The sequence below is a fragment of the Hirundo rustica genome, chromosome 25 (genome assembly GCF_015227805.2).
Source record: "Hirundo rustica isolate bHirRus1 chromosome 25, bHirRus1.pri.v3, whole genome shotgun sequence".
NCBI lineage: Eukaryota > Metazoa > Chordata > Aves > Passeriformes > Hirundinidae > Hirundo > Hirundo rustica.
Genome location: NC_053474.1, coordinates 5,624,179 through 5,908,681, shown reverse-complemented (window position 1 = coordinate 5,908,681; position 284,503 = coordinate 5,624,179). Strand labels below are relative to the sequence as shown.

General features: G+C 54.2%; 3 protein-coding genes and 1 non-coding gene across 13 annotated transcripts; all 4 read right to left on the bottom strand.

Annotated features, from left to right (window-relative positions):
- Nucleotides 1-5,326: 5,326 nt before the first annotated feature.
- On the bottom strand, nucleotides 5,327-26,782 carry LAPTM5 (lysosomal protein transmembrane 5). 2 transcript variants are annotated; one of them, XM_040086434.2, is made up of 8 exons: nucleotides 26,640-26,782; nucleotides 19,470-19,563; nucleotides 13,918-13,994; nucleotides 12,975-13,103; nucleotides 11,784-11,906; nucleotides 11,007-11,102; nucleotides 7,160-7,252; nucleotides 5,327-5,955 (listed from the first exon to the last, which is right to left on the bottom strand). In XM_040086434.2, exons 1-8 carry the CDS (start codon nucleotides 26,724-26,726, stop codon nucleotides 5,881-5,883), a joined length of 774 nt encoding a protein of 257 aa, XP_039942368.1. In that variant the 5' UTR covers nucleotides 26,727-26,782; the 3' UTR covers nucleotides 5,327-5,880. The 2 variants fall into 2 exon arrangements, with proteins under 2 accessions (XP_039942368.1, XP_039942367.1); XM_040086433.2 differs by having other exon boundaries at nucleotides 11,784-11,909; nucleotides 26,640-26,776.
- Nucleotides 26,783-121,881: 95,099 nt separating this feature from the next.
- On the bottom strand, nucleotides 121,882-176,038 carry SDC3 (syndecan 3). 2 transcript variants are annotated; one of them, XM_040086146.2, is made up of 5 exons: nucleotides 175,933-176,038; nucleotides 134,345-134,462; nucleotides 132,719-133,350; nucleotides 129,454-129,724; nucleotides 121,882-128,078 (listed from the first exon to the last, which is right to left on the bottom strand). In XM_040086146.2, the coding sequence occupies exons 1-5, from the start codon at nucleotides 176,023-176,025 to the stop codon at nucleotides 127,912-127,914; spliced, it is 1,281 nt and encodes a 426-aa protein (XP_039942080.1). In that variant the 5' UTR covers nucleotides 176,026-176,038; the 3' UTR covers nucleotides 121,882-127,911. The 2 variants fall into 2 exon arrangements, with proteins under 2 accessions (XP_039942080.1, XP_039942081.1); XM_040086147.2 differs by lacking the exon at nucleotides 175,933-176,038 and adding an exon at nucleotides 137,560-137,595.
- A 5,291-nt stretch (nucleotides 176,039-181,329) lies between these two features.
- PUM1 (pumilio RNA binding family member 1) lies at nucleotides 181,330-275,712 on the bottom strand. Of its 8 annotated transcripts, XM_040086029.2 has the most exons (23): nucleotides 275,611-275,712; nucleotides 271,307-271,425; nucleotides 271,052-271,156; nucleotides 255,896-255,964; nucleotides 243,630-243,738; nucleotides 240,290-240,468; nucleotides 238,195-238,361; nucleotides 235,159-235,429; nucleotides 226,111-226,204; nucleotides 224,776-224,880; nucleotides 217,567-217,718; nucleotides 214,678-214,816; nucleotides 213,163-213,306; nucleotides 211,217-211,513; nucleotides 208,328-208,564; nucleotides 199,452-199,719; nucleotides 197,767-197,896; nucleotides 196,763-196,897; nucleotides 195,344-195,481; nucleotides 193,534-193,659; nucleotides 192,491-192,612; nucleotides 187,495-187,687; nucleotides 181,330-183,874 (listed from the first exon to the last, which is right to left on the bottom strand). In XM_040086029.2, exons 2-23 carry the CDS (start codon nucleotides 271,412-271,414, stop codon nucleotides 183,743-183,745), a joined length of 3,420 nt encoding a protein of 1,139 aa, XP_039941963.1. In that variant the 5' UTR covers nucleotides 271,415-271,425; nucleotides 275,611-275,712; the 3' UTR covers nucleotides 181,330-183,742. The 8 variants fall into 8 exon arrangements, with proteins under 8 accessions (XP_039941963.1, XP_039941958.1, XP_039941961.1 ...); XM_040086024.2 differs by having other exon boundaries at nucleotides 271,052-271,425; XM_040086027.2 differs by having other exon boundaries at nucleotides 196,769-196,897; nucleotides 271,052-271,425.
- LOC120763277 (small nucleolar RNA SNORD103/SNORD85) lies at nucleotides 219,672-219,752 on the bottom strand. The gene has a single exon (XR_005704072.1). It is a non-coding gene; the product is annotated as a small nucleolar RNA SNORD103/SNORD85 (small nucleolar RNA).
- Nucleotides 275,713-284,503: the final 8,791 nt, after the last annotated feature.

Here is a 284,503-nt window from a genome sequence, read left to right as displayed (position 1 = left end):
CACTCTGCTGGACGCCTTCACCTTTGAAGCGCCAGATCTGCCAGTGTTGGGGCAGGGAAAGCAAAGCCCAGCTTAAGGAGAGATCCTGAAAATCCTTGTCTTGGGTTGCGAGATGTAACCAGCCGTGTGTATTCTGTCATCATCTGTTAACCCAGCTGTGGCAGTGTTCTCACCCCTCCCAGCCCCTCCTCCCTGCAGGGATCTCTGCTGTTCCTGGGCCATCCAGGCTCACTGCATGCCTGAGACAATGCCATCAGCCACTGGGAGATGCTGCACCCAGGGGAGGAGCCCGGCATTCCCACCGGGATCACACCTGGCATTGGGAGCACCAGCACAGCCTGTGTGCCCGGGATTGCCAGAGGAACACCGGAGCCATCTCAGCACCGCTGGAGCCTTCTGCAGGATCATCTCTGCTCCACCAGAACCACACCTGGCACTGCAGGAGGGCTGGATCGGGCTGTGACCAGCGCCCTGAGCAACAGCGGTCAGGTCCTGCTCTGACTCTGAAAGGGATTCTAGGATTTGTTTGTTTGCTTTTTTGTACTACTGCATTAGTAACACAGGCTGTATTCTGATTCTGTCAGTGTTTTTTTTTTGCACTACTGCATTTGTATTTTTAATACTCCTAGTAAAGAACTGTTGTTCTATTCCCATATCTTTGCCTGAGAGCCCCTTAATTGCAAAATTCTAATAATTTGGAGGGAGTAGGTTTACATCTTCACGGGAGGCTCCTGCCTTCCTCAGCAGACGCCTGTCTTTCCAAACCAAGCCAGTACTGAAAATGAAAACAATTAATGCAAAATTAAAGCTGGGAGAGGTGGCAACTCCTCATTTGTCATCACACAAATAACTCTGATGGAACAAATGATGTAAGTACAGATCTTCTTCCATCACAGCCCTTCCCAGGAATGCTGATCAGCTGGGAGAAGCCAGGAAAAACAACACTGGATTTTCCATGGGGCTGGCAGTTGTTGTTTAGAGGCAGGATCGCACTCATGCCATTCGTTCTGCTGGAGTTTTAGTTCAAAACTGCATTTTAGCTTTGGATTTCCACATTTCCAATAAACACCCCCGACTGCATTTTATATCTCGCTGTAAATTTCATCCTGCAGTGAGCCCAAGTGTTAAAATCAAAATGCAGCAGCAGCCCCTGAGTCACTGCCATAGAAATGACCCCGAAAAACGGGAAGGATTTCTGTGGGAAAAAGGGAAATCAGGGATCTCAAGATGTTCCCAAACTTCCAGTGGGGCTCCAGCAGAAGGAAGGATAAGGAAATCACCTCAGGCTGGGCCAGGAGAGGATTTTTATGGATATTAAGAAAAATTTCATCATGGAAAAGGTGGTCAGGAATTGGCACAGGCTGCCCAGAGCAGTGGTGGAGTCAAATCCCTGCAATTGCTCAAAAAATGTGTGGATTAGGCACTTTAGGATGTGGTTTAGTGATGACCATGGTTGGACATGATGATCTGAAAGGTTTTTTCCAACCTTAAAAATTCTGTGAGTTAAGTACTGGATTTTTCTTTATTTTTTTTGTAGCCCTGGACCAGAAATTCTTCTCCAAAGGGAAGAATCCCGAGTCCCACAGATGAGGCAGAATGAAAAGGCTGGGAAGGGAGCAGCAGCCAAACCCAGAGCTGTTTGCTGTTGGTTTTTATTTCATTCTAAACAAACCCTGGAGTTGTAGTAAACACAGCTCTGCTGCCTTCCAGCCTCCAAAAGGCCCCAAGGTTTTACAAAATGCTCCGTAATTTCTGCCTATTTCTGGCTCCCTTTGATGTTCCAGGTGAGTGTTCCAAGCTGGATTCCCAGTTCCACTTTTCACCCTGCAGAAGAAATGATAACACAAGCTCCAATTCTTGCGTTTTACCCCCACAATTTTGGTTTGAGGGCTGGAGGGATCCCTCCCAACCTCCCGCATTCCCGTTTCCCACCCTGGAAAAGTGGAATTACAGCAGCGGGAGCAGAGCAAAGCATCCAACAAATGATGAAAAGGAAAGGCTAGGGAGGAAGGAGTGGCTTTGAAAATAACCCCTGCACCGAGTCAGGATCAAAGGAATTTCTGTTTATCCTTCCAGCTGCAAAGAGCTGGCAAATATCCCTGGGGCTTGCTGCTGGAAATAGCAAATGCTGTTTATGGCTGGGCCTTGTTTGTGTGTTTTATGGGTCACACTCATTTCACAGGGATCACTTTTTGCTTGTTCCCCGTGCCCATACCTTCCCCAGGGACTGAGTTGCTCCTGGGCACAGTTCCTGCCTCTCCCGCTGACCACCTGCACGGCTCTGCTCCTCCATCCGTGCCTGGATTTCTCCACCTGTGCAATTCCCCAGTTCTGGCCTGGCCCAGGAGCCCCTGAGGCTGTTTCTGTGCTAGAAATGGCTGGGACAGCTCGAGAACTTTGTGCAGTTCTGGGTGACACAATAGAAAAAAGGTCTGAAGGTGTTAGAGAGCAACCAAGAAGGGGCACGGAGATGGGGAAGGGTCTGGAGGGGCAGCTGAGGGCTCTTGGAGCGTGCAGCTGGAGCAGAGCGCACTGAGGGCAGAGCTCAGGGATCTGCAGCTCCTCCCGAGGGGCAGCTCCCAGCTCTGCTCTGGGACAGGGACAGCACCAGGGCACGGCTGGAGCTGGGCCAGGGCAGGCTCAGGCTGCAGAGCAGGGAAAGGTTCTTCCCCCAGAGGTGCTGGCACTGCCCAGGCTCCCCAGGGAATGGGCACGGCCCCGAGGCTGCCAGAGCTCCAGGAGCCTTGGGACAGCGCTCCAGGGATGCACAGGGGGGATTGCTGGGGTCTGGGCAGGGACAGGGTTGGATCCATGATCCCTGTGGATCCGTCCAGCTGAGGATTTTCCACGATTTGATGGTTCTCTGAAAGAACAGCAGGATAAGATTTACCAGGTGTAAATGTGGTCGCTGTGTGGGCAGCTCCTTGTCTCCACGGTGAATGACCCCAAACACCTGATGGATCAAGGCAAGGCACACAAAAACCCCAGCAATCAGAGATTCTCAGAATCCTGGAATGGTTTGGACTGGAGGAGATCTTAAAGCCCATCCAGTGCCGCCTCCTGCCATGGGTAGGGTCACCTTCCACTATCCCAGGTTGCTCCAAGCCCATCCAAAATCACTGTAAAATGCTTCCATTGGCAGGAATGTTCCACAAAATCCCCTTTTCCACTGGAGCTTCTCCTGGGTGGGAAAAGCCACAGGCAGCCAGGGAATTTAATTGTCATCCCTGGAGCCCAGGAACATCTCGAACTCCAGGAGATGTTGCTGTTTCGGTCCACACCCTCTCATTTATCTGTGCTGCCAGTGCTGAGATCCTCAGCTCAATCATCAGCTCGATCTTTCCCCTCCACCAGAGAACTGCTGCTCAAACTACTCCTCAGCACTGACCAAAATCGAGCCTGGAGCAGCGTTGAGCAGCACTGAGATCTTTGCGTGAGCTCAGCCTGGCTTGGGGAGACATCAACAAATCAGTTTGGGGAAGCCAAACCAGAATAACAGGGGAATTTAAAAGACTTTTCTCAGTCTCAGGCCGAGCACTGGCGGGGCCATGGTGGGCTCGTGAGCAGCCTGGGCCGGGCTGGGCTGTTTGTGTTGGCCGAGCCCTGGGGCATTTCAGAAACCCCAGCCCACGTCCTGTCTCGAGCTCCGCCCTGGCCTGGCTGGGAACTCACAATAAATCCATACATTTTATCGGCTTTGGGGGTTTGGAGGCTCTCACAGGGAACTGGGACGCTGGAATGCTGAGCCCTGGAGAGAAAGCTCTGCCCCAGGCAGGAGATGGGCTGGCTTGGTTAGAGCCAGGCTCAGTTAGAGCAGGTGTGAACCCACACTGAAACCAACCCCGTGTCTGCCAGGCACGTCCTGATCTTATTTTAGCTGCTGCAGCTCTATTAGCGAAGTCAATTAAAGCAAGAGGCCCAGGGACTGATTTACCCTGCTGCAACCACTCAAAGCCAGGAGCATTCCCCATTATTAGTGGGAATTTAATTAGAGGGAGAATCTGAACCATTGAAAGAGGTGGAGGAAAGGTTTTAACAGGATCACACTGAGGAACCCTCCCCTGCTTTGGAAACCAGGAGAACTGCCAGCATTTCACGTCTGGGCAGCCCCAGTTAATGGGGTTTTGGTGGAAGGAGCCTGGTTAGATGCCCCAGAACCTTCCCACACCGTCCCAGGCTCTGATAAGGAATATTCAGGGCAAGATGTGCTTTTCCAAAGGGAATCTCCACCCTGGCAGCCCACCCCAAGGCCTCCTCCAGGCCTGGCTTGGAGCAGCCAAGGTGAGAAATGAGGACAGCTCCAGCAGCCAGCCCGGCCCTGTGGCCAAGGGATGTGTGCAGTGCTCAGTAACCAATTTCATTAACAATTCAAAGACCATTTTTAATCTCTCCACAGAATACAGCAGGAGGCTGGGCTGGGCCTTGCTGCAATAATCTGGGCTTTTCTGCAAAGTTTCCAGGTCGAATTTCGAGTTTCTCTCTTGCTCTTTGGTTACAGCTAAACAATTAGCAGGCGTGGGGGCAGAAAATTGATTTTCTGCTTGGAGGATTGGAAGGGTTTGTGCTTTTGGGGGTGATTTCTGAGCAGGTTTAAAAGCACTGGAGCCACTGAGATGTCATCTGGGACACCCTTCCAGACTCCAGGCCTGCTGTGGAGCATCCTGGTGCCCAGAACAAGGAGATGGAGCACAGAAAACCAGAATTATCCCCCCTCGATGGGAAAATCATCTGGAAAACATACAACCAACATCATCCTCTTCATCCCCGTTACAGAAATGCACATCCAGTGAAAAGAGCAGGGGCAGCACCACATTTCTTATTCATCCTCTGCAAATATTCCATTGAAGTTTGCTGTTAAATATTCCATTGAGGCTGGCTCAGAGCAGAGCAGCCCCCCCGGGCTGCGATCCAAGATCTGGATGAGGCTGGAATGGAGACTTTATTTAAGGCTGAGAACACCCCAGGTTTTTTTGTTTGGTTTTTTTTTTTTTCATGCTGTGATGTTTGAAAAGAGCAGGAAATGATCCCGAAAGGGGAGCAGGTGCAGGATTCCAGGGACATCAGCAGTGCCATCAGTGACATCTGCAGGGCCTGAGCTGTGCAGTCACTGGTGAGCAGATCCTTATCACTGCTGATAAGGCAGAGAGGCAGATTTTGGGAGGAAATTGAAATAGAAATATCAGCTTTTCCTTTGCAAGCAGCACAAGCATGAGAAAAGATCAGGGCAAGGTCAAAGCACCCTTTTTTGCTCACTAATTTTTTAGAAATCAAATTCTTTCTTCCTTCACTCAGCAATCAGACACCCTCAGAAATCAGACTCACAGTCTGGAAGCCATTAACGCTTTTATTTTAATTGAATCTCATCTTCCAAGTCACATGAAAGCAGGGGAAATGTACCCACTCAGGTATGAAATGGCAGAGCAGTGCTGGGCTGGAGATTCTGGGTCGCTGTCAATCTTCACAAGCAGACAGGGTGAGAGCTGCAGTTGCCGGGGGATTTTTGGCTGATCCCTTTTCTGCAGGAATTCTGGCTGGGCAGAGCTGCAGGGCTGCGTTATCCCAGAGAAAATTCCTTCCCTGTTCATCCCTCAGTCCCACTTCCAAAGGACTCCCTGCAGAGCCAGAGGAGGATCACCGTCCTGGTGGCGCAGAGCTCGGGCCGGCCCTGCTCCCCGCAGCAGCCAAATCCAGATCCAGGGATGGCAACCAGAGCCAGAGTCAGGAGATGGAGGTTCCAGAGCGGGACAGGACTCCAGCAGTTCCCCGGCAGGATCTGGCTGGAAAAAGCTGGGAATTGCTCTGGAGTGAGCACTGGGACTCTGCCGGGAGGGGAGAGGCAGCAGCAGCAGCACTCAGTGTCACCTCTCCCCCGGGCTGGGCTCAGATGGTCACGTAGGGAGGGGGGGAATCCTTGGAAGGCAATTCCAGGGCTTCCTCATAGGACGGCAGCACGGCCTGGAAGAGATCAGAGGTTATGGGATCCCAGGGAATTCATCCTGGAGAGCTCCTCTGCCAGCTTCAGAGCAGGGACAAAGAACCGCACGGGGCTGGGGCACAAAGGGCAGGAATCCAGCAGGGCTTGGATCCACCTTGTGCCAGCGCCAGCCCCATTCCCGGGACAGCAAATGGCCCAAGGCTCCTGAATGTGGAATCCCAGCCCCATTCCCAAGGAAAACTGAGGAATTTTACAGAGGGGCACAGCTGGGACACCATTGGCAAGACAGGGCTCAGCAGATTAGCCAAGATAAAAGCCAACCCTCAGCATTCCCTATCCTCAGCATTCCATATCCTCAGCATTCCATATCCTCAACATTCCATACCCTCAGCATTCCCTATCGCACAGCATTCCATACCCTCAGCATTCCCCATCCCTCAGCATTCCATATCCTCAACATTCCATATCCTCAGCATTCCATACCCTCAGCATTCCATATCCTCAGCATTCCATACCCTCAGCATTCCCTATCCTCAGCATTCCATATCCTCAGCATTCCATATCCTCAACATTCCATACCCTCAGCATTCCCCATCCCACAGCATTCCATACCCACAGCATTCTCCGTCCCTCAGCATTCCATACCCACAGCATTCCCTATCCTCAGCATTCCACGTCCCTCCCTCTTTCCTGCCCATCCATCCTCACAGCACTGAAATTCCAGAACTCCCAGGCAGAAAGGTGAAGAAAAATCTGATTTTAAACACTCTTAGCTACGGAAGCCAAAGTCCAGCTGGAATTAACCCCAAATTCCCGGATCAGGGCTCACAGGGAATTCATTCCCATTTATCCACTGTGCCTGAGTTTCACATTCCTTGCACATTGACTTCTAAAATTTAATGCAGAAGTAAAATTAAATGGATATTTTGTAATTAAAAATGGATTGTTAGCACTTGCTACTGGGGATTTGAAGGGCTGGAAATTCTCTCAGATCCCAAAAAAGCAGAGATAAGGATCACCAGTCTAAAGAATTCCTGTTGACAGAATAAATTCACTTTTCCTCACCTTTCCCACTGCTTTTGAGTCCATGTTTAGGAATAAATTCACTTTTACACTCCTTTTCCACTTATTGTGGCTCCACTTCCAGGAATAAATCCATTTTTTTTCCCTCACCTTTTCCACTGTTTTGGGTCCACTTTCTGGAGAAAATTCACTTTTCCTTACCTTTTCCACTGCCTGTGGCTCCAGTTTCTCCTCCTCCCTCCTGCTGTCTTTGATGTACTTAAAGCAGCTCAGGACACATTTGAACATGTAGGCCTGGAAAAGAGGGAAAAGAGAAGGAAAAGGGCAATTTCCCATGGCCCTGCAGGGAAAAAAGGGCATTTCCACTCTTGCCACCAGCCTGGGATTTTCCTGCTCTTTTCTCTGGAGGGAGAACTTTGGGATCATGATCCCAGGGCCTTGAATCTGTGTCTCCACCCTTCCCTAGGAATGTTATGATTCCATGGATTCAGAACAGCACTGGGGTGGGACTGGGATCAATAATCCAGTAAATATAAAGTGATTAAACATAAACCCCATCAAACACAACACTGAGAGCTCTGAGATCACCGTGTCCCGGGTAGGAAAGGAAATGGTGGCTCTGGTGTCATTTTTCCTTATTTTTATGGGTATTTTCATATTATTGAAGGCTATAAAGTCTGGATTCTGTGAATTCAGAACAATGCTGGGATGGGACTGGGATCAATAATTCAGTAAATATAAAGTGATTAAACATAAAATCCATGAAACACAACGTTGGGCACCTCTGAGATCACAAAATCCCGAGGTAGGAAAGGAAATGGTGGCCTGGATGTCATTTTTCAGAGCAGGTTATAAAGTCTGGATTCCATGAATTCAAAACACCAAGGTGGGACTGGAAATCCAGTAAATATAAAGCGATTAAACATAAAATCCATGAAACACAACACTGGGCACCTCTGAGATCACAATATCCCGAGGTAGGAAAGGAATTCGTGGCCTGGATGTCATTTTTCAGAGCAGGTTATAAAGTCTGGATTCTGTGAATTCAAAACACCGAGGTGGGACTGGAAATCCAGTAAATATAAAGCGATTAAACATAAAATCCATGAAACACAACACTGGGCACCTCTGAGATCACAATATCCCAAGGTAGGAAAGGAAATGGTGGCCTGGATGTCATTTTTCGGAGCAGGTTACAAAGTCCGGATGCCTCAGGAAAGCACCAGAGGCACCACAGAGACCCAAGGACTGCCCCAAAATCCCTTCATTCAGCAAAATCCCACCTTTGCAGCTCCCTGACAGGATCTCCTGGCACCCCATGGATTCATCCCCGCAATGAACGGAGCCTTTCTGAGGAGAAAGGATGGATTGAGGGGTTGTGGCCCAGGGAAATAAGCGGAGTCTGTGGGACTGGCCCTGTTAAATCAATATTTTCCCTGCTCAGAGCAGCACGGCAGAGTCGTGTGCCCGGTGTTTGTGTTGGCCTGGGAATGTGCTCGGGAACAGTTGGGATTTTCAGGGAACACAGGGAGCCACAGATCCCAAACCGGGGCTGTGCAGCCGAGCATTCCCAGGACAATGAGGGCCGCTTGTGTTGACACGAAGCCAAGACAAAGAGAAGGAATAAAATATCTGAGCTGAAAAAAATCAATCTCAACATTCCAGAGATTGGGAGTAAATCCAAACTTTGAGCATCTTTTGGGAATTTTGCAGAACCCTTCCTGCTTCCAAGGTCTCTTCATCCAGAGAGCAAATCTGGAGCTGTCATAGAAACTGGGTAAAATCCTCCAGTCATCCATGCAAAAAACCCAGTCAGTCTAAAACATAAATAAAAATCACACAGCAAAGGAATGCACTCCCTGATTTGGGCTTTGAAATAAATAAAAATCACACAGCAAAGGAATGCACTCCCTGATTTGGGCTTTGAAATAAATAAAAATCACACAGCAAAGGAATGCACTCCCTGATTTGGGGTTTGAAATAAAAATCACACAGCAAAGGAATGCACTCCCTGATTTGGGGTTTGAAATAAAAATCACACAGCAAAGGAATGCACTCCCTGATTTGGGGTTTGAAATTAATAAAAATCACACAGCAAAGGAATGCATTCCCTGAATTTGGGTTTAAAATACATCAAAATCATACAACAAAGGAATTCATTCCCCAATTTTCATTTTGAAATAAATAAAAGTCACACAGCAAAGGAATGCACTCCCTGATTTGGGGTTTGAAATAAATAAAAATCACACAGCAAAGGAATGCATTCCCTGAATTTGGGTTTAAAATACATCAAAATCATACAACAAAGGAATTCATTCCCCAATTTTCATTTTGAAATAAATAAAAGTCACACAGCAAAGGAATTCACTCCCTGATTTGGGGTTTGAAATAAATAAAAATCACACAGCAAAGGAATGCATTCCCTGAATTTGGGTTTAAAATACATCAAAATCATACAACAAAGGAAAGCATTCCCCGATTTTCATTTTGAAATAAGTTAAAATCTTACAACAAGGAATGCACTCCCCAGTTTTGTTTTTGAAGTAAATCGAAATCACAAGGAATTAATTTCTGCTTTCTTGTCCCTGTGGTGCTGGAGGGCTTTATGATTCCAAAGCCAGACAAAGATTTTGGAATATTTGCCCACCTCCCATCCCTGGAAGTGTCCAAGGCCAGGCTGGAGCACCCTGGGACAGTGGAAGGTGTTCCTGCCATGGCAGGGGTGAGGTGAACCTAAAGGTGCCTCCAACCCGAATCACTCCATGGATTTTGGATCACTCGTGGATGCAGACACCAGCACGGGGAATTGCCTTGATGGTGCCCTGGCAGCATCACCCTGCCCTGGGAATGTTTTTTCCAAGGAATTTGGAACAAGTGATCCTGTCCTGAACAAGTGAGCCTCCCCACGGCCTCAGCCCCACCCTGCCCTTGGAATGTTTCTTCCATGGAATTTTGAACACAGGTAATGCAGGCCCAGCCCCATGGTGCCCTGAGCTGGGAGGCTGCAGGGAGGGAATTCCATGGGATTTTACCCATGGAAGAGGAGAGGGATTGGACTGGGATTAAAGGATGCGGGTCCTGATGGCTTTTTGGGGAGTTGAGTAGACCAGGAGTCCTCTTACAACCCCAGCACAAAAACCCATTGCAAGTCCAGCATTTTGTGGGCAAAGCTGTGGAAAATTCCAATTAATCCGTTTGCCAGGTCAGGGAGATTCCTGCCAGCTGGGGCTCGGGGTTATCTCTGCTCCTGCTGCACACTCCATGCAAATATTAAAAAAGATTTTAAAGCCATGCCTGAAGTGCATCCGTGCAAAACTCTCCACTCCTCACTGGCTTATCTGGCCCACCTGGAAGGCTCAGAATATAAAATGGTTTCCAACTCACAAGCAGCACTTTCTGCCCAAGTGCCTGCAAGAATCTGCTTTTCTTTGTGGGGCTGAAGGTGTAAAAAGCACTTCTCTGAGCCACTGAAGCAATAAAAGAATAAAAACCCTCTCCAGTGGAGCTTCCTGAGGCACCAGCAGGGTTTAGCTCCTGGTTTTAATGAACTTTGGGAGAATCAGGGTGGAGAACCCTGCTCCCATCAGCCACTCACCAAATGAAAGATCTCACCTGCTGCTCAATAATCTCATTTATTTGGCTTTGTTTTCAGGCTTTTTCTCCTTCTAGAGAGGAATGGGCAGTGATGATGTGGGGACACAAAGTGGGATTTTGCTTTGTAACTCACACAGAAGTGTAAAAGGAGATATTTGTATAAATAATCTCATATAACATCAATAATCTCATTTATTTGGGCACATTGCAGCAGAGGGCTTTGCTGTGTTTGTTTTCAACCTTTTTCTCCCTCTAGAGAGGAACGGGCAGTGACGATTTGGGGACTCAAGAGGGATTTTGCTTTTTCAACCCCACAGAAAAGTAAACACAGGGATTTGGATAAACCATGTGGAGGCACAGCACCCACCGTGCCCGAGGAGAGCCCGACAAGGCAGAATTGGGAGAGAATTAAAGCTGGATTTCCCGGGGGGAGCCTCACTGCAGAGACGTTTACCTTGAGGAACAGCACGGCCACGAAGGCGATGGTGAAGGTGATCATCACTTTGGCGTATTCCTCTGCTGGCAGCTTCTCCAGGGCTGGCAGAGAGCCCTGGGGGAAAAGGAGAAGGTCTCAGCCCCAAGCACTCGTTCCCTCGGCCAGGGGCACCCACAGAGAGGGTTCAAGGTTCAGGCAGAACAAGGAACGGTGGATTTTCACCGGCAGCAGGATCACAGGGATTTGTTTTGTTTTGTTTTGTTTTGTTTTGTTTTCCTCCTGTTCTTTCCACTCCTTGGCCAAAGCCCTGTTTAAATGAGAACTTTTAAAATTTTAATTTCGACTTTTGCCAACAGCCTGGGACTTTCCTGCTCTTTTCTCTGCAGGGAGAAACTTGGGACCATGATCCCAGGGCCTTAAATCAGTGTCTCCATCCTTCCCTAGGAATGTGATGATTCCATCTATTCATAACAACACCAGGGTGGGACTTGTTAAACATGACTGTTTAATAAAGATGAATTTTGAGGCATTTTCCATGCAGGCAGCTCCACCTGAATCGCTTCTCTCTGCAATTTGCATCCATCAGATTCCTACAAGGAGAAACAAGGTGTATTTTTAAGGAACACGGGAGCTGTCAGTCAGGAACAGCGCCGGGGAGAACATGGAAATCCCTCTTTGTTGTCAACCTGAGCAGTTCTGGATGTTCCAGAGAGCTCAGAGAAGCGGCACAGCCACGGAATGGGGATTTGCAGGAGTTCCCAGTGTGGAAAATGAGCGGAGCTGGGTCAGACCTACCCCGCTGTTGACAGGCTTGAGGCTGAGGTAGGTGGGCACCTCCATGTAGGAGCTGCACAGGGTGAGGATGCTCAGGCAGAAATCCAGCAGCTGCAGCGCCAGCAGGGGAATCTTGGAGTGGCCCTGCTGGGGGGGACAGGAATTGGGTTACAGGCACAGGATCGGAGCACTTCTGCAGATTATTCACACTTCACACAGAGCCTGTGGCTGGTTCACACGGGGTCTAAGCCACTGAATTCCCTTAAACCCAACCCAAACCTTGCCTTCTGCTGGCCCAAAGAGCAAACCATTTGTGGGGCTTCGCCCGAGCTCCTCTGGCCGGAGCAGTGACAATCCCAGTTTATCTCTGGCAAACCCCTTCTGTCAGGGGCACACCCAGAGCCACCTCCCTCAACGCCAGGAGAAAATCAACATTCCAAGACTGGGGAAAATAATTATCCCAGCTGCCACGGGTTTCCTTCAGCCTCCAAGGATTGCATCCTGTCTCCATCCTGGAGAAACCGCCTCATGTCTGGATTCAGGATCCTAAAAGTCTTTTCCAAATTAAAGGATTCCATGACAAACCGCAGCCCAAGGTAACAATCCTTTATTCCAGCCTTCCAGGATCCTAAAGGTCTTTTCCATCCTAAAGGATTCCATGAAGAATTGCAGCCCAAGATAATGATCCTTTAATCCAAACTAAAGGGTTTCACAAGAACCACAGCCCAAGGTACTGATCCTTCATTCCATCATAAATGATTCCATGTGGAACCACAGCCCAGGGTAATCACCCTTCATTCCAACCTCCCAGGACCCTAAAGGTCTTTTCCAACCTAAAGGATTCCATGAGGAACCACAGCCCAGGATAACGACCCTTTATTCCTACCTCCCAGGATCCTAAAGATCTTTTCCAACCTAAAGGATTCCATGACCAATCACAGCCCAAGGTACTGATCCTTCATTCCATCCTAAATGATTCCATGTGGAACCACAGCCCAGGGTAATCACCCTTCATTCCAACCTCCCAGGACCCTAAAGGTCTTTTCCCATCTAAAGGATTCCATGACCAACCACAGCCCGGGATAAAGATCCTTCATTCCAACCTAAGTGACTCCTTGGAGCCACCCCAAGACAGGGATCCCCCGTTCCGCGCATCCCTCACCCCCCGGAGGGCAGGAGGTGCCCTGCCCAGGAGGAGGAGCTGCCACCCACCGTGTGGCCCAGCGAGGACACGGAGATGACCACGGGCACCTGGATGTAGGAGCTGAACATGGTCAGCAGGCTGAGGAGGAAATCAATGACCTGCAGAGCCAGGAAGGGGATCAGGAGCCGCTCCCTCTTCTGAGGAGGAAAAGCAGTGCCGGTTATTTCCACCCGGAAGGACTCTGATCGTGCTCCAAGAATTAACACTTCCCCGGGATTTCTGATTTCAGTGACAACTGATCCAGAGAAAACAGGGCATCAGTGCTGATTTTTTTCACCTTTTGGAAAATTCCTTTGAATTCTCCCTCTGTGACTCTGGCACTTCCCATCAGAGCTGTCTTCTGACTGTCCCTAAAATTTACCTCTCCGGAGGGAGAACTGGATTATTTGGGTGGTATTTAATACTTAGAACTCTGCCACCATCAGATTCCTGGGGTTTCCACCCCAAGGCCTGGTCATTCCTCCTTCTGAGCCGGGAAATGAGTCCCCGGTGCAACAGGGCAGTAACAGCTCTCTCACGGGACCTGACATGCAACAGAGCAAGGAAATGAGGCAAGAAAACCTTTCTAAATCATAAAATCTCCTTCATTTAACACCAAACATAGCCCAGATGGAAATGTTGCACTGACTTGGTAAATCTGGCTGTTTGAAGCTTTTCATGAGAACCTGATGCTTCAAACCAGTCTGGAACCAGGAGACATTTTCATTTGCCTTTTTTCCTGTATGATTTTGGTATTCTGGGATTTTTATCTGCCTTTTTTCCCTTGTGTGATTCTGTGGTTCTGGGATTTTTATCTGCCTTTTTTTCCTGTATGATTTTGGGATTCTGGGATTTTTATCTGCCTTTTTTCCCTTGTGTGATTCTGTGGTTCTGGGGGGTTTTCCTGCTTTTTTTGACCATAATTCCAGTGAGCACCATCCAAACCCTGATTGTCATTTGTGGGGAACGCACCTTGAGCACCCCAAGCAGGAGGTGGAAGCTGATGACAAGCAACATGAGGATCAGCAGGAAACTGGTGGTGACATCAGCTGAAAAGAACAAAAGTAATAAAAGGAATCACCACATCACCAAAAGACGTCCCAACTCCATCCCACCCCTAAGGGATGGCACAAAGAATTGTGTCTGTGGAGGAATTAATGCCATGCAGCTGGAATTAACCCTCTTTTCCCTTTTTATATCCGTTTTTCACCTCTCTTTGAAGTTCCTGCATCCACCAGGCCATGCAGGTTGTGAGCTCGAGGGAACCAAGGCCTGAAATGTGAAATATCCCAGGCTACAACATGAAGTATTCAAAAAGCCCAGAGGGCTTTGGCTGATGGCTATGAGCTGGAAATTATTTAGAGACTGACAGGCAAATAAAGGAACCAGCAGTGAAATGCTGAAGGATCTTCAGAATCTCTCAGAGAAGAGCAGGAATTTTAATCCCCCACCACTGGTGAGGCCAGGGAACACCAGGGGATGATCTGTCCCACCAACTCTGCAGCTGTGGGATGCAAGGGACACCTCAAAAATACAATGTGAGGGGGTTTAGGGTGATTTTTGGCAGCTGCTTTGGGTGCAGGGGGTGATGTTTTATATCCATGGAGTTCCTGCTCAACCTTTGCCTGGAAGCAGTTTTCTCCCCTGGAATCACAGCTTACCCTGGTGCTGATTCCCCTCTCCAGAGGCAAAACTCTGCTGCTTCTGCTCTTTACCTGCCTCTGCACAACCTTTCCCAGAGCCTCCTCTGACTCCTTTCCTTCCGTTTCACCCGAGTTTAAAACAGCACTGGCCAGTTTGGGTTCTTCAGTTCCTGAATGCTTCAAGAAAGGGTTCAATTCTGCTAGGAAGGAGCCAAACATTTGATTTTTCTGTCTTTTTTTTAAAGCAGCTGATCCTTCCCATAGGTGTACAGGACTGATGATCCTTGGGGGCCCCTTCCAGCTGAGGATATTCCACACAACCGTGAATAAATCCAGTGCCTAACTCTGTTTTATCCATCACCCTCTCACTGTTTTCATGAAGAACTCTGGGAATTGTGCCTGTAGAGTCCCTGTCATAGTCCAGCTGCTCTGAAATCCTTCACTGCTCCATATCACCCTTTTTTTCCCCACAAAAATTCATCTCCATCTCCTCCAGCTCTGAGTGTTCACCTGGAGCTTTGGTCCCCCTCTGGTGAGGGAAGATTTCAGTGCTTGGGCAGACCCCAAATCATCCTTTATTCCCTTTCTAGAAGTGGATATTCTTTATTACAGTGAATATTTCTTAATTAAATTTCTTTGTTTTGTTGCTGTTGCCCAGAGGATAAAATCATTCCCGAAGAAGCCAAGGCAGAGAAACCTGTCCCTGTTCTTCAGGCAGGTGACCCCAACACTGATAACTGTCACAGCTTTTTCAGAATTTGGACATTTGCTGTGTTTAGGGGGAAATGCAAAAGTTTCCCCCAGGGCAAAGGGACACAAATCTCCCCCCAACTCAAGAAAGACTAAAAATGCACTGAGAAGCCCTGGAACATTCCCAGGTTTGTTGAAGTCCTTCCTGAGCCACATCTGGGCAGGTGGCAGCAGCAGTGCCACCCCTCCAATCCTCCCTCCGCTGACAGAGTTCATTTAAATGCAATTTAAATTCATTTCAATTGATACAAACAGGATTTTCAATTCCCCTGCTGTCTCCTCTTTAAATCTCCTCCAGAAATGAGCTTTGGAGATGACGGGAAACCTTCAGTGTGGAAAGGAGCTCTGCCCAGCATTTCCTCCCCCCAGCACGAGGAGCCTCTTCCTTCCTCAGGCTTGGCAGAAAAACCCCCCAGGGAGCCAAAAAAAGCTGATCTCGAGGGGGATGGAGCCATCCAGAAGGGAATGATCCAAATTATCCACTTACCCTGCACCAGGAAAGGAGCGCTCTGATGGTGCAAAGCAAGGGAACAGCTTTTCCTCACAACCTGATAAAACCCCAGTGCAGGAGGTCGTGGGAAATGAGACCCAGAGGAGGAAGAAATCTTCATGGACAATGAAGAGAGAATCCCCAAACTCAGCAAACCCCGAGGGAGAGCAGGGAGGGAGGAGGGGAAAGGGCTCTGCCTCCTGGAGAAAATCAGGAACACGAAGGGCAACCCCCTCCAAAGGCAGCCACTGCTGCTTTCCCTCGGCTCCCAGCGCTGTGGGAAAGCCAGAATTCCAAGGCAGAACAACAACCCCACCTTTGAGGAGCAGGGGAGTAGAACCAAGGCTGGGATGTGGTGCACAAAGAGCCAAAGATTAACAGGGAACAGCCTAAACCCAAAACAGAGCTTAACAAAGGAGCCAGACTCAGCCTTTGTGGGACCAGCCCTAAAGGAGCCAATCCCATTAAAACCCAAACTCCCAAAGCCGTTTCCCTAAAGGAGCCAGTCCCAATCCCATTAAAACCCAAATTCCCAAAGCCTTTCCTCCTGGATATCTCCCAGGACTCAGGAATTTGCCCAGAGAGGATTTCTTTCCTTATCCTGGGATTTTCTGGGGTCCAGCACAGCTGCATTTTCCTACCTCTCTCTCCATGGGTCCTGCTCCAGCTCTCTGGCAGGATCCCTAATTAATTGGGAAGTGACCATTGCCAGCTAATTGCCCAGCTGGATCTTCCAAGCAGAGCCTGGATCAACCCCCCTGAACAAAACAACAAAGAAACAAAACCCCCACAACCCCACAACCACAAAGGAATGGGAAGAAAAGGAAAACCATGGGAAAACAACATCCCATGAGCTGGCTGCCTCCTGCTTGTTCCCAAGAAACAGAGTCATCCTCACTTGCTGCAGCAGGGATGGGTTGGGGCCATGACAAAAAACCAAAAACACACAATCCAAAAAAACCCCAAACTCAACCCCCCAAATGAACAAAAAGTCAAACAAATAAACCACAAAGAGTAACCCAAATAAACAATCAAACCCCCAAACAATCAAAACCCCAAACCAACAAAACAAAAGAACCCCAATAAACAAAAAATGAACCCCCAAACAACAACAACAAAAAAACCCAAAACAAAAACAAACAGACAAAAAAACCCAAACAAACAACAGCAACAAAAAACCACCCCAACCCCCCAAAACCAGCAAAACAACCAAACCCTGAAAGAGGAAGGAAACCCTTGAGGTCACATTTGCACCAAGTTCTCCAATTCCCATCAAATATTGAAACTGTGAGCACATTTTACAGGAATGGATGGATGGATGGATGGATGGATGGATGGATGGATGGATGGATGGATGGATGGATGGATGATGGATGGATGGATGATGGATGGATGGATGATGGATGGATGGATGGATAGTTGGATGGATGATGGATGGAGGGATGGATGGATGGATGGATGGATTATGGATGGATGGATGATGGATGGATGGATGAGGGATGGATGGATGGATGGATGGATGGATGGATGGATGGATGGATGGATGGATAGATGGATGGATGGATGGATGGATGGATGATGGATGGATGGATGGATGATGGATGGATGGATGATGGATGGATGGATGGATGGATGGATGATGGATGGATGGATGGATGGATGATGGATGGATGGATGGATGGATATGGATGGATGGATGGATGGATGATGGATGGATGGATGGATGATGGATGGATGGATGATGGATGGACGGACGGATGGATGGATGGATGGATGATGGATGGATGGATGATGGATGGATGGATGGATGGATGGATGGATGGATGGATGGATGATGGATGATGGATGGATGGATGATGGATGGATGGATGATGGATGGATGGATGGATAGATGGATGGATGGATGGATGGATGGATGGATGGATGGATGATGGATGGATGGATGGATGGATGGATGGATGGATGGATGATGGATGGATGGATGGATGGATGGATGGATGGATGGATGGATAGTTGGATGGATGGATGATGGATGGATGGATGCTCCGGTTTCCTTGTGCTGATCCCAGTCCTGGCTCTGGACCCTGCTGGATTATTCCCTGCTGGGTTATTTCCTGGGAAAGCTCTGCAGGAAAGGGTTTGCACCCTGCGTTGGGGGCTGAGCTGAGCAGAGCTGCCTCCAACACCCTCACGGGAATATTTGGGAATATTTGGGAATATTTCTCCATGGGAAACACGGGAACCATTGCACTGCCCCTTGCTTGGGTTCCTATCAGCAGGACTCACCCCAAATCCCATTTTTTGCTCATTGCTGATGCCCTTCCCCTTGGAACTGGGTGATTAAAGTCCCTTCCAGTCCAGAATTCCGTGATTTTGTTGGATGAACCAAACCTTGCAGTGCTGATGTCAAACAGCCCTGGGGGATCCCAGTGGTGCCTCTTTCCTTGGAAAAACGTGAAGCCAGCTTTTATAACTTCCCCAGGACTGCCTATTCCTGGTTTGGTGCTTTTCCCTATTTCTGTCTCCTGTCCTGGCAACAGGAGACTTTGGAATGTGCAGGAATCTGTACCCAGCCTCCTTTTCCTCCACGTACAGGGAATTTTCAGCCCAGGAACAGCCTCTCTGGAAAAGCAGGGAGCAGCAATCCCAGGGGTCGTGTTTTTCTCTCTGTGGGCATGGACGGGGCACAGATGGGGGCTGGGTTCCTCCTTTTGCTCCCAGGGTTATGGCAGCTCGTGGTTTTACGTGGAAAATGACTCAAGAAAGGAACCGCCCCTGCTCTTGTTTCCAAACAGCTCTCACCGAACATCCTGGTTGGGCAATTTCGAGGGCTGGGGCGCTGTTTGTTTTAGATGGCACCTCAAGAGACAGCTCCGGGTCTTTGCAAGGAGCTGAGCTGGATCCTTCTGGAGGAATTCAATCCTTCAGGAATTGTGAGCTGTGGGGCAGCTTGGCTGCCTCTTCCAGCCACCAGTGTTCTGGAAGAACACACCAGGGGCTGGGAAAATCTGGGAATGGGGGTCACAGGAGCAGGAAGGGGTGGTGTGGCACTGTCCAGATGAGAGGCAGGAGATCCATGGGAATGGTTCCATGGGAATGGTTCCATGGGAATGGCTCCATGGAAATGGCTCCATGGGAATGGCTCCATGGAAATGGCTCCATGGCATGGAGGGGTGTTGGTGGCGGTGTCCCACAGCCCACACATCCATGGGATCAGTGTGGGGTGGGATTTTCCCCTCTGTCCATTGAGGAGTTCTCGGACACTTCAGTGTATCCCTGGGAATGCCCAGAACGTGAAGGAAGTCAGGAGTGTGTGTGAGGCTGGAATGATCTGGGGAAAAGGGGGAGGAAGGGAAACCAGGATTGCCAGGGGAATCCACAGGAGATTCCAGAGGGAGCTGAAGGACTCTGCAGGTGCTGCAGAGTTTGGGCTGATCTTCGGAAATCAAAACTTCTCTGGGCTCCACATCGGTCTCCTACAGAGCCTTGACCTAAAGCAAACCCCAAACACAGCCTGAAGTCCTTCCTGAGCTTTTGACCCAGAATTCCAAATTCTTTGATGGAAAAGGCAGAGGGAGCAATGCAGGACTGAGGGATCCCTCCCTGCCCCACAGCTGCTCCCCAGCATTCCCAGGACCCACCAATTCTGTAGTAATCCTTGTCCAGGTCTTTGCAGAAACCCTTCCCGTTGGCCACCTCCAGGGAATACTCGATCAGCAGCAGGACGCTCATGACCTGGAGAACAAAGCAAAAAACACAATTCAGGGGCCTTGGGCCAAATTCCCAGCAGGGAATTTATTTCCAGGGAACACTGGATGGATGAGTCTCCAAGTGAGCCGAACACAAAGGGTTTAAATCCCAGGAAATTCTGAGATAACAGTTATCAGTTTATTAATATTTTGGATTTAACTGCCAGCAGAAGGAAGACGAGAAATGACAAAGGCAGGGAGTTTTGTTTCAGTGGTTTTTATCCTGGTTTTATGCTTTGAAATTGCCTTTTGCTCCAGAGGTGAGGGAAATACAATACCAGTATTCCAAAGTGTAAAAAGAAACACAAAAAATATTAAAGATCCCGCTGTAAGTGTAGCTGTGCCTCTGCATTGGCAAAACCATCACTTTTCTTCTTTTATTATTATGAGGAAAACCTCCAAATCTTTTGGGGTTTTTTTCACATTGAACCAGAATGGTTTTCCCCAAATTTTCCAACAGGGCCATCAAACCCCAGCCTCCAGAGTTCATTCTGTCCTGAGTTTACCGAGCTGGGAGATGCAGGAAGGTCGGGAACTGCAGGCTCAGTCCTGGCCCTGGAATTCTGCACTCGCCCAGGGATGATGTGCAGTGAAAAATCCATGTCTGGGCCCAGCTTAGGAGATCTCCATGGAATCAGAGAATCACGGAAAGAATGGAACTTGCTGGATTATTCCCTGCTGCCATCCTGGGAGAGCTTTGCAGGAAGGGGTTTCCACCCTGCACCGGGGCTGAGCTGAGCTGAGCAGCCTCCAACCTATCCACAGGAATATGTGGGAATATTGCTCCATGGGAAACGTGGGAACCATTGCCCACATTTGGAAGGAATTTGTCCACGGGTTGGAAGGGATTGGAAAGCTCATCCCATCCCACCCCAGCCATGGCAGGGACACCTCCACTGTCCCAGGCCGCTCCCAGCCCCAGTGTCCAGCCTGGCCTTGGGCACTGCCAGGGATCCAGGGCAGCCACAGCTGCTCTGTCCATCCATTCCTGCGTGTGTATCCCTGCCCGTCCCTGTGTGTATCCCTGTGTCCTTGAGTGTCCCTGTGTGTATCCCTATGTGTCCTTGAGTGTCCCTGTGTGTCTCTGGGTGTCCCCGGGTGTCCCTGAATGTCCCCAGGTGTCCCTGGTTGTCCCGGTCTGTCCCTGTGTGTCCCCATCTGTCCCTGTCTGTCCCTGTGTGTATCCCTATGTGTCGCTGAGTGTCCCTGTGTGTTCCTGAATGTCCCCAGGTGTCCCTGTGTCTCTCCCCGTGTATCCTCGTTTGTCCCTGTGTCTCCCTGTGTGTCCCTGTGTGTCCGTGTCTATCTCTGTGTCTCCCTGTGTGTCCCTGTGTGTCCCTGGGTATCCCTGTGTCTCCCTGTGTCTCTCTGTGTGTCCCTGGGTGTCCCTGTGTCTCCCTGTGTCTCCCTGGGTGTCCCTGTGCCCAGGCTCTGCTCCAGCCTCTGCTCCAGGCTCTGCTCCAGGCCCAGCAGTGGCACCAGATCCACGGGCAGGGCCTGAGCCCAGCAATTCCCCTGCACAGGGGGCAGGACTGCCCTGGCAGTGCCCAGCGCTGAGCAGAGCCCAGAGAGGGGCTGGAGTCTCCTCCCTGGGGTATTCCAGAGCCACTGGACACGGAGCTGTGCCCTGAGCTCTGGGATAGCCCTGCTGTCACCCCGGGCTCCCCCCGGCTCGGTGGCCCTGAGCCCTCTGCCCCCGCAGTGAGGCACACGTGTCCCAGGCCTTATCTGCCACCCACATCAGCACAGCTCTGGCAGAGCTGAAATAACTTTTCCTGCAGAGCTGCACCAACCTCTCACTTCAGGCAGGGCCCGAGCAGCGCCGCGGGCGAGGAGGAAACCGCTGTGGTCTGGGCTCACGTGTGCCAGCTGTGGCTGCTGCTCGGGCTGGGCACAGAACAGTTCTGTGCTCCCAGAGGGACCCAGACAGGCTTTGGGCAGTGGGGGTGCACAGCCAGGGGTGCTGAGCTGTCCTAGGTTACAGTGTAAGATGTGCCCAAAGTTGTATTCTATCTCCACCTACATGAGCTGTTGAAACTAAGTTGTGCACTGTTTCCCGTGCCCCCTCCCTCCAGACTATCTCCTGTCCATGGCCCATCAATGCCCTGCTGCATGACTCACAGGTAACTCCCTCTGGGGGCTATCTCTGCTTAATGGGCAATCAAGGACCCATTGCAAGACTGATAAAATGATATCAGTCCATTGTGAGATGCTCCGCCCAGGGGGAGGAGCCAAGCATTCCCACCTGGATGCAATCTGGGATTTGGGACAGCACAGGCAGCCTTACCCACTGGATTCCCAGAGGACAAGAGCTACCAGACCTTTCTGTGGGAACACTGCTTCAACAAGACCGCTTCATCTGGACTGCTACCACCACGGTTTCAGGTTGTATTCTGACTCTGTCAGTGATATTTTGTACAACTGCATGCGTTTTGTTTTATTTTACCTTTCTTTCTCTCCTATTAAACTGTTTTTTCTGACTTGGAGTCTCTCGCTGGTTTTGCCCTCAAGCCAGTACATGAGCCGTCCTGGCGAAGGAGCCGTGGGGGGCAAGGCTCTGCCTTGGCCTGGAAAGGGGAAGCGAGGTTTGGAGGCGACAGGAGCTGAGCACAGCCCCTCTCTGTGCCTCTGTGTCAGCTGCAGAAGACCTAGAAATAATCTGAGACCAAACTCACCCGCTCTCTGAGCCCCCAGCTGCAGCTTCCAGGAGAGCTGTGGCACTCCCAGGGCGAGCACCCACCCAGGCACGCTGGGCTGCAGAGGGACCGGGAGCCCCTGGCCCACCCTGTCCCTCCCAGTCTCAAATTCTGTCCAGCGTCTGAATGAGCATGTGTCAGGTTTTCCCTGGGCCTGTCTGATGCCAGCTTGTTCAAGAGTCACTCTGCTGTCTTCCCTTTTTTTCCACGAAGCAAATGAACTTTGCAATTTGCTCGTGAGCTGGCAGGAAAAGGAGGAATATCCAGATCTCATTACACGAGGACACTACAAAGTTAACACGAGTTCAGCTTAATGGAACAGCATTTCAGCTCCCAGGGCAGCTCTGAACCCTGTCAAGGATGAAATTGCATCGATCCAGAGTCTCTTTACAGCTGCTGGTGCCGCTTGGGAGGGGAGGGATCTCTTAATGAAGACACATGGAGATCACACCTGACTGCAAGGTGCCTGAGAGGTTTTGCGTTCAAGCTCCCAAACAGGTTTTTCTTCCTTTACTTCTGCTGTTGGTCCAACCCCCCAATTGCCAGCATGGGAAATATGGGCAGAAATTGCTTTTTCAAGTTTCACTTAAAAGGAGGCCTGAGCAAAATAAATGAGCTGGGCCCTAAATATCCATTTTTTCTGAAAGAGGAGTGGGTGAGAGCAGGACAGCAAACCCCAAATTCCCCCATCCCATCCAGCAGATCCAGAGGCTGAATGTGAGGAACTCTCTCTGATGTGTGTCAGAGAAAAACAAGGCCCTGGTTTCCTTGCTGGTGTGGAAATGAGCCACACAACCCAGACCAAGTGCAGTCACACAAGATAAGATCATGGCAGGAAACCCCAGCCCAGCCTGAGAGGTTCAGGAGGATTTTAATGCAAAAGTTGATTAAAATTTTCCATTTTGCGTTGAAAGAAGGAAGCAATGAGCTGCGAGCTGGCAGAGAGCTCCTCTGGCATGGAGAGCCAGGCCAGCACCAGGACACCTCTCCAGCAGCTGGCTTTGGCACGCTGGAATGTGGGGCCGTCCTTATTCCTGCAGGGAATGCACATCCAAGGGGATGAGCCCTCCGCAGAGGGGCTTTTCGGGAAGAAGGCAGAGGAGGATGGATGTGGTGCCCGCCCCACACTCCTTGCTCAGCTACTCCCACTGCAGATCCACCCCACAGCTCCAGAAGAAACCAAAAACTTCTCATTTCAGACAGAAAAATGCCCAGTTCCCTTTCCCTTTGCAATGCCACAGCAGGAGAAAGGTGGGTTTAAATTAGAGGATTTCACTTCCAGGTACTCAATTCCCAGCCCTTCCTCCCTTATCTCCTACAGCTGGAACTTTTGGTGAGATGTCACCCTGGTTTTTCTGAGTTTTTTAAAGCTTTTTGATTGTTTATAAAATTGAGTCAGACCTTTTAGCTACTGTACAATATTAGGAGCAGTTTCTACCTTTTTCTCACAGATGTAACATAAACAAATCCTTTGTTTTTCATTCTCTGTCCTTTGTTTGCATATTTCTAACCTGAAAACAATTGTAACTGACAGTTGGTCTGGCCATTCGGCTGGGAGGTGATAACTCCAGAAGCCAATCCACAGCCAGACCCACAAATGTATAAAAAGTAAGAAATAAACAGGCAGAGGGCTCTCCGCCTTGTTCTCCACCTTGGCTCAGCCTTGAGCTGGCTCGGAGGAACCCTCTGCCCTGCGAAAATCTCTTGACTCCGTGTGATTGCTTTGCGTATCCCGGTCACAGTGCAGTCCATTAAAAAGAGCTTCACATTTCTTGGTGGAAGAAATTTGAATCCCCCAGGAACGGCCGGAGCTGGGCCAGGGCAGGCTCAGGCTGCAGAGCAGGGAAAGGTTCTTCCCCCAGAGGGTGCTGGCACTGCCCAGGCTCCCCAGGGAATGGGCACGGCCCCGAGGCTGCCAGAGCTCCAGGAGCCTTGGGACAGCGCTCCAGGGATGCACAGGGGGGGTTGGTGTGGTCTGGGCAGGGCCTGGGGTGGGACTTTAGGATTTTTGGGGTCCCTTCCAGCTCAGGACCTTCTGTGGTTCCATGACATGCTGAAATAACGTCGGACTGAGATAAATCCTGTCATTGAATCAAGGGAGATAAATTGGGGTGTCTTGAATGCGGAATCTGACACACAGAGCCCCGATTCCCTGGAGATAATCCTGCTGCAGCTGCAGTGGGGTTGGACTGCTCTTAGAGGTCATGCTGGGACTTTTTTCCTGATCCTCAGGTGATTTCGTGCACGTGGCCCTGGTGTGGGGCTGCTCCTCTTCTGCTTCACCCCAGGGGTTTCTGCGAGGGGAGCTCAAAGCCATGGGGGGCAGGGGCAGGGGACAGAGTGCTCTGGGGCTCTGACACAACCAGGGGACACAGCACAAAGAGCGCCACACAAAACCTGCCCTGTCAGTGCTTCACCTTCTCTCTCGTGAATTTCCGAGTGGCTCTTGTGGCAGCTGAGGGTGAAGTGAGGAGCGCTTTGAGCTCTCATTTGGTTTCCTTTCACCACCTTTCATCGTCTCCTGCCGCCTCCTTGGCTGTGCTGTTGCAGCAGAAGCAGCTCAGGCTCTGTGGCACCCCTGGGTCAGCCCCAGCCTGGTGAGAGCTCAGTGAATCCCACTCTGGGCTCACCTGAATCATGGCCAGAGGTGAGGACAGGGCCCGGGAGTGTTCCAGAGGTGAATTTCGGCCCTGTGAGTTACAGAGCTGCCAAAGAGAGGAGCTGGAGTGCGGCTGGGGCCAGACAAGGTGCAGACACTGCTTCCCAATCAAAGACCAGCAGGAAGGGAATTCTGTGCTGCACAGGAGCAAGTTTCCAGTCCTCATCTTAAATCTCTCTGTGAAACACCTCGAGGCCTGTTCATGGCTGGAGGAGCTGATGAGCAGGACAAATTCCCCAGGGCTGTCTTTGAAAGTCACCTGCAGGTCATGTCCCCAGTGGAGCTTTGCTGATCACATGCCCATCCTCTCCTCGTTCCCCTCCTGCTCCTTCCCTGCCTGTTGCAGAATGCCCAGAACTTATTCCAGCTGTCTCTGAGGAGATCAGCAGCGAGGCAGAGCTGATTTATGGGAGGAGAAGGCATTGCCACAGGGCCTGAGAGCTCTTTGATGGCACTGCTCTCACCCAGCACCCGGCTGGGATCCATCCCTGGCACCTGCAGCAGGAACTTATCCTGATCCAAACCCCCAGCACTGATGGAGCAAATCAGCCAAGGTATAAATCCCCTTCTCAGTTTCCCTCCCCCTGCCCAGCTGCAGCTGCACCATCAGAAAGGAAGAGGAGAGGCAGGGGGAAATGGTTGGTATTGCGTGGTATCTCTTAAAGACGTCAGACAAGACCTATCCAAAAATTACCCTGTTTGCCAAGGGCAAAGGGGATGGTACAGCAGCTGCTGCTGCTCCAGGGAAGAGGGGGGACCTTGGAATGTCCTTCCCAAGCCACAGCTGCCATGCCCATGGGATTTCTGCAGGCTGCACGTCACCCCAGTGCCCCTCTCCTGTCCAGCTAAGGTGTCACAGCCCCATTACCGCCCCGAGGGCACCAAACCCTGACTGTGCACACCCAGAGCTGTGGTGGGACCACGGAATGCCCTTCCCATGCCACAGCTGCTGATCCTATGGGATTTCTGCAGGCTGCAGGTCCCCAGCTCCTCCTCTGCTGCCCACGGGACCTGTGAGAGCCCCGTTACCACCCCGAGGGCTCCCAAACCATGACTCTGCACACCCAGCGCAGCACAGGGATTATTTTAATAACCCATCCATGTGAGAAACCACATCCTCAGGACGGCTGAAAGCACCTAAAGCTCCTCAGTGCAGCCAGGAGCGTGGGAGAGAGGGGCCTCCAGGCTCTCCTGCTCTGCCATCCCTGCCCTGAGCAGCTTCTCCAGCTGCCCGGGAGCTTTACACAGCCAGGATCCAATGGGAACCAACAGAGACACGGAGGAGGCAACTCTGCCCATCCCCCTCTGCTCCTCCAGCTCCCAAATCCCTCCAGTGCCCCATTCCCACATCCCCACTGCCAGTGCTGCCCATTCCCACCCAGCAGGTTCGGGATACTCTCGGGTGGGAGCTCCTGCGCGGAGCAGAAAAACAGGAAGCAGAGCAAATTTCACTGAGCTCCAATTGGCAGAGCCAAATTGGAACAAAAAAATCATTCAAAACCCCTCCCAGCACAGTGAATTCTGCTTCTCCCTGTCCCCCACCACCTTTTGTTCATCCCTCTTAACTCATTGGGCTTTCCTCTTGGGAACAGAGAACATTCCAGCATCGGGGAACCCTGTGAACCACAACAATGTGCCTCCTGCAGAGCCTCCACCTCTGTCTTCCTGTCTCCCCGTCCCTGTCCCCCTTCCAGGGCCAGGACTCACCATGTGGAAGATCCCCAGCGCCACTGTCGCTGTCTTGATGTTGAAGCAGCAGCATTTGGGGGGCTCAGGGAGGATTTGGGGGGTCATTTTCGTGTCCCTCTGAGCACTCCTGAGTTAATGAGGTCGAATTTGCAGCCGCCCCTCGGAAAGCGAAGCGAGAGCAGCTCGGCTTCCTTCCTGCTCTCTGAATGTGTGAAGTCATCTACAAAGTCACATGAGGCCTTTGGGTTTCTCAATCACAAAGAAAGCAAAACTGGGGGGCTTTTAGAAAGCACCCAGCTGGGAAATCGGAGCCCCAGCTCTGCTCCGGTGTCCAGCACAGGGGTGTCAGGGAAGGAGGAGCAGGAGCAGGACGTGGCTGTGTCCTACAGATAACCTCAGGAACAAAAGCAGGGGCCAGGAATTTCACCTCAAACTCACCCTGCTGTTTCTTCAGCCAAGCATCCAAGTTCCTCCCTTTGGACCTGGCGTTCCCTGCCAGCAAAGGCAGCATTCCCTGGAAACACCTGGGAGCTGATGCTGGAGCAGCGCTGGGCTCTGGCAGCAGGAGGGTGGCAGAGGGTGTGGATGCCTTGTTGGGACTACCCAAAAACAGAGGCCAGGCAGAATTAAGGGAATAAAAAGCAGATCTATGTATTGAAGGGCCTTCGGGTACATTTTGGGCAGATAAAGCCCCACAGGGGCTGCACCCAAAATGGACAAAGTGTCACAGGTTTTCACTTTGATGAGTTTGGTCCATTTGCAGATTGGGGGTTAATCCTTCAGGTAATGAAGTCATTCACCCCCAGTTTGCTCCCCCCAAATCCCTTCTGTTTCCATCTCTCATGGCCCGAGGCAGTGAGGTGTCCTGGATCCCCAGCCTGGAGAGGAATTGTTGTGTGTGACCAAAATGGGGAAGCAGCAGCTCACACTGTGTGTGGAGTTTAGAGTGACACACTAAAGAACTGCAGGATTACAAATAGATGAAAAATATAAAACCTGAAATCCTAAGGCATCAGTGTTAGCTGAGGGATCTGCAGCTCCGGACCCATATCCTGGGGATGTGATTTGTGTCCTCATCTCCTGGAAATGAAACCGGCGAGATCTGAGCGGGTGGCTTTGTCGCTGTGCAGGACATCGAGCTGTTCCTCCTGCTTGAACTCACCCAAATGTGCTCCTAGACACAGATTTTTTACCATTCTCACTTAAAACCCCATTTTTAATTCTCTCTTCCTCTTCCTCTACCCCATAGAGCAAAATTTCCCTTCTAAGACCCCGTGGAATGGATTGTTCTGAGTTTTGGGGTTTCTGACAAAGGTTTGATGTGTCCCAGTGGAGGACACTTCTCCAGGAAGGAAATGCAGATAAATAAAATGAGAATTGGGCTAACACTCAGGTGAGCTCTTGTGGGTGTCACATCCCAAAAACGCTCCCTGAATTTGTTGTTTGATGCCTCCCAGCACGGCATCCCCTCTGTGCTTCAGCAGAGGGGTTTCTTGGTTGTTTTTATGGAATTAAATGCAGAGATTCCACCTGGGTGCTTTGTAAATACAATCCAGCTGCAAATATTCCTTAGTGGATCCTTGGTAGAGCAGGAAAGTGAAATCTCTTCATCAGCAGGGAAAGCACAAAGCTGCAGGTGAGGACTGAGGGCACCACGTCCACCAGCACCCCTGGAGCTGCATCCACCTGTGAGAAATAGCCTTAAAAATCAGGTTTATTTTTAAAAATAGATCATTTTTGAGCATCTTTCCTTTACAAACCAGATGCAAACACGGGCTTGGCTTTGCCTCCCCCACATGAAATGTGTTTTCTTTAGGGGCTGCCTCCCCTCCAAGCCGGTTTGTGGGAGGAGGATGAAGAATTTCCTGCAGATCTGAAAAGCTGGATTATGATCTGGCCCTGCCCGTGCGTGGCAAATGCTCCTTCCCTCTGCTCTGCCCCTCGTCCCCTGAGAGGCACACAGAGCTCTCCTTGTGTGCCTGAGCGCTGCAGACCCACGCCGAGCTCCAGGTGTGGAAAAACAAGCACAAAACGTGGCCTGGGGTGGTGCTGGAGGCCCGGGGGCCACTGCGGGCCAGGCAGTGCCACCCCGGGGTCCCTTTTGGGCACTCCAAGATTTAGGAGGTCACTCTGTTCACAGGGCACAGCCCTGGCCTTTCATGGAATGCTGGACATGGATTTGGTGCCACTGAGGGCCAGGCAGTGTCACCCCAGGGTCCCCTTTGGGGACTCCGAGATTTAGGAGGTCACTCTGCTCACAGGGCACATCCCTGGCCTTTCATGGAATGCTGGACATGGATTTGGTGCCACTGAGGGCCAGGCAGTGCCACCCCAGGGTCCCCTTTGGGGGTCTCCAATATTTAGGAGGTCACTCTGCTCACAGGGCACAGCCCTGGCCTTTCGTGGAATGCTGGACACGGATTTTAGGTGTTTCGTGGTGCTTTGTCTGTGACTCCTTTCTGGCAGAAATTCCAGCTGGAATTTCTCCTTGGAGAGGTCATCAGAGCACCTCCCACCAGGAGAGGACCAGGAGAGGCTGGGACCAGTCCCTGTCCCTTGTCCCCAGAGCAGGAAAGAATTCCCAGCCCTGTGTGAGCTGCTCCTCAAGGAAAGCTAGGCTGGAAGGTGGGGCAGCCACTGGGAATAAATCCAATACGGCAATTAAATATAAACATGCCAATAATAAACCAAAATAAAATAAATAAGGATAAAAATAAATATAATATAATGATATAATAGATAGAATATGTATCAAATATGTTCCATAAAAATAAAAATAATGTAATATATATAATACATGTGATAGAGTGTTATCTAAATATAAATAAATGTAGACATGCCAAATAAAAGACATATAAAGTAAAATAAATACAAATATATATTTGTATTTATATTTATATTTATATTTATATTTATATTTATATAAATATAAATATAAATATAAATTATCATAAATATCAAAATAATATCCATATCATATATATAAAATTAAATAAAAATATAAATAAATATTAAAATATAAATAAATAAAAATAAATATAAATATATGTCTTGGTTTAGGGCAAAATTGGGACGAAACTTGTGTAGTGGTTTTCTTTATAAAATAAATTCCAGCTGCCCCTCCTCTAACCATTTTGGAACACAGGAATTTCCTTCAAGAAGAGTGGAAAAAATGGTTTATTTAACAAGCAAAGTACTCACAAAACTTGGGAAAAAAAGAATAATATTAAACAATGAGACCTCTCATTGTTCTGAAGAGATGGCAAATTCAGAAAGTCCTTTTGTGGATGGGAGGGAGAGAGAGGGAGACTCCTTCTCGTGGTGCATCCCCTCTCAGTCTCTCCAGGCTTGGGTCCGGTGTCCCGGCCGCGGCGCAGCGTGGGGACCCCTGGAGCAGTCCTGAAGTGAGCAATAGCTGAACACTTCCAAAAACCTTCTGCCCTCAGCTAACAAACCAAAGCTAACTGAAAGCAAAGGTGAGCTCTCTCCCGCTGTCCGTGAGAGGGAATGCAGGGCAGCAGCTGCAGTTTCTGCAGAAAAACTGCGCTTCTCCTCCCCCTTAGCTCTCGGAACCAGCATTAGAAGTGCAGAACGTCACACCCAGCTGTCTTGGGCTGCAGTGCAGGATGGAACCAGGGGTGTGTGTTCAATTATCATCTGCTGAACCCGGGTGCCTTCTGTCCATGGGCAGCTGTTAACCCAGCTGTGGCAGTGTTCTCACCCCTCCCAGCCCCTCCTCCCTGCAGGGATCTCTGCTGTTCCTGGGCCATCCAGGCTCACTGCGTGCCTGAGACAATGCCATCAGCCATCGGGAGATGCTGCACCCAGGGGAGGAGCCCGGCATTCCCACCGGGATCACACCTGGCATTCGGAGCACCAGCACAGCCTGTGTGCCCGGGATTGCCAGAGGAACACCGGAGCCATCTCAGCACCGCTGGAGCCTTCTGCAGGATCATCTCTGCTCCACCAGAACCACACCTGGCACTGCAGGAGGGCTGCATTGGGCTGTGACCAGCGCCCTGAGCAACAGCGGTCAGGTCCTGCTCTGACTCTGAAAGGGTTTCTAGGATTTGTTTGTTTGATTGTGTTTTTTGTACTACTGCATTTGTATTTTTATTATTCCTAGTAAAGAACTGTTGTTCCTATTCCCGTATTTTTGCCTGAGAGCCCCTTAATTGCAAAATTCTAATAATTTGGAGGGAGAGGTTTTTACATTCTCCATTCCAGCTTTCCCTGGCAGACACCTGTCTTTCCAAAACAAGACACCAGCAGAAGGAGAACACACCACTGGGATGCTGATGCCCTGGGAGGCTGCCTGGAACTGAGGCCAGACAGAGTTAAAGAAATAAAGTAGAGATTTATTAAAAAAGGCCTTCAAAGGACACACCCTGGGCACCACAAGGGCCTGGCTGAGGCTACACCCAGGATGCACCAAGGGTCACGAGTTTCCCACTGTTACCATTTTGGTCCATTTCCATATTGGGGTTAATTGTCCAATTACAGCTTCAGGCTGTGCAGTCCCATCCTCCCAGCTCTCCTCAATTCGCTGTTTTTTGCACTTTTTGGGCCTGAAGCTGCAACGGTGTCCTTGGTTCTGGGGCTGGAAAAGGATTTTTTTGTCTGGCTGAACTGTGAGGAGAGCTGGTGAACACGTTATATGAAGTTCAGAGTTACATACCAGTGCAGTACGGAATCTGGAAAATATGAAAGATAAAATTAAGGCATCAATACAAGCATCATAAAGTCACCCTAAGACAATATAATAATGCATTTTGAGAGATATATTTGTTATATTATCTAAAGATACATAAATATAAAAATACAAATAAATATCTATGCCAACAACAACAACAACAAACTAAAGAAACATAAAATCCATGGGGGGATTTGTAGGAGATTTGGGGAAGATTGGGGGTTCATTGGCATTTGAGGGGGGGTTGGGGAGCATTTGTGGAAGTTTGGGAAGATTTGTGAACTTTTGGGAGGGCTTGAGAGGGTTTGGGGGGAATGGAGAGCATTGGGGAGGTTGGGGAAAATTGAGAGGCATTTGGGGGACATGGGGAGGTTTAGAGGGGATTTAAGGGGCCTTGGGGGAATTCTGCGGAATTTGGGGGGGGGATGTTGAAGGGATTGGGCATTTAGGGGAATTTGAGACATTTAGAGGGGATTTGGTGGGGTTGGTGGAGAATTTAGGGTGATTGGGGAAAATTTTGGTGGGGTTTAGGGGGAAATGTAGAGGTTTGGGAGGGACTCAGGAAATTTCCCTGCCTAACCCTTTCTTCCCATTTCAGACATGGTTTGGGGCATTCGTTGCTCTGTGGGAGGGACAAGAGGTGGGGTTAGGGCACAAAGCTTTGGGTCTGCGCTGCCTTCACAGGTGGGCAAAAGGGCACGAGGAAATTCCCAAGGGTTGGCGTGATCGCGATACGCAAAGCAACCACACGGAGACGAGAGATTTTGCAGGGCAGAGATGTTCCTCTGAGAGAGCCCAAGGCTGAGCCAAGCCCAGAGCCCCTCTGCCGGTTTATTTCTTACTTTTTATACATTTGTGGGTCTGGCTGTGGATTGGCTTCTGGAGTTTTCACCTCCCAGCCCAGTGGCCAGACCAACTGTCAGTTACAATTGTTTTCAGGTTAGAAATATGCAAACAAAGGACAGAGAATGAAAAACAAAGGATTTGTTTATGTTACGTGTGTGAGAAAAAGTGAAAACTGCTCCTAATATTGTACAGAAGCTAAAAAGACTGACTCCATCTTATGAACAATCAAAAGGCTTTAAAAAACTCAGAAAAACCAGGGTGACAGGTTGGCTCCCCCAGAGCCCAGCTGGGCTCAGCTCCCGCACAAACCTCCGGCCCCAGCTCCTGGTCCCCGCCAGCCCCCGTCCTGCTCAGACCTGGGAAATGTTTCCTCTGTCCTTCCTAACTGGCTTCTCCCAAGGCTTTGCTCTGTGGATTTACCCTGCACAAGAAGCCAAACAACGTGGGAGCCCTAACAAGGGAAATATTGCATTAATCGCCAGCGGTGCAATAAATCCCTGCCAGAGCTTGGCACTGCAGCTGCCACCACAAATTCCTGCTGCAAACCAGGCGGGCTCAACAGCTGCTGCTGCCAGGGAAAAAAGGGAGAGTCTGGGTGAGTGGCTGAGAAACGGCTCCTGCTGCTGGAGTGCCCTAATTAAATGGAATGGATTCTTAAAAATCCCAGATCGGTTTGCACAGGGAGTTTGGTAAAAATGCGGAGACAAAGGGTGGGATGGAGGTGAGGAGCTGTGCAGTCATGGAATCATGGGATCTGCCAGATCCCAGCTGGAAGTGTTGGGCAGGCAGGGGAGCAGTGGGGCTTTCTCCGGAAGTCATAGAATTATAGGATCATGGAATGGTTTGGGTGGGAAGGGATCTTAAAGCTCATCCCATGGCAGGGACACCTCTCACTGTGCCCATGTCCAGCCTGGCCTTGGGCACTGCCAGGGATCCAGGGGCAGCCACAGCTGCTCTGGGAATTCCATCCCAGCCCCTGCCCACCCTCCCAGGGAACAATTCCTGATTCCCAATCTCCCATGCAGCGCTGCCCTCTGGCCCTGGGAGCCATTCCCTGTGTCCTGTCCCTCCAGGCCTTGTCCCCAGCCCCTCTGCAGCTCTCCTGGAGCCCCTTTAGGCCCTGCCAGGGGCTCGCAGCTCTCCCTGGAGCCTTCTCCTCTCCAGGGGAGCACCCCCAGCTCTCCCAGCCTGGCTCCAGAGGGGCTCCAGCCCTGGAGCAGCTCCGTGGATTCCTCTGGGCTCTCTCCAGCAGCACTACATCTTTGATTTTGGGGGCTTGAGGGCTGGGGCAGCTCTGCAGGTGGGGTCTCACCTGAGAGGGGCACAGAGTCACAATCCCCCTTTTTCTGCTGCCCACTGGGATCAGCCCAGGGCTGGGGGTTCTGGGCTGGGTCATGTCCACTTTCACCCACCACCACCCCCAGATCCATCTCCCAGGGCTGCTCCATCTGCTCCTCCCCAGCCTGGATCCATCCCAGGAGTTTCTCCACCTCAGGGGCAGCACCAGACTTGGCCTTGTAAAACCCGAGTGATTCCCATGGGAAGGGGGCTGTGGATGACCTGGATTTTCCAATATTCCCAGTTTTGCCCCACCAGGACCTGGAGTTGCTGTCCTGTCCCTGCCCTGTGTCCCCAGCCTGTCCTGCTGTGTCCAACCCCCCTGAGCCCCACACCAATGTCCTCCTCCTGGGAGGGTTTAGAGCTGCTCCTGACGTTCAGCAGAAGGATTTGCAGGTGTCAGAAATCATTCATTTCTGAGTAAGAAATCCCAACCCCTCCCACGGCAGCCAGGAGCTCTCTGAGGGCTCCAAAGACAAAATTATCATTTTGCTTATTTGGAGTGACAACAGAACCACTCCATTAATGTGACTTTCAGCCGGCAGCTCATTATGCTTTATGTCTGTGCTGATGTGTGTTTGGCCATTTATTATTCTTTTTCTCCTCGTGCTGGGCCCTGCTTTAGGATTTATGGCTGCCCTCTTCCCTGCTTTATTCCTTCATTATATTTTATGGCAGCTTTGCTGTGCTTGATGTCCACGCAGCCTCCCCGTGGATCCGCCTTCCAGGATTTCATCCATTACCTTGCACGGCTCCTGCCTCACTCAGAGATAAAAAAAAATTATAATCTGGAGGATATTTAAGTGCCCACAGAGGTAAAAGTCCATTGTTTTCATTCAGCTGGATGGAGGGAGCTGCTGCTTTAGCTTTTCCTCGCACAGCTCTGCGAGAACAGGATGATCCTTTGGTTTGAAGGGAGGCAGCAGTTTCCTTGCAACATTCACCCAGAGAGGATAAATCAATAAACCACTGCTGCTGTTTAATTGTTATTAATGGAGGATTCATGGAGAGATCCCTCCCACCTTGACAAAGCCTTATAAAATTAAATGCTGGGTTCAGCTTCCCATCAGGAGACTTCACAGGATCGTGGAATGGTTGGGGTGGGAAGGGATTTGAAAGCGCATCCCATTCAATCTCTGCCATGGACAGGGACACCTTCCACTATCCCAGGTTGTTCCAAAATGCTGCTCCCTCATCTGGAGCGGATTCACCCTCTGAGTGTCCAGTCTGAGATATTTGGGATGATTCCTGCATGAGGAGCCGGGGTGAGGAGCTTGGAGCAGCACCTTGCTCATCAACACCTCACTGGCAGAGAGGGATCCCTTCTGCAGTCACCCAGAAACCATGAGCAGATCACCCCCAAAATGGGGAGGATTTGGGCTTTGAGTATGTCCCATGCCCCCTCAGAGCCCCCCAGGGCTGGGAGGCTGTGCCTGGGAAGGGGCTGGGACACGGGGCATGATCCCACGTGCAGCCACAACCCCAAAAAGAACGCAGCTCCAGGCTCCTGCAGCACCAGCTCATCCCTGGGAGCATCCCCGGGACTCCAGCAGACTGGGAATGCTGGGCAGCGCTGGCCCTGTTCCAGCACAGGGATCGGCCAGGAGACAAAACTCCACAGGAGCAGTTCACATCCAGGGCAAACTCACCTCATCCGAGGGCAAAGAGGAGCCCAGAGCTGGGCCCTGCCCGCTGCAAACCTCAGGACATTTCCTCCGTCAGTTCTTCCACAGCAGGAAAACAAGATATTTCTGGGATTTAATCACCAGGGATTTATCCCTTCCTGAGCTTCCCACCCAGCTCTGTCCCCAGCCTGCCCTCGCTCACTGTCACATCTGCAATTACATCCCACTCTGACCTTCCCATCCCTGCTTTGCTCTGGAAAAGGGAAAACGAGAAACCACAGGATTATTGAGCTGGAGAGGGAGCGTGGCTGCTGCTCCTTCTGCAGCCCCCACGAGATTTATTAGGAGACACCAAAAAAGGTGAAAGTTCCTGCACAAAGCTTGGCAGAACACCCTGTGTGGGTAACTCAGTGACCTCTCCAGTATTTCCACATGCCTCAGCCCTGTGGAGAGGGAGACTGCTCCTGCTCCTGCCCCTGCTCCTGCCCCTGCTCCTGCCCCTGTTCCTGCTCCTGCTCCTGCTCCTGCTCCTGCTCCTGCTCCTGCTCCTGCTCCCGCTCCCGCTCCCGCTCCCGCTCCCGCTCCCGCTCCCGCTCCCGCTCCCGCTCCTGCTCCCGCTCCCGCTCCTGCTCCTGCTCCTGCTCCCGCTCCCGCTCCTGCTCCTGCTCCTGCTTCTGCTCCTGCTCCTGCTCCTGCTCCTGCTCCTGCTCCAGCTCCTGCTCCTGCTCCTGCTCCTGCTCCTGCTCCAGCTCCTGCTCCTGCTCCTGCTCCTGCTCCTGCTCCCGCTCCTGCTCCTGCTCCTGCTCCTGCTTCTGCTCCTGCTCCTGCTCCTGCTCCTGCTCCTGCTTCTGCTCCTGCTCCCATTCCCAAACGGATTCACAGCAGGGAGAGAAACTCCTGATATGTTTTATAACAAACCTGCCACGGCCAGCAGCAATAGCCAGGAAATGTAGGAAAACAGGGATTTTTGGGCAGCAGAGTGAAGCCTCTTCAAGCACCCAGAACTTTAAGCCGAGCTCAGAGAAGTGAAGATTTCCTGGGACTGTCGTGGTGGTGGTGGTGGTGGAGTTGTAGGGAAGGAGGGAAAATGGGATCGTAATTCCCACCCTGTCCTGAGTGGAAAGGGAAGTTTTGCTGTGCTAACCATGAGCAGTTCAGTAAAATTCCACAGGAGGAGGAGGAGGAGACTTCGCCATTTGATCCGTGCTCTGTTTTCTCCTGGGAAATGGGAAAATGAACCATTGGTGGTGGCTGTTGTGCGCTTTGCAGAAGTAACACCTTTTTTTTTTTATTCCTTCAAAGAGCTCCGTGTGGAATTATTCCCCCGGGGCTGGAGACCCCTCTCTGCCCTGCAGGGCTCCAGCTCCTGCTCATCCCTGTCCTGCTGGGCGCTCCCCACGGCTGTCCCTCCGCAGTAAATCCCATTCTGGGGATTTCCTCAGCACAGCCCCATCCCTGCTCTCTTCCGCCCCAGTGCAGGGGGTGCTGGGCGTGGGGAGGCGGCACCCCGGGGTCACCCCGGGCTGTGTCCTGGCCGTGGGAATGTCCCTGGGGGTGGCACTGCTGTCCCCACATCCCCACAGAGCCTTGAGTCCCCGCACAGCAGTGACGCCGGCTGTTCCCGCAGCGCAGCCGATCCCAGCCGATCCCAGCCGATCCCAGCCGATCCCAGCCGATCCCAGCCGATCCCAGCCGATCCCAGCTGATCCCAGCCGATCCCAGCCGATCCCAGCTGATCCCAGCCGATCCCAGCCGATCCCAGCCGATCCCAGCCGATCCCAGCCGATCCCAGCTGATCCCAGCCGATCCCAGCTGATCCCAGCCGATCCCAGCTGATCCCAGCCCTCTGGACCTGGCTGGGAGAAACCTTCCCAGCACTTTCGCCCACCCCTGCAAGGAAACATCAACATCGTGGGGCTGCAAATTCTTGTGCTTATCCCCAGTACCACTGATCCCAAATTCTTGTTTAAATTCCGTGTTTGTGTGCTCAGATCACACAAAGTCCATCTTCTCCGCAAGGATAAGAACAATCCGTGCTCTCCAAATATTCCCACAATTATTGGTGACAGAGGCCCTGTGCAGGTGCCTCACCTTTAGCACAGATCACACAAAATGTTGACGTCTAAACCAAAATACTTGAAGCCCAAAACTCAGCTGAGGAGAAGCTGGAGGTCTCCACAAAAGCGTTAAAACTTGGCAGAGTTTTTTAAAAAGAAAAATCTTCCACCCACAAATACAAGAACGGGAACATTTTGTTTTGCCATTTTCCAAATGAAACATTTCACCTCCTCAGGTTGAGAAAACATTTGACCTCGGAATATGTCTCTGAGTTATATATGGGGAAAAGACCCTGCAGCAATCAAATCAAAATGTTTCACTTGACCAGATTTTGACAGCCTGTTTTTTTGAGACACCACAGTTTTGAATCCTTTCAGGCTGGCTTTCTTCCTTTTTTAATTCCAAACTTCAGCACTGCCCAAGGCCCCACACTTCAGTCATTCCCAGCTGTAATTAGCCAGAGCTTCTCTGCATCTCTCAAGAACCCAATCAAGGATTACTCGAGTGAGCTGCAGAGGCCTTGAAGGGATTGAAGCAGAGGAAGAGTCCTTAAGTTGATTGCCTGGCCAGAAATTAATTCCATCGTGGGTAGAGACAAATGGAATTTATCCTGCAGCTCCTCATGAAGGGGCTGAGATTCCAACTGCTGCTCCCTCAGGGTTAATGAGGTCTTGGGGTGGGATTTGGGTTTGGTTTTGCATGAAGTGGTCGCACCTCTGGGGCTTGCACAGAGCCCTCCTTTGCTCTGCTCATCCTCCATCCCAAAATCCTGCAGGGCTGTCCGTGGGACGGCTGGAAGTGCCCGCACCCCGGGCAGGCTCCAGGTCCCTTGTGGAATCACGGGATGGGTGATGTGGGAAGGGATCTCCCAGCGCCACCGCTGCCGTGGCAGGGACACCCTCCCTGTCCCAGGGCACGCAGCGCCCCGAGGCCGCCCCAACGCTCACCTCTGAAGGGGCTTTGCTGCCTGCAAAACTCAAACCGGGTGAAATTCTGGGGAGGAATTTTGTTTCAATAGTTTTTTTCCAGGGAAATCAAGGATTCTGTGGGACTGGAGCACTCAGCCCTCTCGTGGGTACCTTTATTTGAGTCATTTTAGTGCTTTAACCTAAAGCAGAAACCTGACTACGGAACAAAATCTAATTTGATGGTGAATTTTGGGACAGGGCTTGTTCGGATGGATTCCAGCTGGAATCAGGCAGGATGGAGATGTCAGCTTAGGCTGGACCTACCTCAGATTTAAACAATTCCTCATTAAAATGGACCTTGGTTTAAAAACCCCAATGATCACAGGGAGTTTCACTGGAGCAGACCTTGGGTGAAGCCCCTCAGCGATCAGAGGAGCTGAATTTCATCCCCAGCAGTGGGATTTATAACAACAATTTTAAAACCGTAATCAAAAGTTCTTCAAAGGGATTGAAAGGAATTTCTGTGAGAACTTCTCTACTCAGTTGTGGGACTGTGGAGTTGATTGGACCTTTTTTTAAGATTTCAGTGAAGGAAGAGGAGGAAAAATAGCTGGAAATATTTGGCAATTACTGATCCCTTCTTCTGCAGCAGCACAGCCTGAACCAGAACAAAACACGGAGCTGCCGCTTCCTCTCCTTTCTGCACTCCAAGAAAAACGACCTGAGCAGAGTTTTTTATAAACCCAGCAGGAGAAAAGAGCAGAGATTCCATGAAATTCGCTGATGACTTCATCTATTTTCTGTGGATACAGTTGGGAGGGGCTGATGGGAAGTTTTTACGAATAAAAATCTCCCTTCTTTACATCCCCATTGGCTGTTCCCATGGATTTTCAATGTTCCACAGGTTTGGGAGCAGCTCTGGAGGAGCCCCATCAGCTGGGAGTGTCCTCTGGTGCTGGTGCCTGTCCAAAATCCCACTTCGATTTCCAGGTTTTCTCCTCAGAGGTTAAAATACAGCTCAGGAGTCTCAGAAGTATTTAATTCTGGCAATTCTTCCTTTTCTGGTGCCTTTTGAACCCGAGGAGGGGTCTGGGTTTGACTAATCCTTGGCATCCCAACCCAGCCTTCAGGGCTGTTCCCTGCTGGATGCGCTGAATGAAAAGTTTGGCAAACTTAATTTTTAAATGCTGGAATGAAGCTTTTATGGGGAAAAGTTATATTCCTCTAAAGCAGCTGCAATAAAATGGGAATAAATGGGATTTTTTTCTTTTTCCCCCAATGGTTTGATCTCTTTGATTAAACAAAACAAAACAAAACAAAAATAAAAACAAAACAAAAGCAAAAACAAAATTAAACAAACAAACAACCCCCCCCCACCACCTCCTCAAATGATTCCTGTGCCATCCCTGTGTCCAACTGCCTCTCTTTTGGGATAGTGCCTCAGGGTTCCTGGGTTTTCTCGTCTCCAGGGATGAACCTTGGAGATCTGAGCCCGTAGGACAAGTTCTCTGCTGGCTCTGGTGGTGCAGTCCCTGGACACAAATCCTTCCATCCTGGGGGCAGGGAACTTCTGCTGAGGGAAAACCCTGTCCCCACAAGGGAGTGACTGCAGGAATTGTGGACAGAGCAGGGAGAGGACTCTGTGTCGGGGGCTTACCTCAACATTGAGGTGGTTTCAGGGTCCTTGCTCCCCTGCACAGCTCCGAGCCGAGCCGAAGGGAGAGACGGAGTTCTCAGGTTTAGATTTCTCAAGGTTGCATACTTCGTTTATTGTTTCTTATCTTACAATTTTCTCGGAGTCCGACAAGATGTTCGCAGCTGCATGGATTCCTCACGTCTCCCCCCGAGCTGGGCTGTCCTTATCTTTTATACTAATTACTACGTATTTCTTATTTACTATTTCTTACCAATGTCTATCACTATTACTAAAAAGTCATCTTTACTTTGACCCAATCCTCACTAACTACTTTGTGCCACGTCAATGCAGCAATGGAGTGAGGGAAGAAGAAGGAGAAGGAGAAGGAGACAACGCCCCAGATTCTCCATCTTGTCCCCATTCACTTCAATGCTAGAAACCTAAAACTATTATTTTCTCATTCTGTGATAAGCTAAACTACCATTTCTCACATTCTTGTGGCCTGTAAACCTTCTCTCAGTGTAGGAAGTTTTTCCCATGGACAGAAATCAAAGCCAGTGTCTCTCTGAGCTCTGGGCTGGGGTCCCAGACCCCCCTGCCCAGGTCCCTGACCTTCCAGGGCAGCCAAAGGAATGCCCTGGACTCCAACACTCTGTGCTCTCCCTGGGATTGGAGCCAAATTTTGGGATCATGGAGCCAAATTTTCCCAACCTGACTCAGCAGCAGCTCCAAGCTCCAGCAGGGAGGGTTTGGTGCCAGGGGCAGCTTTTCCTGGAGGAATTCCTGATTTACAGTCCGAGGAGCCTCTGCTGGGAGAGCTCCACCCTGCCAAGCCAGAGTCGGGATGGGAATCCCGGGAATCCCTGAGCTGACCTCTCCTCACTCCCAGGCCACCCATGGAGCTGCTGCCCTCCAAAACCCCACATGCCTGGAAAGCTCCAAAACTCCTGGAGAGCTCCAAACACCAAAGAGAAGAGACCTGGAAAGCCCCAAAACGACATTCCTGGACAGCTCCAAAACGACATTCCTGGACAGCTCCAAAACGACATTCCTGGACAGCTCCAAAACCCCAAAGAAGACACTCCCAGAAAATCCCGGAGAGGAGACTCCTGGATAGCGCCAAAACCCCAAAGACGACAGTCCTGGAAGGCCCTGCTGTCGCTTCCAAGGGAGGATCACAAATCCACGTTACAGGAATTCTGGGAGGAGCCTTGGTCTGACATTCTCAATCACCACCACATTCCCAGTGAACAAAAGGTCCTGGAAGGGCAGCAGGAGCTGTCCTGTCCTTGCTGATCCCAGATGGGCCCTGTTGCTGTCACAACCATGATTCAGGGCTCCAGTTTATCCAAAATCTGCTTTTGAGGGGCCAAATTCCGTTTATTTTCCATTGTTGTCCTCCCAATTCTTTTTCTGGTGCTCCATCAAACCCAGGATTGGGAACACAAGCACTCGTTTTCCAATCCCGGACAGCTGAACCCTGTATCCCACCTTTCTCCCATTCCCCATGCTCTGGTTTAACTGGGAATGAACACCAAAGGTGTCTGGCACAGCTGGAGCTGCTCAATCATCCTCTGGCGCCTTGCTCCCAAAATCTGGAGCCTTGGAAGTGGCCGGGATTCTGCTCTGGAAAACACAGAGCAGAGCCTGCCCCCGGTGCCACCTTCACGTCCCCAAAATTCCCTAAATCCCGGAGTTAAAGGTGCTTTTCACAGAACGTGTTTGGGATGTGTTTGGATGAAGCCTTTCCCAAACAAAAGCGGCAGCGCCATTGGCATTAACCGAGGGAAACCTGAATTGGCCTCTCCAAAGCTAAAATTCCCGAGCGGCGCCTCCGGAATGAAAATCAGTGTTTTATGTTTGCTTCGATGAACGCTGTGGAGTGATGGAAGGAATTAATGTGGAGTTGTAGGAGCCAGGGAATGGAGAGCGTGCCGAGAGGAGATAATTCCCACTTTTAGCAGTGAGTGTCCTCAGGAGCCACCAGTGGAGTGAGGCTGGGATGGACGCAGCAATTTGGGACAAGCTTGGGATTTCTGAGGGGATGCTTTGGGTGGTTCTCACGTTCCTGCCAAGGTCCAGGCGATCCCAGTGGGATCTGGAGCAGGGAATGAAGGCTCCGAGCACATCCATGGGATGCAAGAGTGCCCAGGTGGGAAATGAGCTGCAAATTGGGGGAGTTGGAGGAGATAAAAGGGGACTTGGGAGGGTGCTCGGAGATGTGCGCCCAAGATAAGGCCACAGAGCTGCAGAGCAGCCTGCAACAGGAGTTATCCAAGATTTTCCTCTCTCAGAACATTCCTGTGCCCCGGGACACAGCAGGATCTGAACTCGTGTCCTGCCTGCCTGTCCTTCCTGGCTTTTGTTCCAGAAGATCCGATAATTTTCCTGTGACTCTGGAGAAAAGGTGGAGTTTCACTGGCCTGTGTTCCCTACAGCAGTTCTGACACTCCGGAACGGAACCACAGAGCGCTTGGATTTGGGGATTTTCCTCAATCCCATTCCTTCAGTCAAGAACATCAAGATGACAACATTCCCCACCCTTCTTCCCAAGAACCTCCTGGATCATAGCACCTCCTGTGCCCAGCTCTCCACACAAAATTCCTGATGATGGGACCCCAGCTCCGCACATTCCAAAGGCACAGATCCCATTTCCAGCCTGGCTGTCACAAACCCCAGAGCTTTTCCAGGGTACCCAACAAGAGGAGGTGAGCATAGGAGAAAAGGCAGCGTTTTATTGGGAAAAGGGGATCCCGGATATCCCCTGGTGTGGAACACACTGGAGTCAAGGCTCCCGGAGGATTTCTCCTATTTAGGATTTCTCCTATTTAGGATTTCTCCCTTAAGCCTTTCACGGTGCCTCGGGTCCTCTCTGGAGCTGCAGTTAAACACAGCACTGATAAAAAGGCAACACCAAGCTGGAAATGACTGAAGAAAATGAGGAAATTTGGGGTTTTAAATAAATTGGATCTTTTTCCACTGGGATCTGACCTGCAGCCCCCACCCCATCCCTGGGAAAGAGGGAGCTCTGTTCCTTTGGGAAATATTCCCATCATTTTGTGCCTTTCCTCGGGGCAGAGGAGACTGCCAGGCTTCCCTGCAGGATCTGTTAAGGGCTGACGAGGACAGGTGAAAAAAAAAAAAAAAAAGTCAATGATTTGGAGTGGTAAAATCATTCTTCATGGCTTTATTTGGGGTTTTCCTTTTCAGAATTCTCCCTGCAACCAGAACTCCTGAGTGGAAACAAATCCAATTTCATTTTCCTTTCCTTGGGCAATTGGGCTCTAGTCATTTCCCTTTTTTTTTTTACCATGCTAATTTATTTTTGGAAAGAGTTCAAGTTGTTTCTTTCTATTCCAAAAAGGGGTTCCAGTCTTTAATTTCTTCATTGGAAATTCCAATTTTGTCACCTCGGAGCAGGTCCCTGCATTATCCCCCACAGCTGCAGGAGACCACTGCAGATACGGAATTGTTCTGGGGAAGAAAACCTGGAATATCAATGATTTTTCCTCCTTTTTCTATGGAGTTTGAGTTTCTTCTGGCATGAAACCAGGGCAAATCCATTCTTTTGGAGGAGTGAGTGAATCCACGGAAAGCAGCTCCTGTGCCAGTTCTTCCCTCTGTGTTGTGACCCTGGGGACACCAAACGTCCACCGAAGCCTCTCTCAGAGCTGGACAGGGAGGGAAAATGAAACAAAATGTTGTGTGTTGACACCAGGGTCAAGAGAGATCCCTCCATCGTGAGGAAACCAGGCTGGAATTGGGGATTTTAATTGGATTTATTGCTAGGAAAATAATAATGAGGAGCAAAACCACCTTAAAACACCTTTCCCCGACTCCTCCCCAGCTCTGCCTCCTCCCCCCTGTCAGTTCCACATCCAGGTCTGGCAGCCACAGGACTTTTGGGTTCCCAACCAGCTGCATTGGAGGTCTCAGGGATGGGGACAGAGGCTGTGGCCGCGCTCGGAGCAACCTGCACAGGAATTCTGCAGATTTTGGGGTTTTCCTCACATTTCCTCTGTTGCCCCCTTTTCCCTGTGACATCCCACGGGAATGCAGCGCTGCCGTGCTGGGAAAAGCACGGGGAAAATGCACTGGAGAGAGCAGCAAAGGGTTTCATTTTTCATTTCCAGCCCACTCAGACGTTTCACCAAAACCCCGCATTCTCAGCCCGAAATTCTGCTTTTCGCAGGGGTGAGGTGAGAAGCTTGGCTGCAGGGCCGGGCTTGGAGCGGGGAGGTTTGTGTTGGAAATCAGCTCCTGGCCTCTCCATGAATTCTCACAGCTTTTCTCGGTTCTGCACCTCAGGCTGGGAGTTCACCTGACATTCCCAGAAGCCAGCAAGGACACAAAGGGTGGGAGTGAGCTGGGTGAAAATGGATTTGCAGGAGTTTGTGGTTAAACACAGCCGGGAACGAGGCAGAGGGTCCTGAACTCACCCCAGGGTTTGGGGTTTGGTTTTTCCCTTCTGCTCTCACCCCCTGGGCTCCCAGCAAAATTCCTCCATCAGCACCGTGGATCCAAACAGGACAAAAAGGCTGCCCCGGGAATATTTGGATTTTATCTGTGCCCTGACTGTACCAGCCAAACCTTCCTGGCCACCACAACCCCCTGAGTGGCTTCTCCTCGTGTCCCATCCCTGTCTGGAATGTAATTCCTGCCCTTTCCCAGCTTTCCCCCAAGCCTTTTCCCTCAAATCCCAAAACTTTCCTGCCCCACATCCAGAGGTGCCAGCTGTTTGCTGGCTCAGCCCTGGGAACGAGCTGCCAGTGTTTATCAGCACCCTCTGGAAGGAAAACAAAAGCCCTTCCCTAAAACTCCTGCACATTCCCAGGCCTCTGGAGCGGGATGAATGGAACCTCAGTGTGGATTTTCCTCTGTGGAGCCTCTGATCCCAACAGATCCCAGCTGTGCTCCCAGAGGGATTTGTGGCACCAGGAAAAGGTCCTAAAAATGCAAAGAAAAGTCCAAGAACACATTCCCAGGGTTAGGGGCTCCTGGGGGGATATTTTGGAAAAGCAGCTCCGGGACACACAAAGAGGGATTTGTGTCGATCCCTGTGGATGCCTGGAAGGGGCTTTGGAACACCTTGTTCCATAATAAACCTGTTTGAGGGGGGAATTAACACCCCCTCCTGCTGTCTGAGGGGCAGGAGAACATTCCTGCTGCTCTGGGCATTCTGGGATGGCTCAGGGACAACTCCAGCCCTGATTCTCCCGGAATTTCAGGTGAACCCTCACAGGCTGACCTGGCTCTGCCCAGGGTGAGGCCTTGATCCCATCGTTCCCACACCAGAGCCCCCTTCACACCAAGCACATCCATCCTGCTGCTCAGGAGGAATTGGGAAAAACGTGGGAAAACTGCCCAGGAATTGATTAGTCAGTGCCTGATCCAAAGGGAGATCCAGAGGTCATCAAAATAAGGGAGAAAGGAGCAAAGGAGAGGTCTCTCCTTGGATATGGACATCCTCGGGCAGAGGTGGGATGTGAAACTCCTGCCGTGAGTGTGCAGGGGAGGATGGACAAGTTCAGGGGTGAGAAATCCACGTAAATCCACTTTAGAAGAGCCAAGGAGAGGTTTCTCCATAGATGTGAACATCCTTGGATAGAATCAGGATGTGACTCCTGCCACACCATGCTATGAGTTTTTATGGAATGATGGACAAGTTCAGGGATGAGAAATCCACATAAATCCACTTTACAGGAGCCAAGGAGAGGTTTCTCTGTAGCCCTGAACATCCTTGTGTGAAACATCCAGGACGTGAAATATCACATCAAATGGAAAGAAAGTGCTGTTGTGCCTCCAGGAATTCCCTGTATCGATGTGATTATAATGGATTATCACATCCAGTGGGAAGGAAATGCTGCTGAGCCTCCAAGAACTCCAGGTGAGCTCCGGTGCGAAGAGCCAAGAGCGTCTAGCTCCTGGTGCAAAAATCACTAATTAGCAGATCCTGCCGCATTTTTGAAATGTCTTCCCAACACTCTGCTGAATCCTGAATCCTCCTGTCTCAGCATTTCCGTTTTTTGGGAAGCTCACCAGGAAAAATCAAAACAGGAGTGAACAGCAGCTTTTAAAGCAGAATTCACTTCAGCCGGTGCCAGTTTTTAATTATTTATATTTATTAAAGATGAGGAACAGGAACATTTCCATGTCCTGTTCACCTGGGAATGCTGTGGGATTGAGGGATTGCAAACAGCACCAGCTCCAGCACAACCCATTCCTTAAGGGGGAAAAAAAAAAGATATATATATATATATATATTTATGTCTGTTATTTATACACATTCCCCAAAAATCTAGGGTTGTTTCTTCCCTGGATATTTGCATTTGAAAGACGGGACTGAATTAATTCCAGACTGAATGTAAACATGGCATACCTGGATCCGGGAGGACAAGCTGTCCCTGGGATGTTTTTTTGGGAATCTGCAGGAGAACAAGCTCTGGCTGGGTCTCACCTCATTCCTGGAGCCTGGGCTCTCATTCCAGCCCCTCCTTGGGAACGGAGGGAGGTGTGGGCAGAGATGGGACACGTCTGCTCTTCCCACCACACGGAAAACAAACCCTGGATGACTCCAGGGAATGAAGACGAAGCTCATCCAGGTTTGGCCGGAAAAAGGAGCCTCTTGTTCAGCCCTAAACCCACACTGGGAGGGTTTGGATCCAGCTGCCCCTGGATCTGGGATCTGGAGAGCCCAAATCCCTCAGTTTGGGGCTGGGGGCATTGCAGGGCACTGGGATGGTGAAGGAGGGGTGGAATTTCTCACCTCACAGGAACTTATGGCTGGATTAAATCCCTGAGGAATGTTCCTGATCCGGGAAAGGCCAAAGGCAGGGTTCCGACTTGAGTCTGGAGCCAATCCCCTCATTTTTCTGTGAAAGGGTCAAAGATGGGTTCAGTCCCCTTGTTTTCCAAGGGAAAGGTAGAAGACAGGGTTCAATGCCCTTGTTTTTCCAGAAAAAGGTTCCTGATCTGGGGAAAGGTCAAAGAAGGGTTCAATCCCTTCAATCCATTCATTATTCAAGGGAAAGGTCAAAGACGGGGTTCAATCCCCTCATTTTCCAGGGAACAGCTCCTTTCCTCAAGGGAATTGGCTCCTTGCTCCTCCCCAGCTGCTCCCAGGTGTCTGCTGAGCTTCTCCTCAGGCCGAGATCTCATCCTGAGCTGGTTCTGCTCCAAGAAGAGCTCAAACGCTTCATGAACCCCAAGCTTTGTCCCGACCCCTGGGCTGATGCACTTTCCGCTTTTCCGCGGTGGATATCTGTGACCCAGCACAGAGATCTCAGATGGGAGCAACCAAAGCTGCCCAAAATCACTTTCCTCTGCACCCAACGAGGGCAGATCCTTCTCAGGCTCTCTGGAAATGTTGTTGAGAATCAGGGAGAGCCCTAAAAAGCAGGACTTGCTTTAGGCCAGCTCTGGAAAGCCACGGTTTGGTTTTCCCCAGTGTTCAAGCTCTGGGAACACTTTGGGGAGAAGGAAAAATCTCCACATCTGGATGGGGCGGCCCTGGCATGGAGGAGCTGTGGATTCTCGGCCCTGGAAGTGTCCAAGGCCAGGTTGGAGCAGTCTGGGATAGTGGGAGGTGTCCCTGCCCATGGAATGGGAATGGGATGAGTTTTAAGATCCTTCCAGCCTCAGGCATTCCAGGATTCCATGTGGCAGGAATGACAGCAGTGATGGCCGAATGCAATCCCTCCCCAAAGGATTTGGGGAGAGGGAATTTGGGGAGCAGCTCCTCAGCTAGAAAGGCTGCCACTCTTTAGTGGTGTCTCGGTTTGGAAAGACAGGTGTCTGCCAGGGAAAGCTGGAGCTTCCCTTGGAATGGAGAATACAAACCCCCTCCCTCCAAATTATTAGAATTTTGCAATTAAGGGGATTTCAGGCAAAGATATGGGAATAGGAACAACAGTTCTTTAGTAGGAATATTAAAAATACAAATGCAGTACTACAAGAAACCACAATCAAACAAACAAATCCTAGAAACCCTTTCAGAGTCAGAGCAGGACCTGACCGCTGTTGCTCAGGGCGCTGGTCACAGCCCAATGCAGCCCTCCTGCAGTGCCAGGTGTGGTTCTGGTGGAGCAGAGATGATCCTGCAGAAGGCTCCAGCGGTGCTGAGATGGCTCCGGTGTTCCTCTGGCAATCCCGGGCACACAGGCTGTGCTGGTGCTCCGAATGCCAGGTGTGATCCCGGTGGGAATGCCGGGCTCCTCCCCTGGGTGCAGCATCTCCCAATGGCTGATGGCATTGTCTCAGGCATGCAGTGAGCCTGGATGGCCCAGGAACAGCAGAGATCCCTGCAGGGAGGAGGGGCTGGGAGGGGTGAGAACACTGCCACAGCTGGGTTAACAGCTGCCCATGGACAGAAGGCACCGGCCCCCTCCCCTGGGGTTATGAGATAAAGAAAACAGCTCTTAACTGATTTCAGCAGATCAGGAATAGAACACATCCTGCACTGCAGCCCAAGACAGGTGGTAACTAAAAAAAACCCTCTGGGGCCAGAGGTTTGAAGGGGATACAAAATGTCCCTCTCCACAGAGAATCCATTTATCCCATGGGACTTGGATGTGATTTACCTGCAGATTAAGAGGATTTAATGCCTGTGGTCCCACAAGTGCCCAACTTCCTGCAGAATTACCGGGGATCAATTTAATTCCTTGAGAATTTATCCCATTTGGAGCACCCTGAGGGCACCCAGGGCATGGACAGTGCCTGGAAAATGTGGGGTGGAATGTCAGGAGAGCAGTTCTCCTCTGGAGGGACCTTGGGAGGCCCTGAGAGATCCCTTTGGGAAGCTGAGTTGTCCTGGAGCGACCTCAGTGTGACCACCAGAACCCTGGAACGGTTTGGGTTGGAAGGACCTGAAGCCCACCCAGTTCCACCAGGGACACCTCCCACTATCCCAGGGTATTCCAGCCTGGCCTTGGACACTTCCAGGGATCCACAGGCAGCCACAGCTGCTCTGGGCCACCAGGGCCTCGCTGGAAGAAGGAACTTTCATCAAAACACCAATTTTCCTCTTTGTGTGTTTGCTTTTGTGGACAAAAATGGGAACCTTCCAGAAAAAGTGACTGTGGAAGGACAGTTCCAAAATCCCTGTTTTCTGCAGGAAAACTTGTCTGCATCCCTGTTATTCCAGGCACCCTTCAATCCATGAAAAACCCTCAGAAGCTGCAATTTCTGATGTCGCTCAATCCTTTTCCCTTTCCCATTCCCTTTGTCTGCCTTGAGAACTGGAGCTCTTAAACTTGTGCCCATTCAGTGGGGCTGAGTTTGGAAAATCCAGGAGAAATCTATGTTAAAAATCATTAAATTAAATTAAATTAAATTAAATCCCCCAATCTTTCCATCTGATTCCTGAAGGCCACAGCCCGGCCCTGCAGGAATTTCCATTGAAGATTTCCAGATCTGGTTTTGAGTTGGAAATCTGGGAATTGCCAACCTTTGAACCTGCCCCAGCCCTGGGGTTCTCCAGCACAGCTGGAGCAGGGAGTCAAGGGGAAAGCTGCCAAAATTCCAAGAGCAGAGAGAATTCCAACCTTTTCCATGAGCCCTGATCCCCGTGGCCTCTCTGCTGAGGGAAGTATTCCCTCTGCTGACTGGACCAAGGAACTCTTTATGGACACAAAAAAATCATCATTTTGGGAGAGGAAGATGAGAAAGAATAATTTTCTAAATCTGCGGGAAAATCCCCAAAGCAAATTTATTTAGGGATGAATGAGCCAAATAAAGTTTAGGATGAGTTTTTCCTCATGGAAAAGTTCTTCTCGATCAAGTTCTGCTGATGAAGTTTAAGAGCTCGAAATTCCTCCAGGCTGTGTTTGAGGAGTGCAGCAAACCCTGAATATTTGTTTTTAAGGAAATAAAACAACACAGGTGCTCTGTCAGAGCTCAGAAATGTTCCAAATTCCTGTTTGCTTTAGGATTCCCAATTGTTCATCCCTCACTCGTTATCTCTGTACTTATTTTGCCCCAGTTCCAGAAGCACTGATATCATCAGCCAGCTGATTTCTCCACTGCTGCAAAAACTTCCGGGTTTGGGGAGGAGGAGGGGATTTTTCATGACTATTTTTTTGTCAGATTTTCAAGATTTATTCCTCCAGCACTCAAGATTTAAGGATTGAAGTGATGTCTGGGTGAACAGGAGGACAGAATTCCGGATGGATTGGTTTATCCAAGCTCCGTGGCATTAGCAGCTGTTTAAGATTAATTTGAGCTCCATTGAAATTATCTGATCCCTAAAATTTGGCTGATCATGCCATGGGGTTTTTCCTCTGTGGAATGGCCCAACCATTGCCGTAGGAACAGATCCATTCTTGGCACCACAGGGGGAAAAAAATGGGATTTTACCTGTCAGTTGTGCTGTCTGATGGCTCAGGTGGAGAGATCTGGTTGGGATGAACCTTTGGAGCGCTGGATGCAACATTCCCACCTTTTTTATGGGGTTCTGAAGGAGTTCAGACTGAATTATCACACAGGGCCAGCCCTCAAATCCAAGGGCTGTGATCCTCCAGGATCACTCAAATTCAGCTCCAGGATCACTCAAATTCAGCTCCAGGATCTCTCAGATTCAGCTCCAGGATCTCTCCTCTTGGATTCAGCTCCAGGATCTCTCAAATTCAGCTCCAGGATCTCTCCTCTCAGATTTGGCTCCAGGATCTCTTGGATTCAGTTCCAGGATCTCTCGGATTCGGCTCCAGGATCTCTCGGATTCGGCTCCAGGATCTCTCGGATTCGGTTCCAGGATCTCTTGGATTCAGTTCCAGGATCTCTTGGATTCAGTTCCAGGATCTCTCAGATTCAGCTCCAGGATCTCTCCTCTTGGATTCAGCTCCAGGATCTCTCAGATTCAGCTCCAGGATCTCTCAGATTCAGCTCCAGGATCTCTCAGATTCAGCTCCAGGATCTCTCCTCTTGGATTCAGTTCCAGGATCTCTCAGATTCAGCTCCAGGATCTCTCCTCTTGGATTCAGCTCCAGGATCTCTCAGATTCAGCTCCAGGATCTCTCAGATTCAGCTCCAGGATCTCTCAGATTCAGCTCCAGGATCTCTCCTCTTGGATTCAGTTCCAGGATCTCTTGGATTCAGTTCCAGGATCTCTCAGATTCAGCTCCAGGATCTCTTGGATTCTGCTCCAGGATCAAGATCCAGAGCTGTAGGCTCAGCCCATCTTCTGTCCAACAGCAAGGCAGGAACTGCACATTCCCACTTCATTTCCTGGGGCTTCATCCCTCCTTAACATTCCCTTAAAAACCCACATCCCCCAAAATTCTGGATGTGATGGGGAGTTCATTCTGCGCTGCCAGGATGGGCTGAAGCAGCCCCAGGGAGTGTCACCTCTCCAAACCCTAATTTTATTTTATTTTTTTTTTTAACTCTCCTTCCCAAGTCCTTCAGTGCTCCCTGAGCAATTCCATTCTGCCAGGAAATGTTCCCCCCACAAAAAATAAAAAAATGAATGGAATTTGACTTCTCCATGCAAATCACAGCCCTGTGCATAATCAGGGAGGACACGAGCTCACCCAGTGTCCTCCAAACAGCATTTGGAGACGAAAAATGGGCAGCACTCGCCCAACCTCCAGGCCTTGCCCAGGCAGATGTTAAAAGAGATCATTCCTAATTAAGGCGTTTATTTAAATCAGGTGACATTAATTGTTCTAAAATGGAAATGAGATTTTAAGGGCTTTGATGGCTCCTTTTCTGTTGTTGGTGTGAGGGGTTTGGAGCGGCGGGGAACAGGAAATGTTCCCTGCCAGGAGGGGCTGGGGTGGGGCCACCTCTGCTGGTGGGGGTGGGTGGATGGGTAATTCCCCTTTGGGAAAAGCCTTTGGGATTCTGGTCTTCAGGATCCCAGAAATGAGGTGGGAAAAGCCCTCCAAGGTCTCTGAGTCCAGCCTGTGCCCGATCTCCCCCTTGTCCCCAGAGCCCTCAGTGCCACATCCAGGAATTCCTTGGGCACCTCCAGGGATGGGCACTCCAAACCTCCCTGGGCAGTGCCAATCCCTGAGCTCCCTTTCCATGGGGAAATTCCTGCTGCTGTCCACCCTGAGCCTCCCCTGGCCCAGCCTGAGGCCGTTCCCTCTGCTCCTGTCCCTGCTCCCTGGGAGCACAGCCCGACCCCCCCGGCTGTCCCCTCCTGTCAGGAGCTGTGCAGAGCCACAGGGGCCCCTGAGCCTCCTTTTCTCCAGGCAGGGATGTGTCCATGGAATGCAAGGAACTGAGAATTCCCGAGCTCTCTGGGATGTCAGTGCTGCCCCGGCAGGACCTGCCCTGTGTCCCACTGTCCCTGGGACCCCAGCACAGCCCTGGTGATGGGCACGAGGTTCTCGAGGGACCCAAATCCATCCTAATCCTCATTTTGCCATTCCTGGAGCGAACTCCAGCAAGAAAATCCCCAAACAACCCCAGTATTCCCTCAGGAGGTCACACCTGTAGAGAAATGCCTCTTGCTGCTGCTGAGGACTCCAGGACGGTGTAGATGAATGCAGACGAGAGATCTCTGAAGCTGGGTTTTAGAAGAAGGAGTTTATTGTATAAGATGTGAGGCCTTGCTCGGAGCCGCCAGGCGCAGCTGAAGCATGGCCTTGGAAGGTGGGGGTAGTGAGAGATAAGGAAATTCCAAGAGCAAGATGCAAGAGGTAAACAAAGAGATAAGAGGAGAGAAGAGACAGAAGGAACAGAAGAAGAAGAGAAGAGAAGAGAGAGGCCCACTCTCGCAGCCCCCTGATAAGGGGTCTCGAGGTGGGCTGTAACAGGGTTGTGCCAATGGGGTTACAGATACCTGATACTTCAGGGGGGTGTTACAAATGTGGGATAAATCATACATTGGGGGTTGTTTTCCTAGGCATCCAGCAGCTAGGACATTTCAAACATCAAAACTTACTTTCAATTCTATCTCAGTTACAGGTTTCACATTCTCAGAATCTAAGCAATCATATTTATAGGGCTTTCTGGCTTCATCCTTCCCAACACACACCCATTTGGGAGTTGCTGTTTAAACGCTGAAGAATTTGTTCTGCTCACAAAACCAACCCAAAAATTGGAAGTGCCACTCCCAGTGCCACCCCAAAAAACCCACCTGGCTCGTGATTAATTAAACCTGATCAATTAAACCACGTTGGGGTAAAAGGGTTCGGAGCTGCGTGCCAAGGACACTGCTGGAATGCCACAGGAATCAACCCTCCCTGCACCCCATTCCAGTGCCAGCTGCTCTGCTCATCATTCCTATTATTTATAGAATTATTATTTCTATTCATTATATCATTATTATTTCTATTAATCCCAGCCCTTCAGCCCACACAGCTTCAGGATCTGCACACAGGGAGGGTTTGGTGCCACAAACGAATGAGCTGAACTCCCCTGGCCGGACGGGGCGGGGCTGCCTGAGCCCCAGGAGCCGTTTAATTGGGATCGGGCTCTAATTGGATTGGATTTGGATGGTTCACGCTGCTCCCAAGAGGCTCTTAGCGCTTCCTGAATCACACTTATTCACACTTGGAGCCTCTGGTTCTTTCTGAGGGTTTCCTGGGAGCAGCTCTGAACCCCTGTCCCAGATATCTGGGAACATCTAGGGTGGGGATGCAGCTTCAAACCAGCCTCAAATGAGATTAAAATCATTAAAAATTCCACTCCAAATCAGCTTCAAATCCACTTCAAATCAGCTTTAAGTCACCTAAAAATCATCTAATAATCCACTCCAAATCAGCTTCAAATCCACTTCAAATCCCCTTCAAATCACCCAAAAATCATCTAAAAATCAGCTTCAAATCAGCTTCAAATCCAGAGCTCTGCTCACTGCCAAGAAGGTGGAAAGACCACTGCTCCATCAGGATTTCCAGTGGGAATTGCACATCAGGCTTTTCCCATTTCAGATTCCTGTTTCTGCCATTCAAGGAATTATCCTGGTGACTTTGCAGCTCCTCTGAAGTAAAGCAACCCCAAAACAGCCCAAAATCAGCTTCAAATCCAGAGCTCTGCTCCCTCCCATGAAGGGGAAAGGCACCACTCCTCCATTGGGATTTTCAGTGGGAATTCTACATCAGGCCTTTCCACTCCAGGCTCCCATTTCTGCCACCCAGGGAATTATCCCACCTCCTCTGAGCTGAAGCAGTGCCCTGAAGGATCCCATGGGATGAATATTCCCGAGGCTTTAGGCTCAAAGTTTAATTTTCCCTAGAGCTGTGTGAGGGATCCCAGGACAGCTCCAGGGGAGGCTGCAATCCCACAGAAATCCCCTTTTTCCATGGACTCTGAACATTTCCCGACCCTTTCATCTTTTGGAGTGAATTTGTCACTCTTGGAGATTGTTTTGGGTGGATGAGCTGAACAGAATCCCTGCAGACAGCCGAGTTCAGGGACGGTGCAGGTACACAAAGGATCCTCAAAAAGAAAGGAATTACTGTGATAGGAGCAAATCAACTTCAAATCCAGCTTTTCCAGATGGAAAGGAACTTATTCCAGCAGAGCTGTGAGCCAGAAAATCATGGAGCAAATTCCCACCTTAATTCCAAAGTGTTTCATTATTGACACTGCAAGGAGCCTCCAAACACTCCTGGATCTGATCCAGCTGTGCTCCACACCTGGATCCCTCAGCTCCAGATCCCTCAGATCTAATCCAGACCTGGGCCAGCAGGAAAATGAATCCCACTGCTGCTTCCTGGGACGGGAAATGCACTGGGAACCTCTGAGATTCAACGGGGAAATTCAATGAATTCCCAGGATTTCACAAGCTGAGAACTGGAATTTCCATCCCGACCTGAGCAAGGAAAAAATCCCAGGGTGGGCTCAGCAATCCAAGATGGCTCTGAGATGGAAATCCATGGGAATCCCTGTTTTCCTGGGACAGTTCTCCGGAGCCTCTGGAGATGACAGAAGTCCTGCTGCTGGTCCAGAACTGCGCTGGCTCCTGAGATTTTGTGGATCAGTCACTGCTCTGGATCTGCACGTGACTGGAATCAAATGAGGCTCTTCCTAAACTCCAGTCAGAGACACGGGACTGTCCCAGGTTTAGGGCTGCTCTGGGCTCTCCCTCAGTCTGAGGTTTAAAGTTCGGTTTTGAGCCCATCACAACCAGACCTGGAGGGGCTGGGAAGGGGCTGGAGCCCCGGGAGAGGCTGAGGGAGCTGGGGAGGGGCTGAGCCCGGAGAAAAGGGGGATCAGGGAGCTCTGCACAACTCCTGACAGGAGGCGGCTCCTCAAAGTTGGCTCCTTTTTGGACAAAAGGAATATTTACCTAAAAATGCTGAATTTCCATTTATTTCTTTTTTGTTTTGTTTTTAATAACCTGCAGCAGGAGAGAAAGTGCTCGTTTCATTTAAATCAGGATTTGGTCCTCTCAAAAGCACCCCACAAACCTCTTTTAAGGACAGTATTAACATAATTATTTTATAGGGATTAAAAGATTTATCCTTAATGAAAGATTTCTGTTCTGTGGAACCAAGGAGATAACCAAGGAGATCCCTTGTTCTGTTTAGTCTTGTAATGAGCTAAAATTACTGGATTTGGGATTTGGATTTTTTAAAATTAATGGGGTTTGTCCATGGAGTGAAAGAACTTTACTTCTTCTATCAAGTCTGTAATTCTGGGATTCTGGAATTCTATGATTCTGTGATTCCATGATTCTGTAATTCTGTAATTCCATCATTCTCTAATTCTATAATTCCATCATTATATTATTCTATAATTCTATGGTTCCATAATTCTGATTCTATAATTTTATGATTCTGTTATTGTATAATTTTATTTTTCTCTAATTCCATGATTCTCCAATTCTCCAATTCTCTGATTCTCTGAGCAGGGCCATCATCCACCAAAGCACGTTTTTAACCAAGAATATCCAAGATTATCCCAGATTTCTCAGTCTGGAAGCGCCTGGAAGGAACTGGAGGTGACCGGGGCCAAACCCATCCCAGGGACCCTGGGAGGGAAAACCCCTCAGGAAATGGGAACTCCTGGTCTGTGTCCCACAGATCCCATCCAGGCTGGAATTCCAGCATCCCACCGGTGTCCCGGTCATCCCAGGGACATTGGGGAGGAGGTGGCAGCGGGAGGGGGTGACAGCGACAGAGCCATGGCAACGAGCGAGCGTCACCCTGGCAACGCTCCCGGCGCACGGCAGAGAGCGGGAGAGGCGTTCGGGAAGGGATCCCCGATCCCGGCCCCTTCCCGATCCCGATCCCGATCCCGGCCCCTTCCCGATCCCGATCCCGGCCCCTTCCCGATCCCGATCCCGACCCCTTCCCGATCCCGATCCCGACCCCTTCCCGATCCCGATCCCGGCCCCTTCCCGATCCCGGCCCCTTCCCGATCCCGATCCCTGCCCCATCTCAGTCTATTCCCGATCCCGATCCCTGCCCCATCTCAGTCTATTCCCGATCCCGATCCCGGCCCCTTCCCGATCCCAGCCCCTTCCCGATCCCGATCCCTGCCCCATCTCAGTCTATTCCCGATCCCGATCCCGGCCCCTTCCCGATCCCAGCCCCTTCCCGATCCCGATCCCTGCCCCATCTCAGTCTATTCCCGATCCCGATCCCGGCCCCTTCCCGATCCCGGCCCCTTCCCGATCCCGATCCCTGCCCCATCCCAGTCTCTTCCCGATCCCGATCCCGGCCCCTTCCCGATCCCGATCCCGGCCCCTTCCCGATCCCGGCCCCTTCCCGATCCCGATCCCTGCCCCATCCCAGTCTCTTCCCGATCCCGATCCCGGCCCCTTCCCAATCCCCATCCCGATCCCTGCCCCATCTCAATCCCTTCCCGATCCCGGCCCCATCCCTATCCCGGCCCCTTCCCCATCCCCACCCCCATCCCCATCCCCATCCCAATCCCTTCCTGATCCCAATCCCTTCCTGATCCCAGCCCCTTCCCCATCCCAGCTCGTTCCCGATCCCGACTCTCCCCCATCCCAGCTCTCTCCCTTTCCCGGCTCCCACCGGCGCTGGGAAGGGCGGCCGAGGACCGAGGGCAGGGCCCCGCTCCCGAATGAAGGAATTTCCGTGTCTGGCACGCTCGGAGCCGCTCCCAGCTGAGAACTGGGATGGGAAAAGCGGGGCTGGGAAGGGATCTGGGGGAACGGCTCGAGGTGCGAAGGAAATGCGGGAATGTCAGTGGGATGGGAATCGGAGAGGGGGTGGGAGCTGTTCCTGGGATGCAGCAGAATCCCACCGATGTCACTGGGGCCGCGGGGAGCCGGCCTGGAATCCCTGAGAGACCCCAGAGCGGGCTGGGCTGGGAGGGAATTTAGGGATCATCCCATTCCAGACTGGGCTTGGACACTTCCAGGGATCCAGGGGCAGCCACAGCTTCTCTGGATAACCTGGGTTAGGATTTATGTTCTAATTCTTCAGATTTCATAACCCTTTTCAATTGTTTGGGTTTATTTGCTGCCCTCTCCCCCCCCAACCCCCTCTTTTTTTTTTTTTTTTTCCCCCTTTTCTTAGGAATATCCTGGATTTCTCCTCAATGGGAATGTTCCCTCCCAGCTCTGCTGTTCGATGATCCCAAAAAGACTTTTCTCCTGCAGGGAATGGCTGTGGAAATGGGGGCGATGCAGAAAAGGCCCGAGTTTGGGACGACAGAAACTGAGCAGAATTTCAGTAGGGAAAAAAAACCCAAGAACTCAAAAAACTAAAGAATTCAAAGAAGGAAAATAAAGATTTTATAAAAAATAAAATTAAAAACCTAAAAATTAATTTTAAAATAAAAATTAATGAGAATTAAAACAATTCCACGGCTCTTTTCCGTGGCTTAGGGCACACGCAGCTGCCGGGGGCCCAGGGAGCTCCCGCCCCTCTCCCACGGAACCTCTGAGGCTCCCAGCCCGGAATGTTCATCCCGAATCCACGAGGTGCAGCCACAAGAGGGAGATCCAAGCTCTGGAAAGCACCCGGGAGGCTCCCGAGGTTTGGCTGGGAGTGGGAACCGTGGCTGAGCATCCTCCCGGTCCCGGGACAATCGGGAACGACCCAAGGATCCCTCCCAGCTCCGGGAAAGACCGGAGGTGGATTCGGTATTCCCGGTGCGGGGAGAGAGTTTGTGTCAGCCTAGGAACGAAATCACGATTCAGGGGCTTCTTTGTCTCCTTTTATTTTGCTGAGATTTGGGTGTTTTGAGGTTAATTGGGCACCAAATTGACAGAGGGCGATAATTAATGTATGGAATTTGAATGGGAGGGAAAGGGAAAGGGAAAGGGAAAGGAAAAGGGAAAGGGAAAGGGAAAGGGAAAGGGAAAGGGAAAGGGAAAGGGAAAGGGAAAGGGAAAGGGAAAGGGAAAGGGAAAGGAGAAAGGGAAAGGGAAAGGAAAGGGAAAGGGAAAGGGAAAGGGAAAGGGAAAGGAAAGGGAAAGGGAAAGGGAAAGGGAAAGGAAAAGGGAAAGGGAAGGAAAAGGGAAGGAAAAGGAAAGGAAAAGGAAAGGAAAAGGAAAGAAGGAAAGTTAAAGGAAAGGAAAAGAAAGGGAAGGGAAAGGAAAAGGAAAAGGAAAGGAAAAATCCATGGAAATACTCCATTTTCTCCCTGCCACAAAGGAAATTAGAGCAGTCTGGGTCCAACTGGCCACTCTCTCCATTACACGCAATAATTACTTAATTATCTCGGATAAAAATATCGCATTGTCCAGAGGCCCTAATGAGCCTTGGGAATGCTGCTGGGCCCTGTGTTTGCATGGAATTGTGAGGAATTCCTGCCTGGAGCCGTTCCTGGCAAGGCCAAATCCCCTCGTGGAGCAGCTCTGGTGTCACCGATCCCGGGAATGGCGGTGACACAATCGCTGGGGGTCAAGCGGTGACACCACGAGCTCATTAAATCAATGGGCAATTAACGACACAATTACCCATCGTGATTGGAAGAGATTCCCCCAGAGGGTTCCATCCCTCCCGGCTCCAGCAAAGTCCAGGTTTTCCACTTCCTTTGATGTTGTTCTTCCTTGGATTTTGCCCTAAAGCTGCTCCCCTGGGATTTCTGCAGCGGGATTTATTTGGGATGAGTCCTTGCCCTAGAAGTCCGCTCTCAAACTCTTTTTCCCCCCTTTTCCAGGGGAATATTCCCGCCTGGAGGCTGGGGCGGTGTCCGCAGCCCCGTCACCAGCAGAGGGGGAATGGGGCGCCTGCAGGAGCGAGCCCAGGCTGGAAACGCCGAGTCCTCGGGATCCTACCCCCAAACTCCTCCCGGAGCCTTCACGGAGCGTTCCTTGGATCCAAGGGGGCAGCGGGAGGGAGGGAGCGGGGCATGAGGAGCCCGGGGTGGGATGCGGGTGCTGCAGGGGTCTGGGACAGGCTGGGACCCGGGGCACAGCCCCCCGAGATCCCTGTGCTGTCACCGGGGGGAGAACCCCAGATCCACCCCAGAGAGCTCGGGAATTCTCAGTTCCTTGCATTCCTGGACACATCCCTGCCTGGAGAAAAGGAGGCTCAGGGGGCCCCTGTGGCTCTGCACAACTCCTGACAGGAGGGGACAGCCGGGGGGTCGGGCTGTGCTCCCAGGGAGCAGGGACAGGAGCAGAGGGAACGGCCTCAGGCTGGGCCAGGGGAGGCTCAGGGTGGACAGCAGCAGGAATTTCCCCATGGAAAGGGAGCTCAGGGATTGGCACTGCCCAGGGAGGTTTGGAGTGCCCATCGCTGGAGGTGCCCAAGGAATCCCTGGAGGTGGCACTCAGGGCTCTGGGGACAAGGTGGGGATCGGGCACAGCTGGGACTGGATGATCTTGGAGCTCTTTCCCAACCTCAGTGATTTGATGATTCCATGATTTTTACCAGGCTGCTCCATTGATGAAATTCCCTAAGGACTCTCCAAACTCTGGGATGCTCTTCCAGCCCATGAGACATCGGCAGCCATGGAGGGGTTCCGCCTTTCCTGAGGTGTGCGGGGGCTCAGGTGGGGCACGAGGCACATCCGCCCCCAGGACGGGATTTTTCCTGCTGTAACCACACCCGCCTTGGCTCGGATGTTCAATTCCTACTGAAGCGGGAGCTGAATGTTCCTCTCTTCAATTAATGAACGATTCCCCAAAAGATTCCAAGCAATTTTCAAGCCCAGCTGCTCTAAACTTCCAAACGCTGTGAGATTTCCTGGTTTGTTGTTGTTCTGGGTTTGTTTGGTTTGTTTTTTTGTGGTTTGTTTTTTTTTTTTTTTTTAATCGAGAAAAAGAAGCGAATTCTGCCTCGAGGGACTGGATTTTCTCAGTGGCAAAACTCCCCTTCCTTTCCCCAATCACCTTTTGATGGAGAATCGCTCCTCGAGAAATAAATGTTCCTCATCAGCTTTCCTTGCTGATAATTGAATATCCATCCGGTTATCCGCCCCTGGAGCCCTCCTCCGGGAGCACCGATCTCGGGAGCTGCGCGAGGTTCAGATCAAAGGATTATTGTCACCTCTAAATGGGTGCTCAGCCACCACTGCCGCAGCCGCAGGAAAACTGTTGGTTTATCTGCAGAGATTATCGGAGCCGTCCAGAAAACGCTCCGAGCGAAGGGACAAATTCACCCCGGCTCTGCAATCAAGGTCTTCCCAGGCTCTGGAATACACGCACGGAGCTGGATAATGGATTTTTCCTCCCCCCACCCCAGCTCTGTCCGTGGCAGCCTCGGGAATTGCAGCAGCGCTCTGCTCGTCCCCTGCTGGATTTATTTTTGTTGGGGCTGCTGCGATTTTCCAAATTGGGCACCTGTTGTTCAGACGGCTCCGGAAGGGTGGGAAGCCAGAGCCAGGCGGAGCCTGGGCTGACCGGGAGGGATAATTTTCCTTCCCTTCATTGAAATTCACCTCCTTTGCCTTTCTGCTTTCAAAATATTCAGGAGGTGGAAGGGGAAATTGCTCCTGGGGCGTTCGCTGCTGCTCAGGGATTCCTGCAGCAGGGGAAAAATCTCTCTCAGCTCCGGGAGTGCCACACATCCTGAAAAGGTGAAAATTCAATGGATGGATGAAATTCCAGAGCCTGGAACAGCACCGGGCACTGCTGTGGATTCACCTGGCAGAGCAGAGCTCCAACGATCTTCTGTCAGCTCTGCATTGCCCAGCCAAAAAGACAAAAAAAATCTGCTAAAATTGGCGTTTAATTCAATTGTACCCAAACTGGAGTTTTGTGCTGTCACCTGCCGAGTGCAGGAGGAAATGGCACAGCCCTGCCCCTTCCCACGGGATGGAAACCATAGCAGTGCAAAAATCGCAGCCTTTTGGAGCAAAATTTTCCTGAAATTCCTGGCAGGTCCCGGCTGGATCGGTGCTGGCCATCCTGGAGGGTTCTTTACCCAGCCAGGTGTGGGCGGGCAGAGCAAGGAGGGATCTCAGTGAGCCTCAAATAAATTTACCTGGGCTGAGGATCAAAAAGGATTCATCTGTCCCAAGTCAGAGATTCAGCTCCTGGGTATCCATAGATCCATGGAGCGCTCACCATGCCAGTGGCCAGCATAATTTTGGGGGTTTTACATAATTAAACATGAAAAAAAATAAAAGCAAAACTCCACCTGAGTGAGGAATTCAGTCTGCTGAGCCCTCCTGGAGTGACAGCCAGACACCTGAACAATTCCAGCAGGGAAATGCTGAGCCCAGGAAGGGCCCCAGAGATGGAGAATGAAATAAAATCACTGAGGGCTCCACGAACATCAATCCCAGAGGGATTTATTCATCACACCCAACCCAAACAGCCACAAATCCGTGAACAGGACCCGGCCAACAGAGGGAAAAGTCAGGTGGAGGGGAATGGAAAAAGGCAAAAAGCAGAATGAGAGCAGAGACGCGGGGACAGTGTCACAAAAATGTCCCGACATTTTTAGGAGGATGATCCCAAACCTTTCCTGCTGCTGCTGGAGGTGGCACTGAGGGTGAACTCCTCTGTCACAGGGGTTCGGTCACCTCTCAAAGGTGTCACTGTCACAGCCCCGGGGCTGGGCCGGTCCCGGTGCTGTCACAAATTGCTGTGTTAATTGGGGGATTTGATGATGCTCGGTGGGAGCTCAGGGATGGGCACGGGGTCCTCAGCAGGAACAGCCTCGGGTGGTGCCTTGGTCCCAGGTGGAACAACATCAGGAAAAAGTGGGATAAAAGAACCTCAAACTGTGCAAAACTGCAGCTTCCCCTGGGTGGAAAAGGATTTTTAAGGGAATCAGTGATTTCATGGAATCCCAGACTGGTTTGGGTTGGGAGGAAACTTAAATCCAGCGCCACCCGTCCCATGGCAGGGACACCTCCCACTGTGCCAGTGTCCAGCCTGGCCCTGGGCACTGCCAGGGATCCAGGGGCAGCCACAGCTGCTCTGGGAATTCCATCCCAGCCCCTGCCCACCCTCCCAGGGAACAATTCCTGATTCCCAATCTCCCATGCAGCGCTGCCCTCTGGCACTGGGAGCCATTCCCTGTGTCCTGTCCCTCCAGGACTTGTCCCCAGCCCCTCTCCACCCTTCTCACAGCCCTGTCCATCCTTCCCAACAGGCAGCAGCGGGATGGGAGGAAGGGAGCAGAGACATCCCAGGATCCACCCACATTCCCAAGACTTCTGCAGCAAAGGCAGGGTTAAACCCCAGATCCCAAACTGCATTTTAGGTTTCTTTAATGCCATCCAATATTTTTATTGTTTCCTCTGAATTCTGCCCCTCACACCGCGCAGGGCCCGGGAGGGCATTGAAGATCCATTGGCACATTCCCACTGTCCCTGCTCCACCCACAGGAATGAACACAGCCCTGTGGGGAGCAGCTTCCCACCAGGGGGAAATCCAGAGGGATGAGAATTCCCACTGCCTCCTGCTCTGCCCTGCCCAGACAGAATCCACACGAGCAGCAGGGTTATCAGGGAAGCGATCCCGGGAGGTCTGGGAAGGAATGGATAGATGTATCCTGGAGTTAATAAGGGAGGGCAGGGAAAATGCATATTCATGGGAGCCTCCTGGGAAGGCAATTTGTAGGAATAAAATCCTTTTGGGAGTGAGGAGAGCAGCTGGCTGACACCACGGATCCTGTCGGGAATGGCTGAGGAGGCGTCGGAGTCAGCGGTGCTCCCTGAGCTCTGGCATTGGGATTGGATTTGGGATTGGGATTGGAACTGGAATTGGAATGAAGGGCTGGGGAGGTGTCAGAGTCCTCAGCGCTCCCTGAGCTCTGGGATTTGGATTAGAATTGGGATTGAAAAAATGTGGAGGTGTCAGAGCCCACAGTGGCAGGGTCCACAGTGCTCACTAAAATCTGGGATTGGGATTAGAATTGGGACTGGGATTGAAAGGCTGGGGAGGTGTCAGAGTCCACAGAGCTCTCTGAGCTCTGGGATTGGAATTGAAGGGCTGGGAGGTGTCAGAGTCCACAGCGTTCCCTGAGCTCTGGGATTGGGATCAGCACTGGGATCAGGTGGCTGAGGAGGTGTTGGAGCCCGCAGTGGAACTCTCCCCTCTGTGCTGCTCAGGGAGCGACCCCAGCTCTGCAGGGAATGTGGAATGGGGGTGTTGGAATTCCTGGTTTTCCAGGCTCTGCCCACCGGCCCCATTTCCTCTGTGAAGAGCAGCTCCTGCTCCACTCCCAGCGCTGGCACGGGATGGGTTTGTGCCGATTCCAGAGGCTCTGGAAGCGTTTGGCACCTCTGGAGAGGCAGGTGCTGATAACGAGGGATAAAGAGCGATGATGGGATTTGTGTTGGGGTGGGAGCAGCATTCCCGGCAGGCAGGGCTGGAATTCCAGCCCCGCCTCCGGGCTCACAGGAGCTTTTGTGCTCTAAAAGAGGCTCCGTGTGCTGCCCATGGAGGTGGAACATCTGCAGAGGCTCCTGCAGCTCCACGCTGCCAAAGCCCTGGATCTGAACCGCCTTTGGGGCTGCGTTATCGTCGTTTACGCGTTTGCTGGAGAGCCAGAGCTGATCTCGTGGAAATGGCTTTAGAATGTGGTTTATTTCCGAGGAGGCCATAAATAAACCCCATTACGGGAGGTGCTGTGAACGGGCTGAGATAAGCCTGGCACAGAGCTGGCTGTTCTGGGGAGATTCACAGAGATCAATTCCTCTCCAATTTCCCTAAAAAAAACCCAGAAATTGTGGCCTGGGGGGTGATTTGGCTCCGGGCCTGCAACTTGTCCTATCCAAGGACTCCAGAGGTTCCTCAGGGTGGAACAGCTGGAATTGTGAGGCTGCAGATCTGCTCCTGGCAGCTGTGGGGTCACTGGGGGTGTTCGGGAGACAGTGACAACTCCCAGAGTGTCACTCCAGGGACACCAGCACATCCTGAATCCCATTACACCCAGGGCACTGGTGGCACTGGGATTTTCCTTATGGATTTGCTGGCTGGTTGGCTCCCAAAAAGTGCAAAATGCCTGGAAATTTGGTGGAATGAGGGCTCAGAGCATGAATCCCTCTGTGCTGGGGTTTCCACTGTAGAATTTCTCTGCCTCCCAACCAGTCTGGAGAAGATGGGATAGGGAAAGACCTCTGAGGAATGAGGGGTGGGAATTTCCAAGGAGAGGAGAGGAGAGGCTTTGCTGAGCCTGGCCCAGTGCCCTGAGCCCTGCACGGCCGCAGGGGAGGGGTGGAATGGGATGAGGACACAGAAAATTCCCCCAGGATCCATCCTGGAGGAAAGGCAGAAGCTGAGTGGGGCTTCCAGGGGCTGCAGGACGAGTGGGAGATTCCTACTCCTAGCTGGAATTGATGGGGATCAGGGAGGAATTTCTTCTTGGTTCACAATGGGTAACAATTTTCCAATCCATCCCTATTCCCAGGCAAAGAACTGGATATGGATAACATCCCCATCCCAAATCACCTCTTCATTCCCACTCTTACACTTCCATAGGTGCTCAGCACTGATATTTTCACTAAATCCCTCTTCCCAGAGTTCCAATAATCCCAAAATCCAGTGCCACCCCTGCCCTGGCAGGGACACCTCCCACTGTCCCCATGTCCAGCCTGGCCTTGGGCACTGCCAGGGATCCAGGGGCAGCCACAGCTGCTCTGGGAATTCCATCCCAGCCCCTGCCCACCCTCCCAGGGAACAATTCCTGATTCCCAATCTCCCATGCAGCGCTGCCCTCTGGCACTGGGAGCCATTCCCTGTGTCCTGTCCCTCCAGGCCTTGTCCCCAGCCCCTCTCCACCCTTCTCACAGCCCTGTCCATCCTTCCCAACAGGCAGCAGCGGGATGGGAGGAAGGGAGCAGAGACATCCCAGGATCCACCCACATTCCCAAGACTTCTGCAGCAAAGGCAGGGTTAAACCCCAGATCCCAAACTGGGTGACATCTAGTACTGAAGAGCAGGTTGTGAATCCAGAGGAGGCAGAGCTTAGGAACAGGTAACAATTCCCTAAATTCCGGGTGGGAGCTGTGCTGGGATTGGTGCTCACAGCCTCACCCCAGGTGGGAGCTGCGCTACTCTTGGCCTGATTTTATTCCTTCCAGCCTCCTTTGGATCCTAACCCAGTTCCCAGCTGCGGATAACAATCCCCGATCCCGATGGCCCCGGGCTCTGGCTGCTTCCAGCAGCAAATGGAATGGGATGGAGGAGAAGGAAGCGTGAGGAGCCGGGATTTGTTTTAATGGGTTTTTATAAATAGCTCAGCAGGCTGCAAAACGCCAGCGATTATTCCCCAAAAGAAGCCTCAGCTGCCCCCTTCCGATGGGGATATCCATGGATGGATCCTGCTGGCATTCCGTGGGAATGGTGGTGGCTGATCCTGTGCTGATTGGGGATTTGGGTGACAAATTGTGTGAGGACACTCTGGAACATGGAGGAATCCAAGGATTTGGGTGGTTCCCCAAGGATTTGGTGGTTCCCCAAGGGTTCCTGGGCTTTTCCAGTTAGCTCTGTAATTCCATCTTTGGGATGAGGATGTGTTGTTGCCAGAGCAGCTCAGAGCATCATTCCTGTTTTTCCAGGCTGGTTCTCCCAGCAGGGAGGTGGGATGGGATTGGATTGGGTGCTGGATTTGGGATGAGCCCCTCGGAAAGGCGGGAATGGCTCTCACCCACAGATGAATCCCAGAAAACCCTGCCCTGACCTGGCGACTCCCATCAGAAACTCATTCAGAATTAATTAACTCTGATGAGGAAAATCTTCATTTCTCGCTGAAAGTCCCAGAGCAGGAGGTCCAATATTCCTGATGTTGCCTCTGGAATGTGTTTTCTTCTCCTTGACATTTCTCTCCTTGCTCCTGGAGTATTAATTGACTGATTAAATTCCCTTTGAAATGATTAAAAAGATCCTGACCCTAATTCTGTCCCGGGATTGGAATGACGGGATCAGCACTGATGTTCTCCCTTCTTCCTTTCTTCTCCTTCAAAGTGGGAGGCCAAAAATAAAGAAAAAAAGGGAAAAGAAAGAAAAAAGAGAAGGAGAAAAGCAGGATACTTTTGGGTTTAAACTCCATGGAAGTTGTTGTGTTCAGGACTGAAATCTCCTCTCCTGCTCTCGACCGTGGAAATGCTCCTGACAGCACAACTCCAGAGGATTTAGGCTGGGAGTTTTCACTCCCCTGGAATGTTAATGGCTCTGGGGCACATCTTTCCCTTGGGACTGTAAATCCTGGCTGGAATTAGGAAATTCTGGGTGGGTTTGTGGGTTTCCTTGCCCTGGGGAAGCCCAGGGAATGGGGTGGAAATGATGGGAGGACTTTGGGAATGCCGCTGCTCCCTGGGCCCAGGGAAGGGGAATCATCTCCCTGTTCCCTCCACAGGCTGCGCCTCAGTGTCTCCTGCAAGGAGAAACAAAGGCTGAAAAAAAATGCAGGATTTATCTTTTTAATGTGTTTTTTTCTTAGGGTTTTGGGGTTTTTTTGGTGGGGGGATTTTTGGGATTTTGTCTTGGTTTGTTCTGGGTTTTTTTGTTTGGGTTGTCTCTGTTGAAGGAGGGACACAAACTGCGCACCCTGGAGATTGAAATGTGGGCAGAGCCTCGAAGAAAGGAAAATTTCCTGCAGTAAACAGGAAAAAAACCCTCATGGAGCTGGGAAATGTCCCGATGAACCCTAATTCTGCTTCCTCCTTCTCCTTCTTTGCTTTTGAACTTCATCCCTGGCCTTTTGCCTCTGAACTGGTCAAGGATGAGCCTGGAGCAGCCACAGGGTCCTTGGCATTCCATCCCTGGGTTCCTTGGGAATTCATGTCCAGGAATTCACCTCCAGGAGCTCACCCCAGGGCCATTCCCTCTCTGCTCCCCTGTGTCCTGGTTTAGGGAGCTACTGGAGCTGCTTCTGGATAAGAAAATAAACCTAGGGACCAGGAAGGTGTTAAAACCTAAAAAAATCCCGGGGAGCAGAAACACAGGAAGGACTCCACGGCAAGAGACGTTATGAATTCCGCAGCCATTCAACACGGATTTATCCCCACTGCTTTCTCCCCACACAAAGTACAACCAAAATGCAGACACTACAAGTTTTATCCACTTTCTCGTGCCCCACATTGGGCACCAAAATTTGGGAGGAAATGTCCAAATGGGGTTCCTCTGGGAAGCAAACCCAAACGGCCCCTCTCCCACCCAGTACGGGAAAAAATCTCCTCAGAGAAAAGTGGAAAAAACTTTATTTAACAAACAAAGTGCCCACAAGCACAAAAAATGAATAAATGAAACAACAAAACCTCTCATTCTGCAGAGATCTGGCGAATTCAGAACAAGTCCTTGCCGTGGTTAGCTCGGCTCGCTCAATCTCTTATCAGTTCCTCCGGCGCTGGAAAACGCCGTCCTGGGCCCGTGGGCCACAGCTGTGAGCGCCTCATGCTCTGCTGGGTTTTCAGCCCAGAGCAGGTTTAAACAGCCCCAAGAAAAAGAAAAAACCCAAAAACCAGTGCAGGGAGCTTCTGTGCCTCAGCCAGCTAAAACCAGCCAAAAGCACAGGAGATCCCCGTCCCGCTGTCCGTCCGTGCTGCAGACGGACACAGTCCGGGAGCCGGATGTGGAATGTGGAGCAGTGAATCCAGATTCTCAAAACAAACTCTGCGCTTCTTCTTTCCCCATTCGCTCTCGGATCCGGTCTGAAAGGCACAAACAGAACGGATAACTGGGGATTCAGTGTCACAGGGTCATCCCAGGACACGGGGCTTCCAAGGCTGGTGACGGATTCGGCTCCCGGGAAAGCTGCAGGGGTGAGAGGATGTTCACAGGATGTTCACAGGAGCCAGAAGTTGTTTCTTTGCTGCAGTGGAGGGAGATAACTCCTGACCATGCTCTGACCTTTATCCAGACTTCTCCAGAGTTATCCCAGAGTTCATCTGGAGTCTCCCACATCCCTGGCATTTGGAAGGATCTTCCTGAGTTCCCGTGGCTCTGGGGCCTGAGCTGCTTCTCCTCCTGGAATCCTTCAAAGAGGCTCTGCTCTTCTACAGGATTTAGTTTCTTTGAAAAACCAGGAGCAAACCCTTCAATAAGGCTCTGTCCTTCCAGAGGATTTGAGTTTTTTCCTTGGAAAACTGGGAGCGAACCTTTAAATGAGGATCTGTCCTTCCACAGGATTTGGGGGTTTTTTTCCATGTAAAACCGGGAGCAAAGTTTTGTGGAGGCAGGGATGGATTTCCAGCCCCTCCGGTGATGTGGGGGAACTTTTCCCTTCGCTCTTCCCTATCCCATGGATATCCCTGCAAAGCCGAGGACGGATTAATGACATCAATAATTCACCCCTGGAGACTCCAGGGGAGCCCTGAGTTGATGTTTTAACTCCTCCTTCCAGCAGAAAACCCTCTGGGGGCCACTCTGAGTGAATTCCTGGGAGCTGGGGTGGCTCTGCACTTCCAAGTGACCCATTCCCTACTGGAAAAAACAAGTTGCTTCACTTTTTTATTCCAATAAAAGCTTTCCTCCCTGATTTCAGTGATATTTTCCAGAGAAGCTGAAAATGCCAAGGTTCTCATTTAAACAAACAAACAAACAAACAAACCCAAAAAAACCCACACCAAAACAAAACAGAACAAAACAAACAAACAAACAAAAAAAAAAAAAACCACCAAGCCAACAAAATTGCAGGAAATTTTAATTTTTTAAAGAATTCCTTAAATCTAAACTTCTGTAGGGTGGAGAAATACAAAGTTTACTATTCAGGTGTATACTTCTCAAATTATAAATACATAAATATGGAGCACTCCACATTTCCCCGGGATTTTTATCATTAAAAATGACATTTTCTATCTAAGCCCGGCCCAGCAGCGACAGTTCTGAGGAAATTTGATCTCATCCCAGCTCCAGCTCTGCACAGCCCCTTCCTGGCAGAGATTCCCACCCCCTGTTCCCAAAAACCTTTGGAAATGGAGTTTTTCCCATCAGTCGGTGGCTGTGCCCCTGGTACTGTGTGAAAGGCTCTAAGAATTCCTGTCTGGATATTCCTGGATGCAGGAGAATCCCTAATTTCTTGTGCTGTCCCAAAGCTGATGGGCAATGGCTCATTCCTTTGTGTTCATCCTTCTCCTTGGATCCATTCCCCGGTGTCTCCCGGCTTTGCTAATGGATCCCTTCATGGAAAAATCCGTCCTTTAAGAAGGAATAGGAATTCCTGGGGCTGGTTTAAGGCCACAGGAATTCCTGGTGCTGGTTTAAACCCCCCTGGTAAAGCCAGGCCTAGCAGCAGTGACAAATTGCCTCATTAGGGCACGTTAATTCCGTGTCATTTATTTTAGGGAGTGATGGGAAATTCAGGATTCCCTTTGCCCTGGGGCTCACGGTAACCCCGATCTCGGGGCAGGGAGAGGTCACCGAGCCCCGAGGGGATGGAACTGAGCCTCAGGAAAAGAAGGAAGGAGGAGAAAATTAATTAGTGCACCCAGGAGCCTCTGGAAGAGCAGCAATTCCATATCCTTCTGTCAGGGGAGCTCAGCATTCCATCCCTCCCAGCAGGAATTCTGTGTCTGTGGGGCCCATTCCTGGAGCATCCACCCCCACGGGGCCATCCCAAACTCTCTGCATGGAAAAGCAGCCCCAGACTCCCCCAGGGAAGCTGCTCCAGGCGATTTTTTTCTTTGGCAGGGAATTGTGTCCTCCTGGATTCACCTGAGATTCCTCCCGGGAATCTTCCAGAGCCTTTTCCTCTCTGATTTAGGCACTTGTTACCCCAGGGAGCAGCCCCAGACTGCTCCAGAGAAGGTACCTGAGATGGTTTTCTCTTTTCATGGAATGTGCATCTTCCAGGATTTATGTGAGACCCCTCCCAGGTCTCTCCTGGAGTCTTTTCCTCTCGGATTTAGGCACTTTTTGCCCCAGGTATCAACCCCAGGCTCCTCTGGGGAAGCTGCTCCAGGTGATTTTTTGCCTTGGCAGGGAATTGTGTCCTCCTGGACTCACCTGAGGCTCCTCCCAGACCTGTCCCAGAGCATTTTCCTCTCTGATATCCCAGGTATCAGCCCCAGAGCTCCAGGGGAGGTACCTGAGGTGATTTTGCTCTTCCCGTGGAACCTGCATCTCCCAGGATTTATGTGAGATTCCTCCCAGCCTCTCCTGGAGTCTTTTCCCACCTCCTGGAAGGAGCTGAGATCCCAAACTGCAGCCTCGGGCTCCTCCAGGGCAGGGATTGCTCAGCTCACAATGAAAACAACCCAGGGCAGGGGAGGGATCCAGGCTCGGCATTCCCGGGAATTGTTCGCGATCCAGGCTGGGGTTTGGGATGGCACCGGGAGCACCAGGCTGGAATTCAGAGCTGGGATCGGTTCCTGAGCTCAGGCTGATGTTTCCTCCAGGCCAGCAGCACCTGGAATGTCTCTGACCGTCGGCATGAAGGGAACGTCTGCGACTTCTCCCCTGCCCGTGCTGGCTGCGCACTTTTCCCAGCTCACGCAGCACATTTCCCACTCCATAAATTTGTGGAGTAAATAAATTATTCATGAAGGGAGTTATTTTCTTCCCCCTTAAATCCATTAGAAATGCCACGATTCCATTTGAATCCTTGATGAGCTGGGCACGGCTCAAAACTCTTTTAGTGGCTCGTGGATTCCCAAATCAGCCTGGAGAGGATGCTCAGACCCACTGGGAAAGGGATGGAACCACAGGGAATATTCCTGGGGCATCTCCCATCCCACAGGGCTACCAGAAGGGTTTTAATCTGATACTTTCACACCTGGATTTTTAAATCCAGGCCTGGAGGTCAGGGGTTGATCCTGAGCTGCTCAGAAAATCCAGTGTTTTAAGGCTTGGAAAGGGAAGTTTTGTGTGTTGGGAATCCCACTGTGGCAGCCCTGGTGGGGGGCTGGGATTGAATCCCAGGGTTCCTGGGATCACAGGATGCTCTGGCCCTTCCTCCTCCTCCCAGCAGAAAGGGGATCCCATCCCAAAGGAGAGGGGCACAAACCAGGGAAGAGTTCAGGATTTGGGAAGATGCTCTTTGGAGCTTCCCTGTGGTCCCAGGAGTGGCTGCGCCTGGAAATCCATCCCCAGTTCTGTGTGAGCACAGGGATGAGGTTTGGGCTTCCTCTGCCATCTCCCGGTCTGGGAGCTGGGACTGAAGCTCAGCCCAGCCCAGCCCAGCCCAGCCCGGCCCGGCCCAGCCCAGCCCAGCCCAGCCCAGCTGCCCCGAGGGATGGGCAGCACCTCCCAACCCGCTCCGGGTGCTGCTTTTCCACCCAACACCTCTTTTTTGGAAATGCACCATCTGCTTTTTCCAGCAGAGGAAAGGAGCAAGGACCCCGTGCTGGGGACAGGGGACACCTGCAGGAGGTGCAGCCTTGGTCCCTCCGGGCTGGGATTTGCATTTCCCGGCAGCTCCGGTGTCCCCAGAGCCGCAGCAGCAGAGCAGGGACCTGTGCCAGGACCCACCCCATTCCCTCAACCCCTAAACCATCCCCTGGGATCGCAGCCCCTCCTCTCCCGTGGGAATGAGGCCGATGGGAAGATCCCGATGAAACAGAGGAGGAATGAGGGTGGTTGGATGTTGGAGTCCAGGGCATTCCTTTGTCTGCCCTGGAGGGTCAGAGACCTGGACAGAGGGGTCTGGGACCCTGGCACAGAGCCCAGAGGGACATTGGCTTTGATCTCAGTCCATGGGAAAGGCTTCCTGCGCTGCGGGAGGGATTGCAGGCCACAGGAGTGTGAAAGATGGGAGTTTAGCTCATCACAGGGTGAGAAAACAGTAGGTTTGGGTTTTTAGTGTGGAAGTGGATGGGAGCAAGATGGAGGATTTGGGGCGTTGTCTCCTGCTTCTTCTTTCTTCTTCCCTCACTCCGTTTCCTGCAGTGGCAGTGGCACAAAGTAGTTTAAAGAGATTGGGTCAGAGTAGGGATGACCTGTTTAGTAAAAGTGATAGGCATTGGCAAATAATGATAGATAAAGAACACCTAACAATTAGTATAAAAGATAAAGCCGCAGCCCAGTGAGGGGGAGTCAACAGATGCCCGAGCAGCTGCACAGATCTCAGTTGGGCACTGAGAGAATTGTAAGATAAGAAACAATAAACAAAGCGTGCAACCTTGAAAATCAGAACCTGAAGACTCCGTCTCTCTTCTTGCGTCTGGCTCAGAGCTTTGCAGAAGGCAAAAAGACTCTAAAACCACCTGAATCTCGGAACTAAAAACCGAGAGTTGAAAAATCCCAATGAAATAGAGGAAGAATGAGGGTGGTTGGAAGGAGTGGTAAATGTAACCTTGGACTTCTGGGATCCCTTAATTAAAATAAATCATTTCTAGGGAGCGAGCAAAGCTGGAGGCACTGGAGGTGTTGCCTCCTCCTGATCCAAACTCGGCCTGGATTCTCCCTGGGGAGAGGTTCCGTGACCCCGATAAATTCTTCCTTCTCCTGGGAAGGGCCTGGGATGCCCTCGGATGTGATTTCCACACTGTGATATTTGATGGAGGGGTTGATTCCATCCGCAGGGAATGGGGCCACACAGCCTGAAATAACCCCAGGGTGTGGGAAAATTCTGCTGGGTTTGGAATTATCCCTTTGGTGCCCCTGCAACCCCAACCCTAGAGCCGCAGAGAGAGGGGAACACTGTCAGCAACCAGAAATCTCCGAGAAAAAGAGACTCATCCAAAGGGATTTTCACCCAGAAAAGCAGAAAAAATATTTTTCCCTTTTTATTTCCCTCCCAAAACATTCTTTAAACATTACTCTAACATTTGCTCTCCCAAACTAAATCCCATTCTTGTTGAGACTTCACGTTTTAGGCTGGACCTGGCCAGGTACAAGATAAAATTTCCACTCTGCCACAGCAACATTTATAGGAAGTTTCTTTTCCTTGGGGGATTTTTGCATCTGGATGGTTTAGGTTTGGATTTGGGCTGAAAAAGGAGCTTAAAATGTCAGATTTACCAGTGGAAGATAAAATCTGGGACTCAGCCAGTGCTGATAATGGTTCTGATCCCAGGCTGGGGGAAGCAGCTGTGAAGATCAAACCCAGAGCAAGACAGGACAGGACAGAACTTGTCTTCCTTTGGGTCCAGTTTGAGGGTTTGGAGCTTTTTGAGTAGGAAACCAGAAGGTTTTTAGGTTATTTGCACAATTAAACCCTGAAAGATCACCCGCCTCCACTCCACTTTGTGCTGGGCATTGAACAAAAGCGCTGCAGGATGAACTTCGGGCATGGCTTGGGGTGGAAAAGACTCCAGGGCTGGGATGGAAAAGTTGGTTGGTTGGGATGGGAGAGGCCACCAGGGCTGGGATGTCACCAGGGCTGGGATGGAAAAGGCCACCAGGGCTGGGATGGAAAAGGCCACCAGGGCTGGGATGGAAAAGGCCATCAGGGCTGGGATGGAAAAGGCCATCAGGGCTGGGATGGAAAAGGCCACCAGGGCTGGGATGGAAAAGGCCACCAGGGCTGGGATGGAAAAGGCCACCAGGGCTTATCACCACGGTCAAACCCGTCCGTGTTTCCCCCAAAGATCTCCAAGTCCTTTATAAATTCCGTTATCCCTCTGCCCCAATTATCCCTGGGGTTTGATGTGAGGAGCAGGAGCTCCGCTGACAGAGAAGTCCTGTCCTGCTTAATTCCAGCGCTGTCCTTGGGAAGGAGGCTCGGGATCCTCGCTGCTCTCCACCGGAGCACGAGGCCAGAGGAGGCACAGCTGCTGCTGAATTTCAATTCCTAATTCTCCATCATTAAAGGGAAAGAGGAGAATTGATCTTTCTGGGCTCCTCCATCCCAGGGAGGACCTCTGTGCCCTGTTCCCACTAGGATCAGCTTCAAATATTCCATGATTCACGGCTATGTCCTTCAAAACTGGACACTGAGCTTGGAAAGCTGATTTCCAGAGCAGGGAAATAGAATGGAGACAATAAAGGACTGAACGGGACCCTTGGGCTGCGGGATCCCCCAGCAGCCCTTGGAGGGAGATTTATCCCAAATAGCTCATTTTTGGTTTTCCAGCCCCTGTCAAGCTCGGGAGAGAGGGACAAGTGCCACCTCTGTGAAGGGACAGGATGAGCCTGTTCCCCGATTTTTCAGCTGTTGGAGACACTGAGGTTTGTCCCCCACAAAAGCATCTCCCAGCTCCTCTTGCAGGACTCCAAATATTATCCCTGGAAGCTGCTGAACTTCCCACAGCATTCCAGAGGAATGTGCTGGGATCAGCATTCCAGCCGCTCCAGCTGCCTGGGTGAATCCACAGGAACAACAAATCCTGATCCCATATTGCAAAATCCTTGTCCCGCGTCGCAAAATCCTGATTCCAGGATCACCGGTCCTTATCCCAGGTGACACGTGCTTGGTGTGAGTCTGCAGGACTGGGACACAGGATTGGGACACAGGACTGGGATACAGGATTGGGATACAGGATTGGGATACAGGATTGGGGTAAAGGTTTGGGATACAGGATTGGGGTACAGGATTGGGATACAGGATTGGGATACAGGATTGGGACACAGGATTGGGATACAGGATTGGGATACAGGATTGGGACACAGGATTGGGATACAGGATTGGGATACAGGGCTGGGATACAGGATTGGGATACAGGATTGGGACACAGGATTGGGATACAGGATTGGGATACAGGATTGGGATACAGGGCTGGGACACAGGACTGGGATACAGGACTGGGATACTGGATTGGGACACAGGATTGGGATACAGGATTGGGATACAGGACTGGGATACAGGATTGGGATACAGGATTGGGATACAGGATTGGGATACAGGATTGGGACACAGGATTGGGACACAGGATTGGGATACAGGGCTGGGATACAGGATTGGGATACAGGATTGGGATACAGGATTGGGACACAGGATTGGGATACAGGATTGGGATACAGGATTGGGATACAGGATTGGGATACAGGATTGGGACACAGGATTGGGATACAGGATTGGGACACAGGATTGGGATACAGGATTGGGACACAGGATTGGGATACAGGATTGGGACACAGGATTGGGGTACAGGATTGGGGTACAGGATTGGGATACAGGATTGGGACACAGGATTGGGATACAGGATTGGGGTACAGGATTGGGGTACAGGATTGGGATACAGGATTGGGATACAGGATTGGGACACAGGATTGGGATACAGGATTGGGGTACAGGATTGGGGTACAGGATTGGGATACAGGACTGGGATACAGGACTGGGACACAGGGCTGGGACACAGGATTGGGATACAGGATTGGGATACAGGGCTGGGATACAGGATTGGGATACAGGATTGGGATACAGGATTGGGATACAGGATTGGGACACAGGACTGGGATACAGGATTGGGATACAGGGCTGGGATACAGGATTGGGATACAGGACTGGGATACAGGATTGGGGTACAGGATTGGGATACAGGATTGGGATACAGGGCTGGGATACAGGATTGGGACACAGGACTGGGATACAGGATTGGGATACAGGGCTGGGATGCAGGATTGGGGTACAGGATTGGGATACAGGATTGGGACACAGGACTGGGATACAGGATTGGGGTACAGGATTGGGATACAGGATTGGGATACAGGGATGGAATACAGGATTGGGATACAGGGCTGGGATACAGGATTGGGATACAGGGCTGGGATACAGGATTGGGATACAGGATTGGGATACAGGATTGGGATACAGGGCTGGGATACAGGATTGGGATACAGGACTGGGATACAGGATTGGGGTACAGGATTGGGATACAGGATTGGGATACAGGGCTGGGATACAGGATTGGGATACAGGATTGGGATACAGGATTGGGATACAGGGCTGGGATACAGGATTGGGATACAGGACTGGGATACAGGATTGGGGTACAGGATTGGGATACAGGATTGGGATACAGGGCTGGGATACAGGATTGGGATACAGGACTGGGATACAGGATTGGGATACAGGGCTGGGATACAGGATTGGGGTACAGGATTGGGATACAGGATTGGGACACAGGACTGGGATACAGGATTGGGGTACAGGATTGGGATACAGGATTGGGATACAGGGATGGAATACAGGATTGGGATACAGGGCTGGGATACAGGATTGGGATACAGGGCTGGGATACAGGATTGGGATACAGGATTGGGACACAGGGCTGGGATACAGGATTGGGATACAGGAGTGGGATACAGGATTGGGATACAGGATTGGGATACAGGATTGGGGTACAGGATTGGGGTACAGGATTGGGGTACAGGATTGGGATACAGGATTGGGATACAGGACTGGGACACAGGACTGGGACACAGGGCTGGGACACAGGATTGGGATACAGGACTGGGATACAGGATTGGGATACAGGACTGGGATACAGGGCTGGGATTCACTGAGGGTTTGAGGAGCCCTCACAGGGGTCCCGCAGCTCTCTCCTGTTTCCCTGTGGAGCTCAGGGTTTGTCCTTTCTCCCAGCACTGCAGCTCTGCTCCCACAACAGCTCATCCCCTCCTTCCTTCCCTGCCAGGAATGAGGGATTGGCAGCTGGAATTCTGCTCCCAAGGCCTGGCAGAGCTCTCCCTGCTCAGGAGCAGAGCTCTCTGCTGGCTGCAGCCCCAGCCGTGTCCAGCCCAAGGAGGCCTCAGCTCCCCCCAGATTTTCAGGATCTTCCCTGATCCAAGAAAACTCTCACCCCGAGCCCCCTCACAGCTGGCACCCTCCTCTCCATCTCTGTAGGAAATATCCTGCAGAAAATCACCTCACTCCATTTTTTTGGCATCGCTTTTTGGCTTCCAGGATTGGCCCCTGGATTTTCTTTGTTCTTCTGCTGTTTTTTGTCACCTTCCACCTTCTCGAGGAGCTAAAAATAGCCGGTTTCCTCCTCATTAGCAGCCAGCAGCTCTGCCTGCACTGTTCTTGGAGGTCTCCCTGTGTTTCTCAGCTGCTTCCATAAACTTCTGTGTCGGAGTCGAGCACGGCTCGTTCTCGGCCCTAATTGGGAGGCAGCGAGAAGCCACGGCTCTGCCAAAAGGTTTTATTAAGGAATAAAAGCAGCCAGGCAGGCATCCAGAGAGCCAATAAAACACCGCCGGTGTCCCCGGGCCAGCAGCACGCCGAGTCACGCCTCAACAGAGGCTTCATCTGGGAATGAAATCAGCCCTGACCCGCTGCAGCCCGTGAGAGTAACGGGGCGCGAGGTGCCCGGCGCAGATCCGGCATCTCTGCAAGGCAGCAGCCGAGGGAAAACCATGGGAACTGGGCTCAAACCACCAGAGGAGCAGCGGGACACAGGCCAGGATGGGACACGGAGCAGTGCTGGCACCAGCACGGCCTGCTCAGCACAGCCACCGGTGCCAGGGACACTGCCAGCCTTGGTGTCCTCTCTGTCCAGTGCCAGGGACACTGCCAGCCTTGATGTCCTCTCTGTCCAGGGCTGGGGCACTGCCAGCCTTGATGCTCCCAGGGCTGGGGCACTCACCGTTTGATGTCCCCGATGTCCCCTCTGTCCCCAGGGGTGGGGCACTCACCGTTTGATGTCCCCTCTGTCCCCTCTGTCCCCAGGGGTGGGGCACTCACAGTTTGATGTCCCCTCTGTCCCAGGGGTGGGGTCACTGGGACCTGCTGGGAGCAGAACAGCCCCGGGTCACAGCTGTGGAGCTCCAGGAGTGCTGGGAATGCTCTGAGGCACAGGGGGTGGATTTTGGGGTGTTGCGGGGTCGATGACCCCTGGGGGTCCCTCCCAGCTCAGGATCTCCCGTGATTCCCTGATTTTGAAAGGGTTTGAGCCCATGTGGCTCCCCCCGTGAAGCTGAATGGGAGTCTGGGGTCTGTGTGGTGGAAAAGGCCCCGGTCAGGACCTGCCTGCATCTTCCCACATCCAGACAAATCCCAGCTCAGCTCCCAGGGGCTGGGGCCAGCCCTGCCCTGTGCCAGGACAAGCGGCAGAACCCCATCCTGGGCCCTCCCGCAGTGGCTGAGCCCCACTCATTAGGGAGGCTGTTAATTATCTCCAGCCTCACCTTCATCCTACATCTCAGTTTTCGCTAATTCCAGCCTCTGGCCGCTGGATTCCCCAGGTTTTTGTCCTGCTGGGTGAAAGCAGCTCCCAGCCTCAGCTCTGCTCCCCTGCTGGTGACCGCCGAGCACAGGGAGCTGCTGCTGCGCCTCTCCTCCCACAAACCCCGCACTTTTCCGGGGAAATTCTCCTGTTCTTCCAGGGCTCTTTTCCTTTTCCCAGCTCCCAGACTTTCCCGGCAGCTCGTCCCTGGCTCAGTGAGCAGCTTTTCCATGCTCTGAGTGCCTCGGTGGGACAGTGGCAGCTCCAAGGCGGGGACAGTTCCCACCTCGGGATGTTCCTTTTCCCTCCCCTGCTGACCTGGAGCAGGGAACAGAGCCGGCTCTGGAAAACAAACATCCCGGCTTTAAGGATCCGGCCAGGTTCTGGCTCTGTTGTCCTCCCTGTCCAAATCAAATGGAGATGAAATCCAAATGGGATGAGGGAGAGCCGCACGCAGCTCTGCCAGCCCTCTCCAGGAGCATCTCCTCATCCCTGCGGGGAAAACAGCTGGAAGTGGGGATTTGTCCTGTGGATCTCCTCCAGAGCGGGATTTAGGGGATGTGGACGATGCCAGCAGGAGTCAGGTTCAAAGCAGACCGGGGGACGCAGCTCTTCCTGCTCCGTGGAGCTCCTGGAGCGGGAATTCCCGTGGGGAAGTGGGAAGGGCATGGAAGGAAAACCCCGAGGGGAAATAACCGCACAGAAATCCCGCAGAGCCGCAACCCCCGAGGGTTTGATTGTCCTGCTCTGCCGCTGCCCCAAATTCCCTGTCTGGGACAGGGGACAGGGACGAGCTGCAGGAGCCCCCCACCCTCTCCTGCTCCACCCTCCCTTCCCCGCTCCTTCCCTGGCTCCTCTGGAGCTCCTCGCGGGGATCAGCCTAAATGTCCCTTTGAGAGGTGCCGGACGAGCCGTGACTTTCCCACCCCATCCCTCGGTGACATTTGCAGTGTCTGGAAGCGCAGCCAGCTCTGATGCCAACATCTGGTCGCAGCAGGGTGACAAATCCCCGTCCCCGAGGGTGGCGGGGCACCCGCGCGCCCCGCTCCCGGCTCCACGATTCGTGTCGATGCCTCGGGGGGGAATTTAATTTTGTTCCAGCACCGGCAGTTTCCGGGGAGCGGAGAGCGATGGAAGAGATGGAAGCTGCCGGCGTGAAGAATGATTCGGGATATCGGTCCGGGCACATCCGCGGATAAAAACGAGGAGTGGCAGCGCCTGACAGCGTGACGTGGCTCGGCCGTGTCCCGGCTGTCACAAACCGCTCCTCACAGGCATTTCCCAATCCCGTCGGAGCATTGACACCTCCCCAGGCTTTCATTTCCTCTTTTCCTGAGGAATTCCGAGCTCTCCATCAGCCTTGTTCCAGCGGGGAAAGGCGACAGCTCGATGCCGGCAGTGACAGATCTGTGCCACTCGTGTCCTGCCCGCTGGGGACATCGCCGCGGGCCTCGTGTCCCTGTGCCCGGAAGGGAATCCAGAGAAATCTGGGAATCCCGGGAATATCGGCACTGGGACGTGTCCCTCCCTCTCGCCACCGAAGTGGGGACAGTCACGAAGATAATCGAGCAGGAAGTTGACGTTAATGAGCAGCTAATTCCTTCAGCATAATTACAATCTTTATGGCCTCATTTGCATGATTTTGCATATCTGAAGATAATCAGCTGCCGAGAGGGGAGGGGAGGGCTGGGAGCCTGGGGATGGAACGGTGCCAGCGACGGTTTGGGGACAGACGCCAGGAAAAGGTCCCTTCCCTGCTCCCTGATCCCAAACCGCTGTAACTGTGTGATCCCAAACCCTTGTATCTGTGTGATCCCAAATCCCTGTACCTGTGGGATCCCAAATCGCTGTACCTGTGTGACCCTAACCCCCTGTACCTGTGTGATCCCAAATCCCTGTACCTGTGTGACCCCAAACCCCCTGACCTGTGTGATCCCAAATCCCTATTCCTATGTGATCCCAAACCCCTGTACCTGTGTGACCCCAAACCCTCGACCTGTGTGATCCTAAACCCTGTGTGATCCCAAATCCCTGTACCTGTGTGATCCCAAATCCCTGTACCTGTGTGATCCCAAACGCCCTGACCTGTGTGATCCTAAACCCTGTGTGATCCCAAATCCCTGTACCTGTGTGATCCCAAATGGCTGTACCTGTGTGACCCCAAACCCCTGACCTGTGTGATCCCAAACCCTGTGTGATCCCAAATCCCTATTCCTCTGTGATCCCCAACCCTTATTCCTATGTGATCCCAAATCCCTGTACCTGTGTGATCCCAAATCCCTGTACCTGTGTGATCCCAAACCCCTGTCACCTGTAGGGTCCCCAGGCCGTTCCCAGCACTCACTCAGGGGGTTTCAGCCTTGGCCAGCTTCCCTAAAAAACCTGAAAATTCCATTCAAAAACCCAACTCCTTGTGGAAAAGAAAACTCTGGAGATGACGACGTTCCAATCTTGGATCCACTTCCAAAGGGTTTTAATTAATGACATCAAAGATGGGCCAAGTTTTCAGCTCAGCCCTGGTGAAATTGAAGTTGAAATCCCGGGGATTTCTCTGGAGGCAGGAGATCCTCGGCTCTGCTCCGTCCTGGAAGGATGAGGAGGGTGAAATTTCTCCAGGAAGTTTTGCGGATAGTGAGTGTCAGGCTGCCTTACAGCAAATAAAGTGTTTATCCCTGCAGAAATCAGTCAAACCGGGAGACACTGCTGGCATTCCCGGCCCTCCCCGATCAGCTTGCAGGGTTTGGATTCTCCCTGGGTCTCCTCCGCGTTTCCCAGGAGCCGAGGAAGGACGGGGCTGGAATGTGTTGCTATTCCAGCCTCCACCAGTGCCACTATTACCTCTTTTTTTAATTTGACTTCTTCTATTCCCCCCCTTCCCTCCCCTTTTCCCAGCCAGCTGCCAGGAGATGCTCTTTCCCGACCCAGGCCTCCCGCTGCGGGGTTTATGGGGTGTTTGGGGCGCTCCGTGCTGACTCTGTGCCCTGATGTCCGCGCTCAGCCCCGCCACAGCCCCGGATTTTGGGAAGGGCTGAGGCTCGGAGGAGCTTTTTCCCTGCTCGGGGCTGGGTTTCAAATCCCTGCTGGCAGCAGAGACTCCGTGGCCAGGTCGGAGCCCGGGAGGGTTTTTGGGGCTGGGGAGGGCGCAGCTCCCCTGACGGAGGTGTCAAACCCCCCCTGTGACCCCTGGGGGCTCCTGGGGGCTCCTGGGGGCTCCCGGGGGCTCCTCCTTGTCCTGATCCCGCTCCGACCCCACTGAGCTGCTCAGGAGGGGATGATCTGGGCTTGGTTTAACAAAGCTGGGCTTTGTCAGGCCCAGCAGAGCAGGGACCATTCCCGCCCCTCCACGTGTGACATTTGTCCCTCCCTGCTCACCCCAGGTTGTAATCCCTGGGCAGGATTCCCATTCCCAGCTCCTCATCCCTGGTTCCCAAAAGGAGAGGAGAAGCCAGGGCTCAGCAGGGTGGATCCTCTCCCTGCAGGGACTTGAAACCCACCTGGAGGTGGCACTTGGGGACATCCAGTGGTGGCCTTGGCGGTGCTAGGAGTGGTTGGATCCTTGCTCTCAGAGGGTTTTCCAACCTTAAACTATCTGCTTCCGTGACTTTCTCAAGGACTAAATCCCCCCCAGGATCTCCCAGGGGATGGGTCCCACCTGGGACCACCCTTGGGAACCCCCGGAAGGGACACAGGATTTTCCAGAGGTTGTCCAGGATTCCTGCGGGCTGCAGTTGGATGAGCAGCACCCAGACTGCTCCCAGGGCCTTTCCCAGCCCCCATCCCAGCTCCAGGCACACCCCATGGATTTGGAGCTGCTGTGGCCGTGGGGCAGGGAGGGTGGAGCTCCAAGGAAAGCTGCAGAGCCTTTCCAGGGTGGGATTCCCCAGGATCTGCCCTCGGCTCCTTCCCCTGTGGGGGCAGCACAATCCAGGTCCTGCTGGAGCAGAGGGATGTGGGCCCAGGAACTCCCTCCAAGGGCACCCCAAAGGTGCAGATCAGACTTGAATCCCAAAATCCCAGTTCCAGGTTTCTTCCCAAAAAGAAGAGAGCCCACGGGCTCTCCTGGAGTTCCTGAGCACAACCCTCCCACCTGTGCAAAATTCCCCTTTTCCATCTAATCCCGTATTTCCTTTAACTCTGAAACCCCAAGGACCCCATAAATTTTACGGAGAGTCCCGATCCCAGAGCGGCCTGGAGTCTCCCTTTCTCCCCACCACCTCCCGTCTCCAGCCGTGGGACACCACCAGCTGCTGGAACATTCCATGAGCAGCCGGTGAGAGCTGAATTTCCCTGCCCTCACCGAGGTGTGACCGTGCAGCTGACCCGAGCCCAGCAGCCCGGCCAGGACCCAAACCCAGCAGGACGCAGGGACAAGGTTCCTTCTCCTTTGCTTTATTCCATGCCCCGTCCCCATTTTGGCCCTGTTAAAATCGGGGTTTGTCTCTTTCCCCCGGATCATTCCCGAACCAAACCTCGGATAAAACCAGGGAATGTCACTGCTCAGGGCCAGGGTGGGGCCGCCTCCCTCCTTTCCATGGGGCTGCTCTGTTATTAGGGCCACGTTCTGTCCGTCCCTGAATGGGTACAGGGCCCCTTAGACCTCGGTATTTTCCCCTGATGTGGTTTGAATGTGGAATAATCGAGTTATCCCTTGATCTTCCTGGGAGGAGCTAAAAACAGGGAGCACAGGAGGCAGCTCTGCCTCGGAAAGGCTCCCAGTGCCCCCTTGGATGTTTGGCCACCTTTGCAAAACGCCAGGGCCAAATTCAAGGACTTTCTGCCAGCCCCTGACAGGGGCAAAGTCAGTTCTCATCTCCCCACCCCAGAATTCCCCTTCTCATATTTCATATTTAATACTCAGCCCCATTTTCCGTGGGGCCCCTGCTCAGCTCTCCCATCCCAGACTCACTCCCCTGTTGTGCTCCCACAAACAATTTTATATCTCCCATTTGCTTTCTCCTCAACAAGTGACCTTGGGTTTATTTTGATTCCAATTCCACCTCATTTGAATTAATCTGAATTATTTAGGGCATCAGGTCGCTCTGACTGCGGCGTCTTCCCCGTTGTTGATTGCTCTGCCAATCCTGGCGTTATCAGCGGTGATTTTCCTGCAGATCATTGCTGCAAACGTTGGATAATTTGGCCTGGAAGAGGGCTTGGCACAATCTCCAGGTGCCATTCCTGCTGAGCGACGCTGCCCCGGCTCTTTGGGAGCTCAGCTCACCCCCCGAGCTCATTTCGCAGGATTTTGGCGCAGAATTCGCCGTAAATCCAGCAGAATGTTGTGCAACAGGACACCCAGGGCTCAGCAGGAATCGATTCCTCCTGTTACCAGACCTAATTCCAAGGAAAACAAAGGAAAAGGAGGAAAGAGCAAAAACTATTGATGGGTTTTAATCCCGACCTCAGCGTCCTCCTGCGCGTCCTTCACCAGTCACTGCTGAGGGGAGGGAGCAGCAAAGTCTGGGTCGTGGACACCTCTTTGGAATCTGGAACACCTCTGGAGCCCGTCCCAGGTCCTGTGGCTCTCCCAGGAATCCAAGAGGGTGAAAAATCAGCACGGCTGGGGCAGAGCTCGCCACAGCCAGCGATGGAGGGCTCCGGGGTGAAAATCAGCTTGAAAACTTCCCCCAGTCACAAGAGTTCCGGCAAGGAGCTGGGAATGGCTGAAATGACTGAATTCCAAAGGGGGAAAAAAAAAAAAAATAAAATAAAAGGGAGACTTGAAACGGGCTGGGAATGGCGCTGCAGCCCCAGCCAGAGGGAGAACAAAGAGCCCTTTCAGCCGGTTTGCAGAGTTGGCCTCTTTGTCCCCCTGCAGTGGGGACGCTGCCAGTGGGATGCCCTGGAGATTAAAGGCAGGGATGCCCGCCCCGGGAGGCAGGAACGGGATGCAATAGTCCCGAAAAGTGGAGCTGTGGTGGCAGGAGAAGCAGGGATGAGGGAGCAGCACCCACAGAAACGCTGGGGACGTTTTATGGGGCCTGACCCGCGAAATCCCGGCGCGGGGGGTGAGCGCTGGAAAGCAGGGCAGTTCTGGGGGAGGAAAGGGAGCATCCATGGGGAGCACAGAACCGGGAGCATCTCCCCTCTGCCGGGGGGTGGGAGGTTTCCTGCCACAAACGATTCCTAACTCCAGCAGTTAGAGGTACGTGATTCCCAAAGCCTGGGGGTGGCCAGGTCACACCCACGCTCCTGGGGAGGTTTCCTGATGGATCCAAAGTGGAAATCAGCAGGAGAAGTTGGAATTATTCCCATTTCTGACACCTTTCACTGCTGGGGGAGGGCGGGGGGTGGTCCCAGCTCCCAGTTCCAGACTCTTTATCCCTGCTCCAGCTCCTGGGCAAGGACACAGGAGGACAAGAGCTCTGAGAGCTCTGAGAGCTCCTCACCAAAACCTTTCTCCTTCCAAAACCATTCCCAGATTTATTTCATGTACAAGGAAATGCAAGGATAGAAGTTTGGATTAGATGGGAGATTGGGAATCAGGAATTGTTCCCTGGGAGGGTGGGCAGGGGCTGGGATGGAATTCCCAGAGCAGCTGTGGCTGCCCCTGGATCCCTGGCAGTGCCCGAGGCCAGGCTGGACATGGGGACAGTGGCAGGTGTCCCTGGGGTGGCACTGGGTGGGATTTCAGGTCCATTCCCACCCAAACTATTCCAGGATTCTGTTTATTCCCTGGGAACAATACCTTTAAAGCCAAACCTATCTCTTTTCAAAGGCACAAATTGTCATTGTTTTCCAATTTGTTTTCCATTTCAAATTTAATGGAACCCTTCAGGAGCTCTGACAGGAGGCAGCAAATTAGGTGCAAGGAATGGAGCTCAAATAGAATTTATTGGGAAGGGGTTTTTTGACAACTGGGCCAGAGGAGCATCGTGGAGCTGCCAGAAACATCAAAAGAGAGGTGGAAAAAATGTGGATGAATCGAGGGGGTTAAGCAGGATCTGGAGAGGGAAAAGCAGGAAAAAAACAGGGAAAAACCTGGGCTGGAGAGATTTGGGAATGGTTCCAGCAGGACAGGGTGTGTATGGAGCTGGGGTCTGTCCCCAGTGATGCTCCAGGATTGGGGTTTTTACCTGAAGGGCTCCAGGAGAGCTGGAGAGGGATTTGGGACAGGGACAGGACACAGGGATGGATGGGAGATTGGGATCTTGGGAACCTGTGCCAGTGTTTTACACCCATATCATAAAAAAATCTCTCCTTGCACCCAGTTTAAACCAAACCTCCTTTGGTTCCCAACCATCCCCCTTCCTGTATCACATCAGCCCCCCCCCCCCCCAATCCTGGAAAAGCAGCACAGAGCCCTGAGATCCTGGGAATGAGGATGATTTTCTCCCAGAGTTCCCTGAAGCCCCAGATCCTCATTAGGCTCCATTTTCTTGGCTAATTGAGTTCCAGCTTAATGGCCAGGACGTTCCTGGACTCCAAGTGCCACATCCCGACGCATTAAAGCTTTCTGCTCAGATAAATATCTGCTCCAAACGTGTTCCCATTATCCTGCAGGAATGGCAGGAGGGCTGGGAGAGCATTCCAACCTCCTTTAATTCAATAAACAAACAGATAACGAGATTTTCTGGGAGCCATCCCACAGAATGGAGCAGAGATTCCACTCAGTGCCTAAACTCCAAAAAATAGCTGGAAAAAGGAGCTTTTTAGAAACCCTGGGATGGTGGAGCAGGAGCCCAGCAGGAACCCCTTTGTGATGATGGAGCAGGAACCCCTGGAATGATGGAGCAGGATCTCCATGGATGATGGAGCAGGACCCCAGCAGGATCTCTGGGATGACAGCACAAGAGCCCATCAGAATCCCTTGGGATCCTGGAGCAGGAAGCTCTGGAACAATGGAGCAGGACCCCAACTTTCAGGCCCCTTCCAACTGAAACCATTCCAGGATTCCCTAAGATTCCAACCCTCAGGAGCTGTGAGATGTTTTAAGGCAGCCAGGGGCGCTTCCTTGCTTGAGACCTCGAGGTTTTCCCCAGCACCTTTTGGGGTTGGGTTTGGAACTCTTAGAAAATTCCAGCCCTGCCCCATCCCAGGCCGAGGAGTTCCAGCGGAAAAGCACCAGGAACAGTCTCCTGTTGTTTGTTTGAACTTTGTTCTTGTGCTGGGAACGGCCTGGGAACAACAGCCCCTTGTTCAGCTCCCAGCCCCAGCCCCAGCTCCTTTCAATGCCCACTTTGCAGAATAAAGGGTCACAAAGTCCCCTGCCAACGTCCCAACGTCCCCTTCCCGGGGCAAAACCCACCCAGGACAAGGAATTATTGACAGGGAGAGGGAGAGGAGGTGAAATCCCAACATCCCGGCCCTGCAGCTCTCCCAGAGCCACCCCAGCTGGAAAGGTTCCCGCTTTCCCTGGGGTCCCAGCTCTGTCTGCGGCCGGTTTTGTCCCCGGAGGGATGGAAGGGCAGGGAAAGGTCAGGGGCGGGGTGGTGGTGCCCAAGCCCAGCTGGCAGCGCCCATCCCAGGCTGCTCCTCCTGCTCCAGGCTGCTCATCCAGGCAGCCCAAAGGTTCCTAAAGCTTTAACAAAGCTCAGGAGTTGCTCTGCCAAGCTCCTGCCCCAAAAGTTCCCCAGCCAGCAGCAGGAAAGTGTTCATTAAACATTGGTGGCCTCAAGGAAACAGATCTGGGGGGAGTTCGGAGCTCACTGGGGCAAGAGGATTTGTCCAAAGAGGATTTTTCCAGCCCCAGGGAAGAAAATTCCACATCCTGTCAGGAAATGTTCCCAAAGAGCAGAGAACTGGAGATTTGTGGGCACCAAGTGCCGCTCCCCACAGGAATGAACCAGGCTGGAAAACCACGGAGGGTTTTTGTGTGGCCCAGCACAAATTTGGGCTGAAAACGCGGAGGCAAAATTGTTTCCATGGCTGTCCCTCCGTGTGAGTCCAGGATGCAGGAAAAACCAACCCGGCCACACATCCAGGGCCGCTCCTGGGTATTGGGAGCACATCCCCTTCCCCTTCCCAACATCCCATTTCCTTTCCTCACTTCCCTCATCCCATTCCACACTTCCTCTTCCCCTTCCCCACATCCCATTCCACATCCACACGTCCCCTTCCCCACACCCCTTTCCCCCCATTCCCTCCCACACTTCCAGGACCTGCCTGTGCCTCTTTCCCATCAGGAAGGAGAGGCCAATCTGGGTTTTTTGGGCAGGAACCAGAGGATGGCTGGAAACAACTCCTAAAATCCATCATCAGTGGGCAGCTGGAAGAGAATTTAGCCTTTATTTAGCCTTTATTTAGAGAATTGAGGCAGCAGAGCTGCTGGATTGATTCATCCCAAAGCTCCTCCAGACAAGGAATGTTTCATTTTTGCTCTTCTTCCTGAGCGGATTCCCAGATTCCTCAGCGTGCCCTCTGCCCCTTCCCGTGCCGTGCAGGATCCATGGATCTGAGCACCCAAAGTTCCTCCCAGGGTGACCTGAAGCTCTCCCGGTGGATTTTGGACTGGAGAAACGCTTAGAGATCCCAGAGATCTCAGTGAGGCCCCATTAAACAGGAGCAAACTCCCGTGTCCTGCTTTTCCTGGCTGCCTGTGGCTGCTCCTGCGTGAGCCAAAGGCTGGAAAAGGCTGGCAAGGGGTTGGCAGCATTCCTGAGGGAATGGCAGCAGCGGGAATTCGCCTCCGGGCAGGATTGCAGTTTGTTTATGGGGTGAAAGCAGAGCTGTTCCTGCGGGACACCTCAAAGCCAGGGGCAGCTCCTGCTGAGCTGGGATTTCACCGGAGCCTGGCAGGGAGCGATGTCCTGTGCTCAGACCGAGAGCTCCAGGTGCTTCCACCAACTGCGTTCCCAGAGCAGCCCCAAAAGCGGCCATCGTACAAACATTTCCATATATAAGGATTTTATTCCCGTACAAACATTTCCATATATAAGGATTTCATTCCCGCTTATCAAGACCTCTCTTGAATCAAGGCTGCAAAGGTTCCCAGTGAAACGCAGCCCCGAGGAATGGAACGTTTCAGCTTCCAGCCAGCCAGGTTCACAGCTGGAGCTGGTCAAGGGAAGAGCTGCGGGTTCCCTAAACCGGATCCTGAAATGCTGGGCTCTTTAACGTCAGGCTCAGCACCGCCAGCCCCACGAGCGCTGCTCGTCCCAACATCTCCAGAGAGTCCCGGTTTCCTTGGAGGTTCATCCGCGCCTCCCACCCCAGAACCACCCACAGAAGCAGCTCTTCCCCCGGAGCTTTCAGTCCCACGTGGATGTGCAGCATTCCCTAAATCCCACCTGGTTCCCGCTCCATAGCCCCACAGGCTCCCCCTCGCCCTTCGCGGGGGTTCAGAGCCGTCATTGAGGTGCTGCCGTCGGGGCTCCATTACTGCCACAAAACGTGTGACACGGAACGCGTGACACGGAACGTGTGACAGGGAACGTGTGACACGGAATGTGTGACATGGAATGTGTGACAGGGAACGTGTGACACGGAATGTGTGACATGCAATGTGTGACAGGGAACGTGTGACACAGAATGTGTGACACAGAATGTGTGACACAGAATGTGTGACACGGAATGTGTGACATGGAACGTGTGACACGGAATGTGTGACACGGAATGTGTGACACGGAATGTGTGACATGGAACAAGCAACAGGGAATGTGTGACACGGAATGTGTGACACAGAATGAGCAACAAGGAATGTGTGACACGGAATGTGTGACACAGAAAGTGGGACATGGAACATGTGACACAGAACATGTGACAGGGAGCATGCGATGCAGAACGTGTGACACAGAATGTGCGACACGGATCACGTGACACGGAACCTGTGACATGGAACATGGGACATGGAACATGGGACACAGAACGTGTGACACAGAGCATGCAACATGGAACGTGTGACAGGAACATGCGACACGGAATGCGGGACATGGAATGCGTGACACAGAACATGTGACAGGGAACATGTGACACGGAATGTGTGACAGGGGACGTGTGACACGAAACATGCAACACAGAACATGGGACACAGAATGTGGGACATGGAATGCGTGACATGGAACGTGTGACATGGAACGTGCGACACGGAATGTGCAACACAGAACATGGGACACAGAATGTGTGACACGGAATGCGCGACACGGAACGTGTGACACGGAACGTGTGACACAGAACATGTGACAGGGAACGTGTGACGGAGAGCGTGCGACAGCCCGGCTCGTGCTGCTCTCTGAAGTGCTCTGAATAATTCAGCTTCAGCCGGACCTGTCAAAACAAACCCGCCGAGCCCCGTGGCGCCTCTGATTTTGTTTGTGGGTGTTCCTCCTCCTTGATTTCGGTGCCTCTTAATCCCAGCCTCCTACAGGGCTCGGGGATTCAGAGGAGCGCTAAAAGGAAGATCCCAAACCACAAAAAAATAGGATTTAAAGGATGAGGATCCCTTTGGAGACAGCGCAAGGCAGCGGCAAGGAGCTGGATGGGCAGGAGGAAGGCTGAGGGCAGGGGTGCAGCCCCACCGACCTCACCCTCCCATTCCTGCTCCTCTCCAGAGCTTTTCCTCCCTGTAGCTGTTCGAAATAATCCCAGGAAGATCCCAAACCGCCACAAAAACAGGATTTAAAGGATGAGCATCCCTTTGGAGACAACTCGAGCCGATGGCAGGGAGATGGATGGGCAGCAGGGAAGGGACAGGGACAGGGACACAGCTCGGGAGGGGAGAGACACAAAGAGGAGACAGATCAGGGATGGACTGGAGAGCTGGGATGAAGATATTTGGGGATAAGTTCCCCCCTGAGAGGATTAGGATGACGATATTTGGGATTCATCATTTTCGGGTCCTTCGGAGGCTGGAATTCCGGCAGCTCCTCGCTGCGGCTCCTGGCAGATTTTGGGGTGAGACAGGTGGTTCCAAACACGTAACAATTTCTGTTGCCAACAGGTGAATTCTCCCAGGCTTGGGAATGCAGGGAGCGATGCTCCGGCTGCACGTGGGAGATGAATCGAGCTGGGAATGCCAGGCAGGTTGTTAGGCATTAATTAGCATTAATTACCCCGCTCCCCCGCGCGGGCACCTCCAGCAGCAATCAGCCCAAGGGCCACCCCTGCTTTTCTCTGCCTCTAATTCCGTAATTGGAGGGGAGGGAAGAGGGAAGGGAAAAAGGGGAGCTGAAGTAGAAACGGCTCCGCTGATCTGCAGAGCGCTAATTGCGGGTTTGCTCGGGATAAATTCCCCCCTGCGAGGATTAGGATGAAGCTGTTTTGGGATAAATTCCCCCCTGCGAGGATTAGGATGAAGCTGTTTTGGGATAAATTCCTCCCTGTGAGGATTAGGATGAAGCTGTTTTGGGATAAATTCCTCCCTGTGAGGATTAGGATGAAGGTATTTGGGGTAAATTCCTCCCGGTGAGGGGCTGGGATGGAATTCCCAGAGAAGCCCCTGGATCCCTGGAAGTGTCCAAGGCCAGGCTGGCTGAGCCCCTGCTGCCCCTTCAGCAGGGTTTGGGGTTTTTTTCGCTCATGGGTTGTGCTGCTCACCCCAAATCCCCTCTGGGCATCCCTGGCTCGCTCCTCTGATTGGTTCAAGAATTAGGATGAAGATATTCGGGATAAATTCCTCCCTGTGAGGATCAGGATGAAGATACTTAGGATAAATTCTCCCTGGGAGGGTGGGCAGGGGCTGGGATGGAATTCCCAGAGCAGCTGTGGCTGCCCCTGGATCCCTGGCAGTGCCCAAGGCCAGGCTGGACACTGGGGCAGTGGGAGGTGTCCCTGCCAGGGCAGGGGTGGCACTGGGTGGGATTTAAGCTCTGTCCCAACCCCAACTATTCCCTGTGGGCACAGGCCCAGGATGTGAGTGGAAAGGGCAGGACGAGGAGCCAGGAGGGAGAAGGAAAAGCAGGAAAAGCCCTTTGTTGGGAGGTTTGAGCTCCCAGCCCCTTGGAGGCTCAGTCTCCCTCTGCTCGGTTTCCAGCCCGGTCCCTCCCCTCTCCTCCCGTGTCCTCCGGCTGTTCCTGGGTGGGACAAAGCCAGGAAAATGGGGCCTCAGGGAAGGGCAGCAGCCAGGATTTTCTCTGCAACTTGTTCCAGTTCAGACACACATCCTGAATCCCCTGAATCCAGTAGAATATTTAAGATCTGTCTTTTCTCCCTTCTGCTGCCCCATTTTCTCCCCTGGAATGCCCCTGATGCCATCCCAGCAGCCTAAAGGGGAAAAGGGAATTAGGATTTTCCCTGAACCATCCCAGCAGGGCTGGGAATGTTGATGGAGCAGTTAAAGGAGGATTTTGGGGTGAGGAGTTGGGCTGGGGTTTCCTTCAGACGAGGCAGAGCAGGACCCTTCACAGCATTTCTCCATCCCGGGATGGAAAACTGATCCCTGCCCTTTCTCCCTGTCACATTCCCTGCCAGCATCACCTCCAGATGTGCCTGGGAACAAGTGAGAGCAGAGTGAGGCTGGAGAGGGCAAATATTCCCTGGATTTACCCCAAACAACCCGGCCTGGGACCCTTCCAGCCCCCGGGCAGGGGCATTCCCGGAGCAGGGATCTGTCCCAGGCAGCCCTTGGAAAGCAGCAGGGAAGGAGCTGGAGGAGTTGGGGTCCCACATCGCCTTATCCTGGGAATCCCAAAATTTTCCTTCCCTCCCTGCTGAGGGAATCCCTCCCCTGCAGCCTCCAGAGCCCAAACCTGGCCGGGGGCTGACCCAAAACCCATCCAGGATGATCTGGGAGCGATTCCCACCACCAGGATAACTGGAAAAGGGATCTTCTCCCTTTTACAGCGATCCTCTCAGACCCTCCTTGGGTTTGTGATGCTCCTCTCACCTCGGATGGGGAAATTGAAGCACAAAGAATCGGGGCCGTTAAGGCTGGAAAATCCCCCAAAAATTGCCACATCCACACATTTATTTTTTTTTTTTGAATCCTTAACACAGGGCATCAGCCACGGCCTCTCCATCCTGTCATTCCTGGGCAACAATTACGAGGGGGAAAACAGACGATCCATTCATTTTTAAAATAAAATTTAAAAATTATTAAAATATTACATTTTAAAAATAATAAAATTATTAAAATTATTAAAATAAGAGTGCCGCCTCCCCACACTTGCACCCACGGCAGAGCTTCCCCAGGTGTTTACTGAGCCTGGGGTGACCTTTTCCATGGAGACAGAGATGTTTATTCAGCCCAAACGCCCTGTGCCCGAGCCCAGGGATCCTGGCAGATCCTGGCAGGCGTTTTCTAATTTTTCCCGGATTTACAGAGAGCCCGGGAAGAGCCGGGTGCTCCCAGCCCAGCCTCCCGTCCCTTCCAGAGGGAATTCCCTCCCCCAGCGCTGGGGCTGGATCCGCGGCAGCGCCGGGAGCCCGGCCCGGGCTCTGGAGCAGCAGAGCTCGCTCAGCTGAAAGGTCAGGGGACGGAAATGGAAACGCGGCCTGGAAAAAGGAGAATTCCCGGGAGTGAGCTGTGGTTTACTCCGGGAAAATCCTCCCAGACAGCCTCATCCAGGGAGGGGCTGCGGGGGCTTTCACGGCCCGGTCCTGCCGTCACCTCCCGATTGTCACCTCCCGATTGTCACCTCCCGATTGTCACCTCCCGATTGTCACCTGCCGATTGTCACCTGCCGATTGTCACCTCCCGATTGTCACCTCCCGATTGCCACCTCCCGATTGTCACCTCCCGATTGTCACCTGCCGATTGCCACCTCCCGATTGCCAACTGCCGATTGTCACCTGCCGATTGTCACCTCCCGATTGTCACCTCCCGATTGTCACCTGCCGATTGTCACCTCCCGATTGTCACCTCCCGATTGCCACCTCCCGATTGTCACCTCCCGATTGTCACCTCCCGATTGTCACCTGCCGATTGTCACCTGCCGATTGCCACCTCCCGATTGTCACCTGCCGATTGTCACCTCCCGATTGTCACCTGCCGATTGTCACCTGCCGATTGCCACCTCCCGATTGTCACCTCCCGATTGCCACCTGCCGATTGTCACCTCCCGATTGTCACCTCCCGAGTGTCACCTGCCCTGGGGTTCGGGGCCTCGGGAGGGGCTGGGGGATTCCCGGCTCTCCAGGGATCCATTCCACCATTCCCACCCTGCCGGGAGCTGCCCAGCCGCGGGCGCTGGGAAGGAGGGAGAGAACGAGGGACAGATGGAGGGAGAGGGCAGCGCTTCCCTGAGATCCCGCACAGGCAGAGCCTGAGGTGCTCCAGGAGGAGGGAATCGCCCCCAGCCAAGCTGGAGCTTCCCGGGAATGGGGCAGTGCCCAAACTGGGCCTCAGGTCTGGGCTGTGACGCTCAGAGGTGACGCTGCCCCGTGCCAGATGTGACCTGGCTTTCCTTGGATCCAGCCTGGCTCTCCTTGGATCCGGCCTGGCTCTCCTTGGATCCGGCCTGGCTCTCCTTGGATCCAGCCTGGCTCTCCTTGGATCCAGCCTGGCTTTCCTTGGATCCGGCCTGGCTTTCCTTGGATCCGGCCTGGCTCTCCTTGGATCCGGCCTGGCTCTCCTTGGATCCAGCCTGGCTCTCCTTGGATCCAGCCTGGCTCTCCTTGGATCCGGCCTGGCTCTCCTTGGATCCAGCCTGGCTCTCCTTGGATCCAGCCTGGCTCTCCTTGGATCCGGCCTGGCTCTCCTTGGATCCAGCCTGGTTCTCCTTGGATCCAGCCTGGCTTTCCTTGGATCCAGCCTGGCTTTCCTTGGATCCAGCCTGGCTTTCCTTGGATCCGGCCTGGCTCTCCTTGGATCCGGCCTGGCTCTCCTTGGATCCGGCCTGGCTCTCCTTGGATCCGGCCTGGCTTTCCTTGGATCCGGCCTGGCTCTCCTTGGATCCAGCCTGGCTCTCCTTGGATCCAGCCTGGCTCTCCTTGGATCCAGCCTGGCTCTCCTTGGATCCAGCCTGGCTCTCCTTGGATACAGCCTGGCTCTCCTTGGATCCAGCCTGGCTCTCCTTGGATCCAGCCTGGCTCTCCTTGGATCCAGCCTGGCTTTCCTTGGATCCAGCCTGGCTCTCCTTGGATCCAGCCTGGCTCTCCTTGGATCCGGCCTGGCTCTGCAGCAGGATTTGCTCCACCCTGGGGTCTCCAAGGTTTCCCTGGGTCAGACCTGGGTCAGACCTGGGTCAGACCTGCCCCGGGGTGACAACAGCGCAAAGTCGGGTTCAGCTGAGCCGCAGGTCAAGCTCTGGGTCACAAAAGAGGAGAACGAAGCATTAAATCCCCGCGCTGTGGGACGAGGAGGTTCCCGTGGGGTTCTTTTGATCCCTTTCCCCTCAAATCCTTCAGAATCTTTGGGAATTTTGACATGGGATGACAACTCCTGTGCCGGCAGGGCTGGTTCCACCCAAGCCATGAGCCAGGGGAAGGATTAATTCCAGGATGTTCAATGGGCAATCTGCATCCCACATCCTTCAGGAGTAGAGAATTCCCTGACAGGCTTCCCTTGTAGGATCCATTTTTGCAGCTGGTGGAATTTTGGGGGTGTTCTTGTAGGGAAGGGGTTGGACTCGATGATCCCTGTGGATCCCTTCCCTCTCAGGATATTCCATGATTTTATGGTTGGATTTTTAAGCCGTTTCCCACCTCTCATCCGCGATCCCAATGGCTCTGCTGAGCCAAAGTTTGGTGTGTTCTGTGTGAGGAAGGAGCTGGAATCAATGATCCCTCTGGATCCTGTCCATCTCAGGATATTCCATGATTTTACAACTGGACTTTTAAGCCATTCCCCACCTCCCATCTCCTCTGCCACGCTCCCATCCACAATCCCCATGGCTCTGCTTCTTGGCTGACCCAAATTTTGGTGAGTTCTGTGCAGGGCCAGGAGCTGGGATCGATGATCCCAGTGGATCCCTCCCACCTCGGGATATTCCATGATTTTAAAATTGGATTTTTAAGCCGTTTCCCATCTCCTCTTCCGTGCTCCCATCCACGATCCTGATGGATCCAGTTAGGAGCCAATTAAGCCAGCAGGGAAAAGCACACCTGGATTCTGTGGGAATAAAAATGAGGAGAGCTTGGATCAAGCTCCTCCAGGAAATCCTCCAGGAAAAGCAAAGGGAGCTTTGTGAAGATCTCTCCTCCTCCTTCTTTTTTTTTTCCTTCCACTTTCTTTTTTTCCTCCTCTCTCTTTTGGCCTCTTGCCATGCAAAGAAAATAAAAATCTGGGGCGAGGGGTGACGAGGAAACTGAATTTGTGACAAGGAAACTGAATTTAGGTCAATCAGGGGAAAAAAAAAAACCCACCAGGCAAATTAAAAAAAGAATGGATTTCCTTGGGATTTGAAACATTCCTTTAAACTCCTGGAAAATGAAATGGAGAAAAATCCTGCCGGGAAAGGTCGTGGTGAAGCTGCAAAGGGAACAGCGGGGTTTTCCTTCACGTGTTTGACTGGCAGGGGAGGGAGGGAAGCTTGGGGTCTGAATCCACGATTTTTACTGCTCCAGAATGGCAGAATGGGCATCCCAGTGGATCCCAGTGCATCCTGGTGTACCCCAGTGCATCCCAATGCATGCCAGTGCATCCCAGTACATCCCAGTGTATCCCAGTACATCCCAGTGCATCCCAGTGCATCCTGGTGTACCCCAGTGCATCCCAATGCATGCCAGTGCATCCCAGTACATCCTGATGTATTCCAGTACATCCCAGTATATCCTGGTGTACTCCAGTGCATCCCAATGCATCCCAGTACATCCCAGTGCATCCCAATGCATGCCAGTGCATCCCAGTACATCCCAGTGTATCCCAGTACATCCCAGTGGATCCCAGTACATCCTGATGTATTCCAGTACATCCCAGTATATCCTGGTGTACCCTAGTGCATCCCAATGCATCCCAGTACATCCCAGTGCATCCCAATGTATCCCAGTACATCCCAGTACATCCCCATATATCCCAGTGGATCCCAGTGCATCCCAGCATATCCCAATGTATCCTGGTACATCCCAGTGTATCCCAGTGCATCCCAGTGCATCCCAGTGCATCCCAGTACATCCCCGTATATCCCAGTGGATCCCAGTGCATCCCAGTACATCCCAGTGTATCCCGGTACATCCCAGTGTATCCCGGTACATCCCAGTGCCCGGTGGCAGCCGGAACAGCTCTTCCTTCTCTCTTTCCCAGACAATTCCCAGCCCTCGTGAAGCCGATTCCAGCCGGGCCGATGTCCATCCCACCTTCCCAGCGCTGCCCACTCCAGGCAGCAGCCACCTTCCCGCGGCTTTCGGGCGCCACCGGGCCCCGGCGGCCCGGGCCTGGGGAGGGCTCCCCGGCCCTCGGGGGAGCAGGATGCGGCAGGAGGGGCTGTTTCCATGTGCTCCGGGAGCATCTGGGACAGGAGGAGCTCTGCTGCCTCTCCTGGACCCCCAGGATGTCCCCCAGCAGCAGGATGCTCTGGGAATGTCCCAAAACATGTCCCAGCTGGTTTCCAAAGCATCTGGGGAGTGCTGGAACAGCCTCAGAGCTCCAGGCGGGAATACAGAGGGAAAGCTGTGGAAGAAGAGCAAAACAGATCCCAAAACATGTCTGGAAGGAGGAAAAGCAGACACAGGGACAGCGCAGCCAGAGCTGGGGCAGGGAGGGGGGAAGGAAGAGCCACCGAGGGAATCTTGGAGGATTTTCCGTTCAGTGCTCCGGGAGGGAGGCAATGCTGCCTCTGCCTCATCTCCTGCCGCGATTAATTCGGGAACAGCAAATTCCCGCCCTGCCTCATCAGCCACGCTCTTCCTCTCGCGGCTGCTTCCATCAGCTCATCCATATTGAAATCTCCTGGATCCCGAGCTCCATGAGAGCTCCCTCCTTGGAAAAGCCACGCTCCAGCGGAGCCCAGCGCTGCCAGGGGACAAAGGACAATCATTTGACGCCGGGACAAAAATCCATGGCTGGCTTCACATGCCAGAATTCCCCACGTTCCTAGGGCGTTTTGAACAGTTTTCCAATAAAATGCCGAGGGACAGCGTTGGATATCTGAACCCCCAAATCCCTGATGGACCAGTTCATGCTCCAGCGAGTATTGGACCACCACATCCTGCTCAGCCAGGCTTAGAAAGGGATCTGTGCAATTCCCAGGAGCAGAGCGGGGTCCTGGTGCCCGGCACGGAGCGGATCCTTCCTCCGGAGCCGCCGGACTCCGCGGATTCCCCAAAAAAACCCCGGCCAGCGAACAAAGCCCCGGCTCTGAGCCGGATCCCGGGAATGCGGGCAGGGATGTCGGCAGGTGGTGCTCTTCACCTGGGAGCCGCGGCTGGATCGGGGCTGCGGGAGCCGGGGAGGGAATTCGGGACCGCTCCGCGCTCAGGGTCCGGCCGGGCTCGGCCGCTCCATCCCCGCTGCCGCATCCCAGCCCGGATCTGAATCCCGGTATCGCTGAGGTTGGGAAAAGCCTCCCCAGATCATCGAGTCCGAGCTCTGCCCGATCCCCACCAGAGCCCTGAGTACCACATCCAGGAATTCCTTGGGCACCTCCGGGGATGGGCACTCCAAACCTCCCTGGGCAGTGCCAATCCCTGAGCTCCCTTTCCATGGGGAAATTCCTGCTGCTGTCCACCCTGAGCCTCCCCTGGCCCAGCCTGAGGCCGTTCCTTTTATCCTGTCGCTGGCTGTCTGGGAGAAGCTGACCCCAATCCCACCCAGAGCTGGGGGGGTAGATCCAGAGCTTTCCTGGAAGCAGGAAAATGAGCAGGAAGTGGGTTCAGGTTCTTCCCTGTGCTCCCAGCCAGTCCCATGTGCTCCCCATCATCCCTCAGCTCCCGAGGCGGTGGCTCCCTGCAGGTCCCAAAAAATGTGGGATCCTGCAGGGTCCAGCTGGGCATTGGGAGCACCCAGGGGATGGGAAAAACCAACATTCCAAACACAGCCTAACCAATCTGGAGCTCCTGGAGAGGGAGCCTGGGGTGGCCAAAGCTGGGAAATTTCCATGGGAAGATCCAAAAATTCCGCTCTCCAAACACCCTGGGGATGGGAAAAACCAACATTCCAAACTGATCTGGAGCTCCTGGGGAGCAAGCAGGGAGCCTGGGGTGGCCAAAGCTGGGACATTTCCATGGGAAGATCCCAGAATTTCTCTCTCCAAGCACGCAGGGGTCAGTGCTGTGCTCTGGTGTCCTCAGCTGGTTTCAGGTGACTCCACTGCAGCCCCAAACTGAATTTGGGGTTTCTGAATCCTCAGCCAGGGCAGCTGGGGCTAAACCCCGGGAGAAGCTGCCAGGTTCCAACCTCTGGTGTTCCTGGCCCACTTTTCCAGCCCTCCTGGCCAGCTGCCACCGCCCACTCCCAGGCATTTCCAGCCATTTCTCAGGGACATTTCTGCTGTCACGGGCTGTGAGAGGAGGAGTTTGGGGAGAGCAGCGGATCCCACATCACCCCAAAACGCTCCTGGGGCCGGGCTGGGCCATGAGGGGCAGGGCAGGAGGGTTTGGGGAAAACTGATATTGCCAATATTGATAATTCCTTAGGAAACCTTCGGCACAGGGCAGGGGGTGAGGGGATGAGGCTGGAAGGGACAGGGACAGGGATGGGGACAGGAATGGGGACAGGAATGGGGACAGGAATGGGGACAGGGACAGGGATGGGGACAGGGACAGGGATGGGGACAGGAATGGGGACAGGGACAGGGACAGGGATGGGGACAGGAATGGGGACAGGGACAGGGATGGGGACAGGAATGGGGACAGGGACAGGGACAGGGACAGGGACCGGGATGGGGACAGGGATGGGGACAGGGACAGGGACAGGGATGGGGACAGGGACAGGGATGGGGACAGGGACAGGGACAGGGATGGGGACAGGGACAGGGACAGGGACAGGGGCAGGGGTGGGTGCAGGGACAGAGACAGGGCTGGGAGGGGCAGGGACAGGGATGGGGACAATGGCAGGGACAGGGACAGGGACAGGGACAGGGACAGGGACAGGGACAGGGACAGGGAACAGGGCTGGGAGGGACAGGGACAGGGATGGGAGGGACAAGGAACGGGATATGGGGGACAGGGACAATGGCAGGGACAGAGGCAGTGACAGGGACAGGGCTGGGTGCAGGGACAGAGACAGGGCTGGGAGGGGCAGGGACAGGGATGGGGACAATGGCAGGGACAGAGGCAGTGAGAGGGACAGGGCTGGGAGGGACAGGGACAGGGACAGGGACAGGGACAGGGACAGGACTGCGAGGGACATGGACACAGCTGAGGCTGGCAGGCTCCTGGCCCATCCCACCTCTGGAAAATTCCCAGCTCCTGATGAATTTTTCACCAGGCCTGAAATATTCATGGCTGGCATTGACCTCTTTTGTTGCTGATCCGTCACCGTGGCTGCCTGGGATCCCGGATCCCTCCAGGGGACATTTCCCTAGCCTTGGGAATGGCACAAATGCCACCAAAGCCACTCCCAGCATGGCCCCAAAGGTTGGTGTCCCCCCAGCCCGTGCCAGCACCCGTGTGGGAGCTCATTCCAGGATTTGGGAAGTGCTGCTGCTGATCTGGGTCACCCCATTCAGTGCTCAGAGCTGTCCCCCTGCCCAAACCCTTCAGGATTATTTTAAATTTTGAGGATTTCAGCATTCCCAGGCTCTGGCAGGTGCTGGAGAAGGACATCCAGAGGGTGGGGAGGCCCTGGAAGAGAATTCCCAGAGCAGCTGTGGCTGCCCCTGGGTCCCTGGCAGTGCCCAAGGCCAGGCTGGACATGGGGACAGTGGGAGCTGTCCCTGCCAGGGCAGGGGTGGCACTGGGTGGGGTTTAAAGTCCATTCCCACCCAAAGCATTCCAAGATTCCGTGATCCTGAAGCGGGAAGGATCCAGAGAGGGAAGCAGAATCCCACATCTCTTAGGGAATGGCAGAGTCCCAGGAGGGGAAGACGTGGGGCAGGAAGCTCCAGTGAAGCCCCAGCACGATTTTTTAGGAATATTTGTCCCCAAATCAGCCACTTGGCCTAGCCAGGGAATATTCTGTGTCCCAGTGCTGGGAATTGTCACCCTAAAACACCCAGGGAAAAGGGAATTTTAACAACCAGCACTGAGGATCTGCTGGGGCACCAGGAGGAATGGTCCCTTCATCCCAAAAAACCACGGGGGTGAAGATAAAGGGCTTGGATTCCTGGGAACGGCCCCTCCCACTGACAGAAGTGCTGTGTCCTACTGCAAGTCGATAAAACCTGCCCCAAACTTCGCTTTTAGGCCAGGCTTAAGTGTCCAGACCGGGATGATGCTCTGATCCCCCCTTCTGGTGTCCTCAAATTTCCATCAGAGGCTGTCGTCGTTAGGGCAGACACGACACAGAGTGACAGGATAGGATCTTCAGAAGGCTCAAAAAGCTCTTTATTACGGCGCCTTGTTGTCTTTTATTCAGTTTTTACAAACCTCTAATTGGTTAACAGCTCTCTTGTTAATTATTCTATTGGTTAGCACAAGGTATTTCACTTGTCCATCAAATCTGTCTATTCTCGGGCTGTTTACATATTTTCTTTACTGATTCTCACGGCACAAATCCCTCGTTATTTCAGGCGCGCTTGTTTTTCACCCCCAGAACGGATCGTTGTGTTAAAGGAACCTCTCATTCCCAAAACGGCTTCACGTGGGGACTCACAGATTGCTCGTGAGCTGCACTTGGGAGAAATGACAGGCCAGCTTTTTACCCCGTTCCTGCAAGGGGGGCTTTGGGAAGGATGGAATCTCCGCTGCCCTGACCGAGGAACAATCCCACAGGGATTTGGAGCTGGGCTGGGTCCGGTGCCAGCCAAAATCAGGGATGCAAGAGGAGCAGAGGCTCCCCCTGGGATCAAAGCCCCAGCTCCTGGAGGGGAATGTGCCTCTCATCCCAGCTCGGGACTTGTGATCGTGACACGCAAAGCAATCACACGAGAGACGAGAAATTTCGTAGGACAGAGACTTCTCCGATCCAGCTCAAGCTGAGTCAGGGCGGAGAGAGCCTCCTTGGTTATTTCTTACTTTTTATACATTTGTGGGTCTGGCTGTGGATTGGCTTTTTGGGGTTTTCATCTCTCAAGCCAACTGGCCAGACCAACCGTCAGTTACAATTTTTTTCAGGTCAGAAATATGCAAACAAAGGACAGAGAATGAAAAACAAAGGATTTGTTTATGTTACATGTGTGGGGAAAAGGTAGAAACTGCTCTTAATATTGTACAGTGACTAAAAGGTCTGACTCCATTTTATGAACAATCAAAAGGCTTTAAAAAACTCAGAAAAACCAGGGTGACAGGGACCGAGTTTTCCATCCAGGATTGGTCCTGAGGAGCCCAGCTCAGCCCAGCTCTGCCTTCCCGGAGCTGCTCCGGGCTCTCCCACGTCTGCTCTCCCGGGCAGAGCCACCATTCCCACCCATCCCGAGCTCCCACCCAGCCCAGAGCAGCAGTTCCTAAAAAAACCCCACGAGAGCTGTCCCTTGGAGCGGGAGTGGCCAGGCCGTGGCTCCCGAGGCTCCCAGCAGGACAATCCTCGGCTGCTCTGCCGCAATTCCGCCACTGCCAGCCCTGGGCTGAGCTCATTCCCTCCGAATCCCAAAAGATCCTTTCCGCTTCCCCCCTCTGATAATTCCGCCCTTCTTCTCCCTTTCCCAGCCCATCTCTCCTCCCTGTTTTCGCCTTTCCCTTCCCTCCCTGCCCTTTTCTCCCTCGGGAATGAGCTGAGGATGGCCATCCCCGTTTTCCCTTTGCTCCGGGACTGTTTTACTGCCGCTCCCGCGCCCGGCTGTCGGAATTCCGGAGTCAGGGAGCGGTAAATGGGATGTTTCATCTCCCTGGCAGGGCCATCCATCATTCCTGGGGCTCCTTCTGGGCCAACAAAAGCCGCTCCATGGACAAAACGAGCCGAGGGATGAATAATCCAAAAGAAAAGGTGGAATTCAAGCCACCCCCGGAGCTGAAGGGTGATGCAGGGAGGGAGAATCACCCGGCATTCCTGGAAAATCGCTGCGGATTCCTGGAAAAGTTTTGGCCATGGGGAGTGGCCTTTCCATGGCATCACCTCCCAGTTATCCCAATCCACGGATCCCACCGCTCTGGGAAGCCTTTGGGGAGCAGGATTTTGGGAGTTGTGTTTTGGGATCTGCAGTTTGGGAGCTGAATTTTGGGGGCTGCGTTTTGGGCCTCAGGAATTGCATGAAGGTGATGGATATATTCCCTAAAATTCACATCCCTGAGGTATTGAGCGGTTTGAGGAGGCTCTGGGAACCCTTCAGAGGCAGAAATATTCCCTTAAATTCTCACCCCTCAGGTACTGAAGGGTTGAGGTGACTGTGGAACCCTGGAGAGGCGGAAATATTCCCTAAAGTTCACATCCCTGAGGTATTCGAAGGGTTGAGGTGGCTCTGGAATCTGTCAGAGGTGGAAATGTTCCCTTAAATTCCCACCTGTGAAATCCTGGGGGGTTGGGGTGGCTCTGGAACCCTCCAGAGGCGCTTCCCCATCCCAAAACACAGCTCAGGATTCCCTGGGAGGATCCAGCTCTTCCTTCCGCCAGAGGGGCTGGGACAAACCCGGCTTTGTTGGGCCGAGGGGAGGGATGAGCCCTGCCCAGCGCCGCTGCCGAGTCCCGCTGGAATTCAGATCATCCAGAAATTAAAAGGGATAAAAAATAACTCCTGATCCCCGTTTGACCACGCCTAGACCAAAGCGGAGACCCCGGAATCATCCCGCAGGAACCGCGGTGGGAAATGGGCTCCGCACAAGAAGATAAATTCCAAGGAATCAACTTTTCCTGGATTTTTTTTTTATTATTATTTTTTTGCCTGCTCTGAAGAAGACACGCAAGGCAGCGCACAATCAGTCTGGATTAGCGAGACGAGTGATTAAACCCGGCCCAAGAACAAAGGCGGCTGATGAGGAGCGGGATTGGATTTAGGTCACGCTCAAAGGCCGGGAATAAATCCCGCCCTCAGCCCAATTACGGCGGGTCCTGGTTGAGGAAGGGAAAGGGAAAAAAACATCTCGGGATGAGTTCGGGAGGATTTTCAGGCTGAGCTTTAACCGTTCCCTGCCCAAAACTCCGCAGAGGCTTTTCCAGGGGTTGGAATGAGGGATGAGGGATGCGCAGAGCGGATCCAAAGGGTTTGCTCCCATTAAAACCTGGAGCAGGTGAGGCTGTGGTCGTGTCCTGCTGGAATATTCCAGATCCTCTCCTGGGGGCGGTTCAGAGGTGGAAATATTCCCTTAAATTCTCATCCCTGAGGAATTGAGGGTGTTGAGGTGGCTCTGGAGCCCTTCAGAGGTGGAAATATTCCCTAAAATTCCCATCCTTGAGGTATTGGAAGGGTTTGAGGTTTTAATTCCAACTCATCCCAGCTCCTCTTTGGAAAGCTCTTCCTAAATCCCAAGGTGGGGCATTCCCTCTGAATTCCAGGCAGCCTGGCTGGGTCTGGGAAGAGCCAGGATCCCGCTTTTCTCCAGAAAACAGGTGGATTTTCCCAGGTCTGGATTTTCCAGAGGGCCCAAAGCGCTTCCCTCTCCAAAGGAGCTCAGGCAGGAAGGATGGGAGTCAGGAAATCCTGGAGCTGCTCTGAGCACCACAACCGGAGAGATCCTCCCTGGCCATGGATTCCCTTTTATCTTTCCCGTAAATCCATCTCTGATGCCCTTTCCCATTCCTTTCCTCTCCACACCATCCAATCCTTCAAATTCCGGTGCCAAATGACCACGGAACATCCTGTGCCATCCCCGGCTCAGCCTGGGAAAGGGATCCCGTTCCTGGCACGTTCTGGGCTGGGTGACATTTGGGAACACTTGGGAGTGGAAAACCTCCGGTTGTTCCCATAAATCTCCCAGGATTAACCCAAAGGTGATGGAGAAGGGAGGAAGGAAGGAAGGAAGGAAGGAAGGAAGGAAGGAAGGAAGGAAGGAAGGAAGGAAGGAAGGAAGGAAGGAAGGAAGGAAGGAAGGAAGGAAGGAAGGAAGGAAGGAAGGAAGGAAGGAAGGAAGGAAGGAAGGAAGGAAGGAAGGAAGGAAGGAAGGAAGGAAGGAAGTAAGCAAGGAAGGGATGAAGTGACTAACGTAGGAAGGGAGTAAGGGAGGAAGGGAGGAAGGGAGGAGGAGGGAAGGGAGGAAGGGAGGAAGGGAGGAGGGAAGGGAGGAAGGGGGAAGGAGGGAAGGAGGGAAGGAGGAAGGAAGGAAAGAAGGAAAGAAGGAAAGAAGGAAAGAAGGAAAGAAGGAAGGAGTTTTAAGGTCCCTTCCAACCCATTCCCTGATTCTGGGATAGCATTCCCAGCCAGATCTCCTTCCTGAGCCTGCCCTGAGGTCAGAGGGGGTTTTTTGCTGTTCTCTCCCTGGATGTGACTTGGCAGCTCCCAAAATTCCCATCAATGACACTTTGAAACATCCTGAAAGTAACGGAGAAAATGCCAGTTAGAGAAAACTCGGAAAACCCAACTTCTCATCCCTGTTCTGAGGAAATCGTGGGGATGAACCACCGAAATATCAGGGTGAGGATGGAAATCCCACAGAAAGAAAACTTCAGGGATGTTTTGGGGCTGTCCTCTGGTAAAAACAGAGCAGGAAATCAACATCCTAAATAAAAGATGAGAGCAGGCAGGGATCAGCCAGGTGAGCCAGGGGAGGAGCGTACCCCAGGAGCCATTCCAGCACAATTCCTTTCCCACTGAGGGACATCTGAAATCCTGGATCATCCACGCCGTGCCGGCCCTCAGGACACACTGAGGGCCGTGTTCTCCATGGAAATCCTCCCCGGAGCTCCCGCCAGGATGAATTCACACCGGAGGTGACACAGAAAAGCAGCAGGAGCTGTCTGAGCTCGGGGCAGTGACAAACCGCTCCTGACAGCCCGGCTTCACGCTCCCTGAGCACACATCCCACGGGATTTCCCTCTGGATACGCCCTTCCAGGAGGTTTGGATCCAAGAGGGGTCAGGGACCGGGGGAGCTCCCGGTGCCTGAGGAGGCTGCTCCGAGGGAAGGTCATCCTCATCTTCCTCAGGCCTGGAACGCTCTGCACCTGCACCAACCTCTTTTTCTCAATCCTGAGTTCCAGCCCAGCGAATTCCGGAGGTGGATTCCAGCTTTCAGAGCCAAAAGATTTGGGACAGGTGTGTGGCTGACTTGGAAGAGCTTCACGGAAATCTTCCCATCACAGGAATCTTTCCTCCATGGAACTCTGCTCTCCATGGAAATCTTCCCCTCATGGAAATCTTCCCTTAACTGAATTCTTCCCTCCACACGGAAATCTTCCCTTCACAGGAATCTTCCCTTAACTGAATTCTTCCCTTCATGGAAATCTTCCCTCCACCGGAATCTTCCCTCCACCAGAATCTTCCCTACACAGAATTCTTCCCTTCACAGAAATCTTCCCCTCATGGAAATCTTCCCTACCCAGAATTCTTCCCTCCACACAGAAATCTTCATTTCACAGGAATCTTCCCTTCCCAGGGATTTTCTCTTCATGGAATTCTTCCTTTCACAGGAATTTTCCCCTCATGGAAATCTTCCCTCCACAGAAATCTTCCTTCCACAGAAGTCTTCACTTCACGGGATCTTCCCTTCATAGGAATCTTCCCTTCTCAGAATTCTCCCTTTATGGAAATCCTCCCTTCATGGAAATCTTCCCTCCACACAGAAATCTTCCCTTCCCAGGGATCTTCTCTTCATGGAATTCTTCCTTTCACAGGAATCTTCCCCTCATGGAAATCTTCCCTCCACGGAATTCTTCCCCATCAAGGAGCCCGAGCTGATCATTCAATCCTGAGAATCCCCGAGCTGCCCCTTCAGTGCTCACGGGCTCGCTGTGGGATGAACTGGCCACATTCCCTGTTCCCTTCCCACCTCCCCAGAAATCCCACCGGGAAAAATATCCCACCTGGAGGGTGCTGGGCAGCACTGGGGAATAACTGGAATAAAAGGGAGGCAGCAGTGAGGCACCGGAGTTGGGATGTGTGGGGAGGGATGAGCTCGGGAAAACCCCCAGGGGCTGCCACAGCAGCAGTTGTAGGGAAAATGCAGAGACACACATGGGAACGTGTTCAGGGAGAAATCCTTCCCCAGGAGGGCTGGAGCCCCTCTGGAGCCAGGCTGGGAGAGCTGGGGGTGCTCCCCTGGAGAGGAGAAGGCTCCAGGGAGAGCTGCGAGCCCCTGGCAGGGCCTAAAGGGGCTCCAGGAGAGCTGCAGAGGGGCTGGGGACAAGGCCTGGAGGGACAGGACACAGGGAATGGCTCCCAGTGCCAGAGGGCAGCGCTGCATGGGAGATTGGGAATCAGGAATTGTTCCCTGGGAGGGTGGGCAGGGGCTGGGATGGAATTCCCAGAGCAGCTGTGGCTGCCCCTGGATCCCTGGCAGTGCCCAAGGCCAGGCTGGACACTGGGACACTGGGAGGTGTCCCTGCCATGGGATGGGATTTAATCTCTGTCCCAACCCAAACCATTCCAAGACTTAATGTAATAAACACATGCATTTCATGATTTCCCAAAATAAGGAGCTCCTGGCTCCACACAATTCCTGATCCAGTGACTGATTTATGAGCTGGGGATGCCACTGGGAGCTGCCAGGAGAGCCTGGCCCTGGCCGGGCTGCGGGGCCACTCCCACATGGGAATTCCTGCCTGGATCAGCAGCATTCCCTGGCACAGCTCCCGCTGGATCCCTGGCACGGAGCAGGACCCTGGCGAGTGCCAGAGCTGGGGACACTGGGGTGGAGCAGGGTGTGAACCGCCAGGGCTGGGAGTGTTCCAGGACACGGAATCAGGGATGGTTTGGGTTGGAAAGGATCCTGTCACCATGACACACAAAGCAGCCACACGCAGACAAGAGGTTTCGCAGAGCAGAGGTTCCTCTGTCCACCTCAAGTCTGAGACAGGGCGGAGAGAGAGCCTCTTTGTTTTATTTCTTACTTTTTATACATTTGTGGGTCTAGCAGAAGATTGGCTTTTAGAGTTTTCACCTCTCAAGCCAACTGGCCAGACCAGCCGTCAGTTACAATTGTTTTCAGGTTAGAAATATGCAAACAAAGGACAGAGAATGAAAAACAAAGGATTTGTTTATGTTACATCTGTGGGGAAAAGGTAGAAACTGCTCCTAATATTGTACAGTAGCTAAAAGGTCTGACTCCATTTTATGAACAATCAAAAGGCTTTAAAAAACTCAGAAAAACCAGGGTGACAGGATCCTAAATCCCACCCAGTGCCACCCCCAGGGACACCTCCCACTGTGCCAGTGTCCAGCCTGGCCTTGGGCACTGCCAGGGATCCAGGGGCAGCCACAGCTGCTCTGGGAATTCCATCCCAGCCCCTGCCCACCCCCCCAGGGAACAATTCCTTGCCAATCTCCCATCTAAACCTCCTCTCTCTTCGTTTGGATCCATTCCCCCTCCCCTGTCACTCCACGCTCTCCTGCAGACCCTGGGGAGCCGCTGGAATTCCAGAGGTCACAGCCACGCCGACCCCACAGTCCCACCAGTGGTGCCACCAGCAGTGAGAGCACTTTATTGGGAACCCCGGACTTTTGTTGGGAGCTCCAAATAATCCCTCCCCAGCCCACATTCCCTGCTGTGGCACCCAGGGATGGCTGCTGCTCCCTGGATCCTGGAACGGAGCAGGATGAGCTCGGCCAGCCCTGCCCACCCTCCCTGAGACCGAGCAGGGTGAGCAAGCTATGGCAACTCCCCGGATGCGAATTTTCAGGGGAAAATGTTCCTAAAAGCAAAATTCCCCTCCCAGGGGGTTCACAGCCAATCCCACACCCCCTGAGCCCCTTGAGCCTCTCTCCAGCCAAACCCACGGAGCTGCAGGAAAAGGGAAAACAAAAACAGCTTCCCACAGTGGTGTTGGGAAGCAGGAGATTCCCATAAATCCTCAGATCATCATCCCCGGGTAAGCGGGGGTTCCTCACTTTCAGCCTGTCCAAGCCCACAGAACACACAGCCAGGGTTGCCTCTTAAATCCTGGATTTAGAGGAATAACCCCTTTTCCAGACAGATCCTATCAAAAATACGGGGGAAAGAGAGCAGAAATGACAAACATCCCTCAGGAAAAGGTGATTTTTCCACCACACACGGCAGGAGGGCTCCGACAGGGATCGGCAGCGAGGGAAACATCACCTTTGGACAGGATCCTTTATCTGCTGTCAAATTAAATCCGTGGCCCGTTTAATCAGGGAAGGCAGAGCCAGGTCCGCTGTCTCCAGGGAAGTTTTATGGGAAGCAGAACTTGTCTCTGGGAGAGGCAAGGAAGCTGGATTCCAGGCTGCAGGGATGCTGAAGGGTTTGGCAGGAGGGCTCAGAAAAGAGGTTCCCCCACGGAAAAAAAATATCGGGATTGTGCGAAGAGGAACTGGGCCAGCTTTTAAATGTACTTATTTTCCAAACAGAGAGAAATAAATGTTGTTATGGATGGGTCTGCCCCAAAACAGGACACAGAATTCCTGATGCGCTTAGAGCGGGAGGGAAAAAGGTCTGGATGTGGGAGAATATCCCGTCAGATGGAGTTTGGGAGGAGGTTTGGAATATTTGGGTGAACCCCTAAGGGAGAAGGATTTTTTTTTTCCTTGCTCCTTCCAGCAGCACCCACTGGGAGAGCTCTGGTGGGAAAACAGGAGCAGCCTCCGGGACTCACCTCCGGAAAATGCTTTGGATTCAGGAGGTTCTTCCACAGAGACAAATATCCCAATGTTACAACAGCCAAGGAATGCTGAGGAGCTACGGCAGTGGGAAACAAATGAAATAAAACCAGGGGAAAAAAAAAAAAAAAATCTGACCAGAAGGAAAAGCACAGAGAAAAATGCTTTGAACTCGTCTGTATGGATAAATCCTTCCACAGGGAGAAATATCCTGATGTAACACAAGCCAAGGAACGCTGTGGAGCTGTGGAAGTGGGAAATGGGAAACAAATCAAATAAACCAGGGGTAAAAAAAAAACCCCAAAAACCAAAAAACAAACAAAAAAATGCCCCAGCAGGAAAATCAATCCAAGCAGCCTCTGGGAGAGAAGCAGCTGAATTTATCTTTATTTCAGAGATAAAGACAAGGCGAAAATTCCTGTTGAACATTTTCCAAAAAGGCAGATAATGCCCAGATTGCATCTCCAAAGTTTTATCACCTTAAGCTACAGGAGAAAGAGAAGGGGGAGCTCCTGGGGTGGGAGATTTGGGTTCTGGGGGGGAGGTTTGGGTTCTGGGGAGGCAGATTTGGGTTCCAGGGAGGCAGATTTGGGTTCCAGGGAAGGAGATTTGGGTTTCAGGGATGGAGGTTTGGGTTCCAGCGATGGAGGTTTGGGTTCTGGGAGGCAGATTTGGGATCCAGGGAAGGAGATTAGGGTTTCAGGGAAGGAGATTTGGGTTCTGGGAGGCAGATTTGAGTTTCAGGGATGGAGGTTTGGGTTCCAGGGAAGGAGACTTGGATTCTGGGGATGCAGATTTGGGCTTCAGGGCTGCCCAGAGCCACATGGAGCTGACTCCAGTCGCTGGGATGTTCAATGTGCAGATTGACCACAGCTTTCCCAGCAAGGAGTTTAAGGAATCAGCATCTGGAAGAAAAAAAAAAAAAATCCTGGAGCAATGGAAACTGTCTGCAAGCAAAGGCAGCGGAAGGTCAGGGGGCTGAACGCGGGTAAAAGTGATGAGGGGAGGCTGGAAATGCGCTGGGTTTGTGCAGCACCAGAGAATTTCCTGCCCATATTCCCTGGTTTTATTCCCTGTGTGTATTCCCTGCATTTCAGCCTGCTGCTTCCCTCTAAACCACAGCTGGATGTGTGGGGGATTGCACAGCCCACGCCGATCCGAGATTCCGAGGTTTTCCCCTCCTGCCAAGATCCATGAGATCCTCCAGGCTGTGAGGGAGGAGGGATCCCATCCCATCCAGGCAGCGAGGTGATGGTTGATTCACAGAGGTGAGTTCTGATGGATTCTCCTGGGAGAAAATCAGAATCTTGGCTCCATCCCCTCTTTATCCAGCCCAGCAGAGCAGTTAAGGGATCACTCACAGGGATTTGGGGGATTCCACCCCAGCCCCATTTAAACATCTTTTTAAACGCTGTTGAATGGCGTTGGCTTTGGTGTTTCTCAGAGCCCGGCATAACAGAAACCTTTCAGGAAAAACATTTTTGAGGATTTCCCCTGCTTTCTGTGGAGCTGCAGTGCGAGATTGCCCAGCACGCGGCTCCCTGGTGACCTGCTGGTGACAGGGACGCTCCGTGGCAGAGGAGGGGACAGAACCAGTTAGGAACGAGATGAAATCACCCAGAATCCTGCAGCCAGGAGTGATCCCCGCTCCAGGCCCAGCTGTGCATCCAAGCCCACATCTGGAAGAGCTCTGCACCTTCTCCTCTCCGAGGAATACATCCAGCAGCTCTGGCACCAAGGTGGCCACGGGACACCAGAGACACTGAAGGGCAGATTTAATCCAGACTTCACATCAGAGCAACCTCAGCTCAGCCCATGCTGACGCCAAATCCCAACCCAGAGACTGGGATCATCCTTTGAGCTCGGAGCAGCCCCAGGTTCCTGGTGCAGGAACATTCAGAGACGCCAAACCCCTCAGCTCAGCGTCCTCAGGTCAAACCTGGAGCTGTTTCTCCTCCCGGACCTCCCAATTAATTCCTGCCAGCCCTGGGATCCTCCAGGTTTGGTTTTACAAGCTGAACCCTGGAGGGTCACGGGGTGGCCTCGCCCCTTGGAATTTTCACGCCACCAAAGCTGAGCTGCTTTTCCTGAGCTCCTCCTGCAGCTTTCAACCCAGGATGGCTCAATCCAAGGAGGAAACACTTGGAAAAACGAGGGCTGATGGAAACAGGGGCTTCACCAGGCAGATTCGGGTGTTACAGAGGGGGGCAGCACCTCCACCCGCCCCAGAAAATCTCCATTTCCATGGATTTCTTTGTGATCAGCTGCTGGCACTCAGGAGCCACATCTGAGCATTAAAATCCTGATTTGTTCCAAACGCAGCAGCCGCGGGAACGCCGCATCCTATTCTCCAGCACCCCGGGATGCTCTGACAACGAGCCAAGCGCTGCTCTCAATTACAGGAGCCGAATTCCCAGCACAGCCCTCCGGGAGCAGCTGGAATCACATCCCAGGGATTTGCGTGAGGAAGGATAGCTGGGAAGCTGTCAGTGGGAGCAGGGATGGGTCTGGCAGGAGATTTTCATCCGCTTGGCACTGCTGAAGCCATCAGGCGGCACCGCCTGGGCTGTGGCTGGCAGAGATTTGGCAAAACCGAGCTCGTTCCCTTTTCCTACCAGGGAAAACGCCTTTTCAGAGCAGCAGAAATCCAGGAATGGGAACGGGGCTGGCAGTGCTGTCCCTGCCACCATCCCACTGCCCGGGCTGGGATGAATCCCTTTCCGTCTGCATCGCCAAGCGCTGGGCTCCAGCTGGGAGCGCCGGCATCAAAGGCAGAACAGCACCAGCTGCACTTGAAAGGAAAAACCCTGGGAAAACACCAACCCCCTTCCCGGGAACACCCCCGACCCCATCCACAGCAGCGCTGGGACTTCAGATGGAGCCCCCAGCGCCCTTGTGTGACTCCCATTCCTTGTCCCCTTCCCGGGGCTTTCCCGGCCCCACTGAGCTCCTTTGTGCTGGGAATCCAATGGGATCAGCCCGGAGCACGGCCAGGGCACTTTGATCCGTGCTCTGGGATCCCTTAAAACCCCCGGGGTTCAGCCCCGCACCCGCTGCTTCCCACCCAGATTCCATGGGCTGGGAGGTGCCAGGGAGAGCTGGGAATGTTGGGATGTTTGGGGTGCCCCATTGTCCTGGTTTAGGGCAAATTTGGGAGGAAACCTCTGAATGGGGTTCCTCTGGGAAGCAAACCCAAACAGCCCCTCTCCCACCCGGTACGGGAAAAAATCTCCTCAGAGAGAAATGGAAAAAACTTTATTTAACGAACAAAGTGCCCACAAGCATAAAAAATGAATAAATGAAACAATAAAACCTCTCATTCTGCAGAGATCTGGCGAATTCAGGACAAGTCCTTGCCGTGGTTAGCTCGGCTCGCTCAATCTCTTATCAGTTCCTCCGGCGCTGGAAAATGCCGTCCTGGGCCCGTGGGCCACAGCTGTGAGCGCCTCATGTCCTGCTGGGTTTTCAGCCCAGAGCAGGTTTAAACAGCCCCAAGAAAAAGAAAAAACCCAAAAACCAGTGCAGGGAGCTTCTGTGCCTCAGCCAGCTAAAACCAGCCAAAAGCACAGGAGATCCCCGTCCCGCTGTCCGTCCGTGCTGCAGACGGACACAGTCCGGGAGCCGGATGTGGAATGTGGAGGAGTGAATCCAGAGTCTCAAAACAAACCCCGCACTGCTTCTTTCCCCATTCGCTCTCAGATCCGGTCTGAAAGGCACAAACAGAACGGATAACTGGGGATTCAGCGTCACAGGGTCACCCCAGGACACCCATCCGCCCCAGGAGCTTTTGCCCTGCAGCATTTCCCTGCTGCTGCTTTCCTGGCCCTCTCCCGAAGACTCCGAACACTCGGGACAACCCCATTTCCTGCACTTCCCTGATCCCATTTCCTGCACTTCCCTGATCCCATTTCCTGTGCTTCCCTGATCCCATTTCCTGCACTTCCCTGATCCCATTTCCTGTGCTTCCCTGATCCCATTTCCTGTGCTTCCCTGATCCCATTTCCTGTGCTTCCCTGATCCCATTTCCTGTGCTTCCCTGATCCCATTTCCTGCACTTCCCTGATCCCATTTCCTGTGCTTCCCTGATCCCATTTCCTGTGCTTCCTTGATCCCATTTCCTGTGCTTCCCTGATCCCATTTCCTGTGCTTCCATGATCCCATTTCCTTTGCTTCCCTGATCCCATTTCCTTCACTTCCCTGATCCCATTTCCTGTGCTTCCCTGATCCCATTTCCTGTGCTTCCTTGATCCCATTTCCTTTGCTTCCATGATCCCATTTCCAGTGATTCCCTGATCCCATTTCCTGTGCCTCCTTGATCCCATTTCCTGCGCTTCCCTGATCCCATTTCCTTCACTTCCCTGATCCCATTTCCTTCACTTGCCTGACCCCATTTCCTGTGTGTCCTTGATCCCATTTCCTTCACTTCCCTGATCCCATTTCCTGTGCTTCCCTGATCCCATTTCCTTCACTTCCCTGACCCCATTTCCTGTGCTTCCTTGATCCCATTTCCTTCACTTCCCTGATCTCATTTCCTTCACTTGCCTGATCCCATTTCCTGTGTGTCCCTGATCCTATTTCCTGTGTGTCCCTGATCCCATTTCCTGTGCTTCCCTGACCCCATTTCCTTCACTTCCCTGATCCCATTTCCAGTGATTCCCTGATCCCATTTCCTTCATTTCCCTGATCCCATTCCCTGTACTTTCCTGATCCATCCTCATCCCAGATGGGGGCTGCTGAGCCCCAGCTGCTGCACCCTTCACCGGCCCGGTGCCCAAAGCTTCCTGGCATGGAATACCCCTGGAATGGTTTGGGTTGGGAAGGGCCTCAAAGCCCATCCCATTCCAGAGGGCAGGGACACCTCCCACTATCCCAGGCTGCTCCAAGCCCTCTCCAAGCTGGCCTTGGGCAATTCCAGAGGCATCCACAGGTTCTCTGAGCACCCTGTTCCAAGGCCTCAACACCTGCAGCATCCCTGATCCCTTTTATATCATCCCACAGACCACGGAGCTTGTTAGCTCCATGGATAAGAAATGTGGTGGGGTTGGATTTGGGTTTGATTCCCTCTTTTCCCCTTGTTTTCCAGAAAAGTCAGGACAAGGCATGGCTGGATCTCCTCACAAGCTGCTGGCCGAGTCCCTGCCATGGGTTACACCCACATGGGGATTTTGGGAAGGGAAATTCCACCTGGGATGTGGCTCATCCGCCACTCCAAGATGTGTGGAAGCAGGAAGTGACTGAGGGATGGCAGGCGGCTTCTTTGGGATCACAGGAACAGGCTCCAAAGCAAATCCCTCTCCACGGCTTGACATGAAAAGCGGCACTTTGGGGCCCTGCTGTTCAGAGCTGGTTTTTTCCCCAGGATCCTGGCCAGGAATGAGAGGAATTCCACATGGGTGGCAGGGATGTGGTGGGGCCTGGAGCCAAGTGTCTGGGAAGAGGCAGCTCTGAGCATCCTTATTTCAAAGGGTTCCAGAGTCACTTGGTACTGGAGGATGAATCCAAGCTTCCCCCAGCAAAGGCAGGAGCCGTCCCTGACATCCCAATGGGATAAATCTGGGCTTTTCCAATAGCCAGGAGTGTTCCCTGCCATTCCAATGGGATAAATCCAGGCTTTTCCAATAGCCAGGAGCCATCCCTGCCATCCCAATGGGATAAATCCAGGCTTTTCTAATAGCCAGGAGCCGTCCCTGCCATCCCAGTGGGATAAATCCAGGCTTTTCCAATAGCCAGGAGCTGTCCCTGCCATCCCAGTGGGATAAATCCAGGCTTTTCCAATAGCCAGGAGCCATCCCTGCCATCCCAATGGGATAAATCCAGGCTTTTCTAATAGCCAGGAGCCGTCCCTGCCATCCCAGTGGGATAAATCCAGGCTTTTCCAATAGCCAGGAGCCGTCCCTGCCATCCCAATGGGATAAATCCAGGCTTTTCCAATAGCCAGGAGTGTTCCCTGCCATCCCAGTGGGATAAATCCAGGCTTTTCTAATAGCCAGGAGTGTTCCCTGCCATCCCAGTGGGATAAATCCAGGCTTTACCCCACAGCCAGGAGTGTTCCCTGCCATCCCAGAGGGATAAATCCAGGCTCCCCCAGCAAAGGCAGGAGCCATCCCTGCCATCCCAGAGGCATTCCCAGAGCCATCCCTGCTGTGGCTCAGGGAAGCAGAGCGGAGCATCCTGCAGGTCACCCTTGAAGACAAATCAGGATCAGGCAGGGATCACTTGGTCCCTCTTGTTTTCCAAGCTTCTCCTGTTTGGGAAACATTGGGAAAGATCCCGATTCCACAGCGGTGCCCTGAGCATCCTCTGCCAAAGGCAGGAAGCCACGTGTCTGGAAAAGGCTCGAAAGCTTTCTGTTGTTGTGTTGTCGGTGGGAATTTTGTTTTTAAAAAAAAAAAAAAAAAAATCAAGGAAGAGCCTCCTTTTATTTTCCAGAACTGCCCCAGATGTTGCGGTTTGGGAATTTTTTTTTTTCTTTTTTTCTGTGGAAGTGTCTGGTTTGTGTCATGTTTGTTGGAACCTGCTCGGCTCGCCCAGACTGAGGCTCCAAAAATGTCCAAAGGGATCTGGAAAAAGGGAAGGGAAGGGAAGGGAAGGGAAGGGAAGGGAAGGGAAGGGAAGGGAAGGGAAGGGAAGGGAAGGGAAGGGAAGGGAAGGGAAGGAAGGGAAGGGAAGGGAAGGGAAGGGAAGGGAAGGGAAGGGAAGGGAAGGGAAGGGAAGGGAAGGGAAGGGAAGGGAAGGGAAGGGAAGGGAAGGGAAGGGAAGGGAAGGGAAGGGAAGGGAAGGGAAGGGAAGGGAAGGGAAGGGAAGGGAAGGGAAGGGAAGGGAAGGGAAGGCTCCAGGGAGAGCTCCGAGCCCCTGGCAGGGCCCAAAGGGGCTCCAGGAGAGCTGCAGAGGGGCTGGGGACAAGGCCTGGAGGGACAGGACACAGGGAATGGCTCCCAGTGCCAGAGGGCAGCGCTGCATGGGAGATTGGGAATCAGGAATTGTTCCCTGGGAGGGTGGGCAGGGGCTGGGATGGAATTCCCAGAGCAGCTGTGGCTGCCCCTGGATCCCTGGCAGTGCCCAAGGCCAGGCTGGACATGGGGACACTGGGAGCTGTCCCTGCTCATGGATAGGTTGGGATGAGATTTAAGATCCTTTCCAACCCAAACCATTCCCTGATTCCATGACCATGAGCAGAACTGGCAGCAGTGTGGAGAAGAATTTAAGGATCTGAGTAAAGTTTGTTCCAGAGCAGAAATGAAAGGTGAGACGTGAGGATTGTGATCCAAAATCCTTTTGGACGGAGCAGGAGAACAAGGAACACACCCGGGATGGATCCCACAGGAAACAGGATCGGGGCTTTGTGTTCCCAACCCAGGCCACCCTCCAGGCTCTCCTGTGGAGAAGCTCTCCGTGGAGACCTGAGAACATCAGGTTTGGGACATCTCTTCCGAAGTGACGTTCCCCCTTCTCCCAGGGAACAGGGACAGGAGGAAAGGGAACAGCCTCCTGCTGTGCCAGGGCTGGGTTAGGGTGGATATTTGGGAAAAATTCTCCCTGGGACGGGCTGTCCAGCCAGGACAGGGATGGGATCCCCATCCCAGGAGGGGTTTCACAGCCCTGTGGCACTTGGGGACACGGTCAGTGCTGGCCTTGGCAGTGCTGGGTTACAGGCTGGACTCCCTGATCTTTTCCGAGCTGAAGCATTCTGTGATTCCAAGACACACAGGGAAGAAATCCCTGAAAACCAGCTCATTTTTCGAGCTTTTTCATAGATTCTGGCTGCTCTTGCCTTGGTTTCGATTCCAGTGGTTGGGCCAGAACCACGGGAGCTCCCTGGAGGACAGAAATGTGGATTCAGCCTGAAACCTGAGCCCCACTGGGCACCAGACCTGAGTTCCTGAGCAGGAATTAACTCCAAGCCGTCCCTGCCAAGAGGAAATCTGCAGCTCGGGGAGCAGCAGAAGGAATCGTTCCCATCCCAGCTGCATCCTCAGCCGATGTCAGGAGATCCAAAATATTGGATTAGGGGGATTGGAGAAAAATCCGTCTGGGCCTCAGTTTCCCAAAGAAACAGCTCAGCCCAAAAGCCGAAAACCCACAAAAACTCCCGGTTCCAGCAGGATTTGGGGATTTTGCCAAAAAAAATATTCCATCTCTGCCCCAAATTCCTTCTCTCCCTCTTCCAGCTGCCCCTTGGGGCCACTGCAGGTCCCCCCCAGCCCCTGCTGTGACCCAGGTGTGGCGACTTGTCACAGCCTGGGCTGAGGAGAGCCCTGCCATTATCCCATTATCCTGAAATCCCTTTGAGCCGCGGCCAAAGGAAGGGAAAATGCAAATCAAGGTGTTAATTCCCGGAGTCTAAAAATAGCCAGCAGAGCCGGCGGTGTTTGCAGGAAACACAGGTGAGGGAATAAAGGGGAAAAAAAACAAATACGAAACAGGTTCAGTCGTTCAAATCCGAGCTGATTCCCTCCGGAATTCCTCCGGGATGCTCCAGAGAGGGCAGTGGGGGGGATCCTGATTCCCCCTCCTACTGCCTCTCGAATTCCCTGTCCTGGCAGGGGATTCTGCCCATTCCCAGGGATCCCATCCGTGGGGGTTTCAAAGGGCTCAAATCCCCGATTTATCGACCTTGAGCTGCAAAGCTGCGACATTGCTGGCACAAAATCCCTGCTGCCCTGTGTGAGGAATATCCCACGGATGGTTTAATGCCAGGATTGGCAGCTGGAGGGAACATTTCCACATCTCACATCCCCAGAATGAGCTCCTGCCCTATTTAAAGGCTGTGGGAGGGGATGGGATCCAGCTGCATCCAGCGCTCGGTCCTGGGGCCTGGCAGGCGTCTCAGGCACTTCCAAACTTCTCCAGGGGAGGTGTTTAAAGGGAATGTTGAGGGTTTCTGGGGTGGGATGTGAGGATCATCCAGCAGCTCCTCCTGCCAGGCGAGTTTGGATCAGACCTGGAGAAATCCCCAGGCTGTGAGAGAGGGGGGGTGTCTCCTACCTCTGTCATGAGGCTTTCCCACAAATTCAAGGAATCACAGAATCAGGGAATGGTTTGGGTTGGAAAGGATCTTAAAACCCACCCAGTGCCACCCCTGCCCTGGCAGGGACACCTCCCACTGTCCCAGTGTCCAGCCTGGCCTGGGGCACTGCCAGGGATCCAGGGGCAGCCCCAGCTGCTCTGGGAATTCCATCCCAGCCCCTGCCCACCCTCCCAGGGAACAATTCCTGATTCCCAATCTCCCACGCAGCGCTGCCCTCTGGCACTGGGAGCCATTCCCTGTGTCCTGTCCCTCCAGGCCTTGTCCCCAGTCCCTCTGCAGCTCTCCTGGAGCCCCTTTGGGCCCTGCCAGGGGCTCGCAGCTCTCCCTGGAGCCTTCTCCTCTCCAGGGGAGCACCCCCAGCTCTCCCAGCCTGGCTCCAGAACCATGGAATCCTGGAATGGTTTGGGTTGGAAAGGATCCTAAATCCTACCCAGTGCCACCCCTGCCCTGGCAGGGACAGCTCCCACTGTGCCAGTGTCCAGCCTGGCCTTGGGCACTGCCAGGGATCCAGGGGCAGCCCCAGCTGCTCTGGGAATTCCATCCCAGCCCCTGCCCACCCTCCCAGGGAACAATTCCTGCCCAGTATCCAGCCCTGCTCTCAGTTCAAAGCCTCCCCGTGACTCGGTCGCCAAATCCAGGGAGAAATCCCATGGCAATGCCAGGAGTCCCCATCCGTGCTGGGAGCAGCGCTCACGTTTTCCTCTGGAATTCATTGCCAGGGAGGAAATTGGGTGGGAGCTTTATCAGGAGCAGCTGTTCCAATTCCCCGTTCCCAGGAACTCCGTGGGGATGGGAGAGGGTTACAAAAATGAGGGAGGCAGGATCTGCTCGGAAGGTTTGGATTTGATCTAAGTGGGAATTCTGGGATGGGTTTTGTCTTTATTATAATTATAATTACCATTGTTTTGTTCCAGGCAGCAGCTCAGGCTCCCCATTATTTTTAATTGGCTCTGTTCCTCGTTAGATCGAACACAGATTCGTCAGCGGGCGCAATTCCTCACGGAATGCAAATCCAGGCTCCAAATGTCCAGGCTCCAGCAGTCCTGGATAAACACGGAGCCTTTCCATAGTGGGAAATATTCCATTAGGGAATTGTCTGTCCTCTGGGATGTGGGACACGGGGCGAGCTGTCCTGTCCCCGGCACAGGGATGGATTCAGCCTCGGGAAAAAACAATTGGAGGGCAGGAAATAGGTGGGAATAGGAGGGACGCAATTCCCAAAGGTGCATTCCCGCTGCCAGTTGTCCTGGAGCAGGTAAATAACAGGGAACGTTGGCTCAGCTGCTGTGAATAACCACCGGGGCTCAGGAAATGCTGGAATTCCTGGAGCACGAATTCTGCTCCTTGCCTCCAATCCTGAACAATGGCCCAAAAATCCTTGGAGCGACCGCTGTGTCCAGATATCCATCGCTCCCACCAGGCCTCCGGAGCAGGACAAGGAGTTGTATCCGGCCATTCCCACTGGGATTTCAGCCTTCTTTGTCCTAAAGGGCTTCCTGTCCTTGGAAAGCAAGGAAAAGGGGCCAGGAGCTAAAAAAAGTGGGAAGAAACACGTGGAGGAGGCTCGGGTGAGGAGGATTTGTGGAGCCACGGAGAGGGAGGGTGGGAGAAATGGGAAGAGGTGGGAACGAGGATGGGGAGGGGTTGTTTATGTCCAGGAATGCAGAGGATTCTGAAATAGCGCTTGGATTTTCCAGGGAGGCGGGAGGGGCTCACTGTGTCCGTGGGGCGGGGCAGGAGCGGAGCAGCAGTTTCTGGGATGAACCTTGGGAGCAGCAGGTCAGCGCGTGGGATAAATCCCCGGTATTTGGGGAGTCCACAAAAGCTCGGGGAGGATTTGGGACCCTCCTCAGCTCAGGGCTGGCACCTGAGGACCCTTCCCAGATGTGTGTCCCCAAGGGCGTCACCTGGCCCCTCGGGTGTGGCTGTTCCCTAAAATCCCTGTCAGCCAGCACAGGCTTGGTGCCTTCGAGCCCTTCATTTTCCAGGTGAAATCCCAATCCCAGTGTTGTTTTTGGGTGCTTTGCTCACATCACAGAGATTTATAGAGGCTGATTCACAGGGTGCAAAAGAAATCCAAACAAACCACATTCGGGGTTGTCCTGGTAAATCCTGGGGTCTGCAACAGCGCTGCGGGAACGGAAAATTCCGGTAAGAGCCGTTGGGGGGGAAAAATAAATAAAAACTGGGGATTGGGATATAATCAGAGGCTGTTTCCAGCCTTCAGCCCGAATTCCAACACCTCAGGCAGGCCGTTGCTCATTTCTGCTCTGCCAAACACCGGAGCACGGCACAGTGGGGTCATTATTGGAGCTGGGATTACAGCACTTCCCACCCGGAATGCTGAGCTGCTGCCGCAGGGAGCAGAGCTGGGCTGATGGGAATTGCCCCACGCTGGGAAATGGGGTGAAAAGGGAGGGATTTGGAGCTCTGGTGCTGTGGCCATCCAGGGAGGGATTCCTGAGCTGCTCCCGGGAGGATGGGATTCGTCCCTGCTGCAGGCTGAGGGTTGGGATATCCGGCTGCTGAACTCCTCAGGGAGTGAGGCGCTCGCAGCAGAAGGGAAGCAGGGCCACAAAAACACATTCCCCAAGCCCAAAGAGAGGGATGTTCCCTGGAATTCAGGCCAGCAGGACATCACCGGGGCTGGGGGAGTATTTCTGGGAGCCTCCTGGGCTCTGGCATTTGCCCATGGCTGGTGATGGTTCTGAGGGTGGTGTGGGGACACCCAAACCCTGCCTGCTGCTCCAGGGATGGATCCATGGAGATCTGGCCCGGCAGGAGGTGGAGAAAAACATCCAGGATGTCCTTGGGAAGGCCAGGAGCAGCTCTGCCACATCTGTCACTGCAGGCAACTCCAGGAATCCCTTTGGAAAGGAGCTGTGAGAGAGGGCCCGGGCGGCTTCCTGCTCTGGGAGGGGATGGATCCATCCCACAGCTGGAAGAGCAGCTCCAGCTCACTGGGAACACCGGTGGTGTGTGAGGATGGGGACGTTGGTGGGATGTGGGGTGACAGCGGCTCAGCCAAAATCTTGGAATGGTTTGGGTTAGGAGGGATACTAAATCCCACCCAGTGCCACCCCATCCCATGGCAGGGACACCTCCCACTGTGCCAACATGTCCAGCCTGGCCTTGGGCACTGCCAGGGATGCAGGGGCAGCCACAGCTGCTCTGGGAATTCCATCCCAGCCCCTGCCCACCCTCCCAGGGAACAATTCCTGATTCCCAATCTCCCATGCAGCGCTGCCCTCTGGCACTGGGAGCCATTCCCTGTGTCCTGTCCCTCCAGGCCTTGTCCCCAGCCCCTCTGCAGCTCTCCTGGAGCCCCTTTAGGCCCTGCCAGGGGCTCGCAGCTCTCCCTGGAGCCTTCTCCTCTCCCGGGGAACATTTCCAGACTGTGCTGGGATGGTCTGGGCTGTGCTGGGATCATCCATGGCTGCACTGGGATGGTCCAGGCTGCGCTGGGATCATCCAGGGCTGTGCTGGAATGAGCCAGGGCTTTACTCGGAATGGTTCAGGGTGCACTGGCATCATCCAGAGCTGTACTGGGATGATCCAGGGCTGCACTGGGATGACCCATGGCTGCACTGGGATGATCCATGGCTGCACTGGGATGATCCATGGCTGCACTGGGATGATCCATGGCTGCACTGGGATCACCCATGGCTGCACTGGGATGATCCATGGCTGCACTGGGATCACCCATGGCTGCACTGGGATCACCATGGCTGCACTGGGATGATCCATGGCTGCACTGGGATCACCATGGCTGCACTGGGATGATCCATGGCTGCACTGGGATCACCCATGGCTGCACTGGGATGATCCATGGCTGCACTGGGATCACCCATGGCTGTACTGGGATGATCCATGGCTGCGCTGGGATGATCCATGGCTGTACTGGGGTGATCCATGGCTGTACTGGGATCACCCATGGCTGCACTGGGATCACCCAGGGCTGCACTGGGATCACCCATGGCTGCACTGGGATCACCCATGGCTGCACTGGGATCACCCATGGCTGCACTGGGATCATCCAGGGCTGTGCTGGGATGATCCAGGGCTGTGCTGGGATGATCCATGGCTGCACTGGGATGATCCAGGGCTGCACTGGGATCACCCAGGGCTGCACTGGGATGATCCATGGCTGCACTGGGATCACCCATGGCTGCACTGGGATCACCCAGGGCTGCACTGGGATCACCCATGGGTGCTGCTGGGATGGTCCAGGCCCCTCAGCACCACTGCAGCTGCCATGGACACCATTCCTGAGCCGCACCCGGCCAGGCCCAGGACCAGGCGGAACCCTCTCCCTGCGCTCCCGGGCCGTGGCAAACCCCGCAGCCGCTGGCACCAAGGACTCAGGCCAGGCCCCGGGCAGGCAATGTTTAAATGACTTTATTTTTTATCTTTTCCTCATTTTATAAATGGGCACAGCACAGAAATAATTAAAAAAAATAGACAGTACCATTACAGTGCTAGATCCATTGGCAAAGATTATTTTTAGAGTCTTTTTTTTTTTTTTCTTTTTTCTTTTTTTTTTTTTGTTGTCATTATTTTTAAAGTTTTGGCCATTGAGTAAGAACAAAAACAATTAACAAACATTTTCTTTTCCTTTCCTTTTCCAAACAGACACTATGAAGCCATTTCAGTACTAAACTCTAGGAGAGTTATGTACATACAAAAAAAAGTTCTGTTTAAGATATGTCTCCTATTAAAAATATTTACATGCATTTTTTTTCCCCTCCTGGATTCATTGAAAGCTCCAACATTTGTAGCGTTCCAGATCTTTGTTTTGTTCTCCTATTGGGATTGTAAATCAGCTCCAAAAAAAGAGTGAAGTTGGAATTATTTCAATCTTCTGGAAAGGGAGAATTTTTTTTTTTTTTAATTTTATTTTTGGGATGTTTATCAATGGATTTTTTTTTTTTTTTGTCTTTTTTAAAATGTATTTTATTTTTTAATTTATACAAGAAGGTTTGATGTTTATTTACAGGAGGAGCAGTGGGTGATGGTTTATCCTGGAGATGTGGTGGTGAGAGAGGAAAGGGGCGATTTTAAAAAGTTTTTCTATCAAACTGCAATGGATTCCTGTTTTTCGGGAGTCTGGTTTGATTGTCAGCTGGGCTGGGGTGACTTCAGCCAGGGGGGACCCTCAGCGGGGGAATTCCTGCAGGAAAAATCCCTGGCGCTCTGGAGGTCTTGGGAGAAACGCTGGAATGTGGGGTGTGGAAAAATTGTGGGTTTTTTCCTTTTTTTTACCCAAAAATCAAAATAACAGGAAAAATAAGCACGGAAATAAAACGTTTGGAGGCTGCAGGCTGAGGCTCCTCTGCTGAGGTGGGGCGCTGCCGGCACAAGGGCTGGGGGTGCTCCGGAGCTCGCGGGGCTTTGGATCCATCCCAGGATCCCATCCCGGGATCTGCTCCGGCCCCGGCAGCAGGAAAAGGCTCCTGATCCCCGCCCCGGCTCAGCCCAACCACCGGGACCGGGCCGGGACCGGGATCGGGATCGGGATCGGGATCGGGATCGGCATCAGGGGGATGTGGAGGGCAGGGAGGAGCAGCAGGAATTTCAGAGGTGGAATCCCACATCCCTTGGGATAAAGGCTGAGACTGGATCTTGCATCCCTTGGGACACAGAATGAGGGGGAATCCCGAATCCTTTGGGACAGGGAATGAGGGGGAACCCTGCATCCCTTGGGACACGGAATGAGGGGGAATCCCGAATTCTTTGGGAAAGGGAATGGGGGATAATCCCACATCCCTTGGGATGTGGAATGAGGGGGAATCCCGAATCCTTTGGGAAAGGGAATGAAGGGGAACCCTGCCTCCCTTAGGAGGGCCAAGGGCCAAGGGTGAATCCCGAATCCCTTGGGAGAGGGGCTGAGGGGGAATCCCGAATCCTTTGAGGCAGGGGTCAAGGCTGAATCCCAAATTCTTTGGGACAGGGGTCAAGGCTGAATCCCGCATTCCTTGGGACAGGCAATCCCACATCCCTGGGGAGCAGGGCCAAGGCTGAATCCCACATTCCTTAGGACAGAGGCCGAGGGCTGCAGAGCCCAGCACGTGGTGCTGGAGAACAAATCCTCCTCCCTTCCCTCTTTTTCCTCCTCCCTTTCCTCCTCTTCCTCCTTCTTTTCCCCCTCCTCCTCCTCAGGAGCGGAGCGCCCCGGCCCCGTGCCCGTCTATACATCTCTACATATACATTAATTACATACACATATATACACACACAGACACCCACAGCCCCATCCCCGCTCCCAGGGAGCCCTGGGAGCTCATTCCCACAAAACCTTCCCGGACTGAAAGCCCGGCGTTACTTCAGGGCCTGGCAGAACACCTTGGAGCCCGGAAAAAGTCACGGCAAGGGCGGTTACGGGAAAAAAAGGGAGTTAAAAAACCCACTCCTGCTCTCGGCCCATGGGTTTGCTCCTGTGGAAGCCTCTGAGCCGGTGATTCACGGCAGGGAGAGCTCGGAATTCTGGAGATGGAGCTGGGGATGAGGCAAAGGAACTCCCAGACAGGGATTGCCAGGGAAGTGGGGGAGGGAGGGGGGAAATCTGAGGTGAAGCAGCCCGTCCTGGCAGTGATCCCACCCCAGCCGTCCCCCTCCCTGCAGCTGGATCTCCCAGCACAGCTCGATAGGGAAAGGCCCAAAGTCAGATTTTTGGAGGAAAGAGACTACTCCATGCTACACAGGGACCTGGTGCTCTTTATGGAAGGATCCAATACCAGAGGGATTTTTGGAGCGGAGGGACAACTCCCAGCCCTGCAAAACCCACCCAGGGCTGGCTCCTGCTGCTGCTGGGCCCCTTCCATCCCCTGTCCTTCCCAAACTCCCCTTTCCAGCCCGGGTTTGGGCTCTCTGCCATTCCCTCCCCTTTGATCCACTCCTCCCGCCTTATCCCGATGGATGTGGCCCAGGAGCTCCTGGATATTCTCCTGCTGGATATTCTCCATCATTCTCCTGCTGCAATTCCAGCAGGGAGAGCCCCAAGGCAGGCAGAGCTGGCAGAGCAGCCCACGCCACCCTGCAATTCCAGAAACTCCTAAAATTATCCAGCTGGAACAGCCGAGAGCCTCCCCGCGGCTCCGGTGCCTCACACACACAGAGGAACGTGCGGAAAATAAATGGAAAAGCTGTGGAAAATCCCTCGGGGAGCACAGCTGGAAGGACCAGCACATCTGCTCCAGCTGTTCCTGGCTGGGATCACCACGAGGGATCAGAATTTGGGCAGAGGCGATGACGTCAGACTCGGCTTTGGGGAGGGGCGATGTTGGAGACACTTCCGCTCACGCCGAGTTCATTTTCCCAAAACTCTGCTCCGCGTCCCAGTTGGCAGCTGGGGGATGGCTCCTCCTGTGCGGAGCTCCCTCACCCTTCCTCACCCATCTTCCCACCAGGGATCCCTGGAAAGCCCCGGAGCGGCTGCAGGAGGGAGCAGCTGCCTCCACCTGCACCAGGCAGCAGCGCTCGGGGTTTTACCCATCCCCGTGGCTCTGCTGATGGAGAAATGACATTATCCAGGGGTTTTTGGGAGACGGGCTTTCCCAAAATACCCTGCGATGTTCAGCTCCATCCCAGCTCCTTGGAGGGAGGCACAGGATCGCATCCTCCAGCACCAGGGGTTTTTTTTCCCTTCCAGCATCAACTCCCACGGCCCCCATGGAGCTGAGGTGACACAAGAGGCTGTGACTTCGTTAACACCACAAAAAGCCGGCTCCAAACCCAAAAGATTCTCCTGGAGCTCACATCCCTCTGATGGTGGAGAGGAAAAGAAGTGGAAGCAGGAGATAATTAATTATTTGATCACTTCTGATTAGCATTTTAATTGCCTTCACCTTTTTTTTTTTTTTTTTTTTTTTAATTGTGTTTATCTCATATTTTAATTACTGCAGAAGTCCTGCCCAGGCTCCTCTCACCCTCCCACCTCCAGCTTTCCTCATTCCCGAAGCTGTGATGGATTTAAGTGCCGGGATTACAACCTAACACCAGCTGAGAGGGACGAGGTTAAGCTTGAGTGAGTAAAAAAATTGTATTATGGAACTCCAGACTATTAAATAGGGGGAAAAAATGGAATGAAGAAGATTAAGGAGGCAGCTCTGAAAAGCGGCATTAAAAAGATTAAGCTGAGAGGGTTGTGTTTTCTTTTTTTAAAGCAAGCTCCAAAGATTAAATCCAGGTTTTCCCAAAAGATGGGGATTTTGGGTGGCCTTGGTGACCTTGATTGGTGCCACGCCCCTTTGTGTGATCCCAACAGGGCCAAAATCCATCAAATCCAGGAGCCCAAACTCCCTCTGGGGCAGCAGAGTGGCTCTGGGTTGGCACCAGGCTCCTTCTGAGTGTTCCCTCCCTTGGATGGAGCATCCTCATCCTTCATCCTCATCCTTCATCCTCATCCTCATCCTCCCTCCAGCATGGACACAGAAATGGTCACTCCCAGCACCACCACCCCAAACATCCAACAGGGCCCTCTCCAAGCTCCAAGAACCTGGACCACGAGGATTTTGAAGCTGACAGCTCAAAAATGAGGATTTAGAGCTGATCCATGAGTGGGGTTCTTTCCCTATCCTGAAGTAAAGCCAGGTCGTCATTTTGGGTTTTATCCCAGGAAAAGCAGCCCAAAGCTCCCAACTGCCCAACCCAAAATCCCACCCAAGCACCCCAGACCACTGAGAAATTCCAGGGATTTCATTTCCTTCCATACCTGTGTTACTGTGGATGTACGGGAGTGGAGATAGATATTTGTATAAATTTAAAATATTCATATGGCCTCAAATCCCATCCACAACCGAGCTCTTCTGTCTTGCAATCCCCACCAGGGCCATAAAACCCTAAATCCACCAACCCCCTCAGGGGCCGAGGTGTCCCTGGCCCCGTGCAGGTTAATTCACAAAATGTTTTTCCCCAAATTTTCCCATTTAAATTGCTCCAAGAGCAAATCCAAAGTCTCCGTGGGTCCCCATCGAGATCACAACCACCGTGACAACAAAGTTCCACAAACAGGGCTCCAGCTAGTTAAGAGCCACCTCGTTGAAACACCTTAATTGCAATATCTTAATTGAAATATCTCAGTTGAAATTTCTCAATTGTGTGCAGAGGTTGCTCTGGAAGATCCGACCTTTCCCGAGGGTCTGGATCTGCTCCCTGGGCAGCCTCCAAGGGGACACCTGGGAGGCGCCACGGTCGGGTTCTCTCCAGCCCTGTGGGTTGTGCTGGGATTTAAACACCAATGAAGGAAAACCGTCAATCCTGGGGATTCAAACGACAAAGGAAAACCATCAGTCCTGCGTCTTTCCATAAATTTTGGGATCTTCACAATGATCCAGTTGAAGCCTCCTCTTCCTCACCTCTGGAGCCGGTGGGATCCCTGCTGGACCCAAGAGGACAGGGATGGTCCCTGCTTGGATTTCCCTCCTTAGGCTGCATCCCACGCCTTGCAGAGCGCTGTTTTCCCCTCTGGAAGAGCCAGGGACAGGATTCAGCTTCTCCATTCCCAGCTCCTCCCTGAGGAATGTCCCGCAAAGCCGAGCTTTAGTGGTCACAGTGAAAACCCAGCCCAAGCCAAGTCCCTTCCTGGCCAAACCCCTCAGGGAGATGTGGATCCAGGAGATTCCAGGGAGTGGCCGGATGGCAGCAGCCTGGGATGGCCCAATGCAGCTCCACGAGCTCTCCAGAGCATTGATCCAAAGGGATCATTCCCAGCGTTTGTATTTATTTCCTTTTTCCCCGCTGCAGGAGCGAATCCCAGGGTGCCAGGTATTCCACCCCTCTGTGCTTTTCCCAAGGTTCCAGGAGCGTGGGAGAGTCGTGTTCTCTCTTCCAGCAGAAGGGGATTCCTGCGGAGCAACCAACCCCGTTCCAAAAGAAAACCAAAAAATAAAGATGAGGCAGAGGGAAGGAAATCTCCCTCCTTTATGGATGGAAAAAAAAAAAAAAAAAAGAAAGAAGAGGGGAATAAATCCAAAGCAAGCCCGCTGCACCCCAGGGCTGGCAGGAGGTGTGGCACTCCGGATCCCAGAGTTTGTGGTGGTGGTGTTGAGAAAAGTCCCGCCGAGCTCCGGGCGCCGTGGGCAGCCCATCCCGTGCTCTCCAGAGCAATTCCCGGGCACGGCTGCCCTGGCGTCGGCTCCTTGGCGCGGGCTCCGCGCCCCGTCCCTCCCGCCAGCAGAAAGCGTGCGGTGCTGGGCGCGACCTCGGCGCTGCTGCGGGCACCCCGCGCCCCCCGCGCCAAGGACGCCGTTCCTCCTTCAGCCGCCGCGGGTTTCGCTTCGTAAATTCACAGTCTGATCCCAAAAAAAGAGAGGGGGAAAGGGGGGGAAGAGAGAGACTGGATGGAGGAGAGGAGGGGGAGGGTTTGGAGCGGGGAGTCGGGGAGGGAGGAAGCATGAGGCACTCCGGGCTCTCGTCTACGCGTAGAACTCCTCCTGCTTGTCGGGCTTCTGGTAGGTGACGTTGGCCTGCTTGGGCTCCTCCAGGGTGTAGCTGCCCTCGTCCTTCTTCTTCATGCGGTAGATGAGCAGCATCACCAGGAAGGCGGCGAAGAGGGCGCCCACCACACCGCCCACGATCACGGCTGCAACAGCGCACAGGGACACGGCCGTCAGGGCCACCTGCGGCCATCGGTGCCACCCCCGGCCATCAGTGCCACCCCCGGCCGTCAGTGCCACCCCCGGCCGTCAGGGCCACCCCCGGCCGTCAGTGCCACCTGCGGCCGTCAGTGCCACCCCCAGCCGTCGGTGCCACCCCCAGCCATCAGTGCCACCTGCGGCCATCGGTGCCACCCCCAGCCATCAGTGCCACCCCCAGCCGTCAGTGCCACCTCCAGCCGTCAGTGCCACCTGCGGCTGTCAGTGCCACCCATGGCCATCCGTGCCAGCTGCAGCCATCAGTGCCACCCCCCTGTCTGTCAGTGCCACCTGCGGCCATCGGTGCCACCTGCGGCTGTCAGTGTCACCCCTGTCCATCAGTGCCACCTGCGGCCGTCAGTGCCACCTGCAGCCATCAGTGCCACCCCTGTCTGTCAGTCCACCCCCCTGACCATCAGTGCCACCCCCCTGACCATCAGTGCCACCCCCGCCTCTCAGTGTTACCCCCAGCCACCAGTGACCCCCCGGCTAGAAGAGCCACCCCTGGCCATCAGTGCCATCTGTGGCCCTCAGTGCCACCCTCTGGTCCTCAGTGTCACCCCCATGGCCTTCAGGGTCACCCCCAGCCGTCAGTGTCATTCATGGCCATCAGTGCCACCCCCAGCTGTCAGTGCCACCCTCAGCTGTCAGTGCCACCCCCAGCCCCCAGTGCCATCCTCCCGGTCACCAGTGTCATTCACAGCCATTAGTGCCACCCCCAGCTGTCAGTGCCACCCCCAGCCCCAGCCTGGCTTCCAGCACAAAGACTCTTGGGGGGTTCATTTGGGATTCCAGCCCGCTTCTGTGCTTTGGAAGTCTGGGAGCAGCCTCTCAGCGGTGGCCAGGTCACCGCAGCACATCTTTGGGTTTCCAGGAAAAAAAATCCCACTCTTTTCCTGTCAGTCCATCTCAGCACAAACAAATTGTGCACAACATTCCTGGCAAAGGCACAGACACCCTTGGGACCCCCCAGCAGAGCTGTGGAGCAGTTTTGGGAGGTGGGTGTGGGTGATGCCAGGCTCAGCACTACCCCACTTTGGGGAATCATTTGGGATTCCAGCCTGGCTTTGGAAGTTTGGGAGCAGGGCTTGGTGCTGAGCTATGACCACAGAACATCTTTGCACCGAAATCCCATCTTTTTTCCTGGAAATCCATCTCAGTAGAAGGAAATTGTGCAGAGCTTCTCTGACAAAGACGTGGAGACCCTGGGACACCCCATGGAGCAATCTGGGGCGTGGGTGGGGGTTATCCCAATGCCCTTCCCAGGCCTGTCCCCTCTCCTGGGACAAACCCTGCCCCCCAAACCCTGGCCCCGTATCTCACCTATCAACACCTCTTTCCTCTCCAGGATGTTCTTCTGGGGCAGCTGAGCAGCCGAGTTGCCCGAGTCTATCGTGTTGTCCATCAGCCCCGTCTCCACGTTCCTGCCGGGCCCCGGCCCCGCCGGCGGGGTCACCACAGCCATCACCTCGTTCCTGAGGTCGGGACGAGTCGTCTCCTCCTCCTCCCGGATCTCGAAGTCCCCGCTGGGGCCGCTGCTGGCCGGGACCTCCAGCTCGTTGTCGGGGACTGTTGTCACCTCCCCTGGCTCCATCTGGGAGAAAGGACAAGATGGAGCAGGGGACAAGGACCAAAGGGTGTCCACAGGACATCACCGACTGAGGACAGGGTAGGGGACAGGGGGATGACATTGGGGTGTCCCTTCCCTGTGTCACTGAAGTTGTACAGCAGTGACAACACAACCCCACAACCTGAGAGTCACCAAAAGGTTGAGGCCACCATGGCTGAGCTGGGCCATTCTCTGTCCCCATCCCAGGACCTGTTCCCTCTAGTTTCTCCAAAAAAGCCCCCATCCCAGCCCCTGCTCCGTTACAGGGCAGGATTTCTCCCTGATATCCCATCCCAGAATGTGCTCCCTTACAGGGCAGGATTTCTCCCTGATATCCCATCCCACACCCTGCTCCCTTACAGGGCAGGATTTCTCCCTGATATCCCATCCCACACCCTGCTCCCTTACAGGGCAGGATTTCTCCCTGATATCCCATCCCACACCCTGCTCCCTTACAGGGCAGGATTTCTCCCTGATATCCCATCCCAGCCCCTGCTCCCTTACAGGGCAGGATTTCTCCCCGATATCCCATCCCAGCCCCTGCTCCCTTACAGGGCAGGATTTCTCCCTGATATCCCATCCACACCCTGCTCCCTTACAGGGCAGGATTTCTCCCTGATATCCCATCCACACCCTGCTCCCTTACAGGGCAGGATTTCTCCCCGATATCCCATCCCGGGCCCTGCTCCCTTACAGGGCAGGATTTCTCCCCAATATCCCATCCCACACCCTGCTCCCTTACAGGGCAGGATTTCTCCCCGATATCCCATCCCAGAATGTGCACCCTCACAGGGCAGGATTTCTCCCTGATATCCCATCCCAGCCCCTGCTCCCTTACAGGGCAGGATTTCTCCCCGATATCCCATCCCAGCCCCTGCTCCCTTACAGGGCAGGATTTCTCCCCGATATCCCATCCCAGAATGTGCACCCTCACAAGGCAGGATTTCTCCCCGATATCCCATCCCAGGTGTCCCGCTGGGCTCTGTCTCCGGAGCGCAGGTTGGATGTCAGCGCTCGCAGGTCACCCTAACAGGAGGTGACACAACGTCCGTGCCACACCAGCACAGCGAGAGGAAGGACTGGACGCTGCTGGATGGGCTCCAGGGGTCCCTTCCCTCTTCCTTTCCCCGGCTCCTGGTGCACAGGGCAGGAGCAGGAGGATGGGTCCTTGTCACCAGGACACAGAGCTGTCACCTCAGCCCTGCTCCCTGCTGTCCCTGCCCAATTCCCTTGGCAAGGACGGGATCCTGGCCTCGAGGGCAAATATTGCCTGGGAATATGATCCATCCCACCCCCTCCATCCCATCCCTGATCCATTCACTGCCTCCTGCACATCCCATCGGGATCAAATCCCCTGGACTTTCCCCCTCGTCCCTCGGCGTGTCCGCTGAGCTGGAGCATCCCAGAGCCAAACCTCCCCGGGTGGGCAAGCGGCTCCTTCCCGCCTGCCTCGGGCACAAAGTGGGATTTGGGATGAGGCAGGGTTTGGAATGAGGCAGGGTTCGGGATGAGGCAGAGTTCAGGATGAGGCAGAGTTCAGGATGAGGAGAGTTCAGGATGAGCATAGTTCAGGATGAGCAGAGCTCAGGATGAGGCAGAGTTCAGGATGAGCCAGGGTTCAGGATGAGGAGAGTTCAGGATGAGGAGGGTACAGGATGAGGAGGGTACAGGATGAGCCAGGTTTCAGGATGAGCCAGGGTTCAGGATGAGGAGAGTTCAGGATGAGGAGAGCTCAGGATGAGGCAGAGTTCAGGATGAGCCAGGGTTCAGGATGAGGATAGTTCGGGATGAGGCAGGGTTTGGATGAGAAGGGTTCAGGATGAGCAGAGCTCAGGATGAGGAGGGTTCAGGATGAGGAGGGTACAGGATGAGGCAGGTTTCAGGATGAGGCAGGGTTCAGGATGGGGAGAGTTCAGGATGAGCTAGGATTCAGGATGAGGAGAGCTCAGGATGAGGAGAGCTCAGGATGAGGATAGTTCAGGATGAGGCAGGGTTCGGGATGAGGCAGAGTTCAGGATAAGGCAGGATTGGGGATGAGGCAGAGTTCAGGATAAGGCAGGATTCGGGATGAGGCAGAGTTCAGGATGAGGCAGGATTTGGGATGAGGCAGAGTTCAGGATGATGAGAGCTCAGGATGAGGGTAGTTCGGGATGAGGCAGGTTTGGGATGAGGCAGAGTTCAGGATGAGGAGAGTTCAGGATGAGCCAGGATTCAGGATGAGGAGAGTTCCGGATGAGGCAGAGTTCAGGATGAGGAGAGTTCGGGATGAGGCAGGGGCTGTCTGGGGCGGGGGTGGGAGCCCTCTCCATGTCCCGCTGCCCCGGGGCCAGCGCACGGCTCAGCGCTTCCCACGAGCCGGGGTTGTGACAGGGATTAATTGAAGGTCAGCGAGAGCCCCGAGCGCTCAGAGCTCGCATTTGCAGGCGGCAAAGAGGGAGTAGTTTAGACAAATCACTCCACCTTTCAGTCAAAGCGGCTGCAAAGGGCCCCTGAGGGGTTCTGAATGCGAGATGGAGCTGAAATCCCTGCTCAGGACACCTGACGGGCTGGAAATGCACCATCAAGCCGTAATTGAGGAGGGTGTGGGGCTCCTGGCAGGGCCGGGAGCTGGGACACGACACCAAACCCCGAGGAAAGTCGCTGTGTCCCTGTGGGATGTGGCACTGCCGCCCTCCTGCCTGGGGAAGCTGCTCTGGAGACGGCACTGCCGTGGACACCGGGATTGCTGGCACATCCTGGAGCCCTCAGGATTTCCGGCACATCCTGGAGCTCTCAGGAGCTTGAACCCCTGCCCAGGTTAAACTCCCCCTTTCCACCTCCTTCCCAGCTCCCCAGCTGCTCCGCTCTGGAAGAGCCCAGCCTGCCTCGACCTCCCTCAGAGCAAGTGGCCGAGGATGGACGGACACCAAAGGCCTCCCGTGGCCACCACTTGGCTTCCCAGGGAGCCCAGGACCCCCGAGAAGGGCTCCGGCCTCCTACCTGAGGGGCCTCGGTGGGCGGCAGCGTGGTGGTCATGGGCAAGGCCGCGCTTTTCTCGGGGAGCTCTGCAGTCCTGGAGGTGCTGGGCTTTGGCAGGGCCATGGGCCTGGCTGTGCTGGTGGGGACGAGGCGTGACGTGGCCACCTCTGTCGGGGCGCTGGTTTTGGGGACGGGCGTGGTGGGGGTTTCCAGGGTGGTGGCCCGGGTGGTGGCCGCCTTGGTGGCCAAGGGGGGCAGGAACCTCCGGATGGTGGTGGGCTTGGCCGTGGCCACGGTGGTGCTGCTTGTGGTGGTGGTGGCCGTGGTGGTGGTGGTGGTGGCCGTGGTGGTGGTGGTGGCCTCCGTGGTGGTGGTGGTGGTGGCCGTGGTGGTCGGGGGCTCGCTGGCCGTGGTGCTGGTGCTGGTGGTGGCTTTCCAGCTGGGCACGGCCGGTGCCCCTGTGGTCCTGGGGATGAGCGAGGCGCGGGTCGCCTGCCCGGGGGTGGTGTCCTGGGGCGTGGGGGACGGCTCCAGGGGCGTTGCCACAGGCTGGGCGGCGGTGACGGGCAGCACGGCCGCCGTGGTGGGCAGCGTCACCGGCGTGTCCGTGGTCAGGCTCACGGCCGTGTCCAGCCCCAGCTCCCGCTCGAAGTCTGAAATGGGGGGACAAGAGGGAAGAGTGAAACCGCTGCTGCTGCATTTCCCTGGCACCGCTCCCAAAATCCGAGGGCACGGATGGTTCCAGGCTCGGCAGAAGCCGAGGGCTGTTTCCGTGTGGTGGCCAAAGCCCTCTCTGGGGTCTGTGGGAGGGCCAGTCCTGCCCAGTAGGGCCAGAGGCTGAACTGGGACATGGAGGCACTGGAGCCCAGCTTTTGGGACAGCTCCCATTGCTTTTGTCTCAGGGGACCACTCCAGTGACGGATAGAGGGCAATTCCCCCCTCACATCCCCTCTCCAGCCCCCAAACATCACACTCGGCCAGAGACCCTTCCCTGGAACCCCCAGCCCCACAACCAGCCAAGAACCCTTCCTGGGAACCTCCCAGCCCCACAGCCAGCCAAGGACCCTTCTGGGAACCTCCCAACCCCACAGGCAGCCAAGGACCCTTCCTGGGAACCTCCCAGCCCCACAGGCAGCCAAGGACCATCCCAGGAACCCCCCAACCCCACAGCCAGCCAAGAACCCTTCTCCAAGCCCCCCAACCCCACAGCCAGCCATGGACCCTTCTCCAGAGCTCCCCAGCCCCACAGCCAGCCAAGAACACTTCCCTGGAACCCCCCAGCCCCACAGCCAGCCAAGAACCCTTCCGGGAACCCCCCAACCCCACAGCCAGCCAAGGACCATCCCAGGAACCCCCCAACCCCACAGCCAGCCAAGAACCCTTCTCCAGAGCTCCCCAGCCCCACAGCCAGCCAAGAACCCTTCTCCAGAGCTCCCCAGCCCCACAGCCAGCCATGGACCCTTCTCCAGAGCTCCCCAGCCCCACAGCCAGCCATGGACCCTTCTCCAGAGCTCCCCAGCCCCACAGCCAGCCAAGGACCCTTCCTGGGAACTCCCCCAGCCCCACAGAGAGCCATGGACCCTTCCCAGGAATCCCAGGGACCCCCCAACCATCCAAGGACTCCCCAGGAGCCCCCCAGGTACTCACACCCCGAGCCAGAGCCGGAGTAGAAGTCGTCCAGCTCATCTTCTCCAAAGGGGTCGTCATCCCCAGAGCCCTCCAGGTCCACGGGCCTCTCGTAGTTCTCATTGCGCCAGCGCTGAGCCTGTGACCGGAGGGACACGTGAGCGGCTCCAGCCCCACACAGGTGACACCGCAGCCGCCCCCCGTGGGACCAGGCACGGGAAAAGCAGCACAAACAGCCTCCAGCTGAACCACCCCGAATGGCAGTGTTTTCCCCCAAAACAACTCAGAGTGAGCTCACACCGACTCCAACAATTCCCATGGACAAAAAGCTGCTCTTTTTTTTTTTGTTTGTTTGTTTGGGTTTTTTTGGGAAAACCCAACATTCCCTTTTGGAAGCTGTAAGAAGAACGCTCTGTTTGGTTCTCCAGCTGGCGGCTGCTCAGCCTCGATAATTTCCCTGCGAGTCCTGGCTCCGGTGTGACAGCAACACCTCATCAGCTGCCGCAGCTTGGGAAGCCTCGAGAGGAAACAACACCAGACTTCAAATATTCCCCTGCATCCCAGAGCCGCGAAAACGCGGGGAGCCCTCGCTAGCAGCGCTCTTAAACATCTTGTTTTGCAGATCAAAGTGTCTCCTGTTGGCGTTGCGAGGAAGTGCTTTGACACCTCATTACAAGGCAAACAAGGCGGCTTTGATCTGCGAGATCGCATCAGATGTTTCAAGATGTAACGAGCCAGGTTCGAGCTTCAGTTTCAAATCAAGGCCTTGACGGGTCCCCGTCGCCTCTCGGAGCGTTTTACCTCCCAAAAACCGCTCGGGGTTTCTTTGTTTTTGCTGTAGCTCGGAGCAGAAGGAGTTTTGAACAGTCAGGAGGAGAAATTTGGGACCTGGCTCGCGTTTTGTCCACACATCCCTTCCCCCATCAGGAGGGAGAATCCATCAGCTCGTGAAGGGCTGGGGGAGTTGAGCTTTTAAGTGTCTGAGCTGCGTCTGGCTGGATCCGCTCCAGCTCTTCCCAGCTGGATGTATCATCCCACTGGATGCATCCTGCCGGTCTCTCACACCGCGTGTGCTTCCCAGATCTCTGGGAATATTCAGCCTTTGCCCCCCAGCTGATGCACCATCCTGCATTCCCAGCACCGGCTCACCAGCTGCTCACTGGAAATTGTGATCCCGCAGAATAAATCCGCAAGGATTTGGGAATTACACAGCCCAAAAATATGAGACAGGTCACCAAAACTGCTGGGAAGGCAAGGAAAAATGCCAGGGATTGAGGGGATTCAGGAAGAAACATTGGGAACCACTCTCATTTGCCTTTTGATGTTTTTACACCAAAGTATCAAGGCTGCCCGGGAAATGAGGAGAGCCCGGCGCTCCCCAGCCCATCCCCGTTCCCGAGGGTGGGATTCTCCCTCTGTGACCTGCAAAGCCTCTCCCTGATGGAAGCCACATGGCCCCGCTCCCTTTGTTCCTCCTCAAATTGGAACAAGATGCAGCTCTTCCAGACTCCTGGCTCCGGGCTTGGAGCAGGAAATGGGAACGGAAGCACCGGCTTGGCACAGCAGCTCCCATCTGTCCAACACCCATCTGTGCATCCATGCATCCACCCATCCATCCATCATCCATCCATCATCCATCCATCCATCCATCCATCCATCCATCCATCCATGCATCCAACACCCATCCATCATCCATCCATCCATCCATCCATCCATCCATCCATCCATCCATCCATCCATCATCCATCCATCCATCCATCCATCATCCATCCATCATCCATCCATCCATCATCCATCCATCCATCATCCATCCATCCATCCATCCATCCATCCATCCATCATCCATCCATCCATCATCCATCCATCCATCCATCCATCCATCCAATATCCATCCATCCATCCATCCATCCATGCATGCATCCAACACCCATCCATCTGTGATTCCATTCATCCATCTCTGCATCAATCATCCATCATCCATCCATCCATCCCTCATCCATCCATCCATCATCCATCCATCCATCCATCCATCCATCATCCATCCATCCATCCATCCATCCATCCCTCCATCTATCCCCCATCCATCATCCCTCCATCCATCCATCCATCCATCCATCCATCCATCCATCCATCCATCATCCATCCCTCCATCTATCCCCCATCCATCATCCATCCATCCATCCCTCCATCCATTCATCCATCCATCCATCCATCCATCCCTCCACCTAACCCTAAACCTGAACCAGGACCAGCACAAGCCCCACAACAACCCCACAGCCAGGACGAGACCGGGGGGACCCCGCCTGCAGCACGGCCCCAGCCGAGCTCCACACAGACTGAGAGACCTGGGAACAATCTCCAGGTGTTCCCAGTGCACAGGGCGGTGTTTGGGACACGGCTGTTCCCAAAGAAGCCCCCTCATCGCTCCATGCCCAAGGCGCTGACGTAACCCCCGCCCATCCGCAGCCCTGACGGTTTGAGGTCAGGCTCGTGCCATAAATCTTGGGAGCAGTCGGGGTTTATTTGGATTTAGTGCTGCTGGGATCGTTAACGTTCCACGTGCCCCTGGCCGTGCATGGCCCCCCTCCCCAGGAATGGGGGTCTGCTCCCCCCGGGAATGAGGGTCTGCTCCCTCCGGGACTGGGGGTCTGCTCCCCTCAGGAATGGGGGTCTGCTCCCCTCAGGAATGAGGGTCTGCTCCCCCCGGGAATGGGGGCCTGCTCCCCCGGGAATGAGGGGCTGCTCCCCTCAGGAATGAGGGGCTGCTCCCCCGGGAATGGGGGTCTGCTCCCCCGGGAATTAGGGGCTGCTCCCTCCAGGCACAAGGGACTGCTCCCCCTGGCCTGGCCCGGATGGAGGGGAGGGAAAGCAGAGTTTGCCAGCTCAGGAAACCACAAATCACTCAGGACAGCAGCTCCCACCTCCCGACCTGGGGCTGCCTCCCCATCCATCACAGCCCCTATTCCCAATCCACCACAGCCCCCCCATCCCGATCCACCACAGCCCCCCCCTCCACATCCATCACAGCCCCCATTCCCAATCCATCACAGCCCCCATTCCCAATCCATCCCAGTCGCCATTCCCAATCCATCATAGCCCCCATTCCCAATCCATCCCAACCCCCATTCCCAATCCATCCCAGCCCCCAAGCCAAGCCACAGCTGCCTGGATTTGTCCCAAAAGAGAAGTTTCATCCAGACTTTATCCCTGCCCCAGCAGGCTCCGTGTGCTCAGACCCCTGGATGTGCCGGATCCATCCACGCAGCCCCCAGTGTCCCGGGATGGTGGCAGGGACGGTCCCCACCCCGCTGCAGAAGGGATGGGGCCACTGCTCCCGTGAGAAAAGCTTTTCCAAGACATGGATTGCGTGGCTGTGGAGGGCTGGGCCTGTCACACACACCACGTCCCCGTCTGGATCAGTCTCCTCCCATGGCTGGGATGAGGGACAGGCTCGCAGCATTCCAGGTGCTCAGAGCAGCCCTCTCCAGGTGCTCATTCCAAAGCTGAGCCAGGCAGAGAATTCCTCGGGGCAGGGAGGAAATCCCAGCGTGCTGCTGATCCCGCCTCTGTTCCCCCTGCCACCCCTGTCACCCCCGCCCTGGTGGCAGCAGGATGTCACTTATTAGCCAGCTCCAGCCAAGGGCCAGCAGCTCGATCCCTGCAATTCCAACTGCCCAGCTGACAGCTCTTTCCTTACCCAGCTCCGCGCTGCTTCGTTAGGGAAATTAAACCCGGGATCATGGCGGAGCCGCTGGAGGCAGCGGGATGAGGCTGGCCTGGGGGGCTGCGTCACTTCTGGATGAGAAGTGGGAAGGTTTCAGTGTCCCCAGGGAGGTGATGGCTGTGCCCAGGATTATCCTGCAGCCGGGGAACTGCTCCTGTCACATCCCCGTGTCCCACGGGGGCAGCCCGGGCCGGGACCGGGGTCTGGCATCACCCAGACCCCAAACAAGGGCCCCGTTCCCACTCCCCCAGGGTGCCCAAAGGTCACAGCTCTGCTGCTATAAAAACCAGCCCTGATGAAGAGCAGACTCCAGGGCAGGGCCAGAAAGTCACGTTTCACCGAATGCTCCCTCATTGTGCTCCAAACGACCCCGAACAAGCGCCAGACACAAAGGGTTTGGATCTCAGCAGTGACATCCCGCTCCATCCAGCTCGGATGAGAAACACATCCCCCACCCCATCCCAGAGGATCCCTTTCCACCTGAAAAGGGGGATGGGCCGGTGACCATTCCCACCCGGACACTCCCTGCCTGGGCTGGCAGGGAACAGCAGCCGAGGGGCCGCAGCAGCACAAATCCCACCCAAACCCCGCACTGAGAGCCTTGGAAAGCCGGGGAGGGCTGGGAGCCCCCGGCCTGGCAGCATCCGAGCTGAGCAGGGCATCAGGGAGGCCTTGGTCCCTCTCCATGGGCCGTGTCACCCCCCAGCACGGGCAGCGTCACCCCTCCCTCTCCTCTGCCCTTGTCAGCACGGGTGACACCACTTCACAGGTGAAAAATGTGAATTTGGGGTAAAGGGCGTCGCTCAGCCCCGCCAGGAGCAGATCTCCAGGGGATTTGGGGGCTTAAAAAATGCAGGGCACAGAAGGGACCCTCCTGCCCCCTTCGTGGTACAAAGATGGTCCTGCAGAGCCCTCTGCATCTCTGACGCGTCCTGGAGGACAGGGAGCGCCTGGCGTGGACCTTCCTAAATTCCCTGTGCAGCCCTCCTTCCCCAGGCAGGGTGGATCAGGGAATTTTATTATTTAGGGCATTTCCACTCCGTGGAAGGGTTTTTGCAGAGACAGAGGATTTGAGGGCTTAGAGGATGTGGAAACCACGGCACAGATGGGACCCTCCTGTCACCCTCGTGAGCGGCACAGGGATGTTCCTGCACACCCCTCTCCATCTCTGAACACATCCTGGGGGACAGGGAGCGCCTGGTTTGGAGCTTCCTAAATTCCCTGCACTTCCCTCCCTTCCCAGGTAGGCTGTTTTATTATTTAGGCCATTTCCACTCCGTGGGATTTAAAACTCCCGAAATCTGCCCCGAAACAGAACCCAAAACCCGCTGCCGCGGTAAAAGCTCTCGGCGCCGAGTGTTTCGCCTCGGGAGGAGGGAAACCTGGGAAATCGATCCGTCCTGAAGCACCGGGAGAGGCTGGGGAACCTCCCTGGGATGCTCCGGGGCCCTGCTGCGCCGGTCGCCATCGCACGGCAACGGTCGCCACGGCAACGCCTCCTCCATGGCGACGCATCCCGCTGGAGCCAGGGGTGGCGTCCTCCGGCTGGAATCCAGGGATGGAGGCTCCTTCCCGGGGTGGGGTCACGGGCTGGGGGAGAGGAGGCACCTCCAGCTCCTGGAGGAGCTCCCCGGGCAGGGGGAGAATCCTGATTTAATTCCAGGCATCCATCCATGGATTTTGGGGAAGGTGGGAGCAGGACCCCCAGCTCCAGCAGCCCTGACTGGGAGGGATCTGCTCCAGGTGGGGGGTGACAGGGACACCCCAGCCCGTGGGTGCTCCCAGCCCTCCTGGCTGCAGGCAGAACCTCAGGAGTTTGTTCCTTGAAGGAATCAGAAAGGAAATCGGGATCTGGCTCTGGAATGTGGTGGTTCCTGAGGAGCTGGGACCCAGGTTCGGGTTGCTCTGGCTGAGGGGACAAATCCAGGTGGCCAAGTCCTGTCCTAGGTTCACTGGCAGACCCATGGGCGACCCCAGAGCGATGAATCCCAGGAAAACATGGAATTCCAAGGAGCCCAGTCCAGGTCCAGCCAGGCACACCGAGGAGCCCACTCACCCCACAGCCCCTGGGACCACAAGGGGCTGGAGATGAGGAGGTTCCTGCTGCGAGAAGACCTGGAAGGGAGAGCTGGGGATGGAGGTGATTTTATTCCATGATAGGAATGTCTGTGTCCATCCAGCAGCCTCTGGAATATCTGGGATGTGGGCTGGGGCCGAGGCAGGCAAAGGGGAGCATCAGCAGGGACACGGGGAAACAGCCGGGTCCACATCCCAACGGGGAAAGAGGGAAAGGAAGATGGAATCAGGCGAAAGCACCTGGAGAACGGGACAGGGCCGTGCAGATGACACGAGGATCCACTTCCCATCCCACAAATCCCCATCCCTTGGTGCCGTGTCCAGGTTCTCATCTCTGCATCCCATTCCTGCCCATCCCGCTTCCAAAATGAGCAGCAAAACCAAAAAGCCAAGATCACTGCACTTGTTTGGATTCCAGCCCCAGAGATGTTCTGGGAATCCCAAATCCAGAGGAGTTCTGGGAAGCCCAAATCCAGAGGAGCTCTGGGAAGCCCAAATCCAGAGAAATTCTGGGAAGTCTATATCCAGAGGAGCTCTGGGAAGTCCAAATCCAGAGGAGCTCTGGGAAGCCCAAATCCAGAGGAGCTCTGGGAAGTTCAAACCCAGAGGAGCTCTGGGAATCCCAAATCCAGAGGAGTTCTGTGAAGTCTATATCCAGAGGAGCTCTGGGAAGTCCAAATCCAGAGGAGCTCTGGGAAGCCCAAATCCAGAGGAGCTCTGGGAAGCCCAAACCCAGAGAAATTCTGGGAAGTCTATATCCAGAGGAGCTCTGGGAAGCCCAAATCCAGAGGAGCTCTGGGAAGCCCAAATCCAGAGAAATTCTGGGAAGTCTATATCCAGAGGAGCTCTGGGAAGCCCAAATCCAGAGGAGCTCTGGGAAGTTCAAATCCAGAGGAGCTCTGGGAAGCCCAAATCCCATTCCAGCTCTGAGTGCCGCAGGGGCACCGGGACAGGACGAGGCGGAATGAGAGTGGCCCTGCCAGGATGGAGCCAATGGACAAGGAGCACTCCAGGCTGCTCCTCCCAGGGAAATGGCAGATTTGGGCACGGGGAAAAGCTTGGAATGACACAGCCGGGGCAGGAATCTGCCAGGAGCCAAAAGATGCTTTCTCCAGGAAAACACTTGTACACTGAGAATACATCACCAGGGAAATGTTGATTCTTTGAATATTTTCCATGGGATATTTTCATTTGATCACCCTTGAAAGTCCTTTTCTGGTGTTTTATACCGAAAACCTCAATAACTCATCCCAGCAAGTGATTCAGGGATACTGTAAACAGCTGGAATAATATGAATAATAAGAGCTCGCACAAAAAGCTGGGATGAAAACATTGTTTCTGGAGCTTAAAAGACTCCACGGTTCTTTTCCCACTCCAAAACATCACTGAATTTCCACTCCCCGATCCAAGGCTGGGAGTTAAAAATAAATCTGTTGGAAAGCTGCTCCAGGCAGGAACCTGGGAAAAGACCACCATGGGATCGAGAGCTGCTTGGGAGGGAGATTCCCAAGGCAGAGCCCAGGAGGATGGGCTGGAATCTGGGGTGTTGGAAAAGGGGTGTGGATGCTCATCCCGGTGGAAATCCCACTCCAAAGATGTGACACGAGCTCAGCCAGCACCAGCCCCTTGTTTTGTGTCCCTTCATTGTTCCTCGGATTAATTAAACCCCCAATTAAAAGCTGCCCAAAGCCCAGCGCGTTTGGATTTAATTGGCCACTCATTTTCTGCAAGGAAAATAGTCATTAACGTTGATGGAGGAGCTGCAATTATTCCGGGTTTGTTTGGATTCTCCACTGTCGATGAGGGGAGCCAGGCACATCCCAAAAATGGACATGGATGCTCCCGAGTTTCATCATCCCTCAAGGAATACAGCGAAACTCCGGGTCCGGGTACCCCAGCTCACACTCAGCTCTCCAAACTCCATCTCTTCCTCCTCCTCCCTGGGACTGCCCATCTCCACTGTCATTTTTTATCCCAATTCTTCCATGGATCAGTGCCAAATCCCACCCCACTCCACAATAAATATCCCAGAGCCAGGGCTGGCAGAAAAATCAGGAATTTCCCAACGTAAATTGTATCTAACCCCTCGTCTCCAGCATGCTCCACTCTTCACCTCCAGGAAAAGGCAGGAGAAAAAAATCCAAACCCACAAAAAAAAAATCCTCCCCTCCTACTGCCGGCAAAACTCGGGATGAGGAGGCACAAGCAATCCCAGGGAGTCTGGCTGGGGTGGAATCAGGGACTGAGGTGCTTTCCTGGGATTCCCTGGGGTGGCAGATCCCTGAAGCCCTGAGCAGCTCCAAGTGTGTCCCCTCATCCCGGGGCCGAGGGTTTGGGGGAGCCCTGGCTGGAATGGGGCTGGCGGTGGATGTGGAAGGGATCAGGGATCCCCCAAGCCCGAAGATTGGAAGAGGGAACAGCCAAGGCAGAGGGGCCCCAACGCCCCAAATCTGTGGTGGCCTCCATAGGGAGATCATCCCGTAATCCGTGGGGACAATGGACGGGACGGGGCAAATCCAGGTGGATCTCAGGGAGGGATGGGCAGAGTTTGGGCGGGGGCACCTGCACCCCCAGCTCTGCCCCGCTCCAGCTCCCTGCTTTACCTCACCAGGACACCCCAAACCTCCAGCGTCCTCCGTCCTCCTATGGAGAGCATCCCACTAATCCGTGGGGCCAGAGGAGACAGGGATGGGGCAAATCCAGCTGGATCAGGACTGGCAGAGTTTGGGCTCTGGCAGAGACAGAGCTCTGTCCTTGCCCTACCTGGCCAGGCCTGTCCTTTCCCAGCCCGAGGATTCTCAGCTCCAGGTTTATTAATTCCCATGGGATTGCTCATTGCCATGGTGACACAGCCGATCCCAGAAAATCCAGCTCTGCCCTCATGCCACCCAACAACCATGGGCACTCCCGGTGGCTCTCACGCCCTGCTCCATCCATTCCTGTCCCTGCTCTGTCCATTCCTGCCATGGCTCCGTCCATTCCTGCCATGGTTCCATCCATTCCTGCCATGGTTCCATCCATTCCTGCCCCTCTTCCATCCATTCCTGCCCCTGTCCCATCCATTCCTGCCATGGTTCCATCCATTCCTGCCCCGGTTCCATCCATTCCTGCCCCTGTCCCATCCATTCCTGCCATGGTTCCATCCATTCCTGCCATGGTTCCATCCATTCCTGCCCCTCTTCCATCCATTCCTGCCCCTGTTCCATCCATTCCTGCCCCTGTTCCATCCATTCCTGCCCTGGTTCCATCCATTCCTGCCCCTGTTCCATCCATTCCTGCCCTGGTTCCATCCATTCCTGCCCCTGCTCCATCCATTCCTGCCCCTGTTCCATCCATTCCTGCCATGGCTCCATCCATTCCTGCCCCTGCTCCATCCATTCCTGCCCCTGCTCCATCCATTCCTGCCCCTGCTCCGTCCATTCCTGCCCCTGCTCCATCCATTTCTTCATTCCCGTCTCTCCGAGCCGCCATCCCAGCTGGAATTCCCCCCTCCTCGTTACGGAATTGTTTTAATTTGCTCTGCTCCATAATCCTATTGCAGCTTAACGATGCCGGCCTGTCCTGGGCTTTTCTCACCTTCCACCAAGGCTCATTCCAGAGCTCCCCCAGCTCGAGACTCCGCTTCCCAAACAGCTCCAAAACAGGAATTTTTTGTGTATTTCCATTTATTTCCTGCCCTTCCTGGAGCCCTTGGCACACGGATGGGCGCTGCCTGTTAAATCCCGACGGCTCCAGGGTGGTGCTGATTGGCGTTTAGGGATTCCCACATTCCCTGTTTTCCATCCAGCTCCTCCAGGAGCGCTCACCCCATCCCGCCGGGGGAATCCGCCCCTGTGCTCCCTACCCCGGCCACCGAGAGGGAGCTTGGCCAAGAAAAACGGGGTTTGATGGGTTTTAAATTAAATTTTTGGGAATTCAGAGCTCGGAGGGAGCGCATGTGCCCAAGGGGGGAAAGGAATCACCGCGTGCCTCAGTTTACCTGCCTGCAAAAGAGCTGCAAATAATCCGGGAACAGGGAGTGGCTCCTCTCCCATTCCAGGGGTGCTGGGGACACTTTAATAGGGACATCCACGTTTCACCCACATTTCCCTGTTTTCCTTTTCCCCCAGATATCCCTGGGACTGGATATGCACCTGCTTCCTTTCTTTCTTTATTTTTTTTCCCCAATTTTCCCTTTAATGTTTATTTTTCGTCCCCTCACTTCCAGGCTCCAGAACCTCTTGGCTCTTCCCAGCGAAGAGACAGAGAAAAAGAAAGAAATTAATTCCCAGCCCTCCTGAGTGAGAAGAAAACCCCAGAAATTTGCACCTGAAAGCCTCAAAACCAGAAACAAACAAAAAAAAAAAAACCCACAAAACCCAAAAAAATTCCAGAGCTTTTCAGCCACGCCTGAGGAGCTCCACGGGAAGTTCTGCACAGCCAGAAAATTTTTTAAAAGTTCTTTTTCCATAAAGAGGAACCTGAGGAGGGGAAGCTGTGGGGAACAACCTCCTGTCTCCTAATTAATCCCAAAATTACCCCTGAGAGGATTTTTCTGGGGATCTGAACGAATTATTCCCATTTTTCAGGACGCTTTCATGCACTCCCCGCTGCCCATTGCCCAGGAAGGCGAAAATCAACGTTTTTGCCCTCCTGAGGGTTTTTCCATCCCTCGGGGCGGATCCCTGCAATTCCAGCCCCCCAAATCCAGCAGCGCGAGCCCTGCTGGCATCCGGGAGGGCTCTGGTGACAGCTGGAGCTCCCGGGAGCTCCCAAATCTCCCGGCAGATGGTTGGGCTGATTACAGAGCCCGGGTCACCCCGGGGCACCCCCGCGCTTCCAGCTGCTCCCGAGGGACAGGAAATCTTCCCTCTCCCAGCCTCGCATCGGGAAGGAGCTTTTTGCCCCCTTTCCCACCACTTTTTGCCCATTTTGTCACTTTTTTTCCACTTTCCACCACTTTTTTCCCACATTTCCACCAATTTTTGCCCCTTTTCCACCATTTTCCCACTCCTTTTCCACCACGTTTTGTCCCCTTTTTCACCATTTTTTGCCCCTTTCCACCACTTTTTCCCATTTTCCACCATTTTTTTGCCCCTTTCCACCACTGTTTTTCCCCAACAGGATCCCGTTTTTTCCCCTCCAACAGCCAAGGAAACACCAATATCCAGGAGTTCCATGGAATAATCCTTTCTCCAGGCTCAGCTTTCGCTTCCAACCCCAGCAGCAGGAAGAAGGGAAGGAAAACATTGGGAAGTTGGGGGTTTTTTTCCCGTTTCCACCAATGTTTGCCCATTTTCTACCACTTTTTTCCCATTTTCCACCACTTTTTTCCGATTTTCCACCACTTTTTTCCCATTTTCCACCCTTTTGGCCAACAGGATCCCGTTTTTTCCCTCCAACAGCCAAGGAAACACGGATACCCAGGAATTCCACGGAAAAATCCTTTCTCCAGGCTCAGTTTTTCCTTCCAACCCCAGCAGCAGGAAGAAGGGAAAGAAAACATTGGAAGTTGGGTTTTTTCCCCGTTTCCACCAATGTTTGCCCATTTTCTACCACTTTTTTTCCCATTTTCCACCATTTTTTTCCCATTTTCCACCCTTTTGGCCAACAGGATCCTGTTTTTTCCCTCCAACAGCCGAGGAAACACCGATACCCAGGAATTCCATGGAATAATCCTTTCTCCAGGCTCAGCTTTCGCTTCCAACCCCAGCAGCAGGAAGAAGGGAAGGAAAACATTGGGAAGTTGGGGGTTTTTTTGCCTGTTTCTACCAATGTTTGCCCATTTTCTACCACTTTTTCCCATTTTCCACCCTTTTGGCCAACGGGATCCCGTTTTTTCCCCTCCAACAGCCGAGGAAACACGGATACCCAGGAATTCCACGGAAAAATCCTTTCTCCAGGCTCAGTTTTTCCTTCCAACCCCAGCAGCAGGAAGAAGGGAAAGAAAACATTGGGAAGTTGGGGGTTTTTTGCCCGTTTCCACCAATGTTTGCCCATTTTCTACCACTTTTTTCCCATTTTCCACCACTTTTTCCCCATTTTCCACCCTTTTGTCCATCAGGATCCCGTTTTTTCCCTCCAACAGCCAAGGAAACACGGATACCCAGGAATTCCACGGAAAAATCCTTTCTCCAGGTTCAGCTTTCGCTTCCAACCCCAGCAGCAGGAAGAAGGGAAGGAAAACGTTGGGAAGTTGGGGGGTTTTTGCCCATTTCCACCAATGTTTGCCCATTTTCTACCACTTTTTTCCCATTTTCCACCCTTTTGGCCAACGGGATCCCGTTTTTTCCCCTCCAACAGCCGAGGAAACACGGATACCCAGGAATTCCATGGAAAAATCCTTTCTCCAGGCTCAGTTTTTCCTTCCAAGCCCAGCAGCAGGAAGAAGGGAAGGAAAACTCGGGGCAGGGCTGGTTCGATGCCTGGGACAGTGGTGCCCTTGTTCTCCACCGGAGCGGGGGAAACCCAATCCCGCTCCCTCCCTGCTTGGAATTCCCGCTTTCTCCGTGCTCCAGCAGCACAAAATTCCTTTAATCCACATTTTCCAGCTGCTAAATCCACCCTCCAAAGGTGCTCAGGCGCTGGTTGGTGTTTCCCGCTCCCCCGGAGCTCAAATTAAGGGAAAAAAGGAATTTCCTCTTTCTGCTCAGTGCACAAAGAGCCCTAAACTAGGATTTATCTCCCCTGAGCTGGAATTGTGCAGACGGAAAAGGAATCAACCTTCCTTTAGTGGCCTCACCTTGCCTTCAGCACGAAAATTGGAGGTAAATGCAAATAAAAATGGAATTTAAAAGCAAACCAAACCAAACCCAAGAAACAAATGAACAAAAATCCCCAAAACCAACCAACCAACCAAAAAACCAAACCAAACCAAAGCAAAAAACTCCCACAAAATGAATTTTAAAAACCCCACAAAAAACCTAAAAGAAAACCACCAAAAAAACCAAAACACACCCAAACCAAAATCAACAACAAAAGAATCCAATAATAAAAAACCAAACCCCTCAAAAAAAAAAAAAAACAAACCCCACAAAAGACTCCAAAAAGACAACAACAAACTAAAAAACCCTACCAAAAAACCCAGCCACATTTTCCCATCATTTTCCCCTTTTTTTGCCTTAAATTTAATTCAGTGGGGAGTGGGAATATCTTGCCCACAACTTTTTTCTCCTTTTCCGCCACTTTTTTCTCCTTTTCCACCAATTTTGGACCATTTCCACCACTCTTTCCCCCTTTTCCACCATTTTTTGCCTTCTTTCCACCATTTTTCACCTCCTTTCCACCTTTTTTTTACCATTTCCACAATTTTTGCCCATTTTCCACCACTTTTCCCCCCTTTCCACCACTCTTTCCCCCTTTTCCACCATTTTTTGCCTCCTTTCCACCATTTTTTGCCTCCTTTCCACCATTTTTTGCCTCCTTTCCACCATTTTTTTACCATTTCCACAATTTTTGCCCATTTTCCACCACTTTTTCCCCCTTTCCACCACTCTTTCCCCATTTTCCACCATTTTTTGCCTCCTTTCCACCATTTTTGCTCGTTTTCCACCACTTTTTCCCCCCTTTCCACCACTCTTTTCCCCTTTCCCACCATTTTTCCCAGCATTTTCCCCCATTTCCTCCCTTTCCCCACCATTTTTTGGCACCAGGAGCCCGTTTTTTGTGTTGTTTCGGGGTTGTTCCCGAGGGATCCCACCTGGGAGCGCTCAGGTTTCCAGCTGAAAGGAAAAGCCTGGGATCAGCTCTGAGCCCTGACCTGAGCCTGGCCCAGCTCCGGTTTCCGATCCCGGCCCTGCTGAGCTCGGCTTACCCGGAAAATGAAAGAGCTGGAGGCTCCCGATCCCAGAAATGAGGGAATCAGTCCATGATCCCGCTGATCCCGGGTGGGATTTGGAGGATTTTGGGAAGCGTTCCCAGGTTTTCTGTTGGTGTCAGGGGGTGTGGGGTGGTGGCGGTGCTGGAAGGGTTTGAGCAAATGTTTATGGGGCTCTCGGAGTTTGCTGCCACCAGGGGTTTAAAAACACCAAGCAACCAAGAGAACGAGTCGCCAAAAGAACCCCCAAAAGAGCAAAACAAACAAACAAATAGAAACCCCAAAGAAACAAACAAACAAAAAAAAACCTAAAAGAGCAAAACAAGCAAATAAACAGAAACACGAAACAAACAAAAAACCCCAAAAGAACAAAACAAAAAAAACCCAAATAGAAACCCCAAAAAACAAACAAAAAAAACCCCAAAAGAACAAAGCAAACAATCAAATAGGAAACAAAACCAAACCAAAATAACAAAATAAACAAACAAATAGAACCCCAAAACAAACAAAAAACCCCCAAAGAACAAAACAAACAAACAAATCGAAACCCCAAACAAACAAACAAACAAAAAAAAAAAAAAAAAAAAAACACCCAAAAGGACAAAATAAACAAACAAAGAGAACCCCAAAACAAAGGAAAAACCCCAAAAGAACAAAACAAACAAACAAATAGAACCCCAAAACAAACAAAACTCCCAAAAGAACAAAATAAACAAATAGAAATGCAAACAAACAAGAAAACCCAAAAGAACAAAACAAACAAATAGAAACCCCAAACAAACAAAAAACCCCAAAAGAACAAAATAAACAAAAAATAGAACCCCAAAACAAACAACAAAATCCAAAAGAACAATACAAACAAACAAATGGAAACCCAAAACAAACAAAAAAAACCCCCCAAATAACAAAATAAACAAACAAATACAAACCAAACCCAAACTAAAATAACAAGATAAACAAACAAATAGAAACCCAAACCAAACAAACAAAAAACCCCAAACCAGGCAAACATAAAACCTCAAACAAACAAACAAAAAAACCCCAAAACCACCCAAAACCCACCAAAACCAAAATAAAACCACAAAAAATACCCACTCAAAACCCACAAAAAGCACGGAGAAACCACACAACAAACAAACCAACCCACAAAAACACACACACAAAAACCCCAAACCCCCAGAAAGACGCACACAAACCCCACAAACCCCACAAAAAACCTAAACAAAACCACACACTCAAAAACCCCAAACCCCCAGAAAGACGCACACAAACCCCACAAACCCCACAAACCCCACAAAAACCCTAAACAAAACCACACACTCAAAAACCCCACACCAAAACCCAACCAAACCCCTGAAGGTCTCGCAGGGCCGTGGAGCTGAAGGAGCCGCCCCCATCCCTCCTTCCCGAGGATAACGCCATGGATCCAGCGCCATCCCCCATCCCTCCTTCCCAAGGATAACGCCATGGATCCAGCGGCATGCCCCATCCCTCCTTCCCGAGGATAACGCCATGGATCCAGCGGCATGCCCCATCCCTCCTTCCCAAGGATAACGCCATGGATCCAGCGGCATGCCCCATCCCTCCTTCCCAAGGATAACGCCATGGATCCAGCGGCATCCCGGCGTTTCCACACCCGGCAGAGAGGGGAACACCGGGAACCGCCTCCCAGCTGTCACCCCAAAGCCTTGGGGGATCCACCCCGGGATCCATCCCAGGGATCCATCGCCTCCTGGGGATCTGTCCTGGGGATCCATCGGCTCCTGGGGATCCATCCCAGGGATCCATCGGCTCCTGGGGATCCATCGGCTCCTGGGGATCCATCCTGGGGATCCATCCCAGGGATCCATTGGCTCCTGGGGATCCATCGGCTCCCGGGGATCCGTTGGCTCCTGGGGATCCATCCCAGGGATCCATCCTGGGGATCCATCCCGGGGATCCATTGGCTCCCAGGGATCTGTCCCGGGGATCCATCGGCTCCCAGGGATCCATCGGCTCCAGGGGATCCATCCCAGGGATCCATCCCGGGGATCCATTGGCTCCCAGGGATCCATCCCGGGGATCCATCGGCTCCCAGGGATCCATCCCGGGGATCCATCGGCTCCCAGGGATCCATCCCGGGGATCCATCGGCTCCCAGGGATCCATCCCGGGGATCCATCGGCTCCTGGGGATCCATCCCTGGGATCCATCAGCTCCCGGGGATCCATCCCAGGGATCTATCCCAGGGATCCATCCCAGGGATCCATCCCAGGGATCCATCAGCTCCCGGGGATCCATCGGCTCCAGGGGATCCATCCCGGGGATCCATCCCGGGGATCCATCCCGGGGATCCAGCAGGGCTCTGACTGCTCCTTCCCTTCTCCTCCCCATGGAATTCTGCCCTGGGCACAGCGGGAGCTCAGCCAGGGAGGGCTGGGATGGAATTCCCAGAGCAGCTGGGGCTGCCCCTGGATCCCTGGCAGTGCCCAAGGCCGGGCTGGACACTGGCACAGTGGGAGCTGTCCCTGCCATGGGATGGGGTTTAAGGTCCTTCCAACCCAAATGATCCCGGAATTCTGTGATTCCAAGGAGTGAAGCAGCAGGAGGGCAGAGCTGGGAGCTGAGCTGCTGTGGAGGGGATCCAGAGGGAGCCCCTCACATTCCTGGGTCCCTCCATCTCCTCCATCCCCCAGGATTGGTGATGGAAAGGAAAAAACTCCTCCTGAGGAAGGGAAAAACCTCCCCCTGCACCGGCCAGGGAGAGGGAAACCAAGGCGGAGCTGGGAATGCCCGGCAGTGACAAATTCCAGCATTTTCCCAACAAACACAGGCAGCCTTTGCTCCGCTCCAGCTTCCCAACTGGATTGGTGGGATGGGCACAGGGGATGGGATCCAAGGCCTTGTCCCACCACATTTCCATCATTCCTTAGCCAAATCCCTGGGGTTTCCCGCTGGGAATGGGGCAGCACAAGGATTTCTGCCCTTTTCACTTTTCCAAGAGCCCAGGGCAGCGCTGTGCCCACAGCAGGGCAGCCAGGCTCTAGGAGGGGAAATATCCCCAATTTCCTGAGGTTTTCCACGGAAAGGTGACCTCCAGGGGGGAATGTTGTCCATTCCCAGGGATGGAGGAATCCTGGGAATGGCTCAAGGCCACAGAACTGAGCCTGGGCACCCCACAGGGTCCCGGAGCAGGATCTGACCCAGGAACAACCCCGTGTGGGGCCGGGAGCATCCCTGACATCCACGGGGGAAATGAGACCAAAAAGCAGCTGGGCAGTGTTTTCCCAGAGCCTGGGATAATCTGGGAGAGGATCCAGCTGTCCTGGCCTCTCCCTCACACCGCCTCTCCTGGAGGGGTGAGAGAAGCCCAAATTTGGGGTGTCTGGGGTGTCGGGGCCGTGACTGAGGCAGGAGCTCTGCCAAGCACCACACACGAGGCTCCCAGGAAAACAAATCCAAAAAAAGAAAGGGGAAAAAAAACCACCAGAGAAAGGGGGAGAAAGCTTTCAGCTCACCAGTTGGTTTTCTTTTTTTTCTTTTCTTTTTTTTTTTTTCTTTTTTTTTTTTTTTTTTTTTTTTTGGTTTTCAGATGTAAAATTGATTAAAATAAACCGGGGGATCTAACTGAGCTGTTTCTATTTAGGACCTGAATAAGGACTGGTGAGCCCAAAAGCTGATCTGCTTTGGAGCTTTTTTTCCCCCCAACCGTATCTGTTGCTCTAATAAAAGATTTGGCCTCTCCCTGGCAGCCTCCTCAAATCCTCCGGCTGCCACAATTCCGCACGGAAAAACCACCAGCAGCACGGATTTCTGCTCAGAGAGGAGCAGCGAGGTCCCAGCTCCCCCGGCTGCTGCTTCGTTCGAAAAGGGAAATTAATAAAAAATGAGAATTGACATTAAAAATCCGCCTCTTTCTCCGGGGTTGTTTGCAGGGCTGCTGGGGGTTTACCCTGAAATATTCCCACAGATCGTGGGGGCCCACCCAGCACCGGGAATGATGCTGGAAAGCCGTGGGATTGTGAGCGAAGGGAGCAGCCCAGCCTTGGCTGGGTTTGCCGGGCACAGCCTGGGAGAACCGCGCGATATCCAGGGAAGTTGATCCGTGCCGAGCAACATTTTTGGGATGCTCAGACAGGGAATCACAGGGTATCCTGAGCTGGGAGCAACCCCCAAGGATGATCCAGTGCAAAGATCCCCAAATCCCAGGCTGCGCATCCCTGGGAGCGGTGTCCGAGCGCTCCCGGAGTTCCGGCAGCCTCGGGAATGCCCCATTCCCCGCGGAGCCTGCTGTTCCCTGGGGGCGGGGATCAAACCCCCGGGATGGGGAAGGGACTGTGTTCCCAGAGCCCCGCCCTCCCTGAGCCCAGTCCCCAAATTCCAGGTGGAAAACACAGACTGGGACAGGCTGGGACAGGCTGGAGGCGCCCCAGTCCCGCCCTGCTGGGGACATCGCCCGGGATCGTGTCCCTGCAGCTCCGGGATGTCCCCAGGGAAGGACGCTCCGCTCTCCTCACGCTCAGGGGGTGCTCCAGCAATCCAGGCCCTCGAAATCCAGATTTTTCTCCTGCTGGTGGCTCCGCTCCTCACCCACCCTGCCGGGCTCTCCCCGGTTCAGCGAGGGACAGGGCGAGGATTAGGGAAGTGACGGGCACGGATCAGCCAGAGCCCTGCCCAGCTCCGGCGGACCGCGGGGAGGGCGCAGCAAACCCCGGGGCTCCGCCTTTCGGGGGTTTTTAGGGTGTAACACAACAGGATTTACCTGGGGAGGCTGAAATGGTGGAATTCCCTGCGGGAGAGGCGCAGGAAACCTCGGGGCTCCGCCTTGAGTGGATTTTTGGGGTGTAATAAAACCCAGAAACGCTGGAATTCCACGTGGGATGGGCACAGGTGAGGGTGGGAGGGAGGCAGATCCGCTGCTGGAGGGGGTGAGCGATCCCTGTCCGACCAACGGGACAGAAATTCCCGGTTTCCCCAGGAATTTCTAACCCTCAGCGCCACCCCCTTGTCACCCAAGGGGAAACTGAGTCACAGAGCCAATCCCGGCGGGGCCGTGTCCGCTCTTCACCAAGTTCACCGGGAATCGCGTCTGGAAGGAGCGGGAATCACTCTGCTTCTCCCCAAAAACATCAGCACCCAAAACCCCCCAAAGGCCCCCGCCGCGCCCAGAGCTCGTGCTCATCCCAGCTCCATCCTGCCTCTGCTCCTGCCCGCTTCCCAAAAAGCACAGCCCACGTGCTCTGGATAAATCCCCTATTTTTAGCAGCTCCTATCGCGGACCTCGTGGCATTCCCGGATTTCGGGGGGTGCACCGATCCCAGGATGGGGGAGGCACGGGGACACCGGGCAGGGCAACGCCCAGGGCGCAGAGCTGCGCCTTTTTGGGGTGGAGGAGACGCTGTGCCCTGCACCCACCTCGAGCTACCCAAAATAAAGTGCTTTTTTCGTCCCCTACTCTCACCTACAATTATCCCAAATAAAGGATTTTACCCACCGGGCTGCACTCAAAATGTGGATTTGGGTTCCCAGCCCGGCCCTGGAGTGGGAATGTTGGGAAAGGGCCGATGGTTCTGCTCTCCCTGGCCCCAAAACCGTGCCAGGACCTGGCTGCAGAAACAGGGAGCAGCCCCAGAGCCCTCACATCCCACCTGGGGTGCTGCTCCCTGTCCGCTCAACATCCACAGGGCAGTGTCCTGAAATCCTCCAGGAAAACCTCCAGGAAATTCCTCCAGGAAATCCTCCAGGAAATTCCTCCAGGAAATTCCTCCAGGAAATCCTCCAGGAAATTCCTCCAGGAAATCCTCCAGGAAATTCCTCCAGGAAATCCTCCAGGAAAACCTCCAGGAAATTCCTCCAGGAAAATCCTCCAGGAAATTCCTCCAAGAAATTCCTCCAGGAAAATCCTCCAGGAAATTCCTCCAGGAAAATCCTCCAGGAAAATCCTCCAGGAAAATCCTCCAGGAAATTCCTCCAGGAAAATCCTCCAGGAAAATCCTCCAGGAAAATCCTCCAGGAAATTCCTCCAGGAAATTCCTCCAGGAAAATCCTCCAGGAAAATCCTCCCGCTGGATGCCAGGAGTGAGGTGGAGCAGGGGCCTCAAGGCTTTACCCAGAGAGGGCAGAAATGCCCCAACCCCATCAGTGCACAGAACTCCCCCCACCCCATAAAACATCACCAGTGCCATCCATCAGCAGCCCCGAAAAACCGGGAATGTGGGCAAAGGCCACCCTGTCCCCCGGGTGACACCGCTGTCACCCAGGACACCCAGCCTCTACTGGCCAGCACCACATGGCTCAATTCCCCAGCCCCAGGAGGCAGCAGCTCCCTCTGTCCCCTGTCCCTCTGTCCCCTCTGTCCCCCTGTCCCTCCTGTCCCCTGTCCCTCTGTCCCTTTTGTTGCTCTGTTCTCTGTCCCTCCTGTCCCCTGTCTCTCTGTCCCTCTGTCCCTTTTGTTGCTCTGTCCCCTGTGCCCTGTCCCTCTGTCCCTCTGTCCCTCTGTCCCTCTGTCCCTCTGTCCCTCCTGTCCTTTTGTCCCTCCTGTCCCCTGTCCCTCTGTCCCCTGATCCCTCGGTCCCTCCTGTCCCTCTGTCCCTTTTGTTGCTCTGTCCCCTGTGCCCTGTCCCTCTGTCCCTCTGTCCCTCTGTCCCCTGTCCCTCTGTCTCTCCTGTCCCCTGTCCCTCTGTCCCTCTCTCCCTCTCTCCGCTGTCCCCTGTCCCTCTGTCCCTCCTGTCCCTCTCTCCCTCTGTCCCTCTGTCCCTCTGTCCCCTGTCCCTCTGTCCCTCTGTCCCCTGTCCCTCTGTCCCTCTCTCCCTCTGTCCCCTGTCCCTCTGTCCCTCCTGTCCCTCCTCTCCCTCTCTCCCTCTGTCCCCTGTCCCTCTGTCCTCTGTCCCCTGTCCCTCTGTCCCTCTCTCCCTCTGTCCCTCTCTCCCTCTGTCCCTCTCTCCCTCTCTCCCTCTGTCCTCTGTCCCCTGATCCCTCTGTCCCTCTGTCCCTCCTGTCCCTCTGTCCCTCTGTCCTCTGTCCCCTGTCCCTCTGTCCCTCTGTCCCTCTGTCCCCTGTCCCTCTGTTCTCTGTCCCTCTGTCCCCCTGTCCCTCTCTCCCTCTGTCCCTCTGTCCCTCTGTCCCCCTGTCCCCTCGGTTTATCCCCCTAAGCCGATTGCGGTGCCCTGAGTGGCGGCCCCAGGTGAGGCCGGAGCCGCTGCAGGGATTACCGGGAATTACGGCGGCGCTCAGACGGTGACAGCAGCCACCGGGAGCCGAGGGGGCACCAGGGAGAGGAGCCCGGCCAGGAGACTCCTCCACACCGAGGTCCGGGACAGGACCCCCGTTCTCATGGAATGGCTCCCAGTGCCAGAGGGCAGCGCTGGGTGGGAGATTGGGAATCAGGAATTGTTCCCTGGGAGGGTGGGCAGGGGCTGGGATGGAATTCCCAGAGCAGCTGTGGCTGCCCCTGGATCCCTGGCAGTGCCCAAGGCCAGGCTGGACACTGGCACAGTGGGAGGTGCCCTGCCAGGGCAGGGGTGACACTGGTTGAGGTTTTATTTCCCTTCCAACCCAAACCATTCCATGATTCCATCATTCCACAGCTCCAGAAAACCACGGGATTTTTGTCCCCCAGCCCTCAGACCCGGCCTCTCACTCCTGCCGCTCCCAGCTCTCCCCAGAGCCGATCCCGGCTGCTGCTGCCGGCTCCGATAAGAGCCCCGTGCTGAACAATGAGGAGGCGAGGAAAAGAGCAATTCCCGTTTTTTACAGGCAGCCAAGCGCAGCCCCGGCCCTCCCACCCCTCCCTGGCGCTGAGCCTCCAGCAGGAATCCGCAACCCTTTGATCGCGCAGATCTCGGCCTCTCCCAGCGCAAAACCCTTCCCAAAAAAGGCTTCGGGATGTTTGGGGAGCCCCATCCCGGCTCCTTCGGCACTGGGCAAGGGATCGGGGCGCTCCGGCTCACATTTCCCGGCTCGATTTCCACTGGAACGCGCAGGACAATGGCGCATTGTGCGCTGGGGAGAGGAAAACGATCTGGTGTTTGTGGAAGGAAAGGTTTCAGCTGGAAACGCCTCCGGGCCCGGGGAAATCAGCCCCGCTGGAGCCGGCACCGGGAACGCTCCTCCTTTCCGGGAGCGTTCCCACGGGGAGCAGCCGGGGCTCGGCCCCCCAGCCCGGGGTGAGCCCAGGGGGTGATGCGGGGACACGGGGACAGCGCAGGCACCGCCAGCCGGCCCCGAACCTCCTCTGGTGCCCGCGCCAGCCGCGGGGGCTCGGGAGGCACAAATCCCCCTGCTCCGGGGCCACCGCCGTGTCACCTCCTCCCGCGGGGACAAGCACACCGCCCTCCGCGGGGACACCGGGTCCCGCCCGCCATCCCGTGGTGGATGCACCGGCAGCGCTTTTCCCCCTGAGGAGACCCAGGAAGAAGCGGGATGGCTCCCGAAGGAATCCCCGTGGAGCTGGGGGTGGCTTTGGAGAGCCGGGTCCCTGTGGCAGGGCGCTGTCACCGTGCCAGGGGACGCTCCCGCCGACACCGCGGGAGTAAAAAGCCTCTTAAGGACCACAGAAAGCAATCGCGGGGTATTCCCCGTTTTATTTGGCTCTTTAAACGCCACTTCATTTGCTGGGATCGGCTTAATTGTGGTCATTAAGGGGCTGAGGGGAAAGCTGAGCCCCCCAGGGATGGGCTGGGAAAGGAGAGGGGGGGTCCAGGGGCAGATTTTCCCAGAGGGAACCTCCTCCAGCCCTACAAATCATTCCCCTTTCTCCAAATCCTTCCTCCCCGATGGCTCCTCTCCCTCCCAGTTTCCCCAGCCTCAGTTTCCCCAGCCCCTCCCTGTGCTGCAATTTGGGGGGACCCAGAACCTCCCCAGCCCCAAACTCCAGGAGCAAAGGGATTGGCACAGTTTAGGGGGATTTTCCAGCATGGAAAAGGGGTGGAGCAGGCGGAGGGGCCGTGTCCTGTCCCTGCACAGAGCTGAGGGTGCCCTCTGCTTTAACAGCTTCTGGGGTGTTTTGTGTAAACCCAACACGTGGGAATATTCTTCCTGATTTGTTCTGGCCGGACCAGCCTGGAAATCCCCGCTGGCTCCCACCATGAGGTTCTCCCTGCTGGAGTTCATTGTCCCAACCTCAGTTCACCTGGAGCAGCTTTGCACGTTCGAAAGGGTTTTCCTCTCATTCTGAGGGGGGCAGGGAGCACCCAGGCCCATCCAGGTCACACATCAATGGAATTCTGGAATCTCTGATGTCGGAAAATCCCCCTCAGACCATGGTGTGCAACCATTAACCAGCGCCGGGTGGTCACCGCTCGCCCCTGTCCCCAGGTGCCACATTCTTGAAATATTTCCATCATGGAGACTCCGCCACTGCCCCTGGCAGCTGTGCCAGGGCCTGACAAACTTTTCCACGGGGAAATTTTTCATGATACCCGACTTAACCTCCCCTGGCCCAGCCTGAGGCCGTTCCCTCTGCTCCTGTCCCTGTTCCCTGGGAGCACAGCCCGACCCCCCCGGCTGTCCCCTCCTGTCAGGAGTTGTGCAGAGCCACAGGGGCCCCTGAGCCTCCTTTTCTCCAGGCTCAGCCCCTTCCCAGCTCCCTCAGCCCCTCCTGGGGCTCCACACCCTTTCCCAGCTCCCCACAAACACGCTAAACCCTGGGAATGTGGTGACATGTCCAGGCCCCGTTCAAGTGCCAGGCAAAGGACAGAGCTGTCACTGCCCCAAAACCAACCCTCACCTGTCTGCCCCCAAAGCGGTGCCGTTACTGGAGACCCCTCGGATCTGTTCTGGTGCCAGGCCACAGCTAATGAACCCGAGGAATGATTAATCAGGAATGCACTGGAGACTCCCAGGCAGATCTGGATCAACACCCGCTCCCCCTCCAACAGGCAGGACTCAAAACTGGGGAAAATCCCAAGCCGCCCTTCTCCCTCTGCTGCTGCCATTGATTTAGGATTACCCCGTCCAGCGAGGGGCTGTTTTGCCCCAGCAGCAGGAGCCGGTGTTTGCCAGCTCCTGTGTGTCCAAGAGGAAGGAGTTCCTGCCCACCTTCCTCGGGGTTGTCATGGAAATGGAAAGCGGCCTTGATTAAGATGCTGCCAAATCCACGATTTCCAGCTGGAGTCCAGCCTGGAGGGGATGGGAGCGATCCAGGGGTGGGTTTGGGGGAGACCCAGCCCCCGCACGGGATGGGCTGAGGAGCCTGGACAAGCCCCAGGCTTTGCGGGCACAGCGGTTAAAGGGTTTTTCCATGAGGAATTAAACCCCCCCAAGCCCTGGGAAGCCGAGTGGGATCCCCAGGATGGAGTCACCCACCCCAGGAGAAGGGGAAATGTTTCCCGGGCAGGAATCCCCGGGAAGCAACCCCGCAGCTCCATCACAAACACCCTCCGAACATCCACGGGGCTGGGAGCAGGGCCGGAACGGGGCCGGAGGGGGACACGGCCCAGCCCGCCCGGAGCGGCCAGAAATAGCCCCGATTTCCATATGTAGGACGGGTCGGCCGCGCCAGAGCAGCCACGACCTACTTTCCAGCGGCCCGGCGGGGCCCTGCACTCGCCCCGGCTCGGGGCCGCCCGGAGCCACCCCCACCCACCGCGGTGCATCCCCGTTATCCCATTATCCCGTTATCCCTGAGCCTTCACCCCCACCCACCGCGGTGCATCCCCGTTATCCCGTTATCCCCGAGCCTTCAGCCCCACCCACCGCAGTGCATCCCCGTTATCCCGTTATCCCCGAGCCTTCAGCCCCATCTATTGTGATGCATCCCCATTATTCCATGATCCCCGTTATTCCCAGACTTTCACCCTCACCCAGCGCAGTGCATCCCCATTATCCCGTTATCCCATTATCTCTGTTATCCCCAAGCCTTCACCGCCATCCACTGCAGTGCATCCCCATTATTCCATTATCCCCATTATTAGCGGACTTTCACCCTCACCCATTGCAGTGCATCCCCGTTATCCCATTATCCTGTTATCCCCGTTACCCCCGTTATCCCCGAGCCTTCACCCCACCCACTGTGGTGCATCCCCATTATTCCATTATCCCGTTATCCCTGTTATTCCCAAGCCTTCACCCCCATCCACTGCGGTGCATCCCCATTATTCCATTATCCCTGTTATTACCAGACTTTCACCCTCACCCACTGCGGTGCATCCCCATTATCCCGTTATCCCCGAGCCTTCAGCCCCATCCACTGCAGTGCATCCCCATTATTCCCTTATCCCCGTTATTACCAGACTTTCACCCTCACCCAGCGCAGTGCATCCTCATTATCCCGTTATCCCCATTATCCCTGAGCCTTCAGCCCCATCCATCGCGGTGCATCCCCGTTATCCCATTATCCTGTTATCCCCATTATCCCGTTATCCCCGAGCCTTCACCCCCATCCACTGCAGTGCATCCCCATTATTCCATTATCCCGTTATCCCTGTTATTCCCAAGCCTTCACCCCCATCCACTGCAGTGCATCCCCATTATTCCATTATCCCGTTATCCCTGTTATTCCCAAGCCTTCACCCCACCCACCGCAGTGCCATCCCCATTATTCCCTTATCCCCGTTATTAGCGGACTTTCACCCTCACCCATTGCGGTGCATCCCCGTTATCCCGTTATCCTGTTATCCCGTTATCCCCAGACTTTCACCCCCATCCCGCGGCTCCCGGGGGATGTGCGGCTGCTCCCGCCCGGATCCCGCCGGGCAGGGCCGGTGGGCTCAGAGCATCCATGGGGATTCATCCCGCGGCCGTTCCGGAGCCCTCCAGCTCCTCCACGGAGAGCCCCGCGCTCCACAGGCGCGCCCTCCACGCTTCGTTTTTGATTTTCTAAACCTTTTTTCAAGGCCGAGCAGAGAGCCAGCGGCTTTTCCCGGCGCCTCTGGGATGCTCCTGCCTTTCAGGGCCGCACAAACCGATTGGTTTCCGTGTGAACGCGGCTTTTTCCATTAAAGGGGGAAAAAAATAAGATCCAAGCCTAATCCAGCGCTGCCGGGCGTCTTCCCTCTCACAGGCGGCATCCACCTGCGGGGCTGCATTGGGGACGGCACTGGGAAGTCCCCGAGGGGAGAAATGCCAATATCTATTCCCCAACCTGTTGTTTCCCTCAGCAAACATCCAGGCAGGGAGGAGGCTCCTGCTCTTCCCGCAGCAGTGAGGGTTTCCAGCAGCCCGAGCCTGCTGCTGGGAATGTCCCTTCCTGACACCTTCGGTGTCACCTGTCCCGAGCTGCTCAACGACCCCGGTCTCGCCGGGGAATTAAAATTTATTGTTGGAGAGGGAAAACCGAACCCAACTCCGGCAGCTCTGGGATCCAGCCTGGGAGCAGCTGAGGAACAAATAAATTATGAGGGGGTTGGCTGCACCCGAGGCCTCTTCTCCCAGCAGAGCAGTTTAGTCCAGAGCCAGGTGCCTGAAAACACCACGGGAAGTGACAAACAGGAGCGGGGAAATGTCCTGCCCGGCCAGGGAGGAGTGAGGAGAAACCTCCTTCTGCTGAGGGGGTGCCCAGGGCAGTGCCCAGCACAGCAGCGACCCCGGGAGGGGACAGGGACCAGAATCCCAACAGTGGGAATGTCAGAGGGACTGGGACCTTTCCATGGGAATGGCACCAGCCTCTCCTCATGAGAATGGCACCAGCCTCTCCTCATGGGAATGGCACCAGCCTCTCCTCATGGGAATGGCACCAACATCTCCTCATGGGAATGGCACCAGCCTCTCCTCATGGGAATGGCACCAGCCTCTCCTCATGGGAATGGCACCAGCCTCTCCTCATGGGAATGGCACCAACATCTCCTCATGGAAATGGGCACCAACATCTCCTCATGGGAATGGCACCAACATCTCCTCATGGGAATGGCACCAGCCTCTCCTCATGGGAATGGCACCAACATCTCCTCATGGGAATGGCACCAACATCTCCTCATGGAAATGGGCACCAACATCTCCTCATGGGAATGGCACCAACATCTCCTCATGGGAATGGCACCAACATCTCCTCATGGGAATGGCACCAGCCTCTCCTCATGGGAATGGCACCAACATCTCCTCATGGGAATGGGCACCAACATCTCCTCATGGGAATGGCACCAGCCTCTCCTCATGGGAATGGCACCAGTGTGTCCTCATGGGAATGGCACCAGTGTGTCCTCATGGGAATGGCACCAGTGTGTCCTCATGGGAATGGCACCAACATCTCCTCATGGGAATGGCACCAACATCTCCTCATGGGAATGGCACCAACATCTCCTCATGGGAATGGCACCAGCCTCTCCTCATGGGAATGGCACCAGCCTCTCCTCATGGGAATGGCACCAGCCTCTCCTCATGGGAATGGCACCAACATCTCCTCATGGGAATGGCACCAGCCTCTCCTCATGGGAATGGCACCAGTGTCTCCTCATGGGAATAGGTGCCAGAATCCTTCCATGGAAACGGGCACCAGGATCTCCTTACTGGAATGGGTGCCAGGATTCTTCCAGGGGAATGGATACCAGCATCTCCACAGGGGAATGGGTCCCAAAATCCCACACAGGGAGAGGTACCAACACCCCCACATGGGAATGGGTCCCAAAATCCCCACAGAGGGACAGGCAGCAGCATTTCCATACAGAAGTAGGTTCCAGGATCGGGTCCCAGCATTTCCATGGAATGGTTCCAGTATCCCCAACAGGCCAGGTACCAGAATTTCCATATGGGAATGGCTCCCAGCCTCCCAGAGCAACACCCCCCAGCCAGGGAAATGAGAGCAGGGAACTCCATCCCAAGGGCATGTGAGCCCAGGGCACCGGGATTCCCTGGCAGCCACCAGCAGGAGAAGCTGCTCCTGTCACCCCAACCTCAGCTTCATCCTCCAGGGAGATGTCCCAGGCTCTGGGAGGAGCCGGGAAGACTGTGGCCCTGCAGTGACCATCCCTCACCACACACCAGCTTTTCCTCAAATTCTCCACTCCAAGAGCTGCAGGATCCACCTTGTGCTCGGAAAAGCACCCCCAGCTCTGGATCCCAGCAGGAAAATCTTAAAAACGGCACCATGGGAACTCTCAGAGCCTGGGGGGTGAAGGAAACACCCCAAAACCTGATTTCACAATGGGAAGATTTTCCCGTGGGTCCCATGGCCAGGGTGATCCCATTGGGAAGGATCATTGTTCCCAAAGCCAATTCCTGGGCTGAAACACTGACTGATCCCTCATTTTCATGTCCCACCAGGTCCACCTTCACTCCCACCGACTGAGCTCTTGGCAAACACTTCCCTACACGGCAGCCGGAGCAGGGGAATGTGTTCCTCCAGGTCCCCGTGGCCGTCACTCCCCAGCACCCTCCAGCTGCTTCTCCCAGCCCTGGATTTCCCCTCCAGGAATTTTCTTTCCTTTTTCACACCAGCTCTGAGCTGTGCCAGACAAGCCCCTGTTCCCAGACTTGGGGCAGGCAGAGCCTAAATCCACTCCCGATCCTGGATCCTGAACCTCCTCCTCACCCCAGAGCTCGCTCTGCTCCTCACTCAGGTTCTAACCTTTGCCAAAGAGAAAAAAAACATAATGAAAAAAATCCCCAAAGCCCTGATTTTCATGCAGGGAAGTGCAAAGCCTGAGCCGGCGAGCGTGACCTCGTGCCCTGCTGCCCGCTGGAGAAACAGCGGATTTTTCCTCTGGAAGATCCCGGGTCAAAACAAGCAGCAGCAGAATTCCCCCGATCCTCGGGATCTGGCTGTTTCCCTTCACCTCCCGCCCCATCCTCGCCCTGGCTGAGGGGAAGGAGCAGTCCCCACAGGATAAACCCCACCGCGGCACTGGGCAAGGTCGGATTTGGCGTTTCCCTAATTAGGAGCGAGCAGAGGCGGGCGGGAAGCACCGACCCCGCTCCGGCCCCGCTGCAAAACCCCGACAGAAAGAGGAACCCAATTAACTTCTCGCTGCCCTTTCCGTTCAGGGCAGAACTGAGGCGGGGATGTGTTTGGAGAGCAGCGAGGTCGGGTTTCAGAGCGGTTTGGGGGATCAGAGCTTGCCCCATCCTGTAGATGAACTTGGGGAGCCCAACCCCGGAGCTGAGGACAGGGAGCACCAGGATAACACACGAGCCGTGGATGTCGAGTTGGGCTTTTCTTTACTTTTTTTTTTTTTTTTTTTTTTTTTTTTTCCTCTCCTCTAATTGCTGCTGCTATTTTAACGGAGCCAGACATTTCCTTGACGAATCGCAAGGCCTATAAATGTTTGATGTCCCTCTCCCTCCACGCTCAGGCAGCAACTTCTGCCGGGGTTTGGGGGAAGAGAGGCCCGGACTGGAGCACCGGGATGGGACAGCGGCTGCAGGGGGAGGACCCGGCCCCGGATCCGCATGGAAAGGCTCCAGCACACCCCTCTGCTCCCGTCCTCTCCTCCCCACAGTTCCTGGAAGGAGATCCCACTGCCCAGCCTCCGTGCAATATGGCTTTGTGCTGCAGGAACCTAAATATAGAGCCTAAACCCTCCGGGGGCTTTGCTGCGCTCCGAGGTATTTATAGCTGCAGGCAAACTCCGGCTGGAAGGCTGGGAGCAGCTGGAATTGCTCCGAGGATGGATCCGGCCCTGGCTGCAGCAGGGATGGGGTTTTGGGGTGACCCCCCCTGCCTGGGCCAGCCCCGACCCCGCTGCTCCCCGCCCCGACCCCGTGGGAATCTCACCTGTGAGGTCTGGGGGAAGATTTGGGGTTTTAAGGCTGAACCCAGAGCAGAGAGGATGAGGCTGAGGAGCTCAGGCACAGCCCAGCTGCTGCTCTGCGGCTCCTCACAAAAATCCAGGCACCCAGTGCTCCAAAAGCGTTTTCTGGGAATGAGGAATTCACCCCTTGGAGCATCCAAAGCGGAGCTGGAGGGATGAAACAGTCCCTTCCTCCCAATCCTCAGTGTCCAGCCCGGCTCCTCTCCCATCCGTGCTCCTCACATCCTGATCTGACCTGATCCACCCGGGAATAACTCCGATCCACCCGGGATAACTCCGATCCACCTGGGGAAAACTCCGATCCACCTGGGGAAAACTCCGATCCACCTGGGGAAAACTCCGATCCACCCGGGATAACGCCGATCCACCCGGGATAACTCCGACCCACAGGGGATAACTCCGACCCACAGGGGATAACTCCGATCCACCCGGGATAACGCCGATCCACCTGGGATAACTCCGACCCACAGGGGATAACTCCGATCCACCCGGGATAACTCCGATCCACCTGGGGAAAACTCCGATCCACTGGGGGATAACTCCGACCCACCCGGGATAACTCCGACCCACCCGGGATAACTCCGATCCACCCGGGATAACTCCGATCCACCCGGGATAACTCCGATCCACCCGGGGGAAACTCCGATCCACCCGGGATAACTCCGATCCACCGGGGATAACTCCGATCCACCCGGGGGAAACTCCGATCCACCCGGGATAACTCCGATCCACCCGGGATAACTCCAACCCACCCGGGATAACTCCGATCCACCCGGGATAACTCCAACCCACCCGGGATAACTCCAACCCACCCGGGATAACTCCGACCCACCCGGGATAACTCCGACCCACCCGGGATAACTCCGATCCACCCGGGATAACTCCGATCCACCCGGGATAACTCCGATCCACCCGGGATAACTCCGGTCCACCCGGGATAACTCCGATCCACCCGGGATAACTCTGACCCACCCAGGATAACTCTGACCCACCCGGGATAACTCCGGTCCACCCGCGATAACTCCGATCCACCCGGGAAAACTCCGATCCACCGGGGATAACTCCGATCCACCCAGGGGAAAACTCCGATCCACCCGGGATAACTCCGATCCACCGGGGATAACTCCGATCCACCCGGGGGAAACTCCGACCCACCCGGGATAACTCCAATCCACCCGGGATAACTCCGATCCACCGGGGGAAAACTCCGATCCACTCGGTGGAAAACTCCGATCCACCCGGGATAACTCCGATCCACCCGGGATAACTCCGATCCACCCGGCGGAAAACTCCGACCCACCCGGGATAACTCCGACCCACCCGGGATAACTCCGACCCACCCGGGGGAAAACTCCGATCCACCGGGGATAACTCTGACCCACTCGGGATAACTCCGATCCACCCGGGATAACTCCGATCCACCCGGGATAACTCCGATCCACTGGGGGAAAACTCCGATCCACCCGGGATAACTCCGATCCACCCGGGGATAACTCTGATCCACCCGGGATAACTCCAACCCACCCGGGATAACTCCGATCCACTGGGGGAAAACTCCGATCCACCCGGGATAACTCCAATCCACGCGGGATAACTCCGATCCACGCGGGATAACTCCGATCCACCAGGGGATAACTCCGATCCACGCGGGATAACTCCGATCCACCCGGGATAACTCCGATCCACCCGGGATAACTCCGACCCACCCGGGATAACTCCGACCCACCCGGGATAACTCCGACCCACCCGGGATAACTCCGATCCACCCGGGATAACTCCGACCCACCCGGGATAACTCCGACCCACCCGGGGATAACTCCGATCCACCCGGGATAACTCCGACCCACCAGGGGATAACTCCAGCCGGAGGCAAGGAATGAGGGGGAGAGGGGTGGGGAGGCCCCGGGGCAGCACCACTTCCCGATGATGCAGGGATGGGAGCTCTGCATCCCAGCCCACTCCCCTTCCTGCCTGCGCTCCCTGGCAGCATCAGCAGCTGCTGGCTCGGCCTGGGGGATGTTTCCATCCAGGGATCCGGGATGAAAATATTCCACAGGTTTGACCCTGGGATCACAGACTCAGCCTTGGCTGGAGCTGGCAAGAGCAATCAGAAATGCTGGAGTTGGACCAGAAGGAAAGCCAGCAGGAAAATCCCCCCACTGGGGTTCCTGGGGCTGCCCTGCCTCTGGGATGATCCCAGCCCGACCCTCAGCCTCACCCCGGGCCGGTGGGACCAGCAGCCAAAAATCTCCCTGGGAAAAACCAATCACAAACCCCTGACAGAAATAAAGGATTTTCACCAGAACTCGGTCAGAGCCTGCACAGAAGAGCCCATGGGAATGATATTCCCAGATCCCTTCCCAGAGCAATCCCCAAGTGCTCCGGGCTGGAAGGAGCTCCCTGAGCAGGCAGCTCCAGAAAGTCACAGTTTAGCCCCAAACTCCTGTGCTGGGTGGGAGAGAGGAGCTGGAGCTGCTGCTCCCTGCAGCCCCGTCCCATCCCCGCCTGCTGCCTTCCCTGGAACCCCCATTTCCTCTTGCACCAGGGGCTGGTGTCCCTATGGACACAGGGATGTCCCTGTGAGGGACAATGGCCACCCCTGCCCACCCAGCCGTGCCACATTCATGGATTCTCCTTCCTCCTCCTCCTCCTGGCTGGCTGTTAAGAGCTCTTGCCATGGAAGATAGAGGGATTCAGGATGCTCCAAATCCAGGATCTGCTCCCATCCCCGCATCCCACCCACAGATGCCGCTGGCACCTTCCCTCTCCACCGCTGGGCATCAGCGCTGGTGGCTTTAGGGACATCCACGGGACACCTGGGGACACGCTGCCAGGGGCTGGCCATGCCGAGGGCCCAGCCCTCGAGATGGAGGAGCAGGGATCAATTAATCCAAATTAAGGGCAGGAAGGCAATGGGGGAGAAACAGCTGGGACACCCCAATTCCGGTGACATCCCCAAAATCCAGCCCAGCCCTGAGCCCCCAGCGCTGCAGGAAAGGTCCCAGGGCCAGGGGGGATCCTGGGATCCAAGGTCACAGTGATCCCAGGATCCAAGGTCACAGTGATCCTGGGATCCAAGGTCACAGTGATCCCGGGATCCAAGGTCACAGGGGGAATCTCTGGATCCAAGGTCACAGTGATCCCAGGATCCAAGGTCACAGGGGGAATCTCAGGATCCAAGGTCACAGTGATCCCAGGATCCAGGGGAACCCATCCCAGCTCCCACCTAAACCAGTTCATGACTGGTGAATGAGGAGAAACGGCTCCTCCCAGCTCCAGGGGAAACAAACCCCAGGAATTCCATGGATCTGGGGTTTTGGAACCTGGGTGTCCCGGTGGGATGCAATTCCCACATCCCAGAGGAGCCGGGGGGGGGATGAAGACGCCCCTTGACCAATAAACCCAGCCCAGGATCCCAGTTCATCCCAGTTCCCTGCCCTGGAGCCCCTGATGGATGCCCAGGTTCCCATCAGCCCTGTCCCTAATTAACTCCAGGGTAATTAACGCCGGGAGCCCCCAGGTTAGCAGGGGGTGTTTGTAATGATCCTCTGACAGAGGCAGCACTGAGGGCACTGACCTGCGGCCACTGGGGGCTAATTAGAGCCTAATTAGTGCTCATCAGAGCCCCCCCACACAGCCCGGGCTGGACTGCACTGAGCTGGGTGAGAAATCGGAATTATTAAACCAGCAAGGAATTGGAATTATTAAACCAGCAAGGAATTGGAATTATTAAACCAGCAAGGAATTGGAATTATTAAGTCCTGAATTTTTTCTGGAGGAGGAGGAGGAAGAGGTGACCGAGGCAGCGGTGACACCAAAGCCCAAAATCGCAGGGGCCTCACCACAAAAGGGAAACTCGGCCTTGGAGCTGCTTCCAGGGGGTCCCAGCTGCCTAAAATCCCCCCATTCCTTCCCCAAATCCCTGGCAGCTCTGGGAATTTCCACTGGGCTTTGGAGCAGCCCAGGCTCCCCCAGGTGCCGTCCCAGCTCCAAACCCTGATCCTGGCTGCAGGAGATCCCACACCTCCCTCACCTGGCACTGGAGCCCGAGGGAGAGGGGAAAGGAAAATCTGGATGATGCCATTCCCCAAAACCCCTCAAAAATGCTGGGAAAATTTACATTATCCTGGCTTTTTCTGCTTGATTTTCACTGGGTACACGGAGAAGTTCCCCAGGGACCCAATGGCCATTCCCAGCACCTGGGAAAGTTGTGAGGAGCCCAAATTTGCCTTAAAAAAGCTGGGAACGGTGGATTAACATCAAGTTTGGGGAAGTAAAGCTCCCTGTGTGCTCCCAGAGCTGCTGCCTCTGCAGGGAAAGCTGCTCGGGGAGGGACGCAAACACAGCGATCTCTGTTCCCTTCCAGCTTGACTTGCAAAAATGAGAAATAAATAAGATTTTTTTTTTTCTCTCTCTCTTTTAAATGACCGCTTTGGCCCCAAACTCCCACTCCCTTGCCCCAAAATGCGTTGGATTTTTGACATTTGCTGCCTGAGCGTCCCTCCCAACCCCCAAACCCTCAGCCAGCCCCCCCTTCCCTCAGCGGCTCTGAAACGGCTCCGTTCCCCTCCTCCTCCTCCAGAAAACTGCATTTTTTGGCAAACAAACTGTTTTGCCAACAAGTTGTGCTCCGTGCTGCCTGGGAGATGAGGCTTCTCCCGGCTTTTCCCAGTTTTCCCTGGCTCCAGCCCACTCCTCCCCACTGCAGGTCCCATTTGGGGCTGCAGCCAGGGGGGATTCGTGTCCCGGCTCCCCCACATTGAGGTTCCCCCCCTTTTTTTTTCCCTAAAAACAATCCCTGTTTCTCCAGCAGCCGGGGCAGGAGCGGCAGCCCTGAGGTTGCCGCTGTTATTTTTATCTTGAAAGAAAGAGTTTGAGCCGCGGCCAAGCTGCGCTGGGGGAAGGAGAGGCCAGAGATGTAAACACCCCCGTGGGCAGGGCAGGGGGAGCGGCCCGGCCCATCCCGATCCGGCCCGGCGCATCCTGATCCGGCCCGGCGCATCTCGATCCAGCCTGGCGCATCCCGATCCAGCCCGGCCCAACCCATCCCGATCTATCCCGACCATCCCGATCCATCCCATCCCATCCCATCCCATCCCACCCCATCCCATCCCATGGAACCCATCCCACCCCATCCCACCCCATCCCACCCCATCCCATCCCATCCCATCCCATCCCACCCCATCCCATCCCATGGAACCCATCCCACCCCATCCCATCCCATCCCATCCCACCCCATCCCATACATCCCATCCCATCCATCCCATCCCATCCCATCCCATCCCATCCCATCCCATCCCATCCCACCCCATCCCATGGATCCCATCCCATCCCATCCCATACATCCCATCCCGATCCAGCCCGGAGAGCGCTGCCATCGCCCGCCCCGGGGTGCTGAGGTGGAGAAGGAGGTTTGGGTCCCCCCAGCTCGGTGCTGTCCCCTCGGCGCAGAGCCACACTCGGGGTCAATGCTGCCTCAACCGCCCAGAATTAAATTCGAGTCGATTTTAACAAAAATCCTTGGAAGAACCAGCTCTAAAATCGCTTTCAGCATCCCGCAGGATGCCAGGTCCATCCCACCCCTTCCTGACCACAGACGGCCCCAGAGCACAGTTTGGGGGGCAGGTGCTGCACCCCAGGAGCCTCCTCTGCCTGGATCCAGCCGCATCCTTCCTTCCTTCCTTCCTTCCTTCCTTCCTTCCTTCCTTCCTTCCTTCCTTCCTTCCTTCCTTCCTGCCTTCCTGCCTTCCTGCCTTCCTGCCTTCCTGCCTTCCTTCCTTCCTTCCCACCTGGAATTCCAGCAGCTCCCGTCCTGGAGCTGCTCCGGAGGTCACCGAGACCCTCGGGAGCTCTGCACGAGCAGCTCGGCTTAAATGTCAAATTAATTAATGGGGAGAGGGAGGAGCGGCCACAAAAGCTCCGTGTTCCTCCTCCGCTCCCCCGAGCCGGGCCCGGCCGGGGAAACACCGCCCGGCATTCCCGTGGAAAATATTCCCCAACGGCATGGAGGGAACTGGGAACGGCACAGAACACTGGGGGAAACTGGGAATGGCACAGAACACGGGTGGGAAAACTGGGAATGGCACAGAACACGGGTGGGGAAACTGGGAACGGCACAGAACACTGGGGGAAACTGGGAATGGCACAGAACACTGGTGGGGAAACTGGGAATGGCACAGAACACGGGTGGGGAAACTGAGAATGGCACAGAACACTGGGGGAAACTGGGAATGGCACAGAACACCGGTGGGAAAACTGGGAACAGCACAGAACCTGGGTGGGAACTGGGAATGGCACAGAACACTGGGGGGAACTGGGAATGGCAGAGAACACTGGGGGAAACTGGGAATGGCACAGAACACGGGTGGGGAAACTGGGAATGGCACAGAACCTGTGTGGGAACTGGGAATGGCACAGAACACGGGTGGGGAAACTGGGAACAGCACAGAACACGGGTGGGAAAACTGGAAATGGCACAGAACACGGGTGGGAACTGGGAATGCCCAAAACACGGGGGGGAAACTGGGAATGGCACAGAACATGGGTGGGGAAACTGGGAATGGCACAGAACCTGTGTGGGAACTGGGAATGGCACAGAACACGGGTGGGGAAACTGGGAACAGCACAGAACACGGGTGGGAAAACTGGAAATGGCACAGAACACGGGTGGGAACTGGGAATGCCCAAAACACGGGGGGGAAACTGGGAATGGCACAGAACATGGGTGGGGAAACTGGGAATGGCACAGAACACTGGGGGAAACTGGGAATGGCACAGAACACTGGGGGAAACTGGGAATGGCACAGAACACTGGGGGAAACTGGGAATGGCACAGAACACGAGGAAAAATGGGAATGGCACAGAACACGGGGGAAAACGGAACAGGACAAAACACAGGTGAGAAACTGGGAATGGCACAGAACACTGGGGGAAACTGGGAATGGCACAGAACATGGGTGGGAACTGGGAATGGCACAGAACACGGGTGGGAAACGGAGAACGGCACAGAACACGGGTGGGAAACGGAGAACGGCACAGAACACGGGAGGGAAAACAGAACGGCACAGAACACGGGAAAGGCCCCGCTCCTCCCTCCACACCCGAGCCGTGGCTCCCGCGGCCGCTGCCGGGGCCGAGGTGACGCCGAGCAGGGCACGGTCCCGTCCTGCCCGCCAGGGGCTGGGGACATCCCTGCTCCGGGGGGGAAACCCTGCGGCGGCAGCTCCCGAGCCAAAGGAGCCCCGGGCCGGGTGGGGAGGATGAGGAGGGAGGGCAGAGGCACCTCCGTGCTCCCAGGACCGGCCCCGCCGCCCCTGGAGGGGGTTTCTCCTCCGAATGCCCGCTCCCCATCTCCCGAGCACCGACACTGCCGGGGCTGAGCCCCCAGCAGCAGAACAGCGGCAAAACCCGCCCGGAGCCGGGCAGGAGGAGAGGGTGTGCCCGGGCCAGGCCCGGAGAGCCCCGGGGGGACGGGGACACGGGGACACGGACACGGGGACACGGGGATGGGGATGGGGACACGGGGACAGGGACACGGACACGGGGACACGGGGATGGGGATGGGGACACGGGGACAGGGACGGGGACACGGACACGGGGACACAGGGACACGGACATGGGGACACAGACATGGGGACACGGACACGGGGACAGGGACGGGGACACGGACACCGGGACACGGACACGGGGACAGGGACGGGGACACGGGGATGGGGACAGGGTTGGGGACACGGACACGGGGACACAGGGACACAGGAACACAAGTACAAGGACACAGGGACGGGGACACGGGGACAGGGACACATGGGGATGGGGACACAACTGGACAGGGGGACAGAGACACACGGGGACAGGGACACGGACACGGGGACACGGGGATGGGGATGGGGACACGGGGACACGGGGACAGGGACGGGGACACGGACACGGGGACACAGGGACACGGACATGGGGACACAGACATGGGGACACGGACACGGGGACAGGGACGGGGACACGGACACGGGGACACGGACACGGGGACAGGGACGGGGACACGGGGATGGGGACAGGGTTGGGGACACGGACACGGGGACACAGGGACACAGGAACACAAGTACAAGGACACAGGGACGGGGACACGGGGACAGGGACACATGGGGATGGGGACACAACTGGACAGGGGGACAGAGACACACGGGGACACGGGGACAGGGACACGGGGACACGGACGGGGACAGGGACACGGGGATACGGGCACAGGGACAGGGACACACCAGGACACGGGGACACGGACACGGGGAGAGGGACACAGGGACACAGGGACACGGACTCAGGGACACACAGGGACAGGGACATGGACACACGGGGACAGCAGGAAGCCGAGCGGTGTTGCAGCCTCTGAGGGCTCGCAAGGGGAGGCTCCCGGCTCCCAGAGCCCCGCCGGGCCCGGCAGGGTTTGGTACCCGGCTCACGTCCCCCGCATTCCCCAGCCCCCGCTGCCGTCACCCGGGGCTGCCGCGCGTCCCCCGGGGAAAAGGAGCCGTGGGGACACTCGGGGACCTCGCCCCCACTGCCACTCACAGGCCGGGATACGAGGTGACAGCGGCCAGAGGACCCCGCACCCCCTGGGGAACCATTCCTTCATTCATTGATGTACTTTCTCCCTCATTTTCTCCATGGAAGAGGAAGGAGCTGGGGCTGGATGGGAGAGCTGGGCTGAACCCCGTGTGACCCCAGCTCACCCCCGGGGGCCGGGCTGAGCCCTGCAAACTCATCACACCGAACCCCACGGCACCCCCAAACCTCAGGAGAGACCCTCCCACGGCCCCAATTCCAGGCTGGAATCCAGGGAGCTGCCGTGAAAACTCCAGAAAACATCACGGGAATGAGGGTGTCCCGTGACCCCCCGGCCCTGGTGGGACCTGGAGCTGTGGGGAGGCTGAACCCCCCGGATCCCTGCAGGGCACGGGGTGCTTCACCCCAAAACTCTGCGGGGCCCGGAGGAATCTTTGTTCTCTTATCCCTCTGGACTGAGCCAAGGGAGGATCTGGAGGGATTTCCACAGGGAAACGCAATCCAGGACTGAATCCAGAGCATCCCCCTGCACAGGGAGCCCGGCCCCAGCTCCACGCCAGCGGGGACCTGTGGAAGGTCAGGGCCAATCATCGCTGTCGGTAATTCAGGTGATGAGCCGATCCCTAAGCTGGGCTCCGACAGCAGCCGGGGCCACACCAAAGCACCGGGACCCCCACGCTGGGGACCCCGGAGCCCCGGTGGCACTCAGGGCTGGCTGTGCCCACCCCCGCACAACCCACGGCCTGACCAAAGCTCATCAGCTGTAATTACGGCGGGCAGAGCTGCCTGCGCTGCCCGCCCTGCCCAGGTGTCCCCAGCGGCCCCCGGCTGTCACTCTGCTGCCAGCAGCCCGCTCTGCCTGCCCGGAGGAGGAGGAGGAGGAGGAGGAAGCAGCGATTGCCCAGGCTGTGTGTGTGGTCTGGCGGTCCCGGGAATCTCGGCTGAGCCCACCCTTGTCCCGGGAATCTCGGCTGATGCCTGGGGCTCCCTCGTCCCCTCTCCATCTCCAGCTCCAGAGGGATGAGGCAGGACCAGGGATGAGCTCGTGAGATCACAGCCAACCCCAAACCAGTCCAGGCACTGCTGGGAAAATCCCTGTGCCAGGGAGGGGTCCCGCCAGGAGCAGCCCGTGTCCCCCAGCTCTCCCACGCCGGCACACGAAGGGTTACAGGGACTGATTCCCGAGGGAATCCAGCCCAGCTTCCCCAAAGCCCGGGACAGCAGGAGATCAAAGGAAGGCACCAGTGCCGGGGAGGTGTCACAGCCAGCGAGGCTCCAGCCACGCCAGGGCCCTGCCCCTGTGTCCCTGACCCCATCCCTGTGTCCCTGTCCCTGTGTCCCTGTGTCCCTGTGTCCCTGGTGTCCCTGACCCCATCTCTGTGTCCCTGTCCCTGTGTCCCTGTCCCCATCCCTGTGTCCCTGTCCCTGTGTCCCTGTGTCCCTGTGTCCCTGGTGTCCCTGTCCCCATCCCTGTGTCCCTGTCCCTGTGTCCCTGTGTCCCTGTGTCCCTGTCCCCATCCCTGTGTCCCTGACCCCATCCCTGTGTCCCTGTGTCCCTGTCCCTGTGTCCCTGTGTCCATGTCCCCATCCCTGTGTCCCTGTGTCCCTGTCCCTGTCCCTGTGTCCCTGTGTCCCTGTCCCCGTCCCTGTGTCCCCATCCCTGTGTCCCCTTCCCTGTGTCCCCATCCCTGTGTCCCTGTCCCTGTGTCCCTGTCCCCATCCCGGTGTCCTGTCCCTGTGTCCCCGTCCCTGTCCCCGTCCCCATTCCCCCTCGATGGACACGGGTCTCGTCCCAGCGAGCTCACGGTGCGGGGCCAGCGGGGCTGGGGTCGCTCATCCGGGCCCCGCAGAGCAGCCGGGAGTGCTCCGGGTGCTGCTCCAGGGAAAGGTTCCCTGACAGAGCCCGGGATCCGGCACCGGGGCACGGAATCCCCGAATCCATCCCCATCCCGTGGTCAGGGATGTGCCGGAGCCCTCCCGGTGACACAAGGGAGGAGCCGGCTCTGTCCGAGGAGCAGGCAGGATTGGAAAGCTGCGGGGAAGGGGAGAGGAGAGGCCTTGACCCCGTCCCGGGGGAGGCAGCAGCTCCTCCGGCCCTTGGGAGCGTCCCGCATCCCATCGGCTCCGGCCCGGCGCTGACGAACCCCGCAGCCGGCCTCGATCCCCCCAGGAAACGCCGCCGACCTCACGCAGTAACCAGCGGCTCCAATTCCCCGAAAGGGGAAGGGGAAAGATCCTCTGGGGAGGATGGGCACCCCCGGAGCACCGCGCCCACCTCGCAGCCCCGGCCCGCCCGGGGTGGAGGGGAGCTCCCAGTGGGGCAGGGGCTTCCCTGGATCCACGGCAGAGGGAAAACCGTGCCGAGGAGCGCGCCCTGGGATCCAGGGCCGTGCGGATCCGCAGGAGGAGCGGCGGGAGCCTCTCACGTCCCCTCAGAGACTCCGAAGTTGTGTCTCTATTGCAGAGGGGCAGAGCTGCTGCCGGGAGAGCCGGGAGAGCTCCCCTCGGGCAGAGGTGGGGGAGGCGGCCCGGGGCACCCCAAACCCGAGCCCCGGGAGGAGGGGATGAGCTCTGGGCGATTCAGTGCAGCAGCCAGGCCCTGGGGCTTCTTCCCCGCTTAAAGAGAGGAGGAGGAGGAGCAGCCTTCCTCCCCAGCACCCTCTCCCGCTGCTCCCGGGCTGGGGGGGAAAGCATCCTCTGGCTCCTTCCCGGAGAGCATCCCCCAAAAAGCAGAGAGCGCCCCAAAACTCCAGCGCCGGGCTCGTGGCAGGGAGGTTCCCACGGACCCCAGGATCCCACGGACATCCCCCCAGGCCGAGGCGGCGGTGGGAGCAGCAGTTTTGGAAGTGCCACGAGGACCCCCAGCCCCTTCTCCTCCGGCCACGCGGAAGGGGAAGAGCGGGCGCTGCCCGCGCAGCCCGGGCTGCATCTGCCGCCCCCCGCGCCGGCAGGGGCTGCGGGAGGGGAGGGGGAAGCAGAGGGGAAGGATGGGGGGCAAGTTTCAGCTGCCCCCGAGCAGCAGCGGGGGGCTCCTCCCTCTCCGCCCCTCAGGGAGATTTTTCAAGGCGTGTTTCCCCACGACCTTCAAACGGCGGCCGCCCGCAGCCCCCTCCCCACGGCCGCCACCCCGCCCGGCGCCGCCCGGGGGTCGCAGGGGAGGGGACAGCCCCGGGGGCAGCGCCTGCTGGGCTCGGGGGGCTCCGCGGGGAGCGGAACCCTCGGGAGCTGGGGGACCCCGCGGCGGGGTGCGGGTCCGGGGGTGCCGCCCCCCCGCGCTGCCGGACCCCGCACGGTGCCGGTTCGCCCCGGTGCCGCTGCCGGCCCCACGCCCCCCGCCCGCTGCCGGGGCTCGCACGGTACCGGGGCCGGTTCCGGATCGGTGCCGCTGCCCGGGGCCGGCCCGTGAACGCTGCCGGTGCCACCGCACGCAGCCCCGCTCCCCGCGGTACCGATCCACGCGCTGTGCCGGGGCCGGTCCCACCCCCTGCCCGCGGCGGCTCATCCGCGGGGCCGCTGCTGCCGGTGCCGGTGCCGGTCCCCGCTGACCCCTCCCGGTGTCGGTGCCGGTACCGGTGCCCACTGACCCCTCCCCGTGCCGGTGCCGGTGCCCGCTGACCCCTCCCGGTGCCGGTCCCCGCTGACCCCCGCCCCGCACCGGTCCCCGCCGCCCCCTCCCGGTGCCGATGCCGATCGCTGCCCTCAGCCCCGCTCGGTGCCGGTCCCCGCCGCCCTCGCCGCGGTTCCGCTGTCCCCCGCTCGGCCCCGGGCCGCGCCCCCGCCGCTGCCCCCGCACTCACCAGCGCTGCGCGGGCGCCCAGCAGCAGCAGCAGCAGCAGCAGCGGGAGGCTCCGCAGCCCCCGGGGCGCCGGCGGCGGCACCTCCCCGGGCATCTTCCTGCCGCAAGGACGCTGCCGGCGGCGGGAGGCGGCGGCGGGGGCGGGGAAGGGCCTTTGTTGCCGCCGCCCGCGGGAGGCGGGCGCTGGGTGCGGGCGCTGGGTGCGGGAGATGGGTGCGGGGCCGCCGCCGCCGCCGCGCCGCCCTCCCGGCCCCGCCGCGCCCCCCCCGAGCCCCCGCCGCCGCCCCGCCCCGGCCCCGCACGGCCACGGCCCGGGGACGGCGCGGGGGGAACGGGGGAGGAGCCTGGGGGCGACCAAAGGGGGCCGGGGTGGGTGGGGGGAGCTTGGGGGACAGATTGGGGGGGACCTGGGACAGATGGGGGGAGCTTGGGAGACAGCTGCAGGGGCTCTGGGGGACCCTGGGGTAGGTGGGGAGGAGCACGGGGGACACGTGGGGGGGGTGTCCGGGGCGGGCTGGGGGGCGGCGTGGGGTAAATGAGGGGGGACCATGGGGACGTGGGGGGGTCTGGGTCAGACTGGGGGATGCTGGGGTTGGAGAGGGGAGAACTGGAGGGGTCTGGGGTAGGTGAAGGGGACCGTGGGTTAAATGGGGAGAGCCCGGGACAGACGGGAGGGAACATGGGGGGTGTGTAAGGGGGACCTGGGGCAGACTGGGGGCGGTCAGGGACAGCTGGGGAGGGATCTGGGGTAGATGGGATGCACTGGAACGGGCAAAGGAGGGAACCGGGGCAAACTGGGAGCAGCCTGGGGTATGTACGGGGGGAACTGGGGCAGACTGGGAAGATCCAGGCAGAGAGAGGAGGGTCTGGGGGCAGCTGGGGGAGCCCCAGGTGGTGTTTGGGACACGTGGGGGTGCCCAGGGATGGATGGGAGGGGAAAACCTTCAGGCACTCTGGGAATCACTCTCTGGCTGACAGCCTCAGCAGCCTCAGTTTCCCCATTCAAAACCCCGCTCTGACAGTGGGATCAGAGGGACAGAGACTCCACACACCTGCCGGGCGTTCCTGGAGTGGCTCTGCCCTGAATTTGGGGGTTTGGTCACCCCGAGGAGCCCTGGGGGCGGTGTGGCTGTGGGTGAGCTGGGAGCAGATGGATGGGATGGGAATGAGCCATTTCCACACACGTGGAATTCTCCCTTCCTGCGAAGGGCCTAAAAATAAACTCGGGTTCTCATCAACCCCCTCCTTTACCTTCAAAATACAGCCCGGGAAGAGGCTCGGGAGGCAGGGGAGGTTACTGGGACAAAGGAGGGGAAAGCAGCCAAATTCAGCCCGAAATGGAGCTGAACCCTGGAGGAGCTGGGACACGGCTCCCCACAAATCCCCCACCGAGGATCCCCCACTGCCCCTGGGACTGGGAACTCAGGAATCGCCTGGGGAGGGAGTGGGAAATAGCACGGGGGGCTCTGGGGGGCCCCACCTGAGTGACTCCGCTCGGTTTTAATTGTCCTGCAATTAGCAGAATCCCAATTAATTTTTTCAAGTGCATTTATAGGAGTTAGAAGTGGGGGGGCAAAACCCAGGGAGAGGTGAGGGGGGGGTCCCCAGGGCTGGGGGAGTCCCTGGGGCGGGGGGCCAAGAGGGGGACCCGGGGGCATCCCTGGGATACTGGGGGGGCAGAGAGGGGGGATCCCCGGGACAGGGGCGAGACCCCGGAGCAGCGGGGGTCCCATGCAGGGGGCCTGGGGGCGTCCCTGGGGTCATGGGGGGGGTCTGGGGACAGGAGGTGGCTCTGGGGCAGGGGCAGTACCGGGCTGGGGTGGGGGAGTCCCAGGGGCACCGGGACACCCGGGAGGTGTCACAGGGCAGGGAGGTGTCACAGGGCAGGGGTGCCCGGGGACAGAGGGGGATCCCCAGGCCTGGGGCTGCTGTCCCCATGCAGGGTGTCCCCGTGCCGGGGATGTCCCCATACAGGGGGTGTCCCCACACTGAGGGTCCCGGTGCAGGGATGCTCTCCCCATACAGGGATGTTGCCCCCATACAGGGGTGTTGTCCCCATGCAGGGGTGATGTCCCCACACGCGGCTGTTGTCCCCACCCAGCACTCTTGTCCCCACGCGGGGTCCCGGTGCAGGGATGCTGTCCCACACCCAGGGCTCTTGTCCCCACGTGGGGATGCTGTCCCACACCCAGGGCTCTTGTCCCCACGCAGGGATGCTGTCCCACACCCAGGGCTCTTGTCCCCACATAGGGGTGCTGTCCCACACCCAGGGCTCTTGTCCCCACGCAGGGATGCTGTCCCACACCCAAGGCTCTTGTCCCCACGCAGGGGTGCTGTCCCACACCCAGGGCTCTTGTCCCCACGCAGGGATGCTGTCCCACGCCCAGGGCTCTTGTCCCCACGCAGGGGTGCTGTCCCACACCCAGGGCTCTTGTCCCCACGCAGGGATGCTGTCCCACGCCCAGGGCTCTTGTCCCCACGCGGGTCCCGCCCGCAGCCCGGCCCGGGCGCGTTGCTGGAGCTGCAGCGCCCCGCCGTGGCCGCCGCCGTCCCTGCAGGGAGCGAGGGGCGCTGCCGCCGGGTCCCCGTCCCTCGCTCCGGTCCCCGTCCTCGCTCCGGTCCCCTCGTGTCCCCTCGCGTCCCTCGGGCCCCGGGCGGTGCCACGGGACAAGGGCTGTCGCGGGGGTCCCGCCTGAGGTGACGTTCCCTTCGCGTCCCTCCTCCGGCAGCAGCCAGCGGCCGTGCCCAGCCGGGACCGGAGCGGGGCCAGCGCGGAGCGCCCGTGTCCTGCCCGGGCCGTGTCACCCCTGTCACCGGGCACGGCCGGGAGCTCTGCGTGACACCTCGGGGTGCCCGGGGCTGAGCCCGGACCCGCAGGAGCCTGGAGGAACAAACACAGAGCCCGGGCACGCTGCCCTCCCTCTCCAGCCTGAACTGAACGCTCAGTGCTGAATTAAACATTCAAAAATAGATTTATATCTCTTGTTTTCACCGTGTTTGTCCCCAAACCTGCACCTGGCTGAGCTCCACAGGCACCACCAGAGAAATGAGGCGGTGAAGAGCTCAGAGACACCCGAAGAGCCCCCAAACCCCAAAGGATGAGTGCCCGTGCCCCTGGCGGCTCGGGGCGATGCTGGGGCACAGAGTGGATTCAAAGCTGGGCAGAAACGGGGTGAAACCCCAAATCGGCTGAATTTAATATCAATGGGGCAGGAAAAGATCAGTTCCAGAGCAGGGTTCCAGATCAATCCCAGTGTGGGGTCCCAGATCAATCCCAGTTCAGGGTCCCAGACCATTCCCAGTTTAGGGTCCCAGATCATTCCCAGTTTAGGGTCCCAGATCATTCCCAGTTTAGGATCCCAGATCATTCCCAGTTTAGGGTCCCAGATCATTCCCAGTTTAGGGTCCCAGATCATTCCCAGTTTAGGGTCCCAGATCATTCCCAGTGTGGGGTCCCAGATCAATCCCAGTTCAGGGTCCCAGATCAATCCCAGTTTAGGGTCCCAGATCATTCCCAGCACAGGGTTTCAGATCAATCCCAGTTTAGGATCCCAGATCAATCCCAGTTTAGGGTCCCAGATCATTCCCTGTTCAGGGTCCCAGATCATTCCCAGTTTAGGGTCCCAGATCAATCCCAGTTCAGGGTCCCAGTTCATTCCCAGTTTAGGGTCCCAGATCATTCCCAGTTTAGGATCCCAGATCATTCCCTGTTCAGGATCCCAGATCATTCCCAGTGTGGGGTCCCAGATCATTCCCAGTTTAGGGTCCCAGATCACTCCCAGTTTAGGGTCCCAGACCATTCCCAGTTTAGGGTCCCAGATCATTCCCAGTTCAGGATCCCAGATCATTCCCAGTTTAGGGTCCCAGATCATTCCCTGTTCAGGATCCCAGATCATTCCCAGTTTAGGGTCCCAGATCATTCCCAGCACAGGGTTTCAGCTCAATCCCAGTGTGGGGTCTCAGTTCATTCCCAGTTCAGGGTCCCAAGGTGCTGACCCTGCTGAGGGGTGGAAATGGGACATGAGAAGAGTCTGGGTTTCAAATCCCTCCCCTTCCACGTGTTGAACCAAATGAAGTAATTTCCTGTGAAATGGGCATTTTCTTCCCTCCGTCACTTGGCCACACGTGGCTCTGCCACCGCGAGTTCCCGTTTCCTCGGCATTCCCCAGATGTCCATCTGGAAAAGGGTTTTGAAATGCAGCAAAGGGATGGGGAAAGTCCCAGATGCTGCAAATGGGGGAAACTGCTGGGAAGGAGAGGCCGATTTCACACGGGGAAAAACGGGCAGCTGGAGCTTCCCAAAATAGGGAATTGGAGGGAATAAAAGAGACCAGGAAATCACGGGGGCAGCAGGGGGTGAGTGGGGGCAGAACCACCAGCTCCGTGGGGCAGCCTGGAGAGGTGGGAGGACAAAAAGAAACCACGGGGGGAAGGGCCAGGGAGAGAATTCCTGCCCAATCTCCCATGCAGCGCTGCCCTCTGGCACTGGGAGCCATTCCCTGTGTCCTGTCCCTCCAGGCCTTGTCCCCAGTCCCTCTGCAGCTCTCCTGGAGCCCCTTTAGGCCCTGCCAGGGGCTCGGAGCTCTCCCTGGAGCCTTCTCCTCTCCAGGGGAGCACCCCCAGCTCTCCCAGCCTGGCTCCAGAGGGGCTCCAGCCCTGGAGCAGCTCCGTGGATTCCTCTGGGCTCTCTCCAGCAGCTCCAAATCCTGGGTTTTGGGGGCTCCAGGGCTGGGGCAGCTCTGCGGGTGGGGTCTCAGGAGGTTCCCCCATCCCTGTGCCCCAGGGAGCCCGTTCAGGATGGGCCCCAATCCTCCACACCGAAATCATCTCCGGGTGTTTCCTCCCTGCCAAAATCGTCAGACTCAAAACCAGAGCAGGAACAAACGTTAGAGCCCCTTTGCTCTGCTCTCCATCCCAACCCTCCAGCACAGCTCCAGCCCTTCCCTGTGTCCTGCTCCTGCCCCTGGACCGAAACTCCAAACTCCAATTATTCCATGAAAAGCAGAGCCCCAAACCTTTCCCTGTGTCCTGTGTCTGGATTGAAGCTCCAAACTCCAACTAGAATTATTCCATGAAAAGCAGAGCCCCAAACCCTTCCAAGAGCTCCAAACTCCAATTATTCCATGAAAAGCAGAGCCCCAAACCCTTCCCTGTGTCCTGTGTCTGGATTGAAGCTCCAAACTCCAACTAGAATTCCATGAAAAGCAGAGCCCCAAACCCTTCCCGTGTCTGGATTGAAGCTCCAAAACTCCAATTATTCCATGAAAAGCAGAGCCCCAAACCCTTCCAAGAGCTCCAAAACTCCAATTATTCCATGAAAAGCTCCAAACCCTTCCCTGTGTCCTGCCCCGGGCCTGAGGCTCCAAACTCCAACCAGTGATTCCACGAAACCCGGAGCCAGATTCCAAAGTTCTGTATTTTTCAAAATAAAGATCACACGTTGTTTAGAGACAATCTACACAAGAGTTACAAAAAATAGTCGCCCAGGCAGAAGCATACACAGGTTTGTTAATTATACACATATGGTTACAAGTGTGCTTGCAAAAAAGTTCATTGGAAATATACACAAGGCTCTGTAAATGTACACCGTGTAGTGTTACAATTCTATATTCAAACGAGGAAAATTGACAGTATGTTACATTCACTTACAAGTAGACAAAATGCAAAATACAGTTCATCTTCTGTACAAAAAAGGGGGAGGTGATTCACACTTTACAAGGTGAAAAGGGGGCTCTGATTGTAAGGAAAACTAGGGGGGGGGCTGTACTTTTGCACTTTTTTGTTTCTTACTGTCACAAAAGAAGCAAAACATTACTTTGTAAGATTCAAAAAAACACTATCTGGAACTGAATCAGGTCTGTAGAACATTTAGAAAGGATCTCTACCGTCCAACTAGGTGACAAATAAAACCAAGCAGTTTATTTTTCTTCCTTTTTTTTTTTTGTTTTTTTTTTTTGTTGTTGTTTTTAAACATTAACTAGGCTGTATAAAGAGAACATTTCCTTCAAAAGAAAAAATTTACTTCTGGTTGAAATTACAATTTACAATATACAACACTATATGCTACGACCATAAAAGGTGTGAATATACACTGAAATGCACAGGTTTTGCTAAATTCTTTTTTTTTTCCTGTTTTCTTACCAAAAAACGGGTTTTTATGTCGATTCAAACTTCTCCACATTTACATTACAGAGGTTTACAAATGTACAATTGTACAGTCAGAAGTATGTTCCACTACTAGGGTACATTATAGATACAGATCAGACATCAAAACAAGAAAATACTACAAATTTTTATATATGTAAAGTCTACACCAAGTATACACTATATATTTATAGAAGCAAGACCAAAGCCGAGTTGGATTTTTTTTTTTGTCGTCGTTGTTTTTCCTCATGCTAAATAATCAAATTTTGTCTCTCCAGGTGAAAAGAGGAGTGGGCATTAAAAAAAAAAAAATCCCAAAAATCCTCCACTTTAAAATCGCCTCTGGGTGTTTTGTCAAAAACGCCAGCTAAGCTCCCCTCCTTCAGCACGTCAAGAGTCACAAATAAAATAGAAATAAAGCCATTAAAAAGTCCCCAAAAACGGAATTTTTGGTGTCTTTGCTTAAAACCGAACTTTAGCAAGCTGAATTTTTTCTCTTTTCAGTATTTTTTACCAGTGGTGTCACTGAACTAAAACCCCAGCTTCTCGCTGATTTTTGGGCTAAAAGGAGGTTAAAAAAAAAAACAACCCAAAAACCAAAAAGGTATTTGCAAAAAAAACCTATGAATTAAAAACGGGTTTGTTCTGGTTTTTTTCCCTGTTTTGTTTGTTTGTTGTCTTCAAACCGACCACCCTGAAAGTCTCCACATTTGGAATATAGATACAACAGTGAACAAAAATGTGGCCTTCCATGTACATCTGAGACCTATGTACAAGAATTCTATACACCAGTAAAACAGCAGGGCAATCCGTTAATTAAAAAAAATAATTAGTACTTGTTATGCGTAATAAAATTAAAGAAATTTACAAAGGCTTCTCTTTTTTTTTTTTTTTCTTGCTTTTTTTTTTTTTTCTTTTTTCTGCTTTTCTCTGTTGGTTGTTTTTTGTGGGTTTTTTTTGGTGGGTTTCGTTCGTTTGCATGTGTATTATATATATATATTTTTTTTTTTAAGCAACCGTTGCGGGATGGATTTTGGGATGGGATTTTGGGGTGGATTGTGGGATTTGGGGGGGGATTGTGGGATGGATTGTGGGATGGATTCTTGGGGTGGATTCCTGGGATGGATTCTTGGGATGGATTCTTGGGGTGGATTCTTGGGGTGGATTCTTGGGATGGATTCCTGGGGTGGATTCCTGGGATGGATTCTTGGGATGGATTCTTGGGATGGATTCTTGGGATGGATTCTTGGGGTGGATTCTTGGGGTGGATTCTTGGGATGGATTCTTGGGGTGGATTCCTGGGGTGGATTCCTTGGGGTGGATTCCTTGGGGTGGATTCCTTGGGGTGGATTCCTGGGGTGGATTCCTTGGGGTGGATTCCTGGGATGGATTCCTTGGGGTGGATTCCTGGGGTGGATTCCTTGGGATGGATTCTTGGGGTGGATTCTTGGGGTGGATTCTTGGGATGGATTCCTTGGGGTGGATTCCTTGGGATGGATTCTTGGGGTGGATTCCTGGGGTGGATTCCTTGGGATGGATTCTTGGGGTGGATTCCTGGGGTGGATTCTTGGGATGGATTCTTGGGATGGATTCCTGGGGTGGATTCCTGGGGTGGATTCCTGGGGTGGATTCCTGGGATCCCGGAGTGGCTCTGGGGCGGGCCCTGCTCAGATGATGCCGTTGGGGGGGCCGCAGATGGGCCCCAAATCCACCCCGTTTTTCATGTAGTACTTCTCCAGCTTGGCCAGGATGTGCTTCCCGTAGGTGTACTTGCGCAGCGTGGCGATGTGGGGCCGGATCTGCCGGGGGAGAGCAGGAAAAGTCAGGAAAAATCGGGAAAAGTCAGGAAAAATCGGGAAAAATCGGGAAAAGTCGGGATTTCGGAAGGTGGCAGTGGTTCCACCCATCCCCCCCGAGCTCCCCCGGAGGTCCCAGCGCTCCTGGCTGGGAATTGTGGCCGTGCTCCCCGATTCCCAGCGGGATTTTGTACAAGGCACTGGGGGTTTTTGATTGAAATGGATTCTCACACCCTGGGAAGGGCTGGATGGGAGATTGGGAATCAGGAGTTGTTCCCTGGGAGGGTGGGCAGGGGCTGGGATGGAATTGCCAGAGCAGGGATGGAAATCCCTGGCAGTGCCCAAGGCCAGGCTGGACACTGGGACAATGGGAGCTGTCCCTGCCAGGGCAGGGGTGGCACTGGGTGGGATTTCAGGGCTTTCCGTCCCAAACCATTCCAGGATTTCCCCGTTTTCTCCTCTCCCAAAGTGCTCCTGGCTCAGCAGCTCAGCCCCCCGTCCCTCAATCCCTGTTCCACCCCAAGCACCCACATTCCAAAAGCACAAACCCAAGCCTGGCTCCCCATTCCCAGCAGGAATTCCTGTGCCCAGTCAAGCTCCACTTCCAACCGTTCCTCCTCCGTCCTCCTTCACCCCTTTCACTTTTCCCCTTTACTGACAGAGCTGTTAAAATCACTTCTCAATTCAGTATTTTAAAATAAAAACTTAAATGAAATCCCATTTTTGACCCCGTCCCGACCTGCTGTTTGCCACAGTCCCCAGCCATTCCCGCAGCCCCGGCTCCGTCTCTCCAGGCTTTCCTGCAGCCTGGGATCACAGCTGAAATCACATTCACTCAGGCCCATTTAGCTGTCAACCCTGAGCTATTTTTGACAGCCCCACTGATAATCTAATTTGCATTTTATTCCAAAGGCTTTGCTCCACGGGGAAAAAAAAAAAAAGAAAGTAAGGAATGTCAGGAACAATAATTTGTTGGGTTTTTTTTTTAATACACAACTCTCTGTTATGGATTATCAAATAATGGATAAATTTGGTGTATCCCTTGCCAGATATGTTTATTTAATTCTCTTTAGCATTTCTTGTGGACTGAATCAGGTTTGGGGTTAAGAGGATGACTCTGAGAGGCTCCTAAACCTAAGAATTAACAGCCCTGAGGATTATTCCAGCTGTTTGTGCTGATTCCACGCACGTGGAGGTCAGAGCAGCTCCCTCACACAAATTCCCATTTCTTACAGGAAAATCAGTCTGGTTTAGTCAAGGATGCTTAAATGTAATAATAAAAAATGCTTTATTAGCATTTGAATACCTGACATTATTCCAAATAAATAAATCTCAGCTTTTCCATGCCTGGGTCAGCCAGGATTTCGTTTTTCTGGCTGTACCTGGGATTTTTCATCAAGTAACCCCAAAAAATGTCCTTGAGGAAAATTAAAACCCCCTCAGTCCCACCCCCCGTTTATTCTCCACCCACTGCCATTCTAAAGACCTGCAAATGTGACCTCTGAAAGCAGGAAAATGAAGATATTCCTGTTTCCAGAGCTCCCTGCCCTTGGAGCAGCAGGCACAGGGCCCTGAGGATGGCAGCAAGGCAGATTTCATTCCAAACATCTTAATTTTGGATAAATGTGAACTCCTGGGATGGCTGTGCATCCAAACACCGCAGGGTAATGCTAAACCATGGAAGCTCAGAATAGCAGGAGGAGGGTTTTTCATGTAAAGAGCGTTCACAGGCCTTGGCACTGCCCAGGGAGGTTTGGAGTGCCCATCCCTGGAGGTGCCCAAGGAATCCCTGGAGGTGGCACTCAGGGCTCTGGGGACAAGGTGGGGATGGGCACAGGCTGGACTCGGTGGCCTTGGAGGGCCTCAGGGATCCCGGGATTCTGGGAAGTGTCACATCCAGACTCATTTCAAAGTGAGAAACACGGGATCTGATCAATGGCTGCGGGCTCGGAGGTGGCAGCAGGCAAGGCCAGGGACCTTGGGAGGGACACGGAGGGACAGGAGGGGCTGGCAGCCACAGGGACAGGGACACAGGGACAGGGACACTGAGGGGGACAGGGACAGGGACACAGGGACACTGAGGGGGACAGGGACAGAGGGACAGGGACACAGACACAGGGACACTGAGGGGGACAGGGACAGGGACACAGACACAGGGACACTGAGGGGGAGAGGGACACAGACACAGACACAGGGACACTGAGGGACACACTGGGGGACACGGACACAGACACAGGGACAGGGACACAGGGACAGGGACAGAGGGACAGGGACACTGAGGGGGACAGGGACACAGGCACAGGGACACTGAGGGGGACAGGGACACAGGGACAGGGAGGGGAACAGAGGGCCAGAGTCACAGGGATTCAGAGGGACACGGGCAGGGAGACACAGCCCACAGGGATGGAGCAAGAGAGACTGAGCCCACAGGGACACAGAGGGACACTACCACAGGGACACAGAGGGACACTGCCACAGGGACACAGAGGGACACTGCCACAGGGACACAGAGGGACACTGACACAGGGACACAGCCATGGGGACACTGCCACAGGGACACAGAGGGACACTGCCACAGGGACACTGCCACAGGGACACAGAGGGACACTGCCACGGGGACACTGCCATGGGGACACTGCCACAGGGACACAGCCACGGGGACACAGCCACAGGGACACACAGGAACACTGCCACAGGGACACAGGCAGGAGGATACAGCCAGGGGGACACACAGGGACACAGAGAGGGGCACAACCCACAGGGACCCTGCCCACAGAGCCAGAGGGACACGGGGACAGCGACGGTGACACAGCCAGGGCACAGCCTGAGGCCTGGGTGTCCCCAGCCCCGCAGCCGCAGGGCCTGGCGCAGCGCTGGCAGGAGAGCGGCGCCCGCTCCGCGCAGAACTGGGTCACTGGGACGCAGGCACTGCTGCCAGCAGCCTGCTGAGCTGAGTGCCAGGGCAGCTCTGCACCGCCCCTGCAAGCTGCACAGGGATTTGGGACATGGGAATGCAGTGACAGGACAAGGGGGAACGGCTTCACTCGGACAGAGACAGGGACAGAGACAGGTGGGAGATTGGGAAGGAATTGTTCCCTGGGCCCCAACATCAGCAGCACCTGGAGCTGCTGGAGAAAGTGCAGAGGAGGCTCTGGAGCTGCTGCAGGGCTGGAGCCCCTCTGGAGCCAGGCTGGGAGAGCTGGGGGTGCTCCCCTGGAGAGGAGAAGGCTCCAGGGAGAGCTCCGAGCCCCTGGCAGGGCCCAAAGGGGCTCCAGGAGAGCTGCAGAGGGACTGGGGACAAGGCCTGGAGGGACAGGACACAGGGAATGGCTCCCAGTGCCAGAGGGCAGCGCTGCATGGGAGATTGGGAATCAGGAATTGTTCCCTGGGAGGGTGGGCAGGGGCTGGGATGGAATTCCCAGAGCAGGGATGGAAATCCCTGGCAGTGCCCAAGGCCAGGCTGGACACTGGCACCGTGGGAGGTGTCCCTGGGGTAGAACAGGACGAGCTGTGAGTTCCTTTCCAACCCAAATCACTCCATAATTTCCACCCTTCAGCCACGAACGCTCCAACCCCTCTGTGCCATCGCTGAGCCCTCAGCCCGCCCCGGCCCCGGCGCTCACCTTGTGCATGACGATCTTCCTCTGCGCCGGCTCGGCCACGTCGATCATCTTCTGCACCACGTAGTTGGCGTACTGATCCTTCATCATGGTGTATAAGGCACTGTGGGGGCCGTCGTTCATGGTGCACACCTCGTCGATGAGCATGGCGCGCTCCGTGCGCGACGCGTGCGTCACACACTTCTCCACCACATTGCTGCGGGGGCACGAGCAGCCGTCAGCGGGGAGCGGGAACGGGATGGGAACGGGGAATGGGAAACTGGGAATGGGAACGGGGAACGGGGATGGGAACGGGGAATGGGAATGGGGAACGGGGATGGGAACGGGGAATGGGAACGGGGATGGGAACGGGGAATGGGGAACGGGGATGGGAACGGGGAATGGGAAAGGGGAACAGGGATGGGAAAGGGGAATGGGGATGGGAACAGGGAACGGGGATGGGAAAGGGGAACGGGGATGGGAACAGGGAACGGGGATGGAACGGGGATGGGAACAGGGAATGGGAATGGGGAACGGGGATGGGAAAGGGGAACGGGAATGGGAACGGGGATGGGAACGGGAACGGGGAATGGGAAAGGGGAACGGGGAATGGGAATGGGAAAGGGGAACGGGGATGGGAACAGGGAACGGGGATTGGGAAAAGGGGAACGTGGATGGGAAACTGGGAATGGGAATGGGAACGGGGGAACGGGGATGGGAAACGGGGGAATGGGAAAGGGGAACAGGGAATGGGAACAGGGATGGGAACGGGGAACGGGGAATGGGAACAGGGAACGGGGGAAATGGGAACTGGGAATGGGCAGGGAATGGGAATGGGGAATGGGGATGGGAATGGGAATGGGGATGGGAATGGGAAAATGGGAAAGGGGAATGGGAACCGGAAGGGAATGGGAAGGGGAACAGGGAATGGGAACAGGGAATGGGAAAGGGGAACGGGGAATGGGAAAGGGGAACAGGGAATGGGAACGGGATGGGAACTGGGAACGGGGAATGGGAACGGGAAACTGGGGAATGGGAATGGGGAATGGGAACGGGACGGATGGGAACAGGGAACGGGGAATGGGAACGGGGAATGGGGCAGTAATGGGAATGGGGAATGGGAACTGGGAATGGGAATGGGGATGGGAATGGGGATGGGAATGGGGAATGGGAAAGGGGAATGGGAACCGGGAACGGGGAATGGGAAAGGGGAACAGGGAATGGGAACAGGAATGGGAAAGGGGGAACGTGAATGGGAAAGGGGAACAGGGAATGGGAACAGGGATGGGAACTGGGATTGGGAAAGGGGAATGGGAACTGGGAATGGGAACAGGAATGGGGCGGGGAATGGGGCGGGGAACGAGGATGGGAATGGGGACGGGAATGGGGAATCGGAACTGGGAATGGGGAACGGGGCAGGGAATAGAAATGGGGATGGGAATGGGAACTGGGAATGGGGAATGGGGCAGGGAATGGGAATGGGGAATGGGAACTGGGAATGGGAACTGGGAATGGGGAACGGGGCAGGGAATAGAAATGGGGATGGGAATGGGAACTGGGAATGGGGAGGGGAATGGGAATGGGGAATGGGAACTGGGAATGGGGCAGGGAATGGGGATGGGGAATGGGGAATGGGAACTGGGAATGGGGAATGGGAACAGGAGCGGGGCAGGGAATGGAAATGTGGATGGGGAATGGGAAAGGGGAATGGGGAATGGGAATGGCAACAGGAATGGGGCAGGGAATGGGAATGGGGAATGAGAACGGGGTGGGGAATGGGAATGGGGTGGGGAATGGGAACAGGGAATGGGAACAGGGAATGGGAAGGGGGTGGGGAATGGGAACAGGGAATAGGAAGGGGGTGGGGAATGGGAGCTGGGAACTGGGAATGGAGCAGGGAATGGGAACAGAGCTGGGAATGGGAACGGAGCTGGGAACTGGGAATGGAGCTGGGAATGGGAACTGGGAATGGAGCAGAGAATGGGAATGGAGCAGGGAATGGGAATGGAGCAGGGAATGGGAACAGGTCAGGGAATGGGAATTGGGAATGGGACTGGAGCTGGGAAAGGGAACTGGGAATGGAGCAGGGAATGGGAATGGAGCAGGGAATGGGAACAGGTCAGGGAATGGGAATTGGGAATGGGACTGGAGCTGGGAAAGGGAGCTGGGAATGGAGCAGGGAATGGGAATGGAGCAGGGAATGGAAATGGAGCAGGGAACAGGCCAGGGAATGTCTCCTCAGAGCTTTTGCTCCAAGCCCAAGGACGCCTCCTACACTGCTACAAGCACAGGACACTGAGGACAGAGGCGCTGGTAGAGCTCAGCAATGTCACACAGCACTCGGGATTCCAGGGAATTTGGGGTTTGGAGCAGCTCATATTTCACTCCAATTTATGCCTTGGGATCTCAGTGGGAATTTGGGGACTGGACCAGTTCCTATTTCACCCCAATTTGTGCAGCTCTGCAGTGGTGCTTTATGAGTCAGTGTCCACCTTCACAACAGAGAAGCCAAGGAGATGCATTGTTTGGTTTGGTTTTTTCCACACTGGAACACGATGGGAATGCAGATTCCAAGTTAAAACAACAAGGAAATGCTCATTCAGGAATGAAAATTCTCAGCCAAGCAGAGGATTCCCGAAATTCCTGAGTACACACGGCATCTCCACGTGCAACGTGTGCGTTACACACTTCACCACACTGCTGCAAGGGCAAGAGGGGCCATCAGCAGGGAATGGGAATGGAACTGGGAACTGGGAATGGAGCTGGGAACTGGGAATGGAGCTGGGAACGGAGCAGGGAACTGGGAATGGAGCTGGGAACTGGGAACGGAGCTGGGAACTGGGAATGGAGCTGGGAACTGGGAATGGGAGCTGGGAACTGGGAATGGGAGCTGGGAACTGGGAATGGAGCTGGGAACTGGGAATGGAGCTGGGAACTGGGAATGGAGCTGGGAACTGGGAATGGAGCTGGGAACTGGGAATGGGAGCTGGGAACTGGGAATGGAGCTGGGAACTGGGAATGGGAGCTGGGAACTGGGAATGGGAGCTGGGAACTGGGAATGGAGCTGGGAACTGGGAATGGAGCTGGGAACTGGGAATGGGAGCTGGGAACTGGGAATGGAGCTGGGAACTGGGAATGGAGCTGGGAACTGGGAATGGAGCTGGGAACTGGGAATGGAGCTGGGAACTGGGAACGGAGCTGGGAACTGGGAATAGGAATGGAGCAGGGAATGGGAACAGAGCGGGGAATGGGAATGGGAACTGGGAATGCAGCAGGGAACTGGGAATGGGGCAGGGAACTGGGAATGGAGCTGGGAACTGGGAATGGAGCTGGGAACTGGGAATGGAGCTGGGAACTGGGAATGGAGCTGGAAACTGGGAATGGGAACTGGGAACAGGAATGGGAATAGGAGCGGGGAATGGGAACGGAGCTGGGAATGGAGCAGGGAATGGGAATGGAGCAGGGAACTGGGAATGGAGCTGGGAACTGGGAATAGGAATGGAGCGGGGAATAGGAACGGAGCTGGGAATGGGAACTGGGAATGCAGCAGGGAACTGGGAATGGGGCAGGGAATGGGAATGGAGCAGGGAATGGGAATGGAGCTGGGAACTGGGAATAGGAATGGCACGGGGAATGGGAACAGAGCGGGGAATGGGAATGGGAACTGGGAATGCAGCAGGGAACTGGGAATGCAGCAGGGAACTGGGAATGGGGCAGGGAATGGGAATGGAGCAGGAACTGGGAACACAGAAGGAACTGAGCACGGAATGTCTCCTCGGAGCTTTCCACCCAACCCTGAGAAGATCTCATGTGCTGCTCCAAGGGCAGAGGATTTGTGCTGGCAGAGCTCAGCAATGTCCAACAGGATCTGGGATCTCAGTGGGAATTTGGAATATGGAGCAGCTGGTATTTCACCCCAGTTAGTGCCTTGGGATCTGAGTGGGAATTTGGGAACTGTGATGCTCTATGAGGTCAGTGTCCACTCTCACAACAGAGAAACCAAGCTGCTGGTTTGATTTTCTCCACACTGGAACACGGTGGGAATGGATATCCAAGGTTAGAATGACATGGAAACGCTCGTTCAGGAATGACAAATCCCAGCCAAGCAGAGGATTTCCAAAATTCCTGAATATATTAATGAGCAGCCTGAGCTCTCTGGAGATCCAGAAGTAGGGTACACGAACGGGGACCGAGAGCTGTGCTGGGCTCATCCCACAGCCCTGCCTGACTCACAGCATCACCCGGAGGGTTTGCTCAGCTCCACTAATTAAAGCTCCAGCTGGAAAGAAGTTTGGGGAAAAAAGAGCCTGGCAAAGCAGGGAGGAAAAATAACTGAAATAACAACGTGAAGACCACGCTGTCCTAATTCTCATTAATGTTCCACTTCCCTCGTGTCCATGAGTGTTCTCATCAGAGGAAGGGGGAATTTCAGCCTTCAGAGATCTGAGCCTTCATGTTCCATGTGCAATCCAGCAGGGATTCACACACGTGGGAAGCACTGCCTTGTCCTGACATCCACCAACACCTGGATTCTGCTGCACCCCCCTGTGGCTCTGCAGCATCTGGGAACGCTGCAGCTCCCCTTGTTCCTTGGGTGGGACTCAAAAGGGACACAGCAAAAAGCTGGGAATGATGCTGTGAGTGGGAATTCCTCTGGGCAAAGCGGGATGGATTTGCTGCTGCACTGATTTCCCAAATCCCCCCCCGTGGCTGGACACAGCATCCCGGAGCAGGGAATGTTCTCATTATCCAAGGGATAGTGACAACTTAAACCCCACGGAAATAAATCAGATAAACCACACAAGAATTCCTGGTTTGATTCAGGAGCTTGGATCAGAGCTACTCTTCCACGTCTCCATCCTCCTCCATGGCAGACTGGCTGACACACCCCAGTTAATAACCGTTATAAATCACACCTCTAATGACGCAAAAGCCATTTTCACCTCCCCTACACCCACCCCTAAACCTTCTGCAGCTCTTCCACGCTCCCAGAGGGAGAACTGAAGGAAGGAATTCCTACCTGGCAAATTTATGTTGACTCAACACAAGGACGTTGCCTCTGATCTCTGCTACGATCTTGCTCTTGTCCTCGGGCCGGCCGTGCTCCAGGACGTGCTGGATAACGTAATTCCCATACTGGTCCTGGTTGGGACACAGCAGCAGGGGTCACAAACGCTGCAGAACTGCACTAGAAGCATTCCCAGCAAACTGATTCCCAAAGTGCATTCAGAGTTAAAAGTTCCACCAAAGATTAATTCTAGTATTTACTGTACAAATCCAAGTGCTTTCTATTGCTCCAGAAATGTGCATCCTAGGGTGGTACCAGCTGGTAAAATGATGCATTTTTGTAGAAATTTTATTATTTGTAGAACTCAAAATTATGTCCTTGCACGGGAAATGTCGATATTCTGCTTATTCCCAGTTTTTTCTCGCTCTCTCCAGGTTCAAACCTACCACATCCCATGTCCTGGAGGGGTGTACCAGAGGTCTGGCTGCAGGACACCGCTCTGAATTTGGGAATTTTCAGAGCACAGGATATTTATTTTCCATTCAGGGTACCAGAGGCATGGCCTGATGCCCATGCCCAACCTCTTCCCACTTCCCAGCGCTGAGCACACAGGATTTGGGAACTGGACCAGCTCAGATTTCACCCCAGTCTGTGCCTTGGGACCTGAGTGGGAATTTGGGAGCTGGACCAGGACTGGGTTCACCCACGGGCCCCCAGAGCAGAATCCGTGTAACACCCTGGCACACCAGGCTCTCCCAAGGACTGCAGGGAGGAGGGAGGGCAGCCAGGAACCAACTCCTTTAAAGCATTCCAATGACTTGGCACCTCCTTTTCCTTGGAGTAACCAGCTCCTGGCTGCACTTGAGCGAAGCACCAGGACATGGGGCCTCAGAAAGGGAGGTGACAACACCCCTGGCACCCCCTGGGACACGATGAAATCCCTGCCTGCCGTGCCCACTCCCTTTTCCAGGTGGGAACGTTCCCAGAGGGGCTCTGCAGAGCTGTCCCAGCACTCAGCAGTGACCTGGGGACGTTCCAGCCCCCTGCACACTGACCTGCACCAGCTGCTCCGTGTGCTGGTGCAGCTCCTCCAGGATGGGCAGGGTCTGCTCGGGCAGGCAGTGCTCCAGGATCCTCTGGATCACCCGGCAGCCGTACGGGTGCGTGGACAGAGCAAACACCTGGCGACAAAGGACAAAAACAGGCAGCAACATCCCGTTAGCCCTCGGGATCGCCGAGAGCTGCCGGGATTCCTGCAGGGAATGCCAGCTCCAGGCAGCACCAGCTCAACTGGAAACACCCGCCGGGATCCCAGGCACGTCCCATCCCGAGCATCCATGTAAAATAAACGGGAAAACCTCTCGATTCATAAAAAAAATCCCCTGGAACAACCGAGCTTTGCTGGAAGCTTGGTTATTCTTCCCGAATAATTCCAGCACCTCGTTTGCCAGCACGAATTTTGAGCTATTTAAGAAATGCTGTAGGCCACAGAAGTTAAAAATGCCCAGCAAAGGATTTTTCTCAACTGTTTGGATTTGTTTAAAAGCTTTAACAGCGCTTAGGAGAAGTGACAACAAAGAATCTTTCTCATTTCTAATGGATTAGCAGATCTGTGGGTGAGAACATGACACATTTTGTTATTGCTGCTCCGTTTTCTGTCTGAAGCACGAAGTGCTGCTTGGTTGCTTTGATTTAACAACAGCAGCAAATCCAAGCACTGAAGTTTAAATCAACAGTCACACATTTTTAATAACTGGTGAGTAAACCCTGCAGGGAAACAGGGCTTGGAGTGCAATTAACTGCAGAAAAATCATCTGGAGGTGCAAAGTTTAATCTGCCATGTGAAGGTTCCGATAAAATTGGGACAATTGGTCAAGGAAATGTCAGCGCCATCAGCTGAGCTCCCAGAGATGTTTCGGCCTTCCCCAACTCCCAGTGGAAAATCCAAGCCTAAACTCTATTCAGGAGCACATTTCCAGCCAGCATCCTGCTTGTTTTGACCCAACCAACCCAATCCCCACTTTCCCAGGACTCCAGGCTCCTGGCTCCTGCTGTAACAGCCCCTGGCTGTCCTCACAACCCTGGGGCAAATCCTCAAAACTTCTAAGGGTCCCTGCAAAGCCAACTGAATTGAGGTTGGGAACACCCAAAAAACAGCACTTCTGTGCTGGGAGCTGAGGCAGGCAGAGTAAAGCCAGACACAGCTGATACCCAGGACATCAATTCAGGAGAGGACACCAATAAAAAAAGCAAAAATGAAGAGAGTCAAGGACAATTGCCCATTTCTAGATGAAACTCCTGTTTCTTCCCTGCTCTGAGGCCCTTGGGGATCAGCATTCAGCATTCCTCTAAGCCACCTGCACAGACAGGGATCATAACGGAACTTTGCTTTCCTGGCACTCCCCATTTTCCTCTCTGCTCCCCTCAAACAGAAGCAAATCTAAAATGCACAAAGTTCACAAATTCCTTGGGTATCAGGGTCACTGTCACTGAGCCCCGGGCTCAGAACTTGCTGGGATTTTACACAAGTGAGGTGATTAATTAATGAATTAATAAAGTTTAGACATGACTGAGGTACCTGAGCAGCACAAACTCTGCTCACCACCTTCACTGGGAAGATGGATGAGGGAGAGCCTTGTTTTCCCTCACCACTCCAACACCCTCAACATTCCAGGAGAGGTTTTACTCTGACACATCTGCCCGGAAATGGTAACGGGGACGTGACCAAGGAGTTCTGGACTCTCCCACGTGGCTGCATCAACCTTTCCGAGCCACGCTTGCTAAAACCGAGACCTCCCACGAGCTGAAGCGCCAGGCACTCTGAGGCTGTGCCAAGCAGGGAGCAGGAGCTGGGCAGGGCCTCACCTGTCCCTTGAAGGCATCGATGATGAACTGCAGGGACTGAGGCTGCACACACTCGATGCACTTCTGCACCACGTGGTTCCCGTTCTGGTCCTTGACGCACTTGAGCACGTGCCCGTCCAGCTCCCGAACCATCTCGTTCTACGGGAGGACAGAGCACAACCAGAAAGCACCACCAGCATCCCCCGCGCAGAGGGGCACAGCTGGCACAGCTGGCACGGGCAGGAAGGGCACAGGAGGGACAGGGGATCCCGTGGCCGGGAGATGAGGCTTTGCTGGAGACAGAAAGCAGCAGGGAAAACGCTGCTCGGACACCCCGTTAGCAGCCTGGCCTGGTGGGAGGGTCCATGGAACAGGAGCTTGGAGCTCCACTCCAACCCAAAGCACCCTGGGGCTCTTCCAAGAAAGCAAATTAAAGAAATCCTAACTGAGCCACGGCTTGCCTGTGCATTCCCCATTTTCCCCTCAAAGAGAAGCAAATCTGAAATGCACAAAGTTCACAAATTCTTTGGGTATCAGAGTTACCTGTCACTAAAACAGGGTCAGCCCCAGGCTCAGAACTTGCTGGGATTTTACTCAAGTGGGGTGATTAATGAAGGAATTAATGAAGTTTAGACACGACTGATGCACCCTATGAGCAGGGTGGAAGCTTCACTCACAAACAGAAATTACTCTGGGGCATTTTAATGCTTTGGCAAGATCTGGGTGAGTTCAGTTTTATACCTGAATCAAGCCCAGGAATTCTGGGAGCACTGAGTACGCAAAAATGCCACTCTGGAGGAGACAGTAAATCCTGGAGCCCAGGCACCGCCCTGCTGACACACTTGGCTCAGCTCAGCCTAAAGGGAAGGACCACTCCTAGCGCCTCTTTCATATTTTTAATTTCATAACCCACATTAAGATTCCTGTTACAACCATTCCCAACCCTTCCCGAGCCAGGCTGCCCCAGCGTATTTCTCCTCTCAATTCATTGTTCCTAAAACCCTTGAGGAGGTGTTTTATTAATGAGCTCTGAGTGGGGCTATCAGCCACATCTCTCCCAAGCCAGAACGAGCAGCTCCTCATCCATCTCCCTGCAGGAGCGCAGTATGATGACCCACATTGCAATAACTCGGTGAATATTAAAGGCAGAACTCTTCCTTCAAGGGATTTAAAAATCTCTTTTAATTCACCCTAAGTCTCAGTTTTCCTTACACACGTGATCTGCTTCCAGGGAATTAAGGGAGAAGCAGCCCCGTGGCCGGGGAAGGGGAACAAGGAGGTGACAATGACAACCAAGGACGGTGGCACGGACTCGTCACGCACAAGGAGCACCACAAACACGCCAGGAACCAAACCAAGGCAACAGCAGGCACAAGAGGGACAGGAGGGCACAGCTCAGGAACGTCAAACATCAAGAAGAAAGTTAAAATTGAAACTTACAATTACCTGCTGGTCTGGGGGGATGAACTCCAGCGCCTTCTGGATCACCCTGCAGCCGTACATCTGCAGGGCCAGCGACAGCACGTGCCCACGGATGCGCTCTGCCAGCGCCAGCTTCTGCTCCAGGCTGCCAAACTGGGACGGGAGAGAGTGTCACTGCAAGGACAGACCCCTGCCCTGGCCGCTGGCACTGCCCTCCCACCCTGGGGACAGGGGCTGCCCACCCAGGATGAAAGATCAGCCCCACGGGAAAGGGGTGAACCGGCACGGCCGTGCTCTGTGTCTGCCTGGCACATCCCAAAGGGGCTGGAGCCACCACGGTGACACCTGCCAGGCCACCAGCCCTGCACAGGTCACAGCCCGGGGCTGCCAGAGCTCCAGCAGCGCTGGGACATCTCAGGCACGCACAGGGTGGGGTTGTTGGGATGTCTGGGCAGGGCCAGGGGCTGGATTTGATCCTTGGGGCTCCCTTCCAGCTCAGGAATTCTGTGACCCTGATTCTCAATTACTGGGCAGAAGCACCAGGAACTCCTGGTGAAGGACCAGACCAGAGCTGACAGGGGTGGAGGGACACAACACTCTTCCAGCAGCTGCTGTTACTGGAGAAGTTTCTCCCTTATTCCTAAATCCAGCAGAGCTCAGTATCCTGGACAAGTTCTGCTGGGTCTGCACCTCACAGAATGCCAGAGTTTGGGCTGGAAGGGACCTTGAGCTCAGCTCATTCCAACCCCCTTCCACCTTCCACTGGGCATTTCCATCTCCTGCACGCCTTGCTGTTTATCCCAACACATTTTGCTTCTCAAAGTGTTACTTTTCAGATGAAGCTGAGTCCCACCCACCCCTCAGTCACCCCGTCAGGAAAGATGCAACAGCCTGTGGGGAGGAGATGGTGGCAGCGCTGACAGTTATCCATGATTCTATCCTCTGGGCAGGGTTTTCCAGCTCATGCATCACCTCGGGCCAGCAGGAGCCCCAGCAGGACCTGCAGGGGAGGGCAGACTCACCTCAAAGAACTTCTGGATGACGTAATTCCCAAACACGTCCACCATGAGCTGATAGGCTGCCTGCAGGATCTCGTTGAACACCAGCTGACGCTCTGCTGGGGTGGCACGCTCCAGTTTCAGCTGAATAAACCTGAAAAACAGACCCTGGAGTGATGCCACGGGCACATCTGCTCATTCAACCCCTTCCCAAAGCCTCACCCGTGCGTTCCAGAAACCACCATGAGAAATCCTATTACACTCCGAAGATGAAGCACTTTCATCAACCTGAGCATGCTATTACAAATTAAATATTCAAATTTAAGACATTTCAGTGATCCACAACTTGCAGAGCTCTTGATTTATCCAGCCATCTGAAAGCTCGGGGTGGTCACAGCCTGGTCCATGGCCACAGGTTGGAATCTCCATTCCAAGCAAAGCAGATCTCAATGGAATAACGCAGCAAATCTTCTGTCCAGCTGGCTTTTACAATGAATGAAGCTGTGCCAGTGGGATGAGTGAGCAAACCACAAAGCAGGGAAGCTCCTTCTGGAGGAGGAATTCCTGCTACAGCACTTGTCCTCAACCCTGGACAACGCTCTCAGGCTGCACAGGGTGGGATTGTTGTGGTGTCTGGCCAGGGCCAGGAATTGGATTGGACAGTCCTTGGGGATTCTGGTTTGACACTGGTTTGGCTTTTCCTGCTTATTCCCTGGTCTGCCTCAGCTTTGGGAAGTGATACAAAACCCAACCACGAAATGCAAGCAACAAAACACAACCATGAAGCACAACCACAACCACCAAACATGAACACAACCATAACACACAACCACCAAACACAACCACAAACACAATGACAAAACATAATCAACGAAACGCAACCAACACAACCACGAAACGCAACCACAAACGCATCCACAAACACATCCACCAAACACAAATACCAAACACATCCACAAACACATCCACCAAACACAAACACCAAACACCAAACACAAACACAACGAAACACAACCACCAAACACAAACACAACCAACTAAACACAACCACAACACACAACCGCAAAACACAATCAATGAAACGCAACCAACACAACCATGAAACGCAACCACAAACACATCCACAAACATGAACACCAAACACATCCACAGACACATCCACCAAACACCAAACACAAACACAACGAAACACAACCACCAAACACAAACACCAAACACAAACACAACCAACTAAACACAACCACAACACACAACCACCAAACACAACCACAAACACAACAGCAAAACACAATCAATGAAACGCAACCAATACAACCATGAAACGCAACCACAAACACATCCACAAACATGAACACCAAACACAAACACCAAACACAACCACTACCACCGAACACAACCGCAAAACACAACCACAAACACAACCACAACCGCAAAACACAACCACAACCGCAAAATACAATGACAAAACATAATCAACGAAACGCAACCAACACAACCACGAAACGCAACCACAAACACGAACACCAAACACCAAACACAACCACCAAACACAACCAACAAAACACAACCAACAAAACAACCAACAAACACAATTGCAAAACACAACCACAAACCCAACTGCAAAACACAACCACAACAACCACAACCACCAAAACACAACCGCAACAACCACAACCCCGACGGAGGCTCCCTCCCGGTGCCCAGCCCACCTGGATCCGTGCTGATCCTGCGAGAACTCCATGATGTGGCCGGCGATCTCGCGCAGCTGCAGGTTGGGGTAGCGGTTGTTGCGGAAGTCCTCGAGCAGGCGGCTGCGGCCCGAGGGCATGACGTCGGACATGCCGTAGCGCAGGCGGGAGGACGGGAACAGCGTGCTGCTGGGGCTGAACAGGCTGGAGGCGCTGCTGGCGCTGCGGTACTTGGCCTCCGCCCCCGGCGCCGCCGAGATGTAACGGCCGCTGCCGTTCGTCAGCCCCCCTGCGAGGGAACAGGGCACGGAGGGGGTCAGGGAATGGAGGGATCAGGGAATGGAGAGGATCAGGGAATGGAGAGGATCAGGGAATGGAGGGATCAGGGAATGGAGGGGATCAGGGAATGGAGGGGATCAGGGAATGGAGGGATCAGGGAATGGAGGGGATCAGGGAATGGAGGGGATCAGGGAATGGAGGGATCAGGGAATGGAGAGGATCAGGGAATGGAGGGGATCAGGGAATGGAAGGGATCAGGGAATGCAGGGATCAGGGAATGGAGGGGATCAGGGACAGGGAGGGGATCAGGGAATGGAGGGATCAGGGAATGGAGGGGATCAGGGAATGGAGGGATCAGGGAATGGAGGGATCAGGGAATGGAGGGATCAGGGAATGGAGGGGATCAGGGGACAGGGAATGGAGGGGATCAGGGATCAGGGAATGGAGGGGATCAGGGAATGGAGGGATCAGGGAATGGAGGGATCAGGGAATGGAGGGATCAGGGAATGGAGGGGATCAGGGATCAGGGAATGGAGGGGATCAGGGGTCAGGGAATGGAGGGGATCAGGGAATGGAGGGGATCAGGGGACAGGGAATGGAGGGGATCAGGCGACAGGGAATGGAGGGGATCAGGGAACAGGGAATGGAGGGGATGAGGGGACAGGGCATGGAGGGGATAAGGAGACAAGGGAACAACACATGGATGGGCCTCAGGGAACAGGACATGGGTGAGGATAAGGGAACAAGGGTACAAGCCATGGATGGGCCTCAGGGGGACACAGGGACGTGACACTGGATCCCTGAGTTCTGTTCCATCATGAGAGGGGTCTGACATTCAGCTAAGCAGGATTTTGAGATGGGATTTCTATGAAGAACTTCTAGGTGGGATTTCCTCACTGGAAGGGTGTTCAGACATTGGAACCGCCCAGGGAGGTTTGGAGTCCCCATCCCTGGAGATGTCCAAGGAATTCCTGGATGTGGCACTCGGCACTCTGGGCTGGTTGATCAGTCACAGGTGGGACTCAATGACCCCAAAGGGCTTTTCCAGCCTCAGGGATCCCATTTTGTGATTCCCGACTAAGCTGAGAGAGCTGCCCTCCAAGGAATTTAGATGGGGATGTGTCCCAGCATCTGTGGCACTGCTGCATTAGGTGGGAACAGCTTCAGACTCCAGCAAAGGACTCGGATGACCCTGTCTAAATCAGGATCCTGTGACTCTGACTCTATTCAATGACATCAAATCTGTGACTGTGGCTTTCTGACAGAGTGAAACAACTTCTGTTCCTCCTTCTGTGTTCAAACTGTCTGAACCAGACCAGTGGCAATCCCAACGCTCCCAAATTTTAGGGGTTTTGCTGTTTCCACTGCCTTTGCCTCCATCCTCAGGTTTTCTCACCTCTCTGGCTGCCCTGACAAGGACTGAGTTTAAAAGTGTGCTGGGGGTGGGGGTTAGATATAAAAGTATAAAAAAAAGTGGATATAAAACCCCAAATCACTATTAAACACAGGTAAATACCAATAAATTACAACCAATAAAGATTTTAAAGCCTTGTGCTTTCACAAGTGGCTGAAATACCTGCAGCCACATTAACAGAGAAGCTGTGCTACCCAAAACAGGAACACGGGGACTTCATCCCACAAAGAGAAGCTCTGACAGGAACACACTTAAACCTTCCAAAGCTGTTTCCCTGCAGTTTTCCAGGATGTGGCTCAGATGTGGCAGAGGATTTGATTTCTGCCTCTCCTGCAGGGCTGGGGATCCCTCTGCTGGCGCAGGAGGAGCCTGCACGGATTTTCCTGCGTGGAACCGGGTCCTGCCAGGGAACACATCCTGATCACACAGGGAGCCGCAGGGCCAAGGTGAGGCAGGGGAGAATCCCAGGGAAATGAAGCCGCAGGAATCCGTGCCACGGAGGGGAGGGCTCCAAGGAAACCTTGGCAGGGCTGGCTGCAGAGAAGCAGCTCCTGGCAGCTGGGCTGGAATGAGAGCGTTCCACCAAAACAGAGCGGAGGGAGCTGCACTCCTCAGCCATCGACACCTGGAGGAAGCTCCCATGCAGGAAACTGCAGGAGGGTCCTGTATCTGATAACAGCCTGATTAATTATTAATTATGACCTCGGTGGCTCATTTCCAGCTCAGGGTATTTTGTGATTCTACATCTTTGAGCTGGGCAATTTTCTCCGGAGCTGGTGCCAAAGCTCTCCTTTCCCAAGGAAGAGGAAGACCCTTTTTCCTCTCTTTTTTTTTCTCCAAGGAAAAGGAGAGCTGAGAGCTCCTTGTGCTGCCTTGCAATGGAGCCACCACCTCCTGCACCCTGACTCCCACACTCAGCAACTCCCAAGAGCCAGCAGCTGATATTCCTGATATTCCTCCCTCCTGGAAGGACCAGGGAGTGCCACAGGATGAGTAAAGCACTTTGCAGGTGAAGGAAACTCAGGAGGGACAAGCTGAGCAAGGGGGCAGGATGCTTCCCACACATCTGAAATCCTCAGAATTCCATCTGAAATTCTCAGAATTCCCACTTTTTATTTCAATGCCTGGAGCCAAGTCAAGAGTCAGGACTGAAGTGGAAAATAGCTCCTGATGAGAAAGGGAAGGGTCTGGCACTCAGGCTGTTATCCCTTAGTTAAGAGCACAATCAGCAGAGAAAACCTGTCAGAGGTTTTCTGAGAAAACCCCCATCACTTGGAGATTCACCAGTGACTGCTCTTCTCCCCCATGTCTGTCTCTCCTGATGGGAATGCTGACTGCAGCTCTCCCCAGGATGCTCAGCACCATCCTGGGAACACACAGATCCCGTGGGGAACAAGTTTCCTCAATCACAATTCTGAACCCCACCAAAGGCCTGAAATCTCAGGGTGCCTCCAGCTCCTCTGTGCCAGGACTTGGCCAGATCCCAGACTTGAGCGGGATTTTACCAATAACTCCAATGAAACAGCTCCTTCTTCCTCTGGAGCCAGGCTGGGAGAGCTGGGGGTGCTCCCCCGGAGAGGAGAAGGCTCCAGGGAGAGCTGCGAGCCCCTGGCAGGGCCCAAAGGGGCTCCAGGAGAGCTGCAGAGGGACTGGGGACAAGGCCTGGAGGGACAGGACACAGGGAATGGCTCCCAGTGCCAGAGGGCAGCGCTGCACGGGAGATTGGGAATCAGGAATTGTTCCCTGGGAGGGTGGGCAGGGGCTGGGATGGAATTCCCAGAGCAGCTGTGGCTGCCCCTGGATCCCTGGCAGTGCCCAAGGCCAGGCTGGACACTGGCACAGTGGGAGGTGTCCCTGCCAGGGCAGGGGTGGCACTGGGTGGGATTTAAGTGCCCCAAACTATTCCTGTGCTCCAACTCATTCCATAGTTACAACAACTGAGCAGCCCCTGCTCTGAACTGGGAATTCATCCCAGGGCTTGCTGGGAGAGACTAAAACCTGGGAGAATTTCTGATTCCAGCAGGAGAGAGACAATGGGAGGAGACAAAGAGAAAACGCAAGGGGGAAGAAACACAAAAGGTCCTGCCTGAACCAAAGCTCGCTTAAAGCCAGATTTCCACAGGGCCCTGAAAATGCTCTGGAAGGCAGGAGCTCCTCATGGAGGGATGCCCCAACCACGGGAATCTGGGCAGATGGCCCTGGGGCAGGCAGAGCAGCCACACTGCTGCTGTCCCTGCAGAGCCATGCCCAGCCTGTCCCCCTGCCAGTCCAGCTCACTGGTTATCCACTCCACAGCCACTTTCCCCAAAAAACCCTGATTTTCCAAATGCCTGCAGCCTTTCCCTAACTCCACCCCAGCCCTTTACGTGCCAGGATGGCAAGGGGAAGTTCTCCCAGGCAGCTCTTGCAAGAGCATCATTAAATTAAAATTATTATTTATCCACCGATCCCCATTGCAAACTGGGAAAGCCAGAGCCAGACACATCCAGCCCCTGGGATCATCCACAAAACCTGCTTGTGGGACTACAGAGAAACCCCAGAATGGTCTGGGATGGAAGGGACCTTAAACCCCACCCCTGCCCTGGCAGGGACACCTCCCACTGCCCCAGTGTCCAGCCCGGCCTTGGGCACTGCCAGGGATCCAGGGGCAGCCACAGCTGCTCTGGGAATTCCATCCCAGCCCCTGCCCACCCTCCCAGGGAACAATTCCTGATTCCCAATCTCCCGTGCAGCGCTGCCCTCTGGCACTGGGAGCCATTCCCTGTGTCCTGTCCCTCCATAAAGCATGACCTGGCCAAAATAAAATCTTTTAACTAAAAAAATATTCATTTACTAATTTACAAATCCCTAATTTTGATCAACCCCGGGGAGCAGAGAGCCCCGGCTGCCTTTGGCACCCAAAGGTGGGATTTACTGAGAGCCACGCTCCAGCCCAGCTGGGCACGGTTGCTCATCCCTTACACCCTGGAGTATCAGCACATTTTCAGCTCAGCCTTTGTCCTGCAGGAGCTCCTTCCACAGGAGCTGTGCGTGGTTATTTCAGGCACTCAGCGCCGCCCAGACACTTCACAAGGTCACTCTCCACCAGCAGCAAAACCCCAGGCTGATAAATCCCCCTCATTTTTCAGCCCTGTGAGCTCCACTGCGGCTCACTGCGCAGCCCAGGAGGGATTGCCTCACATCCAGCCGTGACGAAGGCTCAGCCACAGCTCACCCTGCTCCAAACACGCACCTGCTGATGGCACCTGGGGTTTACAGGCAGCGTGTGCCACTGTGGCACCCTGCAATCAGAGCTGCTGGAAGTGACGGCCTCAGGCTGTGCCCTCAGGAGCCCAGGGCAGGACGTGGCTCCAAAGCCCAGGAATTTCCCGCAGTGCAAACAGCACCAGGGGTGCTCCCACCTCGGGCCCTCATTTTCAGATTATTCAGGAACAGCCCCTGGGCTCTTTATCACAAACTGCTCCTCAACAGAAAAGGAGAAAGCCTCGAGCTTCTTCCAAGGAAAAATGTCTGCTGTCATGGAATCAAGGAATGGTTTGGATTGGGAAGAGACCTAAAATCCCATCCCATGGCAGGGACACCTCCCACTGTGCCAGTGTCCAGCCTGGCCTTGGGCACTGCCAGGGATCCAGGGGCAGCCACAGCTGCTCTGGGAATTCCATCCCAGCCCCTGCCCACCCTCCCAGGGAACAATTCCTGATTCCCAATCTCCCATGCAGCGCTGCCCTCTGGCACTGGGAGCCATTCCCTGTGTCCTGTCCCTCCAGGCCTTGTCCCCAGTCCCTCTGCAGCTCTCCTGGAGCCCCTTTGGGCCCTGCCAGGGGCTCGCAGCTCTCCCTGGAGCTTTCTCTGCCCCATCAGAAATGATTTTACAGCCAAAGGGAACCAGATGTCCCCTTCCCACTGCCTTCCACTACTGGTGAAAGAGAAACTTTAACAAATAAAATGACTTTTCATGGATTTCAAGGTGAAATCCCCCCAAAACCAGAAGTACCCCAGGTGAGATCTGACCTAGAGCATCACCCAGCATGGGCTCAGCCATGGAAGGGACAAGGCCACAAGCACAGGAATATTTTGGGAAGATGGGAAGCTCCATATCGATCCTCTGGAGCACAACCTATTTCTGTGGGTGCTAATTCCACTTTCTTTGCAGTTTGTTCCCAAACAGATCCACCTTCCTCTGACCCAGAGGAATTCTTAAGATTATTTGATGCCAAAGAATTTTTAAGGGTTTTTTTGGTTGTTTTTTTGTTGTTTTGGGGTTTTTTTGCTGCAGAGGCAACCTACTTTTTCCTGCTGCCAGGTTTGGAATCTGCTTCCTCCTCGGGACTAATTTATGGTGGCCATTGAACTGTCAGCCAAGGCCTCCACAGCTGCATAAATAAAGTTAAAATCCTTCCTGCTCTATTAAAGCTCTGAACAAGGCCCGATGGTAAATCTAAAGCTGATCTCCAAAAATCATATTTATGGCTATTCCAGCTAACCTGGAGGCAGCATTGGATTTATCACACACGCATGGAATAAACATGATGAATACAGCGTCTGCTGAGGGGGGAAACCGCCCTGAGAAGCAGAAGTTTTGTTAAACCCAGCAGATTCATGACACAATCAAAAACCAAGTGAATTTTTGGAGGAAATATTAAATTACCTGCTGCAGGTGCAACAAATAATCTCTTTGGTTTGTTTATGAGGGAATGAACACTTCAGGAGGTTCAGGTGAGCACTGCTTTATTATTTAATATTTGCTTTATTTATTTTTACGGTTTATTTTATTGCGGGCCAGGCAGATGCTCTTTGAGAAGATTCAGCTGCACAAAGTCAGGGATCTTCCCCAAATTATTCCTCCTGTGCTTTTGATAAGGCCACACTGATGGGAAATTTTCCAAGGTAAACTCACCAAATCCCCAGCTCAAAGCTGAGCATCGCTCCAGGGAATATCGGTTAAGAGGAGGAATTGTATCCCAAGCTCATTATACCAAATTTAACGGGTATTTTACAACATCCCTTTAAAACCATTTCAATTGAAGATCAACCCTCCTTATCTATTTTATTCCACAAACCACTGCTGCTGTTACCAAGACCTGTGCAAGAAAATCCTGGTTTTTAAACACTTGGGAACATTATCCCTAATTTTGAGCTGAGGAAATGAGGAGGAAAGATGGAAAGCTGTTCCCAGCTGAAGCGGGCAGGACACACACACCAGGCAGGGCTGCACTTGAGCTCAGGATTGTTTTCACCTGAAGGATTGTGTGACCCCACAGAGCTCCTGCCCCAGGGGGAGCAGAACAGGGCTCTACCCCAGGCTGAATTCACAGAATCATCAGAGACCTTCAAGATCATCGAGTCCAACCCAACCCAACTCATCCCTGGCACCCAGTGCCACATCCAGGGATGGTGACTGCACCACCTCCCTGGGCAGGCCATTCCAGGACTTTATCGCTCTTTCCATGAAAAGCTTTTTCCTCAAATCCAACCCAAACTTCCCTTGGCACAGCCTGAGGCTGCATCCTCTGGTTCTGTCAGTGCTGCCTGGAGAAAGAGACCAACCCCCCTGATCCAGCACCTTCCAGGGAGCTGTGGAGAGCGCTGAGGTCACCCCTGAGTCTCCTTTTCTCCAGGCTGAGCAACCCCAGCTCCCTCAGCCCTTCCTCACAGGGGCTGTGCTGCCAGCCCCTCACCAGCCTCCTTCCCTCCTCTGGATGTGTCTCAATGTCCACCCTGAACTGAGGGGCCAGAGCTGGACACAGCACCCAGTGTCCATCCTGAACTGGACACAGCACCCAGTGTCCATCCTGAACTGGACACAGCACCCAGTGTCCATCCTGAACTGGACACAGCACCCAGTGTCCATCCTGAACTGGACACAGCACCTAGAGTCCATCCTGAACTGGACACAGCACCCAGTGTCCATCCTGAACTGGACACAGCACCCAGTGTCCATCCTGAACTGGACACAGCACCCAGTGTCCATCCTGAACTGGGCACAGCACCCAGTGTCCACCCTGAACTGGACACAGCAGCCAGTGTCCATCCTGAACTGGACACAGCACCCAGTGTCCACCCTGAACTGAGGGGACAGAACTGGACACAGCACTCGGTGTGCCCTCACCAGTGCCGAGCACAGCGGAACAGTGACCTCCCTGCTCCTGCTGGCCACACCGCTCCTGATCCAGGCCAGGTGCCCTTGGCCTCCCTGGCCCCGTGGGCACACCCTGGCTCGTGTCCAGCTACACCCAGGTCCCAGGCAGAGGCTGGAGGGATCAGAGCAGGGCTCTCACCCAGGTTTAGGTTGGAGGGATCAGAGCAGGGCTCTCACCCAGGTTTAGGTTAGAGGGGATCAGAGCAGGGCTCTCACCCAGGTTTAATTTGGAGGGATCAGAGCAGGGCTCTCACCCAGGTTTAGGTTAGAGGGGATCAGAGCAGGGCTCTCACCCAGGTTTAGGTTAGAGGGGATCAGAGCAGGGCTCTCACCCAGGTTTAGGTTAGAGGGGATCAGAGCAGGGCTCTCACCCAGGTTTAGGTTGGAGGGATCAGAGCAGGGCTCTCACCCAGGTTGAGGCTGGATGATCAGAGCAGGGCTCTCACCCAGGTTGAGGTTAGAGGGGATCAGAGCAGGGCTCTCACCCAGGTTTAGGTTGGAGGGATCAGAGCAGGGCTCTCACCCAGGTTTAGGTTAGAGGGGATCAGAGCAGGGCTCTCACCCAGGTTTAGGTTAGAGGGGATCAGAGCAGGGCTCTCACCCAGGTTTAGGCTGGAGGGATCAGAGCAGGGCTCTCACCCAGGTTTAGGTTGGAGGGATCAGAGCAGGGCTCTCACCCAGGTTTAGGTTAGAGGGGATCAGAGCAGGGCTCTCACCCAGGTTTAGGTTGGAGGGATCAGAGCAGGGCTCTCACCCAGGTTTAGGTTAGAGGGGATCAGAGCAGGGCTCTCACCCAGGTTTAGGTTAGAGGGGATCAGAGCAGGGCTCTCACCCAGGTTTAGGTTAGAGGGGATCAGAGCAGGGCTCTCACCCAGGTTTAGGTTAGAGGGGATCAGAGCAGGGCTCTCACCCAGGTTTAGGTTAGAGGGGATCAGAGCAGGGCTCTCACCCAGGTTTAGGTTGGAGGGATCAGAGCAGGGCTCTCACCCAGGTTTAGGTTAGAGGGGATCAGAGCAGGGCTCTCACCCAGGTTTAGGTTAGAGGGGATCAGAGCAGGGCTCTCACCCAGGTTGAGGCTGGAGGAGGATCCGTGTGAAGACAAGGAAGGAGGAGGAGTCTGTGAGTGTCCGGGGCCCTGGCTGGGCAGGGGCATCCCCACGGGGCCGGGGGAGGAGGAGAAGCCCAGGCCGTTGTAGAAGCTGTGGCCGATGGGGGTCAGGCTGCTCGAGGTTCTCTTGTACAGGTCACTGCTGCCCGTCAGCGAGTCCCGGCGCGAGCCGCTGCCCGTGGTGGAGTTTGCCACTGGAAAAATGGGAAAATCCGGAGATGCCGACCAGCCCAAACACCGGAGAGCCACAGCTCCGCTGCTCTGGGCTGGGGGTGGATAAAGTGATGGAATGCGCTCATTAAAATCAGTTGCAGTCATTAAAACCGCCCTGGTAATGATCAAACAGCTTAAAAAATTATCTGGAATCCTGTCTTTGCCCTCAGTGCTTTGGCGGTTTTCCTCTGACAGAGGACATGGAGAAACAGCTCCAAAAATCCCAAACTTGAAAGGACAAAGGATAAAAATCTCCCTAAAGGAAAGGACCACTTTGACCTGGGACACATTGAGACCTTTGGGGACACGCTGAGACCCTTGGGGACACTCTGAGACCTTGGGGACACACTGAGACCCTGGGACACTCTGAGACCTTGGGGACACACTGAGACCCTGGGACACACGGAGACCTTGGGGACACACTGAGACCTTGGGGAACACGCTGAGACCCTTGAGGACACACTGACCTTTGGGGACACCCTGAGACCCCTGGGGACACTCTGAGACCCCTGGGGACACCCTGAGACCCTTGGGGACACTCTGAGACCCCTGGGGACACTCTGAGACCTTGGGGACACACTGAGACCTTGGGGACACTCTGAGACCCTGGGACACACTGAGACCTTGGGGAACACGCTGAGACCCTTGAGGACACACTGACCTTTGGGGACACCCTGAGACCCCTGGGGACACTCTGAGACCCCTGGGGACACCCTGAGACCCTTGGGGACACTCTGAGACCCCTGGGGACACTCTGAGACCCCTGGGGACACTCTGAGACCTTGGGGACACACAGAGACCCTGGGGACACACTGAGACCCTGGGGACACACTGAGACCCTGGGGACACACTGAGACCTTGGGGACACGCTGAGACCCTGGGACACACTGAGACCTTGGGGACACACTGAGACCTTGGGGACACACTGAGACCCTTGGGGACACACTGAGACCTTTGGGGACACACTGAGACCTTGGGGACAAGCTGAGACCTTTGGGGACACGCTGAGACCCTTGGGGACACACTGAGCCCTTGGGGACACTCTGAGACCCTGGGACACACTGAGATCCCTGAAGACACACAGAGACCTTTGGGACACACTGAGATCTTGGGGACACACTGAGACCCTGGGGGACAAGCTGAGACCTTTGGGGACACTCTGAGACCCTGGGACACACAAAGATCCCTGAAGACACACAGAGACCTTTGGGACACACAGAGACCTTGGGGACACACAGAGACCTTGGGGACACACAGAGACCTTGGGGAACACGCTGAGACCCCTGGGGACACTCTGAGACCTTTGGGGACACCCTGAGACCCTTGGGGACACCCTGAGACCCCTGGGGACACTCTGAGACCCCTGGGGACACTCTGAGACCTTTGCTCTGGCCCTTCAGGAGAAGCTTAGAGCTCCTTCCCTCAGATTCCCAGATGAGGGAGATCCAAGTCCCCCTCGTGTTTGTTCCTGGCCATGAGAGCTGAACAAAGCCCCAGGAGATTTTCTGTGTTTTGCCCAGCCTGGTGCACACTTCCCTGAAATCCCTGTGCCCACCTTTCATCAGACCAGAAATCAGCCCCTGTTTGCCTCCAGCTTTGTGGAGCTGAAAATCAGAATTCAATTTCACTCCTAACCCCCATGGTTTTTAGGAGCTGTCTCAACAGGCAAATACAAACTCTTTAAATGCACTGTCAACTTCAGGAAAAAAATCAATTTTGCATTAAGATCTCGTTTAATAAATAGTGAAATTGTTAACTGCAATGAACTGATCATTTTTCTTCAGTGCACACGGGCTCCAGAAGCAGCAGGATCAGAGTTTTATTCATTGGTTGAGGGAAAACAACTTTGTGCATCTTGGCACTGAGCAAACCGCTCATGGAATTCGTTAAATAAACTGAGGTGAGAGAAGCAAATGCTGTGTTTACCTGGAACCAAAATGGTTCCAATTCTCAGGCTGGGTTGAAAAGAAATATTTAGAGTAACTTTTTATTGCAAACTGCTCCTCTGTGAGGTGACAGCACCTCCCTGAGCCTGCTCTGATGGAGCCTGGTTGGAACCTGCCCCTCACACTGATGAGAGGAGCAAAGTTCAGGACGTAATCACGGCCCTGAGAGTGAGCAGTAATTAAAACACTTGTTCCACTTCAACCTAAGGGAAAAAAAAACCCTAAAAAACCACAATTATCTCTGGATGGGTTTGATTCTGAGAGGAACCTCGGCCTCTGGCTGCCCAACAACATCAAACCGTGGATGGAGGCGTCTCACAACCACAGCGACTCTTTCGGTGTGTGATGGGAACAGCTCCCAGAATAAAGCACAGAAACCAGCTCAGATCAGCTTTGGTAAAGCCATGAGGAGCTCCTCAGCCTTTACTCCGAGGTGAGAGGGGCTGGCACGCTGCGGAACCAATTCCTGGCAGCCCAGTATTCCACAGGCAGGGAAAAATCCCTACCAAGGGGCTGGCTGTGTGACAATACTGCTGATTCTCACCCGCTAAAAGCGTTTTTGCCAAAAGCCTGAAGCAGCCCCTAAAGGAGAACTCCCAGCTGGGCCGGGATGGATGAGGAGGGCTCAGCTCGGAGCTCACACCCCCTCAGCTGGGGGCTCTCCTCCTCTCCTGCCCCCGGGCTCACCTGCGGTGCCGAAGCCGCCCAGCGCCGAGCCCAGCGTGGCTCCCAGGGAGCTGCTGCTGCCGAAGCCCAGCGAGGTGTTGGCGGGCTGGGCGGAGCCCTGCGAGAACAGCGAGCTGCTCTGCGAGTTGCTGCTCAGCGAGCTGTTGCCGTAGAAGGAGCTGGAGGCCAGGTTGTTGGTGGGCTGCTGCTGGGGCTGGGGCTGGGGCTGCTGCGTGCCCAGGGCTCGGAAGGGGCCGTTGGTGGTCCCCGCCAGCCCTCCCGCGGCCCCGTTGGCCGACGCCGCCGCCGCCGCCACCGCTGCGGGACACACAAACGGGAGAGAGGTTGGGAAAGCCGCCGAAAACCGCCGGGAAGATCCATTTTGCGCGGCGTTTCTGCAAGGTGAAACTGAGCAGGTGGTTTTGAATTGCTAGAGGTTTTTCCTTTCAGGAGCAAACTCTGCAGAGATCTCTGTTTTTTTTGTCTGAGCTGCCCACGGCCCCCAGATTCCAGCCAAGCCCAGCTGTTCTTGGTGCTCTCGTGCTGTTGGAGCTGCACAGATGAAAATCAGGAATGGCTCTTTCTCCAAAGATCCAAGAGTCCAATCAGTGCAGCCCCACGCTTGCAAGGGGTGATTAAGAAAACCGAATTTTGAAATAACTGAAATGATCCTTCAGCAGATGAAACACAAACCTGAGGTGCCAAGAACATCAAGCCCGAGCACTTTTGGTTTTCAGCCAGTTCCAAAGTCAAAGAAAAAGCAAAATAAACAAGCGCTACGAGAAAACAATTAAAAGGCCCATTTCATAATCTGAGCTCAGTGCTGGCAGGGGCAGCTCACACCAAAGGATTCTGGCTGTAAAATCCTTTTAAAAGCCTTAACTCCCAAGGAATCCAAATAAATGCCAAAGCAACTCATGGCAAAGGCAATTTTAGGCGAGGTGATATCGTAATGCACAAATCATGGAATGGATTGGGTTGGAAAGGACTTCAAAACTCATCCTGTTCTACCCCAGGAACACCTCCCACTGCCCGATGTCCAGCCTGGCCTTGGGCACTGCCAGGGATCCAGGGGCAGCCACAGCTGCTCTGGGAATTCCATCCCAGCCCCTGCCCACCCTCCCAGGGAACAATTCCTGATTCCCAATCTCCCACGCAGCGCTGCCCTCTGGCACTGGGAGCCATTCCCTGTGTCCTGTCCCTCCAGGCCTTGTCCCCAGGGGCTCGGAGCTCTCCCTGGAGCTGCTGGGAATTCTGAAGGCTCTAGCAGCTGGGAAAGCTGGTGCCAGGGGACAAATTCAAAAACCTGCTCTGAAACTCTACAAAATAATTCAAATCCCTGCTCCTCCCCCTCTCCGTGGCTGCTCCGGAGGCTCAGCACAGGTTGAGCACATAGGAGGTTTCTCAACAACAATCCCTGCGTGGATCTCAGTGAGGGCAAGTTTGTCATCACTGCCAGCGGAGCACGGAGGGGTGGGGACACTGGGGACACAGCAGGCACCTGGAGGGGCCAGAAATCACCTGCCTGAACCACTGGGGGGACAGCACTCACCTGAGCAGGGGGACAGCACTCACCTGAGCTAGGGGGGGACAGCACTCACCTGAGCTAGGAGGGGACAGCACTCACCTGAGCAGGGGGACAGCACTCACCTGAGCTAGGAGGGACAGCACTCACCTGAGCTAGGAGGGACAGCACTCACCTGAGCAGGGGGACAGCACTCACCTGAGCAGGGGGACAGCACTCACCTGAGCTAGGAGAGGACAGCACTCACCTGAGCTAGGAGGGGACAGCACTCACCTGAGCTAGGAGGGGACAGCACTCACCTGAGCAGGGGGACAGCACTCACCTGAGCTAGGAGGGGACAGCACTCACCTGAGCAGGGGGACAGCACTCACCTGAGCTAGGAGGGACAGCACTCACCTGAGCAGGGGGACAGCACTCACCTGAGCAGGGGGACAGCACTCACCTGCCTGGGCTGCAGAGGAGCTGATGATGACAGGGGCAGGTGCCACCAGGCGCACGGGAGCTCCCAGGCCGTTCCTGGCGCCGGCGTTGACCACGAGGGCTCCGGTTTGGTCGTAGTAAGCAGCAGGAGCCAGCACTGGGTAACCTGCAGAGCCAAGCACAGCGACAGGGCAGGTGACAAACACATCGGTCACGTCCAGGTGAGCGCAGAGCAAGAGGGATTTTAAAGGAAAAGCTGAATGGGGAAAAAAAAGAAGCAAGAACAGCTCTGTTCTTCCCAAAAAAGTCCACGATTTTACACAAAGAATTTCAGGTAGAAAAGGCTTTTTGCCCCCTGAATCTTTTATATTACACTGTCACCAGTGTAAATTCAGCTAATAAAGGGTTTAAAATACAAAACACCACTTCTGCTCCGTGATAAGCACAACGTGTGCTGGGATTGCTCAGAGCTGGGGCTGCCAGGGTGCACCCACAGGGAACTTCCACTCCTGTATTTTGGGAGGTTGGTAACATAAAACATTCTTTAATGCAGGTAAATAAACTCTCATAAATGCTGGTGATACACACAGCAGCAGACTGACAGAATATAGTGATTTAGGCACCTCATTAGGGAATTCTACATCAGATGAAAACATCAAAATTAAATGCAGTCACTCTCTAAGGTGGGGGGTCACTAAGAGAATGTTCCCTGTGAATATTTGCTTTGCAAATACATGTACAAACATGTATCTGTAATTGTATATATGTGTGAATTTGCTTTGCAAATACAACCTAAATAACAGAGATTAAAGGAAATCTGCAGACTACTGGAAATCTGCACAGTTCACTTTGTGACTTAATACTGCAACATTCTTCTTTAGTAATTAAAAAAACCCATTGACAACCACGTGACACTGCCAGCCTAAAACCCAAATAATCCTTTTTTCCTTACATTTGACCAGCAGAACATTATTCTAATGAGCTCAAGTTTGTCCTCTGCCATCACAATAATATTCTGAACAACTGAATTTCAGCAGCATTTTACCCCAAAGCCTCAGGGATCAGAGTCAGAATTCCTACAGCAGCTCCTCCGATGAAGAGCTAGAAATAAGAACTAAACCCTGCTCCCTTTTATCCCTTTTCTTTCCCTGTTTTTAAGCCTCTTGGAAGAGCAATCATGGGAGGAAGCCCCTGTTCAGTCAAGCACCTGGCAGGGATGGAGAGCTGAGATGAACGAACGGGACTAAGAAACCTCTGAGGTTTAAAATACAGATCCCATAAGCTCCAACGATCCGCAGAGAAAAAATCCGGAGGTGATTCTGCACAGGAGCCATCAATCCCTGGAGCGCAGCGCAGCCACAGGAGGTGACACTGCTGTCACCTGTGACCCTCAGCGCTGCCCAGGTGGGGACACCCCCAACCCTGGGGCTAAACCCTGGATTAACCCCAACCCACAGAAGCAGGCACGGCTGATGCCAGGCCAGGGCAGCCCCGGCAGGTGCCGCTCCCCGGCTCTCCTGGCCCGGGACAGCCTCACCTGGCATTCCTGCTGCCAGCCCCTGGCCGAAGGCGAGCGCTGAGTTGACGGCGGCGGCGGCCACCAGAGGATCCGTCTGCTGGCCCTGCTGGTTCTGGTTGGGAGTCAGGGGACGCTGGCTGGCTCCTCCACGGAGCACCTGGAGAGGAGAGAACAGCCACTGCGTTATTTGGGATCCAGCAGAGAGCCACTGGCACCAGGCGGGAGCAGGACCAAGGGGGAAACCTCCTCTGCTCTGCTCTTAATTCACTTTTCTTCACATTCAGAAAGGACACTGAGGGGCTGGAGAGAGCCCAGGGAAGGGAACGGAGCTGGGAAGGGTCTGGAGCCCCAGGAGAGGCTGAGGGAGCTGGGAAGGGGCTGGAGAATTCCTGAGGGAGCTGGGAAGGGGCTGGAGAATTCCTGAGGGAGCTGGGAAGGGGCTGGAGAATTCCTGAGGGAGCTGGGAAGGGGCTGAGCCTGGAGAAAAGGAGGCTCAGGGGGCCCCTGTGGCTCTGCACAACTCCTGACAGGAGGGGACAGCCGGGGGGGTCGGGCTGTGCTCCCAGGGAACAGGGACAGGAGCAGAGGGAACGGCCTCAGGCTGGGCCAGGGGAGGCTCAGGGTGGACAGCAGCAGGGAAAATTCCTTCAGTGAAAGGGAGCTCAGGCTTTGGAACCAGCTGCCAGTGGTGGAGTGCCCATCCCTGAAGTGTTCAGAGCACACAAGGATGTGGTCAGTGCTGGGTTAATGCCTGGACTCGATGATCTTTAGAGAGCTTCTCCAACCTTTCAATCCCCTGATCCCACCTCCAGCACTCAGCCTCTGTCAGAAGGGTGTGCAGCCACCTGTCCTCGTCACCACAGCCCCACTAAAAGCCCTCTGAGCAGAAACCTTACGGAGCCCAATTCAGGAGCTGGGCCAGGTGACAGGAGGTGACCTGGGTGTCCCCAGGCCACCAGCCCCTGCAGAGAGCAGAGAGCTGCTGACACCAGGCTCAGATCACAGGTAATGGTGACCACGGAGCCCACAGTGGGGTTTGCACGGACAAGCTGCTGCGGTGGGAGTCCCTCAGGAGGGACGATGGCAGAGTGGCCCTTTCCTGCCACTACCCGGGACAGCAATTTGGTTTGTCAGAGCCTCACTAAACGAGCCAGCCCTGTGTCCCCAGCACATCCTGCTGCAAAGGTGACACTGTGGGTGTCACCTGCTGGAGTTATTAACAGGGAAAACTGACTCTGTGCATGGAGAGGCTCGAAGGATCCCGAGGTTACACTGACTGGACAGGAACCCTGCAGCCCAGGGAATCTCTGGGAGCCAGGAATTCCAGGGGGTGCAGGCTGCAGCACTGGAATGCTGCTGGGTTTTATTAACACACTATTAACGTGTCACAAGGGTCACAAACCGTGTCCACACTCAGTGCTGCAGGTTCCTAAAGCCTCTGCCTCAGCACTTTAAATGCAAGCAATCCCTGCTGCATCCCCTCACGGAGCGAGGTTCGCATTCCAAACCCCGCTCCCGACCCCACTCACGCCTGCTCCACGGCCATGACAGTAATGAAACATCCCATAAAGGCCACTGGCACTGAGGTATTTTATTTTAATACCCTGAGCCTTTGCAGAAGCTCTCTCAGCTGACGCCTGCTGCATCAGTAAAGGCCTCAGAACACCTCCTGACACTGGGGTTTGGTTTTCAAAGGGTTTTCAGCTTCTGAGCTGAAAAATTCAGCTTCCAGTTGCTCTTTATGCTGCCACCTCCATCACTCGAGGAGCAGACAGCAGAGCTCAGGGGACTGAAGCCCAGCTCTGGCTCCTGCCAACTCCCCAGCTCAGGACATTCCCAACCTGATCCAAATCAAAAGCACTGACACTCAGTAATTCCCCACCAGCCAGGGACGTGTGCCACTCTCCATCTGCATGATGGATAAACCAAATTACAAGGGTACAGATGGCTCTTGTCCCTCTGTTTTTAGGAGAGGCCAAAGGGTTTTCCCCTCATTTACAACTACTCAGAGCTGAGGTCAGGATCAGCCACGGTGAAAATCAGGATTTTGAACGGCTGGAGCTGTGCCAGGGGAGGTTTAGGTTGGGTTTTACACAGAACCAGCTGGATTGGAAACAACCTTTGCGATCAACAAGTCCAGCCTAAGACTGACAGCACCTTGTCCCCAGACCACGGCAGCGAGTGACAAAGTGACACTTCCAGGCTTTCCTTAAACACCTCAGGCAGGTGACTCCACTGCAGCGGGCAACCCATGACACCATCCAATCACTCCTTCTGGGAGACATTCTCCCTGATGTTTTATCCCCAGAGAGAATGGGAATGGGCAGGGGAATGGGATGGGAATGGGCAGGGGAATGGGATGGGAATGGGAATGGGATGGGAATGGGCAGGGGAATGGGAATAGGAATGGGCAGGGGATGGGAATGGGAATGGGCAGGGGATGGGAATGGGAATGGGATGGGAATGGCATGGGAATGGGATGGGGAATGCGAATGGGAATGTGAATGAGAATGGGAATGGGATGGGGCAGGGGAATGGGAATGAAAATGGGCAGGGGAATGGGATGGGAATGGGCAGGGGAATGGGCAGGGGAATGGGATGGAAATGGGAATAGGGCAGGGGAATGGGATGGGAATGGGAATAGGGCAGGGGAATGGGAGTAGGGCAGGGGAATGGGAATGGGCAAGGGAATGGGAATGAAAACGGCCAGGGGAATGGGAATGGGATGGGAATGGGCAGAGAATGGACACTGACACAGCCCTGAGGCTGCCAGAGTTTGTTCACTGCTCGCAGGCGTGCACAGGGTGGGGTTGCTGGGGGTCTGTGCAGGGCCAGGGGCTGGGATCCATGACCCTTGGGGGGCCATTCCCAGCTCAGGACAGTCCCTATCCAAAGCCCAGGCCTTACCTGCTGCTGGCCCTGCTGGGTTTGCTGCGTGCTTTGCTGGTTGGCAGAGTTGGTGGCGGCGGCGGCGGCGGCCGCCTGCTGCTGGAAGAGGCTGGCAGGATAAACTCCCCAGGGAGTGACTCCATAGTACTGGTGAGGGACCACGGCCGGGCCTGGAACACAGCACGGGCACGGTGAGCTCCTGCGGGGGCACGGCACCCCAAAAACACCTGCTCATCGCGGCTGCCTCAACGTCACCTCTGTGAAACCCTCCGCCAACACACAGCGACCTGGCACTCCTGTCGCACGTTTTATAGAGTCTCAAGTCACACCCGGAATCTCCTCACTGCGTGAGGTCAAACCCTGCCAGCAGCGGTTCCGTGTTTTTATTGGTGTGCCCTGGTTTTACTGGGAAAGGACAAAATTCTCCAGCCCCAAGAGAGGATCCTTGTTTCAAGCACGGAGATCAGCTTCTCGTCCCAGCTGCCATTCCCAGCTCGCTGCCATCCACCTTCAGCTCCTCAGGAAATTACCAAAGCCTCGTCACAGCTGGAGTGCATCAACTGCCAAGTGTTAAAATGCTCTTTTTCCAGCCCTGCTTCGCATTTGCAAATCTCCCCTAAAAGCGGCTGCGCGATTCCTGTCCCTTCCCAAATTCCCTCCTCACACTTCACATTCCTTCCTCAAACTTAAGAGGCTTAAAAATAATAATCATCTTGGAAAGCAGCAGAAAAAGCCTCACTTTTGAAGATTCCTTGTGTTTCTCAGGACACCACAGAAATTTGGAGCCAGCAGAGTGGCAGCTTCTCTCCTTAAATAATCCCAGCTGGAATGATGCTGAGGAAGCTCAGTGCTGGAGGGAGGAGCCCTTCCCACCAAATAACACGGATGAGAACCCAATAATATCTTTTAATGTGACTGTTTGATATCTTTGTGAAAGGTCAGCAGAAAAGCAGAAGTGTTCCCTCTGATTCCCAACTACCTCCCCCATTCCAAGGGAATAGCTCAGGCAGAGCCAGAGTCAGGTGTGACACTAGAATAAACAAATCTTTAGTGAATCTTGGTCATGTCTGGAGTAAAAACAGGGATTTGTTTTTATTTTCTTTTTGCAGAGACACTCAGCACTTGGGTTCTGCCCAAGTCTGTGATTCCATGGAAAATGAGGGATGATATAAAAAGGGAGGTGCAAACACAGTGCTGAGTGTTCAGCATTAGCCTGGCTGTGACAAACGGGGAAAATCCTCAAAGTCCCTTTTCCTTTTGGTTTTTGTTCCCTTCTTGATTTTTCTACAGCAACAGGCTCAACTGAACTCCTGCAGAACGCCAAGGACCTGGATGAGCTCCTGCTCCCACATCCACATCCCAGGATATTCATTCTATGTTCTGTGCCAAATATTAAATTCATATTTCAACCATGTGAGAGTTACTCTCCTTATATTATTCTGGTTTTAACTACTGTGCTTTCCCTGAATTTAGGATTTAGGTGCCCAGCTCTGTGCACAGCAGGGAGGTGCTGGCTAATTCCAGGCAGCTGCTGAACACCTGGATTTGTATCTCACCCCACAGCTCTGCCCCAAAGCCCATCCTTGCTGGACCTGCAGAGTCAGAGAGGCTGATCTGCTTCTCCTGCTCAGACCTGGAGCAGCAACCACTCATTTCTTACCTTTCACCCTGGAAATTCATGAGCAGTGCCAGCTAAAACGGAAAAAACCCCGCAGCAAGCGCATCAGTGCCACCAAGGCGGTGCCTGTGGTGCCTCAGCAGGCACAGACAGGTGAGCAGTGAGTGATTTTAACCTGTTTCTAATCACTGAATGCACATCACACCCCAGCTCCTGGGGTTCTCCTGCACCCAACAGGGAAAGAGCTGCAATTGCTCCCTTCTCATGCAAGTCATTAACCTGCATTTGCCCTCAGGCTGCTGGAAGTTGCTGCAATCCCCTTTATCTGGGCAAAATTTGGGCATCTCTCCGGGATATTTTATTCGGCTCTTAATTATCCACCAACCGCGGCCTAGATGGGTTTTTCTCCTGCTCAGAGGTTGCTGCCAAAGCCTTGGGTGTATAAAAGCAGAGGAGACAAAAAGCTTTGAAGTTTGCAGGCAGCTGGGCTTAAAAGGGCTGCGAGTCTGGCTCAGCTGCTCCAAGTGGAGGAGGCTCATTATTGAACAGAGTTCTCAGTGAGGGCAAGTGTGGCATCACTGCCAGACTCCAGCAGCACCCATCCTGCTCCCATCCTCCAGGACACTCCTGCACTCTGCTGGGCGCTCCTGGGAAAATAAACCCCGTTCCAGCACCTCTGAAAGCAAATATTCCCCGTGCCTGGGTCCCACACGGCAGCCACTGGACAGCCAGAGCTGCTCCTTTCAGGGAACATCAGCAAATCCAGCTGGGAGAGTGCTCACAACGGGGTTTGTGCTCTCGTCACGGCCTGAGCACCCCAATCTCTCCAGCCTGGGACGGGGAGCGCTGACACCGGCTCCAGCTGCCTCAGGGAGCTCACAGAGAGGCTGCAACCAGCAACTCCCAGTGATCTCTGGGGTGCAATCAGCCATTCCCAGTGATCTGTGGGGTGCAATCAGCCATTCCCAGTGATCTGTGGGGTGCAACCAGCCATTCCCAGTGATCTGTGGGGTGCAATCAGCCATTCCCAGTGATCTGTGGGGTGCAATCAGCCATTCCCAGTGACCTGTGGGGTGCAATCAGCCATTCCCAGTGATCTGTGGGGTGCAATCAGCCATTCCCAGTGATCTGTGGGGTGCAACCAGCCATTCCCAGTGATCTGTGGGGTGCAACCAGCAACTCCCAGTGATCTGTGGGGTGCAATCAGCCATTCCCAGTGATCTCTGGGGTGCAATCAGCCATTCCCAGTGACCTGTGGGGTGCAATCAGCCATTCCCAATGATCTGTGGGGTGCAATCAGCCATTCCCAGTGATCTGTGGGGTGCAATCAGCCATTCCCAGTGACCTGTGGGGTGCAATCAGCCATTCCCAGTGACCTGTGGGGTGCAATCAGCAATTCCCAGTGACCTGTGGGGTGCAATCAGCCATTCCCAGTGATCTGTGGGGTGCAACCAGCAACTCCCAGTGATCTGTGGGGTGCAATCAGCCATTCCCAGTGATCTCTGGGGTGCAATCAGCCATTCCCAGTGACCTGTGGGGTGCAATCAGCAATTCCCAGTGATCTGTGGGGTGCAATCAGCCATTCCCAGTGATCTCTGGGGTGCAATCAGCCATTCCCAGTGACCTGTGGGGTGCAATCAGCCATTCCCAGTGATCTCTGGGGTGCAATCAGCCATTCCCAGTGACCTGTGGGGTGCAATCAGCAATTCCCAGTGATCTGTGGGGTGCAATCAGCCATTCCCAGTGATCTCTGGGGTGCAATCAGCCATTCCCAGTGACCTGTGGGGTGCAATCAGCCATTCCCAGTGATCTGTGGGGTGATCCCCTCAGAATTCCCAGTGACCTGTGGGGTGATCCCCTCAGAATTCCCAGTGACCTGTGGGGTGATCCCCTCAGAATTCCCAGTGATCTGTGGTGTATCCCCTCAGAATTCCCAGTGGTCTGTGGTGTATCCCCTCAGAATTCCCAGCCTGGCACCACGGGGATCCACGGGGAGCTGGTTTTAGGGCTGGCAGTGAGGAACGGAGCTCAGAGGCTGAGGTCGCTGGGACAAGCCCAGAGGCCAGTGCTGGCAGTGTGAGCACACAGCCACACTGCCCCAGCTCGGCACCAGGGCCCTCATCATTTCCACGCTCTCAAGGCTGAAAAAACCCCAGAACTTGCTGTGGGAGGCTCTGCTCCTCCTGTACCCAGGTTATCCCAGCACCCATCCACCTCTCCACACAGAACAGGAATTTTCTCCTTTGAGCACTTCACCTCAGAGGGAATCATTTCTCACCACCCAAGGCTGAAAATCCCCGAACCTGCTGTGGGAGCCTCTGCTCCTCCTGTACCCAGGTTATCCCAGCACCCATCCACCTCTCCACAGAGAACAGGAACACTTTCTACCAGGAACACTCCACCCCAGAGGGAATCATTTCCCAACTGGCCTTAAAAAAAGCAACTTTTCAGTTTTCTGAGTGACATCTTTCTCAAATGATGGAAGGCAATTCAAAGGCAGCAGTATCTTCCCCACAGTTTAAAATCTAAATGGGCTTTTTTTTTTTTTCCTAGGAAGTTCTTCCCTCTGCATTCAAATTTGTTCTTTAAAATGCTGCTATTGTTGGGAAAGAAGAGCATTATCCCAGAGCTGCCAGTCTCACAATCATGACAAACCTGCCAGAACTTTAACTGACAGATTATCTCTGCCATAAAACACACAAGAAAGTTTCCTCTCTGCTCTGAGAGTTAACTGTGAGCAATAAACTCCCAAGAACTCCAAACTCATTTCTTCTATAGTCCTCCCAATTTACCACTCCCAGGCACATCAAGGAGGCTTTTTGGCTTTACATAAACATTTAAATTGTGCCGGGTCCCTCCAGTGCTGCTCTCAGTCCTGACAGACAAAAAGGGTTCTCAGAACTGCTCAGGCCCAGAGAGAAACGATGCTTTTCTGAAATAAACATCAGCATGAGGTTTATCTTCTCATTTCTAGGGTGCAAAGCCTGACGAGAGGGTTAAAATAACTCCTATTTCTCAGTGGTATAACACTATAAATACACCCAGCACATTACACATTGTTTTGTTTCTTTTAAGAGTGATAAATTCAGAATTATTCAAGTAGAAGCCCTGATGCCAAGTTTTGGGAGGCTTTAGGTATCCCTGGGGTGTTATTTCCAGTTCACAAGTCCAAAACCCGAGTCAAGCACAGCCTTGCTGGGCTTTTCTCCTGCTCAGAGGCTGCAAAAGCTCAGGCAGCTGCAGCTTCAGTAGAAGCTGAGAAAAAGAAAAAAAAAATTGTGGCCATGACTTTGTATTTCCTGGAAGCGGGGCCAGTTCCATGTGGTCTTTCTGTGAAGTCACGCTGCACCTCTGCACCCTGGGGACCCCAGAGACGGGCTCTGGAGGCCCTGAGGTGACGCAGAAAGGCCAAGCAGGAACTTCTCTGGACAGAATCACTCACAGATCTCCTCCTCTGCCTGAACCAACGCTCTGGGACTGAACTTCCCTCCGGTGCTGGCCAGGAGCAGCTCAGCTCATTCACTCCCTGCTGCATCCACCACCGCGGGAGCGTTGATTTATCAAGTGCTGCTGTCCTTGGCTCTGTCCCACCGAGCCACGGCGTCACTCGGTGCCAACGCCGCCGCGTCGCCTCCACCCAACCTCCCCACGCATTGCACAGTCCCAGCACAAAACTCCCAGCAGCCCAGGCCAAGTCCCAGATTATAACCCAAATTCTTCACATCCATCTGCAGGATCCACTGAATGTTGGAGTCCAGGGCATTCCTTTGGCTGCCCTGGAGGGTCAGGGACCTGGGCAGGGGGGTCTGGGACCCCAGCCCAGAGCCCAGGGCTCAGAGAGACACTGGATTTGATCTCAGTCCATGGGAGAGGCTTCTTGCACTGCAGGAAGCATTGTAGGCCACAGGAGTGTGAAAAATGGTAGTTTAGTATATCACAGGGTGAAAAAACAGTGGGTTTGGGATTTTTGGCATTTAAGTGAATGGGGCAAGATGGAGAATTTGGGGCGTTGTCTCCTTCTTCTTCCTTCTCCTTCCCTCACTCCATTTCTGCAGTGACGTTGGCACAAAGTAGTCAGTGAGGATTGGGTCAGAGTAAAGATGACCTTTTTAGTAATAGTGATAGACATTGGTAAGAAATAGTAAATAAAGAATACGTAGCAATTAGTATAAAAGATAAGGACAGCCCAGAGACAGGAGGAGTCACCAGATGTCCGAGCCATGGCAAACATCTTTTGGACACTGAGAAAATTGTAAGATAAGAACTAATAAACGAAGCATGTAACCTTGAAGACTCCGTCTTTTCCTGCGTTTGGCACAGAGCTTTGCAGAGGGCCAGGACTCTAAAACCACCTGACTGCCGGGGAATTTAAGCTCCTGAAAAGGAGCCCCCCACAACTGGCGTCCCTGGGTGGGCAGAAACAACTGAACGCTCCATCGGAGCGGGCAGCAGCCGCTGAATTCCCGTTTCAGAGCTGACCCCACGGTGACCTCAAAGCCCAAAAGCTCCGCGGGGGTTACTCAAATCTGGACCAAAGCCGTGTCCCAAAGCACAGTGTCACATCCACACACAGGCCAGGTCTGTGGGTTTGATTTGGGACAAGCCACCCAAAACAAGAGGACTGAAGTGAGTGGCCAGGGTGTGAGTGGAGCACGGCAGCACTGAGAGCCTCCACAGAGAGCCCCACTGCAAACAGAGCAGCGTTTATGTGCAGAACAGAACATTCCCTCTACTTTGCTCAGGGAAAGCCAGGCATGGTTAGAAAAATACTCCTCTAAAAGCACATTCTTCCTTTAAAAATCCTCTCCCCTTCAAAGAACATTCTTCCTTTAAAAATCCTTTCCCTTTAAAGAACATTCTTCTTCAAAACTCCTCTCCTAAAAGCACGTTCCTGCTTTGTCCCCAGCGCTTGGGTGAGAGCTTTATGGCACCCACAGCACAGGTCCAACGTTCACCGTGTCCCCACAGTGCCTGATGAGCTGTGGCACGGAGCTGTCACCTCCACAACCGCCAGCTCTGGCTGTGACAGCTGCAGGGATCTGGGAACTGACACACAAATGTCTGGAGGAAGATCCTGCAGGAAGAGCAGAGGCTCCATCTCGGCCACCATGTGGGAAAGGGCAGTTCCCAGCGTGAGCCTGAGCAGATATGGATGTGTTTACCTCCCAGGAAGTGGAAATTCCCCACAGAATTTCAGGGAAGAGCTCGTTTGCAGAATGCACCGCAAGCTGGAGAGAAAGGAGAGACAACTTTCCTGGCAGGAAACACATCCTGCATCGTTCCAGCCTTTCATAAGTTTGTTCCAGAGGCTTTCCCTGCGACTGCCAGTCACCAAAACACCCCAAAAATGGAGCAATATTTGTGTCTGGGAGTGGCTGCCTTCCCATTTGCCCTGGGAGCCTGACCCCACAGCACACGTTAAACAAAAATTACCTCATTTCATCTCCCGTTTCAACGACAAATTCTGGTTTTACTCACAGCCACACCACCGTATCAATTCTCCCCCCCAGAGAAACGCTGATGTGGTGCCGTTTCCCTTTGGCAGTGACAGCTCCAGAGCAGTTCTGGAGCAGGGAATGGCGGAATTTCGGGGAGCTGGAAGTTCTCACCTAACGTGGCAGCTGCCGCCAGTCCGGCCGCGTAGGGATCCGTCCCCGGAGGCGCCGCGCTGATGATGTAGGGGTTGGGAACAAAGGCAGCAGGAGCTAAACCTGCTGGAAACATTCCTGTCAGTAAAACCAAACTCAACGGGACTGCAGCCCCACCACAACCCCCCGCTGCTGCCCGGGCAACACCAAACTCGGGCTGGGTTCGTGGGGTTTAGATTTTTACAGGCGGTTTTCTACAGGGAGGGGACAAGCGGTGAGTGTTGATGGGCAGAGGAGAGATCTGGCATTAAAAAAAAAAACCCCAATTCCAAGGGTTCAGTGCTCCTTAAGGGGTAAAATCCTCGATATCCAACAGCTCAGGTGCTTCTGCAGGACAGACAGACCCCGTTCAGGAGACTGGAGCTTGTTACTACTCTGCATTTCCTACAGTGAGGAAATCAGGACCCAAAACACCCCGCTGTGAGCTCCGTGCCCAGCGCAGGATCCCAGCACCCCACCTGGAAAAGCATTCCCACCTCTGCAAGGGGACTGTTCAACCATTAGAGAAAGCCCAGGTGGGCGGGAGAGGGGTGTGCAGGGGAGCTGAAGGTGAAAGGGAGGAAGTTAAAAGCTGAGTCATTTCAATCCCTGGACTCCACTGAGCACACAGCACAGAGCTGAGAGAGCCCAACACGTTTATGTTGGGGTTTTGGGCAGGAAGAACCACCACAAATTGCTTATTGTGCTAAAAACATTTAAGTTTAATCATCCAGGACTAGCCCTTCTATTGTTTTCCTGGGTTTCTACACATGATTAAGCGCTTTATTCCCAGTTAATAAATATATTTTATTAATCATTTTTATTAATATCAATTATGTGTTTAAATACATAAATTACATTTTTTACTTCTAAGACCTCAGGCAGCACATTCAGGTGATTTCACTGTGCTGTTAACCTGATTTATGCTTCGCTCAGAGACTTCCAAAGCCTCTCCTGACTGACCAGCACCCTCAGGAGGGTGAGAGTGTCAGTCCTGCCTTTCAACAACTTCAGGTGTGCAAGAGACACCCACAAACACATCTTTAACAGACGACAACCCACACACTGGTTATCATCTGTGCCACACTTTGAACCCTCCCGAATCCCTTTCCCTGTGTTTTCCCCTGGAACCCTCCCGAATCCCTTTCCCTGTGTTTTCCCCTGGAACCCTCCCGAATCCCTTTCCCTGTGTTTTCCCCTGGAACCCTCCCGAATCCCTTTCCCTGTGTTTTCCCCTGGAACCCTCCCGAATCCCTTTCCCCGGGTTTTCCCCCGGAGGAGGAGCAGGGCACGGGGCAGAGGAGAGGCAGAACTCACCGATGTGGGGCTGGTGGGCAGCAGCCAGGGCGTACTGCTGCTGCTGGGCTGCTGTCAGCTGCTGCACCGCCAGCGCGTTGGGCCTCTGGAACAGCTGTGGGCAGAGCACAAACAGCCTTAGACTGGGCACAGACAGCCTTAGACTGGGCACAAACAGCCTTAGACTGGGCACAAACAGCCTTAGACCGGGCACAGACAGCCCTTAGACTGGGCACAGACAGCCCTTAGACTGGGCACAGACAGCCCTTAGACTGGGCACAGACAGCCTTAGACCGGGCACAAACAGCCCTTAGACTGGGCACAAACAGCCCTTAGACTGGGCACAAACGGCCCTTAGACCGGGCACAAACAGCCCTTAGACTGGGCACCAACAGCCTTAGACCGGGCACAAACAGCCTTAGACCGGGCACAAACAGCCCTTAGACTGGGCACAGACAGCCCTTAGACCAGGCACAGACAGCCTTAGACTGGGCACAAACAGCCTTAGACCGGGCACAGACAGCCCTTAGACTGGGCACAGACAGCCCTTAGACTGGGCACAGACAGCCCTTAGACTGGGCACAGACAGCCCTTAGACCGGGCACAGACAGCCTTAGACCGGGCACAAACAGCCTTGGATCAGGCACAAACTGCCCTTAGACTGGGCACCAACAGTCCTTAGACCGGGCACAAACTGCCCTTAGACTGGGCACAAACAGCCCTTGGATCAGGCACAAACTGCCCTTAGACTGGGCACAAACAGCCCTTAGACCGGGCACAAACATCCCTTAGACTGGGCACAGACAGCCCTTAGACTGGGCACAAACAGCCCTTGGATCAGGCACAAACAGCCCTAAAACTGAGCAAAACCACCCTTAAACTGGGCACCTACACTCCCTAAATCAGGCACAGAGCACAACGTCCTGAAATCAGGCACAAACCCTCCTTAAACCAGGCACAAACCCTCCTTAAACCAGGCACAAACCCTCCTTAAACCAGGCACAAACCCTCCTTAAACCAGGCACAAACACCCCTGAAATCAAGCAGGGAGCACAAACAGTGTCCTTAAACTGGGCACAAATACACCAACACTCCTTAAACCAGGCACAAACACCCCAAAGCTCGGCTGGGCTCAGGCACAACGCAGCACCCCCTTCCCCCACGGCCCATTCCCCTTCCCCCATGCCCCAGTCCCCTTCCCCCTGCCCCATTTCCCTTTCCCCATGCCCCATTCCCCTTCCCCCATGCCCCATTCCCCTTCCCCCATGCCCCATTCCCCTTCCCCACGGCCCATTCCCCTTCCCCATGCCCATTCCCCTTTCCCCATGCCCCATTCCCCTTCCCCATGCCCCATTCCCCTTCCCCATGCCCCATTCCCCTTTCCCCAGGGCCCATTCCCCTTCCCCATGCCCCATTCCCCTTCCCCATGCCCCATTCCCCTTTCCCCATTCCCCTTTCCCCATGCCCCATTCCCCTTTCCCCATGCCCCATTCCCCTTTCCCCATTCCCCATTCCCCTTTCCCCATGCCCCATTCCCCTTCCCCACGGCCCATTCCCCTTTCCCCAGGGCCCATTCCCCTTCCCCCATGCCCCATTCCCCTTTCCCCATGCCCCATTCCCCTTCCCCCATGCCCCATTCCCCTTCCCCCACGCCCCATTTCCCTTCCCCATGCCCCATTCCCCTTTCCCCATGCCCCATTCCCCTTCCCCCATGCCCATTCCCCTTCCCCATGCCCCATTCCCCTTCCCCCATGCCCCATTCCCCTTCCCCCATGCCCCATTCCCCTTCCCCATGCCCCATTCCCCTTCCCCCATGCCCCATTCCCCTTTCCCCATGCCCCTCTCCCCATGCCCCATTCCCCTTTCCCCATGCCCCATGCCCCATGCCCCATTCCCCTTCCCCCATGCCCCATTCCCCTTCCCCCTGCCCCATTCCCCTTCCCCCATGCCCCATTCCCCTTCCCCCATGCCCCATTCCCCTTCCCCCATGCCCCATTCCCCTTTCCCCATGCCCCATTCCCCTTTCCCCATTCCCCATGCCCCATTTCCCTTCCCCCATGCCCCATTCCCCTTCCCCACGCCCCATTCCCCTTCCCCCATGCCCCATTTCCCTTCCCTTGCAGTTCCCCCACTCCACAGCTCAGAGGATTTGAACCCTCTGGAATCAAGTGCCCACGTTAAGCCAGTGCAAACCCCACAGCCCGGGCGTGCCCTCTGCTGCTGCCCCTCGATCCCAAAGGATCCATCCCAGCTCCTGCTGGGGGCACCAGGCGCTGGGGGTGACACCGGTGCCACCTGTGCCAACAGGGTGCCCTCCCAGCTGGGCTGAAGTGGGAAATGGGATGGCAGTGGGATGGGAATGGGATGGAAATGGGATGGAAATGGGATGGAAATGGGATGGAAATGGGATGGAAATGGGATGGCAGGGGGATGGCAGGGGGATGGCAGGGGGATGGCAGGGGGATGGCAGGGGGATGGCACTGGAATGGCTATGGGATGCAGAGGGATGGCAGAGGGATGGCACGGGGATGGCACAGGGGTAGCACCGGGATGGCACAGGGATGGCAGAGGGATGGCAGTGGGATGGCACGGGGACGGCACTGGGATGGCAGGGGGATGGCACAGGGATGGCACTGGAATGGCACTGGAATGCAGAACCAAGTCTGAGACACCCAAGATGCCTTCAGAGCCACCAGAGGGGACAGAGCCTCAGGATGACAAACCCCAGGCCAAACACCTCCTTTACCTGCAGCCCCCCCCCCGCTCAGTTCTCAAGGCTGTTGAGAATTTATTCCTCACTTTAAAAAAAAAAAAAAAAAAAAAAAAATCCCCTTTAAATATTTTTGCTGAGGGTTTGGTTGTTTTGGTTTTTTTTTTTCTTTCTTTACCAAAAGTTTCTTCCCCAGCCTCTCCCTAAAGGAAATCCCTGAATTCGCCCGTTTTCAGCTGTAATTAAAACATTTCAGGACACACCAGCTGAGTATCTCCTCTGAAATTACCCCATCCCCTCTCACTTCCAGGGACCATCTCCAAGGTGGGAATGACTTCACAAACCACTGTGAGCACCGTTTTCTCCCTCCACCCCCTCAGGAAAGACTCGGATGCCCAAATGCCTACGATTTTCACACCTATTATCCCGCCCTCCTTTCAGACAAGTGAGCTGCTGGCAGAAGCAGCAATAATTCTGCCCAAATTTTTGGCAGAAACCCCCAACCATCAAGAAGCGGCCCAGAAACATCGAGAAAACTCAACTGCTTCTTTCTAAAGGCAAAAACCGGAGCTGGCTCTGCTGAGAGCGGGGTGAGCAAAGCTGCGTGAGAAAAATCCACCTTGATTTTTGACATTTCACAAGCTCAGGTGGAGAAAACACATCTGAGGGGTCAGCACTGAGCATTAACCCGCTGTGTGCCAAACCCTCACCCTCCTGGGTTTGCTCAGGACGTTGGGGCTGCTCTGAACACCCAGGGGGTGTCAGAATGTTCCCTGGGGAGGGAAATATCAGATCTGCAGCTCCTTTATTCCCTCCCCGGGCTATAAAACGCCCTGAGCAGTCTGGGTGCACCACACACCTGCTTTTCTTGCCCGATTTATTGTTTTCAGGCGCCATTCGGGGTCACACAAAGCTCGGTGGCAGCTCTGCTCAGGTGCCAGCTGTCACCAGGAGCTGGGGCAAAGCTCCATCCCTGAGCGCAAGAAAACAAGGAGATCGTGGACAACAGGAGCTGCAGAACATGGAATGAGGGATGGTGGCTCTGTGGGAATGAGCAGCAACACCTCACTGATCAAATATGGGGGAAAAAAATCATATAAATCCCCTAAAGTGCTTCCTGAAATGTGGATTCCTCTGAAACATCCTCGGGTTTGGGGTCTGCTTTCTTATGAATTCAGCAATTTTAGCTTTTTAGCTTTCTTCAGCTGCAAAATTTCAGCAAAGCCTTGAGTTTTCACCAGCTTTTGCATCCCTGGGATCTGCTTTTCCAGCCTGTTGATGTGGATTCTGTCACAGTGGAGCAGAGAGGAAATGGCTGCGTTATTATTTCCTTCTCTTGAGGGCACAAAAAGCATTTATCTCCCTAAAAACACTTCTTGTGCTCACTTTACACATGTGAGAACTTCTATGCCTCCCAAATGCTACTCAATGATCCATGTGGGAATCAGAAAAACTGGGAGAGAGGAATCCACACCTACTCAGAGCCTCAGTATTTCACCATCAACATTTCACCTGCTGCTCTGGGCTCTTTTTGCTGTCTGCCTGCTCTGGGGTCTCAGCTGGTCCCTGTGAAATCTGACATAAAAGATCTGCAAGAAAGCTGGAGAGGGAATTTTTACAGCACAGGACAAGGGGGAACAGCCTTAAACTAAGAGAGGAGGGATTTAGGTGGGAGATTGGGAATCAGGAATTGTTCCCTGGGAGGGTGGGCAGGGGCTGGGATGGAATTCCCAGAGCAGCTGTGGCTGCCCCTGGATCCCTGGCAGTGCCCAAGGCCAGGCTGGACACTGGGGCAGTGGGAGGTGTCCCTGCCAGGGCAGGGGTTGGAATTGGATGAGTTTTAAAGTCCTTTCCCACCCAAACCGTTCCAGGGCTCTGTCACCTGTCCCTGCTTTAATTCACAGCCTTGCTCAGCCCCCTCAGAAGAAACTCCAGCTCCAACCCTGCAGATTTCATCCTGCAGCCTGTCCAAGGAAGCAGAGCCAAGAAAAACCATCCCAACTGCAGGCTTTGCTCAGCCAGATAAACCACGGGAGCTCTGGGAACCATCAACTCAACGTTTTCAGGAAGAGCTGTTAAAGCCTCGCTGCGCTGTCTCCATCTGCTGACAGCACAGCCCCAAAGCCACAGATCAGCGATAAAAGGTGGGACTGAGGGAGTGCAAAAAGGACAAGGAGCCTCTGCAACAGGAATATCAACCTGAATTTACAAAGGTATCCGAAAAGTGCACCTGGAGCACTTCAGGCTCTTGGCAAACAGATTTGGAGTGAAAAGGTACAAAGCCCTGCCACGGCTCCGGAGGAGTTCAGGGAGATCATGCAACATCTCAGTGAGGCTGCTCCGTGTGCAGACAAATGAAGGATGATTTCCAGCACGTGCAGCAGCTCACTGAGGGAATCCCAAGGAAGCAGAACCCCCAGTTATGGGAATGCTGCAAGATCAGACTTCCCTCAGCCAGCTTCCTCTGCAATATCAACATCTGACATCTCTAATCGCATCACACGTGGTTAAACCCTCCCCTTCCTCATCCTGCCTTCAGCTGTGCTTGTGCTTTAGCTTCTGCTTCCCCACAGCCCCAAAAAGCACTTTTAGGGATGAGCTCCCCTGCTCAGGACAGATTTCCTGCTGGCAGCAGCATGGCAAAGCTCAGATACTCCTTTCAGCCAGGCTGAGAGTGGCAGTGGGCACCCCTGGCTTTGGGGATCAGGAATTTAGGAAATGGGCACAAGTGTGAGCCAAGAGCCCTGGATTTACACAAACCTGCCCTGAGAGGGCACATTTGGCTGGGGAATGATTCCTGATCCTTGCAGCAGCACCTCAGGCTGACAAAAGGCTCCTGTTTGCTTTCACTGCAGCTGGAAGCTGCAACAAGGGCGAAAACTGAGAACAGATCTTGTCTGGCAGCCCAGCAGGGCCTGGGTGGGACTGAGGGGCAGCAGCTGTGTCCCCACTGCTCCCCCAAAATCAGGGAGAGGTGAGAGGAGATTTGGGCTTCACAACGGAGAAACGGAGTCCAGAAGGGGCTGGAGCCCCAGGAGGGGCTGAGGGAGCTGGGAAGGGGCTGGAGAATTCCTGAGGGAGCTGGGAAGGGGCTGAGCCTGGAGAAAAGGAGGCTCAGGGGGCCCCTGTGGCTCTGCACAACTCCTGACAGGAGGGGACAGCCGGGGGGGGTCGGGCTGTGCTCCCAGGGAACAGGGACAGGAGCAGAGGGAACGGCCTCAGGCTGGGCCAGGGGAGGCTCAGGGTGGACAGCAGCAGGAATTTCCCCATGGAAAGGGAGCTCAGGGATTGGCACTGCCCAGGGAGGTTTGGAGTGCCCGTCCCTGGAGGTGGCACTCAGGGCTCTGGGGACAAGGTGGGGATCAGACACAGCTCCCACTTGATGACCTCAGAGATTTTTTTCCAACTTCAGCAATCCTGTAATTCCCAGAGAGCTGGTGACACAGAGGTGACATCAGCTCCGCATGGACAGTGCCCATCCACTTGGTATGAAATAAAAAATCCAAACCCAGCCAGAAATCCGCATCGCTCCCAGGACAGGGACCTTTCCCTGCTCTGCCTTTCTTTGGCAGGGTTTATTTCCACTAGTCAGGCGCCAGACGTGCCAAATTTGAAATCTTAATTTTTAAAGGCTGAAAGAGACAAATAAAAACTCCTCCAACTTGTAAAGGAGCCTTCACTTAAACAGAAAACCCTGACAAAATGCAAATTCCAGGCTTCCCGCTCCTGCCATTCCAGTCCCATCTCTAATGCTTCTCCCGAAGCGGCTCACTTGTGGAGCCCTAATGTTTTAAAAAACACACAACTTTCCTGGTTTAAAAGTAATTCTGGCATCCCAGGCCTTACACCAGAGCAAGACAAAGACTTTGAGCTATCTGCTTCTTTTCCTTTTTGAACTCTACAGCAGCTATTTAATTTAATCATTAAATTTTCCATCATTAACCTCCCAAAGATGCTGTAGAACAGAGCAGCCAGCTGAGCTCCAGCACAGATATTTACATTGCTTTTAAGACTGCGATAACTCAGCACAAACTTGGCAATGGTTTCCCTCACTCCAGAGTGCCAGAGGCTCTTCTGCTAAAAAAATCTGATATTTTAGGGAAGCCAGGGAGAGTTATATATCCCAGCAATCAGCTACAACAAAGGATTCCCTTCTTCTTTGAGGGGTATCAGCCTTGCAAAGGGAGAGCAATAAAGTTTACAATCATTACCCAAACGAGCAGGAACAGGAGCAGAGCAGGAGTCGATTGCTGGAGCCAGGCCCAGCATTCAGCAGGAGCCAAGGGAGGCTCTGGAGGAGGGAGTCTGGGCTTGTGTGGGAGAAAGGTCAAACAAACCTAAGCCAGGCTCAGATAAAGGCTTGTAGTAGTGGACTCTGCCCTTGGGGTTTAAACCAGGCTCAGGGAGAGGAAGGTTTGAACTTGTTATTGCCTCAGGCTGCTGCGGTTAGGGCAGCAAAGCTGAGTGTGGGGCTCAGCAGAGCCCAGTTTGGGGCTTAGCAGGGCCCAATGTGAGGCCCAGCAAAGCTGAGTGTGGGGCTCAGCCCAGCCCAGTGTGGGGCTGAGCAGGGCCCAATGTGGGGACCAGCAAAGCTGAGTGTGGGGCTCAGCCCAGCCCAGTTTGGGGCTTAGCAGGGCCCAATGTGAGGCCCAGCAAAGCCCAGTGTGGGGCTCAGCAGAGCCCAGTTTGGGGCTTAGCAGGGCCAAATGTGAGGCCCAGCAAAGCCCAGTGTGGGGCTCAGCCCAGCCCAGTGTGGGGCTGAGCAGGGCTCAATGTGAGGCCCAGCAAAGCCCAGTGTGGGGCTCAGCCCAGCCCAGTGTGGGGCTCAGCAGAGCCCAGTTTGGGGCTGAGCAGGGCCCAATGTGAGGCCCAGCAAGGCCTAGTGTGGGGCTCAGCCCAGCCCAGTGTGGGGCTGAGCAGGGCCCAATGTGAGGCCCAGCAAGGCCCAGTGTGGGGCTCAGCAAAGCCCAGTTTGGGGCTGAGCAGGGCCCAATGTGAGGCCCAGCAAGGCCTAGTGTGGGGCTCAGCAGAGCCCAGTTTGGGGCTTAGCAGGGCCCAGTTTGGGGCTGAGCAGGGCCCAATGTGAGGCCCAGCAAAGCCCAGTGTGGGGCTCAGCCCAGCCCAGTTTGGGGCTGAGCAGGGCCAAATGTGAGGCCCAGCAAAGCCCAGTGTGGGGCTCAGCCCAGCCCAGTGTGGGGCTCAGCCCAGCCCAGTTTGGGGCTGAGCAGGGCCCAATGTGAGGCCCAGCAAAGCCCAGTGTGAGGCCCAGCAAGGCCCAGTGTGGGGCTCAGCCCAGTCCAATGTGGGGACCAGCAGGGCCCAATCTGGGGCTTAACAAAACCCAAGGTGGGGCTCAGCAAAACGCAGTGCAGGGCTCACAGCTGGGCTGAGCAGGTGTTGGCTCTCAGTCTTGGGTTCCAGAGTTGGTGTTTGGGGTTTTTTAACACTTTTTACTACTTTAAAGCTCTTTTTCAACGGCAGCCCTTCGAGACAGCCAGGATCACCAGAGAGGGCAGTGCTGTGGGAATTGCTGTGGGAATTCTCTTTATTCCAGGTGCCAGGGGAAGCAGCTCTGCTCCCATTCCCAGGAGGGACACACACAGCTCAATGACCATGAGAACAGCTCCAAGGCTCCTCCATCAGGACAGCATCCTGAGCTCATCCCGCCCCAGAGCAAATGACCATGAGAACACCTCCAACCTTTCTCCATCACACAGCATCCTGAGCTCATCCACCCCAGAGCACACACAGCTCTATCACCATGAGAACATCTCCAATCCTCCTCCATAGGACAGCATCCTGAGCTCATCCACCCCAGAGCACACACAGCTCAATGACCATGAGAACACCTCCAACGCTCCTCCATCAGGACAGCATCCTGAGCTCATCCCGCCCCAGCAGGGACACACACAGCTCAATGTCCATGAGAACACCTCCAACCTTCCTCCATAGGACAGCATCCTGAGCTCATCCCACCCCAGCAGGGACACACACAGCTCAGTGACCATGAGAACACCTCCAATGCTCCTCCATAGGACAGCATCCTGAGCTCATCCCACCCCAGGAGGGACACACACAGCTCAATGTCCATGAGAACACCTCCAACCCTCCTCCATAGGACAGCATCCTGAGCTCATCCCGCCCCAGCAGGGACACACACAGCTCAATGTCCATGAGAACACCTCCAACCCTCCTCCATAGGACAGCATCCTGAGCTCATCCCGCCCCAGCAGGGACACACACAGCTCTATCACCATGAAAACACCTCCAACCCTCCTCCATAGGACAGCATCCTGAGCTCATCCCACCCCAGAGCTCCCAGTGGAGCCACGGGGGTGGATCAGGGATCAGCTCCTCACCTGCTGCTGGGAATTGTAGTCAAAGAGCCCCACGGTGGCTGCAGCCGAGTCCACGGGGACCTGAGTGCCAGAATAATCGAACTGCAGCGGCTCCATGCCCACGTGCTCCATGGGGTCCAGGGGCACGCTCTGCGATTCCATGTTGGAGAAGTCCTCCACGGGCTTGGCCCCGTTGGTGCTGGCCAGCTGGGCCAGGCCCTCGGAGCCGTTCTGGTTGGGGCCCAGCAGATCCACCTCGCTGGCAGAGTTCTGGCAGTTCCCGGGCGTGCGGCTGCGCGGGGAGGGAAAAAAGGCGTCAGGAAAAGGCTTCGGCCCAGCAGCTCACCCTCCAGAACAGCCTGGAGGTGCTGGAGTACAGGGGGGGAAAATAAAAACACGGCCTGAAACAGTTCTCCAAAGTAATTCTACCGAGAAATTGGTGTATTTAAAAAAATAAAAACTAAAAACAGGAACGCTCCATCACAACCTCAAGACCCACCAGAATTCCTTGGAGGTGCTGTAGAAGAGAGGAGGGAAAAATACAGAGATGGTCTGAAATAGTTGCCTGAGTGAGTTGTATGGAGAAATTGATTTATTTAAAAAAATACAAAATAAAAGCAGGAATGATCCATCCCAACATCACACTCCCAGATCCACCAGAACTGCTTGGAGGTGTTGTAGAAGAGGGGGAAGAAATAAAAAAGATGGTCTGAAGTAGTTCCCCAAGTGAATTTTACAGAGAAATTGATGTATTTAAAAAAAATAAACAAAAAATAAAACCAGGAATGCTCCAGCCCAGCACCACAGCAGCAACACATCCCCAGACCCACCAGAACCCTCTGGAAGTGTTGTAAAAGACAAGAAAAAAAAAAAATAAAGAGATGGTTTGAAATACTTCCCTAAGTTAATTCTACATAGAAATTGATGCATTTTAAAAAATAAAAGCAGGAACGCTCCAGCCCAGCATCAGACCCACCAGAACTGCCTGGAGGTGGTGTAATAAAGGGGGGATAAGTGAAAAAACATGGTCTGAAATAATTCTACATGGAATTACTGAATAATTCCACATAGAAATCGATGTATTTTGAAAACAAACAAAAAATAACCCGCAACCCCCAGTCCCCAGCCTCAAACACCTGTTACAATAAAAATGTTAAAAACTCCAGTTTCTGTTTTCTCCTTTACTGAGGGGGCAGAATCTCCCCAGTTCTATTCAATGGAGGTGATTTTTTGTGATTTTTAACTCTGTGCAGCTCTGGCACCAAATCTCACCCAATGCCATTCTGAGGGAGCTGCCGTGGGCTCCTGATCACACAAAGTAAGGGCTGGACTCCATGGGAATGCTCAATATCCATGGGACAGCCAGCAATGTGCATTTCCCAGCACTTTTTTTTTTTTACACTTCATTTTACCACTTGTTTGGCTTTTCCCATTTTCCTACAGGCCGCCAGGAGCCACATGAGCGAGGAAGGTGAACGTACCAATTACATCACCAGCCACAATTTCAGGAGGTTTTCACCCCTGCAGAGCTGCAAGGAACAAACCCAAACCCCCAGCTGTAATCTGGGCCAGGACACGAGCAGAGCCAACACTTTCCAGAGGAATATCCACAGGAATGCCACACAGAGGGATTAAAACCAGGCATGAAAATAACCAGGATCACACACAGCCCTGAGCTCTCAGGTGTTGCCGCCTTCCTCGAGCTTCCCTGAGGACATTCAGAACATCCTTGGGACACCGGAGCTTCCACTGCAGCATGGAAAAATCCTTCCAAAGACATGAAGTGCATGAATTGGGCTGATTGCACAGGGACTCCTCAGTTCTTGCTGGGCAGGGCCTGCCCAGAGCCAGGGGCTGTTCTGCTCCTCATCCCACCAGCGAGGGGCTGGGGGGACACAGGGACACGGGGGGGACACAGCTGGGACAGCTGATCCCCACTGATCCAAGGGATTTGATAGAGGAGATGCTCTAATTCATTTATAAAATCATTTGGATCAGATAAAGGAAGGAGTTTGTCACACTGAGGGTGTTGAGGCCCTGGCACAAGGTGCCCAGAGCAGCTGTGGCTGCCCTGGATCCCTGGCAGTGCCCAAGGCCAGGCTGGACACTGGGGCTGGGAGCGGCCTGGGACAGTGGGAGGTGTCCCTGCCATGGCTGGGGTGGGATGAGATGACCTTTAAGGTCCTTTCCAACCCAACCCATTCTGGGATTCTGTGATACCCCAGCCCACAGAGCACCCAGAGCTGAGGGAAGAGGGAAGGGGAGGGTGTTTGCAGTGATGGTGTTTGGTCTTCACCCATCACCGCCACAGAATCCCAGACTGGGTCAGGCTGGGAGGACCCTGGGGTCACTGGTGCCACTCCCTGCTCCAGCAGGGCCATCCCAGAGCTCAGGGCACAGCTCCGTGTCCAGTGGCTCTGGAATACCCCAGGGAGGAGACTCCAGCCCCTCTCTGGGCTCTGCTCAGCGCTGGGCACTGCCAGGGCAGTCCTGCCCCCTGTGCAGGGGAATTGCTGGGCTCAGGCCCTGCCCGTGGATCTGGTGCCACTGCTGGGCCTGGAGCAGAGGCTGGGTAGCCCAGGGACACCCAGGGACACCTGGGGACACCCAGGGACAGATGGGGACATTCAGGGACACCCAGGGACACCTGGGGACACCCAGGGACAGACGGGGACATTCAGGGACACTCAGGGACACCCGGAGCCCATCTCAGCTGGGGCTCCTCTCCAGGCTGAGCAGCCCCAGCTCCCTCAGCCTCTCCTGGGCAGGGAGCTGCTCTGGCGAGTCCCCGTGTCCTGGGGACGGGATTGCTGAGCACCTTCCCTTGGGAAGTGCTGGATGAATTCCTGGCTTAGTTTCACTTCCACGCTCAGTTTTTCCTGTCCCCACTAAAATGTTCCCACCTCCCGAGTCTTCACCTTTCCCCTTCTGATGCTCTCCACCTTGGCACTGCAGGGGATGGAGGGAGAGCCTGGAGGGGCCGAGCTGGCGGCAGGGGTTAGACACCAGCACTGATTAATTATTAATTGATTAATTAATAACCACCAATGCACGCACCTGAAGTCTTTGACATCGGCGTCGATCCCGTTCTGAACAGGCAAACCATTGGATTTATCCATCACATCCCCCTCCTCCTTCAGATCTCCCAACTTATCTCCATCAAACGTGCCCTTGTTTTTCTTATCCCCTTTGTCATTCTCATCACTCTCTGCATCCCTCGGCCCCTGGGCAAAAGAGACATTGTTTTAATAAGCTGAGTTTTCAGATCAATTTTCCTGTTACCCTGAGATGGCAACAAAACAAAGACACACGTCACAGTAAAAGAAGTCCCTTGTAAACATTAATTTCTACAAAAAATAGGGAAAAAAGCAAAATATTCAATAATAATCAAAGAAATCATGAAATTAGTTCTTGTTCTTCCAAGATGGGTTTCATCTATTCAGCTTTCTTCCATTCAGTAACTCACGGTTTGCTTTTATAGGCTCTAAAAATCCCATCCCAAAATAATTTTAAGGAATTCTCTTTCTAGATGGGACTTTAGCACTTCAAAATCAACACCAGCAAATGCTGCAGGGGCATAAAGTGAATTAGTGCCTCTCTGAAGTGCCTGGCTCCGTGTCAGAGACAGCTCTCCACTGGACAAGTGTTTGAAAATCACCTCAGTTTTGGAGGCATCAACAGTGAATTCCAAGGCACAGCTCATTTAAAAACACTCAAATAAATCACTGCCTCAAACACCGGCTCCTGTAATCCTGGAGCACATTTCTTTGGAAGGAAAGAGGGGAAAAAAGAAAAGAGGAAAAAAAAAGGATTTCTGTTGAGCATTTCACGAGTGGCGTTACATCTGTAGCGTGACTGCATTTTGTTTCACTTGGGAGGAGAAGAAAGGGTGATGATGCCTGGGGCAGTGTTTTGAACAACAGAAGGGAGAGGAAAAACAACATAATTTATGATAAAAACCAGCAAGGGGCACATAAACATATTTATCAGAGGCAGTTTTGGTGCTGTCACAGGGACAGACATCCCAACTCTGCCTTCCACTTGACTGGAGGGAGAAGTGCTCTGCACACAACATTTCTGCCTCTATCCACTGAACCCTTTTCCCACTCTCTCTGATTGGAGGGAAGGATTTTCCCCTCATATTTAGAGGAAAAAAAAAAATTTGTTCTGAAAGCAAAAGCCTTTTAGTGTTGCTTCTGAAAGAAAATAAAACTGTGCTTCCTTGATATTACTTGGAAACGCCACGTGTAAATCCAGCTTCGGAGCAATATTCCCCCAAGCACGGGGCGCTCAGCGGTGACAGCTGTGCCACCACTGTCACCCTGACTGTGCTGAGGAGCAAACCCCCCCCTGAGCCCAGCTGGGACAAACCGGCTCCCTGCCCTGAGTGCTCACATCCCAAAGCCTCCCTGCTCGCCTCAGGGTCTCGGGCATCCCCCAACGAGGGCCAGCAAGCCCGGGAGGGCTGAGGGAAGCGGCAAAGGAGCATCCACAGCGTGGTTCTCCACAATTTCTGGAGCCATTTTCCCACTACAGGGCCGGGCTTGGTGTCACCTCCCCCCAGATCCTTAAATTCGAGGCTGTGCTCCCTCCCCACCCCACGAAACACTGGGGTGCTGCCTTGTCCCCATGGGAAAGGAGCTGCCCAGGCAGCAATCCCAGCTGGAAAACACACCCATCCAGCAGGCAGGAACTCCAGGGAAAGCTGGGCGAGACCAGCGGATTTATTGGGATGGGGGGGTTTTCCCAAAAAACAGCACAAGAAAAAACCTACAGGACAAGGACAGCCACTGTGCCGTGCCAGTTATCATCAGCTTTGGAGCTGGGATCCCATTTTCTGGCATCATCACGTGGAGTTTTTGTTCTGAGGCAGCACCAAGGCAGCCACAGGCTCAGAGGAGAGGTTTGTGGAACCTTTTCCAAGATTATTTTGGATGAGGTGTTGCTGCTGGGGGGCTTTTCCAGGGTCCAGGGAATGCCAACACCTTCCCATCTCCCATCCCGCATCCCCAAGCCGAGGACTAAACCTGCCCTGATCGAGGGAAGAGTTAAACTGAGAGCAAAGAAAGAAAGAAACCTCTGCCCTAGGAATGATTCCCAACCAACCAAACCGAGCAGCAAAGGGAGGAAAGAGGGGGAACGAGGCACTCACAAATCCTCCTTTCCTCAGGCAGGAGTCTCCAGGAGATGAGCTCAGCACATACTCCACCATGCTCACTCCCAGCCCTCCGCTCTCCGAGCGTGGGGACAGCACTGAGTTGACTTCACTGTTCACGTGGAAGCCCTGCCCAGGTCTTCTCTGAACCATAATTGGCTGGGAAACAGAGTGATCTGGAACAAAAACATGGGAAATTCTCACAAGCAGATCCAACTATTCAAAGGAGGCAAATTAAATCATTCAATATGTACTCCCCAGGGGCTTATTTGCACAGAGAAGTGCCAGCTCTGTGACTCTGCTGATGGCCACTGGTGAAACCAGGATGGCTGTCTCATTTTTTAAATACTGCAACATGTAAACCTGCAAGTGAGAGCTATGCTTAAAACCCAAACTTGCAAAATTTCAGAAAATTAAGACTAATTAAAGGCTGCAATTAAAACAACACAAAGTTTTCGTTTTAGTTAAATTCTTGCATTAGTACAGTGAAAAACAAATTCTGGATTGTCATTTAAAACATGATCCAGCTGCTCCACCAGCCTCGTGTCCTTTGTTCCATCAATTGTTGCGTTCATGTCATGATCAGGGATTTTTTTTTTTGGCTGCTCTTTCCTCAAGAAAAGATTTCTGAGGAGTTTATTCCTTTTTCCTCATCCCCCAATCCTGCTGCACCAGCCCCAGCCCTTTGCCAGCCTGGAGGCTCTGAGGTGCAACCAGGACACTCAGGAGTCTCCAAATCCTGCTGGGCTCTGCAAAAAGCCCTGGCTGGGCAGGAGGGAGTGAGCCCAAGGAGAGAAGGGAGGGAATTCTCCGCTCCTGGCAACAGGCAGGGAGTCAAAATCAGCAGGCAGCGAGTGTGGGAATTGCCAGGGGCTGGTGGGACACGGAAGGGACACCAATATCCAAGGATCTCGACACTGGAGCTCCCTCATGAAGCAGGGGAAGTGATTTCATTCTGCCACTGCTCCTGGCTAAACTTCCCTCCTCCTCCTCCCATCAGTGTGGGCACAAAGGAACTTGGGCTGGGGTTTTTTTGGGGGGATAAAGCTTCCAAAAAAGGGGGAAAGCCAGTTTTAACCCGGCGCTGCTGCCCAACCCCGTGTCCCTAGGAGGGGAGGGAAGGCCTGGAAAGCTTTTAGGTTTTGAAAGTTCTAAAATGCCTTCAAAGGTTCTCAAGGCAGAGGAGTGAACCCCCAAATCCACGAGGGAGGGCTGCAGGGCACCCTGGGGCCAGGGAAGATCCAGGCTCCACATCCCATGGAGCCTGGATGGACTGGGGGGATTTTGGGGAGCAGAGCCCTCGGGTGCTGCTCCCTTATTTCAGGTGAGCCAAAGGGAAACTGCCCAGACACTCAGGGCTCTGCGAGCTGTGGGATTGATGGGAATCAGCAGAGGGACGGGTGAGAGGGCCCTGGACTCCTGCAGAGGTGTGGCTGGCACCAGCAGCACAAAGCGCCACCTCAGCGCTTCCCAAAGCCTGGCTCAGCCCCAATCCCGCTCAGCTCCAGGACTAAGCCAGGTACAAGGCGCTCCCGGGGGCTGGGACAGGCAGCAGCCCCCAAAACCCCCCCAGTGCCCTGAATGATCCCGCCAGGCACATCCGGAGAAGCCCTGTCCCCTTTTCCTGGCATTTTTCAATGGAAATAATATGATAAGGCCTTATCGCTAGCCCAATTTAAAAATGGATATTGTATTACATCAGGGAAAAGCCCACACAGCAGTGAGGTAAATCCCATTTCCTGGGAGCTGGAAATCCCATTTCCTGGGGGCTGGAAATCCCATTTCCCGGGAGCTGGAAATCCCATTTCCCGGGGGCTGGAAATCCCATTTCCCGGGACCTGGAAATCCCATTTCCCGGGACCTGGAAATCCCATTTCCCGGGGGCTGGAAATCCCATTTCCTGGGGGTTGTAAATCCCATTTCCTGGGGGCTGGAAATCCCATTTCCTGGGAGCTGGAAATCCCATTTCCTGGGAGCTGGAAATCCCATTTCCTGGGGGCTGGAAATCCCATTTCCTGGGGGCTGGAAATCCCATTTCCTGGGGGCTGGAAATCCCATTTCCTGGGGGCTGGAAATCCCATTTCCCGGGAGCTGGAAATCCCATTTCCTGGGGGCTGGAAATCCCATTTCCTGGGGGCTGGAAATCCCATTTCCTGGGAGCTGGAAATCCCATTTCCCGGGGGCTGGAAATCCCATTTCCCGGGGGCTGGAAATCCCATTTCCTGGGGGCTGGAAATCCCATTTCCCGGGAGCTGGAAATCCCATTTCCCGGGGGTTGTAAATCCCATTTCCTGGGGGTTGGAAATCCCATTTCCTGGGAGCTGGAAATCCCATTTCCTGGGGGCTGGAAATCCCATTTCCTGGGGGCTGGAAATCCCATTTCCTGGGGGCTGGAAATCCCATTTCCCGGGAGCTGGAAATCCCATTTCCTGGGGGCTGGAAATCCCATTTCCCGGGAGCTGGAAATCCCATTTCCCGGGAGCTGGAAATCCCATTTCCTGGGGGCTGGAAATCCCATTTCCCGGGAGCTGGAAATCCCATTTCCTGGGAGCTGGAAATCCCATTTCCTGGGAGCTGGAAATCCCATTTCCTGGGGGCTGTAAATCCCATTTCCTGGGGGCTGGAAATCCCATTTCCCGGGAGCTGGAGGTTTGGGAGCTGTGCAGACACCCAGCAGCGGTTCAGGAGCAGGTTCATTACACAGAAACCGTGGATAGAACAAATCAAAGATCAGCATTTCAAACCCAGCACCTGCAGGTTTTTGGTTTTGGGGGTTTTTTTTTTGTTGTTTTTTTTTCATAAAACCAACCTGAATATTCTCCCCCAAAGTCCCAAATCAAGGAGAGTCTGTGATGCAAGAACAAAATCCCTGGCAGATTTAACTCAACAGTAATTCAAAACATCATTTTAATTTTTTTTTTTTTTTTTAACTGAATGATGGGTTTCGGTTGCTTGGTTTAGTATTTAAAAAATGAAGTGTGTTTTTTTTTTTTAATTCATCTTGTTTTCCAATATCTTCTTTCAGCTGATCCATCCCAAGGCAGAAAATACATCAGAAATTGAGATTTTAAGGGCAATTTAAGATGTTTAAGCAGATAAACATGAATTTACACATATTCACATTAGACAATGTTTTAACAATGTTTTAACATCCAGGGATATCTTAATTTTATCACAAAGAACTGTGAGGTTTTCTATTTGTTTTTTATTATATAAACCAGATGAGGTTTTAAATCTTTTCAAAGCTGTGTCATCCAGCCTGGCCAGTGACTTTGAGCAAATAAATCGCACATTTCTGCATTCAACCCCAACTAAATTAAGGAAATAATTGAGCTACCTGATGTTCCCCAAGCACTGTCTCTCCACTGATCTCCCAGAAATATCCCTTTTGGTCCATCTTTGCTGGAATCATCAGATTCCCAAAACTTTTTACCCGGCAACAGCTGCTGCAATTAAAAAAAAAAAAAAAGGAAAAAAAAAAAAAGGAACAAAAAGAAAAGAAAGAAAAAAAGAAAAAAAAAAAAGAACAAAAGAAAGCAAAGCATGATTAAAATAAGTATAAAATGCAAACAGAAACCATAAGCGTCTCCCTTCTATCAGCAATCAATCATTAAAGACGACTGATACAATCCAAATATCTCCATCTCCGAGGTGAAGGCTGAGGGAACAATTCCACCTCCCCATCCCTGATGTTCCTCCCAGCCCCAGGAGCCCCCCACACGTCAGACACTCACACACTGACACTCTCCAGCCTCTCTGCACTCGCAAGGACAGGAAAAGGACGGGGGAGATATCGTGACCCAAACGTTTCTCTGGGTTCACCCAGCACAAGCTCCTGCCTGCCCACGGGAGGGACGGGAAATTCTGGAGTTCCCACTGCTCCCTGCTGCTGGGCATTGCCGTGCTCCAGGGCGCGTTGGGGAACACTGACGGGAGCCTGGGCAGTGCCTGCCGGGGTGGGGAGGGGGAAAAGCTCCCTGGGATGGGACAGAGCCATCGTGGGACGGGACAGAGCCACCTGGGAATGGGACAGAGCCATCGTGGGATGGGACAGAGCCACTCTGGGAATGGGAGAGAGCCAACGTGGGATGGGACAAACCAGGGAATGGGACAGAGCCATCGTGGGATGGGACAGAGCCATCGTGGGATGGGACAGAGCCACCCTGGGATGGGACAGAGCCATTGTGGGGATGGGACAAACCAGGGAACGGGACAGAGCCACCCTGGGAATGGGACAGAGCCACCCTGGGAATGGGACAGAGCCACCCTGGGAATGGGACAGAGCCACCCTGGGGATGGGACAGAGCCACCCTGGGAATGGGACAGAGCCATCCTGGGATGGGACAGAGCCATCGTGGGAATGGGACAGAGCCACCCTGGGAATGGGACAGAGCCACCCTGGGGATGGGACAGAGCCACCCTGGGAATGGGACAGAGCCACCCTGGGGATGGGACAGAGCCACCCTGGGAATGGGACAGAGCCATCCTGGGATGGGACAGAGCCATCCTGGGAACGGGACAGAGCCACCCTGGGGATGGGACAGAGCCATCCTGGGGATGGGACAGAGCCATCCTGGGAATGGGACAGAGCCATCCTGGGGATGGGACAGAGCCATCGTGGGATGGGACAGAGCCATCGTGGGAATGGGACAGAGCCACCCTGGGAATGGGACAGAGCCATCCTGGGAATGGGACAGAGCCACCTGGGAACGGGACAGAGCCACCCTGGGAACGGGACAGAGCCATCCTGGGAATGGGACAGAGCCATCCTGGGATGGGACAGAGCCATCCTGGGAATGGGACAGAGCCATCCTGGGAATGGGACAGAGCCACCTGGGAACGGGACAGAGCCATCCTGGGAATGGGACAGAGCCACCTGGGAATGGGACAGAGCCACCCTGGGAATGGGACAGAGCCACCTGGGAACGGGACAGAGCCACCCTGGGAACGGGACAGAGCCATCCTGGGAATGGGACAGAGCCATCCTGGGAATGGGACAGAGCCATCCTGGGAATGGGACAGAGCCACCTGGGAACGGGACAGAGCCATCCTGGGGATGGGACAGAGCCACCCTGGGAATGGGACAGAGCCACCCTGGGAATGGGACAGAGCCACCCTGGGATGGGACAGAGCCATCCTGGAAACGGGACAGAGCCACCCTGGGGATGGGACAGAGCCACCCTGGGAATGGGACAGAGCCATCGTGGGATGGGACAGAGCCACCCTGGGGATGGGACAGAGCCATCCTGGGGATGGGACAGAGCCACCCTGGGATGGGACAGAGCCACCCTGGGAATGGGACAGAGCCACCCTGGGATGGGACAGAGCCACCCTGGGAATGGGACAGAGCCATCCTGGGAATGGGACAGAGCCATCGTGGGATGGGACAGAGCCACCCTGGGATGGGACAGAGCCACCCTGGGAATGGGACAGAGCCACCCTGGGAATGGGACAGAGCCACCCTGGGAATGGGACAGAGCCATCCTGGGAATGGGACAGAGCCACCCTGGGAATGGGACAGAGCCATCCTGGGATGGGACAGAGCCACCCTGGGAATGGGACAGAGCCATCCTGGGAATGGGACAGAGCCATCCTGGGATGGGACAGAGCCACCCTGGGGATGGGACAGAGCCATCCTGGGAATGGGACAGAGCCATCCTGGGATGGGACAGAGCCACCCTGGGGATGGGACAGAGCCACCCTGGGGATGGGACAAACCAGGGAATGGGACAGAGCCACCCTGGGGATGGGACAAACCAGGGAATGGGACAGAGCCACCCTGGGAATGGGACAGAGCCATCCTGGGAATGGGACAGAGCCACCTGGGAACGGGACAGAGCCATCCTGGGAATGGGACAGAGCCATCCTGGGATGGGACAGAGCCATCCTGGGAATGGGACAGAGCCACCCTGGGAATGGGACAAACCAGGGAATGGGACAGAGCCATCCTGGGAATGGGACAGAGCCACCCTGGGGATGGGACAGAGCCACCCTGGGATGGGACAGAGCCATCCTGGGAATGGGACAGAGCCATCGTGGGAATGGGACAGAGCCACCCTGGGATGGGACAGAGCCACCCTGGGAATGGGACAGAGCCACCCTGGGATGGGACAGAGCCACCCTGGGAATGGGACAGAGCCACCCTGGGATGGGACAGAGCCACCCTGGGAATGGGACAGAGCCACCCTGGGAATGGGACAGAGCCACCCTGGGATGGGACAGAGCCACCCTGGGAATGGGACAGAGCCACCCTGGGATGGGACAGAGCCACCCTGGGAATGGGACAGAGCCACCCTGGGAATGGGACAGAGCCATCCTGGGAATGGGACAGAGCCACCCTGGGGATGGGACAGAGCCACCCTGGGATGGGACAGAGCCACCCTGGGAATGGGACAATCAAGGGGTCCCAGCTCTGGAGGGCAGAGATGGCAGAGAGAACAAATCCCATTCTTCACAGAGTTTTGGGAAGAGCTTGACCAGGGATCACCTCCACACAGGAATTCTGGGCCCTCAGGTGGCATGGGGACAACAGCCCAGAAAATCCTCTGGATGGGATGGATGGAATTCCCGGGGAAACAGGGACAGTCACAGCAAATTAACCACAAAATGAGCCTTGCCTGAAGGAACTGAAGATGAAAAGAACCTGAACGTGCCTGAAATTACCATGGAACAAACAAGAACCATCAGATACGGGGATCTCTCTCCTGTATCAAGAGTGGTGATAAATCCTGATTGGTATCTGCTTCAATACCCTGACTGCTATCAAATTAAATCTCCAGATAACCACTTCAATACCTTGATTTGATATCAAATTCAATACCCTGATTGATATCAAATTCAATATCCTGACTGATATCAACTCCTGCCGATAACTCCAGCAGCAGACGTACAAATGTGAGGCTGAACTTGAGGAGTAAATCAGCTGCTGGATGCAGAGGAAGCAGCAATAACTGATTTCACAGCTCTGGTGTGCTGGTTTAAACCACAATCACTAAGTTATGCTCTCCATTTCCTCCTCAACTCAACAAAGAGCTGTTTGTTTACAAAACCAATCGGTTTTCAGGCTGATTTCGCACAGGATTTCTCCTCACACCCTCAACACGGCGTAGGCTGCTGGAGGATAAAAGCAGCGACCTTGCCCCATGCTCCCCCTTATGCAATCCCAGAATAATTCCAAATGGAAGGGCAGGAGGCTCCCACGAGCAACACTCATTTCCAAGCACAGATGAACCTGTTCCTCCATCTGCACCAGGAAGGAGGTGACAGCCAAGCCCCTGCTCTCCGGTATTTATGAACATCAACACACATCAGGTGTCCTGCAAACTTTTTTTAAGCTTCTGTCACTCCCATATTCCTTCAAACACAGATTTGGTTTTCTCCTGCTGTTGCCATAGTGCAGAAATGACAACTCTCCTCATAGCAGCGCAAGGAATTTTGAACAGAAAGCAGCACAAACTGATTAAACTGTATTTTAGCTGCAATTAAACACTTCCCATTTCCCCTGAAACACGCCACAGTGCAGGAGACAAAATGTTCTGCACCCACAGCTCCAATCATGGAATCCCAGAATGGTCTGGAAGAGACCATAAATCCCACCCAGTGCCCTGGCAGGGACACCTCCCAGTGTCCCAGTGTCCAGCCTGGCCTTGGGCACTGCCAGGGATCCAGGGGCAGCCACAGCTGCTCTGGGAATTCCATCCCAGCCCCTGCCCACCCTCCCAGGGAACAATTCCTGATTCCCAATCTCCCATGCAGCGCTGCCCTCTGGCACTGGGAGCCATTCCCTGGGTCCTGTCCCTCCAGGCCTTGTAAAAATCGCTCTCCTGTATCCTTGAAAAGAAAATCATGGAGTTGCTACGGTTGGAAATCACTCTGTTCTGCTCATTCTTTCCTGTCTCTGTCCTGCAAGGCCAAACCCCTCCCATCCTTCATTTCTACTTGGGAAGAAATTCCTCCCTGGGAGGGTGGGCAGGGGCTGGGATGGAATTCCCAGAGCAGCTGTGGCTGCCCCTGGATCCCTGGCAGTGCCCAAGGCCAGGCTGGACGTGGGGACAGTGGGAGGTGTCCCTGGGGTAGAACAGGATCAGTTCTGAGGTCCTTCCCAACCCAAACCACTCTGGGATTCTCTCACACCTGCAGCAGCTGCAGCACTCCTGGGTCTGCAAGAGCATTTCCCTGCTGGAGCAGGATCTGAAGCTAATCCAGCCCTTCCCTGCTTGCCCTGCTCTCCTCCAGCCCTTTCCTAAGGAAAACAAAACCTCTACCAACACGATCCTGCAGAACTGCACCCCAACACCTTTTGAGCTTTGCAGTGAATCACAGACAAGGGTCATAAAACATTTTCCTTCTCACTATCTGCTGCACAAACAATCCCAGCTCTGTCCCCTCCAGTTTAACCCTTCCACACCAGAAGCTCCAGGTTTCCAACTGGAAGCTCTGTACCATGAGCAGCAACAAACGGAAGAGAGATGTTTACCTTACACAGAGATTCCACGTTTATTTACAGATAGCAGGGAAACCCAAAAGCCAATATTAACAGATGCATGGGGGGTGGGTGCAGCTTTGTTCTGTCAAGTGCTGCTCCGACCAACACGGAGTTAGCAAGCAGCAATCATCTGCACTGAATTATGCAACAGGCTGCCGAGACAATGAATTTTTCCTCAGGGAAAGTTGTCAGTGGCAATGGAAGGAAAAAAAAAAAAAAAGGTATTTTAAATGACTCTCATCCTGCTCTGCAGGTTGGATATTTAAAAAGAACAAGCAGCAGTTTAGAACCAGAGTCGTTTATTCATTCCCTGGTTTTTATTAAAATTGACCCTATCCAGTATGAAAATAATCCTGCTAAGCCCTCTTACAAAGGACTTACGAGTTAGGCCGATATTCAATTTAGCAGGGCAGGGAGGAGGGGAGGACAAACCCATCACCAGCAAAAGCAATATTTCCAGCAGGCAGGGCACAGAGATCCCCCTGAGATGGGATTATGAATTAGACAAATTAAGAAAACTGATCCCCATCAGACAAGGCAAATATTAAGATAAAAGCAGCCATCTGTGCAGTGCAGAACTGGGTTTATCTGCAGCAACAGGTAGGGAAGGCAGAGCGGGCGTCCAGGGGTGTTTGCAGGTCCTGCTCCGCTTTACAAAGCCCCAGATGTGATCCAGATGTTATCTGGGGCAGGGAGAGAGCAGGGAGAGGAGCACGGCAGCAATGCAAGGGGAGCAGCGGCAGCAATGCAAGGGGAGCAGCGGCAGCAATGCAAGGGGAGCAGCGGCAGCAATGCAAGGGGAGCACAGGCAGCAATGCAAGGGGAGCACACAGCAGCAATGCAAGGGGAGCAGCGGCAGCAATGCAAGGGGAGCACAGGCAGCAATGCAAGGGGAGCACAGGCAGCAATGCAAGGGGAGCACACAGCAGCAATGCAAGGGGAGCACAGGCAGCAATGCAAGGGGAGCACAGGCAGCAATGCAAGGGGAGCAGCGGCAGCAATGCAAGGGGAGCAGCGGCAGCAATGCAAGGGGAGCACACAGCAGCAATGCAAGGGGAGCACAGGCAGCAATGCAAGGGGAGCAGCGGCAGCAATGCAAGGGGAGCACAGGCAGCAATGCAAGGGGAGCAGCGGCAGCAATGCAAGGGGAGCAGCGGCAGCAATGCAAGGGGAGCAGCGGCAGCAATGCAAGGGGAGCAGCGGCAGCAATGCAAGGGGAGCACAGGCAGCAATGCAAGGGGAGCACAGGCAGCAATGCAAGGGGAGCACACAGCAGCAATGCAAGGGGAGCACACAGCAGCAATGCAAGGGGAGCACAGGCAGCAATGCAAGGGGAGCAGCGGCAGCAATGCAAGGGGAGCACACAGCAGCAATGCAAGGGGAGCAGCGGCAGCAATGCAAGGGGAGCAGCGGCAGCAATGCAAGGGGAGCAGCGGCAGCAATGCAAGGGGAGCACAGGCAGCAATGCAAGGGGAGCACAGGCAGCAATGCAAGGGGAGCACAGGCAGCAATGCAAGGGGAGCAGCGGCAGCAATGTAAGGGGAGCACACAGCAGCAATGCAAGGGGAGCAGCGGCAGCAATGCAAGGGGAGCACAGGCAGCAATGCAAGGGGAGCAGCGGCAGCAATGCAAGGGGAGCAGCGGCAGCAATGCAAGGGGAGCAGCGGCAGCAATGCAAGGGGAGCAGCGGCAGCAATGCAAGGGGAGCAGCGGCAGCAATGCAAGGGGAGCACAGGCAGCAATGTAAGGGGAGCAGCGGCAGCAATGCAAGGGGAGCAGCGGCAGCAATGCAAGGGGAGCAGCGGCAGCAATGCAAGGGGAGCACACAGCAGCAATGCAAGGGGAGCAGCGGCAGCAATGCAAGGGGAGCACACAGCAGCAATGCAAGGGGAGCAGCGGCAGCAATGCAAGGGGAGCAGCGGCAGCAATGCAAGGGGAGCACAGGCAGCAATGCAAGGGGAGCAGCGGCAGCAATGCAAGGGGAGCACCTGGCAGCAATGCAAGGGGAGCAGCGGCAGCAATGCAAGGGGAGCACGGCAGCAATGCAAGGGGAGCAGTGGCAGCAATGCAAGGGGAGCAGCGGCAGCAATGCAAGGGGAGCACAGGCAGCAATGCAAGGGGAGCACAGGCAGCAATGCAAGGGGAGCAGCGGCAGCAATGCAAGGGGAGCACAGGCAGCAACGCAAGGGGAGCACAGGCAGCAATGCAAGGGGAGCAGCGGCAGCAATGCAAGGGGAGCAGCGGCAGCAATGCAAGGGGAGCAGCGGCAGCAATGCAAGGGGAGCACAGGCAGCAACGCAAGGGGAGCACAGGCAGCAATGCAAGGGGAGCACCTGGCAGCAATGCAAGGGGAGCAGCGGCAGCAATGCCAGCCCTGCACGGTGTGGAGGAGTCCTGCACAGCCCTGCACAGAACAGGCAGTGACCTGCCCACCCCAGGACTCAAACCGCTCACAGCACTGGGGAAAGAACAGGAAAGGGAGCACAGGATTGGGAATGTTTGATCATTCCCTGTGCTCTTGTTCAGGCTCCCAGCCCCGCCCTGAGCTTTCCTCAATGTGCCAGGGGAGCTGCTGTGGCACCATCACCACCCCAGCCCCACTGTTCCCATCCCAGCCCCACTGCTCCCATCCCGGCCCCACTGCTCCCATCCCCATCCCGGCCCCACTGCTCCCATCCCGGCCCCACTGCTCCCATCTCCATCCCAGCCCCACTGCTCCCATCTCCATCCCAGCCCCACTGCTCCCATCCCCATCCCAGCCCCACTGCTCCCATCCCGGCCCCACTGCTCCCATCTCCATCCCAGCCCCACTGCTCCCATCCTGGCCCCACTGCTCCCATCCCCATCCCAGCCCCACTGCTCCCATCCCAGCCCCACTGCTCCCATCCTGGCCCCACTGCTCCCATCCCCATCCCAGCCCCACTGCTCCCATCCCCATCCCGGCCCCACTGCTCCCATCCTGGCCCCACTGCTCCCATCCCGGCCCCAATGCTCCCATCCCGGCCCCACTGCTCCCATCTCCATTCCAGCCCCACTGCTCCCATCTCCATCCCAGCCCCACTGCTCCCATCCTGGCCCCACTGCTCCCATCCCCATCCCAGCCCCACTGCTCCCATCCCGGCCCCACTGCTCCCATCCTGGCCCCACTGCTCCCATCCCGGCCCCAATGCTCCCATCCCCATCCTGGCCCCACTGCTCCCATTTCCAGAACTGTCAGAGCTGGGGAAACTGGAAAACCCAACCCAAACATTATTCCCAACTGCCAGTACTCCCCGTCTGCCAATGAATCATAAATTTATGGGGCCAATGAATCATAAATTCATGGGAACACAGCACAGGCATCAGCAGCATGGAAAGCAGAGGCAAAGGAGTTTAGTTTGGGATGGGGTTTTTTTCTTAATTTTTGTTTGGTTTGTTTTCTTTAAACCAGGTACAGAAGTGTCCAGCCCCAGTGTCACAACCACTGTGACTGTGTCCCTCTGCAGGGGCTTCTCCAGGACTTTCCCAGCTGCACCAGTGGGGCACTAACCGTGAACATGGGCACAGAATCATGGAATATCCTGAGCTGGGATGTCCACAGGGATCACTGACCCAGCTCCTGCCCAGACCCCACCAATCCCCCCTGTGCCTCCCTGGAGCGCTGTCCCAAGGCTCCTGGAGCTCTGGCAGCCTCGGGGCCGTGCCCATTCCCTGGGGAGCCTGGGCAGTGCCAGCACCCTCTGGGGGAAGAACCTTTCCCTGCTCTGCAGCCTGAGCCTGCCCTGGCCCAGCTCCAGCCGTGCCCTGGTGCTGTCCCTGTCCCAGAGCAGAGATCCAAAGTGCCTCTCCAGGTTCTGATGTCCCAGAGCTCCCCTACAACAATCCCCAGGGAGCTGCAGGAGTTTCAGTGCTCTCCCTCAGTGTTCCCAGCACTGCCACCTGCAAGGGCAGCAGCCCAGCAAGAGTTAAGCACTTTCAGTTAAATGCACAATATTCCTTACCAGCATTTCTCTTCCAGGGCAGGGTGCAATTCCCAGCTAGCCCAATATTCCAGGTTTGAAGTTAAGCACCTCCAGTTGCCTCATGGCTCTGTGTCCCCACCCTCCTCCCACAGTCTGGATTAAGTTTCACCAGCAACTCACCCAGCTGCTCCTTGACTCCAGACACACTTTGCACAACCTGCTCCAAATGCAAGGTCCCAAACGCCTGTAAGGGGCAGGGGACAAACCCAACTGCACCCCACAGCCCCTCTGTGCTGCCCACTATCCCCAGAGACACTGCACCGATACTCCCTGCTGCAAAGCAACTGATCCAAGGGATTTCAGCAAGGAAAGCAGATACACATCTCCCCATCCCGAGGCTGGGGGAGAAAGGGAACTTGCAGGGCTTGTGTTAAGCAATTATAAGGGTCGGGGCTGTGGGATCAAGGCCTTAATGGCCTCATGTGTTGGGCTGAGCCACTGCACCAAAATGCACCCACATGGAACCGCTGGACAAAGCTCCAAGGTGAGTTCCTCCACCCCAGAGAAGAGCCTGGACAAGGTGCTGCAGCAGAGGGGCAGCATCCCCTGCCCCCAGAGCTGCTTCAGCATTACTGACCACGGTCACTACCAACAGCACAAAGCTTTCACAGTCTAAAGTGGAGAAAAAGGGGCGCTGGGGCTCTTTTCAGTCCCTGCTTGGGAAAATACCGCACTTCCACTCACGGGAAATTCAGGAATATGAGCTGGGAGTCGCGGATGGAAACAGCCCCAAGAGAGATGAAAGTTGTGGGGGTTTTTAAAGTATTCCTCATGTTCCCAGATAAGGATATCTGTTGATCTCCAAGTATTACCTACATTCTGAGAGCAGGATAGATAAGAGATTTAACTGTTTGACAGTGCTGTTTAAAAAACTGCTCTGATGTCTTCACAAACTCCTTCAATCACTGAAATTACGATGGTGCTTAACAAGGAGCAAGAAAACAAGAAGATAAAAGACATCTAACACTAAATGTAGGAATGCTCTTCCTCATCTTTCTCCTCCAGGTTTTTTTACTATCAGTTTATTTCACTATCATTTATTTCAGACTTTCTGACTTTCTCCCTAAGTTTCCTTCTTATTCCAGGAGCAGAAGAAGGGGCAGAAACCACCAGTGCCTTGTTAAGGCATCTAAACTGCATAAAATCCAGGTGAGGAATATGGTCCTGAAAACCAACACAGATCCTGTGGGATCTCCTGAAATCAGCCTTGGAGAGACAGAGAGAAAAGTCAATGGATAAAGAATAGGAACTGTGGGGCTGAGGCAGAAAAACCCCAAGGGAAGCAAGAAATAGCGAAGGGAGAGATGTCACCTTTCCTGGAAAAACCCGCTCATCCCAGCATGTGGAAAAGCCCAGTGACAGAAGAATGCCATTGCCAAAACTTTCTGCATCACAGTTACAAGAAGGGGGGAAAAAAAAATGAGTCATCACTGGAAGGCAAAGCTCCAAAACACAAACCTAATCCCGCTCCTCTCAGAAATGCCTAAATAAACCAAAAGCTGCGAGAACTCAGCATTTTTAGGAATTCCTTCAGGCATTTCAGCTCCGTGACCTCGTGTCACCATGAGCAAAGCCGAGTGCCGCGCTCGCTGTGAACCTGCTCGCAGCCAGCCTGGGCTCTGTCTCTGAGAACGAACCTCCTGCCCAAAGGAGGTGTCACAAAATCATCTCCCTGGAACATTCCCACCCCCAGCATTCCACAGGCAAGCTGCACACGGAGCAGCTGCTGTGCAGCAGCTTCAGGCAGCTTTTTAATGTCAGGTTTGCTCCTCTGAAAATCCTTTTCACCTCCTCTTTAGTCAATAATCTTGGGGTAAATTAATCCAACCTGGAGAAATGGATCTTCCTCTCAAGTCATATCAAAATGCAATTTTGGATTATGGTTTTCCACAGAAGGAAGGGGGAAAGGGAAAGGGGGGAGAAGAAGGGAAAGGGGGGAGAAGAAGGGAAAGGGAGGAGAAGAAGGGAAAGGGGGGAGAAGAAGGGAAAGGGGGGAGAAGAAGGGAAAGGGGGGACAAGAAGGGAAAGGGGGGACAAGAAGGGAAAGGGGGGACAAGAAGGGAAAGGGGGGACAAGAAGGGAAAGGGGGGACAAGAAGGGAAAGGGGGGACAAGAAGGGAAAGGGGGGACAAGAAGGGAAAGGGGGGACAAGGATGGGAAGCAGGGAAGGAGGAAGGAACAGGGGAAGGAAGGAGGCTTTGACCTGAGAGAGGGCACCTTCTTATGAATCCCACCACGCCACAGTCCTGATTTGCTCTTTTCTCCAAAACAGCAACTTCAGGGTTCCAGAGATTTTTATTTTTTACACCTGGGTCATGCACTGGGTAACAGACAGGAGGGACTCAATGTGGAGGAAATAAACTTGAGCCTCAGACTTGCATTAAGCTGGGCTGCCACACATGAACATCCTCCTGCCAGGCATGATTTTCTCCTCTGTCCTTCCACAACAGACTCACTAAAGACAAAAGGAACCAGGCAAGGCAAAGGAGTCTTTCCATCCAACTTCCAAGAACCTACAGGAACAAGTTCTTTCAGCTCACTCTAAAACTAAATAAATTCTCTTTTCTCCAAGAAAAGCAGTGGGCATTTCCCCCAGATCTGCCCCCTCCTTGCTGCTGTGAGAGATTAAATTAACTCTGGCTGGGGTTCTGTGAAGTTCACTGCAGGCCCATTATCTCTGTGCTGCCCTTATCCCTCCTGCTCACACTGCCCAGGTATTCCAAACCTTAAACACAGCCCGGCCTTTCTGAAAGAGCCAGAAAAAAGGTGGCCAGGAGTGGGAACAGGGCAGCAGACAATGCCCCACAGCACAACGGGCTCTGAGCTCAGTGAATCCCAAAATAAACCTGCTCCAAGGATTGGGACACCTGTCCCCAGCTGGATTTCGAGCTGTTGTTGTCCAGCCACTCTGTCCTGCTGGATGAGTGGAGGTTTAGCTGCTCCTCCCTCCTGGCAGGTTTGGGGTTGGATCAACCACACACACACACACACACACACCTCACAGGCAGAACAGAGAACCCTCAGCATCACAATCATCCCAGCAGCCTCAAAAACCTGCTATTTCATTTCCTCCCCCTCCCAAAATACAGATTTTTTTTCTCCAGGCCTCTCACTTACCTCTCCCATAGCCCGTCCCTCCAGAGCCAGCGCTTGGAAATCGTGGTTCAGTTCATCCATGGAACGCACCTATTCATAGATGGGAGAGAAAAAGCCATGAAGAAATGCTTTTATTTGCTGTTATTTTTATTATAATCAGAGTTTATTGCCAGTTTTCTGCTCCAGACTGAGAGCTACATTCCAGATGAGAGCCTGAAACAAGGTTATGGAGCTCCAGAGGATGACTAACCTTTAACACTCCCAGCAGTTACAACATTTCTACACTTCCATTATTATATACACACATGTATTATCACACACAGATTTATTTATGTGTGTTAGATTTACACATGCACAAGAAAGGAAAAACCAGCAATTACTTTTAAGACGCACAAAGCGTAACACAACTGTCTCTGCTTGTATTTCACAGTGGGTTCAGCTGAGGGAGTCAAGGCATGAGGAGCCAGCATCATTTCAGGTGAGAATAAAGGAAAATCTGTATAAACCTGGCAAATTTACACTCAGGTTACACTGACATGAAGAAGAAAAACACAACAGTCTGATTTGATGAAAACCGAGCTATTTAGAGCAGAAAAATAAAGCATAAACTTGAAACTACTGGATAAGTGAGTTGATAGAGGCACAGAGTTGAACAGATCCACAAGGATGATCCAAGTCCAGCTCCTGTCCCTGCCCAGACCCCAGCAATCCCCCCTGGGCATCCCTGGAGCGCTGTCCCAAGGCTCCTGGAGCTCTGGCAGCCTCAGGGCCGTGCCCATTCCCTGGAGAGCCTGGGCAGTGCCAGCACCCTCTGGGGGAAGAACCTTTCCCTCTCTGCAGCCTGAGCCTGCCCTGGTGCTGTCCCTGTCCCAGAGCAGAGATCCAAGGTGCCTGACACGGACTGGATACATTGAAAATGCAGGAAAACCCTTCCCTGCTCCTCATTCCCCAGGCTCAGCCTCTGAGCACACAGGAGGAAGCAAATTAAAAAAGAAACCCCAACTCTGGACTCGAGGCCAAAGCCCAGCAGCTGAGCCACGTGCTGGGCCCAGGAGCAGGTGATTGCCCTCCCCAGCCGCACTCCTGTGTCCCAGAGCCACAAACACCCTACACAGGCAGGAACTACTCCCCTCCTACTCAGGGTTTACACACTCCCTGCAGCCCAGCAGGGCCGAGGCACCGCTCTGCTGCACAGGGAGCAGTTTCTAAAGCACTTTTACGTGAGTAATGCCCACAGTGATCCCGGCTCCTTGCAGGACGCTGCAGGTTTCCACAGGGTTTAGTCCTGGCACAGCACAGAGCCCCCCCAGGCTGAGGAAGGAGCTCAGCAGTACCTGGTGGGTGAGTTACAGGACAAAAACAAATTCCCAAGAATTGTTTAGATGCTCATGGGCCTCCAGTGACCAACACTGCAATGTTACACCACCACCACTGACCTTAACCCTGATTTGTGACACTGCAGCACCACTTCCAGCAGCACCGAGACCTTGGGATTATGTTTTATTTCTATTCTGAGTCAATATTCTATAGATCTCAGCTAAGACAATGTTCTGGAGATCTCAACTAAGAATCAGATGGAAGAAAAGCACCACATTAACCTCCAGAAATCCCCTTCAGTCTAAATGCTTCTTTTCCATGGTCATCATACTTCACAAAAGATTAGTGGTATATTATTTAATTATTGAGTAAATATTTACAGTTTTCAAATCCTCAGGGGTCAGTCACCCAGAATCCCAGTTTAAAAATCAGATATCTCTTGTTACTGTATCTCAGCCCAGTTATTTTCAGTTCTGCCTCAGCCCTGCCACCTTTTGCAGTGACATTTGTCACATGGGCACTGAGTGAAAACCCTTCCCAAAACTGCAGCCCCATGGACTTCCCTCCCCTGCCAGCCCCACCCCTGCTCTGCACCTGACACAGCTCAGCTGCTTGGTGCCACACAAACGTCACTGGGACCAAATTCTTCCATGGAGCACTTCGAGCTGAACTCATGGAAAGTGCTGCAGCCCCCAGATGTGCCAAACCACACAAGCTGGCAGAGAGCTAATTATTATTTCCATCAGACATCAGAGGAAAGGAGAAGTTGCACAGAGGATTCAGAAGGTGATGTGAACTCATTGCTGAAGTGATGCCCCAGCAAACCACAAAAGCTGCTCGCAGTGTGTCCAGCAGCTTCCCCAAAACAAATCATCTCCCATGGGTGTGCGGGTGCTGAGCTGTGGGAACCTCAAAACAAAGCTGCTCAAAGATCCAGTCATTGCATTCCCAGAAAAATCCAGCAGGATATTAAATTATATCTGCATTTGATTTGGTCAGCATGGAATCAGGGAATGGTTTGGGTTGGGAGGGATCCTAAATCCCATCCCATGGCAGGGACACCTCCCACTGTCCCAATGTCCAGCCTGGCCTTGGGCACTGCCAGGGATCCAGGGGCAGCCACAGCTGCTCTGGGAATTCCATCCCAGCCCCTGCCCACCCTCCCAGGGAACAATTTCTCCCATGTATCCAATTTAAACCAATGCTCTGTCAGTTTGAAGCCATCTCCTCTTGTCACCTCAAGCTCTCGTCCCCAGTCCCTCTCCTCAGGCCACACTGAGATCACCCCAAAGCCTTCTCCCCTCCAGGCTGAACAATCCCAATTCTCCCAGCAGCTCCTCACAGCAGAGCTGCTCCAGCCCTGCACAGGACTCGGTGGCTCCTCTGGACTCGCTCCAACAGGACAATGCCACACAGGAGAAACAGGCTGCCCCAGCCCCTTCCCAAATATCCTTAGTCCAGCCATGATGAAAAGCAGGAAATAAAAATTGCCTTCTCTATCAGCTATCAGAGGTGAGGGAATGAAGAAATTATTAATTCACAGGTATTTCACATCCCTTATCATCTCTCTTTTAATAATCACAACAAATACAGATAAAAGCATTTTCTAAATCAGGTCTTTGTGCCTGATTTTGGCCACTCTGTGCTCAAGTGTCCATAAACAGCAATTCTCAGGCTGCTTCTCTCAGTCACACAGTTCCTTTACCTTCACTGATCATTGGATCTATTTATTTGATTTTCAAAGACTGCACCTGAAAGATCTTTTTCCCATTTCTCAGGGCTTGTAATGTTAAATAGCAACACATTTTCACCTCATTGCACACAAATATCACACGGCTCCTTTGTTTTCCTTCCAGGAAGAACAAAGTGTCTGAAACAGCAGAACACAAAGCCAAAGCCAGGACTTCCAACACCTCTGCATTCCAGAAGTCAGGGATTCCTCTGGATTGGCAATTAAACAACAGAGCTGATCTTCCACCTCATCAGGATCTGTTCTTGTTCAGGACCCCCGAGCTCTGAGGAGCACAGAGCAGAGCCAGGATGATGTAAACACGACAAACACCGAGGTCCAGAGCCAGAACTTCTCCCCAGATGAGCGCTGACGCCGATGAGATTTGATTACCAGAAAATGTGGCTCACCACTGAAGCAGAGATTTGAAGGAAACCCAGAAGACAACGCCAGGATCAATCGGCTGCACGAGGGAGCGATGCCCTGACTTCCGGATCTGACGTGACACCCCGGCTCCTCGGAGGGAGAGGTGAGCACCACATTCTTCAGGAATCACACAGGAGAGGGCAGCTGGGGTCCCAATGGCTTTGGAAGTGATCCAAGCACTCCTGGCTCCTGCAGCTCCCCGACAGCTGCACCCCAAGGCTGAGCTGGTCCAGCCTATTCCAGGCAGGCTGTGCCCAGGAGAGGGATGCAGAGCCACATCCTCACAGGAGCGAGCTGCCCCCTTCCTGAGGATGAGAGAGCTCCTCCCTTCCCTCACACTCACTCTGGAGCCCCACTGCACTACATCAAGGCTCTGGACACCAGCACCACGCTCCAGAACGAATTCCAAAGCAAGTTCACAGCACAAGAACATCCCTCCCCTCGCCATGGAACGTGTGGATGCACTCAGGAATTACCTAAATCTCACTCAGGAAGAGCAATACACTAACACAGGAATGTGTGTCACTGTAACACACTCCGGCTCCAGCCACTCCACTGACTCAGAAATCATTCCCTGCCTGCCCGGTGGGAGCGCAGATCCCAAAGTGGGATTTGCTGCCAGACACTGGAAACTGGAGCAGAACCACTGGATCACTGCACTTCCTGAGGCTGGGGGAAACAGCCTCTGCCCTGCAGCAGCTCTCACCCCTCTGCTGGAAAACGAGGGACAAAGCAAGACACAGCTGGATTCCCACTGCACACCCAACAGGCACAGCTGGATTCCCACTGCACACGTAACACACACAGCTGGATTCCCACTGCACACCCAACAGGCACAGCTGGATTCCCACTGCACATGTAACACACACAGCTGGATTACCACTGCACACGTAACACACACAGCTGGATTCCCAGTGCACATTCCTCTCTGTCAGACCTCCAAATCTCACTCATTCTCCCAAATCATTGAGGCTGGAATAGATCTGAGACCATCAAGTCCCAGCGGTGCCCATCCCCACCTTGTCCCCAGCCCAGAGCCCTGAGTGCCACATCCTGAGTCCTTCCTTGGGCACCTCCAGGGACGGGCACTCCAAACCTCCCTGGGCAGTGCCAATCCCTGAGCTCCCTTTCCATGGGGAAATTCCTGCTGCTGTCCACCCTGAGCCTCCCCTGGCCCAGCCTGAGGCCGTTCCCTCTGCTCCTGTCCCTGTTCCCTGGGAGCACAGCCCGACCCCCCCGGCTGTCCCCTCCTGTCAGGAGTTGTGCAGAGCCACAGGGGCCCCCTGAGCCTCCTTTTCTCCAGGCTCAGCCCCTTCCCAGCTCCCTCCTGGGGCTCCATTCCCCTCCCCAGCCCCATTCCCTGCCCTGGACTCTCTCCAGCCCCTCAGTGTCTCTCCTGTCACGACGTGCCCCAGCAGTGCCAGCACAGGGACACTCCCTGTCACTGCCCTGCTCCTGTTGGTCACACTGTTGCTGACACAGCCCAGGTGACAGCAGCCTGACACACCTGGGCTCAGGTTCAGGCTGTCACCAGCACCCCCAGGGCCTTTCCCTGCTTTCCAGACTCTGCCCCCGCCTGGAGCTGCTGGGGGTTGTGGTGACCCCCGGGCAGGACCCTGCATTTCACCCTACTGATCCTCCCAACCCCTTCACACTTCCCAATTCCAACAGCAGACACCCAATCCTATTCCAGGAGGACAAAAAGCATGGAATGCTTTCACCTCTCCTGTACAGCAGACTGCATCCCAACCCCATTTATCCCGCAGCCAATGGCCACTTCAAACCTCACACTCTGCAGAGGAGCCTCTCAGCAGCTCGGAACCAAACACACTCACGGGGATTTTCCAGCCCCTCGAGCGGCTCATTCACGTCAGGCAGCAACCTCACACAGGACAACTGCACCTCCTTTCCTTTTAAATAAGATTTGACAGCCTCAGCATCGCAAAACTCAGTGACAACAGCTCAGAAGCAAATGCCTTCCTTGTCCCAAAGCTAGCCAGACACCAGCCCTTGTCAGTGTCTGGAACACTTCTGAATGGATGGAGCTGCACCAGACAGGGACAAAGCACAGTTCCGGAGGGGGGGATGTTCTGTGCGCTGGTACCTGCTGCTCACCCACCCCCCCACAAACTCAGGCACAGACGCTTTTCCCTCTCTCCAAGCCCCTTCTCTACACACCCTGTCACGGATTTAGAGTTTTCCAAGTTATCTCATGCAGAAGAGCAAAGACTCAGATGCTCATCACAGACATCCCCGATGATCCACAGGTCTGGATCACCCTGGAGAGTGAGTGGAGGAACAACCCACAGACAGGGATTGGGACCAAACCCCTCCTGCCCCAGCCCTAACACAGCACCCCAGACCAGGCCCTGGCATTCCCCGGGGTAAAAAACTGCAACACAGCAAAGGGGTCACAACGATGCTCCCAGGGCTGGAGCCCCTCTGGAGCCAGGCTGGGAGAGCTGGGGGTGCTCCCCTGGAGAGGAGAAGGCTCCAGGGAGAGCTGCGAGCCCCTGGCAGGGCCTAAAGGGGCTCCAGGAGAGCTGCAGAGGGACTGGGGACAAGGCCTGGAGGGACAGGACACAGGGAATGGCTCCCAGTGCCAGAGGGCAGCGCTGCATGGGAGATTGGGAATCAGGAATTGTTCCCTGGGAGGGTGGGCAGGGGCTGGGATGGAATTCCCAGAGCAGCTGGGGCTGCCCCTGGATCCCTGGCAGTGCCCAAGGCCAGGCTGGACACTGGCACAGTGGGAGGTGTCCCTGCCAGGGCAGGGGTGGCACTGGATTATCCTCAAGGTCCCTTCCAAACCAAACCACCGGAGATTCCATGCAACCAGAGAATTCCAGGATTCCCCAATCCTGCAGCAGCCCCAGAGCTCAGCTCCTGCCAGGAGCCAGGGCCCTGCTGGTGCTGCAAACTCCGGTTCATTTGATCCCAGCAAAGCCAGGCCCGGGGGAAAGGCACTTGTCAAAAGGGATTCTGCACTCAGGTCAATTAAGAGCAGCCAGGCCCCGAACTGTCCTTCTGATTACTAAACAGGGAGCTGAAGACCCAACAAATTAACATGAGAACAACAGGGATTTTACCTTGCAGATTTCCAGGATCTAATTTTCCATTCTAGAACAATCCAAGGGGTTTTTTCATGCCCTGAGAGCAACCAGCAAAGCAACTGAATTGTGATTTTAGGTAAATATTAATGTCAACAATCTGTGCTAATACTGCACCGTATATTAAGCAAATATGGTTGCTAAAATGACCTTTACATATAAATTCCAAGTGCAGGGCAGTATCAACTTTTCAGGTATCCCAGGGGACTGTACACCAATTTTTTATGTATTAAGGAATCCTCATTTATATAGAATTTACATTCACCTGGGCAGACTGGCAGCCAAGCTACCCAAGGCTAAATTTCACTCTCAACCCCAAAGGATTCTTTTTCTTCCTCCTCATACAAGAGATGTTTCCCAGGAAGCAAAAGGCAAGTGGAATTAAACAAAGAAATAAAACAAGAGATGTTTCCCAGGAAGCAAAAGGCAAGTGGAATTAAACAAAGAAATAAAACAATCAGGCATACAGAAGGAAAAAATACAGAAAACTAACTACAAATTCCTTTGGAGAAAAAGAATCTAAAGAATATTTGCTAATAAATATTTGAGCTAAGAAATATTCTAGTGATGATCTAAACTGTTTCCAAAAGTGCACCACGAAGCCCGATTTATGAGTGTTGGACACTAAATGGATCAAACGCCTGTATTTATTGGGGTAACAGTGACTGAAGAGGGTTTAAATGATCTCTATTTAGCCCATTCTGTTAGAGAGGAACCAAAGCAAACCCCCGTCAGCCCCAGCTCTCCAGGTTCTCCTCACGTGGCCCCATTCCCAAGGCTGCCCTTGCCTTTCCCTTTTCCCAGCCCTTCCCAACCCCAGGATCCACCTTCCCTCCCTCACACTGGAGCATTTGTTCTCCCCCAGCTCCCCTCCTGGCCAGGGGGGATCTGCTCCCACCGAGGCAGGATGGGCCCTGCAAAGGCAGAATTCCTGAAGCTGGAACATGCAAACGCATCATTTCAATCTTGCTTTGATCTGCAGTGAATTAATTACAGGCACCACTGCTGCCCTCAGCCCTGCCAACCAACTCCAGGGAATCCCACAGACACTTCCCACGAGGGCCTAGCACCCTGAGCTCCTCCTGGCCATGCTGGCACACAAAAGCATGGCAAGGGATGGGTGCTGGGAGCCCAGCTCCATGGCAGGGCTGGCTGCTGCCGCTGGCTGAGCTCTTGCAGGGCCTGCAGGAGCCCCCCAGCATTTCAGCTCTGCACAGGGCTGCAGGTCACACCCTGCTGGGGATCTCTCTTGTTTCGCTCCTCCACGGCTGCAGAGAAATGTGGGAAATGATATTATTGTTAGATCTCTCTAGAGAGACAAATGTCCTGATTTCTCAGCTCTAAGATCCCAGAATTCCAGACTGATTTAGGGTGGAAAGGACCTCAAAGCCCATCTCATTCCAGCCCCTGCCACAGGCAGGAACTCCTTCCACCAGCTCAGGCTGCTCCAGTCTCTTTCCAGCATTGTTTCATTTGTGAGAAAACAAGATGAGAGATTCCAAGTTCTCCCTGACTGTACATTCCAGGTGCTTACCCAGAGCACTTCCAGAGTGTGATTATTCCTTGAATATTTATTTTTAACCCCTGTGCACTCTGCAAATATGAATGTAACCTTTCCATCTATTTGGCCTCCATATTTTAAATCTTGCTCGATTTGCAATTAAAAAAAAGCAAACAACAAAAAACTCCAACCAAACATTTCTCTAGTAAACCACACCTCAAAAAAAAGTCAACATTACTACAAGGACACCAGAACTGAGACAGGAAGAACGAAAATCAGCAAAACCAAGAAACATCCTTTGAATGGAGAGGAGAAAACCAAAAACTACTGCTGGATACTTTGATTTATATACTGAAAATTGTTAAAAGTTCTTTAAATGAACTAAAGGTTGACAAATTGCAGACGGAAACAAATCCTCCTGCAGCTGGGGGAGGCTGCTCGAGTTTGCCCTGTTTGAACAGCTCACACAGGAACATTTCAAAAACTCCCAGATCTGAGTGCATCCAGACACATTTATAGCATCCAGGAGAGGGGAAATGCATTCCCCAGCTGACAGCAAGGAAAGCAGCACACCCTCCACAACAGGTTTGCCACTGACAACCAGAGCCAGGGTTAAAATACGTTGCTCCATCAACTGATTACTGCACTATTTTTAGCCTTCTCCCATAACAATAGTGGGTAAAGAAAGAATGTGAAGTCACAAGTATTAGACAGGATTAGGTGGTTTAACTACTATTTTTGTAGTAAAGGATTCATGGTTAGAATTGCTACTACCATTAGCACTGGAAGCAAAAAGCCATTGAAATTGCAGATTGGCTAATGCCTTCCCTGGCACGGGGCCAGGCTGATTAATGATTCAGGGGACAGAAATAACTGCAGCAAAGGCAGCCTTGCAGAGGGGCTCTCCTTCCTCAGCTAATTATGTTTTTCCTCCCATTTTATCCACCCAGGGAAGAGCTTCATTAACGTGGAATTTAGGTTACCCTGCCATGTCTCAGGCACATATTGGGGTGCAGGATTCAAAAACACTCGATTAGGGAAGCAACAACCTTAGTTTTGTCCTGCTGGAGCTGGCAACACCTTGAGAAAACCATCTTCTGCAACCCAGGTGTGTGCCTGGACCCGTGGGTTTACACACCAGCTTGGGGCCATGCTAAGATCTGACCTTGGGGGGCTTCTCCTTTCACTGCCAGCCCGACTCTGACCTTCTCAGGTTTAAATTCAGAGGGAGGAAGATGTGGAAAAGGGACGCAGCAACGTTTAACTGCAATGCCGGGGCACCTCTGTCAGAACAGGTGAGTGACCTCGTGCCACACTGTCAGGGACTCACCGAGCGTTTAGCAACACTCGAGTTTCGCCCCAGAATCAAAGTCTGAACAGGGCAAGAACCACAGCCAGATGTTCCCAATAAAAACAACTGCCCTGGAACAGAAGTTCTCCCTAACAAAGGCAGGAGTAACAGGAGAGCTGAGAGCAGCTCCTTGCCGGGAGGGAGCAGCATCACATGGCAGCAGCACAAAGGAGCGTTTGTTCAGCCTGACATCAGCACTCGGGGAAAACAGCCTGGAAATCATCCCTGATACACCTAAGAGGGAGTTCTCAGAGCCAGGCAAGCCAGAGACAATGCTCTGCAACAGCTCTTTATTACAGTGCTCTGCAACAGCTCTTTATCGAGGCGATTTCTGATCAGCAGCTGAAATTTGTGGCAGTTCCTGAGGAATAGGCTGGGGATGGATTGGGTGGCTGGGGAGGGATTGTGGGGCTCAGATCCACTGTAAAGCTTCACTCATTTACAAAAATGGATCACAACCTGCTCTGCAGAACCACAAGGAGGTCACAGCAACTCAGCAAACCACCAACGAGCTGCTAAAGGGAGAGCAAAGTTGGGGAGAGGGGAGGAGAAAACAGGCAGGACAAGTTCTGAAACAAACCTGTTTTCAAAGCACACTCGTACAAAATATCCACTGAAATACCTGCAGTCTTCTGGAAGCACTGAATTTTGTAAATTCAGTAATGTGAAAGTGTTTCTGCTCCTCCTGAGTGAGCACCACGACAAGGAAGCAGAGCAGAACAGCAACAACCATGGAGAAGTCCCAAAACCAGCACACCAGGTCACTTGGGCAATCAAACCCAACTGGACAATCTTATCTGCAGCTGCCCATCAAGAACAGTAAAATCCATGGACTTGGAGGAAACAGAGTCTCAGAGTAACTTTCTGAATGTTTCAGGGTGTTTCTTCTCCCCTGTATATCACAAGGATTTTCCAACTTGCAATATCCAACTAAGCCAACTGACTCGTGCTCCTTCTACCTCAGGAGAAATTTTCAGGGGGCAACACAAAGCAGAAAACCAAATTAAATGTTCCAGTTCCCCTCCCAAGCTACCCCTCCACTATGGAGAAACCTCTGTGAAACAGATCAGCCAAACCAGACATTTCATTTCAGCAAGGAATTATGTTTCAAATTACTTGAGTATCAAATTAGCACAGCCCTTGCAGTGTGAGGGAAAGGAAAGCCCTGTGCAGTTCACTGGGACACAAGGAAATTCCCAGGAAAACTCAACAGGTTTAATGGAACAGAGGTCAGAAACCACCTTCAAGAGCTGAGCCACAGGTGCTGTCACATGGTTTGTGTGACAAGGGACTCACTCCATGCCTTCAACCCCAGCACAGACAACACATGCAGTTATCGGGAGCACATTTCACAGGCACATCAGAAATCATGGAACGGTTTGGGTTGGAAGAGACCCCAAACCCCAGCTCATTCCACCCCTGCCATGGCAGGGACAACTTGCACTGTCCCAGGTTGCTCCAAGCCCCATCCAACCTGGCCTTGGACACTGCCAGGAACAGGGCAAAATCTCTGTCCTAAGGAGTTAAGCATCACTTAAAGCGGACTTCACTTTGGAAGAACAAACACCAGCAGCACCCACCAGTGTCAGACAGGCTCAGATCCAGCTGCTCCCAGGGCAGGAGGCAGCCTGGCTGGAGGAGCTGTGCTCCGCGAGGGCAGCTGCCAGAATTACCCACTGCCTCCGCTCCAACCCCAGCTCCCAGCGAAGAACTCGCACGGTCACGCTGCCAAAAGGCAAAACTGAGCAGAAACCCCAGTCCCAGCCCTGTTGTGCTCACTATTCTTCACCAACTCCATGTGAAAAATTCCCCACATTCAACAAGACCATCCCTGCAGAGTTCTATTGTCTCCAATTATTAATTAAACATGCTCTGAGAGAAAGCAAATGCCTAAAATCATTTGCTTCTACTAAGCAACTCCCACACTACCCAAGTGCAATTCAGACAGTCTAAATATATCCACTGACTGCAATTCCAGAGGGACCACCACCACAGCACTCTCCCTTCACTCCAGTTCAAGCACACACACGCACGAGCCACAGGAGACCCCAGCCAAGAAAACCCGGCCAATTTTCCTAAAAACCTGCTCAGTGCTGATAACTTGTCCCAGCTGAATATCCCGAGTGTCTTTTCACACCTCCCCCCAAGGAGCAGCAGAGGCTGTCTGGGTTTGTGAGGAGATCTGTGCAACCTTTCATAACCAAAGCAGATCGAACCCAGGCCATTCCTCACCTGGAACCACCCTGTGCCCCACCTACGTGATGTCCTGATCCCTAGCCACGTTTTTTGCTGGATAAACAGCACACAAACACTCCAGTGCAGCCAGGAATGTGACTGCCCAAGGAATCAGGCATCAGACAGCCTAAACCTCAAATATTAAAACTACTGGGGACCCTGACACTCAACCTCATCTTGCTGCTTTTTGTGGATTAAAAAGAGAAACAGTTGCAGTTAAGTGTTTTTCATGGAAGTTTGTTGGGTGATTAAGGATTTGGAGCTGCAAACAGCTGGGATTTTGCTCAGGAGAGACCAAGTTGGGAAATCAAAAGTCCGATTCCAGCACCGCTTCAGTGTCTGCAGGGACAAAGAAGGCCTTGTAGCACAAGTTTCTTTTGTGTGGATGGTGAAGCTTTGATACCTAAATTTGTGAAATGACAGGGGCATCTTTAATTGCTTTATTTTACATAAAACATTCCTCTACACGCCTTCCAGAGGAGAAGGGGAAAATGCCACAGGAAGAGATAAGAAAAACACAAACACAGCACTTTTCTGCTGCTCACAACGAGAGGACACCACCAGGAAGGAGCTTCTTTCCCCCTTCCTTGGGAGAAAGTTTTTCCTAAGCCATCCCTGCTAAAGCCACTCTCAGCTCAATTCCAGAGCTACCAGGAGGAAAAGTGACCAGGAGGAACAGCACAATGAAACCATGGGTACCGCAGCTCCGTTGTGACTCACAGCACCCCCGGCTGTTTAACACCACCACAAAATGCCATCATTTGGTAAAAGCAGCGTTATCACCAACAGACACACATCTGTCTACACACGTAACAAAAAGAATCTGGGATTCAACAATTAAAATCCTTCTACCTTTAATTACGTCCTCCCAAGCTCTAGGCAGACATTAACCTATATTAGCCTATAATTATTTTTTTTTTTCTGACTTCCCATTATCTTTTAGCTACTGAGTTTCCTAACCAGTCATCAAGGCTGGGCCCTCACTGAACCGTCTTTGAAAGTCTAAAATGAAAAGTACAGTAACAAAAGTGCATCCATAAGAAACTGAGAGTCAGGAGACATCCCTAATGATTCCCTACCTCCCTGCATGTCCCAGAAATTCCTTCCACTTCTGTTCTTGCAGGCCAAATTCAATTCTACCCCAGCTAAACCCAAACTGAATTAAATCGTTTTGCATGCATAAGATTAGTCCTTGCTCCAAGGAATTTATAATTTACGAAGCAGATGTGGAGGTGGCCAAGAAGTCAAAAAGAATGGCAGCGTTAGGATTACACACAGCCTGCATTCTGCTTCCCAGAAGTAAAACCCTGAGGCAAGAGAGAACCACGGAAAAAGAGGGATGGAGCACCAAACTCTGATAAAAGTGCCCATCAATCACTTCAGCACCCGGGATCAAATGAGACTGGGAACAGGCTTAGTGCCCCACCTCAGAGCTGACTTGGAAGAAATTAGACACAAAGATTGGTCTAGAAATGAGCATGGAATGCAAAAACGTTGGAACTACGGCTGTGCCACATTTATCACAGCGTAAAAGCCAGCAGGAAGCAGAAGAGAGAAAAACCCCCGAGGTTAATTCTGGTCTGGTGGGAATTTCCTGAGCCTCAGCCCACAGAACTCACGGGGAAACTGAGAGAGCATCACACACAATCACCTCTGTGAGCTCCATCCTGCAGGTGTGATCTGTCCACACAACCTTCTCACCGCTGCCCTGCTGCCAGACAATACAGGAACTGGACTGGAAAAGTTTGTTTAAACTAGCGTAAGTTAATGAGCTTTCCTTTCATTAAGTAGTTTATTTATTAGGATCATTTCATTCCACAAGTTACTGAAGAAAATCAAGCTGAGCAACACTTCTGCTGACAACAGGGCAAGCCTCTGGAGCAGGCAGGATTCTTTTGTTTGAGTGAAAGTCTAAGTCTTTCCACTATTAAATAAATAAAAGTCAAATAGCCGCAGAGTTTTGAATGACTGCGAGCTCGAAGTACCCTGTCCCCACCCCCGTTATCTCCAGTGAGTTTTGCTGTCTTTGCTCCCAGGGATTTGCAGTGAAAGGAGGATGAAAGTGTGAGCTGGAGGAAAAGAGGATTGAGAATTTATGACATCATTTTAATTCATGAAGTCATCTTGCCACAAAATGCCCAAGCAATAGCAGGCCCTGCCCAGGCATCGCCACCCCAAGACTCCGTGGCTGCTTTGATTTAAAAAACTTACAAGTTTGCAGGAAGAAATTCTGGCTTAGTAATTCTTTCACAGCTTAAAACATTAACATCTCTGGAACTGATTTTCTAAGTTTTACAGTTAGTGACTGAAAACTTGGATGATAAACAGAAAAATTACATCTGCCTCAATGCAGTTATTTCTTCTGAAGTGATACCTAAATACTACATTTCTCCATAAGGAAATAACAACAATATTTTTCTAGCTCCTTAGCTCCTATTGCAGTATTTGATGTGATTTTTCTTCCAGAACAAATTAACAGGGCACTTGGGTTTATTTCTTTGTTGATGTACACACTGCCTTTGGTGAGGCTGCAAAATTCCCTGCAATGTTTGCTTTTAAATGCTCTGGTTGGCAACACATCCCCTGGGGAGGCACAGCAGAGGAGCAAGGGCTTGGCCGCTTTGATTCCAGAAACTGGAGGCAGGAGATGTTCATAAAGGTTGCAAAAGCTTTGTGTCTGCTGCCCTGGCAATATTTGTGGGGATCATTCTGCTTTAAAATGTGCTTACACTCGGGTTCTGCTGCCTCGGCGAGGAAGCACTCGTGTGTCTTTGATGAGTGAGCTACAGGTCACAGACAGAGTGGAGTGAGTCAGCCACTCATTTAACTACAGCACAAGTGACAATGCAACTGCTGAAAAGACTTCTAGCAAACACCACCACCACACAGCCTGGCCCACCACCCCTCTAGAGCCTCTGAGTGGCTCTAAGAAGTTCCCAAAACCACTGGTTAGCGACACTCTTAAGGCTGCTCTTCTCTGTTCAGCTACACACATCATCACCACCTTCCCCTCTACACGATAACCAAAAAAACCCGACCCCAAAGCAAAGAAACCCAGTCAAACATACCACCAGCAACTTCCACTCCTGTGTTTTCCAATATTGGGAATGGCAAAAGCCCAACCTACATGCATTGGCAGTTTTGTAATACCATTACATAAGAATTATTTAACTACAGCAACAGATTTGAAAAGCAGCAGCAGCAGTCACGGCTATGCTGGTTCACACATCAGAAAAAAAAAACATCAATAAAGGGAGTGATGAATTTTGTAAACACGCATTTGACTGTCACAGGGAGTGGACTGGGATTCGGGATTTCAACACCCTCAAGAGCAGAAACCTTTCAGCTCCGAGCTACCAGGGCACCGCCACCCTGAAAAGAGAAAACAAACAGCACCACTGCTCCCGTTCCAACTCCACCAGAACCAGCTCCAGCTTTGGAAGAACACCGTGAAAAGCGCCTCTGAGAAGCCCGCAGGGCCGAGCTGGGAAAGCTGGGAGTGGTTTTCTACCTGGTGCTCTGCATGGATGTTGTCCCCGGTGGGCCAGCGGTGTTTGCTGTTGTTGTAGCCGCCGCCGCCGCTGCCTCCTCCCCCGAGCTGCTCCCCGTGCTGCCTCTGGAAGAAATAATCCACCATGGCGTCGTCCTGGGAGCGCCCCGCCACTCCTATGGATCCCGGCACGGGGCTGGAGTGTGTCCCTGCTGCCAGGGCCTGGTTTGCAGCTGGCTGTGGCTGAGCCTGCGAGCCTGTGCCAGATGTCAGTACCACAGGCATGGTGGGGTTGGCTGTGTCTTGGGCGTGCTGCTTCAGGTGGGGGCTGAACGAGTCCTGCCACAGAACTGCTTTTCTCTTCAAAACGCACGCTACGCTCATTCCACCAACACCTGCAGGGGGATACGGGGGAAAGAGAGGGGAAACAGACATGAAATCCTCCCAGCTGCAGCTTTGAGTGTTAAATAACATAAATAACCTTGTGACTGGCAGGAGAACATCGAAGATCATCGCTGTGGCAAACGTGACTCCTTCAACACTCGCTCTGTGAACCCAGCAGCTCAAACAGCACTGAAAAGGCACAGAAATCCCACGTTCTGCGCTGCGTGGCCTTAGCAGGACGCACAGGATGCCCGTGAAGCACCACAGAATGGCAATTTCTGCGAGGGACAACACACTGACTGGAAAACTGCTGGGAAAAAGCCCCCAAAAAACCTATGGAAGGCAGTGACACCAGAACCCATTTACACCAGGCACAAGAGGCCTGGTCTTCCTGTGCATATAAACACTCGAGGCCCCCTGTATCCCACTGTATCCCAAAGCATTCCCTCAGTCATGCAAAGCAACAGTTTGGTTTTGCTTTCTCTTTTCTTTTTTTTCAATGCAAACTTAAAATCCTGGATTTCTGCTCATACAGTTCACGGAGCCCCAAACACAGCGTGCACTCTCACTGCTAACTCAGAAGCTGTGCTCAGGAGGCAGCAAAACCCACGGACATGCTTTATGGAATTCCCTGGAGAAAGAGCAGCAAAACCTGCGATCTCGGCAGAACTTTCCAGAGCAGGCACAGCCAGCACTGCTGGTCCTGGTGTCAATGGCACCAGGGGAAAACTGGACAACTCCAACACTTTTTCAGTACCCAGAACACTGAACACGCAAATAAAACACTCCAGTCGATGGCACCAGGAGAACATTGGACAACTCCAACACTTTTTCAGTACCAGAGCACTGAACACGCAAATAAAACACTCCAGTCGATGGCACCAGGAGAACACTGGACAACTCCAACACTTTTTCAGTACCCAGAGCACTGAACACCCCAATAAAACACTCCAATCGATGGCACTGGGGGAAAACTGGACAACTCCAACACTTTTTCAGCATCCAGAGCACTGAACACCCAAATAAATGGAATACCCCATATGTTTGCATACATCCAAACGGTCTGTGAGCAGGAGGAAAACCTGCAGATTAAGCTGACAGCAACTCACTAACTTCCTATTCCCCAAATATTTTGATAACATTCCAGCAGCACAAAACCACAGACGTCTGTTTGTTATTTTAAGGCAGGGCTATCAGAGCAATAAAGACACTACAGGTGTGAACAGCAAAGTGTTTTTCCTCCGTTATGTAATGCTCACACAACAAGCCAAATTCATTTTTAAAGGCATGGGAGAGTCTGAATTAATCTTTATTAAAAAGATCAATAGTTTATGACCTGACGTACCTAAATGCAGCCCGATACAGATTTCTGAGGATGAAACTGTGGTGGTGGAGCCCTGAGAAGCTCCTGGCAGAGCTGCCCCAGGATGTTTCACTCTTGTACCTTGGTGGCTGCAGAGCTTGGCCCTGCTCCTGCCAGCAGCTCCGAGGGCCTGAAAGGCGGCTCTGTTCCCTCCCTGCTCCTCGTAGTAGCCCTGAACAACACTCAACTACTACAAACGACTTCCAAGAACAATTTACTAACGGTGGGGAGACCAAAATAAAAAACCCCAGTCCTACCTTTGATCAAACTTTGTTAGGTTTGCCCCATGAGTCAAGCACGGGGTTAATATTCAGAGGAAAACGACTCTAAAACCTGCAGAGATCAGGTTGTTTTAATTGCACCTCCACCATAACTTGGTGCTGCACGCACCGCCCCCAGGGCCGCTCCGCAGGGCTTTTTATACACTCACAACTCAAACACCAGGGACATCCAACCGGACTCACTCCTCCAGCCTTCAAAGAGTTTGGAAATCACCACCTGCCCCACATACTTGGAAAAAAACCACTGAAAACACGATATGACTAGCCTTTGACTGATTTTAAGACTACAATTCAGTTTAATAGCATTTTCTTCTTCGTTTCCCTTTAGCAAACAATACCAAAATCCTCCAGTAATATCACATTAAGTACTCAAGATCTTCCATGCAAAAAGAACAAAAAAATTATGCAATTAATGGTAAGAAATTAATTTATCATTAAACTGAGGTGTGTTTTAACTGCAGCAATGAAATCTGAGCGGCCCCTTGAAAGGAAGTTACAAGTTATCTCAGGGCAGACAGTAAAAAAAAAACAAAAACAAAAACAAAGGAAGATACTATGAATCCCCACCAAAAAAAAATCAGTATCTAGAGATTGGGACAAGCCCCTTTCCACCGAGAAACAAGGTACAAAGTTGCACTGCTACAGCCTTCGCTCCTTCAAAAGGCTGCGGGTCCCTCCGTCCGCACACACTAATTAATCTCTGCCTTAATAAAGGCATTATCGTAAAAATCAGGAGGGCCCAAAAAATCTCAGTCAATGGATTAAGGAGAGGCTGCTCCCGGCCGCTTCCTCTTTGGGCCGCTCCAAACACGAGCGGAAAACTTGGCAAAGGCGACATTTTGAGAGGGAGCAAAGGAGAAGGGAGCATTGTGGGTAGTTCAAGTTTAGTTCCAAGCCGTGTTTTTCTGGGAATGCCGCGTTCGAGGCAGCGGGACAGCTGAATCCTGTCATTCAAAGCTCCCGGAGGCCGTGCAGTCACCTACACGGGCACTCACAAACCCGCAGCTGCTCAGGGCCTCCAGAGCGCCTTTCATTCCCAAACTTCCTAAAAACAGAGGATCAACTTCTCCCAGGTGAAAGCGTTCGCTGGGCAGAACCCCGGATTTGCAAACAAAGGCTTCCACGCCGCTGCACCGCGCTTCTGCTTTTCCCTGGGTGAAAACACGGCGTGGACGTGAACCGCGCCGTGCTGTCATGGCAGGCAGAACACTTCCGAATTTGGGACATTCCACAAACAACAAAAAACTTCGGAGGAATCTCCCTGCAAGTTCCAGGCACCGGTGGTGACAACACAGAATAAAGCAGCTTTAATCCACACGGAGCCCGGCTCCACAGGCAGCTCCTCACGGCTCTGATTCCGTGTTCCCCTCGAAATCCCAGATTATTACAAAATCAACGCGATGTAAAACGCCCGTTTCCAAAAAGTTCAACCCCAAAGCAGAGGAGTTTGGGTTGGGTGGGTTTTTTTTTTTTTTTGGAAAGTTCCACTGGAAATGAAAGCAGAGCCATTGTCTGAGAGCTGTGTGGCCTAGCAGAACTTTTAACGTTATCCCTGTGTTTTCCTGAAAACCTGGGGAGACGCAGCGCTGAATTCCTGACCCATCGGATCCCCAAAACCAGCATTAAAACCCAGGAGGACCCACGGTCCCCTCACCCCACCTCCATCCCTCTAAATAAAGGAAATTCCTTACTCATGATCTGTCTAATCAAATCTCTGCTCCGAACAAAGTTATTAAACATTGACCAAAGCAAACAACAACAACAACAACCAAAAAACAGAGCATTTCTCAGGCTGGGGCGAGAGACTCTTAAAATTCCAAGTTTGCAGCTCACAAGGGCCGAGGCTATCGTTATGTGAGCACGAGATAAAAACAAGGAAAAAAAAAAAACCACACACACACACACAAACACAAAACCCCCAGGGTCACCCAGCACATCTAAAAGGTTTATCTGCTTTTTTTTTGCCCCTCCCGCTGCCAGCCCCGACCCTCTCCCCTTCCAGGGACCCCCAGAGCCGCCGAAACACCCCCCAAAACCGGGGGGAACGGAACACAACCACCCCCCCGGAGCCCCAGGGGCAACAAAGCGGGGCCTCGGCCGAGGCGACAGAGAGCCCGGGATCGCACCCCCGGGAGCAGGGAGAGGCCCCCCGGGACGAAACCCGCCCAGGAGAAGGGGGAGACCCCCCCCGGGAGAAGGGGGAGCCCCGCGGACCGAGGGGAGCCCCCAGCGGGCCGGGCCCGGGGGAAGGCGGGTGAGGGCCGGGACGGGCCCGCGCCCCCCCAACAATAACCCCCGTCCCCGTTACCGGAGCGCCCGCGGGGCCGCGCTCGGGGCCCGGGGCTCCCCCCGCGCCCCCTCCCCGCTAACAATGGGCCCAGGCCGCGGCCCCGACACGGAGCCGGGCGGGAGCGCCGGCGCAGCGCCCCCGCCGCCGCTCGCCTTCGGGGCGGCCTGGGGCCTCTCCTCCCGCGCCCCCCGCCAATATGCGCCCACGGGAGGGTCCGCGGGGGTCCGCGGCGCGGCGGGGCCGCTCCCCGGCCGCTACTCACGGGCGGAGCGCTCGGATGCAGACGGATGCCGGGCCCCCCCCGGCCGCTCGCCGCTGCCTCTCCCCGGCCTCTCACTCCGACAACATGGCGGCGCGGCGGGGCCGCGGCCGCGCTGCACCACGGGAAGGCGAGGCCGCTCCAGCGCCGCCGGGACGGGGCGGGACGGACCGGGGTGGGACGGGACGGGATGGAGCGGGGTGGGACGGGACGGGACGGGACGGGATGGACCGGGGTGGGACGGGATGGGATGGACCGGGGTGGGACGGGACGGGACGGGATGGGATGGACCGGGGTGGGACGGGATGGACCGGGACGGGACGGGACGGGATGGACCGGGGTGGGACGGGACGGGATGGGACGGGATGGACCGGGGTGGGACGGGACGGGATGGGACGGGATGGACCGGGGTGGGACGGGATGGGATGGGATGGACCGGGGTGGGACGGGACGGGACGGGACGGGACGGGATGAAACGAGACGGGACGGGATGGACCGGGGTGGGACGGGACGGGATGGGATGGACCGGGACGGGATGGGACGGGATGGACCGGGGTGGGACGGGATGGACCGGGGTGGGACGGGACGGGACGGGACGGGACGGGACGGGCTGGACCGGGGTGGGACGGGACGGGATGGACCGGGGTGGGACGGGACGGGATGAGACGGGACGGGACGGGACGGGACGGGATGGACCGGGACGGGACGGGATGGACCGGGGTGGGACGGGACGGGATGGACCGGGACGGGACGGGACGGACAGGGAACGGACAGGACGGGGTGGATCGGGATGGACCGGGAAGGGACGAGATGGGACGGGATGGGATGGGATAATGGGATGGGACGGGATGGGATGGGACGGGACGGAACGGAACGGACAGGGACAGGACAGGACAAGGTGAATCGGGATGGACCGGGATGGGACGGGATGGGATAATGGGATGGGATGGACAGGACAGGGAAAGGACATGACGGGTTGGATCGGGATGGATCGGGAAGGGACGGGATGGATCAGGATGGGACGGGATGAACGCGGATGCACCGAGAGGACCGGGACATGCCCGGGCTGTGCCCCGACCCTGCCACACTGCCCAGGCTGGGGTCAGCCCGCTGCGCCCTCCCAGCGCGGCCCCTGCCCCGGCCGGGGGTGCGGGCACAGCCCCGCGTTCAGCCCCGCGCTGCCGCGGGCACCGCCACCAGCGCTCCCTGGGCCGGGCTGGGCCGGGCTGGGCTGGGGGGGATGTGGCTGAGCCCCCCCAGCCCGGGCACCCTGATTCTCCCCCTAGTGCGGCATCCTGGACGCTCTGCACCGCGCTGCCTGGACACCCCCCAGTCCCCCAGCGCGAGTCCCCCCAGCCTTGGCACTCCCAGCTTGTGCACAGCGAGCCCCTCCAAGCCGGGACACCCTGAACCCCCCACCCCGGACACCCCAAGCCTCCCAGCCTGTGCACCCTGAGTCCCCCCAGACTTGGCACTCCCAGAACACCAAGCGCCTCCAATCCTCCCTGAGCCCCCTCAGGCTGGGCACCTCCAGCCTGGACCCCCCCGAGCCCCCAACAGCGGGGATCCCCCTCCTGCCCCACAACCGCACCGGGGGCGCCGAGCGCCGGCTGCGGAGCGACACCTCCTCACCTTCCACCAAGGGCCAAACACAATTTTGGGGTGGCTGTGCCTTCGTGCCGCCCCCTTCCCGTGTCCCCTGGCCACAAAGCCGGGGCTGCGGGGGAACTACAGCCCCCGGCGTGCGGCGCTGGGCGCCGAGCCCGGGCAGGGCAGGCGGCGCTGGACGCTGGGAGCGGTAGTTCTGCCCCCGCTCCTCCATGTTAAAGGGGCAGCCGTGGGGTCTTTGTGCCCCCCTTTGTGCCCCGCCGCGCTGCGCTCCCGTGCCCGTTGGGGGAGGCCGAGCGCTCGATGCGCTCATGGAATATTTTCTCTCCGCCTTGGCGAGGCGCGCAGGGAAACGGGAGGGAAGTGCCGGCGCTGGGGAGAGCTCGGGACATGTCCTCGCTTGCACGGAGAGAGAACCAGCAGCTGCTCCCAAGGGCTCCGGCCGGCCGTGGGGCACGGAGCCTGCACGCGGACGGGTCCCCGCAGCCGCGGCTTTTGTGGGTACAAGAAGTCACCTCAAGCTCCGGTTCTCAGTCATTAAAACACGTGCAAAGCTGGATCCAGCCGTGCCTTGCATCCATTTTCTGCTCGATGGGCTGCCGGGGCGATTGAAGGGTGTTTCCACTGCCTCTCCCACCGTGCAATCCCGTGCGGGGCAGCAGGACCCCATCCCGACCCCCAAAACCCTGGGGAAACACGGCTTGAAGGGTTTGGTGCTGAGTGCCCCGGGCCGGGCGTGACAGGGGACGGTCAAGACAAACAGCGAGCAAAGGTTTTCCCTGCTGAGGGTGGGTTTGGAGCAGAGCCTCGTACGGACACCCAGAGGTGCCTTTGGCCAGCAGCGGCCTGGCTTGTGCGAGCTGGCCGAGCCCTGCTGGGGTAAACTCAGTTCTGCTGGGATAAACTCAGCCCTGCTGGGATAAACTCAGTTCTGCTGGGATAAACTCAGCTCTGCTGGGATAAACTCAGCTCTGCTGGGCTCAGCTCTGCTGTGACACTGGGCGTAGACCCATGAGTGGCTGAGAGGTGGACACAGCCCTTCTGGGTCGTTCCTGTGGCTCCTGCGGTTTGAATTCCCTGGAGAGGACAAGGGGCTGGAGAGGGACTCCTGTGAGGAGCAGCTGAGGGAGCTGGAAAGGGGCTCAGGGAGAGAAAAGGAGGCTCAGGGGGCCCCTGTGGCTCTGCACAACTCCTGACAGGAGGGGACAGCCAGGGGGGTCGGGCTCTGCTCCCAGGGAACAGCATCAGAGGAAACAGACTCAGGTTGTGCCAAGGGAGGTTTGAGTTGGATATCAGGAAAAATTGGGATATCAGGCACAGATGGTGAAGCCACGACCCCTTAGAGTGCTCAAAAAAATGTGTGAGTGTGGCATTTGAGGATGTGGTTTACTGGTGAACATGGCAGTGCTGGCTTAATGGTTGGACTGGATGGTCTTAGAGGTCTTTTCCAACCTAAATAATTCCATGATTATGTGAGGGCCCCTGCAGTGTCCCCAAAATGCCAATGGTGTGGGCAAGGCCAGCCTCTCACTGTGGTGGGAATGTGAATGTGATTTGGGCCCTGGAGCAGCTAAATCTGCGTGCACACCCTTCTCCCCTGGTTCCACCCACCTCCTGCGCGCCCCGGGCCGATACAAGGCACCAGCGATGGCTCCTGGGTGATGAAGATTTGGGATGCAAAGCCAGAGAGGTCAGGAGTTCTTTCCCACACCATGTCCTCACTGGGGACAGAGGGCTGGGGTGTCCCTGCAGCTCTTGTGGCCACTTTTGGGGTGCTGTACCTGCAAGCTGCCCCCCTCGGCACGCCCCAGGCCGTCCCTGAGCTGTCCTGCTGCCCAGAGGTCCCCAAGCAGTGCTGCGGAGATAGGAGCTCTGCCAGGTGGGCTCAGCACACACCCAGGCTGCTTGCAGACACTGGAAACGTGCTTTCTGTTAATTATACCCGGGATAATTGCAGTTATGCCCGTGTAATGAGAGAGGGAGGGAAGGAGTCCTGCTGGGGATGAAGTGTGAGTGGTTCAAACCCTCATCTGCCACTGAATTTTGCCGGAATTAGGCAGAGGTGGCGTGTGGGGATGCACAGTTCAGCGGCCGTGAGGCTGAGGGGGAATTTGGGTCTCATCTGCAGCATTTCCATCCCTCCCACAGCCTCTCCTGCCTCCCACCACTGCCATCCTCTCCTCTGCCTCAGACCTTGCCCAAGCTCCCAGCTTGTTGCCATCCATGGAAAAGTCTCCCACTGGGAGAACATGCTGCTCCAAAAACTTCAGAGCCAGAGTGAGAGGAACAGACAGCAAAATAACTTCCACCTCCACAGGAAAAACCTTCTGGGGGTGGGAATGTCCCTCTGATCTTCCTAACACCGCTGGCCACCAAGAGCTGCCCCAGGTGCCTGGCCCTGGCTGCCCCCATAGCAGTCCTGACAGAAGTTATCCTGGGATACATCTGCAAAGGGAAAAAGGGACCTCCGGGAGGTGACTGCTGTCCTCCCACTCCCAGTGATTCCCTGGAAGGGCCTTTCCCCCTCTGCTCCCCACACAAGGGGCTTCAACCCGTGGTGCTCTTCACTGAGCACCAAAATTCCACATCCTGACCGAATGCCCCAATCCAGGCCCTCCCTGCTCTGCCCAGACGCTGCTCCTGGTGGCACGACGCCCAACACCGCAGAATCTTCTCTTTGAAGGAGGCTAAGAGCAAACAAACCCAGCTCTGCTGCCGTGATTCATCCTCCTGGGAGCAGAGCTTCCCACAGCTCCACAAGGGAGACACCTGCATGGGACAGGGGGCTCACCTGGACAAAAAAAATACATTGGGGGCTTCTAAAAGAGGCTTTAGTGCTACCCCAGGGAGGCCTGGCTGTCCCCAGCTTTGGGACATCCAGCACTTTTATTTCAATGACAATTTGATGCCTGCAATTAAAAGCTAAATTGAAGGAAAGAGGATCTCCCTCTGTGCAGGGCACCAACACTCCCTTGGCCACCAGAAAAAAAAACCACCAATCCACTGACTGACTCAATTTCTCCCAAACCAAGCCAAAAACTGCTGAGGTCTTGATGCAGAATATTTTCACAATGTGCTGGCTTGACCGAAAACTCCTTGAAGAGCCAAGTGCATCATTGATTTGCATCACTGGGGCAGCGTTTCGTCAAACCCCAGCGCCTTGAGACACGAAACAATGACCAGCCCTGAGCTGGGCAGCTCCAGCGCCGCTCCTGAGCGCTCCCACTGCTCCAAACACCTGAAATCATGGACCTTCCCAGTGTCACCTTCATGGAAACGCTTCCTGAGCTGGACCTGCCATCAGCAGCGGCCAGGGAATGTCCCTGAGCTCTGCAGCAGCTCTGAGCCGTCAGATAAACCCCTGCTTTTCCGCCGACACCTTTTGCCCACGGGTTTCTTTCCACGCTCGTGTTGAGACACCCAGAGCAGATGTTTTGTTTTTCGGGAGTCCCAGCCAAGTGTCTAAAAGCGGCTGCTGAAATGTTGTGGTTATGGGAAGCTGCAGGGAGCTCTGGCTGCGGAGCCACCTGGCAGCAGCGGGGTCTGAGAGGTTCGTGTGTTGGCTGCGCAGAGCTGCTTTATCTTGTGAAAATACAGCCCCCCAAAATTAAAGTTTTTAAGCAGCTGCCGCCCACCAGCTGGGCTTAGAGCCGTGCTGAGCCGTGCCTGGAGTCACCAGTCCCTGGTGCAAGGACAGAGCTGCTCTGGGCGATGTCCTGAGGGTGCTCGAATCCCGCTGGTTCCTCTCTGTGCTCAGGGAAGCTGCTGGCAAAGTCCCAGCCCATGGCTGGGAAAGAGCCACGGCAATGCCTGCCTCTGCTTCCCAGGGGAAGGAGCACGGAGCTGCTGGACAGAGGCCGGAGGAGGACACCAGGATGGACAGAGGGACGGAGCAGCTCTGCTGGGTGGAAAGGCTGGGAGAGCTGGGAATGCTCAGCCTGGAAGAGAAGCGTTGGGGTGATCAAATTGTGACCTTCCAGTGCCCGAAGGAGCTACAGAAAAAGTGGAGAGAGATTATTAATGAGGGCTTGGAGAGCCAGGACACAGGGAATGGCTCCCAGTGCCGGAGGGCAGCACTGGATGGGAAACTGGGAATCAGGAATTGTTCCCTGGGAGGGTGGGCAGGGGCTGGGATGGAATTCCCAGAGCAGCTGTGGCTGCCCCTGGATCCCTGGCAGTGCCCGAGGCCAGGCTGGACACTGGGGACAGTGGGAGGTGTCCCTGCCAGGGCAGGGGGTTGGATTTTGATGACCTTTAAGGTCCATTCCAGCACGAACCATTCCATGGTTCTGTGATCCCATCTCTGCTGCCTCTCCTCCAGTTTGCCTCTGCTCACGGAGCCACTCCATGAGAAGACAGCCAGAGGCTGGCCGTGAGAAATGCCCTGGAGAAGTGGAGATAAACCCAGCACGGATCGATGGGGTCCATAATAGGATCCCATATTAAATCCAGGACAAGGAGCGCACAGGACTTTTTCTCGCTCTTTGGGGTCAAGAAGGTGTTTTCCCCAGGAATGCTTTTGTTGGGAAAATGTTTGGTAGACAAATGTTTTGGTTTTGGCAGGCACAGGGGTTCAAGTGTCATTGGAAGGGATCCCTGAGTGCCCCCCTGCCACACTAAAAATGAGAATGGAGTTGGGAATCCTGCAGGAACGGCAGCCACACAAACACCCGACAGAGCTCTAAACCAGGAAAAAGGAAATTCGTGTTTGGTTTAAAAACCACCTGGGTTTTCCCCCTCGGTCCTCACTGCCCAGACGTGTCGCAGCTCTGCTCACATTCCCACCTTTCCAGCAGCCCTTTGAAGCGGCTGCCAAAGCCTGCAGGGATCACGGGGAGAGAGAACAGGAGCAGGGAGAGACGCTGAAGGGTTAAAAGGTGACGCTGAGCTGTGGGGACAGCAGCTGGATGGAGCGCAGACCTGGGAGCTGCTGCGAGCTGGAAATTCCTGTGGCAGCACAAAGCAGCTCCAGGCAGGAGGGTTCAGGTGGTGGCACCTTCATCCCAGGGGAGGTGCCTGCGGTGTCCCCGCTGAGCGACACCGCCGAGCCCGGGGCTGGGATCCAGCGGGGAAGGAGCTGCAGGATCCATGGCCACGCTTCCAGGGCCTGGTGGAGCCGTGTCCCTGCTCAGGGGGTCTCACCTGCGGCATCCGTCCCTCCAAACACCCCAGGGCTGGCCCTGAGCGCGGTCTCGCTAGGTGACCCCAAAATCCCAGCTGGATCCTCCTGCCCCTGCCCCGTGGGGCCCAGGAGGGGTGGGTGGGACACAGGGGCCCCTCTGCTGCTGGTGCCCCATCGGTGAGGGACACAAACGCAGCCTGGGGACATTTCCCAGCCCCTGGTGCCACCTTGTCCCTAAATGCTGCCGCTGGTAGGAGCGACAGCACCTCCTCAGAGACACTGGTGAGATTCCCCTCTTTGGGGACAATCCCCCACCCCATTCCTCGTCCCAAATTCTACTGTGAACGCCACGAAGCAGGAGGCTGATTAAGATTTCCAGCTCGTTTGTTATCATTAAAGACACGGAGGCTGGATTTTCTCAGCAGCAATTACGTGACTCAGCCCTTTGGAAGCCTCCTGCCCTCCTGTCCGCATGACTTCTCCTCACAGCCCCACGGTCTGATTGCATTTCTGGGGGGTCATTTCCCTCTGCCAGCTCCCTGCTTCTCATTTGCATTGCGTCAGCCCTTCCTAGGGCTGGAAAGCGGGAGAGGAGTGCTCTGACTTCCTCCTGCTGCTCTGATGGGATCCTGGAATCCTGGAACGGTTTGGGTTGGAAGGGACCTCAAATCCCATCCAGGGCCACCCCAGCCGTGGCAGGGACACCTCCCACTGTGCCAGGCTGCTCCAAGTCCCATCCAGCCTGGGATCCAGGGACAGCCAGAGCTTCTCTGGGAACCTGTGCCAGGGCCTGCCCACCCTCCCGGGGAAGAATTTCCTCCTAATATCTAATCTAAATCTCTCCCCATTTTAAACCATTCCCTTTTGTTCTTCCACTCTCTCTCTCTTTGCAAGAACTCGCTCTTCCTCTTTTTTATCAACATCTCCAGAACCAAGCTGGGCTGGAGCGCGCTGATGTTGGGACCAGAGGATCCCTCCCTTGCAGAGAGAGCTGTTTATTGGAATTTCTGAATATACCGGGAAATATTTACTGTTACTGGAGCAGAGTCACAGAGCAGCAAAGCTCACACAGGAACAGGGACTCACGAGGGTGCTGGCACTGCCCAGGCTCCCCAGGGAATGGGCACAGCCCCAAACCTGCCAGAGCTCCAGGAGCCTTGGGACAGCGCTCCAGGGATGCTCAGGGTGGGGTTGTTGGGGGGTCTGGATGATCCCTGGGGTCCCTTCAGCTCGGGAGATTCTGTGACTCTCTAATTTCTCACTATTGGTCTGGCAGCCAGAAGATTTTCCCAGCCCCCAACCCCACTCTTTGCTTCCAGCTGCCCAGAGCTTATTTATTGCTGTTTAATCTCTCCAAATTGCTCTGGAGAGGGTGACAAGGAGCTGCTGCTGCCGGGGTGGCCCCGGGGCCCTCCCCAGGGCACAGCTATCTGCTCCCTGCACCTTCCACGCCTGTTTCCTGTTGTGTTGCCGGCTAAGAGAAAGCAACAGCCCCCAAACCGTCGCGTTCCTCAAGCCATCACCCTGCCGGCTGCACACTCCTGGGCTCAAATTTAGGAAATAGCAGCGTTACGTTTGCCTGTGTAACCTTCACTCGGCCCGCTCGGGCTGTCCAGCCGCTAATTCCAGGCTCACAAATGAGGGGGTTTGGTGGCAGCCCCGGCGCAGGCAGGGCTGGCGCTGTCCCAGGGCGCAGGGGGACACGGGGACCCCTGTGTCCTCTCCTGGCCAAGCTGCAAGGAGCTTGAGGGGCAGAAGTTTGTCGCTTGAAGTGTTTCTGCTTTTCCCCTCTCTGAGCAATTCTGCTGAGATCCAGGAGGGTTTGCTGAGCGATACGGGGTGAAAGGTGAAGGTTGAGCGTCTCTGCTCCTAAATCCAACCCCGATGCCACCAGGGTCCCCCCAGACCCCTCCCCACCACCTCCCGTGCTGCCCGGGGCTCCCTGGTGCCTCCTCCCTCCCCTCTCGGGAGCTGTGCCCGGGGCACCTGGGGACGGCTTTATTCCACCTTTCCTCTCTCCCGGTTTTATTCCACCTTTCCTCACTCCCGGTTTTATTCCACCTTTCCTCACTCCCGGTTTTATTCCACCTTCCCTCTCTCCCGGTTTTATTCCACCTTCCCTCTCTCACCGTTCCTTTTCCCCGGTTTTATTCCACCGTTCCTTCT

Coding starts and splice junctions, on each gene's coding strand:
- LAPTM5 (XM_040086433.2), bottom strand. CDS start 26,726: ATGACCCCCCAAATCCTCCCTGAGCCCCCCAAATGCTGCTGCTTCAAC. Junction 11,910..12,974: donor TGTCCTCGCTGGGCCACACG/GTGGGTGGCAGC, acceptor TGTCCCCCCCAG/CAGGGCCACTCCAAGATTCC. Junction 11,103..11,783: donor TCAAGCCTGTCAACAGCGGG/GTAGGTCTGACC, acceptor CTTTTCCCCCAG/GGCTCTCTGCCAGCCCTGGA.
- PUM1 (XM_040086024.2), bottom strand. CDS start 271,414: ATGAGCGTAGCGTGCGTTTTGAAGAGAAAAGCAGTTCTGTGGCAGGAC. Junction 255,965..271,051: donor ACATCCATGCAGAGCACCAG/GTAGAAAACCAC, acceptor ATCTATGAATAG/GTGCGTTCCATGGATGAACT. Junction 217,719..224,775: donor GGCGGCAGCTGCCACGTTAG/GTGAGAACTTCC, acceptor GCTGTGTTCCAG/GCCCGGCCGTGGTCCCTCAC.
- SDC3 (XM_040086146.2), bottom strand. CDS start 176,025: ATGCCCGGGGAGGTGCCGCCGCCGGCGCCCCGGGGGCTGCGGAGCCTC. Junction 134,463..175,932: donor TGGGCGCCCGCGCAGCGCTG/GTGAGTGCGGGG, acceptor CTCCGGTCACAG/GCTCAGCGCTGGCGCAATGA. Junction 133,351..134,344: donor CTCCGGCTCTGGCTCGGGGT/GTGAGTACCTGG, acceptor CCCCCATTTCAG/ACTTCGAGCGGGAGCTGGGG.